This window comes from Muntiacus reevesi, chromosome 1 (genome assembly GCF_963930625.1).
Source record: "Muntiacus reevesi chromosome 1, mMunRee1.1, whole genome shotgun sequence".
NCBI classification, from domain to species: domain Eukaryota; kingdom Metazoa; phylum Chordata; class Mammalia; order Artiodactyla; family Cervidae; genus Muntiacus; species Muntiacus reevesi.
Genome location: NC_089249.1, coordinates 215,463,593 through 215,745,942, shown reverse-complemented (window position 1 = coordinate 215,745,942; position 282,350 = coordinate 215,463,593). Strand labels below are relative to the sequence as shown.

The 282,350-nt window shown below is 38.5% G+C and overlaps 1 protein-coding gene, 1 long non-coding RNA gene and 1 other non-coding gene across 3 annotated transcripts; 2 read left to right on the top strand and 1 right to left on the bottom strand.

Moving 5' to 3' along the window:
• Positions 1 to 39,615: 39,615 nt before the first annotated feature.
• On the bottom strand, positions 39,616 to 39,720 carry LOC136156494 (small nucleolar RNA U13). Its single transcript, XR_010661036.1, has one exon. It is a non-coding gene; the product is annotated as a small nucleolar RNA U13 (small nucleolar RNA).
• A 12,819-nt stretch (positions 39,721 to 52,539) lies between these two features.
• On the top strand, positions 52,540 to 234,896 carry COMMD10 (COMM domain containing 10). The gene is made up of 7 exons (XM_065918231.1): positions 52,540 to 52,656; positions 54,884 to 54,974; positions 61,992 to 62,102; positions 63,584 to 63,739; positions 81,704 to 81,814; positions 232,930 to 232,989; positions 233,720 to 234,896. The coding sequence occupies exons 1-7, from the start codon at positions 52,616 to 52,618 to the stop codon at positions 233,756 to 233,758; spliced, it is 609 nt and encodes a 202-aa protein (XP_065774303.1). The 5' UTR covers positions 52,540 to 52,615; the 3' UTR covers positions 233,759 to 234,896.
• A 7,032-nt stretch (positions 234,897 to 241,928) lies between these two features.
• On the top strand, positions 241,929 to 244,379 carry LOC136167210 (uncharacterized). The gene is made up of 3 exons (XR_010663067.1): positions 241,929 to 242,127; positions 243,236 to 243,555; positions 244,208 to 244,379. It is a non-coding gene; the product is annotated as an uncharacterized lncRNA (long non-coding RNA).
• The last annotated feature ends 37,971 nt before the right edge of the window (positions 244,380 to 282,350 follow it).

Genomic DNA, 282,350 nt, shown 5'->3' with positions numbered 1-282,350 from the left:
AAACTGAGGCCCTAGGCGCACCTTCGTGTGTGGGTGCTGCCTGCGTTCAACCCCAGGTGGTATGCTTCCTGGGCATCCCTCATGATCTCCGAGAGGAATTGCCATGGGATGGCAGGTTATGGAGTGGCAGAGGCCGGATTGGAACCCAGGTCCCTGACTCAGTACTGTCTACCTTCTGTTCGCTGCTGCCTGGCTCCCAGGGGTTCTGCTCTCTTGGAGGCTCTTGGCATCCTGGTGAAGCCAGCGGGGTCAGGGAATCAGTGTTTAGACCTGACCACTTTGTCCTGTGACCCTCGGTGACCCAAAGTTTCCAGGGTGTAGCACAAGGAGGAAAAGCAGGAGAAACGGGCCTGGAGTACATGGGCCAGGAGGAACCCCATGAGAAACTCTGGGGTGAATGGGTTTAATTTTATTGAATGGGTTTATTTTTATTGTAAACCACTTCAAGCCATTTTATAGACCAGGGTGGACCCGGGGCTTTTTTCTAGTTACCACAGGTATGCTCAGATCTCTCCCGTTTCCTCTGCCTCTCCTTTCCATTTCAGACCCACTTCTGGATAATGTGCATTTTCTATTCCTCACTCCCACCAATCCAGAGAAACTATTCTCACCAGGGTCTCTAACAAACTCACTAAATTTCTTCGTAGTGAAATAAGAGGGGAGAAGATGTTGCCAGTGTTGGTGGTTTAGTCGCCAAGTGGTGTCCCACCCTTAGGACCCCATGGACTGTAGTCCATTAGCCTTAAGACATTACAAAGACTGGTTAGAACCAGCTAGGTCCAAGATAGTAAAGAGTCGACTTCCAGTAGACCGTGAGCCTCATCCGTGCTCAGCCATACATTAGCATATGCTAAATGATATACCCACCGGTACCATGACAGGTCTGAGGCTAACCATAAAAGGCCAAAAAGTGGGTGGTGGCTTGATTCCTGGAAATCCCTGCCTGCCCTTCCCCCCCCAAACTGGATAATTCTCCCGCTCATTAGCCTATGAAATTACTAAGCCCATAATAACTAAGTTGATAACATGCAGGGGTCAGTGGGGGCTCCTGGGCACAAGGCTGTTCTGTATCCCCCACTTCTTTGATTATAGGAAACAGCCTTTGTTCAGCCTCCATGACCCTCCCTGAGTTCCAATGGGCGGATTCAAGCAGTTGTTAATTAGATAAGGGAGGGGTTTGAATACCAAGGAGAAACAAAACAGTCAAGAGCAGCCTATGGCAAGGTCCTGTTTCCCTATCAAAGGATACACACAACACTATCTTTGAGCTATGTTACAGATATTGAAACCCCCCTCAAGGTGGGAGAATGTAAGGAAGATTAACATGGTATGCTGCCCCCAAGGATGTAGACCTCAGACCAGTCCTGTTGCTAAAATCTTGGCTCTGTGTGCATCAATGCCAAAAAGAAATATGGAGACACAATTATCACAATTATGGCGGAGAAGGAAAGGGTGGCTCTATTTGCTAGGCAAAGGGGGAACACAGTAGGCTAGGGACTCCAGAACTGGGCCCTGTCCTGGTAAGCAGGAAAAGGTTATAGTCAGCAAGAGTATGTGATAAGGATCAAGGTAGTAATAGTCTATTCTTCTATTCTTTCTTCTGCAAAGTTTCAAAAGGGTGGGTTTGCTGACAAGGTTAGGGTGTGTGCAGGGTCTTAGGTGGTCTAGTCTCCTAATCTTGAGGAGCCTCTCTGGTCCTTTAATCTTGCTTCAGGTGGTTTTGTTGCTGTTTCTCCTTGGATTAGCAACTGTTCTGCTGTTTGGAATTGAGAGAAGGTCATGAAGGCTGGAGTCTTGCCTATAAGATATGCGGACAAAAGGACCTCCATGCCCAGGAACCCCACAGGGCCCTGCTTGGCATCACTTGGCCATGGAGGTTGATGCTGCTGACTCCAACTCACTTCACCATCAACCTATCAGAAGAATGTCCACGCTCTTTGAACAATTGCTATAAAACTTTTACTTTCCCCAAGTTGAAACACATAGCTTTGAGGGCATAGCCCACTGTGGCCCCCCTTTTCCTGGCAAAGTAATATAGCTACTTTTTCCTACTTCACCCCAAACTCTCTGTGATTTGATTCAGCACCAGTGTACAGAGAAGTTGAGCTTTTGGCATCAATATTTCAAGACTGCCTCCCCTTCTCCTCTTCCTCTCTCTTGCCTTTCCAGATGGCCTACACTCTGTGGGATGTGTTTCTGTCTAAATAAATTCACTTCTTACCTATCACTTCCTTTCCAAATTCTTTCACAATGAAGCAAAAACCTTAAACTCACTAGCAACAGTAGCATCTTAGTTCTTATCTTGCTTGACTTCTGGCACCATTTAATAGTGTTAAATCTTAGCAGACGTCTTAGTCTTCTTGGGCTATCATAACAATATACCATAGAGGGGTGAGGTGAAAACAGGAATTTATTTCTCACAGTTCTGGAGGCTAGAAAATCCGAGATCAAGGGGTCAGCAGATTCAGTTCCCTGCTTGAGTCCTCTTGGCTTGCCACCAGCTGCCTTCTCACTGTGTCCTCACATGGCAGAGAGCAAGCCCTGTTCTCTCTCTGTCTTATATGGGTGCTAATCCCATGATAGGGCCTCACCCTCTTGATCTCATCCAAATTTAATTACCTCCCAAGAGCCCCACCTCCAAATAATATCACTAATATTTCATTGGGAGTTGTTGTTATTCAGTCACTAGTCATGTCTGACTCTTTGTGACCCCATGGACTGCAGCACCCCAGTCCTCCCTGTCCTTCACCATCTCCTGGAGTTTGCCCAAACTCATGTCCGTTGAGTCAGTGATGCCATCCAACCATCTCATCCTTTGTCATCCCCTTCTCCTGCTGCCTTCAACCTTTCCCAGCATCAGGGTCTTTTCCAATGAGTCAGTTCTTCACATCAGATGGCCAAAGTATTGGAACTTCAGCTTCAGCATCAATCCTTCTAATGAATATTCAGAACTGATTTCCTTTAGGATTGACTGGTTGGATCTCCTTGCAGTCCAAGGGACTCTCAAGAGTCTTTTTTTTTTTTTTTTTTTTTTTGACTCTTAAGAGTCTTCAAAAGCAATTCCTCAGTGCTTAGCCTTCTTTCTAGTCCAACTCTCACATCAGTACATGACTACTGGAAAGACCATAGCTTTGACTATGCAGACCTTTGTCGGCAAAGTGATGTCTTTGCTTTTTATATGCTGTCTAGGTTTGTCATAGCTTTCCTTCCAAGAGGCAGCATCTTCTGATTTCATGGCTGTAGTCACCATCTGCAGTGATTTTGGAACCCAAGAAGAGAAAAATCTGTAACTGCTTCCACGTTTCCCCCCTTCTATTTGCCATGAAGTGATGGGACCGGATGCCATGATCTTAGTTTTTTAAATGTTTGGTTTCAAGCCAACTTTTTGCTCTCCTCTTTTACCTTCATTGAAAGGCTCTTTAGTTCTCTTCACTTTCTGCCATTAGAGTGGTATCATCTGTGTATCTGAGATTGTTGATATTTCTCCTGGCAATCTTAATTCCATCTATGCTTCATCCAGCCCAGCATTTTGCATGATGTACTCGGTATATAAGTTAAATAAGCAGGGTGACAATATACAGGCTTGATGTACTACTTTCCCAATTTGGGATCCGTCTGTTGTTCCATGTCCAGTTCTAACTGTTGCTTCTTGACCCATGTACAGGGTTCTCAGGAGACAAACAATAGTTTGGTATTCCCATCTCTAAGAATTTTCCGTAGTTTGGTGTGATCCACACAGTCAAAGGCTTTAGTGCAGTCAATGAAACAGAAGTAAATGTTTTTCTAGAATTCCCTTGCTTTCTCTATGATCCAACAGAAGTTGGCAATTTGATCTCTGGTTCTTCTGCTTTTTCTAAACCCAGCTTGTACTCTGGAAGTTCTTGATTCAAGTTCTGCTGAAGCCTAGCTTGAAGGGTTTTGAGCATAACCTTACTGGAATAGGAAATGAGCACAATTGTCTGGTAGTTTGAACATTCTTTAGCACTGTCCTTCTTTGGGATTGGGATGAAAACTAACCTTTTCCAGTCCTGTGGCCCCTGCTGACTTCCACATTTGCTGACACATTTGAGTGCGGCACTTTAACAGCATCATGTTTTAGGATTTGAAATAGCTCAGGTGGAATTCCATCCACCTACACTAGCTTTGTTGGTAGTAATGCTTCCTAAGGCCCACTTGACTTCACACTCCAGGATGTCTGGCCCTAGGTGAGTGGTCACACCATTGTGATTATCTGGGTCATTAAGACCTTTTTGTATAGTTCTGTGTATTCTTGCCACCTCTTCTCAATATCTTCTGCCTCTGTTAGGTCCTTAAAGTCTCTGTCTTTTATTGTACCCATCCTTGCAGGAAATGTTCCTTTGGTAGCTCCAATTTTCTTGAAGAGGTCTCTTAAGTCTTTCCCATTCTATTGTTTTCCCCTATTTCTTTGCATTGTTCCTTGAAGAAGGCCATCTTATCTCTCCTTGCTATTCTTTGGAACTCTGCTTTTAGTAGTATCTTTCCTTTCTCCCTTGCTTTTTGCTTCTCTACTTTTCTCAGCTATTTGTAAAGCTTCCTCAGACAAGCACTTTGCCTTCTTGCATTTCTTTTTCTTTGGGATGGTTTTGGTCACTGCTTGTACAATGTTGTGACCCTCTATCCATAGTTCTTCAGGCGCTCTTGTCTACCAGATGTAATCCCTTGAATCTATTCATCACCTCCACTGTATAATCATGAGATTTGATTTATGTCATACCTGATTGGCCTACTGGTTTTCTTCAATTTAAGCCTGAATTTTACAATAAGGAGCTGATGATCTGAGCAACAGTAAGCTCCAGGTCTTTTTTTGCTCACTGTATAGAGCTTCTCATTTTTAACTGCAGAGAATGTAATCAATTTGATTTCAGTACTGACCATTTGGTGATGTCTTGTGTAGAGTCATCTCTTGTGTTGTTGCTAAAGGGTGTCTGCTATGACTGGTATGTTCACTTGGCAAAACTCTGTTAGCCTTTGTACATTGGGAGTTAGTGCATCAATAAATCCTTTTGGGGGGAGTACATCCATTCAGTCCTTAACAACCAGTTAATAAAGAATGTTTCCTGTCTCCCAAGTTTAGAACCTACAGAGAAGTGAGACAAAGAAGATGTTCAAATGGAGAGAAAAAATGTCATCTTTGTTGTCAGTAAAGGCTGGATTAGAGAAAGTGGCTTAGATGTGGGGTTAAAATAGTCTTGCTAATCCTTTTTCATGAAACAGATGGACTACCCACCAGATTAATGTCATAGCACATCAAACAAGGGCAGGAAAATATTAAGAATATTAACAGCCAAAATGGCAGAGGCTCCAAAAAAAAGGGATAGGCACTGATATGAGAATAGAAACTCTCTAGGAACCTTACAGGGCCAGTCTCTTCCCCAGCAGAGGGAGAGCATCATGACCCACCCTCTCTACAGATGGGCAGGGCGGAAGAGCCCAAAAGCATCTGGATTGAGCATACCTACTGCTTTCTCCCAAACCCCTTTCAAACAAATCACTCCCCTGGGGAGAAGTGAATAAGGCTTAGCAAGGGAACCTAAGAGTATGACTCCAGTCTTGTGTTTCAAACTGTAGTTTAAGGCCATTAGTGAATTGTGAAATCAATTTATGGCAGAGTGGATATAGCCAAAGGGCAAAAAGTTTATATGAGGATTATCATTGAGACAATTTCCAGAAAGCATGAAGAAGATATAGATATTTTTAACATGATAGATATTAAAAACATAGATATAGAAATATAGATATTTTAAAGATATAGATTTTTTAACTTTTGTATTAAGCGTGTCTGCCTGTGTGTTTGTACTGAGGTACCATATCTATATCTATATTTATTGGCTTCCCTGGTGGCTCAGATGGTAAAAGAGGCTACTTACAATGCAGGAGACCCGGGTTCAGTCCCTGGGTCGGGAAGATCCCCTGGAGAAGGAAATGGCAACCCACTCCAGTACTCTTGCCTGGAAAATCCCATGGACGGAGGAGCCTGGTAGGCTACAGTCCGTGGGGTCGCAAAGAGTCAGACACACCATGTCTATATCTGTATATATTAAAAATGTCTATATCTTCTTCATACTTTTTAGGAAATTTTCTCAGTGTGATCCTCATACTTGCTTATTTGGTCTTTGGCTATATCCACTCTGCTATTACTCCACTCTTTGAAATCTTTATTTCATCTAGGATATTTTTCATGTCTGTTTTATCTATAAGTTCATTTGTACCTTTTTCTTTTTAGATTTCAGATGTGAGTGATATCATAGGATATTTGTCTTTCTGTGTCTGACTTCAGTCTCTAGGTCCATCCATATTGCTGCAGATGGCATGGTTTTGTCCTTTTTAATGCCTTTTAGATTAGAATAATACTTAAAATGTGTATTTTCATTTCCTGTCCTGCCTAGTTGGTTAACTCTGCTGTTTGCGGATAAGGTTGCCCTGTGTGTTGTCTTTCTCCGGCTGGGTGTGTGTCCCTCAGCTGTGTCTCTTATCTGGCCTGTGGCTTCTATTTCTTTGGGGCCAGAACTGAGTGCCTGAGGGAGGCAGCAAAGCCCAAGTGTAGCCTGAACTTATTTTGGTGAGTTGAGGAGATGCTGGTGTAGTCTGGTCTAATTGGTCCTGAGCATCCCCAGAGAACTTCCCCGTACCTCTCTCTGTCCAGATAAGACTCTTACTAGAAAAGCTGCCACTCACGCCTGCTGTAACCTGGTACCTAGGGAGTTGGGAGGGGGAAGAAAGTGTGGTGGAAGAGAGGCTAAGGCACAGGCTAGTTCACTGCCCTGTGGTTGTTTTTGACACCCGCACCCTCCCCCCACCCCCTGAGCACTAAAGCCACCCACAGCCCGCCAGTACTTTCTCCGCCTGCAGTCATGATATGGTGATAGTTATAGGGCTGGTCAAGGTCTGTCCCAGGCAAGGTGGGGAAAACAAAGGTCTATCTATGTGAAAACTCTGATAGGGCTCTGTGTTCTTATGCTCCTGGGCTACCATCGTCCACACCCTAGCCTGGCCCTCTTCTGGTAACCACAGAGCTAGTTTCTCAGATCTGCTAACTTCCCTGCAACTCTGAGGTATCCTCCTCACCTAGGACTGGATTCTGCTGTCTGCCAACTTGTCAACTTACTTCCACCTCCTAAAAGAAAACAAGCCTTGGGAGAGGAAGTGACTCCCTCAACATCGTATAGTCAATGAAGGATGCCACTGGGGTTTGCACCGGTCTGTGTGACTTCAAACCCATGCTTTAAATATCCTGGATCCTCGCTTACAGTTGCTGGAACCTAGGTCCACTCACTGTATCAGACTTTTCTCCTGAAAAAGAAGCGAAACTCAGAGTCTCTGAAGTTTCTCGCTCTGAAGTCTCTCACGCCTGTCGGAAGGGAGAAGAGTAGCAGGGTTAAAAGTTGTTAGAGCGTAACAGAGTTCTGTGAGGAGCAGTTAACGAAACAACTTCGTAGGAGGGGAGGCAGCTGACCGAGAAATGCTGAGTGTGGTGAGAATTCAGGAGGGCCTCTACCGTCTAGGGGACAGAGATCGTTGAAGGGGAATCTCACAGCAATTTTCTTGGTGCTCTTAACCAAGAGGGCAGTGGCTGTAATGACCCTGTGGCCAAGGAGAGTATTCCGTGCCACAGGATCCATTAACTGGCTATAATACCCTGAGGGTCAATGGTGGTCCCGTGTTTTTGGGTGAATATCCCCAGGGCATTCTTCTTTTCATATTACAAAAAGGAGAAAAGGGAATCTGATAATCCAATGTCCAAGAGCAGGTGGGTTCATCAGATTTTCCTTTAAGGCCTTGGAAACTATGGTGTCTGGTTGTTTTCATAAAATTGGGTCCAGTTGTTATTGTTTAGTAAGATATTACAGAGGTTTGGCCTTAGGAAATTGGTTATCCAATTTTGGCAATAACTAAGTAGCCCAAGAAAACCTCCCAGTTGGCATTTGGTTTGGGGAAACTTGGGACACCATGAAGTCTATCTGGACCTGAGTGTAGCCCTTGTTTGATATGAGATGTCCTAAATATTAAACCTGGGTTTGGACAAACTACAATTTTTCTTTGGTGACCTTCAGTCCCTCTGAGGTTAAAATCTTTAGCAGGACTTCCCTGGTGGCACAGTGGATTAGAATCCACCTGCTAATGCAGAGGATGATCCAGGTCTAGGTAGATTCCACATGCAGAGGAGCAACTAAGCCTGTGAGCCACAACTACTGAAGCCCGTACACCTAGAGCTGTGCTCCGCAACAAGAGAAGCCACCATAATAAGTCCCCGCACAGACTGCAGTGAAGAATAGCCCCGCTCACTGCCACTAGAGGAGGTCCAGGAACCGCAGCAAAGACACAGCACAGCCAAAAATAAATAAATAAAAGCAAAAACCAAACAAAAAACAGAAAAAATTAAAAGTAAATACATAAACGCTTTCACAATTGGATGCTTTATTTCTGTGAGAAAGTTTGAGAAAGAGAAAAACGAAGCAAATCATCTATACATTGCAACAAGGTAGAACATCTAGGGACTTTATACCATCCAGATCAGCCTTTAGGATTTGCAAGGAATAAGGACTCAGTAAAACTTTGAGACATTACTCTCCAGGTGAATTGTTTTTCTTCCCAAGTGAAGGCAAGAAGGTGGCGTTAGCTAGCTTCATCAACTTGAGTACTAAAGAATGCACCACATAAATCAATTACAGTAAAAAAAAATTTACATCTGCTGGGGATGGAATGTTAGCAACATATGAGGGTTAGGAACAATAGGGTGTTTGTTGCTCTGAGGTCCTGCACAAACCTTCACCCTTGACCCTTAGGTTTTCCCACTGATAAAATGGGAGTGTTACAGGGCTAATGCAAGAGCTAATGAGGCTTTGAGCCTTGCAACTACTATGGGCCTTAGGCCTTGAAGAATTTCTTACAGGGTATTAATTAGTTCTGGGGAGAGGTTTTGAGGGGTCTATATGAATCTTGAAGGGAAGTGTACAATGAATTTTGCAAACATTAGTTGGAGATTTTGCTCATAAAGAGGATGGTAGCTGATTCAATAGAGGCAAATGATCACTGTTTCTAGAATAAGCTCTAATTCTATCAGAAATGGAACAGATAAAATATATCAAAGGGTTATTTACTTCACTGGTGAGTGACTCTGATGACTGCTCTCAAACTCTAGAATTATTTCCATTTTTGGGGAGAAAGAAATTCTGGCATGATACTTCTGTAAGAAGTCTAGGCCTAATAAATGGATAAGTGGAGGAGCTATGAAGAAAAGGATGTATATCTTTTAAAGGACCTAGACAAAAAAAGAATAGTTTAAAGGACAGGAAGCTGTTGATGTTCATTAGAGATCCCCACTATTTGAACTGTATTAGTCCTGCAAGGCAGGGGCTGCTTTATAGTAGTGGGGTTGGGCACAGAGAGTGTGGTTTCTATGTCAACTGGACTAGAAGAGATCCATCCCAAGTCTGGAGGAGTGTTTCTCCAAGCTGGGAGAAGGAGGATTGGGAAGAGCCCTTGTACTTCCTTGGAGTCCCATCATTAAGAGTTGGGAGAATGTTGGAAAGGCTGTTTAGAGGGCTGATGTTGTCTGCCATGTTTGAGTCTGTGAAAAGTGAAACTTGCTCAGTCGTATCCAGCCCAGGAATTGAATCAGGGTCTCCTGCGTTGCAGGTGGATTCCTTCCCGTCTGTCTGTAACAACCTCTTTCTCAGTGTCCTGGCTCTTTGCAATAGTAGCAGAAACTACTGGGTTGGGAAGATCCCCTGAGAAGGGATAGGCTACCCACTCCAGTATTCTTGGGCTTCCCTGGTGGTCAGACAGTAAAGAATCTGCCTGCAATGCAGGAAGACCTGGGTTCGATCCCTAGGTTGTCCTCTAGAGAAGGGAATGGCTACCCACACCAGTATTCTTGCCTGGAGAATTCCATGGACAGAGGAGCCTGGCAGGACAGAGGACCCCGTGTGTCCATGGGGTCACAAAGACTGAGTGACTAACACTTATATTTTCCACAAGGGTATTAATTTTATTTAGGGGACTTCATTTGTGGAGTTGAGTTCTGGTGTCTTCTTTCTAGGTGATTCATGTAGAGTGTGAGAGCTGATTTGCCAGATTACCTCAATCTGGAGGGGACATATTTTCCCACTTCATCCTGGTCCTTTTATTAGAAGGAAAGGGACCTGGTTCAGCCCACTAATACAGAGTTAAAAGTTACCCAGGGAGGATCAACAGCTGAAAGAAGATGAGAATGTTTTAAAAAAATAATCTGAATTTGCCTGTAATAGTCATGAACAGGTTCATCAGATTTTTGTGGGCAAGTTTGAATTTTGTCCCAATTGATATACTTTGAAAAAGCCATAGAAATTGCTTGATGAAGTTACCTAGCAGTTGTCCAAAAGTGAAAAGTGAAAGTCACTCAGTCTTGTCCGATTCTTTGCGACCCCATGGACTATACAATCCATGGAATTCTCCAGGCCAGGATACTGGAGTGGGAAGGTTTTCCAAGCCTAATCATATAATAAATTAGTGGACAGCTTTCCCAGTTGTCATTCTAGAGACCATTCATGATTTTTCCAGTTTTTTACCCAGGTTTTTATCCAGTGCTGGGGCCTGGCCTTCACTGACAAGCATATGAACTAGCTAATATAGGTCAGAGAAACCAGGTAAGTAAGTTTGAATGACTATATTAAATTCATCAGCAAATCTGTGAGGTTTTTCAGTTACTTGGGAAAATCGTTAAGTAACTGAACTATGAAAAATTGAACTATGTTCAGTTAACTAGTTCAAGTAAAATTGAACTATGTTCAGTTAACTAGCTCAAGTAAAATTGAACTATGTTCAATTAGCTAGTTCAAGTAAAATTGAACTGTGGCTTGAAGTTCAGTTTAAGTCCAGGAAATATAAGAAATTAAGTGTTTAACTGCTGGATCCTCAAGAGGTTTAATTTTAAAGAGACAGGTTTTGATAGGTTCAAAGGAAAAGCAGGTCTGGAGAGTTTCAGAGAAAAGAGAAGGGCTGGTGAGAGATTGACCATGGGGGACTTGAGAGAACAGAGGAGGCGTGAGTGGGATACAAGGGAAGGAGGAAGACGGCGCTGGAATGGAACCGATGGAGAGACAGCATGGTACCAGGGGCAGAATGGGAGACAAACCAAGCAAGAATCCAAGGCTTTGGGAAACATTCTGTTTTTCTTTGTTTGCCTCAGTTAATCTTAATATCTTATTTTGCAGAGAGGTAATTTCAGACTCCTGAGAACATTGGGAACCCTCAAGATGCCAGTCGAAATAGGCCTACTTCTCAGTTCTGGAAATTTTTTGAGCTATTGTAGTCCAATTTGATTTTAAGGAAGTTAAGTCTGAGGATTTCAAAAGTTCCTCTAAATGGTCATTGATACTCTAAATTGCCTTTGGTCAGGTTGGTCCATTTGTTGAAATGTGGATGAAGAATTATCCAGTTTTTATTCATTTTTATTACTTTTTAAAAATATTGTAATTACTTATTTATTATTTACTCAGCTGCACCAGGTCTCAGTTGCAGCATGCATGCATGATCTTCAGGTGTGACATGCAAACTCTTAGTTGTGGCATGTGGGAACTAGTTAGTTTCCTGACCAGGGATCAAACCTAGGCCCCCTGCATTGGGAGTGCAGAGTCTTAGCCACTGAACCACCAGGGAAATCCCAAGAATGATTCAGTTTTTAAATATAAAATCGTCCTGAGTCCCTATAGTGAGGATACCCTCAAAATATTCAGGTAACTGATAGCTGAGAAAAACTCACAGGTTTTTCTGTAAAGGGACAATTTCCAAACAGCTCGAACAACTCAGTTCAAACAACTTGCAAGATGATATCATCCAGTTCTAAGGAAACACCTTGGTCCCAGAGAAGACAGGTCAGAGACATTCTGAGTTTCCAGAGAAGTGCCCCTGTTCCTAAAGAATGTGCTGACAGTGAAACTGGCAGTTTCAGTGAAGCAGCTTCTGTTCCCAAAGGAAAGGGCCCATAGCCTCCTGGCTAGCTTCAACTGAAACACTCTCATCTCAAAAATCAGACCAAAGGGCCAAGTAGGGACTCACATACAGAAACAAGACCTTAACCACAAAGATGAAAGCTTTAAGTAGATCCCCCACCCCAAAGCCTGAAGAGTGTCAAAGGCAAAGAGGTTGTCAGTTTGATCCAGGAGAAAGATATACCTTTCAAGTCCAAGGTTGGTGAGAAAGACAGTAAGTGACAGTGGGCTCAATTGTGGGTACTGCACCTGTTTGCTCACCAGTCTCAGAGTTCACAGGGTTCATCTCTGGCCCCTCTATGGGCCACCAAAATGTTGACTTAAAGCAAATAGACTGCCAGATATTTCTCCAGCCAAGGTGGGCTTATTCAGGATCAGTAGATAATTGCAATTTGGGGCCTGTTACTGTGGGAAGCCATGTACAAGTCCTTGCATTGCAAGGGAAGAAGAACTCTTTTATAAAGGGGAAAAGGAAGTTAGGATGGCTACAGTAAGCAAAGAGTCCATGGCTTTTCATTGGATGAGTCTTCGTCAGGAAGGAAGAGGAATCTTTCTTCTTCCCATTGGGCTCTGCTATCATCATCAACAGAGTGTGAGAGTCTCCTGTGTTTGGTCTCCTGATTATTTATTTGAGATTTCTGTTTATTAATTTTTTACACTGGAAATAAATACCCAGAATGTTCCCTCTTCTATCTAACTTCGACCTCATTACTGGCTATACTGATCCCTAGTGTCCTAAAATCCTGGTTAGGAACCATTTTTTGTGCAGAGAAAATTGGTCTTGGAGTCAGCAAGACTTGAACAGAGCAAAGCATAGTGGTATCAGAAAGATCTGGGCTAAGTTTCTGGATCCATGGGACTTCCCTGGTGGTCCGGAGGTTAAGACTCTGCTCTTCCACTGCAGAGGGTGTGGGTTTGATCCCTGCTTGGGGAACTAAGAGTCAACATGGTGCATGGTGTGGCCAAAAAGTAGAAAAAAAAAAAAAAAAAAAAGACCTCAATTTCTAGACCCCCTATGGCCTTTATCATGCTATATAACCTTCCTGAACCTGTTTCTTCAACTGCAAAATGAGGATAGTGATTGTGGCAGACACTGTTGGTGGCCTACCCAACAGCCGTTTCCTCTGTTTTTCTTGCTAACAGAATCCCAATCTGTACTTGGTATGTGACCAGCCTCAGGAGGAGTCATGATTTAAACCTGGAGCCTTCCAATTCCTATTGATCAGTGTTAGTCAGGGGTGAGCGCCTGGCTCAGTTCTGGCCCAGGGGATGTAGGTAGAAGGCTGCTAGCCTTCTAGGAAGTATCCTTTTCCCTTCCCACAGAGAGTGCTGTCGTGTAAGGCAGGTTTGCTTTGTGAGCTGGGGCAACCCCGGTGCAAACATCAGCCCCGAGCCTGCAAATGAAACCCTTGCTGAGGGAAGGCATGAATGAATGGGAAGGAAAACCCAAGTCTCTGAGGATATCATGGAGCTTCCAAGCCAATTCTAGGTCTAATGTCCTAGACTCCTTGGTGAGTAAACAACAAATACCTTTCAGTCATTGTTAGCTGAGTTTTTCTCTTGATTGCAGCCAAATGTGTTGTAACCGATAGATATAATGATGTTTCTGGATGAGGCGGTGTATGTAAGAGTGTCTATTATTGTGCATGACGTAGGCACTCAAATGATGTTAACTTCCTCACCACCTCTGACCCTTCATCCTGCCTATCCTACGGAGAGAGTCAGTTCCTAGGCAGATTGATAAATCCAGGGGTCCCCAAGGAGAGAGGGGTCTGGGGTTCTCGAGGAGGAGATAGGGGTCTGGAGTGCTCAAGAAGAGGAAAGGACAAACTTTTGTTATTTTTTTTCTCTACATTCCTTAGTCTTAGTCACATAAAATTTTTTTTTCTTTAAGCCTGGAACTGATGATTACACAACAAACAACTAAGCCTGGATCTGATGATTACACAACAAACAACTCAGTTTAAACTCTGTGCTAGGAATTATACAACAACAATGTGTCCAGCTTGAGGACAGTTTCTCCTTCCTGAAAACCTTCTGGCTAATCCTGATATCTTAGAATGTATATCATGGGAGTGGGTCTGGTAAAATTTTACAACCTTGAGACATTCTTTTCATTTATTGTAATAATTAATTAAAAAGTATATAACTCCCTTGCTAACACTAGCAATGGGGGCACTCTCCAGCCTTCTTCTGATGTCTATGTCAGAAGTTTTCTCTGGCCCTTTCATACTGTAATAAAACTGTGCTATACAAAAGTTCTTGAGTGATCAAGCCTGGTCCCTGGTCCTGAAGTTAAATCTTCTTCGGAGATTACAAATCCGACACTGTTCACCGTCAGCTATCACTACTGAACCCCAAGCCCGGTGAATCCAGCAAAGTACTTTCTGCTCCAGCTTCCAGACTGACTATGCTCCTGAAGACACAACTAGGCAGACTGACATAACCACTTACTCTTGGTGGCCAGCCTCACCTGGGTGCTCCATGCTTTCCAGTCCGTTTCCCTCCTCCACTCTCTGAAATGACAATTTCATATCTTGATGTTCCTCTCTGTTTGCCCCTCCCCTCCCCTCCCCTTCCTGGCTCATAGAGAACAAAAGAGCCAACAGAGGGGGGCTTGCTAATCTTCTCCAACAACCCCCGGGAAAACTTCCTGCTCTCCCAGGCCAGCCCCTCACATGTCACATGCTCTGGCCCACCACAGGCTGTTTTTTAGGTCTCCCCTGGCCCTCGTCTGTCCTTTAGAACATTCCACTACAGACTGTACCAAATATATTCAAATGTGTTTACTTCCCGTGTAAAACACACACACACATACACACGTTTGCTGTAAAACTTTAAAGTAATTTACGAAAGTTTTTCTTTAAAAATTACTTAACTACAGATAACTTGTCTAATTTGTGATTGACTGTGTGTGGGCTTTTTTTTTTTTGGAGCACTGAGATGCTCATCAGGTTTCCCTCCGTGGTTCAGGTGGTAAAGAATCTGCCTGCCAATGCAGGAGATGCGGATTCGATCTCTGGGTTGGGAAGATTCCCTGGAGAAGGGAATGGCAACCCACTCTAGTATTCTTGCCTGGAGAATCCCCACGGACAGAGGAGCCTGGTGGGCTTCAGTCTATGGGGTCACAAAAGAGTCAGATATGACTTAGCAACTAAACAAAGATGGTTTTGGGGAGTATTTTTCAAGATGAGAAAAATCTAACTCCCAAATTGTTTTTAAATACAATGCCATCTTTATGAAACTTAAATATTATCAAAAGGAAGTTGACATAATACTCTGTTGTACATACATTTAATTAAACATATTTTGATTCTGCAGTTTTAAAATAAATTTTTGAGCCAATCCTTTAACTTTCTTTTAGTGCACAAAGGTTTTTTTTTTTGTCTTGTTTTTGTTTTTTTTTTTTTTTTTTTTTTGTGGGTCCCTGAAAAGCCTGCAGGCTCTAGGTAATGGATCAAATGCCAGGTGCCCCTTCCTGGGTCTCAACCCCTTACTCGCCTTGCATCTTTCACACTTCCTTCTTTGCTGTTTCTCCCCAAATGCATTTAAATGTGTTCAAACTGCCATTAAGATAAACCCCAACCGAGCCTAAAAAAACCTGGCCTAACAAAGTCACGCCAGGGCCCACTGCAACTAACCTTTCTAACTCTGCCCTCCCTCCCCACTCAAGCTGACTACAGGGTTGCTTACACTATATCCACTTCCAGATGGCCCCTCACCCCCATTGCTCTCAGGGTAAAGACCAAAACCCATACCTTGATCTATAAACCTTGAGCTGGTGGGGACTCTGCCAACCTCAAGGACGCTGCTAATGGTTCCCCACCCCCCAATTCTACCTCCTCTGGGTTTCTCAGACACGTGCTTTCTCCTGCTTTCAGAGCAGGAGCTCTCCTGCTTTGGAGCCCCACGTGTAGCACCCTCTTCCACTCACTTCCTCACCTCTGTAGCTCATATTCCTCTGGGCACCCTCCCCTGGTGTTTCAAAGTCAGTCTCCCTGTGGCTATTGCTTCATGATGTTTGACTCCTAATTATTTATAATCCTTCATTCATTGTTTCTCTCCTCATATTGGTGCTGTGCTGCGTGCTTAGTCACTCAGTCGTGTCCAACTCTTTGCGACCCTGTGGACTGCAGCCCACCAGGTTTTTCTGTCCACGGGCTTCTTCAGGCAAGAATACTGGAGTGGGTTGCCATGGCCTCCTCCAGGGGATCTTCCCAACCCAGGGATTGAACGAAGGTCTCCTGCATTGCAGGCGGATTCTTTACTGTTTGAACCACCAGGGAAGCCCAAGAATACTGGAGTGGGTAACCTATTCCTTCTCCAGGGGTCTTCTTGACCCAGGAATTGAATCGAGGTCTCCTGCATTGCAGGTGGCTTCTTTACCAGCTGATCTACCAGGGAAGCCCATTAGTTTGGTAGGGCTGCCCTAATAAAGTATCACAGACTAGGTGGCTTCAACAACAGAAATTGCTTTTCTCACAGTTCTGGAGACTAGAAGGGCAAGCTCAAGGTGCTGGCAGGTTTGATTTCTTTTGTGGGCTCTCTCCGTGACCTCATGTGGCCTTTACCCTGTGCTTCTGTAACCCTGGGGCCTCTTAAAAGGACACCAGCCTTATTTAAACCTGATCACCCCTTTACAGACCTTACCTATAAATACTGTTAATTCTGAGGCACTGGGGTTTGGGGCTTCATCAGATGAATTTTGGGCGGACACAATTCAGCCTCTAACAGCCAGGGACTGTGTCTTTCTCCCCAGTGTATCCAGAGTACCATGCGTAGCACCTGGCCCAAAGTAAGACACAAGAACACATTTCTATGTAACCAACTGCCCAGGACTAGCTGTGTGACAATTTCTGGGTTCCTCCTGTTCTGTTCACCTTAGTTGCATTATCTGTGATGTCAGGAGGCAGAAGGTGGTTTCGAAGGACAGTCTGACAGTTGACCGAGCATCCTGAATTTCTTCAGTGAAATCTTTCCCCACTCACCACTAGAGGGCAGTGTTATTTCTTATTGTTTCTTTCTTGGGACAGTGCCTTCAACTGTCTTGCACCAGGGACCTCAAAGTGAAGACGCTGAAGTCAAAGACAGCCAGCGTCCAACTATCAGCTGGGCACTCAGCCCTGGGCTTGATTTTCAACTCTGCCACTTCCTGGCTGAGATATCTTTTCCCAAGTGCCCTCGAGAGTGTTAGTTTTCTCTGCGGCTGAATGGGCAATGGAAATGGACAATTCCTGGGCCCAGCTAGGTGGCATGCCTCATCCATGATGTTATAGGGGGCAGGTTTCCATATAGAGTTCCCAGGATAGAGACCCTAGAAATACGAATGCCCCACTTTCTGCCATCCTAGGGACCAAGTTTCAGTCTGCTGATGGGTTGTGAAAATGCTGGCAAGTCTATCTAGGGTTGGACTTATCTGAGTGCTTGGACTATCCAGAGAGGGCAGATGTCCAGAGGGAAGCAGGTGGGCAGAGTCTGGTCCCACCCTCTGCCCTTCTTCTGTGAAACAGAAATGCAGGACGATTTGGGGGTATCCTGGGTGGGTATAAGAGAGATTCTGGTTAATTTCAATTTCTGAGGCTCCAAGTTTATTACAGTATGAAATGCCCAAGGAGGTGCAAAAGAAAGTTCTGAGTCGAAAGTATTTAGAAAATTAGTTTCTTGCTAAGTGTATGTTGTAAACATATGTAAAAAGGCAACCAGATTCCCTGATGAGCCACACAGATAGACCCTCAACTGTTCTCTGCCCCCAGATAAGAACCAGTAGTCAGACCTCGAAGACCAGCTTCCCAACTATGCTGCCACCCTTGGGGAAATGAAGTGGCCATGACAGAATTAAAAAATAGGCTTGGCTGAGAACCACAACCAGAGTCAGAAAAACCACAGAAAAGGCAGTGGAGGGGAACCTCTGTTGCCACAAGAGATCCACCCCAGGAGCTGAGAAAAATGGCCTTGAGAGCAAAGAGCTCTGAAAGTACCCTTCTTGAGCCTCATGGAACAGCATTACCTAATAGGAAGGGGAGGAGGTGTTATGCCTGCTTAGGGACCAAGGGTGCAGAAGGTCATAATTTCACAGCCTTGTCTAGCTTCGGTAGTTATGGCAAACAGATTCTTTACCACTGAACCACCAGGGAAGCCCAGTTTTAGGTATATGGAGAGGGAAATGGCGACCCGCTCCAGTAATCTTGCCTGGAGAATCCCATGGACAGAGAAGCCTTGTGGGCTACAGTCCATGAGATTGCAAAGAGTCAGACAAGATTTGGCGACTAAACTCCCAGTGCTTTTTCTTAAGGGAAAAAAAAAAAAAAAGGGAACGTACTGTATTAGGAAAAATTTCATTAAGAATGGTTACATTTTTAGGTAAAATTTTTGTGGAAGGAAGTTTTAAAATATCTTTCAAGCAGCTGTTCCTCAAAACTGGCTTAGGTTGGATATTACATTACCCAGCATGCTGGAAGAATGGAGCCTTACTCTCCGTGACAAGCCTGACTGCCCTGGTAAGGGTACCTGTTGACTGAATTTCCCAGGACACATTGCCTTATAATGTTCTGAAGTATTGCTGGGTCATTTTTAGGGTGCTGCTTCTTCAGAGTAAAGGGAGCTTATTTAGGAAGATTGCTACAGAAAAATCTATTCTGAATGTGGAGGGAAATTGCTCCGTCCTGTTGGCGGCGGTGGTTGGTGGTTTAGTTGCTAAGTCGTGTCTGACTCTTGCCACCCCGTGGACTGTAGCCCGCCAGGCTCCTCTGTCCATGGGATTCTCCAGGCAAGAATACTGCACTGGGTTGCCATTTCCTTCTCCAGGGGATCTTCCGGACCCAGAAATCAAACCTGAGTCTCCTGCATTGCAGACAGATTCTTTACCAACTGAGCTGCAAAGGGAAGCCCACTGTCCTGTTAGCATCATTCTTTTTCTTTGCAGAGTCATGGAGAAGTATGACCAAAGCGGCAGGCTTATCCGCAACAACGCAGACCTGTGTGACTGCCTGGGCTGCTCCTACGCCTGCCCCAAGTGTAACTCCAACAGGTGGGGCCTGAGTGCTGCGCCAGCAATGCCGTCATCACCGAGTCTGGGGAGGTCATCAGCGTGCTGCCATTCGATGTTCCCAACTAGGAGCTGCCCTTGGGGCTGATCGGTTTTTTCTTTTTTGCATTTAAGACAGCCTCTTTCTCCTAGGGGAATTTTAGGGCTGGGAGAAAAAGTTTTAAAAAAACACACTTAAAACTTGTGTTATCCGAAGCCATAGAACCATGCAGAATGCGCCATTCTTCTCTAACCTTCCTGTTGTGATGTCTGAAATTCCTCCCCTTGGTAAACCATGAGCGTGCCCGTGGATGGATCTCAGTACCAGCACCTCCATCACTACCCTGCTCTCAGAGTAAAAATCCCTTTCCTCTTTGCTGGTACCTTAGGAGTTGGAGTTTGAGGATTTTTAGAATTCTGTAGCTGGGAGCTTGTCTTGACACAGAAGAACATAAATTCAGACATTTATAATAGCTAGTTACCCTTAGAATCTCACATATTACCAGTTCTAAATCAGAATTGCTGTTTGGATTAGACTTGGCACTGGTATACCCATAGTCTCATTTATTATCATTATTATTTTAATAATATTAAAATGAAATTTGGTGATACTTGGCAACATTTTTATTAAAAATTTGTATTTTACTTTTAACATGGAAACATTAGGACTTGAATATCCTAAAGGTCATTGGTTTTCATTGTTTTTTCATTTCAGGATAAGTATTTCAGATTTTTTTTTTTCCCAAAAGGAGGAAACTTAAATTATTCTGTGGAAGCATGTTGTTGTGTGTTGACTAACTGAGTGTATTGATACCCAACTGAGTAGATTCATGATGTGATTTTTTTTTTTTCAATTCTGATTCATTTTAGGTTTGTAGAAACTTGGACTCAGCTTACTTTGAATTTGTTTTTATGAATCCTGTTTAACTCAGTGGCTCTCATCCTTCAGTGTACATCAGAATCACCTGGGAGACTGGTAACTTGCTAGATTTTTCTGTCCCACTCCCCGAGTTTCTCATTTGTTAGGTCTGGGGCAGAGCTCAAGAATTTGCATTCCCCAGGTGAGGTTGATGCCACTGAGTGGGGACTGGAAATATATAGTTTTTAGAGTTTGTTTTTCCTGTGTAATGTTTCAAAAGTGCTTATTACTATACAATCCACATGCCAGGGAAGTTTCATGATAATTCTGGACTTGTTACTTAACAGTATATTTTGAGGCTAAAGTTACAAAAATCCTGTAATTCATGCTGTAACATGTAAAGTATTCATATGTGTGTAGCAGGAGAACTGACTATGTTTTTCACAGAATTTACTGGGTTTTCTAGATTCAACTTTGTACTCTATGCTCCCAATTCACTACCTTTAACCATCACAGCCCTGGGAGGAAGAAATCAAATCACCCTAGTCAGGTCCTTTGAAATGCCCATCAGGAACATACAACCCTGCTGCTGCTGCTGCTAAGTCACTTCAGTCGTGTCCGACTCTGTGCGACCCCATAGATGGCAGCCCACCAGGTTCTGCCATCCCTGGGATTCCCCAGGCAAGAACACTGGCGTGGGTTGCCATTTCCTTCTCCAATGCATGAAAGTGAAAAGTGAAAGTGAAGTCGCTCAGACTGCAGTCTACCAGGCTCCTCCATCCATGGGATTTTTCAGGCAAGAGTACTGGAGGGGGTTGCCACTGCCTTCTCCATACAACCCTGAGACCAGTCCAAAGAAATGGGGGCATTTTTTTTTTTTTTGGCTTATATTATGTTTTGTTTTGAGAATAATTGTTATTTTGTAAATGGCTGACCAAGTGAATTGTTTCCTTACTTATTTATTTTAGAATCATGTAATTTTAAAGTCGAAAAGGAAACTTACAGGTTGTCTAACTAGGGTTTTGTCAACAAGTAATAACCAAGAGGCTGTCCTCTGCCAGGCATGGGGAGGGAGCTGTGAGTAGAACTCAGCTGGTCCTGTCCTCAGAGTCTATAGACTGAAAACAGTCTTCTTTTCTTTTCTTTTCTTTAACAATTGAGGAAATTTAGACTCAAATTAAAATGACTCAGTTAAGGACTAACAGAAGCCCTGGCAACCTTAGGGTTTTGAACCCTAAGACTAGGTCAGTTGTTGTCATGGCACCAAATAGGTCCCTAATTGACCTGATTGTAGAGCTCATCCAGGTGCTTCTAATAATGTGTATTCCTGAACCCCACCCCATACTTTAGCAATCAGAATCTCTAGGGGGGAGGCCTGGGAATCCATACTTTAAAACTAGCACCCCAAGTAGGTCTCATGATCAGGTAAGTTTGAGAAAACTGCCTTATCATATATATTTTTTTAATTTAAAAAATGTTTTTATTAACATACATGTATTTGGTCACTTCAAATTTAGAACACTTAGAATCAACATGAACATGGTAAACTATTCTTTGGTGATAAATTTTTGAAATAGGGGAATAGATACTGAACTGGTTCATATTAACCTCACCGTTCAATCTGTATCTGTATCTTGTTCAGTGAAAACTCATTTTCATATTAAAAAATAATCAGACAGAACTAGAACAAATAATTTCACAATTTGTATGGAAATACAAAAAACCTCGAATAGCCAAAGTAATCTTGACAAAGAAGAATGGAACTGGAGGAATCAACCTGCCTGACTTCAGACTCTACTACAAAGCCAGAGTCATCAAGACAGTATGGTACTGGCACAAAGACAGAAATATAGATCAATGGAACAGAATAGAAAGCCCAGAGATAAATCCACAAACCTATGGACACCTTATCTTCAACAAAGGAGGCAAGGATATACAATAGAAAAAAGACAACCTCTTTAACAAGTGGTGCTGGGAAAACTGGTCAACCACTTGTAAAAGAATGAAACTAGAACACTTTCTAACACCATACACAAAAATAAATTCAAAATGGATTAAAGGTCTAAATGTAAGACCAGAAACTATAAAACTCCTAGAGGAGAACATAGGCAGAACACTCTCCAACATAAATCATAGCAGGATCCTCTATGACCCACCTCCCAGAATATTGGAAATAAAAGCAAAAATAAACAAATGGGACCTAATGAAACTTAAAAGTTTTTGCACAACAAAGGAAACTATAAGCAAGGTGAAAAGACAGCCCTCAGATTGGGAGAAAATAATAGCAAATGAAGCAACAAACAAAGGATTAATCTCAAAAATATACAAGCAACTCCTGAAGCTCAATTCCAGAAAAATAAATGACCCAATCAAAAAATGGGCCAAAGAACTAAACAGACATTTCTCCAAAGAAGACATACAGATGGCTAACAAACACATGAAAAGATGCTCAACATCACTCATTATCAGAGAAATGCAAATCCAAACCACGATGAGGTACCATTACACGCCAGTCAGGATGGCTGCTATCCAAAAGTCTACAAGCAATAAATGCTGGAGAGGGTGTGGAGAAAAGGGAACCCTCTTACACTGTTGGTGGGAATGCAAACTAGTACAGCCGCTATGGAGAACAGTGTGGAGATTTCTTAAAAAACTGGAAATAGAACTGCCATATGACCCAGCAATCCCACTTCTGGGCATACACACTGAGGAAACCAGATCTGAAAGAGACACGTGCACCCCAATGTTCATCGCAGCACTGTTTATAATAGCCAGGACATGGAAGCAACCTAGATGTCCATCAGCAGACGAATAGATAAGGAAGCTGTGGTACATATACACAATGGAATATTACTCAGTCATTAAAAAGAATTCATTTGAATCAGTTCTAATGAGTTGGATGAAACTAGAGCCCATTATATAGAGTGAAGTAAGCCAGAAAGATAAACACCAATACAGTATACTAATGCATGTATATGGAATTTAGAAAGATGGTAATGATAACCCTATATGCAAAACAGAAAAGGAGACACAGGTGTACAGAACAGACTTTTGGACTCTGTGGGAGAAGGCGAGGGTGGGATGTTTTGAGAGAACAGCATCGAAACGTGTATATTATCAAGAGTGAAACAGATCACCAGCCCAGGTGGGATGCATGAGACAAGTGCTCGGGCCTGGTGCACTGGGAAGACCCAGAGGGATGGGATGGGGAGGGAGGTGGGAAGGGGGATCGGGATGGGGAATGCGTGTAAATCCATGGCTGACTCATGTCAATGTATGACAAAAACCACTACAATATTGTAAAGTAATTAGCCTCCAACTGATAAAAATAAATGAAAAAAAAGAAAAAAAAGAAAATTGAAAAAAAATCAGGAAAATGAACATTAAACCACCCTTCCTTTTTGTCTCCTCTTGTTCTACTGTCTTAAACATTAGATGAGAGGATCTGATTTAAAACATGTGTTGGCAAATTACAATGGTAAGTTTTCCAAGTAAAGCAAAAAATAAATAAATGCACATATTTATTAAGCAGACATCTCATACTGCTGTTAAGGAAGCCTAGTAAAACCTTTGGTGAAGTCCTTTTTTTCCTGTGAATCAGTTTATTTCATCTTGATCTAATTAATGCTAATTCAATGCATTTTTTTAAAAGCCTCTTGCACTAAATGATTATTGCAAAAATAAATTGATGTGAATTGTCAGAAACTTATTTTGCAAGTGTCTAATTCTATCCCAGAGTGAACAAAGCTCTTCAGTTATTTGAACTGAAATCAGATTAACAAGGAATAGAGCTGTACCATCTGATTACATTAAGGAAATTGTCATGTCAGTGTAATAGGATTTTTTCTCTTTCTGCTTGGCGATCTTTCAGTGTTGACTGTGTGTCTTCATGAATATGTATAGAAATTGTAAGGAAAGTGATTTCACAGGTTGATTAAAATATTAACTGAAGGATTTAAAGTCACTCAGTATCCTTTACACAAGGATTTATTCCAATGTAAATGGAATGTCACATCTCATTGATTTGCAGAATAGTTTATCTGTGTCTAATTTGTAAGAGAATCCATACAGCATCTGAGACAATCCATCCACACCCACCCCCAACCCCAAAATCCAGTATCCTGGATCTCTTACAGGTATGAACCTTGGGATGTGAACTCATAGAAAAATCATGTAAGCTCTCCTTTATGTATTTATTTGCTTGTCCTGGAAAGTGAACAATGCCAACTTGGGCATTTTGTGGCTATCATGGATTGTAGTTCTGTTATGCATTGGAAATGTAAACACTTATGTGAGCAGGACTGCAGTGTTTGGCCATGCAAACAATTGGTTGCTTTGTCCAGGGGTGCCTTTCACGTGGACTACGCTGCCGCCGCTCCCCTGGGAACACAGTAAAGTGGCTCTTCTATGATAGCGGGTGCCCTTGATGTGTGACTTTCTTGATTGTCTAGTATTTATGGACATTTGGTATGTTCTCAGCATTGAGTGCTTTCCATTAACCTGTATAAAATAGGATTTCCTAGTGGCTCAGATGGTAAAGAGTCTGCCTGAAATTCGGGAGACCTGGGTTTGATCCCTGGGTCAGGAAGATCCCCTGGAGGAGGAAATGGCAATCCACTCCAGTATTCTTGCCTGGAGAATTCCATGGACAGAGGAGCCTGGCGGGCTACAGTAGTTGCAAACAGTAGGACGAGACTGAGCGACTTCACTGTCACTTTTCACTTTGTATAAAATGATTAAAAACATCTCTACATCTTGCTTCTCCCCCTTCTACTGTTTCTTTTTCCTTTATTCTCTGCGATGTCTCTAATGGCATACTACAATTTCCAGGTTAGTTTGAACAGTACTCCGAATATATTATGTAGCCAAACCAATTTTCATACTTTCTTTTTCATAATCTATGCTTTAATCTTAGATATGGGAAATTCTTTTTCACATTCATAGTTTCCTAAAATTTTGCATTTTCTATAATAATTTTTTTTTCACTCTGTGGAAGGAATATGACTGTTTTATCATCACTATTCTTGTCTAACAAGTAGTTTATTTTGTGTTCATAGTTTGTAGTTTTGGCAGCATTTCCCTCCTCACTCTCTTTGGTTCTTTTAAAATTGGCCAATGCTTAAATCAGCTATAGTAAATTCAAAGAGATCAGGGACTGATTTTAATTGTTTTTCCTTTGATAGTGAATTCAATAGCCCTGAGTGCTGAATAGATACACTGCTTAGTGACCATTCATTTGTTCGCTCATCAAGTACCTATCTGCCAGTTACTTTACTAGGTGCAAAGGGTAAAATGAATAAGAAAAAATTTCTTAAACCTGGGATATATGAAGTAGAAAGAAAACCCAGGCTACCTCAACTGTGTCGACTATTCAGTCTGCCTACCTCTCTCAACTTTTCAGAGTCATCCTTTGTTTTATTTATCATGTCCAGTCTTTTAACCTGTACTTGCTGAGGGAAACAGAAAAAAGTCCTTCTACTTATCTCTCTGGAAGTGGAAGCCCCTTGTGGTCTTCGATATGGAGGTAATGTTCATCTCACAAAAGGAACTGTGGATTCCTGTCCACTTTTTCTTCTCTAGAAGGCTTTGTTTCAGATGACTGGTTTCCTTAAATATTTGCTGGAACTTACCAGTTAAGCCACTGGATCTGAGGTTAGCTGGTTGGTTGGTTTTTATAAGAAGGTATTTAATAAGATATGGTTTTATAAAAACAGTTATATTCTATTTTATTCTATCTTAATGCCAATTTTGGAGAGTTTTCTTTTTCTAAGATTTATCTGTTTAATCCACATTTTCAAATTTGTGAACATAAGTTAGTTCAAAATCAACTCAAGTTATCATTTTCAGTATAAAACATTTCCCAGATTTTAGTTATAAACTGTTCAAAGGATAGTAGAAACCAATATCCTTTCAATAAACTCCTTTCCCCTCTAAGTTAGCCAAAGTTGAATTTTCTTGCTTATAAACAAACTATCCTAACTAACACACATACTATGCAGAAAATGGAAAGATGTCTATTTAATGGCAGCAATTTTTTTTAAAAAACGAACTTCCACTAGAAATGTTTCCCCTCTCTTTCCCAAGTTAACCTGAAACCTGAATTAAGAGGTCTGAGGCAGACCTGTTTCTTGTCAACATACCTCTAATCAGTATGCTCCCTGTAGCAGTGGCTGAAAACGTGTTGATACAACTCACAGAATGTTTTCACTGAAATGGAATACAAATGACCTAGCTTTCGGGAGTTACTATAGCCCAGCCCGAGAGAGAGCACAGAGAAAAAGAACACAGGGATGGAGGGAGGAAGGGATGCCGCTGTTTTGAACTACTTGAGATTCAGAATTCTCTTCTAGTTTGACATTTTTTCTAATGTATTTGGCGTCAGATAGCATTAAATTGTATGATTTCTACAACGTTTGCATATATTCTTGGAAGATGAGGTTCATTTGCATTTTGCAGTTTTTAATAATTCCCTTTCCTAAAAAGCTTTGTAGAAAAAGTTGTAGGCATGGCTTTGGCTCCCTCCAGTGGCCAGTCATATGTACTTCAAGTTTTATGCAGAGAACAAAACTGCAGCTGCTGCTGCAGCTAAGTCATGTCAGTCGCGTCCGACTCTGTGCGACCCCATAGATGGCAGCCCAACAGGCTCCGCTGTCCCTGGGATTCTCCAGGCAAGAATACTGGAGTGGATTGCCATGCCCTCCCTCCAGGGGATCTTCCTGACCGAGGGACTGAACCCACATCTCTTACATCTCTTGCATTGGCAGGTGTGTTCTTTACCACTAGCGCCACCCGGGCAGCCTGAAAATAAAGGTTACATTTAGCAAAAACATCAAGTTTAGGAAATATTTCAAATAAAATGTGTGACTCCATCTATGTCTCTTTCTCAAGCTGTCTGTGGTGAAGGTACCAGTTATGCAGACTGATGCTGTTGCCTGTTCCCATGCCAATGCCTCCTTTGGTCCAACAAGCTCCTCAATCATTCAGATGGCAACCATTTAAGCTTTAGCCATTTAAACTTACCACCTTTTCATTGTCTGAGCAATTTTCCACCTTTCTTAGAAAGGGTAGAGGTCTCCCAACACAGATATCTTTGACATCCTGATTATCTCCCCTGCCTCAAATCTTCATAAAAATCTCTATTTTTTTCTTGCCCCCATTTCTCTGCATTCTCTCCTGCCAAAGTCCAGTCAGTTAGGATGACCTCTGGATCCCATTTCCCCTGATTCATCTGGAGCCCCACTGTATTAATCTTTATGATTTCTCTTTCTTTTCTATATCTCTGCACTCTTAGTCTTTGTTGGCTTTTCATGATCAGCATTTAGATATGCTTACGTCAGCTATGGTTTTCAACTGCAAACAGTTCTGGCTAATTTAGGCTAAAAAAGGGCCCACCACATATGAGGTAATGAACAAGAGCCTACCTCAGAAACAGCAGGTGCTCTGTGGAGCTGGGGAGCAGTGCAGAGAGGACAGAGTCCTCAGGACAAATTGTTAGGAGCTCGCTGAGTTGGGGGGGAGCACTGAGTTGTCAGAAGTCAGAGCAGCTGATTAAGGAGCCAAAAAGGAAAGAGTTAAGTCATTATCACTTACTGTGACGGTAAAATGGTGGTGGTGGTGGTTTAGTCGCTAAGTTGTATCCGACTCTTTCGACCCCATGGACTGTAGCCTGCCAGGCTCCTCTGTCCATGGGATTTTCCAGGCAAGAATACTGGAGTAGGTTGCCATTTCCTTCTCCAGGGGATCTTCTCGACCCAGGAATCAAACCCAGGTCTTCTACATTGCAGGCAGGTTCTTTACCAACTGAGCTACAGGGGAATATGCAAGGGGTATATTCTCTTGTATGGTCATATGCATGGGGCTAAAACCAAACAAAGCACCAGCCCCCTGCCACCCCTTTCTCTTTTCCCCACTGTGGAGAGTTAGGTGGATCTAGGCAGTCTTGGGGGGCACCTTACCATCCACAAATCCTGAACAAGAGGCTCCTACAGCTTTTTGGGCCCTGGGCTGGGTAGGGGATAGTGGGTGAGGATTAGGAGTGGACGAATACTGGGTATTGAGACAGAGTAGGGAAATCTATCTTCAGGATTCCCTCTTCCTTTGCAGTAATGGCAGCTTGGTAGAGGTTTGCTCAAGACCTCAGGTAAAAAGACTAAGGATTGAAGACCCTGGGGCTAGGAATGCAAACTTGCAAAGCATAGGGTCTGAAAGGCCCTGACTCCAACACTCAATTCTCCAAGCCAGGCTTCAACAGTACATGAAACATGAACTTCCAGATGTTCAAGTTGGATTTAGAAAAGGCAGAGGAACCAGAGTTCAAATTGCCAACATCCCTTGGATCATTGAAAAAGCAAGACAGTTCCAGAAAAACATCTGCTTCTGCTTTATTGACTATGCCAAAGCCTTTGACTGTGTGGATCACAACAAACTATGGAAAATTCTTAAAGAGATGGGAATACCAGAACACCTGATTTGCCTCCTGAGAAATCTATATGCAGGTCAGGAAGCAACAGTTAGAACTGGACATGGAACAACAGACTGGTTCCAAATTGGGAAAGGAGTATCTCAAGGCTGCATATTGTCACCCTGGTTATTTAACTTATATGCAGAGTACATCATGCAAAATGCCAGGCTGGAAGAAGCACAAATTGGAATCAAGATTGCCAGGAGAAATGTCAATAACTTCAGATATGCAGATGACACAACTCTTACAGCAGAAAGTGAAGAAGAACTCAACAGTCTCTGATGAAAGTGAAAGAAGAGAGTGAAAAAGTTGGCTTAAAACTCAACATTTAGAAAACTAAGATCATGGCATCCAGTCCCATCACTTCATGACAAATAGATGGGGAAATAATGGAAACAGTGAGACACTTTATTTTTTGGGGCTCCAAAATCACTGCAGATGGTGACTGGAGCCATGAAATTAGAAGACGCTTGTTTCTTGGAAGAAAAGCTATGACCAACCTAGACAGCATATTCGAAAGCAGAGACATCACTTTGTCACCAAAGGTCCGTCTAGTTAAAGCTATGGTTTTTCCAGTAGTCATGTATGGACATGAGAGTTGGACTACAAAGAAAGCTGAGTGCCAAAGAATTGATGCCTTTGAACTTTGGTGTTGGAAAAGGCTCTTGAGAGTCTCTTGGACTGCAAGAAGATCAACTAGTCCATCCTAAAGAAAATCAGTCCTGAATATTCATTGGAAGGACTGATGCTGAAGCTGAAACTCCAGTACTTTGGCCACCTGATGCAAAGAACTGACTCTTTGGAAAAGACCCTGATGCTGGGAAAGATTGTAGGTGGGAGGAGAAGTGAACCATAGAGGATGAGATGGTTGGATGGCATCACTGACTCGGTGGACGTGAGTTTGAGTAAGCTCCGGGAGTTGGTGGTGGACAGGGAGGCCTGGTGTGCTGCAGTCCATGAGGTCGCAAAGAGTCGGACACGACTGAGACTGAACTGAACTGAACTGTGTACCCAGGCCAGAAGGGCAGGAAGGGCAACCTTCCCCGTGAGGCACCCAGGGAGAGCTCTTGTAATTACCCATGGTCAGGCCTGAAAAGTCACATGTAGGTTTTTTTGTTTTTGTGTTTTTCAACCAGGAGCTGGACTCCTCATCATTGTGGGGGTGAATCAACTCTAAGCACTGGTGTCAGTCAGATCCCGGGGTCAGAACCCACCCAGTATAGCAGTCCCATCAAACAGCATAGAGTGGGAGAAGAGGGTTAGCTCAGATAAAATCAGGGACTATTGCAAAAAAAGGTGAAAGAGAAGTGAGGCAGGTTAACTCAGAGTCATCACACTACCCATGTTCAAGTCTCTCCCTTCTTAGAAAAAGCAAAGCAAAACCTGTTATAGAAAAGTCTCTCTTTGATCCTGTCTATTGACCCTCTCCCCTTTTCCCCAAAACTGAGCTTCTAGAAATAATATTCAACATTCACGGAGTCCATTTCCCAGTCACTTATTTACTCATTTCTCAACTCACTGCTATCTGAAATCAGCTCTACCTTCCCCCTAGTCAACCAAAATCCCCAAGGATGGCACTGTGGTTAAAGTCCATGGACCTTTAAATCTTTTATTTCGGTATTTGACTCTATTGGCTCTGTTCTGCTTTTTGAACCACCTCTACTCTTGTTTCTTTCCTCTCCTTTCTCTCTACTGTTATTTCCCAGTCTCTTTTGTGGTCTTCTTATTATTCTTTCATCACAGAGTTTCTGTCTTCAGCCCACTTGCACACTCCTTGTTAGATTCAGTCATTCTCCATCTCTCAGCAGGACCAAGCTTAGGAGTCCTAGGTCTTGAATTAGCACGTGGGATTCAAATCCTGGCTCGACCCACAGCTTGCTGAATGACCGTGGGAAAACCACTCAGACTCTCATTGTGAGTTTCCTTATCTGAGAGTGGACCTGCCAACAGGGTTGTCGTGGGATTTAATGAAACAATGCTCGCAAAGCATTCAAAACAATGCTGGGCACATAGTAAGTGTAGCTTGATAAATGGTGGCTATCATTGTGTATTCAGAACATCTACCCTGCCCCATGCTCACATCAATCATGGTACTTCTTTCTTTGTAGTGTCTTTTTTTAGACCTCACATTCATTACATCAGTCTGTAACTTCCTTATCAGGAGGACTGTGTTTTTTTGTTTTTTATTTATTTATTTTATTTTTGGTATGTGGGACCTCATTTCCCCAGCCAGGGATCATACCTGTGCCCCCTGCATTGGAAACAAAGAGTCTCAACCACTGGACCACTAGGGAAGTCAGTTCAGTTCAATTTAGTCGCTCAGTTGTGTCCAACTCTTTGTGACGCTATGGACTGCAGCACAGTCTTCCCTGTCCATCACTAACTCCCGGAGCTTGCTCAAACTCTTGTCCATTGAGTTCGTGATGCCATCCAACAATCTCATCCTCTGTTGTCCCCTTCTCCTGCCTTCAATCTTTTCCAGCATCAGGGTCTTTTCCAGTGAGTCGTTCTTTGCATCAGGTGGCCAAAGTGTTGGAATTTCAGCTTCAGCACCTGTTCTTCTAATGAATATTCAGGACTGATTTTCTTTAGGATTGACTTTTAGGTTTGATCTCCTTGCAGTCCAAGGGACTCTCAAGAGTCTTTTCCAACACCACAGTTCAAAAGCATCAATTCTTTGGTGCTCAACTTTCTTTATAGTCCAACTCTCATGTCCATACATGACTACTGGAAAAACCATAGCTTTGACTAGACAGACCTTTATTGGCAAAGTAATGTCTCTGCTTTTGAATATGCTGTCTAGGTTGGTCATAACTTTTCTTCCAAGAAACAAACGTCTTTTAATTTCATGGCTGCAGTCACCATCTGCAGTGATTTTGGAGCCCCCCAAAATAAAGTGTCTCACTGTTTCCATTATTTCCCCATCTATTTGCCATGAAGTGATGGGACCAGATGCCATGATCTTTGCTTTTTGAACACTGATCTTTAAGCCAGCTTTTTCAGTTTCCTCTTTCACTTTCATCAAGAACCTCTTTAGTTCTTTCTTGCTTTCTGCCATGAGGGTTGCATCATCTGCATATCTGAGGTTATTGATATTTCTCCCAGCAATCTTGATTCCAGCTTGTGCTTCATCCAGCCCATCATTTCACATGATGTAATCTGCATAGGGAAGATGGGACTGTGCTTTTTGGACAGCAGAGCCTTAGCACAGAGCTTAGCACAAAGAAGATGCTGCATAAATGCACATTGGATGAAGTTGATAGACATCATGGATTATGTATTAAGGGGAATATGAAAGTAAATTTGGCATGGTTAGGAAAGGTCCTCTGGATTTCCTAGATAGTAACATAAATTCTTTTCATTAAAATGCTTGGCTATCATTTTAAGTTTTTCAGTCCCACCTGACAAATATCCCAAACTCTTGTTCAAATAAAATTCAAGAATCTATCAGACAAAAACTTTTCCTTTCCTTTGTCTTCCCATCATCATAATCACCACTACCATCATCATCACCATCAGTATTGTCTTCAAGTGACTGATGCAACCACTGAGTAATAATCTTGAAAATTTGTCCAATAAGAATCTCTGCTGCAACTTAGTTTCCCTGGGAAGTAGAATCTGAGCTTCAGTTGGCATGTAGAAAGTGAAAATTAGTTAAGTTGCTCAGTCGTGTCCAACTCCTTGCGACCCTGTGGACTGTAGCCCACCAGGCTCCTCCGTCCATGGGATTCTCCAGGCAAGAATACTGGACTGGGTTGCCATTCCTTCTCCAGGGGATCTTCCCAACCCAGGGATCGAAGCCAGGCCTCCCACATTGCAGGCAGACGCTTTAACTTCTGAGCCACTAGGAAAGCCCCAGTTGGCATGTGGGAAGTTGGTTAAGAAAGGCTCTTGAATTCAGCACCTGGAAAGGGGTGGGAAGAAAGCAGGACTAGCTGGAGGGAGAGGAAGGACCGTGATACAGGCAGATGAAGCACTCAGCGGGCCCCAGGAAGCTCTGGAGCGGAAATGGTGCTCTGACCTTGTCCCCGTTTGACCTCAGGGAGACACAGAGGTGTCCCGGAGCTGGCTCCTGCCGGGGTCCAGCCTCGGCAAGATCCAGGGGGCACCCTCAGGATGAACGGCATTGGCGAGAAAGAGAGAGAGAGAAGACATGTGAGACCAGCCTTGATAGGGCCAAGTGTGTGTGTGTGTGTGTGTGTGTGTATGTGTGTGTGAGAGAGAGAGAGAGAGAGAGAGAGAGAGACCAGACGGGGGGTGCAGAGTCTGACAATGCTTTATTTTTTACCATAGATTTTATACCCTAAGTTAGTACATTTCTAAGGGGAAGATAGTTTAACATTACATCAGCTTGTTCTTCACGAAACCAGGGTGTTTTCTGCATACTTCTTTGTTTATGAGGGTCTTGTACATTATCTTCTGGCCTTGGGGCCTATTGACATTTTATGACCTAGGTGAATGCAAAGCTGTTTTCTATTCTTTAATGAACACAAAGGTCAGTCCTTTTGTAGAAGTTATCAGTTAAATTTATCTAAAAGATTTACAACACAAAGACTCTGCAGCTCTGGTGAGGCAGCCCCTGTTTAGCATTCCTGGTTAAAATTAACAATTCTGAACTCTTATTTTTCTAAATCTTTAACTCTAACCGCTTTTAGAATAATATTTTTGTGTTCTCTAATAGGGCTTCCTCACCTCCCGAAGGGCTCTGTGCCTATTAGGGCCTTTTGTGTGATCAGGTTCTTTATGGTGTTCATGATTAAGGTGCATTATGTGCATTAGTATGCTTTTGCCAAGCATGCTAGAATGCCAGCAAAGGGGTCTAAATTGAAACACTCCTTTCATCCTGGATAATCTTATAGGATACCAACGTCCAGGGGACATACTGATTAAAGTTCTAAGTTGATTCTGTTTGGAGAGAGATCAGGGAAGGCCTTCTACCCTTGTCACAGAAATTAGGGAGTAATCTAATATAGCAAGCATCAGAAAGACAGAGATCATCTTTAAGGTGAGCACCGGAGCAGCTTTTCGAAATCCCTGAAGTCCTGATCTGCCTTGCTTGTCAGGTCTTCTCCTCATAACCTTGTCATGGGTGGGATCTCGTGTGCTGGCTCCCGGCAGGCTACTACGAGCTCCAGAGAGGAGACACTGCAGGTGTGCATTCACTGACAAGACTTTGGTTTGAAATGGGCCATGGTAGGAGCATTTACCTTATGGAAATTGGAGACAGGCTGCCCTGAGAAGTGGATGTGACCTTGAGCTGAGTGGGGCTCTTTAGGAGAGGAGATCTCTGGAGAAGGCTGACAGCTTAGAGCGATAGCAACCTTCCCAGCAGCTGAGGGGATACAGCCCACCTTCCTGGGGAAGGAGATGGGCTCCACAGCACAGCACCCCTAACAATCCCCGTGCTCTAGTGATGCAGCTCTGAGAGAGCACAAGGAGATGAGGATGTTTCTAAGTTTTATATGTGTCCTTTTGACAGCAGTGTTTCCTTTATAGTTCAAAAATTTGCAAATAGATAGTAGGTTTTTAAAAAATAAATTTCTTCTAAAAGAGTTTTAGAAAACAGAAAAATTGTGAGGATATTACAAAGAGTTCCCATGTACCCCACACCCAATTTCCCCAGTTATTAACATCTTAGGTTAATATAGCATATTTATTACAGATAATGAACCAATATTGATACATTACTATCAACTAAAATCCATACTTTATTCAGATTGCAAAGGAGAAACTACTTAACTCTAGATATAGAGCTGAGAATGGATAGGTGTGTGGTTGTAACAATGAGGAAACTGGGTAAAGAGTTGCCGGACCAGCCGGGAGATTTCAGCGAGCAACACGGTGCGTTCCTTTAGGCTAAGAAATAAAGACACAGAACAGATGGGGTCGAGAGGATCGCTGCAGTCAGCGATGATTCTTTATTTCTCAGGGTTACATTTATACTAAACCAAGAAGAGAATCTTAAGAAGAGAAAATATTTTTCCATAAACATCACTTTGAGATAACAATCACCAGAACTCTCTGATAACGTCAAGGGTTAAGAAGGGCATCCCGTTTATCTTAAGGGTGGTCGTGAAAGGCTTATCTATCTGCATCATGTGTGCATTCAAGGCTTACTAGTGTTCTGATTAACTTTGGGTTCCAGGAGAGGGGTGGCGGGACAGAGAGCTATGTCCTTGAACAGACCCTTGATAATCAATCAAGGCAGCTCCCAGAGTCAGCTCTTTCAAGCCGCTCCCCGCAAAGAGTCAGACAAACCGCTTGTTGTTACATGTGACCCTAACCAGGCAGGTTGGGTCCTCCCTGGCTATTTGGCTTGTTAGAAGCTTTGCTTTGTCTTAATAATACTATGCTGACTGTTCTGGGGGATGGTAACTATGCCGTCTGGTCAATTTACTAATCTAAGCAAACAGTACAGAGAAAGGTTTTAAAATCTTGTGTAAATAGTAGGTAGTTACACTGGAGAGATGTAAAATTGCATTCTTTTCAATTCAAGTAGTAGTCATCATTTATTTTGGACCTTTCCTTGAGTACAAAAAAACTTAAGTAAATTTTGATAATAATTAATAAATTAATACTACTTACAAATTACCATGAGAATGGTGTTAATACTTGGGTCACTCAAAGAACTTTTATTTATATGTGACCTCTTTTAGTAATATATTTAAAAATAATCTGAATGCATAGCAAATTCACTTTGTTTTCATTATATTTTGAATAATGACTTTCTTGTTTTTATATTAATTAGAAATTCAAGCAGTACAAAGTAGAAGGTAAAAAAGTATAGAAAATCTTACCAATCAGAAATAAAACTGTAAACATTAGCCAAACCAAATTCCAGTAACCTCTAGATGGATGTTTTTCTAGATCTCAGTCTATATGCAGTCTTTGAAAGTTAAATATGGCCAAATAGAAATAGCTTTATCAAAGTGGATAAGGAAGGAAAAGAAATGGAAGAAATTGCTCTTTTAAAAAAGTTGTTTCTTTAGCAAAGCTATGTGTATTCCTAAAATAGTCCTCTCAGGCAGAGGTCACAAACTCAAGTGGCTTTAGAAGCAGTGGCAGTATGACTTGTGAAGCAAGCAATGGATATTAAATTGCTAGTATTGTTTTCAACATAAAAATCTCTCTGATTATATTGCCTATGTCATCACTGAGTAGGTCAAAGGAAATGAAGGAGCAAAATATTTTCATAGTCAATTAGCCATATTCAGATGACAGTTCTCTAGGTTGTTACCCTTTCAAAGATTAAAAAAAGATTAAGAAGTTATAGTTAATTTATTTTTTAAGTGATATAGTTCACTTAAGATAGAATTGATTGATACCATGCCATGAAAAATTAAGAAATCTATACTCCTAAAACTTTATTTCACTTATCATGTGCATTATAGAAATTAGTTCTCTTAGCTATATATTAACATTACATTTTCAAACATTAAAATATTTAGATTTAATTTTGTAAACATAATTCCCATTTTAACTCTTATTTCTAAATGGATTTAATGTTCACTACATGTTGTCGAATATTCATTCCTGTGTTCTTTATTTTGTTAATCTTTAGATTGGCTTGTTTTTTAACTATCTGCTTTCCCAAAAGAACTCTGAGAATTATAAATACAATCATATTTGAGAACATCTGACTTTTGCTTTAACAATTGAATAGCATCATGGCTGAACATAATACGCCTTTCTCAAAACTTCATAGACGTTGTTGTGAAGCAGTCTGAGACTTGTTGATTTCTCTTCTCTTGTGATTTACTTTTTTCACCTAAATTACTGAAGAACGTCTCCTTTATACTTGGAGTGTGATAATTTCACCAGAATCCGCCCCCCGCCCCCAGTATTATCATTCTATAGCAGGTTCTTCCTGATAACAATTTTGCTCTTTCATCAAAGTGAAGAGTCAGTTTCCCCCACATGATGGGGAAATTGTCTTCTAGTGTATATCTGTTGTGACTGTTTCACAGAAGAAAGACTCCCCAACCCAGTTTTCATTTGCTGTTGAGACAGATGGTATCATACACACACTCTAAGAAGATACGAAAAGGTTTATTACTCACATCATGTGGCTTTCTGGGGTGAGCAGGACAGGCTCCCAACAGGTCCAGCAATGTCTGGAGGGAGCAGGGAAGGTGGCTGGCTTGGAGTTTTATTGTGTTTGGGATGGGGGCGCAGGAGGACAGTTCTCCCACACAGATGGGGTCTTGCATGGTTTGAATGTCCTGCCAGAGCCAAAGGAGGGAGCGATGGGCCATCTTCATCAGTTTGCCCAGATGTGAGTCAGAAGGGAAGAGGGCTTGAAAGCTGTCAGTGGTCACATAAAAAATGGAGTCAGACTTGTCAGACTCTTGTTACAGTGATTGGGTGTGTCTTTGTGTCTGTTTTTATTTGTTGTTTTTCAGCTGCTAAGTCGTGTCCAACTCTTTGCAACCCCACGAACCGAAACACAGGGGGCTTTCCTGTCCCCCACCATCTTCCAGAGCTTACTCAACCTCATGTCCATTGAGTGGGTGATGCCATCCTACCGTCTTCTCCTCTGTCGCCGCTTCTCCTATTGTCCTCAGTCTTGCTTTGGGGACACAGTTATTCTCAGGCTGACTTTTCTTCGCTCTCAGCATCTATTTTGTGTTTCTCCTTTGCATTTGCTATGAACAGCCCTTCCTTTCTGTCAATAATTCAATTTGCAATTGTGCCTACTCTGTTTCTTCCAGTTTCTTATTTACGTATTAGGAAATGATGCACTTTTAGTCCTCAATATCTTTCTTTGCTTTTGCAATGTATTTTACATCTGATTGTGTTGTTTCATCAAGTTTGTCTTTTAGCTCTTGTTCCACTGAATTTATTTTCATATTAAATTCTATCTTGAGCAATCACATGGCAGATGGCATTTTCTTCTATTCGATTATATCTTATTCTAGACTGAACTTTTCATCTGTTTCTTGTATGCTATATATTTCTGTTTTTTTTTCTGCCTTATTGTTCTACTTTCCCCTCCCCCAGGGGCACCAGAAGACTAGTTCCTGGATGTTCCTCCATCCCCCATAGCATCTTGCATCTGCCTTCACGGATGTATACCTTTAAGGATGTTTCATGATTCCCCTTGGCTGACAATTTACACAGAACCCCAACCTTCCCCTTCTCCCCAAGTTGGAGGTTATTAGGAGGGTTCTCCTGGCTTGTAGATGTCTTCTTTCCCTAGCACTGTTCCAACAGTTTGGGGATTACCTCTAGGATGCATGTTAGGCAATACAGATGCTCTTTCTTGTCTTGGCAGACACGTCTTTCATGTCTGTTATTACTTTTTTTTTTCTTCATTTATTTTTATTAGTTGGAGGCTAATTACCTTACAATATTGTAGTGGTTTTTGTCATACATTGACATAAATTAGCCATGGATTTACAAGTATTCCCCATCCCAATCCCCCCTCCCACCTCCCTCTCCACCCGATTGCCCTGGGTCTTCCCAGTGCACCAGCCCCGAGAACTTGTCTCATGCATCCAGCCTGGGCTGGTGATCTGTTTCACCCTTGATAGTATACATGTTTCGATGCTGTTCTCTCGAAACATCTCACCCTCGCCTTCTCCCACAGGCCAAAAGTCTGTTCTGTACATCTGTGTCTCTTTTTCTGTTTTGCATATAAGCTTATCGTTACCATCTTTCTAAATTCCTTATATATGCGTTAGTATACTGTATTGGTCTTTATTTTTCTGGCTTACTTCACTCTGTATAATGGGCTCCAGTTTCATCCATCTCATTAGAACTGATTCAAATGAATTCTTTTTAATGGCTGAGTAATATTCCATGGTTTATATGTACCACAGCTTCCTTATCCTTGATGCCTGCTGATGGGCATCTAGGTTGTTTCCATGTCCTGGCTATTATAAACAGTGCTGCGATGAACATTGGGGTGCATGTGTCTCTTTCAGATCTGGTTTCCTCGGTGTGTATGCCCAGGAGTGGGATTGCTGGGTCATATGGCAGTTCTATTTCCAGTTTTTTAAGAAATCTCCACACTGTTCTCCGTAGCGGCTGTACTAGTTTGCATTCCCACCAACAGTGTAAGAGGGTTCCCTTTTCTACACACCCTCTCCAGCATTTATTGCTTGTAGACTTTTGGATAGCAGCCATCCTGACTGGCGTGTAATGGTACCTCATTGTGGTTTTGATTTGCATTTCTCTGATAATGAGTGATGTTGAGCATCTTTTCATGTGTTTGTTAGCCATCTGTATGTCTTCTTTGGAGAAATGTCTGTTTAGTTCTTTGGCCCATTTTTTGATTGGGTCATTTATTTTTCTGGAATTGAGCTTCAGGAGTTGCTTGTATATTTTTGAGATTAATCCTTTGTTTGTTGCTTCACTTGCTATTATTTTCTCCCAATCTGAGGGTTGTCTTTTCTCATGTCTGTTATTAAATTCTGCCTGGTGTTTCCCTGTTTGCTTGCTATTGATGGGTGGGTTTTTTCCCCCTGTTGCCTATTTGTGGGTTTACTGTTTTTACTTCCTTTACTAGTCACTGAGTAAAGGGGAGTCTGCAGTTGTCCCTTGTGGACGTGTCTATATGGGAAGTACCATCTAATTCTTTTCAAACTGTGCTCACTGGTGAAAATTACTGAAGAAACCACTCAATGGTTCACACATCCTATGTGTAAATATCAATCCTGTGAATGGCACAGGTTTCTGAGAGGTTGAGAAGAGGAAACTAGGTGCAAATGAAAATGGACGGGTGATAATTTCAGATGATTTTCAACTTTAAGCTTGAGAATAGATTAGAAAGGGGAACTGTTCGTATATCACAAAATATATTTTTGTTACTTTTTAAAAGTAACATTCCTTTCCCTAGTCTGCAGTTAAGCGTGGGTAAATATAAATACTGTTTGTGTGAACAAATGTGGCCTGCACCCTTGATGCTATTCCTTCTTTTTTAACAAATTTAATTAAATTAGTTAACTTATTTATGGCTGCAGTAGGTCCTTGTTGCTGTGTGTGGGCTTTCTCTAGTTGCAATGAGCGGGGACTACTCTTCACTGCAGTGCACAGCCTTCTCATTTTGGAGATTTCTCTTGTTGCGGAGCATGGGTTGTAGGTGCGCTGACTCAGTAGTTGTGGCATGTGGCCTCAGTACTTGTGGTATATGGGCTTAGTTGCTCTGCAGCAAGTGAAATCTTCCCAGACCAGGAATCAAACCCCGTCCCCTGCATTGGTAGGTGGAGTGCTACCTACTCTACCACCAGGGAAGTCTGATACTATTCCTTCTTTTCTTTTCTTTTTTTTTTTTTTTTTACATCAGACAGGTAATGTGCCGATGTCGTAACAAGGTTTAGAGGGAGTCACTTGTCACGCAGCAGCGTGAACACCCAATCATCATGCTCATGAACTGCAAAAGGATATTCCTTCTTTTCTTTTATTTCCCCTAAGCTTCTTGCTTCCTTCCACACCACAGCCTGGTATGTAAATACTCAGGGAACAGTTTACGTTTATGCTTTCTTGATTCCTAACATATCTTACATTAAACAGGAACAGTCACATAACCAACTCATAAATTAGAATATGTGAAAAAAAATTAGAATATGTGACTTTAAAACTTCATTCCCCTGAGAATCTGGGGAGAAAATGTGGAAACATTACATGTTTACCATCTAGAAGGCTGTTTGTCCCTTATACCCCAACTGATTCACTTACACTTATGAGGCAAGTGCTGAAAACAGAGCTAAAAATAGGGCTAGAAAGAGTGACTGAGGCTGGTGTGGAAATGGGAGGTGACAGGAAGGAGGAAAACTGGGCCAATGGCTGCTGCAAGTGACTGTTCCAAGCAGCTGAATGTGGCTTTTGTATTTGCTCGTTATCTGGGGATGGTGCATGAGTGGCAGGCAGTTCTTGTCCTCTGCCCTGATGTGACTCTAAACAACCTTTGATAGTTACCTGAGAAACTCAAGGTGAGTTGTAGGATTACAGGCTTTCACACTGTTAAGGACCTGGGTCAGATCCTTAGCTAACCCATTGCCAGAAAAATCTGAGGTTGTAATAAAATGCCTGTACCCCTCAATTTGACAATATATATCAAGAGCTTGGTCAAACGATCATTTCAGCTAGTCTGGACTCTTTGGGCTCAGGTGCTGTTCTAACGGTTGAGTAGGTGTTACCCTTCCTCCAAAGATAACTGTTCACCTTTCTGGCTGGAATGGTTTTGGGCTGGATTCCTTGATGTACTCAGGGTTTACCTAAGTGTTGGAGAAGACTTCTGGGGAAAAAAGGCCCATATTTTAGCTCTACTTCATTGAATGATGAAGATATAGGTCATGCCTAGTGGGCAGACTGCCCACTCCAGTGTTCTTGCCTGGAGAATCCCAGGGATGGGGGAGCCCGGTGGGCTGCCGTCTATGGGGTCGCACAGGGTTGGACACGACTGAAGGGACTTGGCAGCAGCAGCAGCGGGCAGACTGAGGTTACGTTGCAGGACACTGCCGTGGGGCCGTTGAGAAGGAAATCATCAAAAAGGAGGGCCTCCAGGGTCTTCCCTGGCTGTCCAGTGGTTAAGACCCTGCACTTCCAGTGCAGGGGGTGAGGGTTTGATCCCAGGTTATGGAAGTAAGATCCCAGGTGCTCTGCAGCACGGCCAGAAAAAGGGGGGAGGGCTCCAAATGGGACCAAGGTCATACCTCGTTCTCAGAACACAGGGCAGTGGTGTAACCAACCTCACTCCAACCTGTGTTCTGATAGTTTGGTGAAACAGCTAGGCATACGTGAATTGAAAAAGCTGCATCAATTAAGAGCTGAAGCACTCAGGGCCCAAGCCAATTCTTGTGTTGAGAGTCCACTCGGGGAGTAAAACTGTCTTCTAGCTCTATACCTCCACGGATACACTCAACCCTCTGTGTCCCAGGCTTCAGGCTATTGCTGACTTTCTCAATAATGTGACCCATGGGAATGCTGAATTATTCCTGTGATCTTAAAGCCTGTGCCACTTGCTTCCGGCCTTTTAGGGCAGGGACTGGGGAGACCTCCAAGGTGGATGTGGGCAGGGATTGGGCTGTGGGCTCTAGGACAGTTCCTACCTAACTGTGGAAGCTCTGGATTTTCCAGTGAAAATTTTCCTCTAGCCTCCTGTCTAGAGGCTCCAGGTGACATACCTCAAGAGTTCAAGGGTGGCATGAGCCATTGGACAAATTTGGACCAAAATAAGATGGCAGATTGGAAAGAGTTTGCAGACAAAAATCTCCTCTCCACTGTTATCTCTTGGTTGTTGCAAGATACAGTACCTTGACATAGTTTCTCTAAGAAATAAACTATGTTTTGAAGCTGTAATAATCTGGATAACATGCCACCTTGTATTTGCTTCCCTCCTTCCTTCCTCTACCCTTGTTCTTGAAAGTGGAAGTGACTCTGTTGTGTCTGACTCGATGGACTCTACAGTCCATGGAACTCTCCAGGCCAGAGTGCTAGAGTGGGTACCTGTTCCCTTCTCCAGGGGATCTTCCCAACCCAGGGATCAAATCCAGGTCTCCTGCATTGCAGGCAGATTCTTTACCATCTGAGCCACAGGGAAGCCCAAGAATATTGAAGTGGGTAGCCTATTTCTTTTCCAGTGGATCTTCCCAACCCAGGAATCAAACTGGGGTCTCCTGCATTGCAGGTGGATTCTTTACCAACTGAGCTATGAGGGAAGCCCCTATGATGGAAAGGACAGTTGTTCCTACTTCCCTACAATTACAGCCCCCAAGGAAACGCTAGCATGTAACTCAGGCTGTTACATGCTGAGTTACAATACAAAATATAATTTTAAATTTTATAAAACAAATATATAGGATATAAAACAAAATATTTCTTGTTCTATAAATATATTTTACTTATATTAGAATAATATAAAAACAAAGGTGAATTTGGCAGCAGACTGCAATAGAATCAAGAGTATGAAAGAAGCTTTCGGGCTCTGGGCAGGTTTAGTAGATATAATGGATCAGGGGCAGCAGACCTAGGCTCTGGATCCATTCTAAAGATGGGTTGACAAGTTTGGGGGTTAGGAGTAAAGTGTGATTTATGGTATGCCTTTGCTACCTTACAAGTACAGGAGGCCATATATAAAGAAAGGGGAGCTATTAACTACAACTGGCAAAGAAATAAGAAAAATAAAGAGGAACTTCTGCTGCTGTTGGAAGCAGTATGGGAACCTGCTGCAGTGGCAGTAATGTACCTCTGGTGAGACCACCAGAGGGTGAACACACCTTAGCCGAAAGGGAACCATCTGGCTGACCGACTGGCACAGCAAGCAGCCGCCCAAGACAATATAACAACCAAACTTACGGTAACACCTGTGGTGTCCAGCCTACTAAGTGCCCAAGCAGTCCCAGTCTATGACAAGGAGGAAACCACCTGGGCACAAACTGAGCAAGGAGCACTGCGGGAGGACGGATGGTGGGAATTCTCAGATGGGAGACTCTTCGTCCCCTCTAGGTTGGCATTTCAACTGGTTGCAGATTTCCATCAATCCACCCATTTAGGAAAAACAAAGACTTGTGAGATTTTAGTGCTCTATTTTGTCATACCATGTCTAACAGCCTTGTGTGTAGATGCAAGCCGCCGATGCATAACCTGGGCCAAGAATAACCCAGCCCCAAAGGAGACAGCGCCAACTGGAATACAATTGAGGGGACCGCTCCATTTGAACATCTAGAAGTGGACTTCACTGAGGTAAAGCCATGCTGAGGATACAAATATTTGCTGGTGATGATATGTACTTTTACGGGATGGGTAGAAGCTTACCCCACCAAGACTGAAAAAGGGAAGGAAGTGGCCCGATTCTTGCTGAGAGATATTCCTAGGTTTGGGTTCCCTCTGAGTATAGGATCAGATAATGGGCCCGCATTTGTGGCTGAATTGCTCCAACTGGTCTGCAAAGCAGTAAATATTAAATGGAAACTACCTACAGTGTATAGGCCACAAAGCTTAGGAATGGTTGAGAGAATGAATTGGACCATCAAGGTGACTTTGGCAAAATAGGTGCAAGAAACTGGCGCCTCCTGGATGGATGTGCTGCCATTGTGTTAATGAGGATCAGAATGACCCCCTGGTCACACAGGTATTCTCCCTATGAGAGAATGTTTGGGAGGCCTTCCCCACTTATTCGGGAGCTAAAGGGAAATTTATCACAAAGAGGAGGGGTGGAGGTGTGCTGGCAACTGGCACAGTTGGGGAAGGTAATCTATGATATCACCGCTTATGTTCAAGAAAGAATTCCCTTTTCTTTAGGTACTACTATACACCCATACTCACCGGGAGATTTAGCATGGGTAAAGGATTGGAAACGGCAGACGTTATCTCCCACCTGGAGAGGGCTATACACTACTGTACTAACCACTCCCACTGCAGTTAAAGTTGCAGTTAAATCACTCCCTGGATTCACCACACTCAGCTCACGACAGCAGCGGAGGAAAAGGACACTGGACCACCCATACTAACCCAGAGGAACCCCTGAAGACCCGACTCATCTTCTGTTGATGACTACAGATCCAGGATGGAACCACTACAGAATGATTCTGCTGTTCCTGATTGGCATGACGACCCTACCGGGACTGCAAACGCAGGATAATGTGTTCCTGTCCTGGGCCCACTCATATGCGAACTTCCATAACACTTCTAACTGTTGGGTTTGTGGGGCCATGCCTTTGTCAGTAATGGATGGACTTCCTTGGTGGGTGTCTCCTCTCTGCAGAGGGGGCTTTTGCCCCCTCTGTTCCTTTTTGAGACAACAACAAGAAATGTTTCTTTCTTCGGTAACTCACAATCTGTCACTTCTTTCTTGGTGTAAACTGGACTCTAATCTGATTGATCAAGGTCATGGGGCGACATCTGAAGTAAATGCAAGCTTTACAGAAGTAACAAAAGCCTACACTTAAAAAATAAAAAAGATAAGAATTCTATGGCCTGTAAAAAGGGCCAATTCACCAGGTACTTTGAACAATTTTACCAGATATGGGATGAATATTTTTGAATGACTTCAGAAAAAGGCCAGACTATTGTCCCTGCCCCTATCTGTGGGGAGCAAAGCGAACAGAATATTGGATTTGGGACTATCCCATAGATTCAAAATAATTAAAATATGTGGATACTTGTCCCCAGAACAATGTGAACAAATATTAGAGGTCACCTATCACCCAGATTTACCAGCTTGCTGGCCTGTCTCAGACTGGAGGAACAACCCTGGGATCTGATGGGTGACCCCTAAAGGCACCCAATGACTGTGTGAATCGAATTTATGGCCTTGGCTTCCAGTTGGTTGGGTCGGCCACTGCACTTTAGGATTTGCCTTTGCTCATGGATGTATTAAGCCATGCTTACAACAAGCTCTAGTAAATTTGCCTTATTTACATGTGCGGTGGGCAAGGTCTGTGTTTCAATGGTATGATTACATAGCTGCCTTGTTTGTACCATCTATAGGAACAACAGATACTAAGATTAAAGTAGAAGCTCTAACTTCATGAAACACACAAAGGCAATCCAAGGCAAAGGCAATCACGCAACGGCAATCCAAGCTTTAAATGAAGAGCAAATACGAATGAGAAAAGCAGTGATTCAAAATCAGGTGACTTTAGACATGCTTACAGTCACCCAAGGAGGGACTTGTGCTATAATTAAAGTTGAATGTTGTGTATATATTCCTGATTTATCTGGCAAAGTATCAGCCACTCTAGATGACGTGAAAAACCAGGTAAAAGCTATGTCTAATGATAATCCTCCTTTTTGGACATCGGTATTTTCTTGGATCAAAGGTGATTGGTGGAAAAATCTTTTTGTAATTATTTTGTTAATCATTATATTAATTTTTGGGCTTTGTATTCTCCAGTGTATAACTCAACGTGTAACCTCCAGACTGATAGCTCTGCTGCAGTCACACAGTCCCCGTGTACCATACACACCCAGACTGATGCCCATCATTAAAGGGAAGAGGAGCATCAGGAGGGGGGAATGTTGGGGCCAGTGTGGGAGAAGCAAGAGAGACTCCATCATGAAGCCTGTCAACCATCTTAAAGACAAGGTGTGAAATGGGCATGAGCTTTGCCCAAGAGTGAGGAAAGAGTTGCTAATGAAAAGGCCTCCTGGAGACATCCCTCCCTACAGATGACAAACAGGCTGCCCCTGCTAGATTAACCAAGGAGACATCCCGCCCTTGATGTATAATCATTGCTTCCCCCCCCTTTAACCTTAATTGTTTGTTCTCCTAGCACCTATTTGTTGTAAAACTCAGTCATATACAACAGAGGTTGCTAACATGTAACCTGCCACAAAGCGGGGGGTATAAAACTAGGCCTCTCAGAAACATCAGGGTTCTTGTTGGGAACTGATTCCCCTTGGACCCTCTGGCATAATAAAGTGTACTCTACTGCCTTGAGTGTCCTCTGAGGTGAATCCACAACAATCTAGGCTCTGGATCCATTCTAAAGATCCAGATGTATCTAAATGGATCCAATGGATCTAAGGATCCATTGACAACTTTGGGAGTTAGGAATGAAGTGTGGTTATGGAATTATGCTTCAAGAGGTACATATCCTGTTCTCTAGCATTTGGCAACAGGAAGACAACTAAAAGGACTTGTCCATGTAGTTTTGGATGTGTATGCCTATACTCCAGAGATCGGGTTTCTCTGGTGGTGCAGACGGTAAAGAATCTGTCTGCAATGTGGGAGACCTGGATTCAATCCCTGGGTTGGGAAGATCCCCTGGAGAAGGGAATGGCAGTATTCTTGCCTGGAAAATTCCATGGACAGAGGAGCCTGGTGGGTTATAGCCCAAGGGGTCACAAAGAGTCAGACATGACTAAGCGACTAACACACACACACTCCAGAGATTACAGAAATATTTTGGCTGAGAGTCTCATTTAGGGGGTGGAATTATTCACTGCATCAAGACTATATAGGAAAAAGTAGTGATAAGAAGTGATCACTCCAATCAGTGAATATGAAGAAAAATAATGAGAGGCCTTTCTGCATCCACTGGACACTATTTTGCTAAACCTTGGAAGTCTGTGCTTTGTTTTATGAGGGAAAGTAGAGTGAGTCTTGCACATACAAATCAGGCTGTTTAATTCTCACCACAGTCCAGGGGAGCAAACGTTATTCTCACCTCCATTCTGCAGATCAAGAAAAGGAAATTTGGTGCAGTAAACTGTTTTGTTCCAGGTTACATGAATTCAGCGCTCAGACGAGGTTGGACTTGTGATCTCCACAGAAGAATTAGCTTCAGGACCAGGGGCCAGGCTTGATCACTCAAGAGCTTTTGTGTAGCATAGTTTTATTAAAGTATGAAAAGGGAGAAAGCTTCTGACATAGAGATCAGAAGGGGGATGGAAAGTGCCCCCTCCCTAGTCTGAGCAAGGGAGTTATATATACTTTTTGAATTGGTTATTACAATAAATCCAAAGAATGTCTCAAGGTTGTAAAGATCTTACTAGACCCACTCCCATAATTTACATGTTAAGATTACAGGATTAGCCAGAACATGTTTTAGGAAACATGTCCTCAAGCAAGATACACTGCTGTGATATAATCCTTAGTACAGAGTTTAAACTGAGTTGTTTGTTGTGTAAGCATCAGCCCTGGGCTTAAAGAAAAAAAAATATTTTATGTGACTAAGACTAAGGAATGTAGAGGGAAAAAAAGATGTTTGTCCTTTCCTCCTCCTTGAGTATTCCAGACCACTATCTCCCCCTCGGAGGCCCCAGACTTATCAGCCTGCCCAAGAATTGACTCTCAAAACCACCCTGATCCTCCTTGGCTGAAAATCCCAGCTATAGTTTTGATGGGAACTGAGGAGGAGATAAACTTCACCTCTTCCTCCTAGAGATTCAAAACAGTTTTAGTTGTTAGCAGCTCTATTTCAGGCAATGAATCAAGACATAAGGGAAACGATTCAAAAGTTGAGGGAACTGGAACTTTATTAAAATGGTGTCGGGTAAGGTAATCTATGTTTGTATCAGAGACCTATAATTTATGTAGATTCACATGCAATTTTTTTTTTTTTTTTCAGATACTGCATGAATTGGGAAGTGTGTGGAGTGTTGTGGAACCAAATATATTTGTATGTGTTCAACACGCTGTATAATTGACTCAATTATCCATGTGGGGATTATTCACTTTTAATTTGCAATCTGGCTTCTCCTTTCAGTTAGGATGTTTCAGGGCTGCTCTAGGAATGCCAACTAATTTAAATAATTTAAGTAAAACATAATTAGTTACGAAAATTAAATTCAATCTTTTCTAAGCTCCTGAAGATTCTGCAGCTGAAATGTAACTCTAATTCATTCACTGTCTTTTCATTCTCCAATGCCATTTTACTACAGTGAATTTTACTGCTTTCCATAGGTTATTGCGATAGTTCCATATCTGGCTTTCTTGCTTACCACTTCCCTGTCCAACAACCATTCTGTTGACAGTAATTTTCAACAAACAAACAAACGCAGCTCTCATCACAAAACTGTCTTTGCTTGAAAACACTTAATGGCTCCCCATTTCTCATCAAATTGAATGTACATGCCACGACCTAACATTTAAGGCTTCTTCATGCCACCTGCCCCAGGAAGCTTTCCTGATCACACCTCGGGGATGTCTGATTGCTCTTCCCACCTCTGAATCTTCATAATGCACTTGGTATTTTCCTCTAAGGGAGACTAAGGTATTCCTGAAGTCATGCTGTCTTTCTACTCTCCTGTGAGTTCTTTTTACCTTATTAAAAAATTATTTTTACTGCAGTTCAGTTGCTTTACAATGTTACTTTCTGCTGTAGAGCAAAGTGAACCAGCTATGTGTAGACATGGGTCACCTCTTTGCCACGGCAGAGCATTGAGCAGCGTTCCCTGTGCTATGCAGCAGGTTTTCGCTTGTTCTCTACTTTTTTACATAGTGGTGTATATATGTCTATCTCATTTATCCCAACCCCCACCCCCCTTTCTCTCTTGATGTCCATACATTTCTTCTCTACAGCTGTGTCTCCGTATCTGCTTTGCAGATAGGTTCATCTATACCATTTTTCTAGATTCCACATATATGCCTTAGTATTAATCAAAGTCTTGATAGCTTACGGTGAACAGTGTCACATTCATGATCTCCAAAGAAGCTTTAGCTTCGGGACCAGGGACCAGACTTGATCACTTGAGCTTTTGCGTAGCAGAGTGTTATTACAGTATGAAAGGGACAGAGAAAGCCCTGAGTGACTGAATGCAGCCCCCAAAGGGGAGCCTCGGCAGGGGTTTAGACAGAGCTTGTCAGAGCCTTGTCAGCCGACCTGCCAATGCCAAAAGACACCCACCCTTCCTGCGAGGGGAGCGGCCAGAAATGGACGAAGTGGGTGGACCGAACTTTCCTTTCTTGGTCACCTTTTCCCAGTCTCTTTGGCCATTTCATAATTGCGTGGGGAAATAGAACTACTAACCTCATCTGTCAGATCATAGACTTTCAAGGGACTTGTGATCCATGCTGTTACTATGCACTTTTACTTTTACTTAGACTCCATATATGGAAGCGCCTAGCTTTGCTAGGAGTCAAAAGTTTCAAGAGTGCTTCTGGGAGCGAGGCGGAGCTCTAGCTCCAGGAACATCTCTCAGGCTAGAGGTCACTCTCTTGGCTGCCTGCCTCAAGGGCCAGCGACCTGAAAGTGAGACTTTGTCATGGCTGTGCCTCCGATCTTTGTGGACAAAAGCCCTGCTGGTGACCATGAGGTTTTTGAGGACACAGAATGGGAATTGCAGAGTCTGGTCAGATTGGAAGTGCAATGGGTTTCTTCCTTTGGTAGCGTTAGCTCTTAGTGGGCCAGAGGAGGCTCTCTGGTGCTTTTGTCTCAACTCCTTAGATATTCTTTCTGTGGAATCTGTGGAAATGAACTGGAAGGATTGGCCCTAATAGCTTGAGGACAAAAATCACTTTTTCCGTGCTGGCCGACCCTTTTGCTAGCACACGTACTGGTGTGGCGACACTCAGAGGAGACACCGTGGTTGTTGTTCATAACTTTATGACTCACTGCTTCTGCTGTGGTCAGGACTGCAGGGGTATGTGTAAGATGGAAGCTTCCCCTAGGAGTCCCTTGGAGAATATTCTGGGAAAGCTATTCTGCTCTACTGGGTCACATCAGAAGAATAGGGCAAATCAAAGGTTTTGGTGGTAAGGAACTAAATCAATTTGGGATTCCATCAGGTCTACCCTTGGTGCATCTCCACGCCACTTCAGTGGTAGAACCGGGAGGGATGAGTAAGGCACCTGCGTTGGTAAGCAGCACACTAAGTCCAACAAGGGAAGGAAATCTTCGGTGGAAAGTCTGTCTACACCCCCATCTAGACCAGGGAGGGATGCCTCTGGTGGAAAGAAGCCACGGCTGTGGATGCCGCTTTTTCCTCTCTTACAGATTGGAGCTAGCAATTCCAGAGCCACTTTTTTAAAATTTATTTTTAAAAACTGGGACAAGTTTGATCCCCAGAGTTTAAAAACACACGTCTGATCTTCTGTGATACTGAATGGCCACAGTATCCTTTGGAAGATGGGGAACATTGACCTGTTAAAGGGTTTCAATTAAAATGCTGTTTTACAATTAGATTGGTTCTGTAGAAAACAAGAGAAATGGGTAGAAGTGACATATATGTTTCTCTTTGTCTCTCGGTGAGACATGCCAGGCTTATGTCCTAAGAATACAGATTTGGGTGTGAAACCTTCAGCTCCCTCCTCTTCTCTTACTTTGCCCCTGTATCTGGGGCTCCCAACTGAACAGGCCGAGAATCAGGACACCCTTCCAGGACGGGTTGCCTCAGTCTTGATAGAAAGTCAAACAGTACCAATTGTGGCCAAAACTATCTAGAAGATCCAACAAATACATAGAAGCCTTTATAGGACTAACCTTATGGGCTTACTTGGTGATATATGTCTTGGGACAGATGCTGACTCCTGAGCAAGAGCTTGAGTTTTTGGGGGAAGCTATTGCTTTTGGAGATAAATGGCTTGAATGTGAGATAAGGGGAAAGAGGGAACATGAAATAGCCCTCCTTCTTCAGTTCATTTCAGTCACTTAGTCATGTCCAACTCTTTGTGACCCCATGGACTGCAGCATGCCAGGCTTCCCTGTCCATCATCAACTCCAGCAGTTTACTCAAACTCCTGTCCATTAAGTCAGTGATGCCATCCAACCATCTCATCCTCTGTCATTTCCTTGTCCTCCCACCTTCAATCTTGCCCAGCATCAGGGTCTTTTTCAGTGAGTCAGTTCTTCAGATCAGGGGGCCAAAGTATTGGAGTTTCAGCTTCAGCATCAGTCCTTCCAATGAATATTCAGGACTGATTTCCTTTAGGATTGACTGGTTTGATCTCCTTGCAGTCCAAAGGACTCTCAAGAGTCTTCTCCAGCACCATAGTTCAAAAGTATCAATTCTTCAGTGCTCAGTTTTCTTTATAGTCCGGCTCTCACATCCATACATGACTACTGGAAAAACCATAGCTTTGATTAGATGGACCATTGTTGGCAAAGTAATATCTCTGCTTTTGAATATGCTGTCTAGGTTGGTCATAGCTTTTCTTCCAAGGAGCAAGCGTCTTTTAATTTCATGGCTGCAGTCACCATCTGCAGTGATTTTGGAGCCCAAGAAAATAAAGTCTGTCACTGTTTCCATTGTTTCACCAACTATTTGCCATGAAGTGATGGGATCCAATGCCATGATCTTAGTTTTCTGAATGTGGAATTTTAAGCCAACTTTTCCCCTTTCCTCTTTCATTTTCATCAACAGGCTCTTCAGTTCTTCTTCACTTTCTGCCATAAGGATATCATCTGCGTATCTGAGGTTGTTGATATTTCTCCCGGCAATCTTTATTCCAGCTTGTGCTTCATCCAGCCCTGTATTTCACATGATGTACTCTGCATATAAGTTAAATAAACAGGGTGACAATATGCAGCCTTGACGTACTCCTTTTCCTATTTGGAACCAGTCTGTTTTTCCATGTCCAGTTCTAACTGTTGCTTCCTGACCTGCATACAGGTTTCTCAAGAGGCAGGTCAGGTGGTCTGGTATTCCCATCTCTTTCAGAATTCCCCACAGTTAATTGTATCCACACAGTTTAAGGCTTTGGTGTAGTCAATAAAGCAGAAATAGATGTTTTTCTGGAACTCTCTTGCTTTTTCGATGATCCAGCAGATGTTAGCAATTTGATCTCTGGTTCCTCTGTCTCTTCTAAAACCAGCTTGAACATCTGGAAGTTCATGGTTCATGTATTGCTGATGCCTGGCTTGGAGAATTTTGAGCATTACTTTACTAGCGTGTGTGATGAGTGCAATTGTGCGGTAGTTTGAGCATTCTTTGGGATTGCCTTTCTTAGGGATTGGAATGAAAACTGACCTTTTCCAGTCCTGTGGCCACTGCTGAGTTTTCCAAATTTGCTGGTGTATTAAGCGCAGCACTTTCACAGCATCATCTTTCAGGATTTGAAATAGCTGAATGAATAAAGGTACTAAGAGCACAGGTTCCCCTAGGGCACTGCAGAGCGCCAGGGGACAGGAAGAGCTGGTGGCGCTGGTCACACGCTTGGAGCTGCCTTGGGCTCCTTGGGAGAGCATTCCACCACTTGACCAGCTGTGGCGCAGGCCAGACACTGCAGGGGTGCTTAAACTTTTCCTCCTCACCCCTCAAAAATTATTTGTATGTGTACGCACTGCTAAATATATGTTCACACACACACACACATTACCTATGTTAATACCTAAAAATATTCACACTCCATATCCAGGTATGTGTATATATAAAATAGGTAAATATAAACCTGCTGCTGCTAAGTTGCTTCAGTCGTGTCCGACTCTCTGCGACCCCATAGATGGCAGCCCACCAGGCTCCCCCGTCCCTGGGATTCTCCAGGCAAGAACACTGGAGTGGGTTGTCATTTCCTTCTCCAATGCACGAAAGTGAAAAGTGAAAGTGAAGTCGCTCAGTAGTGTCCGACTCTTAGCGACCCCATGGACTGTAGCCTACCAGGCTCCTCCATTCATGGGATTTTCCAGGCAAGAGTACTGGAGTGGGGTGCCATTGCCTTCTCCGAAATATATACCTATAAGTAAATTAAAATGTGTACAGCCTTAACTCGGAACTGCGAGAATGGCGCGGAGTACGACGGCTGGGAACGCCCCTTCGCCGCTCCAGGATTGCAGGAGCGGAGCGGCGCGGCCCGGGCGAGGCTTGGCCCTTCCGGCTTGCCGTCCGCCGCCGCCGCTGCCATTGGTTGGGCTCCAGGCATCTGACTCGGGCGGCGGGGCTAGTAGGGAGCTTCAAGGATGGCGGCGTCCGCGGCGCTGATCCTGCGGGAGAGCCCCAGGTAGCCCCGGCTGGGCGCGGGGGGACAGCGGTCACTGGGGTGGCGCGGGCAGGGCCGGGCCGAGGATGCTGCTGCTGTCTGGCGCCGGGGCGCCGGGCCGGCGGAGTCGCTGCGCGGGCCCCGCGGGAATGCGGCACCGCGGAATCCTGGGCGACTCCGCCTGCACCGTGGTTCACTTGCGTGGGCTTTCATGAGTCCGACAGCTGAAGTCAGTGCGTCGGTGTCTGGTCACTGTCACTGTTCCCCGAGGCTGGTATCGCTGGTACCCAAGCCATCCTGGGGTAGTTCTGAAATCACGTAAAGAGGTGTTCCCTTTCCTTTTTCAATACTTTTCAGACTTTCTGATTATCAGAGAGACTCCTATTTGTCCTGAGTGGTCATTAGTACTTAACACGTGTTATTACAGCTTTTTCAATCAAGATCGAATAGGCCCCAGGCCAGGAGTTTTTTGGCTGGTAACAGCATCTGACCAGAATTTGGTAACATTGCTTCTGTTTTCACGTTATTTACCTTTTGTCCATTTATATATTTAGTTCATATCTATTCATGGTAGGTAAGGTCGGCGGTCTATAGTGGTGATATAAAGTTCTGCTTTAAAATAAAATTTGGCAAAAATGATTCCATTTAATGAAAGATAAATAATAGTGCACGTAGTGTGTGGATGCAGAAAAGTGCAGAAGTATCACTGAGTCTGGAGAATAACTTCTTTGTGCATAGTGTTAGTTGCTCAGTCGTGTCCGACTCTTTGCACCTCATGAACTGTAGCCCGCCAGCCTCCTCTGTCCATGGAATTCTCCAGGCAGGAATACTGGAGTGGGTTGCCATTCCCTTCTCTTGGGATCTTCGCAACCCATGGATCGAACCTGAGTCTCCTGCATTGCAGGCAGATTCTTTACGGTCTGAGTCATCAGGGAAGCCCATCTTGGGCCTAGAAGGGACAAGAATCTTTTTGAAGAGAGTTGTCATTTTGAAGTTTTTCCTTCTTTGATTGCGTTCTGACAGCCAATTCCTTTTCTCACACCAGTGTCCTGGGTAACACACCACATCAGTAAACCATATCCAGCGTGGTGCAGTCGAATGTTCTTATCACATATTTTAAAGTTGCTTACAGTTTAAACAGGGTTTTAAAATAATTGTGCACTTCAGTATCAGTTCAATGGCTCAGTCGTGTCCGATTCTTTGCGACCCCATGAACCGCAGCACGCCAGGCCTCCCTGTCCATCACCAACTCCCGGAGTCCACGCAAACCCATGTCCGTTGAGTCGGTGATGCCATCCAACCATCTTATCCTCTGTCGTCCCCTTCTCCTCCTGCCCTCAATCTTTCCCAGCATCAGGGTCTTTTCCAGTGAGTCAGCTCTTCGCATCAGGTGGTCAAAGTATTGGAGTTTCAACTTCAGCATCAGTCCTTCCAATGAACACCCAGGACTGATCTCCTTTAGGATGGACTGGTTGGATCTCCTTGCAGTCCAAGGGACTCTCAGGAGTCTTCTCCAACACCATTGTATGTTAATGTTTGTTTTTTTAAATTCCATTATCTGCAATGCATCACTCTTTTTATCTGTTTTTGGTGTAGCTGCCTCTTCCCTTCCCCAACTCTTCAGAGTTCTGTTTTGAGTTACATGGATACATAAACTCCCACTCCTAAGTTGATACTGTTCCCCACAAAGTGCAAACTTTCCCAAGTAGTTTGCCAGGCCCAGAAGAAAGCGAAAACTTGCCAAATAGACCTTTTCAACAGAGGTACTTTTGGGGTATCTTTTTTTTTCTTTTTTTTTTTTTTACTTTTGGGGTATCTTTTGGAAATGTCCTGTCTTCTTTGCTGGCCATCATCTGTTTTTCTTTATTTCACTTGGACTTACCTTTATAGCAATCAGTTGTTGAAATGAAAACTTACAATCAACTATACTTACAGCAATGACAGTACCACTTGGGGAAAACACATTTTGAGAGCTTGTTTGGAGGTTCTAGCAGGGGAGCGCAGCTACTCGTATACCCTTGACCGAAGACCGGTCCTCCTCTATCGGGGATGGTCGTCCTCTTCGACCGAGCGCGCAGCTACGGGAGGGACGCACATGGAGCGGTGAGGGAGGAAGGGGACACCCGCCTAGCCAGCCAGATCAGCCGAATCAACCCTGGCGATCAATGGGGTGACAGATGTCGCAACCAGATCGCCCTCACATCCGGGGAAAACACATTTTAAAACTTTGTTTTATGAATTTCTTTAGCATGAAGAAAGCAGTGTCCCTGATAAATGAAATAGATATAGGAAGATTTCCACGACTGCTCACCCGAATTCTTCAAAAACTTCACCTGAAGGTTTGTATGTTTGTAATTCTATCGCTTATAATTTGTTCTTATGATTCTACTGCAAATCCAGGTTTCCACTTGAATAACTTTTTGCAAGGTATCGTTCTCCAGCACTACTGGGGAACACTGAGTCTCCAGAAAATTTGATGAATATCCTATGGTCAAAAGTTTGGGAAGTTCTGTTTTTATTCAAAATAATTTTTTTTTAATATTATGAAACTTATCAGAGTATGTTTTATGGTAGCGTTAATAGTAAATATTTAAGGGTGACTATTGTGTGCAGAATTTTCCATATGTATTTTTTTTCCCCCATATGTATTTGACCATGGAATTGTTTTATCATGGTATTTATCTTGGGATTAAGATTCTGTGGAACATGCTTTGGGAAAATTCTGATATTATGATTTCATTCTTCCTCTTAAAAATATTTCTGTAGTCTTGCTGTCAACTGGTATATAATCTTTCTCTTCCACTTTTATTTCAAGGGTGTGGTTTCTTGAAAGTATTGATAATTAGTAATTCACTACTTGGTCACCAATCTTAGTTAATTTCTTCATCAGGTTCTGGAAGAATTATGAAAATCAGATATAAGAAATATTTGATTAAAAAAAAAATACTTGATTCATTACAAGAAACTAGTGTAATCCAAATGAATCTTTGAAATATAACTATTCACTCAGAGAAATAAAACCTGTAGCCTCTGGAGTTTGGTGTATTTGGAACATCACAATGAAACTTATACCTACATATACCTAAGTTTATTGGCAATGGAGAAGGAAAAAGTTAAAGACCATTGATATGTCCTTTTTTAAAATTAAAATATAGTTAATCTACAATGTTATATTTCAAGTGTAAGGCAAAGTTGTTGATAAATACATGTATTCTTTTTCAGATTATTTTTCATTATAGGTTATTATAAGATGCTGAGTATAGTTCTTTGTGCTATGCAGTAGGTTCTTGTTATTTATCTATTTTATATGTAGTAGTATGTGTATGTTAATCCCCAAATCCTAATTTATCTCCCTCCACATCCCCATTTGGTAACTGTAATTTTTTTTCTATGTTTTGGTATATTTTTCCTTAAAACTGTTTCAGAAACATAGGACTTCCCTAAGGCTCAAATAGTAAAGAATCTGCCTGCAATGCAGGAGACCAGGGTTTGATCCCTGGGTTGGGAAGATCCTCTGGAGAGGGTTATGGCAATCTACTCCAGTATTCTTGCCTGGAGAATCCCATGGACAGAGGAGCCTGGCGGGCTACAGTCTGTGGGGTCGCAAAGAGTTGGACATGATTGAGTAACCAACACACAGTGTGATCCGATATACTTTGTTTACAAAAGTCTAGAATGGGTGCCATATATTTCAGGAAGATTGCTTTTAAAACTTTAAAAGTTATTTGATAGATTGACTTGTGGGTGCTACCATATTTCCCCATTATGATAGAGAGGTCTTGTTATATTAACATAAAGGACAATCACAGGTGTAAACCCCAGCATATAGAAATGTGTGAGGATTTTTGTTGTTGTTACAATGTGTTTAGGGTGCTGCTGGTGTTTAATGCCCTGGGACGTTAACTCTATTAATAATGTGCAGCTCAGTCCTGTACAAAGAAGAATTGACCCCATCTCTGAACTAAAAAAAGAAAAAGCATAGCTTATCTCTGAAAATGCATTTATTTTGTACTTAATATAAGCTGGAGGACTTCTTACAACTTAAGTTTATCAGGTTAAAATTATATATGTATACTAAATTATGACGTGTGCAGACTACTAGTATCATATGTTTTTCCTTGGTGATGGTGTGTGTGTATGCCTGTGTATGAAAATCAGAGTTTGAATTTTGGACCAAAGGCCTCTCTTCTCTCTAAAGCCATGCTCTGAGTTGAAAATGAAAGTCGCTCAGTCGTGTCTGTCTCTTTGCGACCTCATGGATTTCTCCAGGTCAGAATACTGGAGTGGATAGCCGTCCCTTCTCCGGGAGATCTTCGCAACCCAGGGATCGAACCCAGGTTTCCCGCATTGCAGGCAGATTCTTTACCAGCTGAACCACCAGGGAAGCAATTGCCTTTATAATTAGTTCAATAATATTCTGCCTTCATAGAGTAGAAATTCTCCGTAACTTTCTGAGGAATGTGACCTGATTTTAACTATATGTGGAACTGAGATTAGTTCACTCATTATGCATGTTAAGAAAATGAATTCTTCAAAAAAAAAGAAAAAATGTTGAAAGAATGGATTTTTTGATTTGCTCTTTTTGTGCCTTTGAAGTTCAAAATAGAGTGCTTAAGTTGTTTTAATAACATTTATGTTTTAATAGCATAGACTATTCACAAATAGTTTCTGAGTGTTTGTTTTAAGACATCTAACCAGTGTGAACGAACTGAAATGCCCCCTTGATTAACTCTTGCTTCTTTCTCCACCTTGGTTCTTTGCTGTGTTAGTTATCTATTGCTGAATTGCAAATTTCCCCCAAATTTAGCAGCTTAAAACAACAATAATCATTTATTGTCTCTCATACCTCCTCTAAGTAAAGAATTTAGCAGTGGCTTGGCCGGGTAGCTCTGACTTGGGGTTCTCATGACATTGTTACCAGCTTCTGCTGGAGGCAGTTGTTTCCTGAAGTGCTGACTGGGCTTGGAGGATTTCCTTCTAATATGGCTAACTGGTGGCAGCTGTGGTTCCTTGTCACGTGGACCTGTGCTCCTGACATGGGTGGAGGTTGGCTTCTTCTGGAATAAGTGGTCCAGGAGAGGACGGTGCTGTCCTTTTTATGACCTAACCTTGAATGTCACATAACTTCATCTTCACTGTATTCTTCTTCTTAAAAGTAAGTCAGTTAGTCTGACCCATATTCAAGGAAGAGGAACTTAGGCTTCCATCTTGTGAATGTAGGTGTGTTAAAGAATCTGCAGATGTGAGAAAACCATCACACCTCCCTCGAAGCTATCTTTGTTGTTGATTTGATTTTTATCTTTCCAGGTCTTTTTTCAAGTATTAGTAAATACAGATGTGCCCATGTATGTGCATGCATGTGGACACATAGAACTGTTTGGTTTGTAAATAAATGTTTTCATAAGTGGCATTGTACTGTGTGTATTGCCCTACTGTTTACCTTTTCCACTTACCACTTTTACCAGAAATCTTTCCTTGTCAGTCCATATAGTGCTTATTTTGAAGTATTGGTTTTCCTTTTTACCTGTATATGTCTATATATGTCTATGTGTGCTGTGCTTAGTCCCTCAGTTGTGTCCAACTCTTTGCAACCCCACCAACTGTAGCCCACCAGGCTCCTCTCTTCATGGGATTCTCCAAACAAGAATACTTGAGTGGGTTGCCATTCCCTTCTCCAGAGAATCTTCCCAACCCAGGGATCAAACCCAGGTCTCTTGCATTGCAAGCAGATTCTTTACCGTATAAGTTACAGGGAAGTTCTATGTTCTGTGTTTATGGGGTATGCTTTTTAAATATATAGAAAAATTAACATCCACTTTCCATTAAAAATTTAAGTTTCTTAGACCCTTGATCTCTGATTTTATAAACCTGGGCCTTAAGTTTTTCTCCCATTGAGAGGATAAAAATGAATATATCTCTTTAACTTTTTCAGTGCCCAGATATGTGTGGGTTACTTTTGGTATAGAGGAAGAAGTTAACCGGCTGCTGTTTGGAAGCAAATGCCATGACTTACATTTAATATTTATCTGCCCAGGGTTGTTGTCAGATCAAGATGTTGAATATGTGTTTGGAACTTTGTTTTGTAGCTGTATTCTGCATTTGTTGTTCTGTTCACATATTGATGCCGGGAGGGATTGGGAGCAGGAGGAGAAGAGGACGACAGAGGATGAGATGGCTGGATGGCATCACCGACTCATGAGTTTGGGTGAACTCCGGAAGTTGGTGATGGACAGGGAGGCCTAGCGTGCTGCGATTCATGGAGTCGCAAAGAGTCGGACACGACTGAGCGACTGAACTGAGCTGAACTGAACCTTATTTTAAGGGTGCATGTCTCATGTACTAGCGGTTGGGGGGAGATAAATGTTCCCTTGCTCCCCTTCACCCCAAACCACTTTATTAATATAATGCTCCTGAAGATCTTGAGTATGTCCCTTTTTTGCCCTCTTTTTAAAAAATCTCCCTTTCTTGTACATCTGAGGACACTGAAGTTTATTTTTCCATATGCCCAGTCACTATCTTTATTTTGTCAAGAACACCTCATTTGGTGTATGTGAAAAGGAATCAGTTCGACACACTTGGAAGTTAGATTGTACATATCCATTGAATTTAATGCAACATGTGGTTCAGTGATTATATATGAGTAATACTGTTATTCTCTTCCTTATATTGATAAAACTCTGGTACTGTAGGTCATTATTTTAAGAAGGTATGTGGTAGTCACAGAAACTCTGGAACTTTAAAATCAAAACATTGGTCTTGAGGTAAGTGACTGACATTTTAGCCAAATTGGGTTCATGCTTTTCTTAGTCAGAAAATAGGTAGTAGAGACTGGAGTTCTGGTGACTGACCTCCCCAAACCGAAAATGTGGCAGTTCTGAGCTGCACTTCTAAACTTACACTTCTAAGCGTCACCTCATTGCTGCTTCACTACAAGAATGCAGTTGTAAAATTGTATCTCATCCTAAGTCATCAAGGCAGGAACTCATGATACTTCTGAAACTTCGCCATGTAGCTACTGGGGAGAGGCAGCAACTGGGAAAGTTGTTTGGTATGTGGGGATAAAGTATTTTTATTTGAAAGCAGTTCTAATAGTGTACATTTTTCATGCATGAAAAACTGATCTTTGGATCAAGGAGTTGTACGTGTACAACCATGAGGTTGTACTCAGATGACTCACTTCTGTTTTTCACATATTGCTTATGAAAGTAATGTGTGTAATGTGTAAGTTTTGGAAAATGTTAAAATTATCAAAAAGATTTCTTGATTTATGTGTACTCTTATCGTAACCCATACTTTTGCAGAACTTATTAAAATGGAAATTATTGGAATAGTTGTTTGTAAGGTCTTTCTAACTAGAGCATGGTATACCCGAGGGCACGAACCATCTGTGTAGCACATACAAAATACTCAATAAATGTGTTTTGTTGTTCAGTTGCTAAGGCATATCCAGCTCTGCGACCCCATGAACTGCAGCATGCCAGGCTTCCCTGTCCTATTTGTTTGTTTTACTTGCTTGTATTTCTGTGGTAACAGTTGTGATTTCTCTCTTTGATTTCTTATGTTGTTTATTTGGGTCTTCTCTCTGTTCTTCTTGGTGAGCCTGGCCAGAGGTTTGTAAATCTTGTTTACCCTTTCAAAGAACCAACTCTTGGTTTTATTGATTTTTTTTTTCTATTTAAAAAAAAATTCTTATTTATTTTCTCTCTGATCTTTATTAGGTCCTTCCTTCTGCTGACTTTACATTTTGTTCTTCTTTTTCTAATACTTTTAGGTGGTGGTTTAGGTTGTTTATTTGAAAGTTTTCTTGTTTCTTAAAGGCCTGTATTATTGTGAACTTCTATCTAAGAACTGCTTTTGCTGCATCCCATAATCCATTGACTTTTAACAAAATAATACTAAGGCTCAAGCTAGTTGTCACCTCTCTATCTGATGGGAATCTTGGTGCTAGGTAATGGAGGTTGTAGATAAAGGTTCTTAAGGTTAACGGATTTTATCTCCTTAATCCTACCTCTTATAAATGCTGACAGGGGCTTAATGCTGGGTCAGGTCATATATTGGGAGAGGTTTTGGGGTGAGTTCAGGGGAGGAAAGAAAGAACTAACAATGGAAAGGAACTCCCAGGTATTTTCTATCTTAAAATGCTATTCTCTTAAGAAGATTTTGCTTGGGCTCTTAGAAAAGTTGCTGGGACCCATTATAATTGGTTAGTATTATTACAGAGAAGGTGCTCTCCCCCACAATGTTTTATTTATTTTTTAAAAGATTTTATTTTATACTGGAGTATAGTTGATTTATAGTGTTACAAGTGAGTGATGAGGGTGAAAGAGGAGAGTGAAAAAGCTGGCTTAAAACTCAGCATTCAAAAAACTGAGATGATGGCATCCAGCCCCATCACTTCACAGCAAATAGATGGGGAAAAAATGATAATAGTGACAGACTTTATTTTCGTGGGCTCCAGAATCACTGCAAATGGTGACTGCAGCCATGAAATTAAAAGACTTGCTCCTTGGAAGAAAAACTATGACCAACCTAGATAGCATATTAAAAAGCAGAGACATCACTTTGCTGACTAAAGTCCATCTAGTCAAAGCTATAGTTTTTTCAGTAGTCCAATAGTCATGTACGATGTGAGAGTTGGACCATAAAGAAGGCTGAGCACCAAAGAATTGATGCTTTTGAAGTGTGGTGCTGGAGAAGACTCTTGAGAGTCCTTTGGATAACAAGGAGATCAAAACAGTCAATCCTAAAGGAAATCAGTCCTGAATATTCATTGGAAGGGCTGATGCTGAAGCTGAAACTCCAGTACTTTGGCCACCTGATGTGAAGAGCTGACTCATTGGGGAAAACCCTGATGCTGGGAAAGACTGAAGGCAGGAGGAGAATGGGGTGACAGAGGATGAGATGGTTGGATGGCATCATTGATGCAATGGACGTGAGTTTGGGCACACTCCGGTAGATGGTGAAGGACAGAGAAGCCTGGCATGCTGCAGGCCATGTGGTGGCAGAGTTGACACGACTTAGCCACTGAACAACAGTAAATTTATAACATTTTAGGGCTTTACTTTGTAGTATTGTGTTTTCTAAATGTCCATTTTTTATGTTATTATTTTCCACCTCCTATAAATCATAGAACTTAATATTTTTTAAAAAAATGAAATTTGTTTGGCAAGATCCAAATAATGAACTGTTATGTGATTTTAAGATATTGAAATTTACAGATACATCAGTTTGTATTAATGATGGATTTACTTTTTTCTTTCAAGTTCTCATTTTCATATGAATAAATGAACCCTCTGTTGAGTAGCTGAATTTTGAATGCCTGAATGTATGTTAATAGGTTGCTTTTTGTGTTGTAGGCTGAAAGTAGTTTCAGTGAAGAAGAGGAAGAAAAACTTCAAGTTGCATTTTCTCTAGAGAAACAAGATCTTCACCTAGTTCTTGAAACAATATCCTTCATTTTAGAACAGGTATTTTTATTGCCGCAAAACAGCCTAACCATGATTTTTATTTACTACATGTTTGCAGTACTGTGACATCTGTAGCATTTTAGCTTATTTTTCTAAAGTGTACAGGTAAAAGCTGTGAATATGTTTTATCAAAAATTTTGATGTGGTAAAAAAGTATTTGAATGTGTGGTTTTTTTCTCATGATATTGCATTCTACAACACAGTCTTAGTGTTGAATAGCATGAGTAAAGTATTAATATTTGACATTATGAATCAAGACTTCACTGACTTGAGACAGTTGAAAAAGATTTAAATTTATTGTTACTTGGTATAGTAATTTGGAAAAATGCACACATTTTATTTAAGAAATTTAATAATTGATTTTGAGAATTTATTTGACTAGGATGATAAATAAAACATTTAGAAAAGAAATAGTCGTCAAAGGACATTTTGTTATAGTCTTTCTTCCTACTGAGCTGCCCTTCTGCATCCCTTGTTTACATCTAAATTCAGTTCATTGTTTAAGTTCCCTTCAGATCACATCTCCTCCCACTGCAGCCTGGACAGTTATACTCACAGTCCTCCCCTTATTTGGATTCCTTTTATGCCTGGCTCATCATGGTTGAGCCCATTGTTAAATCTTTTCATTATTTCATGTATATCAGTTACATCTCCTTCACTAGATTTTGAATTTGTAGGGGCTAGGATCACATTTTTGGTGCATTGTAGCACATTGCTAGGCTAAATCTATTAAGAATCTAGAAGTAGATTCTTAATAAATTCCTGTTGTTTGATTAAGTAGAAGAATACTTGTGAAATAAAAATTTAAACAGTACTGCAGCTTTTGGGCATTCTAGTGAACAGATATGGTTGAGGACAAAATGCTAGGCTCTACTACATGCAGACTTACACAGTTTACAGATCATAAAGATGACTATGTTCTTGTCCTTGGTGAACCTTCCCTAGAAGAAAAGGATAACCAGACAAGACAGAACAGCATGGAGTTTATGAGAAAATTGTTTCATCATAACATAATAAAACAGGTATCACTGTAAAAAAAAGTTTTCAATTTTTTTTTTATGTATTTACCTAGGAATTTGGTAGATGAAGATGGTTTTGAGAAAGTGTTTCTTGGAAAAATTGTGTTAGTTGGGAAACAAAACCACTGTGTACTTATTTGAAATAATTAAGTGAAATAAGGAAATTAAATTTTAATTAGGATACCATTTACATAACCGGAGCAAAGAAATTGATAAGTAGATTTAATATTACTTAAACCACAGACAGAAATGAAGTTTAGCGTGAATAATTTGGGCCCTTTAATTCTGAATTTTCCGCCCTTGGTTGTGTATATTGTTATTTGTAAAATAATAAAAAATGTATGCAGTAGAATATAAAATTTTTAAAAATTTAAATCATTTGAAGTAATGTCGTATTTAATTATAGCTCAAGGTCTCTGTGTGAACATTAGGGATATATCTAGCTTTTTCCCTCTTTACTAGGCAGTGTATCACAACGTGAAGCCGGCCACTTTGCAGCAGCAGTTGGAGAACATTCATCTTAGACAAGACAAAGCAGAAGCTTTTGCCAGTGCTTGGTCTTCTATGGGTCAAGAAACAATTGAAAAATTCAGGCAGAGGATTCTTGCTCCCCAAAAGGTACAGGATATATTGCTCAAAGGATATTTTTCAGTAATGTATGGCATAAATTATTATACCTAAAAGTTTTTAAAGTGATAATTTTTGTAAAGAGGTAAATCAGGCAATAGAAAGTATGTATATGATATTCCTATAAAAGTATTTCCATGCATATTTGCTTGCTTTCCATGCATAATTTTTTTTTTCCATGCATAATTTTAATTGCCAATTTCAAATAGGCTTCTGTAACTTTAGGATAGGAATGAGACCTTTTTTCCTTCCGAGTCCTTGGTCAGAGTTGGTTATTCGGTTAACTGTGTATCTTATGTATAAGACTTACTATAATTTTTAAAGTATTTATTTATTTATTCGACTGTGCCAGGTCTTAGTTGCATGTTAGTTGCCGCATGTGGGATCTAGTTCCCACACCAGGGATCATACGGGGGCCCCCTTATTTGAGGGCTTAGAGTCTTAGCCTCTGGACCACCAGAGAAGTCCCAGACTTAATATAATTTTTTTACTGAATCACATGCTTATTTGTTTTTGTGTGTTGGTATTAGGGCTTAGCAGAATGCCTTGTATGCAGAAAGTGCTCAGCATTTGTTGAATAGCAAATAGCAAGCAAAACGAACTCTTAGGGAAAAATATAAAATAATAGCAGTATCACAAAGCTCCTTTATAACCTCTGTGTGTGTGTGTGCTAAGCCGCTTCAGTCGTGTCTGACTTTTGTGACCCTATGGACCATAGCCTACCAGCCTCCTCTGTCCATGGGATTCTTTAGGCAAGAATACTGGTGTGCGTTCGTATTCCTCCTCTAGGGGATCTTCCTGACCCTGGAATCAAACCAGCATCTCTTAAGTCTCCTGCATTGGCAGGCAGGCTCTTTACCACTAGCACCACCTGGGAAACTCCGTTACTCTTAATGGAGATTAAGATGATCATACAGATTTTGCCCCTTTTTCTATTAATATGTTGTTTTATATAATTGATTTTCAGATTTTCAAGCATCTTTGTATTTTGGGGATAAATTTAACTTGGTTTTGGTATATAATCCTGATTGTATATTGCTGTATTTGCTTTACTAATGTTTTGGTAAAGATCTATGTTCATGCGGGATATTGGTCTGTAGTTTCCCTGTGATGTCTTTTTTGGCATCTGGTTAATACTGACCTCACAAAGTGAGTTTCCTTCTCCTCTTTTGTTTTCTGAAATTATTTGTGAAGGTTTGGTATTAGTTTGCATTTTCACCAACATTACATGAGAGTTCCAGTAGTTCCAAATTCTTGTCGGCATTTGATATCATCAGTTTGTGTTAAAGCTATTCAGTTAGGTTTGTAATGGTGTCTTGTGTTTTTAATTTACATATCCCTAGTAACAAATTATGACGATGATCTTTTTATGTACTTGTCATCCATAGAGCTTCTTTGATAAAGTGTCTGTTCAGATCTTTTATGTAACTGTATTTCCAGATTATGACAGAAAGAATAATAGTAATATAAATATAAAGGACAATTGTAAGTGTAAATCCCAGCATATCAAAATGCATGGGTTTTGGTTTTGTTCTTGGTTTTTTGGGTGTTACAATTTGTAGAGGGTGTTTGGTTTCTTTCTGTTGAGTTTTGTGAATTTTTAAGTCCTCTGTCAGATACGTAATTTGCAGTTATTTTCTCCTAGTCTATAACTTTCCTTTTCAGTTTCTAATAGTATCTTTTGCAAAGTAAAAGCTTTAAAATCTGATGAAGATTGATTTATCACTTTTTTCTTTTATTAATACTGCTTCTGATTTTGGATCTAAGAGTTTGTAGCATAATGCAGTGTCACAAAAATTTTCTCTTGTTTTTTCTTCTAAGTGTTTTGTATTTTACATTCAAGTCTAATATCCATTTTGAGTTAGTTTTTTGTAGGATATGAGGTATAGGTTCTATAAGTTCTTATATTTTTTCTGATATGAATGTTGCATTTGTTTCAGTGCAATTATTGATAACATTCTTTTGTTATTGAATTGCCTTAACTCCTTTGTCAAAAATCATTTGACATATTTGTGTGTCTCTTTCTGGACTCTCTTTTTGGTTTTACCTATCTATTTGTCTGTCTTTATGCTGGTATCATGCTGCTGTAATTACTGTAGCTTTGTTGTAAGTCTTAAAATCAAGTATTGTTAATCTGCTAACTTTATTCCTTTTAATAATTGTTTCAGGTATTCTAGTTTCTTTACCTTTTAGTGAAAACCTTTAAAAAAAATCTGCAAAAAACCCTTTGGAATTTTGATTGAGATTTTGTTTAATTTATAGATCACTTTGTAGAGAAATGACTTCTTAACAGTATTGAGTATATCTCCATTGTTGTTAGAGTTGAACATTCTTGACCTTTTTTTTCCCCCTTTGGAGCTGTTGTAAATGGTATTGATTTAAAAATTTGGGTTTCCATTGTTTATTGCTAGTATATAGAAACACAGTTAATTTTTGTGTATTATTATTGTATTCACGACCTTGGTAAACTTACTATTTAGTTATAGCAGTTTTTTTGGTGGTTTTCCTTGTGATTTTCTCCACAGTCAGATTGTTCATGAAGAGAGAGTTTTATTTCTTCCTTTCCTGTTTGTCCAGCTTTTGTGTTTCTTCCCTTACTGCACTGACTAGGACTTCTGGCATGATGTTGAATAGGATTGATAACTTTGTTCTTTGTTGTGCTCTGTTTGTGGTTTTAGAGAGAAGGCATTCTGTGTGTCACCATAAGTAAGGCACTAACTGGGTTTTTACAAAATGCCCCTGTGTCGTTTTCATTCCTTTCCTTTTATTTTTTTGACTTATGCATTCAAGAGCTCTCAAGAAGGATGTGAAGCTCCATATCACTGCTTCATTTTTCATCATTTAAATTTCTGCTTTCTCCTATCCTATTTTAAAGGTTTATCCAGATTTTGTTTTCCACTCTTTGTTCCTGAAATTATTTTTAAACATCTTCATTAAAAAAAAAATCTCCACTTGCCTTTGAATATTTTCCTGTTTTATCTTTATATAATTTTCTTCTGTTTTTCTTTCTTGTATTTATATAAGTACAGTATACTTGTATAGTTAAAAGTGTTTTTTTTTTTTTTTCACTTCTTTTTTGTTTATTTTTTGTTTTTATTTTTTACAAAACCTTGTGTCAAGGGCTGACTTTAAATAGATCACAATGAGGGAGCTGCTGTCCTAGGTATGAAACCCTGACCTAGAAGCAGGTCAGCTACAGATGGTTTAGCACCAAGTTGCCCGTGACTGCATGGTGTGTGATGGGCCAGGGGGTGGCCACCTTTTCTGGCCATGCTGTGTGTCCCACGGCAAAGGGTGTCCACACCAGACCCCAGTCCCAACGTGTGGTGTGGCACGGTGTGCCCCGAGGGATGCTGGGTGTGGAGACTGGCTTGCTTAGGGTGACTGAGGCTCCCAGGGTGCAGCCATATCAATTGACCTGGGGTCGGATTCTGACCTAGAAGTGATCATAATCCTACAGATGGTGGCTTCCCCCTATTGGCTCTTCAGCCAAGCTCATATGCCAAATGTCTGAACCTGTGGTTCCTCTCCTACAGAGCTGGGTTACCATGGCAACAGCACGTCATTAGTAGAGTAAGATTTACCTATCTCATAGCAGTCTAAGCCCAACTCACGTTCCATATTAGTGTTCCAATCCAACACTTGGTGAATCCTGCCTCTCAGTGATAGGAAGAGCAGACAAAAAAGGATCAGAAAGGACTTTGCTGTGAATGCTTAGCCACCACAAGCCAGTTATCCCTGTGTTAGCTTTTCTGACACTTCCTGCTTAAAACCCCAAAGGTCAGAAGGATGTGAAGCTCTGCTTTCAAGGTCTTTATTCATACTGAAAATCAAGATCAAGTGAGCTTTTGCCCTTCTTCACAGGAGGTTTCTGTCCTCCCTGAGCTCATTGTAGGACTCTTTTTTTCACTTCCAATAGTAAGTCATTGTTTAATACCTTCTGGATGATAGTTTGTTACTCTTTTAAAGAATACTATTTCTTCCCCATGTTATGTTGCATTGCATTAACTTTTGTCTTAAGAAGTGGTTTGATCAGTTGTCTTACAAAATATGCAAAAAAAAAATAGTTGGAAGAGTGTGATTAATTGTACATTGGTCCCTGAGAATGTAGAAAATTACTTTTTGCCAATACAGAGTATATGAGAGGATAGCTAATATCAATGCATTATTTTAATGCCTTCAGTGCTTAATTAAGATTGTATAATAATAGCAAACATCTCTTGTGTTTATTGTGGGCCAAATATTCTACTCAGCGCTTTGTAGTAATAGGTTGTAAAACTCATTAATAGTTTTAGTTCATATTTAAAATTAAACTGAAACTTAGATTAAATAATTGATCCATGGTCATGCTGCTAAATAAGTGGTAGAGTTGGGATTTGACAAAGTAGTTAACATTTCTAAACTACTGTGCTAGTCTCCCACCTAGATGTTAGCAGCAGAATTTTTCTGTCATTATGCACAGTGGTTTACATAGTAGGTGTGTGTGTTGTATTTTTGAAAAAGAAATAAAACTTGAAAGTGTGCCTTAACTGTGTTAACCCAAGTGCTCCATGGCGAAACTGAGATGGTAATCAGATTGGTCCCTCTCTTAATTAAGCCTTGTTCTTTTTATGTCACGGCATCTCTTGCAGCTATAATGTTATCTTTTTTTTTTTTTTTTTGCCCTGATGACTATTTAGGATATGGTGACTAAAATAGCCATGGGTGAAAATAAATCATGTCATTTAAATTATAACAAAAATATATGGCAGTAGTTAATAGTGGGCAAATGTATTTACAGAGACTGACTGTTGTTTTACAGTGATTTAGAGGTTCTCATGAACTGTCTGTGCCGTTTGCAGTGGAACATCTGTGTAAGTAATTATCAATTCAGAGAGAGTCAGATTCAATTAAATAACAAGCGAAAAAATCAAAAAGAGCTTATTTTTAATTCAATTTTTAAAAATACCTCCTTTCATCTTCTGTTACTTAGATCTAATAAGTGAGAAGCAGATTGAAAATTAATCTGGTAGCTTTTTGTAGGATACGATTGAAAGGATTTTTAAATTTTATCCCATCTCTTTTTTTTTTTTTTTTTTTTAGTACACTTTATCTTAACCTCTTCAGAGACTGAAATGTTACCACAGCTTATTGGAATTTGTATTCCTCCCTCTTTCACCAGTGTTGATTATGTTAGCAGTGTCCTTCTAACAGGGTTTTCTGTTTGATTTTTGTTACAATGCCTGTGTGGTAACAAATTTATTAGTTATGAATACTCTTTCAGACAGAACTTGAATACTGTGTTTACTTTTAGTCCTAAAATTCTGGTGAGAGTTCATGTATATTCCTAGTATACAAAATGTAACCTATATATCAAATATTTTTGGCAGACATCTCTTTTTTTTCTGAGACCTTAAGGAAAATAATTGTGTTGTTTTATGATTTTTTAAAAAATATTTTTGTATTAGAGTTCACCCTGTTCCTCAGTAATAGATTTGATAATGAGAAATATATATAAGGCATATTTTTAGCACTGTGAGTAGCCTGCTTTTTAAAGCCTACATGTACTGATTCTTTTTCTTAAAATGCACTTGTGTATTTGTTAGGGAGTTTTTAAAGATATATTTGACAGTTGTATTTGTTTTGAATGTTCAAATTGTGTGTAATGTGATTTTCTCCTCCTGTTAATAGTGTTCTTAACTTTACCAATTATATGACAAATTTATTTATAATACTTACTCATCTCATTATATAGTGAATATTCATCATGTCTTCTCTCATGTTCTTGAGAAACCTGCATTTAAAAATGGATGGATAATGTTCTTAAGATAATAATGTTCCTAAATAGTCTTTAAAAAAATTCTTTTTAAGCCATTGTAGTAAGATTTACTTCACTGTTAAGTATAGCAACTAATTGTTTGCTTTATTAACTGTTAAATATCTGTTTTTTAAATGTAATATAAGAAGTCAGAAATTTCAATTTGACGTTTTAAAAATTTGATGCATTCTTTTAGTTTTATTATTTTCTTTAGTATTCTTGTTTCATTTCTTTTTGGAATTCTAAGAATGGATGAAGGGTTTTACTATAAAGAGAACAGAAAAAGCATACTCCATAGAGCTAAATCTAAATACATAACTATGAGTGCGTATCTGAGTGCTTTTTTCAAGCTCTGCGTATTTATTGGCTGCATTGGATCTTAGTTGCAGCACACGCTCCGCAGCTGTGACGCATGGCTTAGTTGCTCTGTGGCATGTGTTATCTTAATTCCCAGACCAGGAATTGAACCTGCATCCAGAATCCACCTGCCAGTGCAGGAGATGCAGGAGATGTGGTTCGATCCCTGGGTCAGGAAGATCCCCTGGAGTAGAAAATGGCAACCCACTCCAGTATTCTTGCCTGAAAAAATCCCATGGACAGAGGAGCCTGAATGGCTACAGTCCATTGTATTGCAAAGAGTTGGGCAGACTGAGCGACTAAACATACAGGCACCCCTGAACTGGAGGGCAGATTTTTAACCCCTGGACCACCACAGAAGTCTCCTTTTTCAAGATTTAAATGCTTCTTAACAGTATCATCTGCATTTATAGGAGAGGAATTTTGTTGTAATTATATCCATATACAAGTCAGATTTCTGCCTCTTTGTTCCTTTAGTTGTTGGCATGTTAAGAAATCAAAAGAAAGCCATAGCATTTCCATGTGCTGGAATGTCAATGTTTGTGAGGTTTAAATGCTCCTATAGTCATTTGATGTTTTTTATTGAAATAGAATTTACCTGCAAAAAATGTAGATATTTTAAATGTTTAGTTTGATGAATTTCAGAAATTATATATGCCCTTTTAATCATTATTCTTATCAAAACAGGAGAAAATTTCCATCACCTGAAATGGGTCCAGTTTTAATTCCCTCCACTTTCATACTCACTTTCCATCACTAAAAAAAAATTTTTTTCTGTTCTTAGTCTTATTAATAGTATAAATGAATTTAAATAAGTGTGTCTGTATAGTATCTCTCAACATAATGTTTTTTTGGGTTCATTTGTGTTGTTACTTGTATCAGTAATTCTTTTGTTGCTGAGTAATATTTCCTTGTATGAAAACAATTTGTTTATCTGTGTTCCTGTTGATGGACTTTTGGGATGTTTCCAGCTCTGGCTATTATGAATAACAGTGGTGTTAACAAATGGCAACCCACTCCAGTATTCCTGCCTGGAAAATCCCATGGACAGAGGAGCCTGGTGGGCTGCAGTCATGGGGTCACAAAGAGTCAGACACGGCTGAGTGACTAACACTTAACATTCGTGTACAAGTCTTTTTGTGGACATATGTTTTCATTTCCCTTGAGTAAATGTCTAGGAATGGGGTGATTGACTCTTTAGCCAAATTTAAGGCTTTCTATTTGAGTTTCAGTCACCCCATGCTGCATGGATTGGGAGAAGTCATAAAAATACAAAAAGGCAAAGAAATGTGAATCTGTCATGTTGTGTGGATCCCTTCCCTTTAACTTCTGCTTACTTTTTAGTCATTCTCCAGTGCCTTCAAGTCTGTTTTTAAACTAGCTTGTTTAGAGGTTGTACTTTTTATTTGCAGGGAAGTTTATGTCATATAAACTATTTCCTGCCATTATCAGATCAGGAATTCCAGATGTGCTTCTTTAAAATTGTAAGTCTTATTCTGTCCCTTCTCTGTTCCACATCCACCAGTCTTTCCATGTTGCTTATGATAGAAGTCAAAGTTCTTACAGTTGCCTTTAAGACCCTATGTGATCAGTAAACCCCTCTTGGTCTGCTCTTTTGTTGACCTCCACCTGGCTCACTTTGTATAATTTTATTCTTTTTACCTCAGAAGCTCTTGGGTGTTCATGAGGTAGGCTTCCTTATTTTTTTTCAGCCCTGTGCTCAAATGTCACGTTTATCAGTGAGCCTCCTTGTAATCATCATAGTGAAAAGTGCTTCTATCTTTATGGTAATTTCTTATTTCATTTTTTCTCTATCATACTTATTATTCTTATATGACCCACTGTGTATTGTACTTACTTATTATTATTATTTTTTATTGTCAGTCTCTACTACTAAACTATAAACTCCAGAAGGACAGGAATTTTTGTTTGTTTTGTTCACTACTGTATTTTCACTACTTTAAGTGACCCTTGGGACTTGGTTCTCAAAAATTGGTTGTTGACTGAATAAATGGACAGTATCCTTGCTTTTACAAATTGTGCTATTTTGAAGTTCTGCGTATAAGGTTTTCTTTTAAAGAGGGATATTGGTGTTTATAGGTGGAGGAAAGAGCAGTAAAGAGAGAAGGGTATGGATTATATTTTGTATTTCCTAGTGTTCTTTTGTGTTTTCATTTTGGTTGTACTTGAAACTTTTTGTGGTTCATTTATTTCATGATTCTTGAGTTTCACTGGAAACTATATTCAGTCATTTACATTTTTTCTCTTTAAAAGTGGGAATGTATATAATAAGAATTGCTTTAGCTTGGAGTGAAAATTCTCTAGGGGAAAAAAAGTGATGTCATTAGCTGTTGCTGCAGCAATCAGTTTAAAGAACTTTAGATCTAAGAGGCGCTTAATCAGTCTAATTTGAAACAGAAATGTGTTCTATGCTTTATAAATAATTGACTAAAACCAGAGCCATTAACAAATTAAATAAAGATTTTACTAATGCCAAAGAACTGGGCTATTAGCAAAATTACTCTTATGTCATAGTATTTAAAGATGTGCACTTGCTAAATAGAATTGATGTACTTTTTCAGAGTGTGCCAATAGTGAGAGCATTAGTTGAATGACATTTCAGTGTCCTCAGTCTTGTACTGTTGTGTTCATATATTCATGGTATGCAGAGGTGGAAAACAGGCTGAAAGATGATTCATTGATGTTTTCCCTCATCACCTTATAACTTGGATATGATGACCAATTAGGTATTTTGGCCAAGTTTGTGAGTCAAGGAATGTGATTTTAAGTTTCATATCTCCCTAGCAGTGATGCTATTTTGACTTCGGTAACTTGGATATGATGACCAGTTAGGTATTTTGGCCGAGTCTGTGAGTCAAGGAATATAGTTTTAAGTCTCGTGCCACCCTAGCAGTGATGCTATGTTGACTTCGGTAGCATCTAAACTTGAGGATATAGGTTAGAGAGTATCCCTACGTTGTGATATTTGTAATGAAACATTTACACCTCTTATGATGTCAATGCTGAATTGCACAGTATCATCTCTGAGATCCTGACCTTGTCTTTGTATGCTTACAGATGTTACAGCGTAGAATTCTTTCTCTGGGAGGCAAGGAGTAGTGTGGATTTTTTGAAGCTTATTGCCTCCCCTTCTTGCCAATGACTAAAGGATGGCAAGGAGGTTGAAGATGTTCTCTGAATGCATCTATATAGTCCTCTGTTACAGCTTTTCATATATTTTATCTGTCTATTAAGAAATAATGTTGCATGTCGTTGTTCAGTTGCTCAGTCGTGTCTGACTTTTTGTGACCCCATGGACGCCAGGTTTCCCTGTCCTTCTCTATCTCCTGGAGTTTGCTCAGACTCATGTCCATTGAGTCAGTGATGCCATCCAGCCATCTTGTCCTCTGTCGTCCCCTTCTCCTCCCACCTTCAATCTTTCCCAGCATCAGGGTCTTTTCCAGTGAGTCATTTCTTCCCATCAGGTAGCCCAAGTATTGGAGCTTTAGCTTCAGCGTCAGTCCTTCCAGTGAATATTCAGGACTGATTTCCTTTAGGATTGACTGGTTTGATCTCCTTGCAGTAATGAATTATAATTTACATAGTATAATCTATATCCTTTTAATTGTACTGTTCAGTGAATTTTGATAGAGGTATATCTATGATATCATTGTCATAATCAAAAGGCAGAGCTTTTTCATCATTCTCAAAAGTTACTTCGTGCTGTTTGGCAGTTCTTTCTTCCTCTAACCCTGGCCCCAGGAAACCACTGATTTGCTTGATGATGTTTTGTTGGATTTTTAATCCATGGAATCATATACATGTACTTCTCTCTGACTTTTTCCACTGAGTATGATTTTGAGGTTCATTCTTGTTGTTGAATATGTTAATAGTTTGTTCTTTTTTTTTAAATTGTGGGTTGGTATTTTTTATTGCAGTGTGGTATTCTATCATACGAATATATCACAGTTTGTTATCCATTCACCTGTTGATGGTATTTGTACTGTTTTCAGGTTGGGGTTATTTTGAATAAATCTGTTAATATTCTCAATGCATATCTTTTTATGGGCATATATTTTCACTTTGCCTGAGTAATTTCTTAGGGATGGATTGACTGAGTTGTAGGGTCAGTGTGTATTTAACTATGAGGAAACTGCTAAAGAGTTTTCCAAAGAGGTTATGCTATTTTACATTCCAGCCAGCAATTTTTTCACATCCTGGCCAACACTTGGTATTGCTGTTCTTTAAAATTTTAGCATTTTAATGGGATAAGGAGATTGAATATCTTATAATGTGTTTATTGTGTTTATTGGTTTATTTGTTTTCTTTTGTGAATTATGTATTCCAATCTTTTCCTGTTTTTGTAGAGTTTTTTGTCTTATTGTGGTAAGGGTTCTTTTTATAGTTTGAATACAAGTTCTTTGTCAGGTATATGTATTGTGAATATTTTATTAGTCTGTGGCTTGGCTTTTTCTTAATGGTGACTTTTGAAGAACAGAATTTTTAGTTTTGATGAAGTCCAGTTTATAGTTTTTTCCTCTTATGGTTCATCCTTCTATGGCTCTCTTTGAACTCTTTGCCCGTCCTAAGATCACAAAGGTCTTCTTTTCATGTTTTCTTCTAGAAGTTTGATGGTTTTAGCACTTGCATTTAGGTCTGTGATCCATTCTGAGTTCATTTTTGTGTGTGGTGTTTGTTAGGTGTTAGTCGCTCAGTCATGTCCGACTTTTGCGACCCCGTGGACTGTAGCCCACCAGGCTCCTTTGTCCTTGGAATTCTCTAGGCAAGAATACTGGTTTGGGTTGCCATACCTTTCTCCAGGAGATCTTCCCAACCCAGGGATTGAGCCTGGGTCTCCCACATTGCAGGCAGATTATTTTCCATCTGAGCCACAGGGAAGCCCATCTGTTAGGCAGAGGTTGTTTTTTGTTTTGTCTCCTTGCCGATGTCTAGTTGTTCCAGCATCATTTACCTTGGTGCTTTCATTATAAGCCGTTTTGTGAGTCTTTAAGTCTGTCCTTCGCCTTTGTCTTTATTGCTGTAGCTTTATATTCTTCAAGTTAGGTAATATGATTCCTCCAACTCTTTGAAAAAAATTGGTTTGACTCTTTTAGGTCATTTACATTTCCATTTAAAATCTAGAATCAACTTGTCAGTTTCTATTAAAAAAAAAATTCCTGCTGGGAATTTAATTGGATTGCCCTAAATCTGTAGATCACTTTTGAAAGAACCGACATCTTAGCAATATTGAATCATTAAATTCATGAACATGGTATATCTGTCCATTTATTGATATCTTCTTTAATTTTTTCAAGCAATGTTTGCAGTCTTCCAATGACCAGAATTTTCACAAATTTTGTTAAAGTTATGCTTTTGCTATAGACTGAATCTGTCTCTTCAAATTTCATATATTGAAACCTCACCCTCAACATGATAGTATTAGGAGGTGGGACTTCTGGGAATTAATTAGTTAATACGGAAGGGACCTAATCAGTGAGATTAGTGCCCTTATAAAGAGAGAACTCCCTTGCCTCCTTCTGTCTCGTGAGGATACAAGAAGAAGTCTGCAGTCTGGAAGAGGGGCCCTCACCCATCCTTGCTGGCACCCTTATCTTAGACTTCCAGTCTCCACAACTGTGGGAAATAAATGTTTGTTATTATTAAGCCATACTGTCTGTGGTATTTTGTTTTAGTGGCCTGAACAGACTAAGGCACTGTGTATTTCCCTGATTTTGGTTGCTACTATAAATAGAATTGCATTTTTGATAATTTCTAGTTGTTTGTTTCCAATATGTTGAAAACTACTGATGTTTTATATTAGTCATTTGTCATAACTTTCTTAAAATCAGCCATTAGTTTTAGTAGCTTTTTTTGCAGATTACCTAAGATTTCTTATGTACATGTTATGGCAAAGTTGTTTTTGCATATGTTTGTCTTCATCATGTGGCTTGGAACAGAGATTTCAGTTTGCTGACTTTTATGTCCCCAGCATCTATGATGGTATAAAGGTCAGGTTCATGCTCTTCTGATTTTTCTCCTTTCTGGCAGCATCTTTTGGCCAGTCATACTCATTACTGTCTTCTCATTTCCACAAGCTGTAACTTTTGTGTTGTGCCAGGGCTCAGCTGCCGGTCCTCTTCTCTCATTCTTTTGTTCTTGCCTGGCAGTCACATTCAGGCTTCTGAGTCTAAAAACTATTTTCTAATAAAACATGTTTTTTCTCTAGCCTATTTGATAATTTCATTGGATGTAGAATAGGCATCTCAAACTTAACATTTAAAAAATAAATGTTTTTTATTTATTGGATCGCTCTTTGGATCGTTTCTCTTGAAACTGTTCCTGTAGTTTTCCTGTCTTAGGTAATGGTTAAAGTTTTTTTTTTTTAATTTGCACAGGTCAAAATGATATAATTTTGCCATTATTATTTAAAAATAGATAGAAAACCAGGATAAAAGTATGATTCTACTGAATAGAAACATAGGTTTCATCAACTTACAACTTAAAGAATTCACATAAAGATGGGAATCTTCTGAAAGTGACAGGCTTTTTGTCAAACTATATGCTTGTTGAATTAAGGCTGATATCCGATGTAAATAATAGTTAAGAAAACCACATATATAAAATGCTGGAAATTGATTTTTCTTAATGCCAAGGTGTTATTTATTTTTAACCATTAGGGGTTAGAATTTTCTTCATTATTTTTTGAATTTTAGATATTCCTTTGGTTAGGACAAAAGGAGGGAAGCACTTCTATTCCTTCTGTTAAATTACTTGGTAGTTTAATCCCCACTTAACAATTTCATTGTATTTGCAAATTTGTTCTAAGTTCCAAACAGATTTTTTTTTTTTTTGAATCTGACTTTGTAAATTGGGCATTGTCAGCTTAAAGATGAGGAGTAAAATTTGGCATCTCTTGGAGGGCCTCCTAGTGACAGGTTGTTTAAAAATTTCCTGATTTGATTAACGAGTGGATTATAAATACCCTTTGTTTCTTCTACAGCATTTTCTTTTGAAGGAAAAAGGTAAAATTTGAGGTATAAACATTAGTGCCCCTATTGTTCACTGGTTTATATTAATAGAATGTTTCCAATAAAATGTACTTCTAAATTGATCCTGTCATCTTCTGTCCTTTGGCAGACTCTGTAGGTACATATATTGCTGAAGAAAATAAATCTCTTATTGATTGTAATGGAAATACTAGAAACTTCTCTATTTTAAACAAATGTAAAATTACTCTGAATCTATTATTTTAAAGATTTAATTATATACACATTCATATACACATGCCATTATTTAGGGATCATAAGTATGACCTCTTATACATTCATAAGTTGATTTTCCCGGCAGGTATTGCTTTCTTGGTGATACAGGTTTATAATGAGAAATGTGTCTAAAAGCTAACCTTATTAAGCAGATTACATTGAACTGAAAAATGCCCTTCTCCCCTGTATGAAAGATTTAGAAAAAGTTCTTACTTCATGCTTCATTCTATGTGTATAATTTTAGAAAACACAGAATAAACCAACTAGAATTTTTTTTAAGTGGGGAATTTCCTATAACTAGTCAGTAGATTGTATAGGAAGAAATCACTGAGGTTAAGAGCAGTGGTCAAGGAAATTGGGGAATAAGTATTTAGCTAAGCTTTAAAAATAGGTTCATGTTCTTCTTCTATTAAATGTTTAGTGAACTTCCAGGTTTTACATTTCATAAGAGTAAATAATAATGTATAGTTTCTGTAATAAGCTGTATTTATATTATATATGGAATTTCTGCTTGTAGTATTTGCTAGTTATAAAATAAATGGTGGATTATAGCAACAGAATATAGATAGTGTTTTCTCTTTTTTTAGCAGTTAGAGTTCTGTTTTTATGTGTTTTCATGATTGATTATAGTAAACAGTAGTTGTTTCATGAATACACACACACACATAATTCCTAAAACTCATTCAGTATTTCTGAGCAGTATTTTTCCTACTGTAGATAGCCTGAGCTGTTAGAAGTTTAGTGGGTAATGAAATCAATTTGGAGGGTTTTTGAATTAGTATTTTAAGAGCGAAACTTAACAGAATTTATGTATCATTGCTCTGGGTGAAAAATTGTCTTGTGACACTTTTGTATATTTATATCAATTTGCAACATAAAAAAGTATTTCTTACTATGTGATATGATCCAAGCAGAAGCTACTATTCTAGGGAACCAGTAGTTAAAGTATGGTGATTAACATTACGTTTTCATTTTCATTTTAAGAGAGTTAATATTATTGTAATTTTGACTGATTTTGCATGTGCTTGGAATTGTGATTTACAAAGCAATTAAGAGAAGTTAAGCTTGGAGTTGTTACCTGGATGTTAGAGGGAGAATGAAGTCTTTGTATCTGTTTTGAACTGACATCTTAGTGACATTGTCAGATAGTAAGTAAAAGTGAGATGCCTAAGAACTATCATTTAAACAGTTTTGGCATGGGTTAGAAAACATTAGAAATATTAGTGGCTCATTCTCCTTGTGTTTTATGTTATGTTGGTGACATTTAAATGTAGAATGTTGATTAAGGTATAAAGACCCTCAGATTTAAATTTGGATGTGAGATATCTAATTATATTCAAATGATTCCTGGTATTTTAATGTACAAATGTTCGATATACACAATACAGAATTTTTTTAAAATAGAAGCAATGTAGTTTAGCTAACTTAAGTAAAAACTCAATCTAGATTTTATTTCCTATGTAATTAAAATGTTGATGACTTTCATATTTGTTTCTTAATTAGGAGTCTCAGAGGAATAATTAGAGTATACTATAACATCTTCACCTTGGTAAAAGGCTTTTGTTTTATTCATATTTATATCACCAGTGTCTATTACAGACTCAGAAAATAATATATGTTCTAACCAGTTTAAGGAATTCCTTCTTTCTTCAACCTGTCTTTGTCTTTTAGGACATTGATGTTTTTCAAGTGTACATTCCTCTTATGTCTATCTTTATATTTTCTGTTAGTTTCTTCAGGATCAAATTTAGTTATAATTTCGCTAAAAATTTTTGTGAATGGTACTTGCAGGATATCGTACCTGGAGGCACATCTTGTCTGTTTGCCACTGCTTAATGATGTTAATTTTGATCTCTTGGTTAAGGTGTTTTGCTTTTTTTTCTACTGCATAATTATTTTTTTCTTTTGTACCTAAAAAACAATTGTGGGCAAGAAGCTTTGTGACTATTCATTTCATATCAGAAATTTAGTATCCATTGATGATTTTTACTACAGTTTTTTTTTGTAACTTTTGATTTTGATATAATTTCCGATTTAGAGAAAAGTGGCAATAGTAACAAGCATAAGGAGCCTCCATATACTCTTCTCTTCACCAGTTGTTTACTTTTACATATTTTATCTGTAAAATGGGGATAATAAGAGTAGTGCTGGTATTGTCTCCTAGTTTCACTGGAAAGATTTTCTTAGGTTTGTTTTTTTTATTGCTCTGTGTAACTGTAAAATATTAAAAAAAAATAATTGTGGCTCTCCATCATTCCCTCTTCATTTGAGGTTTCTGGATACTGCTCTTTTAATATGAAATTTTATGTATGGGTGTGTGTATGTGCATATGCCTACATATGAGAGGCTTAGCAGCTGAACAACAACTACATTTTTTTTTTTTTAACTTTTTAAGTTACTGTTTCTTGTGGGCATGGGATGAATGTTTTTAAATCACAGAACAATAGAAAAGGCTCTAAAATTTAAGAAAGTCAGTCAGCAATGTTTTTAGTTATGATGCTTTTAAAATTACCTTTGCTTGTATTTTTTATTTGCTTCAATTCAATTGAGCATATAGAGTGCCTACTCTGTTTAAAAGATACTATTAAAAAATAGTACAGGAAAAATTAGGTAATCAAAATGCCTTATGTTTATAATGCTTTGGAGTTTCCAAAACAGTTTGAATATGCATTTTCTTATTTAGTATTGCCAATAACTCAGGAAAAAAGCAGATAATTCAGATAGATTTATTTCCACTTCCTATGAGGAAATTGAGAGCTTGAAAGATTGTGACTTAATTATTAGGGCCACCTAGGTAGTGAGTAGTGGCTTAAGTATGAACTAAAGCATAAGCTTTAAGTTCAGTGATCTTAATTGCCCCATTCCACCTCTGTGCAGTGACTAAGTATACATTCATTTGTGCAAAGGCCTGACCGTAGTGGGCCATAAACTAAAAACTGACCATATTTTAGTTTATTCACTTAATATTTATCTTTGTCGTTTATCTTAATTGCTTAAAGGATAAGTTTAGGATTAGTTAAGTGAGATCAAAACAGTGTCTTGTAGGTTCATATGAATACCTAGAGGGTGTTTTTCAATTAAGACTGTGTATCAAAATTCTTGGATATGTGAGAGTAGTTGTGACATGTGTTTTCCTGTTATGTTGGAGGATCTATTGCTGTAACTGTTGAAAATAATTGTTGTTCAGTCTGCTAGGTCGTATCTGAGTCTTTGTGGACTCCGTGGACTGTTGAAAGTAGTAGTTAGCTGGTGTTAGAGACTGTTTTACTATAATTAGTATTAAAAATCAGTACATTACGGATCCTTGCTTCATGTGTACCATTAAGTTGATTTTTTTGCTTGTGGTATTATGGATTATGTCTCTGCAGGATCTTCGCTCTTTTTACCCATAACCTCTTAAAGGTTCAGTGCCAGGAAGAACAGAACTGTATCTTTATTTTCTCATCACATCCTCTCTCGAATAGATAATACTTTCATTGCTCTCTTTCCAATTTGGCTTTGAGTCATTGCTGTGATTCTAGCTGTTGAACAGTCTTTCAAGTTAGCAATTAGTATTCCAGTTAAGTAAAAATTGTTTTGAGTCTGCCATTCTTACCAGTGTAGCTGAGGTAGTTTCAGTAAATCAGTTACTAGAGTCGAGTTGCCAGAGGTATATGACAATTGCATGTCACAAAACTTCCCTAAATATTGATAACTTTGGATTTACTGGAAATTAGATTTAAAACTTCATACATATAGTTTTGAGCTTGGAAAAATCAGTAATCTGTCATGTTCAGTAAAGCTGCATTTATGTTGCTTAATATTTTGAAACTTGAACTGCTTCAGTGTCTGCTGTCTTTGCCTTCCTGATTAAATCTTGCTGTTGTGTTAATTAATAAATTCAAAGGAAGTATTCTAATTAGTTTCTGTCATAACTGGGAAGCATAGTAGGTTAGAATACTTTGGAAAGCATGATAACACCTGCTCACTAGTAAGTAGATATCAATTCTTTGTCTGGCGCTCTTCCAGTCTCACTAACTGTGTCTAAATGTGTGAACCTCTTACCATCTGGGCACTTCAGTTTTCCACTAAATTAAAAAAAAAAAGTTTTACCTTGTTCTACTTATTGCAAAGAGTTTTGAAAGATAATGGGAGGTCATTTAGAGTAGTTATCACATATATATGCTATTTACTAGTTACAATTTATAACTATTTAAAAACCATTGGCTTTAAAATACACTTTTAAAATAGTAATTTACTGTTTAAAAACCATTGACTCCTTTAGTGTAGTTCATTGCCTCCTCTCAGAACTTTTATTTTTAGAACAGAGTGTATTTAAAGACCAGTTTTACGCTTGAATTCGACAGGCATGGCATGAGGCCAGTCTAATGAGCCCAAAGGGAGAATGTTCAGAGTGTGCAGGTTGAAGGAGCCCAGGAACTGACTTTCCACAAAGTCCAGGCTATCCATGTTCATTCCTGCTGACTGGAGATTTGCTTAAAGTTGAGTGTTTTCTTCCTTCTGTACCATCTGATTCCAATCTACACTTGTCTTTTGTAGCTCGAGACGGTTGGATGGCAGCTTAACCTTCAGATGGCTCACTCTGCCGAAGCAAAACTAAAATCTCCTCAAGCTGTGCTACAGCTCGGAGTGAGCAATGAAGATTCAAAGGTGAGAAAGAGTATCCCATTGAAATGATGTATTTTGTTTCCTACGACTTGTACTTTATTGTCGGTAGGGTCTTTGCTCTCTGGATTGAAAATTTAAAAATAATTTAATTAAAATTAGACAAGGAGTAACAACATGACAGATCTTTATTTGTACAAGTTTTGATGTCAGATTTACACTTTACTTTTTTTATTTGAGAAACCAGATTCTCTTACAAGGTGGCGTTCTTGCAAGAATATGTTATAACATATTCTTTTGAATTCTGCAATGGGAAAAAATTGGTGGTAGTCGTAATAAAATTACAATTTTAATGTTTTAGGTATTTGTGAACATTTCTGGGTGTTTTGTGTTTTAACCTGCATACATATGGCAGAGTGAATATTGTTGTCCAGCCAATGCCTGGAATATGAAGGTGACCTGAATTGTATTTGTGTATGTATAGTATGTTTGTGGGTATGTTTAAATCTCAGCTCTTACGAAATAGAATTTTGGTGATACTGCATGGTGATTTCTTCCTTAGTATTAATTTCAGAAAACTTGAACATGTTATCAGAGGTTAAAGAGTTGCTATGAAATAGTTTTTATTATTATAGCATTTAAAGAAATGTATATTTCACATGTCAACCAGAGCTATTTTTTACATACATATTTTTTTTTTTTTTACTATAATTGAGTGTCCTTAATAGTGAGAAAAGGGAGTGATCTTTTTTCCTCAAATAAATGAAAATGTTCATTATAAGACAAGTGAAATAGAGGTGAGAATGAGTGAGGAAGATCTGAAGAAGAAGAGATTATCATGACTGTATGTGATCGGAGAATAATGAAAGAAATATTATTTATTGAAATAATGGTCATTGAAAGGTGTGTATATTATTAGTTATTTGTTAGCACTTTCACTGTTTATTGGGTTGCCCAGAAACTTTGTATGGATTTTCCCAAATGAACTTTTTGGCCAACCCACTGTTATGGATTGTATGTTTCTGTCTTTCTTAAGAACTGGCATAAGTGCCTATCTCTAGCTACATGTCTACAGAATTTTGAGGCATTTGAGTTGGATTTTAACACACAACACACGCACATACATACATAAAATCTGTTAATTTATTACAGTGTTTTCAAAGTCATTTCATTTCACACATTTTCACCAGAAAATAGCATAAACATAACAATTAAGTGTTGAATTGACTGGTATATTAAATATGCTCTGCAATTTAGTAGCTGTCTAACCTCGGGCAAGTTACTTAATCCTTATGAATTTCAGTTTCTTCATCTGTAAAATAGGAATAGTATTATCTGCCTCACAGGGCTCTAAGGAAGATCAAATATTCATTGTTTGTGAAGTAATCATGCTCTATAAATGCTGGCTGCTCCCATCTTCATCATCATCATCACTAAAAGTTTTTTTTGGCTAATGAATAAATAAAGCTCTTTGTTTTAAACCAAAACTGTTACCAACTTTATTTCTTAAGGAAATTAGCCTTTCCTCTTTTCTTTCAATCTTTCTCCCTTTTATTTCTTGATCGTGTTTTTCATATGTATGCTTAGTGGGCATAGGGAGGTAAAGGATAGCCTGGAAAGTCCTTAATTTTTTTTCCCCCTGTGAACTAAGGAAAACATTCCTTTAGGTTTAGGTTAATAATCTGGAGCTCACTGGTATGGACTGGGACTGCCCCATAAGGGAAAACGCACCTATATGTTCTCACACACAAGTATATGTTCTCCAGTGTACCTTCACTTTATTTCTCATGACTCTTATATGTGAAATCTGAGTAGCTCTGTGGAATTTATAGGTTGGAAGTGTACTGTTTTTGACTCCTCTACTGGATATCCTTTAAGTATCATCACGTTGGCAGTGATGAACTTTGGGATGCTTGACTTTGGGTTGCTTGAGTCTTCCCAGCTTCTTTGTTATGTCTTCAAAATGTGTCTGTGTCAGTTATATTTTTAGGCAGTAGGCATGAATGAGTAATGCTTCAAGTAAAAGAGTCATGTTTTTAATTCATATTATTCAGGAAATCCATACCTATGTGAGAGCCAGCTCATTTGAGACAGAGGCTTGAGCACATTTGTGTTTTTCTGTTTGTTGCTGTTTTAAAATTTTGAACGGACATTTGATTACCCTTAGGCTAAGTTGTAAAGAACCCTCCTGCCAATGCTGGAGACCTAAGAGATGCTGGTTTGATCCCTGGGTCAGGAAGATCCCCTGGAGGAGGGCATGGCAACCCACTCCAGTATTCCTGCCTGGAGAATCCCATGGAGCCTGGTGGGCTACAGTCCGTCACAAAGAGTCGAACATGACTGAAGTGACTTAGCACTCACACGTGCATGACTTGTACGGCTAGAGAACCATTTTCATTAACAGGCACTTCTGAAGAGAACTGCTGCACAGAAGTATACAAGATATTTTCTTTTTGTTTGCAGATTAAAGTGAACCTCTTTGTCTGTATTGCCTGTCTCTCCTGTGGCATTTTTATGGATTTGGCCCCTATTTCTTATACCTTGTAAACAGTAGACACGTAATGGGATGTACAGTTACGATCAACCTGGATGGAAACACACCCTCTCCATGGGATGTGTGCCCCATCCCTAAAGGCCAGAGAACGACCACACCGCTGTGCCCTCCATGAACTGATCCTGGGAGGCTTTACTTTTTCTCCATGTTTCTATGATCTCTCATTCTGTTCTTTGTACTCTCGTTATATCTGAGTCCTTGATGTTAATTTTTATATAACTCTGGTTATTAAGGACACACACTCCTCTTCCCCAAACATTTGGTCTCTTCTGAAATGAGAATTCGGAAATTCTAGACAGGTTAGAATATTAGGTTAAAGGAACACGAGTATGGAATGGAATGTGTTTTAAAAACCCGATTGGTTAAAGGAAGGGAGAACTTTTATTAAAAGGAAGATTGAAAGTTATCACTGGTTAGTGTATGATGCAGAGTATCATGAAGGACAGAGTTGTCATGCTTAAGAAATTGTCATTTTTTTAAAAACAGGAAACAGGTAAAATTCTTTCATATGTGTGCTTTATAGTGTAGTTATTTTGAAAGTACACATTATTAAAATAATTCTGAGAGGATTAGAGTCAGTGCAAATTGTAAGAGAATATTTTGATAGTATTTACTTTTAAGCTGCTAAACTGAAAACTTACTGTAATGTAATTCAGTGTAAAGTGTGGTTTCTAAGAATCTCTCTCTTCTCCTTCCCTTCCAACATACACATGAAAAGGGTAGCCTGCAGTGAAGTTTTAATTGCTATCACTTTAGATAACATTGTTGTACTGACCTCCTTTCTCTTAGAACACTTCTGTCTCAAGGCTTTCCTGTTTTGCTACTAATTTTATCATGGAAACTGGATGATCCCAGCTTTCCTTATAGTACGTTGATATATATTCTAGTCGTTTTCAGTTAATTTTCATAGTGTTTGTCTACTGATTTAGCAAAGTAAGATTATTTTCCTGTTCCACACATAGCTCAAAACAAGTTTTCTGAGTTTTTTGGCTTTTTTTTTTTTTTTTTTGGTTTATTTCATTAGGGGGCAGTAGAGCTCTTTGCTTACCTAATCTCTGGCACTCAAAATGTTATTTGAAATAACATTCAAAGTAATTTGTGAAGTCAGTAGTTGTGGGAAATGCTAAGTGTTTACATTTCTAATCTGTATATAACAATAGAGTTCTCTTGTTTCCATCAACAAAATTAGTGCCTGTTAATCAGATATGTACAGAACAAATAAATGAAATCATTATGATTTCAATGTTTGCTAATTTATATGTGATCATTTGCCAAAATGAAATTTATTAAAAAGCCTTCCACACTGTTGATTTTTTGGTTACCTTCTGTCACTTGTATTAATTTCTTTATGAGAGAAGAGAATACAATATTCCCAAAGATAGTTGAATGGCTGTGTTAGATTAGAGAATAACTAATTCCAGACTAGTCATAGACAGTTGAAATTTCTTTGTTTATAGAGAATAGCAATTTATACGTAACAGATCTGGTAATTTTGAATGGCATCAACACTTTAACTTTGAATATCCTAAAAACACTAAAATATTTGAATTTTACTGTTAATCTTTCATTTTCCTCAGTAAATTTGCTGTTGAGAACAATCATATTTTGTTAATACAGCAATTCTAAATTCTTTTTGTACATCTCTTAAGAAAGAATCCTTGTGTTTCATTCTTTTTTTCTTCTTTATTTTGAAACAGCTGAGATAAAATCTTCTTTGATAAGAAAGCTTTCTAGACTTTATGTAACTGTTCAGTTGGTTTGTGCTCATGTTGTAGAAGGTTAATTATGATCTCCAGTGAACTTAGGACTTTTAATACTAATTTTAAAAATTAGAGGTCTTCATTCTTATTTGCAAAATGTATGACAAATTCTATTTAGATTGAGAAAAGGGGGAAAAGCCTTTTTTTAGTGCTTACTCTATGTAGAGATGGGCTTACCTCTTTTAATATTTAAAACATGTCTTCCAGGTATAAATTCTTATTATTATCTGTATTTTATAGATAGATGGAGAAATGGAAACATGTATAATTAATTTATTTTCCTAGATTATTCCTAACTAATAAACAAGGCTTCCCTACTTAGTAACTCAGTCGGTAAAGTATCCGCCTGCAATGCAGGAGACCTGGGTTTAATCCCTGGGTTGGGAAGATCCCCTGGAGAAGGAAATGGCAACCTACTTCAGTATCCTTGCCTGGAAAATTTCACGGACAGAGGAGCCTGGCAGGCTCTAGTCCATGGGGTCACAAAGAGTTGGACATGACGGAGTGACTAACACACAATAAACAAAGTTGGGATTTGAAGTCAGGCAGTTTTATTTCTGAGTCTTATGCTATACTTATTGCTAGGATACTGTATCATTTTGCTTATTTAATAATTTAACACTTATTCTGTAATATGTGTATATGTTTCAGGGTGTTGAGAGCTTTTCTAAAATGCAATGATTGTTTTATTATTGTTGTTCTTCATAAAAGAATAGTTACGTGGATTCTAAATTTCCTTTGCATTTTCTTATTTGATTAAGTTGAAACAATCATATGTTTAAGTCAAAGGAAGACACTAATATATTCCTTTATATAGTAAGTAAGGTTGTATGTTTTGATGTTATCCCAGTCAGTAGAGGCTGTAGTTATTGACAGAACTTATTGTAAGGGCTGTATGACATCATTGATGTTGATGTGTTATGAACAAAGAAATAGGGTATATCATTAAAAACACATCCTTAACTCTATATATGACAGATTTTTCAGTAAGAGAAAAGCATATGTGGTTCAAATCGTGAGCTCTTTGTATTAGAAGTTTAAAGTATTTTGATTTCCTTAAGGACGGTGTTCATAGTGACTGATTCTGGAGGACCTTCAAATTTTTCTGAGCTGCTTTGATGAGCAGGTCTAAATTTTACAAATGCTGTATTTTTATTAATCTAATATCTGTATAGTGAATATATTTCAACATATTCTCTTGATAATTTGAGTTCATTTTTCTCTGTTACAGTAGCTGTACATATATTTATAATGGACATTTTGGAAAATACAGGAAAAAAGCCAGTTAAAATCATGTATAATTCTAGAACCCACTTCACTTTTCACCCATAGGCTTGTTATGTTTTGCTGTATGACCTTCCAGCTGCTCTTTCTTGTACCTTTGTTATGAGTGATTTTTTTAAAAAATAGTGATGTTTGCTTTTGGTTTGGGAGAAAGAATTGAAGTTTTGTTATTACTCCTCAATACTAGATATGGTATGAGAAGATAATCTCTTTCATCAGTCAGAATTTTTTTCCCTTTTGTACAATATACTATCTTATGATCTGAAAAGTTACTCTGTAAAGTCTTGGGTTTTTTACTCACTGATTCTGATCAGAAATTTATAAAATGAGCTTTGTCTAATGAGCAGGTCTGTGTCAAGATACTAACTTTTATTTGTGTCATTTGGGATGGTTTTATTCAGGGTTCAGAAAAATTTTGAGATTGGTCAGTGGTTTTACTTTTGAAATGAAATGATTGATGAATATTGCTTATCTCTTTAAAAGACTTTTTGGGTCTTTTTTAATTACCTAAGTTATAAATGTTTATTGTGAAAATTTTAGAGATATAGAAAGAAAAACTCAGATTTACCATGACTATGCAGACATCTTTTATTTCAGTGTTTGTTCAGTGGAACTAACTTTTGAAAGTCTTCTTTTATTTTATTTTATTTTTTTGTCTTCTTTGATTTTATATTCTGCTTTTTTCACTTAACTCTGTAACAGATCTTTTCCATATTCAAATGAATGAATGAATGAATAAAGCATCTTTGGAATTTAGGGTTATTCTTCAGGAGTATAATTACTGGGTGAAGGATGTAAACAACAAAAAAGATCTGACTGTAGTTAGATAATAGGCTTTTCGTAATCACTTTAGGAACATTTTAGGTTGCCTTTGAGGGATTTAAAATCTTCTAGAGAAAGTTATAACATTACTATCTCAAAAATAAGTTCTTCGATAACTAGTTAATATACTTTGGGTAATTTTAGGAGAACAGTGAAAACCCAGGTATTTTTATAATATTATAGAGCCCTCTCACTTATAATTTCTTTATTCTAATAGTGTACACATTAAACAAGCTTTTGTTATATGTGTTCTACATTATTAAAGAACATGTGGAAGCAATCTTATAAAATATTCTAGCAGCTAGCTTAGAGAAAATAAAACAGCCCCTATTTGGTAGACAATTGCACATATACTTTGAAAAAAAAAGCCTAGTTCTTTGGAATCATGTTTACTTATTTAAATATTTCTAAGACTGTGGCTCTGGTTTTCTGATTCTTAATTTTGTTTTCTATCCTTTTTCATTGTGATGAATTTCTCAATGATAGTATCCTTTAAGTTGTCATGTTTTCTAAATGAGAGCAATACAAAAACGTCTTTCCTCAATTTAGTGGGTTTTTATTTTTTTATTTTTTGGCTTATTTTTAAGTTTCCTGATTAATATGATTTTCTGAAAGATCATTAGTATTCAAGTATATTGAAGTGTTTACATCATATGTATATAAGTCCTTGATATCACAAAATGAACCCCTTTGATGTATGTGAAGAGTATGTGTAAGCCTTTATCTGTATTTTAGGCTGCCTCATGGAAAGTCCACATTTATCCATAATAAGACTTTCTAAGCTAGCAAAAATATTGTTTTAGACACTATATATCTTTGAGTGAAAACAAAGTATTAATACAAAGAGTATGATGGTAGTTAAATTAAAAATGTCTTGTAGGAGTAAATCCTTTTTAAAAAAAATACCCCATTCATGCATTTCATAATTTTAAAAAAATCATCTTTTTACTGAAATTCTTTTCAAAAATTTTGTGAAATTCCAAAGTAGGGAGACAAATAGTATTACCCTCACTTGCCTTTCTTAGCTTCTGAACTTCTTTATTTTTTGAAATCCAGTGGCAATTGATAATTGTAGAATTCCTCAAATATAGTATATTTGAATATCTTTAAATTTTCTTTAAAATATTTTTATGGATTAGAAATAATACTAATGTAAATGAGTGGCTTAAATATTTTGAAATAAAAGTGTTAACAATGAATTAGACATGTAAACAAATAAAATGCTGGTAAGTTCAGTAAGTTAAATAAGCACACGTCTAAAATATCTCAAATTCAATTCAAGAAACACTTATTAAACACATTTATTATGCATGGGATAGGCCTAGTGGTAAAGAATCTGCCTGCCAATTCAGGAGAAAGCAGGAGACATGGGTTCGATTCCTGGGTTGGAAAGACCCCTGGAGGAGGAAGTGGCAACCCGCTCCAGTATTCTTGCCTGGGAAATCCCATGGGCAGAGGAGCCTGGTGTCTTAGCGTCCACAGTGTCACAAAGAGTTGGACACGACTGAGCGCCAGAACGCATACACACGCATGCATGGGATACTTGGCAAAGTATTTTTGATATAGACAGGTTTTACTTTCCATCGTGGGGCTTATGGTCTAAAAGGGAATACATGTTCTAAGCCTGTAAATTTAGTTTAGTGATAGTTACAAAGAGGAAATACTGAAACTGTGGAAACTGACAGCAAGGAGTTGGAGACTGCAACAGAAAGGGGAGTTTGAGGGGGAGGAAGAACAGCTGAAAAAGGAGAGAGCCTTATCTTTTGAGCTTGTTGAGTGTGAGATAGCTGAGAGATTCAGGTAGAGATTTTTGGATGGCAGTTGGTGAGGTAGGGGGCGGGTTATACACCAGAAACTGAGCCTTGGAAATCATTGAGATTTTGATTATAATTTCACTTATGAGATGGAAGAGCTTAGTCACTTCGGGAAGGAGTATAGAACCTTATAGAACCTTATGAATTCCCAAATTTAAAAGGCAAATAGAGCTGGAGGAGCTTTTCACAGTGATTGGGAAAGGAGCAGCCAGCAACTGAAGGGAGAGAGCATTTCCTGGAGGGCGAATTACTTTACATGCTGTAATAGGTAAAAGAGAGAATTAAAGTTACTAATTTAACCCTCACAGCTGGGAATTAGGCACTAGTGTTTTTCCTAGTTTGTAGATTGAGAACCTAGTCTCAGTGGTTAAATATCTTTCCCTAGACTGGAGACCAGGTTCGATCCCTGAGTTGGGAAGATCGCCTGGTGAAGGGAATGGCTACCCACTCCAGTATCCTTCCCTGAAGAATTCCATGGACAGAGGAGCATGGCAGGCTACAGGCCACAGGGTCACAAAGAGTCAGACATGACTGAGCAACTGACTCTTTCAGATTGGATTTTAAGAAGTGATGTAGGCAAGATTTGAACTTAGGTTCTCCTGCCACAATAGCCTGAACTTAAAGTCACCACATGGTAGTTAAAAAAAAAAAGAATTTAACGTCATGGGGGTCACTGGTGATCACTGTGTGGGGCAGGAGAAGGAGGTGTTTCAAGGTGGAGGGCGGTATTGAATACTACTCAGAGGTCGGGAAAGAGAAGAGCAGACATCTGTATGACTGTTGGATTTGATTAGATGGACTTCGCTGACAACCTTGACAGTTGTAATCGCAGTAACAATTGAGAGGGAAAAGAATCCTGACTGGAATAAATTGAGGAAAGAAAAAGAGGTAAGAAAGTGAAGCAAAATAGAATAGTCAGTCAATGTAGAGGAATGTGGGTTCAGTGGCCGAAGATACTAGAGAAGGTTTGTATGCCAGGGCCACATCCACTGGGGAAAAAACTGATGCTGCTGGACAGAGAAAGGTATGAGTTCCTTAAGAAAGTGAGAAGATAAGAGGGCCAGAGCACAGATGAAACCGTTGGACTGTGATGAGAGTAGGAACATACTATTTGTTGTAACAGCAAAAAACACAGAGAACGGACCAGGTAAATCGTTTTGGTGGTAGAAGAGAAAGCTGTAACTGATTGCTTCTGTTTTCTGAATGTAGTTATTTGTTCGGGGAGCAGATAGGTCTCGGAGTTTTGAGAACAAAGGAGAAAGTATGAAGTAGTTGTTTTGGATATTGGGAAAATGAACAGCCTAGTTATTTTAGACTATTTCACTGTTACTGACCAGTGTTCATTGCCCATTTGAACTTTGTGACCACGAATTTGAAACGAGAACTGTTGAAAGGATATATATTTTCTTTCATCCATTTTTCGTTGCTCTAGTGCAGATGTGAAGTAGGTAGATATTTAGGTTTAATCAGGGTTTCATCTTTGCCAAGTATATCAGATGAAGAGAGAAAGGGACAAAGGATTGACTTTGCATACAAGAGAGTGGTTTTGGTGATGGACCACAGATTCTAAATCAGGTCAGTTGGAAAGTGAGGATAAGAAGTGTCTATTGGGAGTGGCATGGTGGTGAGTGAGAAACTGACTGATGATAGAACTGGAACCCTTGCCGCACCCTCGTTAGGGTCATTTGTGTTTCAGAGGACCCTCAGACGCGTGAGTTCCTGGATTACTCAGGAGTTTTGTGTTTGAATCTTCAGACATCTTGACTTGGTCAGGTGTATAGCTTATTCTTTAAAATGGAGAACATAAATGTGAAGCCTGCAGTCTGGTCTCTGAACTTTGTCCCCTACATCAACTTGGAAACTGAAGTAGTCTAAATACAAGATTTATTCCATATCCTAGGAGTTCTTAATGTGTGGCTAGTGGCTACTGCTTGATCTGTTACTTCTTTGGTTGATGATATACCCAGTCTGGTGGAAAATACTGGAGTAGTTCATAGTGAACCCTCTCTTCCATGGTACTATAGCTGGAAATCAGTTAAAATGTAAACTTCTTTTTTTTTTTTTTACTCTTAGGTAAATATTAACTACATCTATGATGGCTTTCTGAATTGCTCTTTGAAATCTAATATTCTGATTTTGGCATGGTATGTAAACTTTAGATTCAAGAAGACAAAGTAAAGATGACTAGATTATTTTCTTATGAGTAATTTGCATTTTTGAATGTTGAATTCAGACCTAATAATTTTGATAGAAGAGGAACTGGCAAACACTTTCCTGGCCTAGTTTAAATGAGATTTTAAGCATGTTTGGTGTTAGGTATCATATAAAAGCTGAAGTTTATATATCTTGAATATGTTATGCAAATTGTATTTCTTTCAGATTTCTTTCTTTGTATGAGAATTATTTAGGGGAAATTAAACTTTTATGAAGAGGAAGAATCAATTTTACTGTATAATACATTTCTCAGAACAAATTATTGGGCTGTTTTTATGGTATTTGGAAAAGTGAAGATTTTTCTAATAAGTTCACATATAAAATTCTTTATATGTTATTACTTTCTGAACTTTTCAACTGTCTTTAATATTTATCTAAAATTACTAATCTTTTGAATAAATCTCATATTTGTATATGAAGTACTTCAAGGATTTAATTAAATCCTCAAATTTTGTATCACCTGACTATTTACTTGGAAATGTTGCCATTTCAAGATGCCTAATGATTGTGAATCTGATTTGGCTATTTTCTTGTTAGTTTTTAACATTAACTCAGCATCATGAGTTCTGTGTTTTAATTCTAGAGCTGAATGGTGTTTTTGAGGATCTGAAGGTAGTTGTTCAGTTAGTGCACAGAAAATAGCCAATTTCAATCACCATATCATTTAATCGAGAATGGTGTCCATAGGCAGTGGGAACATAATAACAACTAGGGCCACAGACGGAATAGGGTTGGTAGAGCACTTATTGTGTCACTTATCTCACCTCCTGCTACTAGCAAAGACAAAGAGAATTAATGTAATCTACTTTTTACAAACCTTGATAATTTGCTTGTTTCAGGAAAGTTTTGATCCCCATGTCTAATTAATGAAGTAACATATACACAGTTTTTAAAACATCATATTAAGCTTTAAAAAATTTTTTTGTTGATGTTAATCTGGAGTTTATGTAAAATTTACTTATACTCTATAACTGTGCTGTTAAAACATCAGTGAAGCTCTGTGTATTTGTTGTTGTTATTGTTGTGATTAGTTAACCAAAACATATAGCTGACAAATTATACATAATGGGTGAAGATGAAATGTAATAACAAGTAAATGTATAGAAAGAAATTCTTACTTATTAATTTCATCTTTAAAGGGCAATTTTATGCAAACTCATTTTAGGGAATTTTAGTTTTAACTCTTTTTTATTCCTTGTATTTTGCTAGATTTACATGAGTAATTTATATTGTAGAAAAATCGGAAAATGTAAGAAAATAAAATTCATCTATTATTCTATCTAAAGATAATAATTTTGAATGACATACTTAATTGGCATATAGCTTTCCAAATCTATCAATTATAAATTAGTTTCCCCCCGCCATGAAATACTACATTATAAATATCTTTGTCAATAGATGAGTTTTTAAATGGCTCTGGAATATTCTATTTTTTGGTAAATATGGTTTATTTTTTCTAGTAATTATTTAGCAATATATTTGCTTTAAAGCCATGTCTAAGCCAGTTGACAGATACTAATATATTGACTGAAGTGAGGGAAGTAGATCATAGAAATGCTATCCATGTATTAGAGAAGATTTTAGTAGCTGCTGGAGTATTTACTTTTTATTGCAGGATAAACTTTTTTCTAATAATCATGTTTCAACATATAGTTTAAACATATAGTGCCTTTAAAAATTTTTTATGTGTGATTACTAACTGATGATGTTCTCAAATGAAGAGAATTTGCTCCCTCCTTTCCTTTCTTTCAGTCTGAATTTGGCAATAAGGAGTTCATGATCCGAGCCACAGTCAGCTCCCGGTCTTGTTTTTGCTGACTGTATAGAGCTTCTCCATCTTTGGCTGCAAAGAATATAATCAGTCTGATTTTGGTGTCGACCATCTGGTGATATCCATGTGTAGAGTCTTCTCTTGTGTTGTTGGAAGAGGGTGTTTGCTATGACCAGTGCATTCTCTTGGCAGAACTCTTTTAGCCTTTGCCCTGCTTCATTCTGTACTCCAAGGCTAAATTTGCATGTTACTCCAGGTGTTTCTTGACTTCCTACTTTTGCATTCCAGTCCCCTATAATGAAAAGGACATCTTTTTTGGGTGTTAGTTCTAGAAGGTCTTATAGGTCTTCATAGAACTGTTCAACTTCAGCTTCTTCAGTGTTACTGATTGGGGCATAGACTTGGATTACCATGACATTGAATGGTTTGCCTTGGAAACAAACAGGGATCAGTCTGTCATTTTTGAGATTGCATCCAAGTACTGCATTTCGGACTCTTTTGTTGACCATGATGGCTACTCCATTTCTTCTAAGGGATTCCTGCCCACAGTAGTAGATAAAATGGTCATCTGAGTTAAATTTACCCATTCCAGTCCATCTTAGTTTACTGATTCCTAGAATGTTGATGTTCACTCTTGCCATCTCCTGTTTGACCACTTCCAATTTGCCTTGATTCATGGACCTAACATTCCAGGTTCCTATGCAATATTGCTCTTTACAGCATCGAACCCTGCTTCCATCACCAGTCACATCCACAACTGGGTATTGTTTTTGCTTTGGCTCCATCCTTTCATTCTTTCTGGAGTTATTTCTCCACTGATCTCCAGTAGCATATTGGGCACCTGCCGACCTGGGGAGTTCATCTTTCAGTGTCATTTTTTTTGCCTTTTCATACTGTTTATGGGATCCTCAAGGCGAGAATACTGAAGTGGTTTGCCATTCCCTTCTCCAGTGGACCACATTCTGTCAGACCTCTCCACCACGACCCTGCAGTCTTTGGTGACCCCACACAGCATGGCTTAGTTTCATTGAGTTAGACAAGACTGTGGTCCGTGTGATCAGATTGGCTAGTTGTCTGTGATTGTAGTTTCAGTCTGTCTGCCCTCTGATCCCCTCTCTCAGGGCCTACCGTCTTACTTGGGTTTCTCTTACTTTGGACCTGGGGGGTCTCTTTTCATGGCTGCTTCAGCAAAGCGCAGCCGCTGCTCCTTACCTATGATGCGGGGTAGCTCCTCTCGGCTGCGCTCCTGCGCAGTCGCATGAAATTAAAAGATGCTTACTCCTTGGAAGGAAAGTTATGACCAACCTAGACAGCATATTAAAAAGCAGAGACATTACTTTGCCAACAAACGTCCGTCTAGTCAAGGCTATGGTTTTTCCAGTGGTCATGTATGGATGTGAGAGTTGGACTATAAAGAAAGCTGAGCACCAAAAGAATTGATGCTTTTGAACTGTGGTGTTGGAGAAGACTCTTGAGAGTCCCTTGGACTGCAAGGAGATCCAACCAGTCCATCCTAAAGGAGATCAATCCTGGGTGTTCATTAGAAGGACTGATGTTGAAGCTGAAACTCCAATACTTTGACCACCAGATGGGAAGAGCTGACTCATTGGAAAAGACCCTGATGCTGGGAGGGGTTGGGGGCAGGAGGAGAAGGGGACAACAGAGGAAGGGATGGTTGGACGGCATTACCGACTCGATGGACATGGGTTTGGGTAGACTCTGGAAGTTTGTGATGGACAGGGAGGCCTGGCGTGTTGTGGTTCATGGGGTCGCAAGAGTCGGACATGACTGGGTGACTGAACTGAACTGAACTGAACCTCCTTTCTTTCCCCATCTTTCCCCTTCTTTCTTTCTTTCTTTTTTTTTTTTTTTTAATAAACAAGCAAAAGTGCAGTTTCTTTCAGAGTTACTCCATTTTATCTCAAGGAGTTCCAACCTATCCATCTTTAAAGGGCAATTTTATCCAAACTTAAAATACTGCCACTTCTTTGGTAAAGGCAATATAATAAAAGCTCCCAAAATAACCCTTTAATAACTTTCAGCAATAAAACAAATAGTTTTTCATATGCAACTTTATTTATAGAATGAGCAAAGACTGATGGAATTTTCCAGCCAAAAGAGATCTTAGGTGGATTTGGCAATGGATTCTTAGATATAATACCAAAAGCACAAATGACAAAATAGGTAAATTGGACTTCATCAGAATTAAAAACTTGTGTGTCAAAGGACATTATGAAGAAAAAGGAAAGATAACCTAAAGAATGAGATAAAATATTTGCAAATTATATATCTGATAAGGACTTTCTATTTAGAATATGTGAAGAACTCCTAAAACTCACCAACAAAAAGATAAACAACTCAAAGAATGGGTAAAGGACTTGCATAGACATTTCTCCAAAATAGGTATACTGATTGCCAACATGCACATGAAAAGATACTCAACATCATTAGTCACTAAGGGATACCCAAAACAATGAGATATCACTTGACACCCATTAGGATGGCTTTAACTAAAACAATAAAATAAGTGTTGGTGATGATATGGAGAAATTAGGACCCTCATATATCACTGGTGGAAATGTAAAGTGGTGCAGCCACTATGGCAAATAGTTTGTTACTTCCTCAGAAATTTAAACATAGAATTATCAAATGACTCAGCAGTTTCACTCCTAGATATATACCCAGAAGAAGTGAAAACAAAGACTCAAATAAGTACATCTATATACATGTTTATAATAGTACATAATAGCAGCCCAAAAGGTGGAAACAACTTAAATATGCCCATCAATGGATGAATGGATAAACAGGTAGTATATACATAAATGGAGTATTATTAGCCATAAAAAGAAATGAAGTTCTGATTCATGCTACAATATATATGTACCTTAAAGATATTTTTCTTAGGGGGAGAAAAGCCACTGACTTGTATACTTTAAATGGATTAAAATAGGACATTTTAGAGAGAGAAAGGCTGACTAGGAATATTTTAATCCTCCCAGTTTACTGATCAGAAGACTCAGGCCCAATGAGGTTAAATGATTTATCACTTGATTATTGGCATAGCCAGATGAGACCCTAGTCTGACAGAATGGGGGAAGGGGGACAGAAGATGTAAAGTGAGATGATTGAGTTTAAATTTTTAGACTGTGGGCAAAAATTGGAGTTTTTCTGCAGTAAATTGCTCAATTTGAACATGTGGTTGGTAATACCTGCCTCTTAAGATTATTGATAGGATTACATGAGGTATCTGTGAAATGCCTATTAGAATGACTGTCACGTGGTAGGAACTTAGTGTAATTGAATTTGAATTTGAAGTGCTATAGTTTAATATTGTATAAAGAGCATAAGTTATTCTAGAAAAAGTTTTATTCTGGAAAAGATTACTTTAGAAGACAGTTGCGTACTGGCTTGATGGCTTATATAGTATTTTGCTCTTACTTAAAAAATTGTTCAGTGTTAACGATATTCTCCTTTGTGACCAGGCTGTTGGAATTGAGATTGAATTATCTGTAGCCATCATTTTTTAACAAATTACTGTTTCTTTTCTTTTAATTAGTAGAAAAGATTCCCAAATGAATATAGAGGAAGAATGCCACTTCCTTAATTACTAATATTACATTATAGGCTACTTGAACTCCCTGTGGGATTTTTTTTTTTCACCCACAGTGACCTTTTATAGAGTACGTACTCTGAAGGAACAAGTCCGCAGGGGTAGTATGGCATTGAGCCAATCACAAATGTAATTTTCTATTATATTAAACCATCTTTGCTTTTATATCACTATTCTGAATTATAATACTTTGTATTTACTTGGTAGCTTTTAGCTACAAGGCTCAAAACTCTATAGTCTCAAAGCACTCCAGTGAGGTAGGCTATAATCATATACTACAATCATCCTTTTTAGTTAAGAAAAGGGGAGGATGATATTATTTGTTAATACTATAATAATGGAAGAAATAGTCTACTAAAAATGTGTCACTGGTTATAGGATTTGTTGTTCAGTCACTAAGTCGTATCGGCTGTTTTGCAACCCCGTAGAGTGTAGCCTGCCAAGCTCCTCTGTCCGTGAAATTTCCCAGTCAATACTGGAGTGGGTTGCCGTTTCCTTCTCCAGGAGATCTTCCCAACCCAGGGATCTAACCCACTTCTGCATTTTCAGGCGGATTCTTTATCACTGAGCCACCAGGGAAGCAGTTACAGGATAGTCTTATTTTTAAGAAATGAGAAGTTCTTCTGCCTCATGTAAATAATGTTTAGATTTTTAAACACATTTTATTTGTTTGGGTATTTTCTCTACTTTTCAACTGATTGTACTGTATGTTGACTTTCTTTGACTCTAAAGTATAAGAAAATATGAACACTGTAAGCATGTACCTAAAGTAGCTTGATTGAATGATTTAAATTTATCAAATATTTTGCTGTAGACAGGGAAGTAATTTATAGATTTATTGACAAATTTATATTTAGATATAGCTTGTAGATTTCTTAGCTTTGAGATGGGTATTGTGTATTCACTTATAAGTTAATTATAGTCACCTCCTTAGGTATTTTAGGTTGGCAGGCTAATGACTAATACTAATAATAAGACTGCTGCCATTAAGTGTATTTACACTTCTCTTTTATGGTACACATGTCCTTTATGAATTAAGTTCTACCTATAGGACTATTACATAGAATAAGAACAAGTTTAAAAATATGTTTTAAAATGGGATCTAATTAGTGGTAATTCCTAAAAAAAAATAATGATTCCTCATAAGGAAATTTTTTTTATTTAAGAAGTACATTCATAAGGTGCTTTGGGTCAGTTCTTATGGATTAGGACCTTTTTGGAGGTTGAGAGGACAACTAATTTCTTCATGATATTATAGGAAATTTGCAAGTGACCAAGATATCTCATTGTCTCTTTTGCTGCCACTTTATATTTTTCTGAATTCTAGACGTTCTAGGTAGATGGAGCTCATCAAAGCTGAGTGTCTTGATGGCTGCAGTGCATAGAGAGTAAGCGCTATGTCTGGTAGTACCACATTTAAACAATTAAGAAGATAATGATAATAGATAACCTTTATTGACTGTTTAATATATGCCAGGTATCCTATGTGCTTTTATACTTTGTCTCATTGGACCCTTGAAATTAATAAACAATAAGTCACGTTTTTTAATTTGCTCAGAAGGACTGAAAATAATGTACAATTTAATAAAGTAGCCACTATGCTTCCACAGTGATTACTTTGCCATCTGTCTTTAGTGAGGTCCATGACTAGTGCCTATTCTCATAGTCATTATGGTTTTATCTTTTTCTTAAACATTTTGTTTTGGTAGTCATGAAGCTCTCCCGAGGGTAGGTGACTTACCTCTATTTGCCAAGTGTGAGGGGTGAGACAATGACCTTGATACATTGATTGCCTTGAGAGCTGTTCCTGTTATTTTCTGGCGGGGCCGTCTGGGTGAAGTACTCACAGTACTCGGAAATCAGGGCATTGCTGGTAGTAAAATAGAGTCTGTACTGGATTTTTCTAGACTATAACTGCTCAGTTGAAGTCGAGTAGGTAACAGGTTAGCTAATATATTGATTGACTGCTTCTGCTCTTGGGGCAGTCAAGCAGTGTGTGGGGGACCTGGAGGCCTTAGCCTGTCACCTAACCTCAAGCTGCCTTGTTGGTTAACCATATTGTAGAGTACAATGAGAAACCTGTGTGTGGGTCAAGAAGCAGCCATTAGAACTGGACATGGAACAACTGACTGGTTCAAAATTGGAAGAGGAGTACGATAAGGCTGTATATTGTCACCTTGTTTATTTAACATATGTGCAGAGTACATCATGTGAAATGCTGGGTTGGGTGACTAACAACCTGGAATCAAGATTGCTGGGAGAAATAACAAGCAATCTCAGATGTGCAGATAATACCACTGTAATGGCAGAAAGTGAAGAGGAACAAAGAGCCTCTTGATGAGGATAAAAGAGGAGAGTGAAAAAGCTGGTTTGAAACTCAGCCTTCAAAAAACTAAGATCATGGCATCTGGTCCTGTCACTTCATGGCAAATAGAAGGGGAAAAAGTGGAAGCAGTAACAGTTTATTTTCTTGGGCTCCAAAATCACTTCAGATGGTGACTGCAGCCATGAAATTAAAAGATGCATACTCCTTGGTAGGAAAGCTATGACAAACCTAGACAGTGTATAAAAAACAGAGACATCACTTTGCTGGCAAAGGTCCATATTGTCAAAGCTGTGTTTTTTCCAGTAGTCATTCATGGATGTGAGAGTTGGACCATAAAGAAGGCTGATTGCTGAAGATTTGATGTTTTTGAATTGTGGTGGTAGAGAAGACTCTTGAGAGTCCCTTGGACTGCAAGAAGATCAAACCAGTCAATCCTAAAGGAAATTAACCTTGAATATTCATTGGAAGGACTGTGCTGAAGCTCCAATACTTTGACCACCTAATGTAAAGAGCCAACTCATTGGAAAAGACCCTGATGCCGAGAAAGATTGAAGGCAAAAAGAGAAGGGGACAACAGAAAATGAGATGGTTAGTAAGTCTCACTGACTCAATGGACAGGAATTTGAGCCAACTCTGGGAGATTATGGAGGCCATAGGAGCCTGGGATCACAAGGACTTGGACATGACCTAGCGACTGAACAATAACAACAAGAAGTATAAACAGCATCATTTTTTGTCAGTGCCAGAATGTGAGTTAGGCCTTAGGGAACTATTTCAGAAATGTGAAGCAGTAGAAATTATATAATATTTTCTTTTTAAAATATCTAATTCTCTTCTATTTAATTGCTGATGAGATGTTGAATTTAGAGCTTGAACCTTATACTTAGCAGCTTAACGGCAGCCACTTGCACAAAAGTATAAACATTTCCTAACCAGATTGTGTTTACCAATCTGTAGTGTCAGTTGATGGAGGACAAACTTGACCTGTTTACTTGAGAATGCTTTTCACCTCCAATTTTCTTTTTGGGGAAGTTTGGCTTACAAGTAGTTTTAGCTAATTATTAAAACTCTGTGACATAAAAATTCTTTTAGAGAGTTATAATTAATTTAAGTTACATTAAGCAATTTGTAATTCAGGTTGGCCCAAATCTTTACATTCAAAGAGTGCCTTTATTAACCCACATAGTTTCCCCTAATCCTCATTTCTACCAGGTTCTCCTATAAAACTTATTTTTCTTTTTTGCATATTAATGTTAAAAAGAGTGATCAATGGTTTCTTCTGTTGTTTTTTTTTCCCTTGTACATATGCAGAGCCTTACGGAGAGATGGGTTTTACCGTCTCTAAGGTCAGTGTAGAAGGTGATGATCTCATAGGGATAAGACTCTAATTTGAGGAGGGAGAGGAAATTCCTTAGGAAATTACCACATGGACTCTCAGCATAACATTTCTTAGTAAGTCAGTTCCAGTCATATTATTTTTCTTCAGAGGTTTGTTGGAACTGTTGGCTGTTTCTTTAGTTGGTCATTTAGATTTGGAGTGCATATTTGTCTTTTAGCCCTAGAATCACCTTAGCACTCATGAGACGTCAGCATGCATTGACTGAGGAAACAGAAGAGTCACATTTTCCATCTCACACTTACACTGACTCCAGGACTTACCCTCATTCAAGGAATGGTGAACGTAATTGCTTGGATTTTTAAATTAGTATTCTATCTCTGTTTGCCAAGTGTATAGTTGAAGTTATATAAGTGAATTGTGCTTAAATTCATATAAATATGTCACTGTGTTGTATTAACTGATGACTTGTGTCTGCTTTGTTCATTTTCTGTTTTACTAACTTATGCATTCAGATTCTTCAGGTTCTCTTGTCCTAGAATTTAAAAGTACTACCGTGTACATTAAAGAAGGCCACCTACCTGTTACCAATCTCTTACTGATTTATAGGCTTAAAGCCTGTTAGAAGAGATAAAAGTTTCTTAAACATATATTCACTGATACTCTATATTTGCCAAATAAGTATAGTCTTATAAAAATCATGTAGGTAAACAAATATTCAGTGTGTCCAAATGAAAAATGGAAGGGATGAGATAGTATAGATGATAGGTACTAACTTTAAAATTGACTAGGAGGCATGTGACTATATTGACCTGCTACTGCTATTGCTAAGTCACTTCAGTCGTGTCCAACTCTGTGCGACCCCATCCCTGGGATTCTCCAGGCAAGAACACTGGAGTGGGTTGCCATTTCCTTCTCCAATGCATAAAAGTGAAAAGTGAAAGTGAAGTCGCTCAGTCATGTCTGACTCTTTGCGACCCCATGGACTGCAGCCTACCAGGCTCCTCCGTCCATGGGATTTTCCAGGCAAGAGTACTGGAGTGGGGTGCCATTGCCTTCTCTGCTATATTGACTTAGTCAGTGCCAATTTGAAGAATTCTAGTGTGATTCCCTGTTTTCCTTCAAATTGTATTGAGTTGGGTTCTGTTGCTGCAAGCCAAGTTATTTTAATTGGATTTAGATTCAGGCATGACTGTCACCCATGGCTTCTGTTCTTGTAGGCTCTACTTATGCTGCTTTGTACAGTAGGGGTTTGCCTTTATTTATATTCATAGTATTAATCACCTATTAATTTTTCATTTTAGGTCATTAAAACATGTCACATTCATTAGTATCATAATTAGAAAATCAATTATCCTCCTAACTTAAGGACCAAAAGATTTGAGAACAACTGTGGTATTTTATTTCTTATATTTTAAAAGGTCTGACTGAAGATTTTAATTTTAATTTTGTCCCCTTGTTAATATTGTTGTAGGGAGGTTTAGTCTTTGTTACTAAATACACACCTTATTAAATCAGTGTGTGTCCTGGGACAAGGCATTTTTCTGGATCCCGGTGATTTCTACCATCCAGCTAAAAACTAACTATTACATTTGATAGATAATAGAGAATAAGGTGGAGGACTTTGGAGTTGGCATTGACATGTAGTAAAAAGATCACAGACTTTGGGATCACACTGTTTACGTTTTGGGGACTAGTTGAAGAATCTTGGGCAGGATACTCACTTGATTGAAACTTAAGTTCTGGTCTGAAAGTTTGGACAGTAATAGCCACCTCCCGAGGTGTTTCTGGAGTTGAATACTGTGTGTGTGCTCAGACGTGCGCTCCTTTGCGACCCCTGGGACTGTGGCCCGCCAGGCTCCTCTGTCCTTGGGATTTCCCAGGCAAGCTACTGGAGTGGGTATCCATTTTCTCCTCCAAGAGATCTTCCCAACCCAGGGATCGAATCTGCCTGTCCTTCGTCTCCGGCTTTGGCAGGCGGATTCTTTACCACTGCACCACCTAGGAACCCCTTAAATATGGTAGAAAGTGTAAAAGCATCTATTACAGTATAGCACATTGATATCTTCATTTCTTAAAGACATTTTTCCAGTTTAGGGCTGGAGAATCAAAATGCTTATCTCTTTATAAGGCCTTTATCAGCTGTTTATAAGGCCTTTTTATTGTTAAGTTTTGCCAAAAGTGGAACTATTTGTGAAAGTAGAAAGCATAAAGAGGATAATTCCTTCTTATCCTTTTTTAAAAAAAATATTCTTTTTATCTTTGATATAAATTTAGGGAGAAAATGTTTAAGGGAAGATTAGGTCTATTAGAAAACCTTACTGAATTTTGCTCTTTGGTGCTGGTGACCTTTTGCTAGCAGTTTGAAAGTGAAAAAGGTTAATAAAGCTGTACAGTAAAACAATCTGACTAAAAATAAAGCTGCATACTTAATAGGAAGCCTGCCCCTCTGCTTATAAGTGGGAGAATATAAGTTTGCATGTTTGATGAATGTAGAACTTTCATGAGTTGTGACTTTACCTGTTCAATTTTAAAATAAAAAAAGTTCAAAGTGTACAGAACACATTTTATATTCTATATAAAATAGAAATTAGAAGGTTATGGGCAGCCTAATGTTCCATCTATAAGGAAGATATAAAAAATTAAGTGAAAGTATCTTCCAGTTTTGTATTTTTAACCAGACAAAAGTTATTTTCTGTGACTACTTTTATTTACAAAAAATAGCCACTGACTTGCTTCTAAAAAAATTTAGATTATTTAAGTCCTGTGAGAATTTCATCTGAAATAGTTTTAGCAGCATGCAGTATCAGTAATCATCGTGTGAAGTCAGCGTGACGTTTGGCTCTTCTAAAACTGGTTTGAAATTTGCTTGTGCAGTTTTACCGAGTTACGTTGGTGACCTTGAGAGACTACCAGTCACAGCAGTGTTCTGTGAAAGAAGTTTCAGTAAACTGCAGTTAATTTAAAATTACTTATGATTGTCACTTAGACAAGAGAAATTGTTTAACATGGCATTTCCCTCAATTGAAAATAGCATAAGCAAAGAAGTAGATTTTAAAAATATTACTGGTGAATTTGCTTCCATAAAACCAGGAGAGTAAAGTTGTAATGTTCTGTGGTTGATATAAATAAAATATTTAAACTTAAAATGTTGTAAATTTCAATTTCTCAATAATGTTCTGCAGAAATACTAACCCTTAAAATATACACTAAAACGTATGACTAGGGGACACATTTTTCTTTTAGCCTCAAGTTCTGGGCACTGATAAGAACTTCACAATACACCCATTTCCCTCAACCCCTGGCCTTCTGCTTTTATTATCATGTGTTTTTTTAAAATATGTTTTAGGCCTTTCACTATGCTAATATGTTTGTTGAAACAAATAATTATCTTTTACAGAAATTTAAAGTCCCAAATCGGTTTAAGCTATGGAGATTTTTTCTGGGTGGACCTTGCCCAATCAGCTGTTCACTTTAAAAGCAGAAAAATTCCTCTGGCTGGTAGCTGAAGAGAAATCAGAAAGATCTGAGGTGTATGAAGTACTCTGTGTGTTGTGGATTTGAGGATGGAGACCCTGGTGAGAAAGAATGAGGGCAGCCCCTAGGAGAAGAGAGTGTTTTCTGGTTGATAGCGAGGAAACAGGGAACACAGACCATTAGCTATAAAAGCTAGATTCCACCATCAGCCTGAATGAGTGTGGAAGCTCCTTCTTTCCTGGAGCCTCCAGGTAAAAACCCTATCTGCCTGACACCTGATTATACCCAGTGAGAGGCCAACCAAACCTGTCTCAACTACTGACCTGTAGGACTATGAACTAGTTATTGCATCTTGTTTTAAGCTGCTCAGTTTGTGGTAATTAGTTATATAGCAAAAAAGAAAAACAAATATACTTTATAAGGTCTTTTGTCAGTCTGAACATTTCTTTGAGGCTCTGTCTTAGCTGTTTCAGAAGTCTTAACATAGCATACAGCCCTACTCTGGATTGGATCTTTACCTGAAAGCCATTTCATTATTTGAGAATGGTTTTGTCACCTGGAGGCGCTTGTAACTTGGCATAGCTTTACTGTTTAACCCAACAAGTCCTTACTTTTTTGGAGATAATAGTTCATTCTTTTTTTTTTTTTTAAGATTTATTTTATTGATTTTTGTCTGTGCTGGGTCTTCATTGCTGCACAAGGGCTTGCTCTAGTTGTGGCGAGCTGGGGCTACTCTCTAGTTGTGGTGTGTGGGCTTCTCATTGCGGTGGCCTCTCTTGTTGTGAAGCACAGGTTCTAGGCACATGGGCTTACAGCAGTTGCAGCACGCAGGCTCATTTGCTCCTAAGCATGTGGAATCTTCCCAGACCAGAGATCGAACCCATGTCCCCTGCATTGGTAGGCAGAGTCTTAACCACTAGACCACCAGGGAAGCCCTAAAAGTTCATTCTTTAGTTCATCTCTTTCCTCTCATGTGTCATATGCAACGAGAAGCCCAGTGGCACTTTTAGTCACTGAGTTAATTAGGAACATTTCTCATTTTCGAACAACAGTAAACTTCTCTCCAAAACAAGACAAGGAACCTCTTTCTTGCAGCTTCCAATCACATTTTAGTAGTTTTAAACCCTCACCAACAACCCCTTCTGGGCCTTTTTTGTTGTTGTTGTTGTTTAGCCACTCAATCGTGTCTGACTCTCTTGCAACCCCATGGACTGTAGCCCACCAGGCTCCTGTGTCCATGGGATTCTCCAGGCAAGAATACTGGAGTGGGTTGCCATTTTCTTCTCCAGGGAATCTTCCTGACCCAGGGATTGAACCCGGGTCTCCTGTGTTGGCAGGTGGATCTTTTACACCTGAGCCATGAGGGAAGCCTTCTTGGCCTTTGAGGTTCCCATTAACACTGTACTCAGTGCCCTGTAGGCTTTAACTGAATCTCCACCTCAATTCAAGCGCAAGCATCTGAAGGCAGAAGTGCGTGACATTTTTATGACCTTGACGCAGAAGTCACATAAGCATAATTTCTGTTGTTCCCTATTGGTTGAAGCAGTCACAGTGTCTGCCAGGTTCAGCAGAGAGGGGTACTGACCACACTTCTGCACGGGTGAAGTGTTGAGGTCATATTGAAAAAGGCGCTTGTTGGGTAAAAGATACTGTGTTTATATTTGGAGAATTAAATCTACCACAGAGCTCAGCATTTTAGCTTGCATTTTAAAATTGCATTTTATTTGATTTGTAATGGTCTTTCAAAATATAATGCTACCAACCCTGTAACCCATTTCACAATTAAAGATTTATGGGAAAATCTAAAGTTTTATTTATAATAGTCTTATAGTATATCCAATACTGACATCAGCTAACTGGTACATTCTTTAATTAAAAAATTAAAAATTAAATTTAATTAAAGCTATTATCTGGAATTCAAGCTGAAATTAGTCAAAGCTGTGGTTTTTCCAGTAATCATGTATGGATGTGAGAGTTGAACCATAAAGAAAGCTGAGCTCTGAAGAGTTGATACTTTTGAACTGTGGTGTTGGAGAAGATTCTTGAGAGCCACTTGGACTGTAGGGAGATCAAACCAGTCAATCTTAAAGGAAATCAGTCCTGAATAATCATTAGAAGGACTGAGGCTGAAGCTCCAATACTTTGGCCACCTGATGCGAAGAACTGGCTCATTGGAAAAGACCCTGATGCTGGGAAAGATTGAAGGCAGGAGGAGAACGGGACGACAGAGGATGAGATGGTTGGATGGCATCACTGACTCAATGGACTTGAGTTTGAGCAAGTTCCGGGAGTTGGTGATGGACAGGGAGGCCTGGCATGCTGCAATCCATGGGGTGACAAAGAGTTGGACATGACTGAGTGACTGAACTGAACTGAGCTCAAGCTGATTTTTCTCTTGTTTAATGAGTTTAGATTTTTAAAGAAAAGTATTCTTTTAACTGAGTCAATCTGTAACTCTCTTTTATACTTCGTGTTACAGATTTCAAAAACTGTAGCATATGAACTGAACAACTACAAGTTCTGATGTATGATTTTTCAGCTTTTTTTTTTTTTAACAATGGTGCCTATTTCTTTAAGAGAAGGTTCTACGTGTAGCTTATTATTATTTTGTATTACACATATCTCTTCTCACGAAAGTCAGGCTGGTCATCAGCTGTGGTACCTACTGAAAGCTTGAGGGAAGGTTCTCTTGATCTCTTGCGGCTGCTCTCATTTTTGGGCTTTCCCTGGCCGAAAAAGTCTAGGACTTTGGCTTTCAGTTCTAGTGGACCTAGGAGGCAATTCTACTCAAACGTTTCTCATCACAGTAAGATTTCACAAGGAACTTCTGAGGAAGAAGTAGATAAATGATGGAGGAATAATATTTAGCAGGAGTTTTTGAATCACTGTTGAACACACATCTTAAAAAAACTATTATGGAAAGTGAATGGTGCTCCTGATGGGAGACAGTGACAGTTCATCTCATATTATAGTGCCTGCCAGATTTTACTGAATCGTTAAGCAAACACAGGGAATCCTCTTTGCACCTTCAGTCTTAAACAGGCTGACAGAATGAATCAGTGTTGCTTTGATTACATGAATTAAATAAAATCTCTGCAGAGCATGTCACTTAAACAGAATAGTTCTGTCTAACGGGCTTTCTAACCTGGACATGTTCCTAGTTCTTTGGGTGTCGCAGTCTGTCCTGTGGCCTCGCTGACGCATGTCTTTTATGCATGCTGAATTATGTATGTACAGAGAAGCGCATAAAACACAAATTTACAGTTAATCACAAAGCTGACATCTGTGTAACTACCATCCAGCTCCATTCCAGATATAACTTATTGCCAGCTTTTCAGCAGTTTTCTTGGCCTCTCCTATATAGTTTCCTCTTCTTTCTCCCTCTTTTACGTAGTGTACCTTCTATAATATTGTTTGTTTTTATTGACTTTTATTTTTGACATTATTTAAAAGGTATTACATTATTTTCTTGTGTTGCTTGCTTCAAAATTATGTTTTTGATATTTATTCTTATTGGTATGTATACAGTTTCATTTTCATTGCCATATAGCATATTATTATATGAATAGATCACATTTATTCATTACAATTAAAACATTTTAATATTCATTACATTGTTGATACGCATTTGGGTTGTTGTCAGTTTTTAGCTGTTATGAGTACTGCTGCTATGAACATTCTGATACATACCTTTTGTTGCATAGGAGCATCTGTTTCTGTTGGTATCTGCCTGGGAGTGGAATTGCTGGATGTTGTGATATATGCCAAAGTCACACTTAAAATTGGTGTGAGACAACACTTCTTTCTCTCGACATATTTTGGGTGTGTCAGACTGTGAGACAACTCCTTTAAGACTATAGAAGCATTTTTATTTAGCTGAGAGGGTCTTGTAGGCCCCTTCATTATTCTCTTAGAGACACTTACAAGGGGTTTTTACATTTTGATTTGGCCTGCAGTCCCAGACTATATGTTTGAAGAATGTTTTGCCAGCTGAGAGACTGGAGGTGAGAAGCAGTTATTTTTCAACCCAACAAGTCCTGGCCCCACTTTATTCCTTCTAAATTTTGCTTGTAAATTGATGATATTTTTCATCAGCTCATCTCTTTTTTGCCCTGTTACCTTATCATACAGAGCTGGGAACAACCTGCTGACTTTTAACATTTGCCTGGAGATCTGAGACAAATCTAAATGTTTATTAAGTAACTTTTTCATCTTCAGAGTACTATAGGCAACACAATTTTGCCATTTATTTTGTTACTACATAGCATAAGTTTCCATTTTTTCAGCCTCCAGTGAAAATTTTCTTAACCTTTTTCAGCTTTTGCTAAGAGTTTGCTCACCATTTTTTAAGCCTTAGGCCACTGTTTGATTTCAAAAACAATATTATATACTTTATGTTTAAAATTATGGCTGTACCTCTTTCTGGTACCATCAGTTAGCTATTGCTGCCTAAGGAACCACTCCAAAATAGTGGTTTAAAACTGTACCCACTTATTACTGTTCATGGGTCTGTGTGTCGGCAAGGTAGTTTGAAGCTGGGCTTGCTCGGGTGTCAGCAGTTTGCTGGGGGCAGGCTAGTTTATGATGGCTTTAGTCACTGTGCTGACTCAGGTGACCATGCTTCATGTCTTCCACCATTTGGCAGGTTAGCCTGGGCTTGTTCACTAGATTCACAGGGAGCATGAAACGGCACAAGGCTTCTTGAAACCCTGGGGCTGAACCAGCACACTGTTATTCTCAACATACTCTATTGGCCAGAGTAAGTCACACGTACAGGCCAAATCTAAGGAGTAGGGAAATAGATTGTAATTATTGATGGGAGAAGCTGTAGAGTCACGTTTTAGCAATAATGTCTGTAGTAAAGGGTGGAGAATTGGAGTCATTTTTGCAATCTTCCAAAGCATATACCTGTTTAATTTTAAAGTAGTTGTACAGTTTGTACTCACACCAACAATGTGTAAAAGTTGTGTTCTACATGGTCATCAGAACTTAGTAATGCATCTTTGTTACTTGTAGCTATTTTGGTGAGTGCCCAGTGGTATTTTATTGTGGTGTTAATATTTCTTTGCTTGAATTTTTTTTATGGTTTTCTTTTTTTCCCCTTTTATTGGCGATTTGAGTATCTACTTGTGTTAAAGACAAGGGGAGAAGTACCTCCAAAGGCTGAGTTTATTTCTAGGCTGCTTCTGGATCCTCGACTGTAAATCATTACTTCGTTGTTAGCCCTCCAGTGCCTTCAAGCAAATGTTTCTAAATTTTTGCTTTTAATTACTTTTTTGTAAATTTTCTTAGTTAATCCTCAGTGGGAGGGTTAGTCTGAGTCTCCCATTCCTGGAAGTAGAATGTTTGTATTCCTATGTCTTTGGAGTTTTGACTTTTATGAATCTGGGAGAATTGGGGGTGCAATCTAAAGTTTTACGGGTTAGTGTACATTACGGAAAGGCCTTTTGGAAGTGAAGTATCATTTGCCTTGCAAACAGTGATTTTTTTTTCCCTGAGGCCTGTCTGATTTGTTGGCAAACAGTTTTGTTGTGTTTGACATGTAACAGGTGCTAACGTCTTTTGCAATCTTGTCTCTGGGAATTAGAGGGTCTAGGTCACTATGTTCATTAATTAAGTCCAGGAAATTTTATTTCTCCTGTGGCTTATCATTTACGTTTGACATGAGTCTGTCTTTTGTGCCTTTAGCTTCCTCACTTCTACCTTTGCTCTGTGTAGCTTATTTTTCATGTGGCAGTCAGAATTTTTAAACGTAATTCAAATTATATTATACCTCTGCTTAGTATAATCTTAAGGACTTCCCTTGTAACTCAAAGACTCAAAGGCCTTAGCATAGCCTGTGAGATCCTATCAGATATAACCCGCTGCGTGCTAACTCGCTTCCGTTGTGTCCAACTCTTGGCAACCCTATGGACTGTAGCCCACAGAGAACAGGCTCTTCTGTCCATGGGATTCTCCAGGCAAGAGTACTGGAGTGGTTGTCATGCCTTCCTCCAGGGGATCTTTCCGACCCGGGGATTGAGCCCAGGTCTCCCGCATTGCAGGTGGATTCTTTACTGCTGAGCCACAGGCATAGCCCTCATAGCCCCATGCTGCCTGTTTAATTAACTTCATCTGATACCTTTCCTGTCTGTCCCCTCTGCTCTATCCACAGAAGTTGCCTTGTTTTTCCTGGTACACTTCATGGCCTTTGCATTTTCTATTTCCTCTTCTAGAATGCTTCATCCTTTGTTAGCTACATGGATTGCTATTTCCCCTCTGTTTGGTCTCTGCTCAGATATCTTTCTAGAGAGAAGCCTTCTCCAAACATTTTACAAATAATGGCAGCATCTCTCCTATCACTCTTTATCCCCCTTAACTCACTCTATTTTTCTTTATATAACTGTCATCTCCTAACATAACTATTTATTACTACGTTTATTTTCTGTTTCCCTGTTCTAGAAAGTAAACTCCATGAGAGCAGGGACATGCCTAAAACAATGTCAGCCAGACAGTAGACCTTCAGTTAATCTTACATATGGATTTAAAAGCAATACAGTTATTTTAATTAAGCAGTTACTACTAAGAGAGCTTGTTGTATAAACAGCTATTTTATTGAACAAAATATATCTAATGGTAAATAGAAAATTCAAATTTTATGTTAACAAATCCAACATTTTGACTATTAATAAATGAACTTACAATAGACTCATATGAAAGGTTTAATAAATTAATACTTAAAATAGTGTTTTCAAAGTCATTGGAGGGTCATTTTCTAACTCTGTGTGCCTATACCTTCCTTCCTCTCTCCTACAAATAACAAATCTCAGAATGAGGTATGGAGTATAGGTTATATTTTTATAAGTTGTACAAGTATTTTTTGTGTTCCTTGTTAGACACATCTGTTTGAGTACCACTGGTTTAAAGTCAGACTGTAATCATTGTTGAGTTAGGGACAAATCTATATCATAGGAACAGCAGCTGCCTATTTCCTGAATGTTTAGTGTGTGCCCTTGCTTAAAATGTTTCGTCTGATTTACTCTTCCCAGTAACTCTGTGAAATAGATAACGCTTGTTATCTACATGCTATAAATGAAGAAACTTAGCAGGATCATGTGGCTGCTGAGTCAGCTGAGCTGAGATTTGAACACAGGTCTGACTTCAGTTTAACAAAGTGTTTAATATGTATAACCCTCTCTGATTTAGAGACAAAATTATTTCAGCAATTGATTTTCTATATAAAATGGGAAAAGGTCAGAAATGAGGATATGACATGTAGAAAACATGTTGAAACTAAGCAAATATTTATATAAATTTCAATTTTTGAAGAAAAATCAAGGACCAAATTTTGCATTAGAATAATAAAACTTGAAGATTCTGATCAAATTATAGTCCTTATATTTTGGATGAATACAATTGTATATTTCTGGTAAAATGTGTAGTCTTTATTTTTTTTTATTGAAGTATAGTTGATTTACAGTATTAGTTTCAGGTGTATAACATAGTCATTCAATATTTTTGCAAACTATACTCCATTTTAGGTTATTGCAAGATAATGGGCATAATTCCCTGTGTATACAGTATATCCTGGTTGCTTATATGTTTTACGTAAAGTAGTTTGTATCAGTTAATCCCAAACCCCTCATTTGTCCTCCTCACTTTTCCCTCCCCTTTGGTAGCCACAGGTTTGTTTTCTGTATCTGTGAGTCAGTTTCTGTTTTGCATATACATTCATTTGTATTATTTTTTTAGGTTCCTTGTATAAGTGATATCATACAGTATTTGGTTTTCTCTGTCTGACTCTGTTTTGTTGTTCAGCCACCTCATCATATGACTCTTTGCAACTTCTTTTACTGAGCATAATATTCTCTAGGTCTATCCAGATTGCTGCAAATGGTAGTATTTCATTCTTTTTTTATGGATGAGTAATATTCATAAGATGTATATTCTTAATAAAGTATGAATGTTTGTTCAAAAAGCATTCTGTACCAAGCTTTATGATAGGTGCTGAGTGGATAGGAATGTACATTCAAGTTTTTTTCTTTTGGATAGACTCAAGTTTTCTTTTGGATATAATAGATAAGGCTTGAAAACAATACCCTTAATTGGAAGATATGTTAAACACCTAAAATGGTGCCTGACATACTAGAAAGTTACAAATAAGTGATGAATTAGGGAGATTTATTCATAGTGCTGTCTGACATACCATGTGTGATATGATTTTATATAGATTCATAGGGACGTGTCTACTGTGGTGTATATGTTTGAATTAGGCCTCAAACTGTGAGTGAAAAAAGAAATGGATAGTCTGAGTCAGGGGAAGACTATATACAGTGAATAAATTCAGTAAGATGAAAACCTGTATCTGTTGCCTACAAAGATACTTCATTTACCTCCCTTGTAGCTTAAACAAAAAACCCAACCAGTTAGAAGCCATGTCATTTTCTGTATGAGTAGATTATTTCAATAACATTGTATTATGACCTTAAAGTGAATCACTGACAAAATCAGGATTTTATATATATATAAAATTTGAGAAATGTAGATGCCTATTGTAGGAAGAAATGTAGATTGCTTTGAGAAATGTAGATGCCTAACCCAATTGTACCATATAAAATGTAGTAAAGCAATCAGGATGCTCTTTAATCCTTAAAAGAGAGGATTTGCCTAATATTATTGGCCTAAAAGAATTATTTCATAAAACTTTGAACTTTATTGCCAAGTGATCATTTAGAATTCTCAGGGGTCTAGTGAGTATGCTCCTTTCTTAAGACTTTTAGGATAATTCAGGATGGAATAATGATGGAGCAGTGATTGGAGGCTGTAAAGTACCTAATGTGATGTCTGATAGATTAATTCAGTTCAGTTGCTCAGTTGTGTCCAACTCTTTGTGACCCCGTAGACTGCAGCATACCAGGCTTCCTTGGCCATCACCAACTCTGGGAGCTTACTCAAACTCATGTCCTTACAGTCGGTGATGTCATCCAACCATCTCATCCTCTGTTGTCCCCTTTTCTTCCTGCCTTCAACCTTTCCCAGCATCAGGGTCTTTTCCAATGAGTCAGTTCTTCATATCAGGTGGCCAATGTACTGGAGATTCAGCTTCAGCATCAGTCCTTCCACTGAATGCTCAGGACTGATTTCCTTTAGGATTGGCTGGTTTGATCTCCTTGCTGTGCAAGGGACTCTCAAGAGTCTTCTCCAACACCACAGTTCAGAAGCATCAATTCTTTGGCTCTCAGCTTTTTTTATGGTCCAACTTTGCTCTTAAATGGTAATGAATTATATGTCAGTTCCAAGTGCCATTGACAGCAAATAGCAAGTTGTCTTCCTCTGTCTGTCTGCTTCCCACCCTAGACTCTTGATCCTATCCCCTGCCTAGTGAGTAGATAAATTAGAAGTAGAGTATGAAAGAGATTGGGACAGGGTGCTCAGGGCTGGTGCACTGGGCTGACCCTGAGGGATGGGATGGACAGGGAGGTGGGAAGGAGGGTCAGGATGGGGAACACATGTACACCCATGGCTGATTCATGTGAATGTATGGCAAAAACCACCACAATATTGTCAAGTAATTAGCCTCCAATTAAAAAAAAAAAAGAACTAAAAAAAAAAAAAGAGTATGGAAGAGATTATAGTACTTAGGTTATATGTGTCTCAGATTTATTTTGATTTTTCCTGTTGGTCACTGTTGAAGGACAAACTATGAATTTTTTAAAAATGTAAATTTATTATGAAAATTTAGTTTAAATTCACTTATTTATATTCCACAGTTTTCCAGGCATTGAGCTAGTCAATTCATTGTATACTGACCCTGAAATGGTAACTTAGCATCCTAATATCAGATCCTGCCTCAAAACATGAGAAAGACAAGGTCCTTGCACTCTTTAATTAGGTGTGATAGATAAGGGTGTAAAGACAGGAAATCTCCTGAAGATGGATGAGTCTCTTAGTAAGTGTGAGGTAATAGATCTGTATTCTTTAAGCAATCTTTCAATTGCTTCAGATATAAAGATTTTGTTTGAAGGAAAAAACCTAAAGAAGGACTGCTGTCTGTGAAAATACATAATAATACTGCAGATGTTGATCTCTTGACATCAGAAGCTGCTTTAACTTACTTTTAAGCCTCTAAAATTGTCTTTGTCATCAGAGTCTTGAAACATAAGAACCTTTGAGAAAGCCCATGGCTTTAGTCAAGGAAACATGCATTCTTTTCGCTTTGTGCTGAAGTTCGGGAAAGTAAGTAGGGCACTGTTTTAGGTTCTGCTTCACTCCTATGGGAAACAGCTTGCTTTAGTGCATTTGTTCTCACTTGCCAGTTGGAGGACCTGTTCTGTGGTGAAAATATCTGTAAGATTGTCAACTGTTCTTTTTCAGAAGGCTTGCTTCTTATTTTGAGATTGTCTTTCTTTTCCTTTTTGTTAAATGTTAATATCCTTCTCTTTTATACAGTAATGCTGATGGTAGATAGTAGGACTTAAAATACATATAAATTCTCAGAAAGTAAAATGTTGCTACCCACATGAGGACCACCAGTGGTGTGTGTGTATGTGTATGTGTGTATGTTGTTCTGGTTTATGAAATCTGAAAGCCTGGAAAGTGCTAACTTAGTAGAAAGATTGTAGGCTTTGCATTCAGCAAACCTGGTTTAAATTTTTTCTCTGCTATGCTTGTTATCTTTTTTTTTTTTTATTTCTAAAATGGGATGTGAATACCTATCTCCTATGGTTGTTGTGAGGATTGTCTGAGATAATATAAATGTAAATGTAGTGCCAAGTGTATAATAGGAGCTGAATAAATTTGGTTTCTTCTTTCTTAAGTGGTTGAGGGTAGAGGGAATCTCAGGTAAAGTTACCACTTAAATTGAATGTAAATCCAAGAGGAAAAAATGAAGAAAGGAAAAAGCTTTGGCATTCCACAGTTTGATGAACTTCTTAGTAAATGGGTATGACATGGTACCTTGTACATATTTGAAATTTAATAAATATGTATTGATTTTAAATTATTTTAAAATGTTGAATAGGGAAGTTAATAAACGTTTGAGTCACAAAATAAAGGAAAAGAAATCCAATTTTGAGAAAAGTTGAAAGATTTAAAATTTTATTGTTGTAGTAAAGTGAATCAGGCAGTGGTCAAAATACTGTGGTGAAGAATCCATCGTTTATATTACTGTACTCAGCCTCTGAATCGTGTCCAACTCTTTGTGACCGCAGGGACTGTAGCCTGCCAGGCTCCTCTGCCCAGGGAGGCAAGAATACTGAATTCTTTCCAGACAAGAATACTGAAGTGGGGTGGCATTTCCTACTCCAGGGGATCTGCCTGATGCAGGGATCAAACCCACCTCTCTTACATCTGCTTTGGCACCCACTAGTTTCACCTGGGAAGCCCCATTTATATTTCGCATTTTAGTAAAGTATTTAAAAAATTTCGAATCTCATTATTATACTTATAGCAATAACATAGTAATTCACATGTGTTCTTTTTTACAGTGTTTTCACACATTATACCATTGATGTTTCTAAGTATGTATGTACTATGCATGTTAATACTTTATTAAGATTAATAGATGAGAGAAAGCTGAAAGATGATTAAATGACTAGCATAGTTAGTCATGGTTATAAGGTGATAATCAGAACCAAATCTTAAGATAGCCGATATCATTATCTTTCATTTTTGTTGCTGTTATGACAAAGACAACTTAATGAGGACCCAGTACATTTTAACTATTTTCTCTTTGCCTTCTATGAAACATTTTAATCCTTATTTTATAAGTTCAGAGTCTGATAAAAAAAAAAAAGAGTGATTTCCCCAGGGTCATATTAATGACCTTATAACTCTGAAGCAGAGTACATCTAACCACTGAAGTCCCTTTTTGCACTGAATTACAGTGGCAACGGTTGATGTCATGGCAGTTGGATAAAAGGAAATGTTTCTTGGTGTCGACAGTTGAAATAGATGACCTAGATACCCTTTTTCAGGTTTATGAGCAATTGTGTTTTTTGATTGATATATTTTAGAGAACCTTTTCAAATTGCTTTAAACACCTGGAAATTTCTGTGTAAAATAATTTACCTGGACCAACCATATGCAAAGCAGCTCTCATTTAGTGACCACATATAGATATAAATATGTATATACAGTGTCAACTGTATCTTGTATGTAAGATATATATGTATCTTATGTACATATAGGGTGTATGTTTACAATTTTAATTGAGTGTGAACTGTAAGCTTTGGTAGCTGTTGTTTCTATAATCAGATATCCATATAGGCTGTGATCTAACCTAGTAGGTTTTTGGTAAATCTCTTTGCTCTAAGAAAGAATCTATTTGTTGAAGGTGGAGAGTAACCATGCCCAAGCCCAGCTGGATGAATTATGTATATTCATCATTCTCCAAAATTGAACTTGGCTAATTTAGAACTAATTTTGGTTAAAGACTTTAAAGTATGGATATCACAGCAGTATAATGAGCAGCAAAAATGTGCACCTTGATATCTGAAAGGACAGTTTGTATGCTCTCATCAAATCTGTCTGAGATTTAAGAAGCATGCGTCTTTTGGAAGAGATACTAGTATGTGTCCTAATCAGTGTTTAATTATCACATGGAGGACATCTTGTAGGATCTAATTTGGAGCATCTGTTTTAGATGTAGCACCTTGTCTCCAACAGTCCAACAGTCATTCATTTCCCCCGGCCTCGTTCTCTCTCTCTGTCTCTCTGTCTCTCTGTCTCTCTCTCTCTCTCTCTCTGTGACAAAAATTGAGCGAATCTTGTTGGAGTGAGGGGGCCAGGCATTGATAGTAATTTGGCCTGCTCATGTTGCTGAATTGCTAAATTGTATCCAACTCTTTAAGACCCCATGGACTGTAGCCTGCCAGGCTCCTCTGTCTATGGGATTTTCCAGGCACGAACACTGGAGTGGGTTGCCAGTTCCTACTCCAGGGGCTCTTCCCTACGCAGAGATCAATCCTGTGTTTCCTGCTTAGTCACAGTCATGTTCTACTCTGGCCAATTTATACTCCTCCCTTAATTCCTAGAAATCTCTGCCACCGTTGGGACTCCTTACCACTTCTTCAGAGGTTCAGATAAGAAAAGAGGAGTCTTTTTACTTAAATAATAAGTTAAAGGGAAATAATTATTTACTTTAGTGAGGAATTTTGAAATGATACGGCAATTAAGATATATGCAAATGCTTTTAATGTCAACAGATAGAACATATCTGTTAGAATGTCTTATCTAGAGGTCTGCTTAGATCTTTTTAAAGTATCTTCCTAAGTTTTATTTTTTAAATGTTGTTTTTTTCTTCTTGAAAGCATCTTAGAATAAATAAACACACACACACTAAACAAAAAACGCTTGAACCAATGTGAGGAGAAGGTCTTAATTATTTTGTGAATAATTTGTAGTTTATGGTTGGGTTTATTTTGTGACATTACATTCTTGAACTAGAGATTACTTTCACCAAATAGTACTATTTTACTTTTAAAACCATTTTTTGGTATAGAATACTTTCTGTATTTTTTAAGATAGATTAAATGATGTATTTATTTTAATTCAGAAAGTAAATGATGTGCAAAGAAAAAAACCCACCCAGTTTCCATTTGAATGAAATTTATATGTAAGTTTTTGGTTATGTCTTATATGTGAGTAAATGACTCCTCCCACTGAAGTTAAGGGTTTATAGCCACACAAGGGCTGACTGAGATTACTCTATTTTCCCTCACTAATAGGAACAAACCGTGGGTTAGTCTGTATTTTAAATTACTGATTAAGTTTTCCTCTACCTCCAAGTAAGTGTGGGTAATAGATAATGGTTTGTACAAAGCTTTGGGTAGATCTGTGATGAAATTTCATTAATTTAGGAAAAGTCCTAATGAGCATACCCATGTTATAAAATCTTCATGTCATGACTACTAATGAAATGAAAACAGTAAGTTAACTAGTACCTGTCTAGCTTTTTAAACTTTGATTATAAAAGCTAACTGTCATTGTTTACGAATGACCACAGATATCTTTATTTCAAGGAAATTTTGGGATGCTTCATTTATTTACTCATAATATATGAAGTAGTTAAAAAAAAAAAAGGAAAAAAAGAGCGTTTTTCTGGGCTTTACCGCTTACTAAGAAGCTCAGTTTTATAATTTTGTGGGGGAAAAGTATATACATTCTTAGAAGGGGTTATGTTGTACAGATCAAATACAACATTTTACATATTATACAGCCACTTAATAAGCTATATAACATGCTCTTGGTAAACTAGAATGAACAAGAGTTGCAGTCTGAATGCTGGAATTTATTTAAAGTTCTTGGAGGCTAGACTGAAGCACCACCTACAAACTTGGAAATGAAGAAAATACTTTACCCTCTGATAGTTATCTTCTGTGTACACAAAATGAATCATGGCTAAAATATGGAAAGTCACTGATAAAGTCAATATTTATCTTAGTCTGTAGCTTCTAACTTTTTCAGTTTATCAACATATTTAAAGAATTATGTGCTCCTTTGAAGCTGATGAAGTGGCCTTGTACTGCTGAAGCTCAGAGAGATTTCTGAGACAAGAACTATAACTGTCAGTGCATGAGGAGAGGAAATTTAACTCAGAAAAGTCTGAATAATCTACTTCCATTGTTGAGGGAGTTGCCTGTGGTGAGAAGGATATTTTAGGCCATTAAAATACCCTGTTCATCAAGCTCCCCAGGTTTTGTTTCTTGGCTCTAAGCACAATTTTCACTAGGAATACAGTTGACCATATCATAGTTTTGGTAAATGTTCAGTTTAGTCCCTCAGTCGTGTCCAACTCTTTGCAACCCCATGGACTGCAGCATGCCAGGCTTCCCTGTCCGTCACCAACTCCCGGAGTTTACTCAAACTCATGTCCATCAAGTTGGTGATGCCATCCAACCATCTCATCCTCTGTCATCCCCTTCTCCTGCCTTCAATTTTTCCCAGCATCAGGATCTTTTCAAATGAGTCAGTTCTTTGCATCAGGTAGCCAAAGTATCGGAGCTTCAGCTTCAGCATCAGTCCTTCCAGTGAATATTCAGGACTGATTTCCTTTAGGATGGACTGGTTGGATCTCCTTGCAGTCCAAGGGACTCTCAAGAGTCTTCTCCAACACCACAGTTCAAAAGCATCAGTTCTTTGGCACTCAGCTTTCTTTATAGTCTAACTGTCACATCTGTACATGACTACTGGAAAAACCATAGCTTTGACTAGACAGACCTTTGTTGGCAAAGTAATGTCTCTGCTTTTTAATATGCTGTCTAGGTTGGTCATAGCTTTTCTTCCAAAGGAGTAAGTGTCTTTTAATTTCATGACTGCAGTCACCGTCTGCAGTGATTTTTGGAGCCCAAGAAAATAAAGTCTGTCACTGTTTCCCCATCTATTTGCCATGAAGTGCCTCTTATTACTAATTAGCTATTCTTATAGGTCCTATGCTTCCCTGGTGGCTTAGAGGTTAAAGAGTCTGCCCTCAATGTGGTTTGATCCCTGGGTTGGGAAGATCCCCTGGAGAAGGAAATGGCAACCCACTCCAGTATTCTTGCCTGGAGACTCCCATGGACGGAGGAGCCTGGTAGGCTACAGTCCACGGGGTTGCAAAGAGTTGGACACGACTGAGTGACTTCACTTTCACTTTCTGTAGGTCTTATGTACATATATATTAGTTTGCTAAGGCTGCCATTACAAATAGCCCAGACTGGGTGGCTGAAGCCACAGATATTTATTTCTAGTAGTTCTGGAGACTGGGAAGTTTGTGATGAAGGTGCCAGTAAATTTAGTTTCTGGTAAGAATTGGCAAGGAGATCAAACCAGTCAATCCTAATGGAAATCAACTGTGAATATTCACTGGAAGGACTGATGCTGAAGCTGAAGCTCCAATACTTTGGCCACTTGATGGGAAGAACTGACTCATTGGAAAAGTCCCTGATGCTGGAAAGGATTAAAGGCAGGAGGAGAAAGTGGCAATAAAGGATGAGATGGTTGGATGGCATCATCGACTCGATGGACATGAGTTTGAGCAAGCTCCGGGAGATGATCAAGGACAGGGAAGCGTGGCGTACTGAGTTTGTGAGGTTGCAGAGTCAAACACGACTTAGTGACTGAACAGCATAACAGAGGGCTCTCCCTGGCTTGTAAACATCTGCTTTCTCACTAGGTCCTTGCATGGACATTTCTCAGTGTATGTGCTCAGAGGGAGCAAGGTAGCTCTCTGGTGTCTCTTCTTATAAGGACGCTCATTCTTTCAGATTACGGCCTCACCTTCATGGCCCCATTTAACTTTAATTACTTCTGTAGGGATCCCATCCAACTACAGCCACACCGGGGTAGGGCTTCAGTATGTGAATTTGGGGGGCATAAACATTTAGTCTGTAACGCTTGGTTACCATGTATCCGTCCCAGAGAGATGACCTGCCCTTATACTTTTTTTTTTGTTTTGCTTTTAATCAAATTAGGTTTGGGGACTTCCACTGCTAAGAGTGGCATACTTTGGTGGCAAACTTGCTATGCATATCACTTTTTTGCTTTTTGGAAGCTATTCTGCATCACCTGTGTCATACTCACACACTGTACAGCTGAAAATGCCAGCACATTAAAATATTTCTGCTTCAGGTTTGACTGTAGAATGTGTAGCTCTGTGAACTTGAGTCTGCTTCTCTGTAAAATGGCAGTCATGATTGCTGCACGGAATTGATATTGGTCATGATTCTTTAAGAGGAAAACATGTTAAAAACTGTAAAGTAAGATGCAGTGATGAGGTTTTTTGTCAAGACGGGCAGTGTTATTTTATTATTATTTGTAAACTTAAGGACTTGAACCCAGACCTCCTAATTCTAACAGTAGGACTCCATAAGTGGTCAAACATGCCCATTTTCCCAGAAATAATTATAATTCTCTATGGCCAGTTCTTAGGGGAAAGTCCCCTTTAATTTTGTTTATACCATCTCATGCAAATAAACCAAAATGCTGTGCTTTGTTTTGTGAATTTTACCTAAATTCAGCTGCTGGTGATTAGTGCTCAAAATAGTAATGATATGTCTAGAGCTTATAGAAGAATAATCCAAGACTGGGAAAAAGCATCTCTTAGCCCAGCCACTTTATTTATCGCATTGAGAAGTCTGTAAAATGTTAAGGAAATATCCCATATTGGCTTACTAACTGGCACTTTTACAGAGAGAAATCTGATTTAACTTAATATCTCAGGCTGGATAGAAGTGGGGAGAAAAGTAGAGAAAAGCTTTTGATTATTACAGGAGTAGGAAGCCTATTACTTACACTACCTCAGTGATAGCAAGAGCGAGAGAGGTAGGAAGGGGGAGAGGGAGAGATATTATGTGAAGAAAAATTCTATTTCGATGCTAGTTATATTTTGCAGGAATGTTGATGCTGCCTTTTTTTCCTTTCTCTAAACTTGCTACCTTGAATTATAAGGCCTTTTTAGCTTTGGGGTTCTACAGAAGCATAGGACTTCCCTCAGATTTGACACGTTTGCTCAGACTGACTAATTACTTCATGGTATCTGTCCTAGGTAGAAAATCTTTAAGTGCTTTTTCTTCAGTCTTACAGTTTTAGGGTGATGCCTTAGAAAACAGAGCTGAGTTCTCATTTGGAGAAAAGCTTTACTTTGTTGAATGAATAAATAAACTGTATCTCTGCATACTTAGCTTTAAATACTCACTTGCCATAACTTAAAATGGGCTTCCCTGGTGGCTCAGCTGGTAAAGAATCCACCTGCAATGTGGGAGACCTGGGTTCGATCCCTGGCTTCAGAAGATCCCCTGGAGAAGGGAACGGCTCTCCACTCCAGTATTCTGGCCTGGAGAATTCCATGGACTGTATGGTCCATGGGGTCTCAAAGAGTTGGATACAACTGAGCAAACTTCACTTTCATTTTCATAACGTAAAATTCAGAAGAATACACATTATAATTGAGAAGTATTTCAGTTCCATTTGTTTATACCTGTAAAAAAAATAGTACCTTAATTTGTTTGAAAGTGAAAGTCGCTCAGTCATGTCTGACTCTTTGTGACCCCATGGACTATGCAGTTCATTCTCGAGGCCAAAATACTGGAGTGGATAGCCTTTCCCTTCTCCAGGGGATTTTCCCAGCCCAGGGATTGAACCCAGGTCTCCCGCATTGCAGGTGGATTCTTTATCAGCTGAGCCACAAGGGAAACCCAAGAATAATGGAGTGGGTAGCCTTTCCCTTCTCTAGGGGATCTTCCCAACCCAGGAATCGAACTGGGGTCTCCTGCATGGCAGGCGGATTCTTTACCAACTGAGCTATGAGGGAGGCCCACTTAATTTCTCTAGTTCTTCCATTTCCCTAATATTTAAATGTGATATTTCCCTAATATTTACTATGTGATATGGAGAACAAGTTAGAAATGAGGAAAATGAGGTGAAAAGCAGACAACTGCTTAAGTGAAATGGCGGAGTTGAAATTAGAAACCACCTCTTCTTGGATTATCTTCCTTTACACTTTCCAGTACTGAAAATCAAGTAGATAAATATTTATTTATTGAGCTCTTATTATGTGATGCTTTCTTAGATCTGTGACTCTAGGTTCTCTTCCACATCCAAGATTCTGTCATTACTTAGTAATATTGAAAATAAAGAAAACGTATTTAAATATTTTTCTAAAGTAAGTGGTTATATCAAATGTTTGAATTACTTATAAAATTATTATGAGTATCACATAAAATAAAATACAGTAAAGTTATATAACATAGTTATATATATATGAAGCTATATAAATACTGTAAAATAAAATACAATGAAGTTTTATAATATACAGTGAACCTGTGTTGTACTACCTGAAGATATCCCAAAATGTCTATATGTTTGCATATGCACATTTATTCACTCATGAGTGCGTATTTATGTTTTCTTATTTCAGTTCAGTCGCTCAGTCATGTCTGACTCTTTGTGGCCTAAATGATTTCCTAAATTGACATATAAATTAATGATTTTCGAAATTAGCATGTAAAGTTTGCTCCTTGGAAGTAAAACTATGACAAACCTAGAGAGCATATTAAAAAGCAGAGACATCACTTTACTGACAAAGTCCGTGTAGTCAAAGCTGTGGTTTTTCCAGTATATGTACGGTTATGAGAGTTGGAAGGCTAAGTGCCGAAGAATTGATGCTTTCAAATTGTGGTGCTGGAGAAGACACTTGAGAATCCCTTGGACAGCACGGAGATGAAACCAGTCTATTCTAAAGGAGATCAACCCTGGGTATTCACTAGAAGGACTGATGCTGAAGCTGAAGCTGCACTACTTTGGCCACCTGATGGGAAGAACTGACTCACTGGAAAAGACCCTGATGCTGGGAAAGATTAAGGGCAGGAGGAGAAGGGGACGACAGAGGATGAGATGGTTGGATGGCATCACTGACTCGATGGACATGAGTTTGAGCCAGCTCTGGGAGGTGGGGAAGGACAGGGAAGCCTGTTGTGCTGCAGTCCATGCGGTTGCAGTCAGATATGACTGAATGACTGAACAACGTAATATGGATAATGATGCCTTCTTTTGAGTTCCTGTCTCTGAAAATACTGTACCATTCTAATTGCTAAGAAGCCCTTGAAATTATGGTGCCAGGAAATACAGCCTCTGGCAGTTTGTTTTCTGTCCTGCTGAAAGTACTGGGAGTGTCTCGGTAGTGTCTGACTCCTCTGGACTGTGGCATGCCAGTCTGTGGAATTCTCTAGGCAGAAATCCTGGAGTGGATGGCCATTCCCTTCTCCAGGGGATTTTCACAACTCAAGGATCAAACCTGGATCTCCAGCATTGCAGGCAGACCCTTCACCACCTGAGGCACCAGGGAAGTGTGCTTTCTAGCCTAGATAAGGCTTTTTGTAGTTGGTTCTGCTTTTTCTAGTAACCTTAAGGAGAACTGGTTTGATAATAGGATTTTTAACCCAAGTTTGATTCCCTGACTTTTTCTCAGGAGGGGTCAGGTACAGTTAATTGATGAAAACAGTCACCAGAATGTATTCAGAGAAATATCTCCCATTCCTCAGAGTTCAAAAATGTAATATTGTATGTCTTAATCCTTCAATTGCATTAGGCCAGAGACATAGGGATTTCAGATACTCTATGTTAAAGGGATACAAAGTAACCAAGTTTTAAAATGTAATCTTGTCTCCATGTTTATATGTGTAATTTTATAATCCCAGAAACAAAATAATTGAAAGGAACCAATATATAATGAGCAGTATTTTTCTATAGAAGTTCCTAAAAAAGCTGAGCTACAGTTTGCCTCTCTTTCCACAGAGTTATTTTCTGAAATACTGGTTATAATTAAGCATTAGCAAATACGTTTTTATGGGCTTCATAAAAAAGAAATTCTCAGGTCCTTTTTATCTTTTGCTTCTTAAATTAATTGAAGAAAACAGAAGAAAAGGAAGGGAAAAATATAAACTTCTTCTCATACCCTGATTTCATGATTTTGAAAACTATGAAATTATTTTAAGGTTTTATTACTTAAAAGGGTATTGCTGTATTGATCTTGCTTGATATAGGCAGAGTCAGAGTTACTTAGTCACAGGTATTTATTAAAGATCTACTTATCAAACACTATGCTATGTCTTGTTGAGTTTGCAAAAACATAGGATATATAATTTTTATCCCTGGGAAGTTCATAATTTAGTAAGGAAGATTAAATATAAATAACACCTTTAATATATAATTAAGCATTAAAATAGTAAGACAGTGAATAAAAAGAGTTTACAATTTAATTCAGCTTCTCACTTTACTGATGAAGAAAGAGCAGTCTGGACTAGTTACCTCAAAAATTTGCCCAGAATCACACTCCTGGGTCATGTCAGAACCAGGGTTGGAATGCACGTTTCCTGACTGTAGCTGAGTGTTTTCTGTTTGGAAACACCTGTGAGCCTATGTGGAGTGGGCTACATTCAAGACGTGTGGAAAAAAGTGAGATGCTGAAGGGAATGGATAGGTGGTGGGGTGTTCCCTAAGGCAGAGAACTTAGAAGATTTGGGAAGAATGAAGAAAGCAGCCTAATGAGAGTGGAAAGGACATAGTAGTACCTGTTGGTAACCTGGGGTTCGACTAAGGAGATCCTTGAAAGCCATGTTGTTTTTATGCTGTAGACACTGGAGTCCCTATATAGATTTCTCAAACAGAATGACTTGATAAAAATTGTATTTGGGGAAGATCCTTCTGTGATGGTGAGCATGAAGAGGGCAGAAAGGCAGGGTAGGTTGAGTCATGAGGTTGTGATAGTAGGAATGAAATAGAAAATTCAAGGTCACAAGGCATACCTGGGGGAAAAGCAGTAGATTTTAGTTTAATACAGAGAATGAAGGGAAGAACATAGAAGAATAGTATTTCCATGGACAGAAACAATCACTTGGATGAGGACTAAGATGAATTGGGTTTGTGTGTGTGTGTGTGTGTGTGTGTGTGTGTGAGAAATTAAGTTGTAAAGGACTTTGGAAATCATCTGTGCTGAATTTGAAGATAATATTAGGATATATAGGTAAATGTATTCCTTTGGGAATTAGAAATATAGCAGTAAATTGAAAGGATCAAAGTATAGATTTTTAGAATCTTATCTGTATGATCATGTTGAAATTGTCAAGATACATGAGCTTACTAAAGAAATAGCAATAGAAATAAACAGTAGAAGATATTTGAAGGGGTGAGGGAGAAGTAAAGCAACTAAAAAGGAGACAGAAAATGTGGAGGGAAAATAGTTAAGAGCACCCACATAAATCTTTAATAATATACCTATGGTCCCACATAGACCTAGGTTGAAGTTCATCCTTTACCATCCTTTATATTGAGTAAGGAATCTTTTTCTATAGACTCAATTTTTTTCTTATGTAAAATGGAATAGTAATAGTACCTACATTTTAAGGTAAGAATTACTATGATCATTAAATAAATTAGTCAATAAAGAGCTTAGTTCAGTGCTTGCACTCAGGTATAGTCAGTAAACCTTATAAGGTATAAGGTTTATAAAGAATCTTCAAAGAATAAAGGAATACCACTGGGTCTGAAAAATAAAAAAGAGACTAACAAATAATTCAGCTAAAAGGTGAATTTTGGATAAAGCAGTATAATAGAGTCATAGTACAGTTAAATCTGATGAACATTTCTATGTAGGTTGTATGGTGGTGAGTCAGCTTTGAAGTATAATTAAGTATATTTTGAGTCAAAGAATAAGGACCATGGAAGCTTTTCTTATTTGTTTGTTTTCTTGATATTAAAAGGATTAATGCTGTGTGCTAATGAAGGCTTACTATAAATGTATTAACATTTAATCTAGAATATTATTTTAGGTTTTCATTTGAGTTTCCTATAATTTTTGGACAGTCAGTAATGAAGTTTTTTTTTGTTCTAATTCACGATTAATAATCATTTGTACCAGTTGGGTACACTTAGAAACTGACAGGTTATCTGTGTACATTTTTCAGTTATATGAATAAATGTTTTTGAGTGGAAGGCTACTTATACTGAGTTTTATAAAAAGTGGTATGGAATATGATTTAAATTTAATAGCAGTGGTGGTGGTTTAGTCGCTAAGTTGTGTCCGAGTGTTGTGACCCCATGGGCTGTAGCCTGCCAGGCCTCGGCCTCTCTGTCCACAGGATTTTCCAGGCAAGAATACTGGAGTGGGTTGCCATTTCCTTCTCCAGGGGATCTTCTTGACCCAGGAATTGAACCCTGGTCTCCACCATTGCAGGTAGATTGTGTACTGACTGAGCTAAGAGGGACGCCCTTATTAGCCATAATATAGCTGAATTTGTAATTGTCAGGACTCTATTGCTTAGGATGAATTTTTAGCACCAAATTCCACATAGAGGTGAGTGAAATAGGAGAAATAGACCTTTTTTTCCAGTTCCATTTTTATCCTATATTTTCTGCAATATATGGATTTACTTTTTCACAGTAGACTCTAGTGGTTCCTCACATTGTTAATAATATTACCTAAATGAGATTACAACTTGTGACATTTTCTATTAGTAATTGTTTCGTAAATGTTTCAGAAATCATGAGCTTTTTATCTCTTTGTGGCAGGTAACCATACAGTTTGTTTGAAAAATAAACATAGTAAAAATAAAATAAAAAAGAGAAATTTTCCTGACTAAAAAACAGTGAGTTTTTAAAAACTATTTTCATAAAGTCAGTCCTTTTGATTTGGGACATTTAGGGGGATTATGTATATTGTAGTATCCTATTGGCTGACTGCGTTTTTATTCTTGTCATATAAAAGGGAATTCTTTGTTGTTATTTTGAGGAGAAAATGGAGAAATGTTTGTCTAAACATTCTTATTATTCTTGCCATTCATCTATTTTAATCAAAAATTAATTTTATTTCTCAATTTTACTTCTTTGTTACATAAATTGAGATCTTTAGAAATATGGCCTTTTTACAGACCAAGATTGCGTTTTGTATCTTTCATCTTTTGAGATTGTATGAAACAGCAAAATAAAGGGAATTGGAACTAAGCTAGTAATTTGTAACTGATGTGAAAGAAATTAGTAGAAGTCAGGATAGTGTAAACCTATGTAGAGCAACTAACACATACATATGTACGGTGTGTATTACTTCTGAGTCACGAATTTAAAAGGCGTAGAGCATTGTTAATCATGAAAATCCACATAAAGAAAGAAGGAAATAATAATAGGAAGTCTGTTCAGTTGAATTCAATGAACATTTTTAGAGAAGTATCATTGTGAAAAAGCACTGTGATCCTGATGGTGCTGACCCAGGAACATACTTTGAGGACCACTGTTACAGATCTTGACAGACCCATTTGAAATTATCCAGATGAGAATGGGAAGGAAGCCTTTTTAACTTAAGAAAGTGATCTTTGATGTCTGGGCATCCGTGGTCTTGTTTACCACAATGGTATTGTGTTATGAACCTGGCCACCATCTCAGTATCTTTTCATCTAAACTTTCTATTCTTTGTTCATTAGTTCAGTAAATGTTTACTAAATATCTAATAAGGGCTAGGCATATTTAGAACTGGAGATAAAGAGTGAGACAGACGTAGCTCACATACTCTTGCTGTCAGGGAGCTTACCTTCTCCGGGGGGCCATGTATAGATGAATAGGGAGTCAGGCAAATGATGTAGTCGCCAGTTGAAGTATGTCTGTGAAGGGCACAAACAAGGGGGAGAACTGAGAGGGTCAGAGCCCAGACTCTGTTAGGTGTGGTGGTCTCTGAGGAGACGACATTGAAGTGGAAACCTCAAAAAAGAGAAGGAACTAGGTGTACTGATAGGAGTGGGGTGTTATTTTAGTAGACACAGTTAAATATTTATAGACCCTAAGGCAAGATGAAAATCTTTATTCTAGGAACTGAAAGTAGATTTAGCCCGCTTGTAAGTTTGGGGAAGAGGTAAGGCAGAAAGAGGAGAGAAATTAAGGGCAATCCTTGGCTTTCTGGTTTGTGTAAATGGACGAATGGTGGTCTTGTTTATGGAAATGAGAAGTGTGTGTGTGTGTGTGTGTGTGTGTGTGTGTGTGTGTGTGTGTGTAGGGTCAGGGAGAGCTCAACTGTGTTTTGAACTTTGGTCAAAGAAGCAGTCAGTTAAGGTAATTAAAATCATTGCTACATTAAAGTCAGATGATGCAGTAAGATTACACAGGGCTTTCATTATTGCTAGGAAGATTAAGAAATTCCCTAATTTTGGGGGTGTTTAAAGCAATATTGGTACCCACAAAGATTAAAAAGTTTAAAAGTCAAGTGAAAGATTAAAATTCTTAGTCAAATGGAGGAAAGGCAGATTGTCCAGAAGGTAAGTGAAAATAATAAAATAATATGTAATCATATAGATTGTTGGTAAGAGAGGCCATTGGCTGTTGGTAAGAGAGGCCATTGGCTCTTCAGAGAGTATAGAAAATAATTACTGTAGATACAGAATATTTAACATGATAGTTGAAATATGAAATGTTAGTATTCATAGAGGATACTAAAGGGACAGTGTCAGAATTGAAAGGAAAAAGCAGTTTCTATGACCTAATAATCTTAGCAGACTCCTTGATAATAAAATGTAAATGCCTAAAATAGTTTTTAAAATCTGGGTTTAGCTAGCTCAATGCTCTAGAATTTCAGTGACTACTCATTAAAATGAAAGTCAGTCTTGTTTTTATTTTTCATGTGATATTTCCCAGATCTCCAAGGGACCATCGAAGGATTTAAATAATCCATATCCTTATGAAAGTGAATTATAGGCGTCCTTGAATTTAATAAGGGTAAAGACTTTCCAAGTAGTCTTTAAACTCACAAGTTCAGTTTAAACTTGTGACTTTCTTGCAGAAGAAAGCTCTGTTCTGAGAGAACACTGTTTACATTTAAAAGAAATAGACATTGGTGTTTTGTTCACCAGAGTATGTATTCATCATACTTAACCACAATGCCAGAACACATAGTAAACATTTAATCTGTAGTTGAATGAATAAGTGAATGAATGAATATAAATTTTAATTCATTCAGTTTTGGGCTTTCTGGAAAGCTGATAATCTACAAAGCAGATCGTTTGGTGTGTGAGGCGATCTCTCTCCCTTTAGTGTGGTCAAGTATTGTGCAGTAGTAGGGCTATTCCTAGGCTTCCCTGGCGGCTCAGGTGGTAAGGAATCCTCCTCTAATGCAGGGGACCTGGGTTTGATTCCTGGGCTGGGAAGATCCTCTGGAGGAGAGCATGGCAACTCACTCTAGTAATTCCTGTGTGGAGAATTTCATCGACAGAGGAGCCTGTTGGGTTACAGCCCACAGGGTCGCAAAGTCAGACAAAACCTAGCGACTAACACTTTCACTTTTGGTGCTGTACCTAAATAGTATTAGTGTTGATCAGAAGTGTTGATCAGAAACATCTTTGAGATTGTATTTCCATGCATTACAGAGGAGACTGGTCTTATTTCAAGTCAAATATAAATTCCTTTTAGAATTTGTATAAATTTTAATTATTTTGATCAGTGTCCTATTTACAGCTAATAATCTATAGTTGACTGTGTTGCTCCTACATTCCAAATATGAAAAGATTAAATTCATGATGATTTTGAGAAGAAATACTATTGGAAATAGTCATATGGATAATGAGATATCCAGGGACCTCATTTTACTTGAATTATTTTTGAAAGTTCAGTAGATGTACCCCTCTAGTCACGTGTAAAAAAATGACAGCTATTCCCGCCTGTTCCATAGTTCTACATTAAAAAAAAAACCTAGCATATTAGTTCTTTTGTGTTTACTTCCTAGTTATGTATCCATACTTCCTTTCTTTTGCTTAGTTATATATCTGACTTTTTTTCCCCTGAAGCTCTTGATTAAAATCAACTTTCCTCTGGAATAATTAAAATTAACTTGGGCTCCTTTTTCTCATGATCTTGTTTTTTAGTGATTATTTCTCAAAATTTGTTTCCATGAATTTTGTTAGTTTTATGTAGCCATATTTTTGTGGTTGTCATTTCACCTGCAGCCAACCTTTCTGGATTAAATTTTGCTGGTTTACCCTAACCTCTGGGATAGAACCTCATAATCATGTAGATATAGCACAGTACATAAAGAACACTGAAGAAGCAGCGTCAACTTTTATTCTAGCGGCACTGAAGAGAATCATTATTTACCAAAAGAAAATAGATTGAGCAGAGATCTGTTAGAATGACTATGTTATGTGCTATTATTAGTGTTTAAAAGTTACATGATAGTTCTCAAGGATTGAGCTGCTTTTAATGTTTTTTAACGAGAAAACATTTTATGGACTTTTAGCCAGGGAAGTTTATGTATAAATGGTAATAGAGGAACAGTGTAACATTTATGAACTTGGTGGCAGTGTGAGGTAATGGACTCTGGGGCTTTGGGATCAGATGCTTTGAGTCTTGACCCTTTCACTTAATAGCTTTGTAACTGTGGGCCAGTTATTTGACCTCTTTGGACCTCAACTTCTTGTTTTGAAAAATGGAAATAATATGATTTGTTTACCAGAATCTTGAGAGAATTAAATGCAAGCTTATACATAAAATGCCTAATGAAACTTCTGACACGTACAGATTATTCTGCAAAGACAAATAGATCCTATTGGTAAGTATAGAAAGGGAAATGTGAAAATATTTCTTTATGATTTACTAGAGGTTTATGCTTGTAGATCTCTATACTGTCTTAACCTAGTGATCCATAATAACTCCAACAAGGAAGTGTGTTTTAAGAAGGTGTGGAATTTTTACTCTTTTGTTCACTTTGAACTGAAAGTCAATTTGTGCTCTAAGGTCCCTGGCAAAGATGGAGGATGGGCAAGGGGAGTTTAATGGGCCCCTGGTTCCACTTCCACCTGTATTTTTCTGTTTTAACTTTTGTATTTCTGTAGAAGATATTGTTTGAACAAAAGAATCAGTGTTTTTCAAAAAAGTTTGGAAAAACAAGAGCAGACTCAAGCACACCCTTCCTTGACTTCCCTCTCTCTCAGGTTCTATTCTATTTTCTCCTTTGCCTTGGTAGGGCAAGGAGGGAGGAGGAGTTTCCTAGGCTGTCTTCCTGGTTTAGTTCTCAGCCAACAAACCACCATAGAAGAAGGTTCCTATGCAAAGAGGGCACTCCTGGTGGAAAAGTTCCTAGACCTGCTTAGCTCTGGGACTGGTCTCCACACATGCAGAGGCACGTGGTGGGGCATCATCAGAAATTTTCCAACTTTGAAATAACTAAAACAGACATCTTGCCTCTGATTACTTTTCCTAATTGTCCTTATTGAGAACTCTGTTGTTGTTTAGTTGCTTAGTCACATCCAACTCTTTGTGACCCCTTGAACTGCAGCACACCAGGCTTCCCAGTCGTTCACTATCTCCCAGAGTTTGCTCAAGCTCACGCTCATTGAATAGCTGGAGATAGCTCCAACTATCTCATCCTCTGTCGTTCCCTTCTCTTCCTACCTCAGTCTTTCTCAGCATCAGGGTCTTTTCCAGTGAGTCACTTCCTTGCATCAGGTGGCCAAAGTATTGGAGCTTCAGCTTCAACATCAGTCCTTCCAATGAATACTTGGAGTTGATTTCCTTTAGGATTCACTGGTTTGATCTCCTTGCTGTCCAAGAGACTCTCAAGAGTCTTCTCCAGCACCACAGTTCAAAAACCTCAGTTCTTTGGGACTCAGCCTTCCTTATTGTCCAACTCTCAAATCCATACATGAGTACTGGAAAAACCATAGCTTTGACTATATGGACCTTTGTAGGCAAAGTGATATCTCTGCTTTCTAATATGATGTCTAGGTTTGTCATAGCTTTTCTTCCAAGGAGGAGGTGTCTTTTAATTTCATGGCTGCAGTCAATATCTGCAGTGATTTTGGAGCCCAAGAAAATGAAGCTTGTCACTGTTTCCATTGTTTCCCCATCTATTTGCCATGAAGTCATGGAACTGGATGCCATGATCTTAGTTTTTTGAATGTTGAGTTTCAAGTCAGTTTTTTCACTCTACTCTTTCATCTTCATCAAGAGGCTCTTTTTTGTTCCTCTTCACTTTCTGCCATAAAGGTGTTGTCATCTGCATATCTGAGGATACTGATATGTCTCTCTACAGTCTTGATTCCAGCTTTTGCTTCATCCAGCCCGGCATTTCACATGATGTACTCTGCATGTAAGTTAAATAAGCAGGGTGACACTACAGAGCCTTGACGTACTCCTTTCCCAATTTGGAACTGGTCCACTATCCATGTCTGGTTCTAATTGTTGCTTCTTGTCCTGCATACAGGTTTCTCAGGAGGCAGGTAAGGTGGTCTGGTATTTCCATCTCTTTAAGAATTTTCCATAGTTTGTTGTGATCCTCAGGATAAAGGGCTTTAGCATAGTCGAGCCTGCCAGGCTCCTCTTGTCCTTGGGGATTCTCCAGTTAAGGATACTGGAGTAGGTTGCCATGCCCTCCTCCAGGGGCTTTTCCCAACTCAGGGATCAAACCCAGGTCTCCCACATTGCAGGTGGATTCTTTACCATCTGAGGCACCAGGGAAGAAGCCCCATGAAGCAGAAGTGAGCGCTTGAATTGACCTTTACTGTTTTCATTTTCTTCTTTATCTAAGACTCAAATCCATCACTTACTCTCTTTTCAGTGTCCTAGTCTTCCCTGAACCCACCAGCAAGAACTCTGCTTCTGTATAAATCTATCTGACTTTACTCTGCCATCAGGCATTACGTGTTGTTGGAGAAAATAACACACTGACTAATGATGATGAGTTGCCTAATAATTTCTTGAGCTCTGAGTTCCTTCTCTACCAGTTACTTCCCTCTCCTCCATGTTCTCTCTATTGGCATCATACCATTAACATTTAAGCATGTTCAAATGAATCCAGGCATCAAATGGAAATAATGAATCCATCTGCTATTTGAGATACCACCCTCTTTCTCATATTCTCACAAACTTTTTCAACAAGATGTTTATTTTCATGGTCTTTAGACCATTCCAATGCTGTTTCTGCTTTGTAAATTTATTTTACCTTCCTGCTTAATAGTGTTTAACAACTTTACTTTGTGAGAGTCTCGTATCCCCAGCATTATATTCATATCATTCTGTTTCCTCTTTTCTTGTTGTATGTGCTTCCTTCACTTCATCAGACACACCTAAATTTTTTCTTGCCTCTCTGGGCTTTTACAGGTTCCGTTTCTTCTACCTAGAAGACTCTCTTCTCGACTTCCCCAAGTCCTTGAGCATACTGTTCAGTTATCAAATGTCATTTCTTAAGAGATTTTCCGTGATCAGACCTGACCTGACATAGTCCTCCTACTTTATACCTTTTTCTTTATAGCCCTTGTCACAACTGTAGTAATTTATTTAATGTCTTTCTTCCTATATCTTTTAATCTTAGCTTCTAGAGAGTAGGTATTTCATTGGTCGTAGAGCCTGATATTTGTAAGGAGCTCTAGAAATATTCGTTGAAGAAATGACTGAATAAGTGAACAACTTTATTTCTCCATAGCTCTGTAGATCAGTATGTCTCTGACCTTATGAAACTTCTTTTTATTGACAGCATAATAAGTTTTAAGTGGAAGTTCAAAAGCTGGTTCCTCTGCTAGAGTTATTAAGCAGTGTACTCAGTAGTGCATAATGGCTGCATGGCATATACACTTTTTCTTTACCATCCTCTGCTGCTTTTTGCTTTTTAACAAACTAGAAATATGTAATAATTTCAAACTTTTGTATTAGGAAGCTGAGTATTTTGTTACTTATGGCATTTTAAATTAAATCACATATTTATTGACTGCAATTTAAGTGTATGCCTGTAAATGAAAAGCTAACATATAGATAGAAGATTTTTATCTATTTTTAAAAAAATTTTTTTCCTAAAAATAAAATATACTTTAAAAGCAGTTAAGAAATGCATATATCCAGAAGAGACAACAGTAATTCTGTTTTCTTCCTTATTTTAGACTTTTATTAGACTTTTTCAGCCGCTAATACTCTAGTAAATAAAATATTACAGAACTTTAGTAGTGAAGAACTATTTGACAGGTGAAAGTATAGCTAAAAGTATATAAGATAAATTAATGAATATATAAAGGAGTGGATAACAGTGAGATTGTACTCATTTTGTAAATATCTCATTTCTACCCTAAATGATAATAGTATGTGCAGTTAAGTACAATTGAATATTGCACATATGTGCAGAGATTGCTTCCATGTATTATGAATTAGTAAATAGTGTCAAGTGAAATTCTGAAGATATTTAGTGTTTAAAAGTAACCATTATATTATTTCCACAGCTACTTTATTGCTGTAAAAAAAATCGCTATCAACCTGTGTACATATGACTATGACAAAGAAGAGTGACAGAATTTGAACTATCACTGCAAAATAGATTAAATGACCTCTTAATTATCTCATGTATTGACATTTACGTGTAACTATATTCCTAGCATATTCTAATTCAAACTCAAAATAGAAATGTAGAAATGAATGTAGTTTATTTAACTGAGTTGAGAAAACATATTGTAGTAATTAAGTTCTGTCTTTTTTTTTTTTTTAAACATAGCTTTTCTGTAAGTTAAATTTCTGGCTTCCAAGTACTTTAAAATGACTGTATGTTGTAAGCCAAATTTTCCTCTTAAATATTTCTTCGTATCTTATACTTTATTTTCTTTAAATTATAGCTCTATGTCTTGGGTAAAATTCTAAGAAGATAATAATGGACTCTTATCCTGTAATAATAAAAAAAATAGTGTGGTAATACAAGAGCAAGTGACAGCTTTTCCCTCTTAAGTATATAGATCCATATTCTGGATGGGTTTCTTTACGAGTGAGATACATCTTTTTGTCAGATTACAACAGAATGTTGATTCGGTCAGTTTCCAAGAGCTGTAATGGAAACTAACCTAGATGCACATTGGTACTTAATTTGCAGTAAGTGACTTACTATTTGACCCCCCCCCCATTATACTCATGGCCCCCCCATTATACTCATGGTGGAGAAACAAATATTAATAACTTGTCCACGACCTGCCATAATCTACCCCAGAAAGTCAAGTTTTGATTGTCTCTTGCTTATTGTTTGCCCAATGCAGAGATCAAACCGGGTCTCCTACATTGCAAGTGAACTCTTTACCATCTTAACCACCAGGGAAGCCCCTTATTAAGCCTATTTGACTTAATTATGTTGTAGAGGCACAATATGTTTGGAGGGGTAGGAGATTGAATTTATTTTCCAGGAATTCTTTCTACTGGCATTGGAGCCAAGAGTTGATTCAGAATAATCAATTTTTGCCTATTTTTTCTTGGCCATGCCATGTGGCATGCGGGATCTTCCCCAACCAGGGATTGAACCCATGCCCCCTGCATTGGGACCTTGAAGTCTTAGCCACTGGACTATCATGGAAATCCAGTTTTTACATGTTTTCTACTAATAATTATGTGATTTGGGAAATACCTTTGTTGTTGTTGTTGTTGTTTTTAGTGAAGATGTTCTACCAATCATATAGCATCATGTTAAAAACATTATTTGCCACATAGTGATTTAAGCCATGCTTTTATGAGAATAATAAATCACATTTATCAAGGGCTTTTTATATGTTAGGGTTTATTCTAAGTGCCTAAAGTCTTACTTCTACTGTGGAAGCCAAAATGCTACAGATCATCCCTCTCATAGCTCTTGATATGGCTAGAGTTATGGCACATGATTTATGCTCAGCTGGTTAGAAAACTCTGCATGAAACTTCACATCTGAATAAAGCAATACAAAGAAACAGGGGACAGTTACAAATGAAGCGCTGGTACCAGCAGTGGGAGTGGTGCCAACGTTGTTGGCAGAGGCTTCCTAAGCCAACTCTTCTTTCCTTCAGCGTGGATTTTGGTGGCAGTTCTAGCCTCCTAGTGCTCTTTAGTTCCAGCTTGTTTCCCAAGTCTATTTCTTCAGCTTGTTTATGTGTCCTTTTCTGCTTAACTTAATAGAAATTGCACTGTTCTTGCAGCCAAGAACTCTGGTACAATTATTAGTGGCAATAATTGGGCTTAATCGTTAACTATTTGGAAATACATCCCTTTTGTTTTGATAACCTCAGCTGTCAAAACCCTGAGTTTCAGTTAACACAATAAAAGGGAATTTGAAAGGGGGAAAATATAAGTTTTAATTATTTCAGTAGTGGTATCAGAAGGAAACAATGAGCATCTAATTAAGAACACTTCTCAAGAAATTGTGCATGTATTTCAGCACTCTAAGAACCTTCAAGCATTGTTTTTTTAGTTGTTATTTTCGTTCGCATCATTTTTATTTTGCAAAGAGGTAATTTGTATTGGGCATGTATTCCTGGTATTCTGAAAAACATCCCTTTGATTTTCCTTTGAAGAATCCACCCCTTCCTTGCTCTTAGGGTAAGGCCACACCCACCAGCTGACTCAGAGATGGTGTGTGTGACCTACACCTAAGCAGTCAGCTCACTGTCTCCTTACAGGCGTGGAGGGCTGATTGGATGAGTATATATCAGTGTGCATTGAAAGACGGCTGTAGCAACTTCAAGTACTGCAGCCTCACACATCACATACAACTTGAGAAGGAGGCCAGCGTATCAGAAAGTAGAACTGAGAGGATGCGGAGAAAGAGATGTTTGGGACATATGTAGTCTATAGGGAGTACTTACTGGAGAATAAAGTCATCACGGAGGAAAGCAAAGTCTAACATTGTGGAGTCCTGATGATATATCTTGAAGCCTAAATCCAGCTATGCCTGAAGCCGTTCCTGTTTCTACACTTTTAATCCTTTGAGCCAGTACATTACCTTTTTGCTTATGCTAGTTTAGGGGGTAGGTGTCTGTCCTTGGCAACCAAGAGTCCTTGTTTCTTTGGAATGTAAATGCTAAATCATCTTGAATTGGCATCATGGATTTTTGTCACCATATTTTTAAGGTTAACTTTTTATTTATAAGTTGCATATACCTTTTGTACATGAAATATTAATAAGGAAAAGCAACTAATACTTGAAGGTGAAGAACTACTCCAGAAAGAAATGAGCATGAAAATTCAAACCTTAAATTCTAGAAAACTTCAAGATAGCTGCATTTTTACTTTCTGTGTGATTTCCTTGTAAAATACAAGTTGAGAAACAAAATCTTAAAAAGAATATTTAAGTCCTGTAAAATGTATATTTTAAAACATTAAACACATTTCAGACATTTACTGAATTTGATTTGTAATAAGCACTTTGCTACATTTTATGCTTTGTTATTGCCTTTTATATAGCTTTCTAAAGTTTTGACATTATAATATTGAGGTTTTCTGTCAGACATCATGACTGAAAATATGAGCTTTTGGATGACAGTCATGGCTATTTCCCAGATTATTGTACATAAATATTTTAAATAGGAAAATGTGTTTATTAATATTGCCTTTAACAGTCCCAACTTCATTCAGTATCCTTATATTTTCCCTTTGCTAATCATCCTTGATCTGAAATTGAAGGTGATTTTCTTCATTTCCTTCTTGCTTGGATGGATAAAGAAAAGAACTCATGAAAGCATTCCAGGAGGAAGATGACCTCGGGAGCAAACTCTCAGACATTCTCAGGGTTTGCATGTCAGAGATCTGACACAAATTAACTTAATCAAAATTTACTGGCTCAAATAGCTACTAGGAAACGAGAGGTGAATCTCTAACCTCAATCATGGCAGGATGCAGGGGTTCAAGCGATTTCACCAGGGCTTCGTCTCCACATTATTCAATTTTGCTCTCCTCAGTGATGACTTTATTTTCCGGCAAGTGCTCCCTATGGACTGTGTATGTCCAAATGTCTGTCATTCTTATAGTTCCAGGCTTCAGATAAATGTGAATGGCTATCGTTTTCCCCCATGACGATTAAATATGTGGGGGTGGAGACCCAAATAACTATTGACCTTGCTTAGTTCTCATGGCCACCAGGCTTGGGGAATAGAAGGCCCCATGACGGATGGCTCTGTCAGTATTGCACTGAATGGAATTGTAATAATTCCCCAAAAGAAAAGATACTAGTGAGACAGGTATAGATGTCCTCTTCCAGAAGGGTTCATCTACCTCCCATTGCAAGCTATTCTGCTTACTCTTGTTTCACTATCTAATATACCATTTTTAAGTTCAGTTGAATTAAATTGCCTCCTTTTGATAAGATGAAAATGCTACTTCTGGTGGGATTTGGTTGTTTATATCCAGTGCAAATTAGATCAGAAAGGTTTCTTCTGGTGTGTAGCTGGTATCACCTATTCTGAAGGACTGGAAATTTTGACTCTGAAAAAGAAAGTAAGCATTTTGAAACCTAGCAGTGTCGCAAAGTGGTAGATGGCATGGAAGCCACGTGGCCCTGGGTATGACTTTGCAAATTCCTAACTATGTGCCCTTAGGCAAGTTCCTTAATTTTTCAAATCCTCATTTTTTTGAAACTATGGGATGAAAATAATACATATAGAGTAGCTATGAAAGTTAAATGAGGCAAGTAAAGCATTTAATACAATACCTAGCACATAGTGGATACTTGGTAGGTGATAGCTTCCTGGATATTATGATTCCCACTAGTAATAACAATAGTAATAAATACTGTCCTTTGCCACCCTTGTTCCCAAATGGTTCCCAACAACCTAGGATTAAGAATTTGAAAAGGTTCTGTAGTTCAGTTACATTAAGATTCACATCAAACTTTACAAATGAATCTGGAAGTCTAACTGCTGTTCATAATATTGGTTCTATGGGGAAAATTTTCTTGAACTTGAAGAAAATATATTTTTGTTACATAAGTCATTCTTCAGAGGAATTTGCTTCTCTTTGCTATGTTGTTGTTGTTTATATTTAGTTTTTCCCTTTATGAGGGCCAGACAAATAAGTAAGGATCAGAATCTATTTAATAAAATACTAGAATTAAAGTGTACCTAGCAAAATGAAATATATTTGCAGAGATGGCGATAAGAGGTTGTGTCATAGCCATGTGACTTGTTTGGGGAGGTTTTGCTTAATCTGTAGCCTAATTAAGTCACAGATGAAATTTCAAGACTTTTTTTTTTTTTGTAATCAGGTGTTTAACATTTGACTTTAAAAGTCCTGTCATAACTTGTGGCCCTTTACAGTGATGGAGTGATTGACTCATTATGAGGAAAAGTGGTTATGGTAAGCAGGCAGAGAATTCAACTGCTTTGTTATTAATGAGAATAAATTCATAGATGAATAATCTAAGACACACATAGCTAAAGTGATGATTTTATAGTATAAAAAACTTAATAGCCAACTCTCAGTAGCCAACTTAATAGCCAACTCTATCTTAATAGCCAACATTCCTATCTCTACTTTGGTTAATGTACGTGATTATCACATGCTATTAAGAAGTCAGAGTTATGAGTTGATATTGTACTGGCTTACTTGTAAGAAAGATATTTTATTTATGGCTATAGACAGTACATGGCATACTTCTATTCAAGGATCCTTCCTGCTATTATGAATCACAGAAATACTATATCTCTGTGTGTAGATGGCTTCTCATGACCTAATATAATGATCAGAAAAATAGTAATATACTCTAAACGGTGATTCATTTTTATCTTTATATATAAAGGATACCTTTTCTATATATGTAAAAGGATAGGTTTTCAAATTTACCAGGGAAAAGGAGACCCTAAGCAAAACCTAAGAAATAATGGATATTGTTTGTGTGACATATGATTTTCTAAATAAAGCTTAGAAACACTGCTATACCTATTCTTTCAGTATGTGCAAAAATAACATCTTGATAATAAAAGCTTTCTTTTTATAGATTGTCAGTAATTTATACCAGAAGTTGATAATCAAGGAAAGATAATTGTTTCTGCCAAATAAATATCTATCCTTTTTTAATCTTTCTTGCAGTAAACACTTGTGAAAGTGTTAGTTATTCAGTCATATCTGATTCTTTGCGACCCCATGGAGTGTAGCCTGACAAGCTCCTCTGTCCGTGGAATTCTCCAGGCCAGAATACTGGAATGGGTTGCCATTTCATTCTCCAGGGGATCTTCCTGACCCACAGATTGAACCCAGATCTCCCGCATTGCAGGCAGATTCTTTACCGTCTGGGCTACCAGGGAGGTCCAAACACTTATGGTATTTTTAATATGTGGGGTTGTTTGCCACATTTTGCAGAGTCTAGTTCACAGTCATAGTCTTCAGTTTTAGAAGAGAACATAAAAGGTCATTCCATTCATCCCTTTCCAGTTGATGGTAATGTACTTTGCAGTCTAATATGAAATTAACACCTTAGGCGACATTTTTTTACTCTCTTAAGTGTCATTTTATTTCATGTAAACAGTTTTTTTTGTCTTTCTTGCCAGTAAGAATTCTAAATTTTATTTTGATAGAAATAGAAAATCTGTGAAAGAACTCTGCTACTTTTCCTATCTTTCTAAAAGTGCATTCAAATGTAAGTTGCCATAGGCACCTATGGAAAGAGCCAGTGAGCCTTTGAATAGAATCCAGTTCAGATACTGAAGCACAGAGATTACATGATTTGCCTGTGTCATATATTGAACTAGGAGTAGAGTAGAATTGAAATAGTAGTGTACTGGAACCAACCTTGGGTCTGCTCGCACTAAGGCCAGTCTGTGGACCCTGGGTTGTGGCGAAGTGCAGCCTTTATTGCAGCGCTTCAGGCAAGGAGCTCAGGACAACTAGGCTAAAGACACCCAAACTCCCCAGGAGTTTCAGCAAAGCCTTGTTAAAGGGGAAGTGAAGGAGGGGCATCCCAGGGTCTGTGGTCGTCTGGTGCACAGTTCGCGGATTGGACAGTTGTGAGGTAAAAGGGGTGCTGTCGCAGGGGTTAGCATTATTGGCCCTTAGGCACTGATAGATCTGAGGGGGTGGCGCGGGAGGAGCTTTGTGGTCATGATCATCAAGTGGTTCTTATTTCCTGTCGTGCTGGTTTTAGCATTTGTCACACAACTCAGAAAATGTGCCTCAGATATTGTTATCTGGGTACTTCAGAGAGTAACTAGAGCAGAGGATAAGGGGGAGGTTCTGTCTTAGGAAGGCCCCATAAGGTCCTGCTCCATTATCTTAGGCTCCAATTCCCAAGTTAGTTCAGCCCAGAGCTAGAGCCATGGATGCTTTCCTGGTGGTTATTGTGTGAAAAGCTTGATTACCAGAGATGTAAAGAGAGTTGTTTCAGATGCATCTCTTTGCTTCTCTTCTTTAACCTTCTCTTCTCTCTCACACGCATAGTCTTAGCTTGAGACATACATACGTATATATATATATATCTGGAACCACATGTATGCACTACCTTTTACAGTTTTGATGAGTTTTTTTAAAAACTTTGTTTCACAGCCTTAAGTCAAGTTATCCTCAGAAATGTCCATTGCTTATCTTAAAGAGAAAGACGTTGATACTAGTCATAGCTGGAGAGATAAGAGGAACATAGAAGGAGCAGTGTAGTTTTCAAGTACATTTTCGTATTTTCCTTGCTGTATATTAGAGGTGTATGCTTTTAGTAGATGTTTACCTTTGGAAGTCAGTCTCTTACCTTAGACTGAATATAAAAAATTGTAAATATACCGTATTGACACCGATTGGCTGCTGTGGAAGTCATTTTAATGTCATGAACTGACACTCTGACTACACTGCAAAATTAAATGAAAAGAATGACAGCTTGCTGTTTGGTTTTAAGTCTTTAAAGCAATTGCCAGGAATGTTTTTGCTTTACTCAGAGTTACACATTCAATATGACAGTAATTTAAGTCTGTGCCCCAACCACTATTGCTTAAGAAGCTGAAGTTGAACGGTTCTGTGAAGACCTACAAGACCTTCTAGAAGTAACACCAAAAAAAGATATCCTTCTCATCATAGGGGGCTGGAATGCAAAAGTAGAAAGTCAAGAGATACCTGGAGTAACAGGCAAATTTGGCCTCGGAGTACAAAATGAAGCAAGGCAAAGGCTAACAGAGACCAAGAGAACGCACTGGTCATAGTACACACCCTCTTCCAACAACACAAGAAATGACTCTACAGGTGGACATCACCAGATGGTCAATACCGAAATCAGATTGATTATATTTTTTGCAGCCAAAGATGGAGAAGCTCTATACAGTCTGCAAAAACAAGACCGGGAGCTGACTGTGACTCAAGTCATGAACTCCTTGTTGCAAGATTCTGACTTAAATTGAAGAAAGTAGGGAAAACCACTAGGCCATTCAGCTATGACCTAACTCAAATCCCTTATTATTACACAGTGGAAGTGACAAACAAATTCAAGAGATTAAATCTGATATACAGAGTGCCAGAAGAACTATCTAGAGAAGGGAATGGCAACCCACTCTAGTTTTCTTGCCTGGAGAATTCCAAGGACAGAGTAGCCTGGCGGGCTACAGTCCATGGGGTCGCAAAGAGTCGGACACGAATGAGTGACTAATACTAATATTAGAAGAACTATGGATGGACGTTTGTAACATTGTACAGGAGGTGATGATCAAAAGCATCCCTAGGAAAAAGAAATGCAAAAAGGCAAAATGGTTGTCTTACAGATAGCTTTAGGAGGAGGCCTTACAAATAGCTGAGAAAAGAAGAGAAGCGAAAGGCAAAGAAGAAAAGGAAAGATATACCTAATTGACTGCAAAGTTCTAGAGAATAGCAGGGAGAGATAAGAAGCCTTCTTAAGTGAACAATGCAAAGAAATAGAGGGAAGCAATAGAATGGCAAAGACTAGAGATCTCTTCAAGAAAATTAGAGATAACAAGGGAACATCATTTCATGCAAAGATGGTCACAATAAAGGACAGAAATGGTATGGACCTAACAGAAGCAGAAGATATTTAGAAGAGGTGGCAAGAATACACAGCACTATACAAAGAAAGGTCTTAATGACCTGGATAACCATGATGGTGTGATCACTCACCTAGAGCCAGACGTCCTGGAGTGCAAAGTCAAATGGGCCTTAGAAAGTATCAGTATGAACAAAGCAAGTGGAGGTGGTGAAATTTCAGCTGAACTATTTCAAATCCTAAAAGATGCTGCTGCTAAAGTGCTGCAGTCAATATGCCAGCAAATTTGGAAAGCTCAGCAGTGGCCACAGGAGTGTAAAAATTCAGTTTTCATTCCAGTTCCAAAGAAGGGCAGCACCAAAGAATGTTCAAACTACTACACAGTTGCATGCACTTCACGTGCTAGCAAGGTAACGCTCAAAATCCTTCAAGCTAGGCTTCAATAGTATGTGAGCCAAGACTTCAAGATGTACAACCTGACTTAGAAAAGGCAGAGGAATCAGAGATCAAATTGCCAACATCCACTGGATCATAGAAAAAGCAAGGGAATTCCAGAAAAAACATCTATTTCTGCTTCATTGACTATGCTAAAGCCTTTGACTGTATGGATCACAACAAACTAGAAAATTCTTAAAGTGATGGAAATACCAGACCTCCTTACCTGCCTCCTGAGAAATCTGTATGCCGGTCAAGAAGTAACAGAATCAGACATGAAACAACAGACTGGTTCCAAATCGGGAAAGGAGTAAGTAAAGGCTGTATATTGTCACCCTGCTTATTTAACTTATATGCAGAGTACATCATGCGAAATGCCAGACTGGATGAAGCACAAGCTGGAATCAGGATTGCCGGGAGAAATATCAATAACCTCAGATATGCAGATGACAACACCTTTATGGCAAAAGCAAAGAGGAACAAAAAAGAGCCTCTTGATGAAGATGAAAGAGTAGAGTGAAAAAACTGGCTTGAAACTCAACATTCAAAAAACTAAGATCATGGCATCTGATCCTATCACTTCATGGCAGATAGATGGTGGAAACAATGGAAACTGACAGATTGTATTTTCTTGGGCTCCAAATTCACTACAGATGGTGACTGCAGCCATGAAATTAAAAGACACTTGCTCCTTGGAAGAAAAGCTGTAACAGACCTAGAGAGTGTATTAAAAAGTAGATACATCACTTTGCCAACAAAGGTCCATATAGTCAGAGCTATGATTTTTCCAGTAGTCATGTGTGGATGTGAGAGTTGGACCATAAAGAAGGTAGAGCACCAAAGAATTGATGCTTTTGAATTGTGGTGCTAGAGAAGACTCTTGAGAGTCTCTTGGACAGCATGGGGATCAAACCAGTGAATCCTAAAGGAAGTCAGCCCTGAATATTCATTGGAAGGACTGATGATGAAGCTGAAGCTCCAATACTTTGGCTACCTGATGGGAAGAACTGATCAGGCAGTGACCCTGATGCTGGGAAAGATTGAAGGCAGGAAGAGAATGGGATGACAGAAGATGAGATGGTTGGATGACATCACTGACTCAATGGACATGAGGTTGAGCAAACTCCTGTTTTCACAAGCAGGGAGATTGTGAAGGACAGGGAAGCCTGGTATGCTGCTGTCAATGGAGTCCCAAAGCAATGTTGGACACTACTGACCAACTGAACAACAGCAACAGTTACCCTGCCTGTAAGTACAGAGACGGGACTAGAACTTAAATGTTTGCCTCCTCAATCAAATTCTCTTTTTACTGCACTAAATTACATTTTGTTGAAAAGTTACATGAATGGTTCATATTAGGTAAATTTACAGTGAGTCTTAAGTTATTGTTTCTTATCTCATATTCACTTAGATGTTTTCTCATTCCTTCTTTTCTGTACCTTCTGCTTTAAGTTTTCTTTTGGATCTTATTCCTGATTATGTTGACTGTTTAGAGAAATACCTGCCATCTTTCTCTGTATTATAATCAGAAGGAGAGTTGGAGCATAAATGTTTTCCCTCTTAAATTCATTTGAATAACAGAATGTGTTAAAAGTCAATTGTAACATGCAAACAGAACCCTCATGCGGTGAAACTGCTTACATGCTTAATAAGGATTCAACACCATAATTGCAAAATTGAACATCATTGTACTCCATCTTAATGTTAATATTTGATCTTACTCATAATGGATGTCTGTATGTAAACTTTTCATTTACTGTAGAGGTCGTAGTATAGGATATTAAAGAAGATATTCGACTAGAACTTCATTTTTCTTATAAGCTCCCATGTTCCCATAGCAATTTTAGACAACACATGCTATTTTACTGGAAGAGTAACTAGAGGATATAGTCTGATCATTCGGTACCTCCCATGGTAAACCTTCCGTTTGTTTTGTGAATTTAGTGGTTAAAGATGCATGATAAAACTTGTTATTTCTGTTAGATGCTGCTAAATCAGATGTTCATAAAATGGTTGCCTCGCTTCTGCAATTCTTCTTTTTATTCCACTAAATATCAGTTTCCTAGATGGTCATACATCTGGTGTATCCAGAGTCTTCTTGCTCTGAAAGCACTCAAATGTAGATACAACATAAATTTTAAATTCCAAATTAAAAGGGAGGAGGAGGATTCTTCATAAGTGAAAATGTTCCTCAAACTTATGAAAGAAAACAGAATTTTTCGTGGAAATTTATTTTCACATTTCTGACCATTGTATGGTTTTCCTAGCAGTATGAAACAATTCCCTGCAGTTCCTCTCATTTAATTGTTGAAGCAGAAAATCTTAATTAGCCGTACTACTGTTGGGGAAAAAATTATGTATTCAGTTAACATGATTTGTTGAGAAAATACACATATTTTTACATACACATTTGGATATGTGTGTATTTGTATATGCACATATATGTATATACACACACATGCATATGTGTGTGTTTTGTTTGTATGTATATACTTAATCTTCCTTTCTAAATACTAAATAGTATTCCAAATACTATTCATACTTTGGAAAATACAAATAACAAGAAATATAAGGTGAAGATAAATTGTTAAGCCAGTTTTTTTTGTTTTTTGCCTTAACATCACAGATGTTAAGAAAACTTGAGGACTTTTAATTTGGTTTAAACATTTTTTAGCATCTATTTGTTTTTTGGTTTGTTTTCTTGACCTGTTCAATTACATATTTGCTTCCTGTTATTCTCAGGGTTTTTTATTTCTCTAAAATGCTTTGATTTCCCCCTCCACTTACTCTTTTCCCTCTGTTGTTTATGTACATCACTTACATGGTAGTATCTAAAAGAAAAAAAGCAATTTAGAAGTAAAGTTGAATAAGATTTTATTGTTCTTAATTCTGGAGAGTGTTTACTGAGGTTATTATCTTGTTGTCCAGTTATCTGCATGTCAAGTATTCAGGATATCAGTCACCAGACACTTCACATTGAGTTCTGGTGGGCTTATGATTGTGTATTTTACAGAATTCGTGAAAGCATTTTCTACAGATTTATCATGAATTTATGGTCAGTGGAACTGTTTAAACTTCCTAATCCATTTGTTCTGTTTAACAATGTTCTGTTTAACTCTAAGAATAGTCTTAGAGTTAAACATCACTTTCCATTTCCCATATGGGTAAATGAACCCATGCATACATTTATCATTGATCTCTAGCACTGGAAAAATGTAGAAAGTGGATGTTTGCTCTGTATTTGAAGGAGGGAAAATATTTGGGAGGAGTTTTCCTGAAAATAGAATTGGTGAAATAAAAGTTTATATTCACCGTAAGGGAGATAGATTGTCAAAAGCAAACTAACCTTTTTGGTGGATGTTTGAATCAGGGGTATATTCCAACCATAGTAGAGTATTTAGTTTGACTTTTCTTTGAGAAGCAGGGGCAACCTGTGATGTTGGGCTGGCAGGCATGAGGAAGCAATCACCCTTCTCCTCTTCCTTCCTTTCCCCCAAATTATAAATAGAAATGTGTCCAAATAACTGCAGAGATACAATCTAGCTTCTGCCTTTTCGTATTTTAATATGCTTTTTTATTTTTTAAGAATTAAAGTTAACAAACTTGAGAGAGAATCTAAAAGTACTTTTTCATTTTTTTTTGACTTTCAGGTGAGTTACTCAGATTCAGTTCAGTTCAGTTCAGTTGCTCAGTCACGTCCAACTCTTTACGACACCATGAATCGCAGCACGCCAGGCCTCCCTGTCCATCGCAAACTCCCGAAGTTTAATAAAACACATGTCCATCAAGTCGGTGATGCCATCCAGTCATCTCATCCTCTGTCACCCCCTTCTCCTCCTGCTCCCAATCCCTCCCAGCATCAGGGTCTTTTCCAATGAGTCAACTCTTCGCATGAGGTGGCCAAAGTATTGGAGTTTGAGCTTCAGTATCAGTCCTTCCAATGAACACCCAGGACTGATCTCCTTTAGGATGGACTGGTTGGATCTCCTTGCAGTCCAAGAGACTCTCAAGAGTTTTCTCCAACACCACAGTTCAAAAGCATCAATTCTTTGGCGCTTAGCCTTCTTCACCGTCCAACTCTCACATCCATACATGACTGCTGGAAAAACCATATCCTTGACTAGATGGACCTTTGTTGGCAAAGTAATGTCTCTGCTTTTTAATATGCTATCTAGGTTGGTCATAACTTTCCTTCCAAGGAGTAAGCGTCTTTTAATTTCATGGCTATAGTCACCATCTGCAGTGATTTTGGAGCCCAGAAAAATAAAGTCTGCCACTGTTTCCACTGTTTCCCCATCTATTTCCCATGAAGTGATGGGACCAGGTGCCATGATTTTAGTTTTCTGAATGTTGAGCTTTAAGCCAATTTTTTCACTCTCCTCTTTTACTTTCATCAGGAGGCTTTTTAGTTCCTCTCCACTTTCTGCCATAAGGGTGGTGTCATCTGCATATCTGAGGTTATTGATATTTCTCTCGGCAATCTTGATTCCAGCTTGTGCTTCATCCAGCCCAGCATTTCTCATGATGTACTCTGCATATAAGTTAAATAAGCAGGGTGACGATATATAGCCTTGACATACTCCTTTTCCTATTTGGAACCAGACTAGAGAGATGCAATTACTGCATTGCCATGTCTGTTGTATTATATGCAGTCTAGAATACTTGGTCTTTTTACTCCTGTAATCTTGAAATAAACATTTCATTTTTAGCCATTAAAAATGCCAATAGCTGTATTTTTAATTAATCTGAATTGTATTTTATTCTTACTAATAGTTTAGATGTATCTGTATATCCAAGTCAACCCACTGAAATGAATAATCCTCTATATTAGGAAAGGACATCAGTAAGATTAGAGATTTCTTGACTTCCTTGCTCCTTGTTATTAGTCTTTCAAGAGATTGCATAGAGATAATACAGGTGTTTTATTCATCAGGTTTTCTTCATTGATTTCGGAACATTGCCTCATCAGCGAGAGAGAGAGAGGGAAATCAGTAGTTTTTCTGTATCACATTGCCCACCTTTATCATTCCCATTCTTTCTTTTGGCCATCATTTACCAGAGACCTTCTGTGGCCCAGACATTATACAAAACTCTGACAATAAGTGACCTTAATCATTTCAGCCATTATGGACCATTAGTAGAGAGGGCAGGTAAATCAGGATTCCTGAGTCCCACCGCCTGGGTTTTACTCTTGGTTGCACCACTTCCTGGTGATGTTGAACAAGTCTCTTCATCGTTTATTTCGATTTCCTTCTTGCTAAAACGAATATAACAGCTGTAAATGAGAAAAATGTGTGGATTAAATGAGGTAATGCATGTAAAACATTTAGCACAGATGTTAGGAGAGGAAACTTATAGTTTACTATCTCTGCTGCTGCTGCTAAGTCACTTCAGTCGTGTCCGACTCTGTGTGACCCCATAGACGGCAGCCCATCAGGCTCCCCCGTCCCTGGGATTCTCCAGGCAAGAACACTGGAGATCAAGTGTGAAACTTTCTGGATAAGTACATCCCGAGGTTTTGTGTGTGTGTGCATGTATCCTCAGTTGCTTCAGTCGTGCCCGGCTCTTTGCAGCCCTGTGGACTGTAGCCCACCAGGCTTCTCTGTCCATGGGGATTCTCCAGGCAAGAATACTCGAGTGGGTTGCCATGTCCTCCTCCAGGGGATCTTCACGACCCAGGGATCAAACCTGCATCTCCTGCACTGCAGGCAGATTCTTTACCGCTGAGCCACTGGGGATGCCCACAAGACTTTGTATACTTGGCCCTTAATATTTTCATTGTTTTTTTTAAAGAGAAAAAGATTGTCAACTGATTACCAATCATATAAGATGCCGGTTTGATGTGACAAATCTGTTAAGACTGATTTTCCTCTTAGTATTTCCTGGCAACACAAAACCAAGTATAGAGCACTCTGTGTGATTTTTAGTTCTTAGGATGTAGAATGCGAGTATTACAATTCTCATTCTTAAGAGCAAAAAATAGACTAGGAGAATTAAAAAGACCTAATATGTTATTTCTCCGTTCGTATGGTTAATATAGGCTACTATGTGTTGGTATTATTGAATCTCAACCCAAATTTCTTGTCTCCTGTTGAATTGTTATAAATTCAAATAAAAACACTAAAAAAAAAAGTTGACATTAAAAATACAGAGGCAATTAGTAATTAGCACCGGGAGTGAAATTTTACCTTCAGGCATAGTATGCTCTTTAAAACATTTAACATTTTAACTTCCTCAAGGTACCTCTTCTAGGACTTGTTTTTTTGTACTTAAAAAAAAAATTTTTTTTATTGATCAATCTATTTGTCAGTCTTCTTTAAGCTATTGTTAGCTACTCATTCATTGAAATAGTGACATATTAATTAAAAAAATAACTTCTCAGGGACTTCCCTTGTAGTCCAGTGGTTAAGAATCCACACTTCCAGTATATTGTTCTTGATATTCATTCAAGATATTACATGCATCAGTAGTTTATTGCTTTTTTGTTGCTGAAAGTATTCCATTTTATAAATGTACCAGTTTGTTTATTCACCTGTTGAAGGATGCTTGTTTTCCTTTTTGTTGTTGTTCTGTTGCCCAGTCGTGTCCAACTCTTTGCAGCTCCATGAACTGTAGCATGCCGCGCTTCCCTGTCCTTCACCATCTCCTGGAGCTTGCTCAAACTTATGTCCATTGACTTGGTGATGCCATCCAACCATGTCATCCTCTATCATCCCCTTCTCCTCTCGCCTTCAGTCCTTTCTAGGATCTTTTCCAGTGAGTCGGCTCTTGGCGTCAGGGGGCCAGACTCTTGGAGCTTCAGCTTCAGCATTAGTCCTTCTGATGAATATTCAGAGTTGATTTCTCTTAGGATTGATTGATTTGATCTCCTTGCAGTCCAGAGGATTCTCAAGAATCTTCTTCAGCACCACAGTTCAAAAGCATTATTAGTTCTTTGGCACTCAGCCTTCTTTATGGTCCAACTCTCACATCCGTACATGACCACTGGAAAAACCATAGCTTTGACTAGATGGACCTTTGTCGGCAAAGTGATGTCTTTGCTTTTTGATATGCTCTGTAGGTTTGTCATGGCTTTTCTTCCAAGGAACAAGCATATTTTAATTTCATGGCTGCAGTCACCATCTGCAGTGATTTTGGGGTCCAAGATAATAAAGTCTGTCACTGTTTCCATTGTCTCCCCAGCTGTTTACCATGAAGTGATAGGACCGAATGCCATGATCTTAGTTTTTTGAATGTTGAGTTTTAAGCTAGCCTTTTCACTCTCCTCTTTCACCTTCATCAAGAGGCTCTTTACTTCCTCTTCACTTTCTGCCGTAAGGGTAGTGTCATCTGCACTAGCTGAGATTATTGATATTTCTCCCTGAAATCTTGATTCCAACTTGTGCTTCATTCAGCCTGACATTTCACATGATGTACTTTGCATATGATTTAAATAAGTAGGATGACGATATGCAGCCTTGACACACTCCTTGCCCAATTTGGAACCAGTCCGTTGTTCCATATCCGGTACTAACTATTGCTTTTTAACCTGCATGCAGTTTTCTCAGGAGGCAGGTAACATGGTCTGGTATTCCCATCTCTTGAAAAATTTCAATTGAAAATTTCAATTTTCAAATCACAATTTGTTGTGATCCACACAGTCAAAAGCTTTAGTGTAGTCAATGAAGGAGAAGTAGATGTTTTTCTTGATTTTTCTATGATCCAGTGGATGTTGGGTCTCTGGTTCCTCTGCCTTTTCTAAATCCAGCTTGTAGATCTGAAAGTTCTTGGTTCACGTATTTTTGAAGCCTAGCCTAGATTTTGGCAATTATAAGTAAAATGGCTATCAACATTAAAAAAAGAGAGAGAGAATCTGCACTTTCACTGTAGGGAGCATGGGTTTGATCCCTGGTCAGGGAACTAAGATCCTGCATACCATGCAGCACTGCCAAAAAAACAAAACAAAGAAACCTTCTAAGCATTTGATGTTATTAAGATTATAGATATATAATCTTTATATATGTAATATATATACACACACACACATATATGTATATAAATACACACACATACAGACATGCTGCTGCTGCTAAGTCACTTCAGTTGTGTCCGACTGTGCAACCCCATAGTTGGCAGCCCACCAGGCTCCCCCATCCCTGGGATTCTCCAGGCAGGAACACTGGAGTGGGTTGCCATTTCCTTCTCCAGTGCATGAAAGTGAAAAGTGAAAGTGAAGTTGCTCAGTCGTGTCTGACTCTTAGCGACCCCATGGACTGCAGCCTACCAGGCTCCTCTGTCCATGGGATTTTCCAGGCAGAGTACTGGAGTGGGGTCTGTCTTTATTTGTGTTATTTGTAGATCTTTTCCTCTAAAAAGAAGAATATGTATTTACAGAGTTATTGTTGACTGATTGTTGGAATGACAACAGAGGAAGATTTGAAATACATTCCAAGTATTACTATAGAGGATATACTCAGTACTTTAACAACTGTCTAAAAACCACCTAATAAATGAGTTTGTATCCGATGGCAGGTATTCATACTACAGACTTATTATTAGAGTTATTCATCCAAACATGTATGAATAACTATCATAATTATTGTATTCACACCCCATATCAAATCTGTCAACAAACCCTTTTATCTTACTTTCAGAATATGTGCTAAATGTAATTATTCTCACTACCACCTACTTCAAATCAGATTTCACTTTTTTTAGAGATACCTGACACATTTAATAAAAATTGGGACCCTGTTTACCATCTCCACATTATTTCCCCTTATTTCGTTTTATTTTTTTTAGTAGAACTTTCCACTTTTGATATTATATCTTTTTAAAAAAGCTTATTTATCACCTGTGATTTATTGTTTGTTCCCCATGAGAATGTAAGTACCATGAGGGTGAGGAATCTGTCTTATCAATCTACTGGTCACTAAATGTAGAACAGTGCCTGGCACACCTTAGGTATTTAAGAAAATACAGGAAGGAATAAGTGCTGTGGAGATACAGAAACTTGGTGTGAGCCATCTAACAATTTTCTGCTTAACATATTTTTTTTTTTTTAATTAGGGAGTGAGTGAATGAATGAATTCAAAAATTAGGCTTTGGTAGTCCACTTCGGAAAAATTGTTTGTTATTATCTACTAAAATTGAACATACTTATACCATGTAACTCAGAAATTCTACTTCTAGGTATATACCCAACTGAAATGCAGATATGTGTTCACCAAAAGCCATGAATGACAGTGTCCATAGCAATGCTATTCATGACAGCGCAAGTATAGAAACTGCCCATGTAAACAGTAGAATGGACAAATAAATTGTAGTATGGTCGTACAACAAAATACTGTACATCATTGAGAATATATGAACTATAGTATTGTCAGACTGTGAATGAATTGTATAAATATAATGTTGACTGAAAGAAGCCAGAGGCAAAATAACACATATTATTTAATATTACTTATATAAAGTTCAAACCTGTTTTTAGATGTCAGGATAGTGTTTATCCTTGAAAGGATGGCCCTGGAAGGGGAATGAGGAGGGACTTTTAGGGTGCTGTGGTGTTTTATATCTTAAAGATAGTACAGCATGACATTAGTGCAACATGACAGTCCTAGCCTTAAAAGAATTAACTTAATGAAGGAGCAGCTAACTTTAGGCTAAGTAACATAACTGATGTATAAAGTGCTTGGAATGAGCAGAGGATGAAATAATTTCTTTTTATTTAATAGTTTCCTCAAAAACCAGATAACTTAATGATGAAGAGGTTTAACTCTTTTTAACAGATATTGTCATAACTTTTGGCAAACCAGAACATTCCTTAAGAGAGAGAAATTTTATTTCCAGAGTTACAAACTGAGTTTTTAAATGTTTTAAATCACAGCAAGTTGGAAGTGATCAATAAAATATGTAAACACTATTACAATACAGTGTCAGCACTAAGAAAAATAAAATTTTATATCAATAATAAATATCATTGATGAACCAATGAAATGTCGGGTGACAAACATGGATGAGATAGTATTGGCACAACCATCATATTGACAAAGATGTGAAGGTCTGCTGCTCCTAAGTTGCTTCAGTCGTGTCCGACTCTGTGCGAGCCCACCAGGCTCCGCTGTCCATGGGATTCTCCAGGCAAGAGTACTGGAGTGGGTTGACATTTCCTTCTCTGATGTGAAGGTCTGATATTTGCCAAATACTTTTGCAGGGAAATTAGAACTTGTATACATTGCTGGTGTCAATGTAAATTGGTACAGCCCTCTTGGAAAAGCAGCTGTATGATGCCTAGTAAGTTTGAAGATGCACAAAAGCTATGGCCCTGCAGTTTATCCCTCCAGATGTCAACCTGAGCAAATATTGTACATGTATGGTGGAACTGAGCAGAACCCTGCAAGACTCCCCAAAGTACAAAGGCTTCTCTTTGTCCCTAGCCTCTTGTTTGTAGAGAAATAGAAATCTCTCAGTCATCCCTGATTCACAAAAGAGCGGGCTTGAACAGTTAATGGTTAGGACAATAGAGTCACAGACTCAGTGTCTGATGCTCATTCGTTAGTTGTTTTACAGATGCTATAACCACCATCAGAGGAAAAAAGCTAACTGCACAATGACCAAACTGTAACCATAACATAAGCTGCTCCATCATGAGCAGTACTGAATCTATAGCTAGCACTATTTGAAGAACTGATCTTCAGAGGATGGAATTAACACTTTTGCTCTTAATAATCTATATTTTTGTGGGCATCAAAATAATTATACCTTGTTTTGCCTGTATTTATAAGAAGGCAACTAAAATTGCGAGCAAAGAGGCACCACAGACCTGTCTTCCACTTTAGTTATACGACATCATATGTTAGTGTGAAGAAATTATGGAGGATGGACTTTTGCCCCTAATCCCATAGAAATGAAATGATGTCTGACAAGTAGGGATTTGTAAGTAGCTCTTTGCCACTTTCCTGTTTGTCTGTTTTTGTTCCTGTTAAGCCTTCAGTATAAAAATGAGATCACTAGGTAACATTTAACCTAACTCCTGATTTACATTCTACGAAATGCACACAATACCTTGCCTAACCTGTTGATTTTTTTCCCTCAACTAAAAGAAGTAGGAGTGAAGAATTAAGTAGTTAAAGAATGACTTGCTCTCTAATTCCAGTGACCCCCTTAGCAATCCTGCAGGCAGACCACATGGGCATGATGACATCTAAAGAAAGATCGTTAAGAGTCAGCCATCCTGCACGCAATGAAAAATGATGCAGAGCCTAACCATCTGCTTCAGTGATTAACTGAGATCACTTCCCCCTTTTCCCTTTAAAAATCACATAGCTGAGCAGAATCTTTCGAGTTGGTTTTGGGGACATGAGTCCACCTTCTCCTTAGTTGGCAGACTTTCTGATTAAAGTAACTTTCCTTTCTGCCAACATTTGCCTTTTGAGCGGTGAGCAGCTGAACCTGAGTTCAGTAACAATATTTGCAATAGTGACAAAGTGAAACTGTATTATGGCCTATTCTAGCTGGTTAAGTAGGTTTCTCTATCAGATCTAGTCCCTTAAATCTATTTCTCACTTCCACTGTATAGTCATAAGGGATTTGATTTAGGTCATACCTGAATGATCTAGTGGTTTTCCCTACTTTCTTCAATGTAAGTCTGAATTTGGCAATAAGGAATTCATGATCTGAGCCACAGTCATCTCCATCTTTGGCTGCAAAGAATATAATCAGTCTGATTTTGGTGTCGACCATCTGGTGATATCCATGTGTAGAGTCTTCTCTTGTGTTGTTGGAAGAGGGTGTTTGCTATGACCAGTGCGTTCTGTTGGCAAAACTCTATTAGCCTTTGCCCTGCTTCATTCCGTACTCCAAGGCCAAATTTGCCCGTTACTCCAGGTGTTTCTTGACTTCCTACTTTTGCATTCCAGTCCCCTATAATGAAAAGGACATCTTTTTTGGGTGTTAGTTCTAAAACGTCTTGTAGGTCTTCATAAAACTGTTCAACTTCAGCTTCTTCAGCATTACTGGTTGGGGCATAGACTTGGATTACCATGATATTGAATGGTTTGCCTTGGAAACGAACAGAGATCATTCTGTCATTTTTGAGATTGCATCCAGGTACTGCATTTCGGACTCTTTTGTTGACCATAATGGCTACTCCATTTCTTCTAAGGGATTCCTGCCCACAGTAGTAGCTATAATGGTCATCTGAGTTAAATTCACCCATTCCAGTCCATCTTAGTTTACTGATTCCTAGAATGTTGATGTTCACTCTTGCCATCTCCTGTTTGATCACTTCCAATTTGCCTTGATTCATGGACCTAATATTCCAGGTTCCTATGCAATATTGCTCTTTACAGCATCGGATGTTGCTTCTATCACCAGTCACATCCACAACTGGGTATTGTTTTTGTGTTGGCTCCATCCTTTCATTCTTTCTGGAGTTATTTCTCCACTGATCTCCGGTAGCATATTGGGCACCTACCGACCTAGGGAGTTCCTCTTTCAATAGCCTATTGTTTTGCCTTTTCATACTGTTCATGGGGTTCTCAAGGCAAAAATACTGAAGTGGTTTGCCATTCCCTTCTCCAGTGGACCACATTCTGTCAGACCTCTCCACCATGACCCGTCTGTCTTGGGTGGCCCCACATGGCACGGCTTAGTTTCATTGAGTTAGACAAGGCTGTGGTCCTGTGATCAGATTGGCTAAGTTTTCTATGATTATGGTTTCAGTGTGTCTGCCCTCTGATGCCCTCTCACAACACCTACCGTCTTACTTGGGTTTCTCTTACCTTGGACGTGGGGTATCTCTTTACGGAGGTTCGTGACATTGTACAGGAGACAGGGATCAAGACCTTGCCCATGGAAAAGAAAGGCAAAATGGTTGTCTGAGGAGGTCTTACAAATAGCTGTGAAAAGAAGAGAAGGGAAAAGCAAAGGAGAAAAGGAAAGATATTCCCATTTGAATGCAGAGTTCCAAAGAATAGCAAGGAGAGAAAAGAAAGCCTTCCTCAGTGATCAATGCAAAGAAATAGAGGAAAACAACAGAATGGGAAAGACTAGAGATCTCTTCAAGAAAATTAGAGATACCAAGGGAACATTTCATGCAAAGATGGGTTCGATAAAGGACAGAAATAGTATGGACCTAACAGAAGCAGAAGATATTAAGAAGAGGTGGCAAGAATACACAGAAGAACTGTACAAAAAAGATCTTTACAACCCAAATAATCACGATGGTGTGAGCACTCACCTAGAGCCAGACATCCTGGAATGTAAAGTAAAGTGGGTCTTAGAAAGCTTCATTACGAACAAAGCTAGTGGAAGTGATGGAATTCCAGTTGAGTTATTCCAAATCCTGAAAGATGATGCTGTGAAAGTGCTGCACTCAATAAACCAGCAAATTTGGAAACCTCAGCGGTGGCCACAGGACTGGAAAAGGTCAGTTTTCATTCCAATCCCAAAGAAAGGCAATGCCAAAGAATGCTCAAACTACTGCACAATTGCACTCATCTCACACGCTAGTAAAGTAATGCTCAAAATTCTCCAAGCCAGGCTTCAGCAATACGTGAACCGTGAACTTCCAGATGTTCAAGCTGGATTTAGAAAAGCAGAGGAACCAGAGATCAAATTGTCAACATCTGCTGCTGGATCATCAAAAAAGCAAGAGAGTTCCAGAAAAACATCTATTTCTGCTTTATTGACTATGTCAAATTTTTCGACTGTATGGATCACAATAAACTGTGAAAAATTCTTCAAGAGAAGGGAATACCAGACTACCTGATCTGCCTCTTGAGAAACCTGTATGCAGGTCAGGAAGCAACAGTTAGAACTGGACATGGACCAACAGATTGGTTCCAAATAGGAAAAGGAGTACGTCAAAGCTGTATATTGTCACCCTGCTTATTTAACTTATATGCAGAGTACATCATGAGAAACACTGGGCTGGAAGAAGCACAAGCTGGAATCAAGATTGCCGGGAGAAATATCAATAACCTCAGATATGCAGATGACACCACCCTTATGGTAGAAATTGAAGAAGAACTAAAGAGCCTCTTGATGAAGGTGAGAGAGGAGAGTGAAAAAGTTGGCTTAGAGCTCAGCATTCAGAAGACTAAGATCATGGCATCCGGTCCCATCACTTCCTGGCAAATGGATTGGGAAACAGTGGCTGACTTTATTTTTTTGGGCTCCAAAATCACTGCAGATGGTGACTGCAGCCATGAAATTAAAAGACGCTTGCTCCTTGAAAGGAAAGTTATGACCAACCTAGACAGCATATTAAAAAGCAGAGACATTACTTTGCCAACAAAGGTCCGTCTAGTCAAGGCTATGGTTTTTCCAGTGGTCATGTATGGATGTGAGAGTTGGATTATAAAGAAAGCTGAGCACCAAAGAATTGATGTTTTTGAACTGTGGTGTTAGAGAAGATTTGTGAGAGTCCCTTGGACTGCAAGGAGATCCAGCCAATCCATCCTAAAGGAGATAAGTCCTGGGTGTTCTTTGGAAGGACTGATGCTGAAGCTGAAACTCCAATACTTTGGCCACCCGATGCAAAGAGCTGACTCATTGGAAAAGACCCTGATGCTGGGAAAGATTGAGGGCAGGAGGAGAAGGGGATGAGAGAGGATGAGATGGTTGGATGGCATCACTGACTCAATGGACGTGGGTTTGGGTGGACTCTGGGAGTTTGTGATGGACAGGGAGGCCTGGCATGCTGCGGTTCATGGCTTCACAAAGAGTCGGACACGGCTGAGTGAACTGAACTGAACTGAACATTACCAGGAAATCATGTTATGTGAAAGAGCTTGGTAATGTTTAGTTAGCCTACTATTTTTATTCATTTGTGTATTAATATAAATTCGTGTAAAGGAATTTCTAGTGAGGCTCATGTCACATACGTAGATGAAATTTTTCAATTGCTTTTCAAGTATGTGGAAATTTTAAAATACATTGATTTTGAAGGTCAGAAAAATTTAATGCATATCTGTTTGTAACTGCATTTTATATACACACATGCATGGAACAATTCATGATATAAGATTATATTATACAGTGATATTTGAACCTTAAAATGTATATATAAGATAATGAAGTGTAGTGGCTAAGAGCACAGATTTGAATCAGATTGAACTGCATTTGAATTCTAGCCCTGGCAAGTTATTATAACTTATCCGTTTAAGCCTTGGTTTTCTTAGGTCTTGTTGAATAGAGATAATTTCCACTTCATTTTGTTGATTAAATGAGAATTTGTGTAAACTACTTAGTACAGTTACACAGCATACTCAGAAAGCCATTGATATTTTAATTCTAACTTCTTTCTCTTGAAAAACAATTTTATAAATATGATTTGCGTTTCTGATTTAGCTCTCAAAGTTGATGAGATTCCTAATGTAACCAGAGTAATATAAATAGTACCTGGAGTGAAACAACCATTTGTAGCAGTGGTTTGATGGAAAAATATAGCTAGAGTTTCAATTTGAAAAGCCTGAAACTATACAGTTGTCCTTTGGTTACCAGACTTACTGTGAATTCCAAAATCTGCGGATGCTGAAGTCCATTTTATAAAAAGGTGTGGTATTTCATGTAACATACACTCCTCCTCCCATACACTTTAAATCATCTCTAGATTACTTTTAATACCTAATACAATGCAAATGCCTTGTAAATGGTTATGAATACAACATAAATGCTATGTGAATAGTTGCTGGTGCATGGCAAGTTCAAGTTTTGTTTTTTGGAACTGTATTTTTTTTTTCAAATGATTTTGATCTGGAGTTGATTGAACCCACAGATGCAGATCCTGCTGATATGGAGGGTCAACTGTACTTTACCCTCTTAAAGTTCTAGGAGTAAAAGTGATAATCCTCTCCCCGGGCACCCTTCTATCTTGTGAGGAGTAAGAATGAATATACCCACATATCGAAACCTGTGGTGGTGGTTCTTTTTGCTTGGGCCTGGGGCTTTTTGCAGTATGGGGCTTATAAGAGGAATGAAGATTAAAAAAGGGGTTCCAATGACAGGAGGCACTGAAGTGCCATGTTGTCCTGGCAGAAAGGATCTTGGGGTGGGGAGGTAAGTAATGGAAGATATAAAATGGTAGGCCAGGGTTATAGGTGTAATAGAAGTTCTGATTTTTAAAAAATAATCATGCCAACTGTGCACTGTTTCAAGAAACACTCTTGGCATTTTGTTGAAATTATGATAGATAATGAATATATCACATTTTGGACTTACCTCGTGGCTCAGACAGTAAAGAATCCGCCTGCAGTGCGGGTGACCTGGATTTGATCCCTGGGTCGGGAAGATCCCCTGGAGGAGGGCATAGCAACTCACTCCAGTATTCTTTTTTTTTTTTCCAGTGGGTTTTGTCATACATTAATATGAGTCAGCCATAGAGTTACACGTATTCCCCATCCCGATCCCCCCTCCCACCTCCCTCCTCCGACTCCTCTGGGTCTTCCCAGTGCACCAGGCCCGAGCACTTGACTCATGCATCCCACCTGGGCTGGTGATCTGTTTCACCATAGATAGTATACATGCTGTTCTTTCAAAACATCCCACCCTCACCTTCTCCCACAGAGTTCAAAAGTCTGTTCTGTACTTCTGTGCCTCTTTTTCTGTTTTGCATATAGGGTTATCGTTACCATCTTTCTAAATTCCATATATATGTGTTAGTATACTGTAATGTTCTTTATCTTTCTGGCTTACTTCACTCTGTATAATGGGCTCCAGTTTCATCCATCTCATTAGGACTGATTCAAATGAATTCTTTTTAACGGCTGAGTAATATTCCATGGTGTATATGTACCACAGCTTCCTTATCCATTCGTCTGCTGATGGGCATCTAGGTTGCTTCCATGTCCTGGCTATTAGAAACAGTGCTGCGATGAACATTGGGGTGCACGTGTCTCTTTCAGATCTGGTTTCCTCGGTGTGTATGCCCTGGAGTGGGATTGCTGGGTCATATGGCAGTTCTATTTCCAGTTTTTCAAGAAATCTCCACACTGTTTTCCATAGCGGCTGTACTAGTTTGCATTCCCACCAACAGTGTAAGAGGGTTCCCTTTTCTCCACACCCTCTCCAGCATTTATTGCTTGTAGACTTTTGGATAGCAGCCATCCTGACTGGCGTGTAATGGTACCTCATTGTGGTTTTGATTTGCATTTCTCTGATAATGAGTGATGTGGAGCATCTTTTCATGTGTTTGTTAGCCATCTGTATGTCTTCTTTGGAGAAATGTCTGTTTAGTTCTTTGGCCCATTTTTTGATTGGGTCGTGTATTTTTCTGGAATTGAGCTTCAGGAGTTGCTTGTATATTTTTGAGATTAATCCTTTGTCTGTTTCTTCATTTGCTATTATTTTCTCCCAATCTGAGGGCTGTCTTTTCACCTTACTTATGGTTTCCTTTGTTGTGGCAAAGCTTTTAAGTTTCATTAGGTTCCCCCCCCCCCCTTTTTTTTTTGCTTTTATTACCAGTATTCTGGGAGGTGGATCTTGGTGTGATTTATGTTGAAGAGTGTTCTGCCTATGTTCTTCTCTAGGAGTTTTATAGTTTCTGGTCTTACATTTAGATCTTTAATCCATTTTGAGTTTATTTTTGTGTATGGTGTTAGAAAGTGTTCTAGTTTCATTCTTTTACAAGTGGTTGACCAGTTTTCCCAGCACCACTTGTTAAAGAGGTTGTCTTTTTTCCATTGTATATCCTTGTCTCCTTTGTCAAAGATAAGGTGTCCATAGGTTCGTGGATTTATCTCTGGGCTTTCTATTCTGTTCCATTGATCTATATTTCTGTCTTTGTGCCAGTACTATACTGTCTTGATGACTGTGTCTTTGTAGTAGAGTCTGAAGTCAGGCAGGTTGATTCCTCCAGTTCCATTCTTCTTTCTCAAGATTACTTTGGCTATTCGAGGTTTTTTGTATTTCCATACAAATTGTAAAGTTATTTGTTCTAGTTCTGTGAAAAACACCGTTGGTAGCTTGATAGGGATTGCATTGAATCTATAGATTGCTTTGGGTAGAATAGCCATTTTGACAATATTGATTCTTCCAATCCATGAACACGGTATGTTTCTCCATCTGTTTGTGTCCTCTTTGATTTCTTTCATCAGTGTTTTATAGTTTTCTATGTATAGGTCTTTTGTTTCTTTAGGTAGATATACTCCTAAGTATTTTATTCTCTTTGTTGCAATGGTGAATGGTATTGTTTCCTTAATTTCTCTTTCTGTTTTTTCATTGTTAGTATATAGAAATGCAAGGGATTTCTGTGTGTTAATTTTATATCCTGCAACTTTACTATATTCATTGATTAGCTCTAGTAATTTTCTGGAAGAGTCTTTAGGGTTTTCTATGTAGAGGATCATGTCATCTGCAAACAGCGAGAGTTTCACTTCTTCTTTTCCTATCTGGATTCCTTTTACTTCTTTTTCTGCTCTGATTGCTGTGGCCAAAACTTCCAACACTATGTTGAATAGCAGTGGTGAGAGTGGGCATCCTTGTCTTGTTCCTGATTTCAGAGGAAATGCTTTCAATTTTTCACCATTGAGGGTGATGCTTGCTGTGGGTTTGTCATATGTATGCCTGGAGATTCCCATGGGCAGAGGAGCCTGGTGGGCTACAGTCCGTGGTGTTGCAAAGAGGTTGAACATGACTGAGTGACTACGCACAGTACAACATATCACATTTTCTCATCCCAATCTTCTTTAAGAAAATTAAATGAATTTCTAATCATTTGTTTTAATGTGAAATTGTCGTGTAGGTTAGTATAGACATTGAAGACTATCAGTAAACGCATGTTAGAACTTTATAAGAAATAAAGAATTTTGTAAATATATCTGACATTTAAATTGTTTTAGGGTATCTATAATAAAATATCTATCACACAGTTCTTTGTGGTCAGTGTTTTCAGGAATAAACTTGGTGTATCATATTGATTTCTCTTAGAAGATTGGGTTTGTATCTTTTATCTCTATAAACTACACTATGACTAAAGCTCCTTCTAGAAGATGTGAATTTAATAAATATGTTAACAAATAGCTATCTATGGAGATCATATACTTTATTTCTTGTTATCTTTTAGAGACTCATCATGCTATTACTTGCCAAGGAGACTTAGGATATGAAAGCACAGTGTACTCTTTTTATTGTGAGAAGTTCAAAGACCTTCTGAGTATATTAATGATCAGTACCAAAGCACTCCTTGATATTTATTCTACTAATAATGAGTTGTAAAGATGCCAGAGTCAAACTGAGAGGTGAATGCCAGGTTCCTTCACTAGCTGGGTGATTTGCTATTTCATATCCGTTTCCAGCTTTATTTTAGTTTGATTCAAATGTGGGCCTCTACAAAATGGCCAATTACCACAGGCATTGACCCTTTGGGTCACTATGAAAATACTCACTGAATATCAAAGGTCTGTGTAAGGATATTTAATATGTATGGGTTCTTTCTCCAGAAGGTGTGTGAAAGTCCTAAAATTGCTACATTTTGTGTATATGCACATATACATTTTTTTTTCTGAGAAGATGTCTGTATCATTTATGAGTACTATCAAGTCTATAACCCAAGATGGGTTAAGTACCAGTGGGTTTATTTTGAAACCTCTTCAGAAGTTTCTTACATAGAGTAAACGTTTGCCATCTCATTTCCTTGATATACAGCATATACCTCTGGAGAAATGAGGATACCACGTGTGTTTATTTATCAATCTTATTTTAATTTTACAGTCCAGAAAATTTGTGGCCTTTTCATACTATAGTGGTATTTCTTTTTATGTGAATTCATATTTTAATGCAAATGCAGTGTCACTGAGTGAATGTGATTGATAAAATGTGAATGATGCTTTGCATAGTTTTATTATTTATGTACCTGAGTTCATTATTAAAGGGGGAAAGAAGGAATTTATCATATTTTACATGCAGTTTTTTTTCATGGAGTAGAACAATTTTAAAAAAGTTTTGGACTGTATAAAATTTTCATATTCAGAAAATACCTATCTTTTTTTTTTTTAATAAGGAAAATACTGGCTTTTATGGAAGTGCTAAACCCTAACACATTCTGTAGAAATAGGATCTTATCATACAGAAAATGGTAGTATCATATATATAGACTAAGCCATGGTTGATTATTATCAGGGTATGTGAATATTTTGTTATATTTGAACTGGACTTGGTGATAGAATCAGAATTCTTTAAAACTTAGCTGTTGCTCCTTTGACCTTTGTGTTGCCTAAAGGAAAACAAACTTCCTAGAAAGTGAAACTCTAGAGTTGAAAATGAACAAGAGGATTAGAAGATGTAATTATGATCTAACGTTAATTAATATTTTTAATTAGACAGTGAGTAATTTATTTCAAAATTCCAACACCCAAGGTCATAAAATTTATCACTACATTAATGAGCAAATGTGGAGTTATTTTGCTGACTTAGGAATTAAAATTTTAAAGACAAGAAATTTTTATTCTGTCACCAAAGAGAGCATAATGGTTATGTTAATTAGTGAAAATACTAGAATTAATAGCCATTTTGGAGTGTTGATTTGTTACTGGCACTTTTACCTATCACTTCATTTGAGATAAATAATACTGCCATTTTGATGAGGAAACTGAAACAGAGTAGGCTGTTTAAGGTGTTCTTTGAGACCTTCAAAATCAGGCAGTAATTAGGTGCTCAGTATTTGTTAAGCTTAATTGCATTGATATCTGTGAATCTCCAATCCCGTCCCTTCTCAGTGTTTCCATTTCCCCATTTATCTGTGGTTAAATCAAGGTCTAGGACCCCAGGCCTTGATATATATAACACGCAAATGTTCCCAGTGAAATATGTGCTACCCTGTCAGCAAGCTTTTCTATCATTTGGGAGTAATGTGACCTATATTACATAACCCTGTGTAAAAGGTGAGTGCAATAGATTTCTTACACCTCTATTCCTTCTTATTCATCACCAATTACTAGACTGGAAATTGGTTGGAATGCTGAATGTCTTTTCTATATAGCTTTTTTTGTCACTAGAGATAGTTCCTTATTTTTCTTAATAATTTGGGTAGTTAAGCCATCTGTAATATAGTTTTTACTTTGATTTGGTTTCTTTGGAGAGAGTATATTTTGTAGATATACCATAATTCTACTTTTGCTCTCTCTCATTTTGCTGTAACCTCTTTTAAAAATAGTGATTAGTTAATTCTGTGAATGATATCAAATTTGTGTGTTGTGGAATATGAGAAAAAGAAATGAAAATGTTGTATAATGAGCATTTTATAAAGATCTAAGCCTATGAAGAAGGTTTATATAATAGATAATACCTCAGCATATTTTAAATGTTATAGCTAGTATTAGTGCCTTATAGTCAAGTTCATTTAGTTGAAGGGAATGTGATAGAAAATACTATTAAGTGATACCCTACTCCATCTAACTTTTATAGAAGGGAGCAGTTTTTAAAAGTTTGTGAAGATGTTGTATTTTGTTTATGCACGTGTGTGCTTAGTCACTCAGTTGTGTCTGACTCTTTGTGACCCCATGGACTGTAGCCTTCCAGGCTCCTCTGTCCATGGGGATTCTCCAGGCAAGAACTCTGGAGTGGGTTGCATGCCCTCCTCCAGGGGATCTTCCCGACCCAGGGATCGAACCCAGGTCTCCTGCACTGCAGATGGATTCTTTACCGTCTGAGCACCAGGGAAGCCTATGCAGATGTAGTGCTGGTGCTATATTTAAAAATAAATGAATTTTTCCCTTATTCTCATTTCCTTATAATCACTATTTTAGTATTGCCTAATTGTTTAGGTCAATCTAGAATATGTTTTTTATTTCAAACAAAGATTTCCTTTGTGAAGGAAATTTTGGTTGGGTATTAGAAGATAGACTGAGTATATAGAAGAAAAACAGTCTTTTCCCTGTTTAATATAGAGGTCAGACTGGAAAAGTCACTCCTGAAGTTGCCCCTGGGGGAAAGGAGAAGCCTTATCATTTACAGAATTGATGCCACAGGGGCAGTTGTTTTGAAGTAAGACAACCCAGACCATTACAGCATTAATAACTTTTCCCAGTTAGATTAGAGGTTTAATAATAAAAGAACACAGTGTCCAGTATTTTTGATACAATGTTTTTGCATATAGAAGAAGCATTTTTAAGGCAATTCTTTTTCCTTAGATTTATATTTTTAGCCATTATGTAAAAGTTTTTATTGTTGGAAAAGGAATAGATAGCAAACTGATCAGATGATTTTACATTGAGAGGAAAATTTGAATTTTTACTGTAAATTTTGTTAGTATTTGTTAGTAAGATTTTCTGTTGATTCAGGAGATTTTTTACTTCTCAATGATGTACTTTACAAGAGTAAGGAAAGGCTGATCACATAAAATACATGTAGCATGTATATAATATTTTTATGAACCAGAAAGTTTTGTTCTTGTGCTTTCAGTAGAAACATAAAACAAATCTCATGTTCTCATTGAAACAGTTTCCAAAATATTAGGTTGTGTTTTTATTTTAGACCTGTATTTTCACCAAAATTATTACAAACTTCATAGTTCATCACCAGTAAATTTTACACATGTCCAGATAGAACTTTCTAAAGTGGATATAAATTAAATATAGCAGTTCTAAATTATAATTTTATTCACGTTTTTATTATAGCTTATACTTTCTGTGCTGTATCTTTAGTATAAAAAAGATGAACACTTAAATTAGGACTGTAAGATTCAGAAAGATGCAAAGGGGGTGCAGACAAAAAATTTTAATAGAACCTTTTGAAGGTCATTTTGAGTAAACATAGTCATTAAATAGCCATATAAAAAGCCCAAAGATGTGTATATTTTTATGAAAGAGTTTTTAAATTCTGAAATATAAAAGAAAAAAAAAATCCACCGTGTTTCTACCATCTAAAATCAACTGCTTACCAGTGAACTCCTTACAGATTTTGATTCCTATGTAGATTTGGGTTGGTTATAACTTTTCACAAAAATAGTTTTGCCTTGCACAGTTTCTGAAGATACTTGTTAATGACAGCACAACACAGTTTTCTAAATAAATTGACCCAACTTAGTGGATAAAACCTACAGTGTTTTTATTTGAAAGTTCACGAACAGTATATGGGCTAGCTTTAGGAAGGAGTTTTTCTGTTTGAGGTTTGGGAAACATTTTAAGAAAACAGTAAAAGTGGAACCATATTTTGTCCTAGCTGTATCTTGCTGAGGCAAGGGTAGAAGAAGGAATAGATACCATAAGAACCTATTAGGCTCAATCTTGTGTAGTAAAGTAATAAAGACTCATATAGAACTTCCATTCAGTCTTCTGTGGTTGGAAAATTTCAGCTAGCTTTGAATAGGGCCTTGACTCCTCCCTGATGTAAACCTACTTAGAGAGCATTGTGGGCTGAATTCTCTTGCCCCAAGTTTATATGCTGAAGCCATAGCCTCTAGTATGATTGTATTTGGAGATAGGGAGTGGCTTTATTTAAAGGGTTAAATGAGGTTGTAAGGGTGAGTCCCTAAACCAATATAAGGGGTGTCCTCAGCAGAGGAAGAGACACCAGGATTGCATGCACACAGAGAAAAGATCATGCATGTGACAGAGAAAAGACAAAGCGAGAAGACAGCTGTCTGCAAGGCAAGGAGAGAGGCCTCAATAGAAACCACCCATGCTGGCACCTGCATCCTGAGCTTCTTCTAGAACTGTGAGAAAGTATATGTCTGTTGTTCAAGCCACCCAGTCTGCAGTAGCTTGTTATGATAGCCCTAACCAACTAATAGAGAGTAAAACTGCTTTTTCTTTTCTTTTTTTTTTAAAGAATAATGGGTTCCCAAAGAGATCAGTTGCTAATCTGTGGACCCTGTAATGTTATAAGGAAAAAAGATCTTTGTAGTTTTAAGTTAAACGTCTGGCGATAGATCATTCTGGATCGTCTGGATAGGCCCCAAACACAGTAAAAAAATGTCCTCGTAAGAGAGGCTGAGGGAGATTTGACACAGGCGGAGAAGTTGATGGTGTCCCTAAGGTAGAGACCAGAGTGATAATGGCCACAACTCAAGGAATACTGTCTGTCAGTAGAAGCTGAAAGAGACAAGAAATAGATTCCTGGAGGGAGCATAGCCCCCCGATACCTTGATGTTGGCCCCATGTCACTGTTTTCAGGTTTTGTGAGTGAATAAATTCCTGTTGTTTTTAGCCATCAAGTTTGTGGTAATTTTTTACAGCAACCATAGGAAACTAAAACAAATAGTAAAAATACCAGATAATTCTTAGCATCCGTTGAAGCAGTCTTAGGATTTTGTGCCCTGTGATACTTGCTTCTTATTTTATGAAGTAGTGAATTATGTTGGTTATTTTTCTTTTGTTGCACCATCATCTTATTCTTGGGTAAACTCATTTATATTTCTGATTTTTAAAATATACTAGTGAATTTGATAATATTTTGATAACAGTTTCCTTAGAATTTTTTTTTAAATTAAGGGATGAAATTAGTCTCTATTTTTCCTTTTTTATACTGTTTTTGTCAAGTTTTGGTCTTAAGGTTATCTCAAATTTGTTGAATGTGAGGCTAGAATCCAGATTATACTAACTTTAAAAGCCAGACATCAAAGCTGAATCTTCTGATATAGGCAGTTGTGAGAGCTGTTGTTGGTTCTTAATCAGTAGAAGCCTCATGAAAGGGGTGGTTTAGAAAATAAGACAGAACAATGCATTTAATAGTTATCTATGAAACAAGAGTCAAGTATTACAGTCTCATATAAGAAATTCAGGAATGGAGTTTCTTGAACATATTCCACTGTGTTTGTGTTCTTTAGGAGACTTACATGGGTTTTGAAACATTCAATTGGGAAACCAAGGAATTCTAAGCCACTCAAGAGTGAATGACTGTAATGTGACGGTACTTATCTTTGCCTTTTGATTCTTTTTTTCCATTTTGTTCTTGGAGAGAATCATAGGAATTATAGGCATCATAGAGTTATAAACTTTGGGAATATTAGGGAATGATATGAAAATGTCTGTGTAGATCAGAGTTTCTGAACTGTGGCCTTGGATTCTGTGAGAAAAGCAAGAGTAGAGATATTACTGAGGATCCATGGATCCGTATGTAACCCAAGCCTTCAGTTCAGTTCAGTTGCTCAGTCGTGTCCAACTCTTTACAACCCCATGGACAGCAGCACGCCGGGCTTCCCTGTCCATCACCAACTCCCAGAGCTTACTCAAACTCATGTCGATCTAGTTGGTGATGCCATCCAATTGTCACCTCCTCTGTCATCCCGTTCTCCCAAGCATTTATCTCAACACTAAAAAAATAATATTAACATTCACCCGTTAGTCCAGATTTTCAAATATGCACAATTATTTCATTAAACAATCTGTATCATCAAGTGAACAGTTATGTATTTTTTAAATTTTTATTTATTTTTTAAAAAATATTCATTTAATTGGCTACATCGGGTCTTTGTTGTGGCAAGTAGGATCATTCATTGTGGCATGCAGGCTCTAGAAGGCACCGGCTTAGTTCCCCTGTGCCATGTGGGATCTTAGTTCCCTGACCGGGGGTCAAACCCATATCCCTTGCATTAGAAAGCAGATTCTTAACCACTTGACCACCAGGGAAGTCCCAGCAATTATATTTTTAAATTTATGGTATGTTTGGTTGTTAATGTTTTGAAGCACCATTAACCTGCCTACTATCCCATGATAGTTTGTAAATTTTTGGTTTGTTTTAAAGGGACTATCTTCTAATTAAAGATCAATTGCTTTATCTTACTGTTGAGGATGTTCATGGTTATTCTGTCACTCTTGTTTACACTGCTGGTCAGTCAAACCCCTGGTCAGAGCCTCTGTGTTCAAGATTCCTTAAAAGTTTTATGAAGAAGCGTTCCTAGATTTGTAGTACTAATTGTTAGTTTTTAACTGAAAAAGTAAGGATATCTGCATCTTTTGACCTTGGGCTGTGCATAGTGAATCTTATATTGCTGCATTTTGAAAGTTAATGAGATATCTTCTGCTTTTATTTATTTATTTATTTCCATTTATTTTTATTAGTTGGAGACTAATTACTTTACAATATTGTAGTGGTTTTTGCCATACATTGACATGAATTAGCCATGGATTTACATGTATTCCCCATCCCGCTCCCCCCTCCCACCTCCCTCTCCACCCGATCCTTCTGGGTTTTCCCAGTGCACCAGGCCCGAGCACTTGTCTCATGCCTCCAACCTGGGCTGGTGATCTGTTTCACCCTAGACAATATACATGTTTCGATGCTGTTCTCTTGAAACATCCCACCCTTGCCTTCTCCCACAGAGTCCAAAAGTCTGTTCTGTACATCTGTGTCTCTTTTTCTGTTTTGCATATAGGGTTATCATTGCCATCTTTCTAAATTCCATATATATGTGTTAGTATACTGTAATGGTCTTTATCTTTCTGGCTTACTTCACTCTGTATAATAGGCTCCAGTTTCATCCATCTCATTAGAACTGATTCAAATGAATTCTTTTTAATGGCTGAGTAATATTCCATGGTGTATATGTACCACAGCTTTCTTATCCATTCGTCTGCTGATGGGCATCTAGGTTGTTTCCATGTCCTGGCTATTATAAACAGTGCTGCGATGAACATTGGGGTGCACGTGTCTCTTTCAGATCTGGTTTCCTCGGTGTGTATGCCCTGGAGTGGGATTGCTGGGTCATATGGCAGTTCTATTTCCAGTTTTTCAAGAAATCTCCACACTGTTTTCCATAGCGGCTGTACTAGTTTGCATTCCCACCAACAGTGTAAGAGGGTTCCCTTTTCTCCACACCCTCTCCAGCATTTATTGCTTATAGACTTTTGGATAGCAGCCATCCTGACTGGCGTGTAATGGTACCTCATTGTGGTTTTGATTTGCATTTCTCTGATAATGAGTGATGTTGAGCATCTTTTCATGTGTTTGTTAGCCATCTGTATGTCTTCTTTGGAGAAATGTCTGTTTAGTTCTTTGGCCCATTTTTTGATTGGGTCATTTATTTTCCTGGAATTGAGCTTCAGGAGTTGCTTGTATATTTTTGAGATTAATCCTTTGTCTGTTTCTTCAGTTTGCTATTATTTTCTCCCATTCTGAGGGCTGCCTTTTCACCTTGCTTATAGTTTCCTTTGTTGTGCAAAAGCTTTTAAGTTTCATTAGGTCCCATTTTTTTATTTTTGCTTTTATTTCCAGTATTCTGGGAGGTGGGTCATAGAGGATCCTGCTGTGATTTATGTCGGAGAGTGTTTTGCCTATGTTCTCCTCTAGGAGTTTTATAGTTTCTGGTCTTACATTTAGATCTTTAATCCAGGAAAAGGTAGTCTTTCAACAAGGAGTGTTGAGACAGTTAGATGTTTACATGAATTAGCCTTTTCTCCAGATGATTTCGGTGTTTCACCTTTGTCTAAAATCAATTTGTCATAAATGAAAGACTTTGTTTCTGGACTTTCGCTTCTGCTGCATTCATGTATATGTTCATCTTTAGACCAATTCCACACTATTCTGATTATTGTAACTTTATAGCAAGTTTCTTCAATTGGGTTGTGTAATTCCTTTGGCCTTGTTCTTCTTTTTCAGAATTATTTTGCCCGCTTTATATTTTTAGCGTTTCCATATATAAATTAGGACCAGCTTGTCAATTTCTACAAAAAATACTTATTGTGATTTTGTTAGAGATTGCATTTTATCAGATGAAGTGGGGAAATTTTCCATTTTAACAATATTGAGTCTTTCAGTGTATAAATATGGAATGTAGCTATGTATTTTCATTTTCTTTAAATTCTCTTAATCATGTTTGGTAGTTCCTAGTGCATAGATCTTGTGCTTTTGTGGCTAAATTTATAGCTAAGGAATTTTTTAAAGCTCCTGTGAAAGGAATTATTTTCTTAATATCACTTCTGAATTGTTGGTAGTATATACAGCTATAATTTACTTTTTAAATTAATTTTTATTGGAGTATAGTTGATTTACAATGTTGTGTTAGTTTCTGCCATACAGCAAAGTGAATCAGTTATACATACACATATACCTACTCTTTTTAATTCTGTTTCCAAGGAGATTATTACAAAGTATTGAGTGGGTTCCCTGTGCTGTACAGTACTTTCTTCTTAGTCGTTTGTTATCGCCATAGTAGTGTGTGTATGTACCCCATCCTCCCAGTTCATACTTGAATATTGACCCTGTAACCTGTGGCTTTGCTAAACGCCTTTACTGGTTCTACTGTTTTGTTTTGAAAATTTCTTAGGAGTTTTTACATATGTCTTAGAATACAAACATTTTATTATTGTTGTTTTAAAGATGATTTTGCTTAATGTTAGGATTGCTGTTACCCCAAGCAGTTTTTTAAAAATTGGAGTCGTGGTGTAATCACCATTATATTACCGTATGTCAGTAATTAAATTTTTATAGACTTTATTTTTAGAGCAATGTTAGGTTTACAAAAAAACTGAACAGAAAGTAGAGTTTCCATCTATTCCATCTCTCCCTGCATAGTTTCTCCTATTTTAATATCTTGCTTAGTGAGTACATTTGATTCAACTGATGAACCAATATTAATACTTTATTATTAACATAAAATCCATACAGTGACGTAACTTTTACTTTAAATAATCATATATTTTCTTTAAATTAAGAGAAGAAAGGAACATTTTTGCATACTCTTTTATTCGTACCCATATATTTATTCATATCCGTCTTTTCTGTAGACCTGAGTTGAGTTCAGTCATTCAGACTGAAGAGTTTCTTTCAGTGTTTCATGTTATTCAGACCTGCTGACAACATATTCTCTGTTTTTATCTGAACATGTACTTATTTTTATTATTGAAGGATTGAACTTCCTGGAAATAGAGTTCTTGGTTTCTGTACTTTGTGTTGTTGCAGTATCTCTGGCTCCATAGTTTCTGTAGAGAATTCAGCTATCAGTCTTATCATTTTCCCCTTTATGGAATTTCTCTGGCCCCTTTCAAGATTTGTTTTTTATCTTTGACTTTCAGCAGTTCATGTTATTTTTAGTATAAATTTTCCATGTGTTTACCTTAGCCTACTATATTTTCTATCAAATTTGGGAATTTTTCAGCCATTATATCTCTGGATTTTTTTTTTTTTTTCTCTTTTATTACCTGTCCTGCTGAGATTCCAGTTACATGTCATTTCATACTGTCTCATAGGTCTCTGATATTCAGATCATTTTACTTCAGTCTTTCTTCTCTTTTACCTTTGACTTGGGTAATTTCTATCACTCCAACTTCACTTTTACTGACTCTTCCCCTATCATCTCCACTTTGTTGTGGACTCATTTGGGGATGTTTTGTTTTAGTTACTATACTTTTCAGGTCTGGAGTCTCTCTCTCTTTTTTTTGGTTTCCCTTTTTCCCTTGAGATTTCCTCTGTATTCACTCACTAATAGCATGTTTTCCTTAAATTTTTTGATTATAGCTTCTTTGAATTACTTTATCTGCTAAATTCACCATCTGAGACCAGGGTATACATTTTTGCTGAGTATTAATTAGCATGTCTGGAAATTCTTGCTCGTAAACTGGATATTGTAGATTCTATGTTGAAGTAACTCTGCCTTCTGTCATATTCTTTAGCGGACTTTGGTGTTTTGAACCAGTGGGCTTGCTTGATGGGGTAGGAAATGGCATCCCACGCTAGTATTCTTGCCAGAGGATCCCATGGACAGAGGAGCCTGGGCTCACAAAGAGCTGGACACGACTGAGCAACTAAGCATGCAGGCTGGCTTGAACAGAAATTGCAGATACTGTCTTCTGTGCATTATACAGCTTCCTGTCAGTGGTGGTGGTGGTGCTGTGTTTTTTTAAATAGCCCAAAGCCTGGTAGGTCTGTCTTGTGACTACGAAATTTGGCCATTAGCCCAAAGATTTAGGCTAAAATGGTGCTCTTCCTTTGTATTGTTTCTTTGCTTCTACGGATTCCCTCCTAAATGATAGTAGCTGTGATGACTTTGGGGTCTCTCCTCTGAGAGTGAAGTCTGTCCAGAGCCATCTTTCTCACACTCAGACTACAAATGATTGATGAATTAACTCAGTTAATAGTACCATTACAAATAAAAATCCTGACTTTTTTCTCTTCCTTCTTTTTTATCAGGCTTCACGGGCCTCCTATGTTCATGTGTAATTTTGATACCAGCCAGGAATTTGTGTAGCTTATGTTCTGAATTTGGGTCTGAGGTTGACTTTCTGTCAGGATTTCCTCTAAATTTTCAGTTGCTTTTCCAGCCCTAAACTCTTAATTTCTAACATGTTTAGCCAGAGTGGCTGCCTTTACCCCTGCTTCATTTTCTGCAACTATAGTTGTAGCTGTGAAGCTTGATCAGTGCCTGGGAATCAGTAAGCCATGAACTCTTACCCATTCTACTTTCATTTTTCAAAATTAAAATGAACTTTCTTCAGTCTTATGTATGCTTTTGAATACTTTCCATGATCTCAATGTAGTTTGTTTGTATTACTCTTATATTTTATCAGTGTTATCTCTGACACTTAGTGTGACCAGAAGTTGAACACATTCATCTCTATTGATTTTAATGATACTTTTTTTTTTAAAGCCGCTAAACATTCAGTGAAATTTGAGTGAAGTTTTTAAATATTCATTTACACCTCAGTTCTCCCAGGTTCTTGTTGACAGTTTATATAATTTTAAGGGACAGCAAATTCATATTTTAGCTGATAGACTCTTAAGTTTCTGTAAGGTGTGTCTGTGTGTGTGTGTTTGCATGCATGTTCAGGTGTGTGCGTGTGTGTTTAATAGTCTAATTAATTAAGGTCATTGTTCATTCTTCACCTCTGTCAGAAATGCCTAGAAAGGCATTTGATTGGAAAGTTGCTTGGCATTGGTCTTGGTGATATTAATTGGAGAAGTTAAAAAACAGTGCAAATATTCTTATTCCTAAAGGAACATTTTGTGTCACACTGTTGTTTTTGTACACTTTCTTCTATTGTAAACTAAACCATTTTTATATTTTCTTTAAGGGTTAGTCTTGTACCTACTAATACACAATCAATTTATTGAATTACTCCCAGTTTAAGTCAGTAAACAGTGTGTTACTATCCTTAGTATTTGATGTAAATTAATACCCTCATTCACATGTGGGAATGTCCTTTTCTGATGAAAGTAGGCCTTTTGTCTCTCAAGCTTGTCTAACGTGTTACCTCTATTAATGTAGTTTCATAAAAGCGTTGGATTTATTGCTGGAAGAGAAACAAATAATTACTACTACAGCCTCCTTCCTTTCTTGTTGAAAAACTAAAGTACAAGCAAGTTAAATAATACTTTGTTTGGTTGAATATTAATATACAGTATTAGACTAATTCTTGAGCCCAAGTCTCCTAAACCTTGCTTCATTAGCTATTCTACTACATCTAATTCTACTCCCTCCTCAAGAAACTTATAACACTGTCACTTTTAAGAAACTTTCATGTCCATTTCAAGAAACCATCTCACCCACAATTTAAACATTTTCTTACTTAGATTTGAGTAGCACATATAGCTCCTTTTTTTTTCTCTCTCAGGTTTCAGAGTATTTATAAGCTGGAAATTCATATTGTTTTTAATTTATTCATTTTACTTATTTGTTTTTGGCTTTGCTGAGTCTCTTGCTGCATACTGGCTTTCTTTAGTTGGGGCAAGCAGGAGCTGCTTTCCAGTTGTGGTGCATGGGCTTCTTATTGCAGTGGCTTCTCTTGTTGTGAATGAAGCATGGGCTCTAGGTGCGTGGGCTCAGTAGTTGTGGCAGGCGGGCACAAGCTTAGTTTACCCCTTCTCCCCCCAGTTTGTGGAATCTTCCCAGTCCAGGGATCGAACTCCTATCCCCTGCATTGACAGGTGAATTCTTAACCACTGTACCACCAGGGAAATTCTGCAAGTTCATATTTTAAATTTTTACTTAGAATGAAACATCAATAAGTTTGTGGTTCTTCTAACAACTGTAAAAGACATTAATTCCAACATTAATTTTCATTTTAGAGTATGCTTACTTTATGAAAGTTATCTGTAAATGGAAAATAAATATGGAGATGAGCAAGTAAGTAACAGGAATCAGCTTACACATGATTGTGAGGTACACTGGGGACATTGAAATGCCCCAGATGATGGAGGGATTCCACTCTCTCTCCCTCCTTTTTTCTTTCCCCTCCTTTCCTTCCTCTTTTTGTCCCCTTCCTTTCCTCCTCCTTCCTCCTTTTCATCCTTCTTTATTTAGCTAGTGGGTTATTTAAAATACTTGTTCTAAATCTTATTTCTTTTCCTAAATGACCTTTTGAGTGTATAGGACTTGGATATTTGTCTTGAAGAACTTTTGGTATAATATTACCTTAAAATTACTCAAGGCAAAAACCTAGGACTTATTAAGTTCTTTTTTCTGTATCTCCATTCATTTCTTAGCTTTATTGCTTCTTTATTCAAATTTTGTCTTGAATCTACTCTCATCTTTTTGTATCTCCTGACACCTATTTCAAAGTATCATCATTGTTTAACTTTCTTGATTCCTACTGGAGCCCCTCTAATCTATTTATACACAGTTTATGTACAGTTTAAAGTTGACTTTCTTAAAATGTTATTTGAATCACATTACTCCCTGCATAAAACACTTTTCAGTAACTCTGTATTGTCCTTAGTATAAGAACTGGATTCTTTTCTGTGGCTTATGATTGAGCCCAATTCTCTAGCTTCCTAGCCTGATCTTGTTCATTGACCACAATCACATTGATGTCCTTGTAGTTCCTCAAATGCTAGTATTTTTCTTCTGTAGTTTATTTCACATCCTTTTTCATCTGCCTGTAACTCTTTTTCTGGCTTTGTACATAGTTTATTTCTCTCACTTTCTCAACTCAGATGTTATATTCTTAGAGAGGCATACCCTGAGCACCATGCTTATCCCAGTTCATTGTTAGTTTCCTTCTTCTTTTTTTTTTTTTTTTTAACCAGCTTGCACTTACTTTGCCTATTTTCTTGTATTTTTGTCTTTCTAAAATTTAAATTTCATGAGAGTAAAATACCCTAAACACACTGTCACGTTCATGATAAGCGTTTGGCTTTTACCAACTGCTTGAGTAAAAGGTAAAGTTTTTGGACAAGTAGTTCAGCTTAAGTTAGAGTCTGTGTGTGTGGGGGGGGTGGGGGGAGGAAATTTGTAAAATATGATTAATTAATTAAAAGAATCTATAAAAGGTAATCATATAGTCTTACATTTTGAATGTGGCCATAAATTAATTTTACCACTATTAAATATGGCATTTCAGAATGTCACATTAGACTATAAATGTGTCTTCAAACTTTAAGTTCTAGTGTTCCAGACTGCTTATCAACTGAAAATTTTTTGTGTTGCTTAAAGGTGAAAGAATTATCATTTTTAAATGATTATGCATAAATTAGCTTGACCATTTTGTATTTGGTCTTCTCATTTGTAGCATTTCGTGTCATGTATGTTTATCATTTATTACTTATCTTGAGGCTGTCATGTAGTCTTTCCTATGGGCTACTAAGAGAGTTTTTATAATTCAAATGATAAATAATTTTCTAACTTTCACTTTTTAGAAGCTGAGGAGTGTTTGGGTTTGAAATGGATACAGACAGTTGGGTATATTAGTGTGATTTGGTTGTGGGAAGAATCTTGAAGTTGTGGGATCCACCCTGTCATGCATTCATTAAACATGTGGAATGTTGAATTCCTAAGGTTTGAGGAGAAGCACGAGGTAAGCCCCATAAGATGTAAGTGATCTTCCTTTCTTACCCTCACTCTGAGTCACTTGAATTTGAGCAAATTCATCTTCTGCCCTTTTTCTGAAAACTAGTAACTCTTCTTGGTATGGGTAGAAAAGTTGGAAAATTACAGCATATAACAGAAACACGTTAAGTACTACACAGCTCTGTGCAGGGTACTTGCAGTTCACGGTTTAATTTCATAGCCCTGTTGCTGCTTCTAGCTTTGGCTGATGCTCAGGTTTCCCCTCTGTGCACTCTCTGAGAAGCTGCCAAACAGAACGCTTCTGGGGCTGCTATTGTTCAGTCACGGTCATGTCCAACTCCTTGCGACCTCATGAACTGTAGCCTGCCATGTCCCTCTGTCCATGGGGCTCTTCAGGCAAGAATAATGGACTGGGTTGCCAGAGGTCCTGCCAGAATGCCCCTAAACAGCTGCCACCACTACTTACCTTTTATGTAAGGTAAATTCTAAGCTCAGCTCCATTATTAATTCAGTCAATTCAGTTCAGTCGCTCAGTCGTGTCCAACTCTTTGCGACCCTATGAATCGCAGCCCGCCGGGCCTCCCTGTCCATCACAAGCTCCAGGAGTTTACTCAAACTCATGTCCATCGAGTCGGTGATGCCATCCAACCATCTCATCCTCTGTCGTCCCCTTCTCCTCCTGCCCCCAACCCCTCCCAGCATCAGGGTCTTTTCCAATGAGTCAACTCTTCGCATGAGGTGGCCAAAGTATTGGAGTTTGAGCTTCAGCATCAGTCCTTCCAATGAACACCCAGGACTTATCTCCTTCAGGATGGACTGGTTGGATCTCCTTGCAGTCCAAGGGACTCTCAAGAGTCTTCAACACCGCAGTTCAAAAGCATCAATTTTTCGGCTCTCATCTTTCTTCACAGTCCAACTCTCACATCCATACATGTAATTAAGCAAATTTAATAATAGCACCACCAACATATAGCACCACCAATAACACCATAACATTATTGTGAGAATTCATTGAGTTAATGAATAATAAAGTATTAATATTTTTCACAGCAGCTGGCACTAGGCAAATATCATTTGTTATGACTGTCATCATCATTAAGATAACCATTCCCCTCTTCACTACCCCCCCACCCCACCGCCAGTACTATTAAGGATGCTATCAAGTTGTCATAGGGGAGAAGACTGCTTTTCTAAGCATTCTGGAATAATACATCTCTTCTAGGATATGTACTCCTTCCCTGACTTCTACTCTTTTATAAGTCATCCTTTTAACTTTGTCACATCTGTCAGAACATTCTGAGGTTCAAGACATACATTATGCCCAACCTCAGTGTCTCTGTGCCTCACCGTTCTGGAGATCCACACACAGTCATGTTAATGGTGATAACTCAGGTATATTGGCTCATGTCCTGCCTGAATGATGCAAGGCATCCACCTTCCTGTAAAGAATGCCTAGCTTACTCTGATAGTCCCCAGGGCTCTCTCAGGAGTGCACACAGGCCCCACATGTTCCTTACTCTTGTCTTCTCTTGCAGGTGCATGAGGGCACACCCTCACCACCACCTCTGTAATGTATGGCCTGTATAGCTGTTTTCTTATTAGAGATGCTGTCTCTTGATACTCTCACAGATATAAATTCTAGAGCATGTAAAATGGCATTGCATTTACCATAGTTTATCATAACTATGCTTGGACTCCATGTCTCACAGAGTCCTTTCTGAAAACAACTTTTGCTATAGATCCGTAGACATAAACATAGTCTGTAGACATAGACCTTCCCATAGGTTCAGCCTGATCCTTTCTCTACCCTCCCCTACCACCCCACTCTCAAGTCTGCTTCCCTTCGGCTTCTGGCCCCTGTGCAAGTCAGGTCAGTACACACAGCTTATGTATGTCGCCAGCTCTACTATCCTGCTCTAGACATCAAGGTACCTTTGAATTCCAGAGTAAACTTTAGCACTTAAATTCTGTGTCTATTCAAGAGAATAGTAGTTGTATGATTTATTATAACCCCTAATATGGTATTAGGAGCTTTCAGTTCAGTTCAGTCGCTCAGTTGTGTCTGACTCTTTGCAGCCCCATGAACCACAGCTCACCAGGTCTCCCTGTCCATCACCAACTCCTGGAGTCCACCCAAACTCATGCCCATTGAGTCGGTGATGCCATTCAGCCATCTCATCCTCTGTCGTCCCCTTCTCCTCCTGCCCTCAATCTTTCCCAGCATCAGGGTCTTTTCCAATGAGTCAGCTCTTCGAATCAGGTGGCCAAAGTATTGGAGTTTCAGCTTCAGCATCAGTCCTTCCAATGAACACCCAGGACTGATCTCCTTTAGGATGGACTGGTTGGATCTCCTCGCAGTCCAAGGGACTCTCAAGAGTCCCAACACCACAGTTCAAAAGCATCAATTCTTTGGTGCTCAACTTTCTTTATAGTCCAACTCTCACATCCATACATGACTACTGGAAAAACCATAATTTTGACTAAATGGACCTTTGTCGGCAAAGTAATATCTCTGCTTTATAATATGCTGTCTAAGTTGGTTATAGCTTTTCTTCCAGGAAGCAAGCGTCTTTTAATTTCATGACTGCAGTCACCATCTGCAGTAATTTTGGAGCCCATATAATAGTCTGTCGCTGTTTCTGTTGTTTCCCCATCTATTTGCCATGAAGTGATGGGACTGGATGCCATGATCTTAGTTTTTTGATGTTGAATTTTAAGCCTGTTTTTTCACTGTTCTCTTTCACTTTCACTAAGAAGCTCTTCAGTTTTTCTTCACTTTCTGCCTAAGGATGGTGTCATGTGCATAGTTGAGGTTATTGATTTCTCCTGGCAAGCTTGATTCCAGCTTGTGTTTCATCCAGTCCTGCATTTCACATAGTGTACTCTGCACGTGAGTTAAATAAGCAGGGTAACAACATACAGCCTTGACGTACTGGTTTCCCAATCTGGAACCAGTCTGTTGTTCCACATACAGTTCTAACTGTTGCTTCTTGACCTGCATACAGATTTCTCAGGAAGCAGGTCAGGTAGTCTAGTATTCTCATCTCTTGAAGAATTTTCTACAGTTTGTTGTGATCCACAAAGTCAAAGGCTTTAACCTAGTCAATAAAACAGAAGTAGATGTTTTTCTGGAACTTTCTTGCTTTTTCAATGATCCAGCACATGTTAGCAATTTGATCTCTAGTTCCTCTGCCTTTTCTAAATCCAGCCTGGACATCTGAAAGTCTTGGGTTCACGTACTGTTGAAGCCTGGCTTGGAGAATTTTGAGCATTACTTTGCTAGCACGTGAGATGAGTGCAATTGTGTGGTAGTTTGAACATTCTTTGGCACTGTCTTTCTTTGGGATTGGAATGAAAAGAAATTCCATATTTATGTTTTGTGTCATATGCCTCCCAGCTACAGGTCCACTATTACTTGCAGGGAGTAGGGAATGTGACCTGAAATACTAAGGCCACCCACTTATGTGATTTCATTTCTTTTATCTTCATTTCCCAAGGTATTGGCTTCAGGATTTTTTTTTTTTTTAATCTTGTGATATTGCAGGGCTTAGCTTTCTGATTTGATTGGTGATGCTGAACATTCATGGCTTTTCAGTTAGTAAGCATGAAACTTTAAAAGTCATTATCAGTGCCTTTTGTCATGAAAAAGATAAGTAGAAGGAATTAGTCTTTCTCACCCAGGGATGTCAGTGTGTGTATACCAGTGGGACCCAGACAGCATGTCTAGGTAAAATCACTTATCACAATGCAGCTACTTTTTTACTATGGCAATTTTAGCTCAACTAGGTCATGTTATAAATGTCAGCCAGCAAGAGAGGGAATAAAATGTCATCGGAATAATACACATGTGCTTACATTTCAATGGAGCTTTAAATCTTTTATGGGAATCAGGATTAGAAGGGTGTTTTTTTCATTGTAGCAATAAATATGAATATACTTACTGTTACTGTGACTCTTTTCCTAACTGTTCGATTTGACCTCATCCCTGGTTTCCTTAAATTAGAAAGAAAATCTCAATTTTTGCCATGGGAGGTTAGTATAGATAAGAGTTTTTCAGCCAAATCATTGTAGTTGCTTGATAGAAAAATATATTTCCAATTCACCTTTAAAAACTGTGTTAAGAGGAATGAGATATAATGTAAGCCACAGAACCACCACTTGATAGTACATTAACATTATTCATATTCTAGGCCAGAGTTTTAAAAAAAAAATTTCTTCATTGTTGTTGATTTTGTACAACATTAACTAGATTGGAAGGACTGATGTTGAAGCTGAAACTGCAGTACTTTGACCACTTAATGCGAAGAGCTGACTCATTTGAAAAGACCCTGATGCTGCGAAAGATTAAGGGCAGGAGAAGGGGACGACAGAGGATAAGATGGTTGGATGGCATCACTGACTCAATGGACATGGGTTTGGGTGGACTCCGGGAGTTGGTGATCGACAGGGAGGCCTGGTGTGCTGCGGTTCATGGGGTCACAAAGAGTCGGATACGACTGAGAGACTGAACTGAACTGAACTGAACTAGATGTTAATTTTAAATTATTTAGGAAAAGTAATTGAAGAGAGGAAATATCTCATTTTTCATGTTCATATATAGTAATTTTTTCCATTATTTCAAGAGAATTATAGATATAAAAAGTGCAGTAAAATAGATTTGTCAAAGAACCTTTAATTGGCCGGTACTTCTTTTTTCCTTCAAAGTTTCAATTAAACCTGAGGAAATAATATAGTTGCACTATGATTTTAAATGAATCTTTTCACAGTTGCATAAATCGTGACTTGTCATAAATTGTAGGATTGTGAATGACGGTTATATCTGGATTCTGATCTTTTTGCTTTTCTGATTCATGCTTATTAAAATAGGACCTTTTAGGATCACTGTGATTATCTCTTTGTTAGTTGCATGTTATATATTATAACTTACCCTTGATTATAAGCAAGCTTTGAACTACTTAATTCAGCTTAATCTTTTTGCATTTGTAAAGAAAAAATTCTTCACTGCAGTAAATAAGCATTAAGACATAGCTTATATTTTGAAGATTAACTTAACTTGAGAATCATACTTTTGATTTTGACCTCCAACTTCTGATAGGGTTAAGGTTGATTGTTTTATCTTTCTGTAAAATAAATGTGTACTTGTAGATGTTACAGTTTAGAGTAGAAGAATTTCACTTTATAAGAAACTAATTTGTCTTCACATTTAGGCATAAAAATGCCGGTATGTAGAAGACATTTATAGTTTATTAACTTTAAAAATATTTTTATTATTTCCCTTTTTACTGTTTTTTTTTATTCCCACTTAAAGAATGAGATACAGGTAGTGAACTTGTATTTAAGATTGATCATTTGTTTTGAATCAGGTACAGACTAATAATGACTCTATCTAACATAGGTATTTTGGGTTCAGTCTCTAGGTGACAGATACTTGTGTGTAATAAAACTCACCACTTGATTTAGCATTGATTGTCATTATTGTTGATAATCCTGGCAGGAGTAGCATTGATTGAACAAATGTGAGGATTGAATTTGCCTTTTCCTAGCAAGCAAGGTAGTCGTCACAGAAGCAGGATGAAGTATAAAGGCTGACAGCACCACAGCATTAAATCTATTCAACTGTACTTCAGAGAAAAGAAATGGCAGTGATTAAGGGTACCATTCAATTCAACAAACATTTATTGAGCAGTTCTATAGCCCAACACAGTGTTAGCTGCTAATAGATACAAAAGAAGAAGACAGTATAATTTGCCCTAAAGAAGTTTGTCATGTAATTTGGGAGACAAGTCATTCATATATGAAACAGCTGGAGAACAAAATATGACAATATATAATCACATGTGGGTTTGTTTGTGCAACAAAAATACAAGCACGGTTATTTGTCCAGCAAGTGAAAAGAAATACCTATATGATGTGAAATTCTGTTAGGTGACATAAAGTAAAATAGCCTTCTTTCTTTGCTACTAATATCCTAAAAATTCATTCACTCTATTTTTGCAGTAAGTCTTCTATATATTCTAAATACAGTTCATTTTTCCAATATCTAGGTATTCTGGATCATATTTTTTAGAAAGTAGGCCTCAAAGAGCACAATCATCTGCTTAACTTTGCGTAATGAGACCATGTAGCAAAACAGTCTCATTACATTCTGTTTATGTTATTTTTTTATTGCTTTCTCAGTCGTAATGGTCTAGAAGATTTTTGTTGTTGTTGATAATCATGGCAAGAACAGTTAACATGAGATCTACTCTCAACAAATTTTAAGTGTGTAATACAGTGTTGTTAACTGTCTCATTATGGTTTTGATTTGCATTTCCTTGATGACTAGTGAGGTTTAACATCTTTTTATATACCTATTGGCCATTTGTAGTATTCTTTTTAAAATTTTTTATTGGAATATAATTGATTTACAAGGTAGTATTAGTTTCTGCACTACAGCAAAGTGAATCAGTTATAAATATAAATAGACTTACTGTTTTTTAGATTCTCTTCCCACATAGGTTACTACAGAGTGTTGAGTTCAGTCCCTTGTGTGATTACATAGTAGGTTCTTATTCGTTATCTATTTTATATATAGTAGTGTGCATATGTCAAGCTCAGTCTCCCAGTTTATCCCCCCACAGATACTTTCCACATCTTTGACTCTATTTCTGTTTTGTAAATAGGTTCATTTGTACCTTTTTTTTTTTTTTAAAAGATTCCACATGTAAGTAATGTGTGATACTTGTCTACCTGACTTAGTTCACTCAGTATGCCCATCTCTAGGTCCATCCATGTCGTTTGTAAGTATTCCTTAGAAAAATGTCTATTCAGATCCTTTGCCTTTTTCTCAATTAGTTATTTATGGTTTTGAGGTCTTGTTTTCTGTTTGATTGTTGTTGCTAGTAAGTTAGAAGAGTTCCTTTTATATTTTGAATATTAGCTCCTCAATCAGATATATGGTCTGCAAATACTTTTTCCTGTTCTGTAAGTTACTGTTTTCACTTTTTAATTCCTCCCTTTACTGTACAGAAGCTTTTTAGTGTGATGTAGCCCCACTTGTCTGTTTTTGCTTTTGTTACCAGTCTTTTGGGTGTCCTGTCAAGAAATTATTGCCAAGAAGTGTTTTTTCCTGAATTTTCTTTTAGTAGTTTTATATTTTTGGGTCTCATGATTAAAGCATTACTTCTTTTCAGGTTGATTTTTGTGTACAGTGTAAGATAAGGATTCAGTCTTATTCTTTTGCATTTGGATATCCAGTTTTCCTAACACGGTTTACTGAAGAGACTCTCCTTTTCTCCTTAGGACACTTGTTGAAGATCAGTTGACCATATATACATGGGTTTATTTCTGGGCTCACTGTTCTCTTCCAAAAGTCTGTATATATGTCTTTATGTTAGTACCTTGCTGTTTCAATGACTGTAACTTTGTCATATGTTTTGAAATCAGGAAATGTGATGCCTTCAGCCATGTTGTTCTTTCTAAAGATTGTTTTGGGCATCCAGGATTTTTTGTGTTTCCATACAAATTAGAGGGTTGTTTGTTCTATTTCTGTAAAGACTGCCATTGGTATTTTGAAATGCCACTGAATCTGTGACTCGCCTTGGGTAGCACAGACACTTTAACAATATTAAATGTTCCAAGTCTTTCCATTTATTCATACCTTCTTTAATTTCTTTCATCATGCTTTGTGCTTCTCAGTATACAAATCTTTTACCTCCTTGGCTAAATTTATTCCTAACTATCTTATTCTTTTTGATGGTATTATAAATGCTGTGTTGTGTTGTTATTAGTTTCTTTTTTGGATAGTTCCTTTTTAATGTATGGAGATGTGACTGACTTTTGCATGTTGATTTTTTTTTAATCTTGCAGTTTTATTGAATTTCTTTATTCTCTTCAGTTTTTTTGTGCAGTCTCTAGAGTTTAGTCATTTGGAAACAGATAATTTTACTTTTTCCTTTAGTATGCTCTTAAGATACTTTTAAGATTCAGCTTTGACTGGGAAGCTTTCTGTCTTCTGTGCCTCTCCTTAGGTATTTCTCCATTGTCCCTCCAGACCTGTTGCACATCTATCATATGTCATTGCATTTTAATATATTTTAATAAAGTCATTTGTCTGATTCATTAGATTGACATTGTTTTTTAACCAGATCACTAGAACTTCACATATTTCTCAGTACATCATAGACCCTTAAACACTTATAGGATGAATAAAATATATGACTTTGTTATTTATTAGACTACTAGTGAAAAATCTGTTATTACATTTAGTTTTTACAGTAAACATGGGGTACATCCTATCATTAAATGTCCAGTGGATATGGATCTTTAAGATCCAGTAATGTATACAAGTTAAAAATAAAACAGCCCCATCTCTACCATATAATTTTCTCCAAGAAAGCTAATATGAAAAACTGTGTTGTTCATTTCTCCACACCATCAACAGTTCTTGAAGTTACTTGAATCAGTTCAAATATCAATGTGATATGCAGGTATAATATGTGTGTGGTATATCATCCTCATTAGAAACAGCTTTTTAAATGTTAACTGACATTGCCTTCCTCCCAGTTTACCACTTAATGATTTCAGATACAGTTTTAAATTGCATTAAAAAAAATTTTTTTTGTTCTTAATTCCTCTTTTTTAAGGCTATTTCTGAGGCTGACTTGGAGTACTCCCCATCACTCCATACTATTAAAAATGGTTTTGCCAGCTTTTCAGTTCAGTTCAGTTGCTCAGTTGTGTCCGACTCTTTGCGACACCATAGACTGCAGCACGCAGTCCTATCCATCACCAACTCCTGGAGCTTGCTCAAACTCATGTCCATCTAGTTGGTGATGCCATCCAACCATCTCATCCTCTGTTGTCCCCTTAATCTTTCCAGCAGCAGGGTCTTTTCCAAGCCAGCTCTTAGAGCCTCTTAAAATAAGATAAAGCTGATTCCACAGCCTATTCTTGTTAGATATAGTGCTATAATTTTGGCTAAATATAATTGACATCAAATAACTGTAATTGAAATAGTTAATTGCTAGTTCATCTGGAATTTTTCTGTTGCAATTTTTATAATATGAGTTTTTTAGTGTCAGCTACTTTATTTTTGGCCCAACTGTATTTCTTAGGTTCTTAAACATCAGATTATTTGGAGAATCATACCCTCTCTGGCAAATGGGAATTCTTCTGTTTTATTGTTTTGAACTGTATTTTCTTCAAAGTCAGTATTTCAGCAATGAAGCTATCTAAGTTTTCACTTCTTAGGTGTTTTTTCTTGGCAGTGAATATAAGAAATTCTCCAGTTCAATTCAAAAGAGTGAAATTTTAAATTTGTGTTTTTGTTAACTATGCTTTCCCTGATCACATGGTTTTTGGCTTTCTTCTAACTGTAGTATGGTGGTTTAGTCACTAAGTTGTGTCCGACTCTTTTGACCCCATGGACTGTAGTCTGCCAGGTTCCTCTGTGCATGGGATTTCCCAGGCAAGAATATTGGAGTGGATTGCTATTCCATTCTCCAGGGGATCTTCCTGACCCATGAATAGAACCTGGGTCTCCTGCATTGCAGGTGGATTCCTTATCAACTGAGCCACCAGGGAAGCCTTAGTGCAGTAGTCTTAAAAGCTCTGAAATCATATCTAGGATATTGTGTGTTGCAGTATATAGTAGCTACAACTTCACTTTTCTCAGTTCATACATAGTACAGTTAGTATTTATCATAATTTTAAAATAGGACAAATTTTTTTCTCTTTTTTTCCCAAAAGTTCTTGGATATCATAGTCACTTCCGGCTGTGTCTTAATTTCTGTCTATAGCATTATTTTATAAACATAAATGAGAGGATTAAAGGAAACATTTTAAAAACAAACATTTTAATTAGTATTTGAAAATTCAAGCAGTTTCATCAAATGTGGCTCCCAGTAAGTTCCTTCAACTCAATCAGAATTTTATCAGCTTATTAAGGTCCACCTCAAATGAACCTTCAAATATTTTTTGAAGGCTTTCCATTCTTTTCTCTCTTTCATTTTGTTTTCTTTTTGCCCTCCTAACCTCTCCTTTCTTTTCCTGTGTTTTTTTTTCCCACTTATCTATCTTCCTTTCTCCATTTTACCTCTTCCATTTCCTCCCCTATTTTTCTGCATTCACCTCTGTTCAGTTCCTTTCTGACACTGATGTACTTCATTCCTGTGCCATTCTGTCCTCCCTTTGTGCAGTGTAAGAAAGTACATGCCCTGTCTCATATAGTGACCTCCTTTTGTTTGTCTGCCCTTCCTTGTGCTCATTTTTATGAAACAGAGTTGAAGGGAAATAAGTTTGGATGGGAGAAATAGAGGCTTGTTTTACAAAAATATGTTATTAATTCCAACAAATCCTATGAGAATTGTTAACTACAAGTATATAAAATCTACCGTGATCCTTGCATGAAGAGTTATGTTAGTATTGCATTTTTGGTTGAAAGCCATGATTCATGGAGACTGAGAATATGTTTGTTTGTGGTTGACATTTAAAGACACACTTCACTGTTCCCTTCTCTTGAAGAGACAACAGTTAAAAACAGTGATCTCTATATAGAAGACATTGTTAAAAATCAACTTTTTGTTGCAGTGTGTTGCTATATGATGCTAGAATTACTTTAAGCTTGAAGCAAAACCAGAACCAAATACTTGGAAAGCTAAGTGCAAAGTCTTCAAGGAAATTTAGGATCATCCAAGTGGTTAGCCTACACAACTGAAGATGTTAAACAGATCTGTATTTGTAAATGACAGAAATGATTTCTGGTTTAAGTATTATTCAATGGTATTTTATCAAAGCTGAGTCTCCCTCACAATCCTGGTTCTGTGCTTTGTTGGGTTTATTCCCTGGGAGTTTGCCCCATGTAATACGTTTTGGTTTTCATATTGTTGCCAGTGGAAATGGGTCTTTATGGCTTAAGTGGGTTGATATTGTTTGGTTGAAAATGAACTCCTAGGGAGCCTACATTAAAATTTTTTTCCAAACCAACATAATGTGGAAATGCACTGCTAATCCTGTTATAGAATAGTGGGTACTTATGAGGTCTCAGAACAGAATCTTGAGATTTGTTGAATAAAACTTAATGGGAATTTAAGCTGGTTTGTAACTATTAACAGATGTAACTTTTAGAGAAACATTTTCAAATTACTTTAATCTAGTTAAAACTGGTCAGGGCAATCATCAAAGAATTGAAAGTTGCTCCAGTTAGTTCATTGAAAATTCCTGCCTTTTAACCTATTAATCACAAAAATGCTCTGTTCTTAATTGTCATGTGGTCCAGTAAATATGAGCAGTTTTTCTGTGTCACCAGTGCTGTTAACAATCAGGCTGATGACTTAATGCTTCATTATGGTGGTTGCAAGTAATTCTGGAAATAGTATTTTAAGAAATGTCTTGCTCAGAAGCATCATTTCTTCCAGGAAATAGCCCTTCATTTTGATCTAAAAAGTTCAAGGATATGGCATCCTGTTGGAGCTCTGGGGTGTTACTATTTTCAGACCTTGTTTGTGTGCAACATGAGCCGTATTGATTTCCAGATAATATGAATTTATTCAAAACAGGAGATTGTAACATTCTAGGGGCAGATTGTTTTTAGTTTTATTAAATTTACTTTGATTACAACCAAGAAAATTGCCTTGAAACAACTAAGATATTATATTCTGACCCCTTAGCTCTGCTGTCATTTAATCTTTCCCAGGGTTTCTCCTGTTACCCTCTCTTTTCAGTAGGAGATGATGGTGTTGGTACAAATCGAGAGATGTAGGATTTAGCATCACTGCTGATTTACAAGAAATGCAGTGTCCTTTTTTCTTAAATAAATATAACCAAATGAACTTTACTAAGTAATAATTTGACCATGTAATAAAAAGCAGGGGTAGTTAAGTTTCAAATATTGCATACATTTTTTTTTCTTATAGCATCTATAGTTTAGAATAAAAGCATGATGGGGCATTGTTTTTTGCCAAAATTTCTGAAGTTACGGTGGAAATAAAGTAAAAATAAATAATAGTTTTCATAACTAGAACATTAAATCTGTTTTTAATAATACTACCAATCAAAGGGGAATTGCTCAAATTTAACCGTCACTGTTGTACCATGCAGTGAAAGTGAGAGTCGCTCAGGCGTGTCAGACTCTTTGCAACCCTAGGGACTACACAGGCTATGGAATTCCCCAGACCCCCTTTCCAGGGGATCTTCCCAACCCAGGGATCGAACCCAGGTCTCCCACATTGCAGGCAGATTCTTTATGAGCTAAGCCACAAGGGAAATGCCTTTTACACACACTGGGAGGTCTCTGCAGTAGTCTACAAAATCCTAAATGACACAGTCCCCTTGAGGTTTTCTCTCTGATCTTGTTTTCTACTACCCTGTCTCCCTCACTCGCTTTACTTCACTTGCACTGGTCATCTTACCGCTCCTCCAACATTCCACGAACTTTCTGCCGTAGAGTCTTAGTACTAGTTGTATCTCTCCCTGGAATGTTCTTCCGTCAGACAGCCACGTAGCCTTTTCTCAGTGCTTGCATGTCAGCTGCTCAGGCAGGCCTGCCTTGATCATCCTGTTCAAAAATCCCAACCTTTACTCTCCCACTGCCTCCAGCACCTGAACTTACTTACTCTGCTCCACTTCTTCATTTCATTTCAGTAGCATCTCTCACTTTCTAACAAACTGTAACATGTCCTTATTTTTAAAGAGCATGATGTGTGAAATAGAACAAAACACAGAAGCATGTTCAAAGATAATGAATGGGCACAAAAAATGTATGTCAAATCCAGAGAGGAAGTTAAGGAAATAATAATTACGAAATCATAAAACCTAAAGAAGGGTATTAATCTTTAGATAGAAGGGCTGAGCAAGTATCAAACAGAATGAATGAATATAAAATACTCCCTTGTAAATGCATATTTTTGGCATTTTAGTCTACTGACTAAAGAAGAAAGCCCTGAGATCCTGAAGAGAAAAATAAGTTACCAACAAAAAAAACCTGAATTAGACAGTTATTACACTTCACAGTGGCAACCCTGAATACTAGATCATAGTGGAGAAAATGTTGTTAGGGTTCTGTAGGAGAATTATTTTGAAACTAGAAGTTTATATACTGAGCCAAACTGTCCATGAAATGTGAATGCAAACATATATGAGGCAGACTTGCAAGAACTCTAAAAGTGCATCTCCAATGAAACATAATAAATTATAAGAGGAGAGTAAAGAAGCAGTGACTCTAACCCCAGAATATACGATGAAATACCCCCAAAATATAAGTGACAGGTAAGCAGTTATCCAGGAAGGCAACTGATTCAAATTGAAACTCAAAATCTAACAAACAAGCAGCAATCCTATGATTAGCAGTCAAAGGGAATTACAGCTTTTATAATGCTGAATCCTGAAGAACCAAAAAGATTCCACAAAGGAATTAAAAGTATTCATTACCAGCCTGTTCTCCATTTAATATCTTTAACTGATGAGCTTCTTATTATTAGCTCATATTCTCTTCTTCATTGTACCTGTGTTTTTTTTTTTGTTTTTTTTTTAAGTCAGTGAGTAGATTTTGGCACATTTCACAAATGGAGAAAACTGCAAAATATGTATAAAAAGCACAGATCTGAAATATAGAAACGATTGACCTCTATGTCGTCTTACAAAAATAGTACCTTCAAGGTGGAAGTTCATGGTTGGGATGTAGACAGTTGGTTAGACCAGGGGAGGGTTTTCCAGCAAAATGAAAAGGCTCAGACCTGCTGAGATGGCTGAGACCCAGACTCTGCTGAGTGACTGGGTTAGTAGAGTTGTGGGCCCTCTTCCCCAGCACTCCCGAGGCTCCACGTCAGCTTCTGCCTCTGCCCTACCAGCCATTTATACTTCAAAGAATCTCTTCTTGAAGGAACTCTAAGACCCTTTTAAAATCTGCGCTCTTTATCCTTAGAGACGAAATTATCCTTTTGGGTATGCTTTCAGAACTCATACTTTTTTTTTTTTAAGCTAGCTAATAACTCGATCTGTGTGTAAATTATTTACAGATGAATGCACTTCCAGCCAAATTGCCTTATTTAAATGTATCATTACTGGACACTTCAATAGCTTCTCCATTTGAACACCAAATTTTACTTCATTTCAAATATATTTGCATAAGCAGCTTATATCATTCTTTACTCATCCGTTTTATGGTATTAAAGTAATAATTTTACCCATCTTCAAAACAATATGTATTAGATTATTACTCCCATGAGAATTCATATGCGAACTGGGGGTATTTTTTTCTTTTTATGTGACCTTCTTTTAATGATTATTACAAAATTGAAATCATATTCTTTTCCGTGCTATCTAGGACTTTTTGCCTGTTTTTAAAGCAGGCAAGTCTTTTAAATGCCTGGCTTGCAAGTGTTAGCTAGCAAAGCTGCCTTGTTGATTGGGATTGCTGTTCAGTGACACTCTCTGTCTTTCCCTGTGAGTATTTCCATGAGGAACCCATTACATTACTCTAATGCCGCTGGGAAATTCCCTATCTTCCTTTGTCGTGTCTGTCTCCACTGTCTCTTTGGCTTCCATAACAGATGTTATTCTCAGACGGTAAAGAATCCACCTGCAATGCGGGAGACCTGGGTTCGATCCCTTGGGAAGCTCCCTTGGAGAAGGGAACAGCTACCCACTCCAGTATTCTTGTTTGGAGGATTCCATGGACAGAGGAGCCTGGCTACAGTCCATATGGTCTCAAAGAGTTGGACACGACTGAGTGACTTTCACTTTTCCTTTGTCGTGTCTGCCTCTACTGTCTCTTTGGCTTCCATAGCAGGTGTTATTCAGATTGGATTCTTCCCAACCACAGTGCAGGTGGAAATTTTAGCCTCTTCTCTCTTTATCTCTGCCAGTAAAGACCCTGACCCTTGAGAAATGTTAACCTCACTGACTATGACCCTTCTCTTTTTGTTCATTACTTTTTACCTCTTAAGTGAAGTGAAGTTGCTCAGTCGTGTCCGACTCTTTGTGACCCCATGGACTGTAGCCTACTACCAGGCTCCTCCCTCCATAGGATTCTCCAGGCAAGAGTACTGGAGTGGGTTGCCATTTCCTTCTCCAGGGGATAGTCCCAACTCAGATCGAACCCGGGTCTCCACATTCCAGGCAGACGCTTTAACCTCTGAGACTGTTTCCCCCGGTACCACAGAGTCTTCTAGAACCCTTAAAACCCAAAGTTCAGTCTTGGTTATCTGTGCAAATCCCTTAAATGGCTCCCTATCTGAAAACAGTAGCCTTTATGTAAAATCTAACAGTGGCTTTATGTAAATAAAGCCTCTCCCTCTCCTCCTCTTACCTCATCGTCTCCCTCTTCCTTAACTGTATTCCAGACATACTGTCTCCTTGTTGTTTCTTGACGATACCATGCACACATTCTCCTCAGGAATATTGTACTTGTTGATACTTCTGTCTGGAATGTTCCACTCCCAGATATTCTCATGATTTATCCTTTCACTTCTTGCAGATCTTTACTCAGATGTCACCTCATCAGTGATACCTTCTCTTTATACCCTAAGAATAACAGTGCAGCGTATTTCCAGTATATCTCATGCCCTGTAGCTTCAGACAAGCCGTATGTTTTATTAGACAGATGTATTTTACTTATTTATTGTCAGCTTCCACCAAATGAAAACTTTCACAGCAGCAGGGAACTTTAGTTTTATAAACTGTTGAGTTTGAAACACCTAGAGTAATGCCTGGCCTGTCTTAAGCACTCAGTTAAGTATTTGTTGAATTAATGAATATTATAAATGCTCCTGTGTTCAGTATTTTATATGGATACAAATTTTAGCTAGAGTTGACCAGTCTCTTCTGTTATGAGCAGAAATTACAATCAGATTGCCTGGGTTCAAATGTCATTTTTGTTACCTTGCACAAGTACTTAATTTCTCTGTCTCATTCTGTGTCTCATAGGTTGCTTGAGGATGAAATGAATTAATGTATGTAAAGCAATTTTAACAGTATACGGCAGACACAGTACTCTGTAGTTTGATATCTAAGGAAATGTTCAACATCAAAGTTGGTTTTGTCTTTTCTTTCAGCTGACTGAGCATTGTTATTTCTGAATATTTATGCTAAGCTTGTTTTAAGGGAGAAGTCTCAACACCAGGGTTTGAATTTTTTTCTAACTAGGAGGAGAAAAACAAATATCATTTTTAAATCATGATTTTCATACTTTAATATAAAAAACATTTTTAGGACAGAGATATTCAACTTGTATGTGTTCAGTATATATCCACTTCTGGGCTGCCACTTGTGACACCCTAGAGCCCTTCATTTCTAATCACAGTTGCTTTGGTTTGACTCAGTTTGGTTCAAACCAGTATGACTACAGATAAATCACAAGGGGCAGGTTAAAGTTACTTGCTGCTGGTAGCAAAAGAAATATGCAAACATAACCTGGACTTCTGAAATATAATGTACAGTCCTGGCAGGCTGTGTCATGTCAGAAATAGGGTTGCTCCCTTTTGCAATGTGGCAGTGAAATTGGTGTTTCTCTAGCTTCCATATACAATTCAGTTCAGTGTGAAGGGGCTTTTTAGCTTGACACAGTTGTATACCACTGATTAAGATAACCTCTCTGCCTTGGAGGGAGTGCCTTTCATTTCAGAAGAAATTATTTTTCTATATATCTCAAACAGTTCTACATATCTCCAACTGAACTTTTCTGTTAAAAACATTTCATTTTTATCTTCTTTATTTTTTAGTTTCTGGATTATATTCAAGTAATTACTCCAGTATTCATGTACAACTGTTATTTCCCAATTGATTTCTTTGGAAACTTTTAAAGTTATATAGACTATAAAATAAATACTATACTTGCTAATGATGATTTTTAAAGCCTGAGGACATTTTAGCTATTATACTAGAACAATTCTTCCCTTTCCTCTTAGTAGGATTCTGTGAAAAGTTAGAAGAAAAACTTGCCCATGTTTAAGAAAATACTAATTTCATCTTCAGAGTAAAGCTGCTAAAGTTAGCTTTTGGTCTCCATATGTTTTAAAGAAATATAACAATACAGCTCAGTGAGTTATCACAAAATGAACACTCCTGTGTAACCACCAACCACTGAAGAAGGATAGTGTTATCTGCATCCCTGGAAGCCCTCTTACTGATTCCTAACCACTGCCCCTTTCCTGCTTCCCAAAGTTAATCACTCTCCCATCTAGATATCGTGGATTAGTTTTGTATAAATTGAATCAGTCAGAATTTACTCTTCTGTCTCTGGGTGTCTTTTCCCCACAGCATTGCATGTGTGTAATTCCTCATGTTTTGCTTAGCACCACTTTTGTTCCTGGCCGCAGAGTATGGCACTGTGTGGCCATACCATGGTGTGTGTAACCATTTTTCATATTCATGGAAATTTGAATTTGTGCTATGATTGATGCACATACACATGCATTTCTGTTGAATATATACTTAGATGTGAATTGTTAGATCATGGGTTCAATTTTAGTAGGTAATCAAGTTTCCCAAAGTTGCTATACAATTTGCTTATTACCAGATGTGAATGAGAGCTATGGTTGATAATATTTCTTCTCCAAAACTTGATATTATCACTGTGCTTAATTTCAGCCATTCTGGTGAGTTTGTAGAGAGACATTGCAATGAGCTTTCAATTTGCTTTTCCTGATTATTAGTGAGTTAAGCACTTTTTGATATGTATATTGACTGTTGAGAAACCCACTTTATATAGAGTGCTTTTTCAAGTCTGTCATCTATCAAGTTGTCTGTTTTTCATATTTATTTGTAGATATACTAGACACTAACCCACTGTTGATTATAGGTTATTGTTTCATACTTTGTGGCTTGCTTTCTGTCTTAAGGCATTTTTTGAGGAAAAGAAATTTTAATTTTAATATGATCTTATTTCTCTGATGTATTTCTCAATCTTTTCCTTCATGGCTCCTACTTTCTGTGCCCTATTTAAGAAATGATTACAATCTTCTGTCATGAATATTTCCCAGTGTTATAGTTGGAAAATTTCATTGTATTACTCAGTCTTCCTTGATTATATACTCTATCAATAAAAATTTAGGTGTATGCCCCCTTCTATATATATGTAATTTATTTATATGGATCATATGTGTACAATATACTCACTTTTACATAAAACAGGAACAAAAAAAAGAAAATAGAAAATAATTAGGTAAGTACGAAAGGAGTTGTGTCCTTTTTTCCACATTCTAGTATTATGATACAGCCAGTATTATGCATTTTCTGATTTATACGCACTACATTTTATGTCAGCCTTTTTAGAACCAAATAGTGTTATCAAGTAAATTATTTAAACTGTTGAGTAGGAAACTTAACCTGTTGATAGACCAATCAGAAAACTTTATTTGGGAATTTTTAATTGGTATAAATTTGAGAAAACATGTTTTCTATAAGGCTGCCTGCCTTATAGAGAAAATTTATTTCCTCAATTTTCACACACCGTAATTTAGGAAATACCACAGTCTCAAATTAGTTAGGCCTGTGACAGACTCAGCAAATACTTGATTTTTTTTTCCAAAATGTAGATTTAATCATTTTATTTCCCTGCTTTGAGTTCTCAAATTTAACAGACATCTCTTTACATTAAATATTTGTCCAAAGGTTTTCTTATTTTTATAAGATTTGTTCAGATAGAAACTAATCACAAAAAGTTAAAGAATACAAATTGCACAGATTTCCTTCTTTTCTATTTAATAACTTAAAAAATTTAAAAAAATTGTTCTTTTTTTCAGTATGTAAGTTTGTAGTTTAAGATGGCTTTAGTCACTAAGCCAAATAAATATCCTCCAACTCTCTCTCTCTGTCTCAGAAAGCTTCTTATATGTGGCATTGGCAGTCCCCATATTAGACTGTTTAAATGGTGTTTTAGAATTAGATCACATTTTTTTTTCCTGCAAGAATTGACATATTTTAAAAGAAAAGAAACACAGCTCTAAACACTCAGATTTGCCTGTTTATTCGACCTTCTAATCTATACATATCTTGACAAGTTAATTTGAAATCTTTAGCTCCCTCCCTGCCCCCAGCAAAAAATAGAAAATATGGGGCTATTTCTGGCTCTTAAATTATTATCCTTTTAGTGTTAGAATATTCCTCTGTATCAAAAATAAAATCTTATGAACTTTTTCTTTAACCTGTATGTGAACATAAGGTCCCAAGAAAAACAATTTGAAGAACACCTTACTACTAATTAGATTTCAAAACAATCAAGAATGAGATAGGTTTCCTGGAATTATTTAAGCATCTGGTTTCCTAATAACCTCTACTAGGTAGCCATTAGTTTTTTTTGTTTGTTTGTTTTTATTGGAGAATAATTGCTTTACATCATTGTGATGGTTTTTGCCATATTAGTCATTAATTTTTAAAAGTGGTTACACAATTATCAGAAAAATTGAATTCTGAGGAGGTGCAACTTTAATGCATTTGAGCCGGAGTAAAAAGTTTGTTTTTTTTTTTTGTTTTTTTTTAATTTTTATTTTTCAGTGGGTTTTGTCATACATTGATATGAATCAGCCATAGAGTTACACGAATTCCCCATCCCGGTCTCCCATCCCACCTCCCTCTCCACCCGATTCCTCTGGATCTTCCCAGCCCAACAGGCCCGAGCACTTGACTCATGCCTCCCACCTGGGCTGGTGGTCTGTTTCACCACAGATAATATACATGCTGTTCTTTCGAAACATCCCACCCTCCCCTTCTCCCACAGAGTTCAAAAGTCTGTTCTGTACTTCTGCGTCTCTTCTTCTGCCCTGCATATAGGGCCATCGTTACCATCTTTCTAAATTCCGTATATATCTGTTAGTAAAAAGTTTTAAGTTTGGATGTAAAGAGTGGAAAACAAAGGCAAAAGTTTGATATGGTTAAAATTTATTGTACTAAAGGCAACTTCTAGAGTATAATACATTTTGTTAATATGCATGCATAATCTGAAAGTTGGTAAATTGTGTGTTAGTGTCATAATATCAATAGTAGTTATTATGATAGTGAGCTTAGTCATTGCAAAATAGGTAAGAAATTAGGAATTACTGAAGTAAAATGAAATCTGTTGGAAAAGCAAAATGTAAATTTTGTACATTTTACAAAAATGTAAAAGACAGATTGGAAACATGAATTTCAAACTGTACTGCAATGCCTCTAACCATTTCTAGACCATGTAATCTTTTTAACTCCAAAGAGGGGTGCTCATGAAAGGCCACTGTAAGAGATCCCCTGTAATAACCGATGAAGACTTTCTTATCACTGAGAGATTGCTTTTGATAAAAAAGATTGTTTTTTTTTTTCCTTCAGATTGTTCCAAACCAATATATTTTGGGGTACTGAAATCTGCCAGGTATAAACTGTTATGTCTTTGAATTCACCTGCACTACTTTTCACCAGAATTTCATGCTTTTTGTATTGCTTTTCTTCAATGAATAAAGGATCAAAACCTGAGTATTTACCCCTATGCTCTGTGCTCACATCAGAATATTCGTTAAACAGTTATACCTCTGTGACCTTGAATTCTCCATAAATAAAAATTTAGAGTGCATAAATTGACTTCCATGTAGCTTTGGGGCAACACTGAAAGTTTCAGTTCTGATATAGATGAACTGCAAGGCAACCCTGTGAGGAATAGTTAGAAAAAAATGTAACATGGAAGTTAGGAAGGGAAACTGGTTAACAGACAAAGAATGGAGATTTTTACAACAAAGACTTGGGAAAGGTTAAGAGAAAATAAGTTGGATCAGGTGTGCCTGATCCTAGATAGGCATCAGGATAGTCTTCTGCAGCTTTCTTTTTGTTGATGTTAATTTTGTTTTGTCTTAATACATCTGCCCTGGCCTCAAGATTCACAGCATCTTTGGGAGTGGCTCTGAGGACAGAAAAAATTGTATTACAATTTTTGGTTCTGTTAGAGTCAAAGTTGAGAACTGTTGTAGCATGGCTATGCAAGTCATCTTATTTTTTTTTACTTTGCCACCAATCTTTTAAAACAACACTAAAACAAAAACTAAAAAATAATACAATACCCATTATTACAATTTTATGTTGTGGTAAATTTCAGTAATACTATCTTTACCAATTTTTATTGTTTGTAGTGAAGGAATATTAGACTAGTTAGTTCATTATCTTCTTCCTTTAAAGTCAAAATTCTTACCGTGTTATTCTGTTTATCTTTGTATATTCAGGACTCGTGTGGTTGGGGCTGTGTCAAATATATGAGTGATTACAGGTCCTTACTTTTTATTGAAAAATTCTTTACTTTTTGTTTTATGACAACAAGTACGTTCCCAAACATTATTCCAGAGATTACTATGCCCTGGCATTCATCTGTCAGACATCTGGGTAGATCAGATGACCTGGCCATGGTAAACTGCTGAGTGTCATATTCTAGTGTTCATTTGTCTTAACGTCGGGTTTTAAATTTAAACATATTTGTCTGATGTAGGATTTTGAAGTTACCGTGATATAGATAAAAAGTAACTTTTATTTGTAATGGTAATAAACTGTTTAAGTATTAGTAAATGAAGAATTGAGAATGTGAAATTGACTAGAGAATTTTGAAATGAGGAAAGATAGTTGAGGTCAGTTTATCCCCTCTCCCCAACCCCACCATGGCCCTCCTTCTCCACTGCATAAAATTTGAATTCTAAAAGATTAAAAGATATTCCAGTGTGGCTGAGATGGTCTGTGGATTTACATCAAATAAACTATATTATTTTGTGATTTTTAAAAAACAGTTTTTCTCTTTCTATACTTAATTAAAATCTTAAAGTGTTTAATACAGCACAGATTTTAAGCCGCCTTTAGATGACTTGTGCTTCCTATTATATTTTTGTTTCTTTGCAGTTTCTGGGCTTGAGACCAGTTCCACATCTGATTTTATGAACCAGCAATGAGACAATGGCAGTAAAGTTTAAATCAACATGTTGATTCAATTAATTGTGTTTCACAAAAGTCACTTAACAGTCATATTTGTTATTCAGTGGTATGTTTGTCATAAAGTTAATATGTTTCAACAGTTTTTAAGGATTGTATTATTGCTATTTTTTCAAATTTGATTTTATGAATAGTGATACCATATATTACCCCAAACTTCCCTAAGCAATTGTAGTTGATCCTTTTTACTCATGCCTTCTTTTGGTGGGGGGGAGCATAATTTTTACTTTCAGACATCTAGTTTTCATTATCTTGCAGCTTATTGATAATTATTCAGTTGTTGAGATAATTGAAAAAAAATGCATTTTATCTTTTAGTTTGTAAGGAATCCTTTGAATATGAAGTAGAAACTGTCTTTTTGAAATTCACTACATGGATTAGGTTTTCTTAATTAAGCACTGAGTGTCATAATAGTAAATTTTTACCCTTCAGGTATAAAAATGACTGATTTCCCATTTGTAGACAATTTATATTGAATTGAAATGCTGTGAAGTTTTAAATTTTGTGTGAATCTCAGAAAAGTTAGCTCTTCTCTTATACAAGTGAGCAGGTAAGGCTTCTGTGTGTAATTTTATTCACCAGATGGAAGCAGTCTCATTGGAAAGTTTAAAAAGTAGTCCCACGTAGGGTAAGACGGAGGCCTGGGCACACCTGTTGATTTTCTGGTCCCTCCTGAGACGTCACTGAGACAGACGCATAGAAGCACAGAAAGAATAGATTGATGAGACTCGCTAGTACTTGTTAAGTTTTCAACAAATGACTGGGAGAAGGAAAGATGGGAGTGAGATGACTGATGAAACAAGCTGTGAGGAGGCTACAGAGGAGGTGAGAGGAAACTGACCAGCCTGTCTGAGCCTCAGAGAGCCCCCGAACTGAGAATCTGCCAAGTATGAAGTAGGGCAGGAAGAAGATGTAGAGCTGAAACAGGAGGATTAATCAAAGGTCTGTCCATGAAACCAGAACAGTTGGCTCCCCTGCTGCACTTCTCATCCCCAGGCCAGAAACCAGAGCCTCATCTCAGAAGGAAGGCAGTGAACCATATGGGAAGGAGTAAGGTTTCTGTTGTGCATCTTGGCACTCTGCAAGTAAGTCTGCATTATTCTGGCCTTTGAGGGACTGCAACCTCACAGCTGGCTTCCTGCACGCTCACTGTAGCTCTAGAGTGAAGCTTGCCTATGTCCAAACACGCTGCTGTATCCAGAGCTCGAGTTAATGCTGCCAAGGAGGCAAGAAGACAGATGAAATCTGTTTCCATTATTATGTTTGTCTATTGTCTCTGAAGCCCTCATATTATTACAAGTGCTTAAATTTCTATGTTCTTATCATCATTTTGATTGTTCATTGAATATTTGTCCGCAGTGTGACAGATTTTTCACAAATGGAAGCAGATTTTATTTTCAAGAGTATCTCACTTTTGGTAACTCAGAAAGCTACCAAAAACTGCTTTTTCCTCTCAAGATGTTTTAATTTTGCTAATATATTAGTAGGGTATGATTTAGGAACAATTAGTCTTTATATTTAATAATCTTAGCTTAAATTTAGTGATAGCATAGGCTAACATTGATATTTAATAATGTGCACATATTATTCAGATTTATTTGGCCTCTTGGGTTATATCATTTTTTTGCCTATAAGAGATATAGAATGCTTTATTAAAGCAATGAGAAATGTTGATCTCCTTAAGTGGAAAAGAAGAATATATTTCTTGTCTTTAAAACATTTAGTAATGTGAATTGGGTTGTAGTGTTCAGAAAACTGCAGTTAAACTCAATCTTAATTTTTCTCATTTCCTTACATTTTCATGGATATGCATATGGACTTATTTTTGTATTCATTTTCAGTTAAATAAATTAGTCTAACTATGCATGACTGAAATTACCTTCCATAAAAATTTCCAAAAGCATTTGAGAAATAGCCCAAAGGTGGTTAAGTCTATCATATTTTACTTGATTTAAGTGTTGTGCCTAGCTTCTGTATGGATATATGATCAGAAGAAAGACTCTCAGACTTAATGAAAGTTAATTATACTGTTGTAAAAGTCCAAAATGAGCTTGTATCACTGAATGAGACTGACCTTGGAGACTAGTGGAAACTTCAAATGGTAGTTTCCAACTTCCATTCATTTTGGAGTTATTAAGTATATGAAAAATATATTATAGCTGTTCCTGAAGGTCAATAAACATGGACATGGTCATGCTGAAGTATATTTTGGATATTGATTTTAATCTGTAATAGACTTTTGTATTCTGTACTTTGGGTGCTAGCGAAATTACCATCCTCATGCATTCTCACGACAGTTGAGATCTGAAAAGTCTTAATTAACGGTCCTTAGTTTTATGTTTCAAGAAGTTGGAGGATAGGCATTTCCCCCCTCTGTCTTTTTTTTTTTTTTTTTTTTTTTTTTTTTTTTTTTTTTTTTTTTAATATTATTTTATTAGTTGGAGGCCAATCACTTTACAACATTTCAGTGGGTTTTGTCATACATTGACATGAATCAGCCATATAGTTACATGTATTCCCCATCCCGATCCCCCCTCCCACCTCCCTCCCCACCCGACTCCTCAGGGTCCTCCCAGTGCACCAGGCCCGAGCACCTGACTCATGTATCCCACCTGGGCTGGTGGTCCGTTTCACCATAGATAATATACATGCTGTTCTTTCAAAACATCCCACCCTCACGTTCTCCCCCAGAGTTCAAAAGTCTGTTCTGTATTTCTGTGTCTCTTTTTCTGTTTTGCATATAGGGTTATCGCCACCATCTATCTAAATTCCGTATATATGTGTTAGTATACTGTAATGTTCTTTATCTTTCTGACTTACTTCACTCTGTATAATGGGCTCCAGTTTCATCCATCTCATTAGAACTGATTCAAATGAATTCTTTTTAACGGCTGAGTAATATTCCATGGTGTATATGTACCACAGCTTCCTTATCCATTCATCTGCTGATGGGCATCTAGGTTGCTTCCATGTCCTGGCTATTATAAACAGTGCTGCGATGAACATTGGGGTGCACGTGTCTCTTTCAGATCTGGTTTCCTCAGTGTGTATGCCCAGAAGTGGTATTGCTGGGTCATATGGCAGTTCTATTTCCAGTTTTTTAAGAAATCTCCACACTGTTTTCCATAGTGGCTGTACTAGTTTGGAAGTTTTGGCCACAGCAATCAGAGCAGAAAAAGACATAAAAGGAATCCAGATAGGAAAAGAAGAAGTGAAACTCTCGCTGTTTGCAGATGACATGATCCTCTACATAGAAAACCCTAAAGACTCTACCAGAAAATTACTAGAGCTAATTAATGAATATAGTAAAGTTGCAGGATATAAAATTAACACACAGAAATCCCTTGCATTCCTATACACTAACAATGAAAAAACAGAAAGAGAAATTAAGGAAACAATACCATTCACCATTGCAACAAAAAGAATAAAATACTTAGGAGTATATCTACCTAAAGAAACAAAAGACCTATACATAGAAAACTATAAAACACTGATGAAAGAAATCAAAGAGGACACAAACAGTTGGAGAAACATACCGTGTTCATGGATTGGAAGAATCAATATTGTCAAAATGGCTATTCTACCCAAAGCAATCTATAGATTCAATGCAATCCCTATCAAGCTACCAACGGTATTTTTCACAGAATTAGAACAAATAATTTCACAATTTGTATGGAAATACAAAAAACCTCGAATAGCCAAAGTAATCTTGAGAAAGAAGAATGGAACTGGAGGAATCAACCTGCCTGACTTCAGACTCTACTACAAAGCCACAGTCATCAAGACAGTATGGTACTGGCACAAAGACAGAAATATAGATCAATGGAACAGAATAGAAAGCCCAGAGATAAATCCACGAACCTATGGACAGCTTATCTTTGACAAAGGAGGCAAGGATATACAATGGAAAAAAGACAATCTCTTTAACAAGTGGTGCTGGGAAAACTGGTTAACCACTTGTAAAAGAATGAAACTAGAACACTTCCTAACACCATACCCCCTCTGTCTTATTTTGACTTTAGAAACAAGATACAAACAAGTTCTTTAGATCTTGTAAAGACCCTTAATAGGTACTTGAAAATATGGCTTGTTACTGTCTACTGAGTAGAAAGATCTTTTTTCTCCTATTTAATATTTTAAATTCCTGTATTAACCCATTCCCAGATGCCTTGTGCTGTAGAAACATTTATTTATTTTCATCTGAAATTTACAAAAGGAAAATGCACAAGAAGGCATATTTTAACAAAACAAGGAAGACAAAACAGCTTTTGACACTTGGCCTGCCCTTAATGAGTACATTGCAAGTTGAAGGCTTGTTTAGATCTTTAAAATTAACTTTTATGAGCATTCTTAGCAGTGGGCCCTCAGCCTGAAATCATGGTGCCAGTTTAGGTCTTCAGGTTCTTTTTTGTAAATACCAGTTCTTTTCAAAATTAGGTAAATTTCTTAGGAAGAAAAATAAGACATCAAATTTATTTACTGAACAAAATGAAAACTATTGTTGTAGATTCAGGTCAATTCTAATTGGAACATTTTAAGAGGTAGTTTGAATATTCTCATATATGAACTGTTTTAACATAATGTAACTCAAGCTTCTGTGGTCATATGAACTTTGGGGGAAGTAATTTTCCAAGAATTAGTACTGAAACTTTCTGAGTTAGAAATTCATAAATTTGATTTCATTATATGGTTCTATTCCATATAGGACATTCAAAGCCATATATAACTATTTTTGTCTAATTAGTTTTAAAGAGGGTTTAGAACCTTTTGGAACAGTACAGTGGTGACGTTTACCCACCAGTAAGGACTTATTGATGTACAAGTGTGGGTATATGTGAAGAAAAGCAAATTCATATTAAATCTAAAGGCATAGAAATTAGATCCTTTTTTCTATTGTCAGGCATCTCTTTGTGTAAATGAATAAAAGGAATATTTTGAGAATATGCAAAAGCTTTTCTCTTACTCTGTGTTCTTATTCTTTTCTAAAAATGTCTGGAGTTTTAATACATATGCTTGTATTCCTCCCTGACACTCATTCTAAAGTACTTTTGTACTTTAATTTCAGATTGTTATTTCTTTTTAACATTATGTATCAATAATGATTTAAATTTAGTTTTACAAAATTTAATTTAGTAAATTTAGTTTTACTGCTTTTGGACATTACAGTTTCTTGTATTTTTACATGTTCCTCATTTTTTGTTTGGTTTTCTAGAATTGATTATTTAATAATTCTTTTTTAAAATTAAAAAATATTTACTTGTGGCTGTGCTGAGTGAATAAATATTTGCAGCGCTCTGGCTTTCTCTAATTGTAGACAGTGGGGGCTACTCTTCATTGTGGTATGCGGATTTCTCATTGTGGTGACTTCTCTTGTGGAGCGCCGGCTCTCGGGTGCGTGGGCTTCAGCAGCTGCAGCTCATAGGCTCCAGAGCATGGGCTCAGCAGTTGTGGTGTATAACTTAGTTGCCCCACAGCATGTGGAATCTTCTCAGAGCAGGGATCGAGTCCGCACTGGCAGGTGGACTCTCAACCACTGGCCCACCCAGGGATTCCAATAATTCATTTAGATTGTACCTGAAGGTTTTGAGCTAGTCTGAGTCTTAGAAAGAAAGAAAGTGAAGTCGCTCAATCATGTCCAACTCTTTGCGACCCTATGAACTCTGTCATAGGAGAGTTCCTATGAGGACAGGCTCCTCTGTCCATGGGATTTTTCCGGGCAAGAATACTGGAGTTGGTTGCCATTTCCTTCTCCAGGGGATCTTCCCAACCCAGGGATCAAACCCAGATCTCCTGGATTGCAGGCAGACTCTTCACTGGCTGAGCCGCCAGGGAGGTCTGAGTCTTTACATGACTGAAAATGTGTATTTAATCTCTCGCTTGATTTCTAATAGGGCTTAACCGAATTCTACATAGAAATAATTTCACCTGAGAATTGAGGACTCCTATTTATTGACTTCTGACTTCTCTGGTGGCTCAGATGGTAAAACGTCTGCCTACAATGTGTGACCCAGGTTCAGTCCCCGGGTCAGGAAGATCCTCTGGAAAAGAAAATGGCAACCCACTCCAGTACTCTTGCCTGGAAAATCCCACGGACAGAGGAGCGTGGTAGGCTACAGTCCACGGGGTTGCAAAGAGTTGGACACGACTGAGCGACTTCACTTTTCATTTTCACTTTTTATTGACTTCTGTTACCTGATTTTGTTAGAAATAATTCTGATAGCAATATGATTTTTATACTTTAGTAAATAGCCATTTTCTCCTTCCTTCTGCCTATTCCCCCCACTGAAGATTTTGGAATTTATATGCATAGCATCCTGATAGTACACTTAGGATGTGATTAAGTGTAGTTATTAATTTTAATTATTAGTGCTCTTCAGATGCCTCTGCCCCTGAATCTATCTTTAGGTAAAAAGGAACTTTTCTTCCTTTATTTCTCTTGAGTACTTTTTCATCTAGTTCTTTCTGTTTTGTCATTCCGGTAGGTAATTTTACTGGAGTTTCTAAACCTACTGGAGCGTCTAACTCTACCTTCCATTTCTCTTTGTTTATATGTTTTCTTCATTTTACATTGGTTATGGAGGCTCTCTTGTCCTTCTTGTCTAATGCAGTATTTTTTCCTTTAGCTGAACCCTTTAAACTATCAGTCTGTTTTTTTTAGGCTTTGTTTTATCATTACTTTATCAGGCACATTTTAAATTATGTATAACTCTTTTTCAAAATAGCCTGTTATTTTGTTGTTGTCGATGTACTGTCTTTTCATTTCACTGAGAATGCCAACTATATTTAAAGTTTTCTTCTGTTTCTTCTACTCCACCTGAATGATATTTTCTCATTTTAAATTCAGTAGCTTTGTTGCTAATTTTTCTTCAAATGGTTAGTGATTCTTGGTTATTAGTATGTATGGTTGAAAGCATAGATGGAGTTGTTTTCATGCCTGGAGAGTATTTATACTCTTCAGCCAGATGAGACTCCATCCCTCTGGGGGATAGTAAGATTCTTACTACAGAAGCCTTCATCCAGTGACTGCAGGGCGAAAGGAGGAAGCTCTGCTGAGCAGGGTGTTCCTGTTGCAGGATTTTGACCTCTGGGTTTGGGAGTGTTTTCCCATAAATTGCTTGCCTTTATTTGCTTTGCTTCTCTCATCCCACCATCTTCTCCGGGACTCTGCATAGATAGAAATCACATTTGAGAGAAGACACACACGCTTTTATTGGCCATAAGCTTTATGTTTCTCTGGGCCTCTACAGTCTTTTTTGCTTGTTTTAGATTTAGTTTTGCTGATTTGATTTTTTTTTTCTTTTAATCAAATCTCTGATTTTTAGTTTATTGAATTTCCTCAGATTTTCTGGCTTACAGTGGTATTCTTTCTTATTTTACTGCACTATCAATGTTTCTTCCTTTAAAAAATATTTTTGTGTGTGTGTGCAATTTGAAGGAAAGGGGAAGAGATGAATGTGTCCTTATTTTTTGTTAAGAGTACAGATTTCAAAATGAAGACAGACTGAAAAAATAAAACTATTTAATGGAGACTAATCAACATTTTAAAAGAAGGAAAATGTACTGAATGTTTATAGTACTTAATGAGTTTATAAAAGCCATTTATTTATCATTAACCTTCTTCATGAGTTCATTTTTTACCCCCAGAAAACAAATCAAAGCTGACTGACTTTGAAGTAATTTCTTGGGCAATGTTTATTGTTAATCATCCTATTTAAGAGGAACTTGCATTAAGTGGTATTTTTATTATGGTAACAAATGGATCATTTTGATATATTCAGTATTGACCCATTTTATTAAGTAGGCATGTTATTTTCAAAAGTCGTGTGGCTTGTCAGCATTTTTATTGATAAATTTTAACTTAGCAATATTAAAAGAAGTAAACCTTAGGAACTTTAATGGGGATTATAAAAGAACCTTACTGTTTTGTCCTAGAAAAGATTCAGTAAAAAACAAAAATCAGGTATTATATTAATAGTCATACAAAGTAATAACCATCTGTACAAGTAAATTAACTACCTGTTAAAATGGAAAGACTGATTTTTATAACCTCATTTTAACTAATTACATTTTTAGAAAATGAATGTAATTTTAAATTAGGGCTTGAATGTCATATTTTTCATAATTGTTTTTGAAACAAAGTTTGCTAATAAGTGTTTAGAAGAGAATAAACATAATTTATTTATGTAGTTGTGTTTTGTTTATTGTATATGTACTATATGTTTTTTCATTAAATTCTTCAAAAATAGGAAGGCGTGGAGTAGCGTTCTCTTTTAAAAGTTAGAAATTATTAACACATCATTAAGATTGCTTTTGTATATTAATTTCATGATTTCATTTTTGTCTTTTACATTTTTTTAGCAAAACCAGTTCCTACTTTAGAGACCTCAGTAACTTGTAGAAATTTGTTGCTTTTCTTTTAAAAGTGCACCTGCATCCAAAACTGATTAAAAACATACTTAAAAAGAAAACTGCCATAATGAATAGCATCTCTCAGTACTACCTGATTTGTCAATATGACTGGTTTTGATTAAAAAGAAGTTGATTACAATGTTCAAAACTGTTTATTGAACAGAAAAGCTGGATACAATCAGAAATAAGAGGTTTGCCTATGGAGATACTGAATCTAAAAATCTTGATGTGACCATTGGTATTTCCTTTTAAGGTTTTTACTAATCTTTCTAGGGTAATACCAAGTATCAATGGTTCTTCTACAAGTTTTGGGAGGATATTCTTGTTGGGGTAGGGGGATAGTGATGCTTTTATTTAACATTTGTCATTTTAGTAAGATTAGAGTGATGTTCAGTGTATTCTTATCATATCTTAGTAAAACTCTTTTATAAAATTGATCAGTATAGCCTATAGCTGAGTATTTCCAAAAATACATTATCATGACTAGAAGTTTTTTCATTTAGTTGCATTTATTTGTCATCTTTCTGATTATTGACCAAAATACTTGACTCTGGCCTCTTCTTTTCTTTCTTTGTATCCTTTTCTCATTTTATTTTATTTTCTCATTTTTATTTTGCTTTTTAACTTTCACAAATATGGACATATTTTATATATATCCATATCTTTGGCTTCTTCATTCCTATCAACCAGCATGGATTTTTTAGTGCCTGACTTTTATCTTCACTTATTAACTTAAATTGTTCCTATTTATAGTTTACAGCAAACTCAGTGCTCCTGTTCTGCGTCTTCTTGATGTCTCATCAACCTCTGGTATTTCTGGCCAGTCATTCTTAGTGTTTTGACTTCAGAAATATTCTTTTTCCCTTAGTTTTATAATAATTTTAGGTAATATTTGTTGAACACTTAGTTTGTGTCATTTGCTATGCCAAGCATTTTTCATGACGTATTGCTACAGTCCTGAGATTAGTTACTCTTATTATTCCCAGCCACAGAAAAGGAAAGTGAGGAACTGAGAGATTAATTACTTTGGGTGAAGCCATTCAACTAACAAGTGATGGAGCCAGGGCTGGAACACAGGCAGTCTGACTCAAGAGCTGGTGCTTTCAACTTCTAGATGTTATATTGTTTTCATCATCAGCATTTCCTCTCATCTTTTTCTGTTTGAGTCCAGGGGTTGATGATTTCATTTCTCCCACTCTTACCTATTATGTTAAGTATTTCTGTATTCCTCAAAACTGTCCAAATATCAGTTAATGAAGTTTTCAACCCACTTGGAGTTATGGAAAAATTTCTTTTTGTTGTCTTTGAAATGAAATTTTAAGAGAGCAATCATTAAAGGGTTCAAAGTTAGACCTAAAAGGATGCAGAAGTGACTTGTATAGGTTTTTTTTTTAAAAAAATCATATCCATAATTCTTCAGTTTCCTTTTTGCCAGTACTATAACAAGACATTTTTATGCTTAGATTTCATCATTAGCAGTTAAGATTTGATCTTCTTAGAGTTGTGGAGACTGAATTTAGGGCCAGATTTCTCAGTGTTAATTATTTGAGAGTGTATAACTCAACTCATTATAAAATGGATGATTGTCTAAATGTTGGTTATCAAATTCTTGGCTTTGCATTCCCATGTCTTTTACTGAGCAGAAGATAAAATGCCTATGAATTCTGTTCTTTACATTTTGCACCATCTGAATGAAAATAATTTTTTATGACTTCAGTGCATATTTCCAAAATAATTTGAGGTACAAGTTAGGCCCATTTGTACTTTATTTGGCAATATTTCTGTGTTAAAAATGTACCATGTATTATCAGGAACCATTGTTTCTTTTTTTAAAAATGAGTATAAAATTAATAAACAGTGCTTTGAAAGTTATTTCTTTAATCACTGTAATAGGAACAGTTAATGTGGCAAGGAAAAAAACTTGAAATAAGGTTTCATAGTTGGCTGTCATGACTAAAAATTTCTGTGTTTTTATAGAAGTTTAGTAATATATAGGCAGGCTTTTATTTATATACACACACATTTTAGAAAGTGAGTAGTTCTTATTTTGCTCTTTGAAGACTTTTAAAAGCATGTTTTAAACACCGGATATATTTGACTTACTTTAAAACAGTCCTTGAGACGATTAGAGAGAGCTGGACTTTGTCCAGAGTGTGAGCCTATACCCTGGTGTTTAAAATACCACCTTCAGAGCCTTTAACTAATAATAGCGTGGTCCCTAAATCTAATTAACGGTTTCAGGTCCCAACCATTTGCTGCCATTTAGGATCCTTCTGGCTCTGCTTTCTCAGGTATACATTTTCCTTGGATGAATCCTGGTGATTAGAATGTAGGACGTGGTGCTAGGGGAAAAGAAGGGTTTTATTTTGCAGATTTATTCAACAGTAATTGGGGTCAAATTTTGAATGTATGTTTGAAGCCATAAAATTGTTTAATATTCTAGTTCATTCCCTTTAGTAGTTTAAAAAATTATTGCTTAGTGAAAGTTCACTAGTCAGAATATTCCTTCATTAAAATCTAGCTTTGTCATGTTACTATTCATTCCACAGCACCACACATCACTGTTACCCCCACCATAGCACTTAGCATGCAAAGATTTGATTTTCTACTCTTCTCAGTCTCCTGTCTTATCAGGAGAGAAGAGGGCATTAGCTGCAGTGCCAGGTAAAAGGCAAATCAAAGTTTAATTTGAAAATAGCAGCCTGCAATCTTGAGACCCACCTGTTGGCAAACAGGAGACAGCATTATGATCTCCTTTATGACTTCTGGATCTGGGCCTTGCACCATATTGCTGATTTCTCACTTGCTCTTCTTAGCATGTTTTTTTGCCTAGTTAGCTTGGTGGAGAGAGAACTTTTCTGTTAGATTTTGCAAAATGTCTTCAGCAACTTGAAAGATGTGTCATCTAATGCAAAACATGGTCAGTCCTGTTACTCTAAGGCTTGGTTGAATGATTTGTTTGCCATCGTAAAGAATATTTACTTCTTTAAAGCAAGTCTGTGCTATGTAAGTGACAGATAGTGCTTACCACACATGAGTTCATGTCTGGAAAACCTAAGATACTCTGTTCAGAGTATTTGGCATTTCATTTTGTTTTTGTATATTCATGAAAACACGTAGTGAAAATATGTCTGATACTAACATTATGTTTTAATCTCTGGATTAGGTCACCAGTGAAAATGGATCTAAATAAACTCATTCTATTCAAGACATTTTATCTACTTCACAAATCAGTAACACAGTTTTGCATTATTTGGTAGTCTTTATACAGAAGACATTACATCTAAGAATAACTGGAAGATGCGGTTTTAGTGTGAAGCAGTGTCATGTGTAGCTGAGCTGGTAAAGAATCTGCCTGCAATGCAGGAGACCCCAGTTCGATTCCTGGGTCAGGAAGATTCCCTGGAGAAGGGATAGATCTTGGGCTTCCCTGGTGGCTTAGATGGTAAAGAATCTGCCTGCAATATGGAAAACCTGGGTTTGATCCCTGGGTTGGGAAGATCCCCTGGAGAAGGGAATGGCTACTCACTCCAGTATTCTTGCTGGAAAATTCCATAGAGGAGCCTGGCAGGCTGCAGTCCATGGAGTCAGAGAGTTGGGCACGACTGAATGACTTTCACTTTCAGTGTTATGCGGGAAAGGAGACCTATCCTCCACATACTCCTGCCTAAAACTTGATTCTCTACCTACTGGCTTTTTATCGCTCTTGGAAAGTCAGGATTTTTCATGCAGTTCTAATAGTACTGTTGAAATCGACCTTCGTTATAGTCCAGTTGTCTCTTAGTGTCAGTAGGGGATTGATTGCAGGATTCCCTGCGGCTCCCAAATCCGAGGATGCTCCGGTCTCACAGTGTGCCCTCAGTACCTGCTGACTCCACATCTGCAGCTGGCTGAACCCTCGGGTGCAGAACCTGTGGATAGAAACCTTCCAATGGAGAGGCTGACTATATACTGATTGAAAAAACTCCATGTCTAAGTGAATCCGCTTAGTTCACATCCTAGTCCTTGAAGGATCAACTAATGTATATGTAAATGTATCTGGAAAGGGCCTCTCTGACAGCCCACAGGTATGAAAATAGCTGTCAGAATTGTAACCCGCATTTAGGTGAGATCTAAAGGTTGTTACATCCTTACTGGAAATGCAATTTATTTTGGCAATGTTTACATAACTCTGAGTATTTAATTATTAATCTACTATTAATACTTGCTCATTTGAAATGTTACATTTAAGAGAGATTTTGGTTTTCCCTGAATAGTATATTCCACATGGCTTTATTTCCACTTGACTTGAAAAGACAAAAAAGATTCCATTCAATTTAATAAGCATTTTATTAAACATTTATTATATTCAAGGTCTTGGGCTAGGTCCATGTAGAGCATAAAAAATGATGGGGTGATGGTGATGACAAGGATGATTGATTCCATACTGAATACCAGGCCAGGCATATGACCTAAGTGCTTCTATACAGAATACATATTTCATCCTCATATCCCTGACCAGCACAATCTGGAATCAAGATTGCCGGGAGAAATATCAGTAACCTCAGATATGCAGATGACACCATCCTTATGGCAGAAAGTGAAGAAGAACTAAAGAGCCTCTTGATGAAAGTGAAAGAGGAGAGTGAAAAAGTTGGCTTAAAGCTCAACATTCAGAAAACTAAGATCGTGGCATCTGGTCCCATCACTTCATGGCAAACGGATGGGGAAACAATGGAAACAGTGACAGAGTTTATTTTTTGGGGGGCTCCAAAATCACTGCAGATGGTGACTGCGGCCATGAAATTAAAAGACGCTTGCTCCTTGGAAGAAAAATTATGACCAACCTGTACAGCATGTTAAAAAGCAGAGGCATTGCTTTGCCAACAAAGATCCGTCTAGTCAAAGCTATGATTATTCCCATAGTCATGTATGGATGTAAGAGTTGGACTCTAAAGAAAGCTGAGCACCAAAGAATTGATGCTTTTGAACTGTGGTGTTAGAGAACACTCTTGAGAGTCCCTTGGACTGCAGGGAGATCCAACCAGTCAATCCTAAAGGAAATCAGTCCTGAATATTCATTGAAAGAACTGATACTGAAGCTGAAACTCTAATACTTTGGTCACCTGATGTGAAGAGCTGACTCATTTTAAAAGACCCTGATGCTGGGAAAGATTGAAGGTGGGAGGAGAAGGGGATGACAGAGGATGAGATGGTTGGATGGCATCACCAACCCAATGGACATGAGCTTGAGTAAACTCCGGGAGTTGGTGATGGACAGGGAAGCCTGGTGTGCTGCAGTTCATGGGGTTGCAAAGAGTCGAACACGACTGAACTGAACTGAACTGAATCCCTGTCAAGTGGGTGCTATTATTACCCCTGTGTTACAAATGAGGAAACTGAGGCAGAGAGCATTTCATAATTTGTTCAAGATAGTGACTTCTGAAGATGGCTTTGAAACACAAGCAGTTTGATACCAGTGATCACACCCTTGAGATCCTATCGTAGAGCAACTTTCAGCCTGCTAGAAAATGATGGTACATTCACAGGGAAAATACAGTACACAGTAGAATGTGTTAGGTGCCGCACTACTAGCTGAAGTGTGGGAAGAACTCAGAAGGAGACTTGTTTGGGAGATTGGGGAAGGCCTCATGTGAGAGGTGCTTCAGCTGAGCCTTGAAGAATGGCAGGATTTTGCCATGTTTAAGTTAGAGAAGTACATTCTTATTGAAGGGGGAAGTGGGGATAAAGGCATTGGTTTGAGAGAATACACAGGTGTTCAAAGGTAGTAATTGGCACGTTTGTATGGCATCCTTGTAGAGGGAGCAGGAAAAAGATAATTTAACTTGCTTTATACAAAAATTAAAGTGGCAACCTGGGAAATTTGAACTTTTGCAAATAGTGAAGAATCTTTGGAGGGTCTGAAGTCTAGAAAAAAAAGCTCATGATCAGAATTGGATGGATTGAAGGAGGAAAAGAATGGCCATGAGGCATTGAAACATGGGCAGAGAGCATATTTAGTAATTGCATCAAATATTTAAAATAAATTTTTACTCTGTAACTAAATGAAAACTTAAGATGGCCAACGTTAATTTGAATATATGGAAAAGAAAAAATCTTTGTGCTTACACAGACCCTTAAATAAAATGTGTAGATTTTCATTTAAACTTGAAAACTCAATTTTCTGGTATTAAATTATAGATTCAAAATATCAGTTGGAAGTCAAAGTGTTAGTTGTTCAGTTGTGTCCTACTTTTGCGACCCCATGAACTATAGCCCACCAGGCCCCTCTGTCCATTGGGATTATCCAGGCAAGAATACTGAGGTGGTAGCTATTTCCTTCTCCAGGGGATCCTCCTAAGCCAGGGATCGAACCCAGGATCTCCCACATTGCAGGCGGATTCTTTACCGCTTGAACCACCTTCAAATTATAGATTGTTTAAAAATGGAATTGTTACATTTTCTTTTTTAACTGTATGGTACTATTTGAATGGAAAGGGATTATCCAAAATGGAATCTCGACAAGGTTTAACATCTCTTTTTTTATAATGATGTTACAAAATATTTTATAGATTTTAGTGTTTTAAATCTATCTTAGAAGATACTCTCTTAAGCTGAAAAATATTTCTGTTGCATCAACTCAGACCTAAATCTACCTTCTAAAGAACTCATCCTATTATGCTCTTTAAATCTCTTTCTATAAACTGACAGTATTTTTTTTTTAACTAATTTTTATTGGAGTAAGGTTGATTTACAAGGTTGTGTTTGCACTTCATTTTTAAATAGCTCTCTTACAACGTCTGCCCACTGGTCCTAGGTTGGTCTTCTGTATTCAGAGCAGACTAGTCTCTCTTGCACACAGCTTTGAAGACATATTTCACATGGTCTTCTTTTTCATAGGCCTCCTCAATTGTTCCTCATGGTGTTGTCTGAGACCCATTCCATCTGGACTTCTTCCTCCGTGTGAATTCTAGTTTCTGTTGTTGGTGGAAGTTACTGGCACTTTGTTCAAACCGTTCATCTTTGGTCTCCACAGTTTTCCCCAACTTCTGCAGTACCTTCTCTTGGGCCCTGCTGAACTTCTTCTGCACCTGCTTGGCGAAAAGGCCGGCAGCGCCGCCCGCCCGTCCCTCAGCCATCCTGCCGGCTCCGCCGGGGGCGGCCTGCCCTGGCCCGGCGCCCTGTGGTTTTCTCCAGGCCCCCAGAGAAGGAAGTGCGGTTCCCGTCATGCCTCGCATCCGGCCAGGCGGGCCTCGAGCAGCTCACCCCGCCCCGTTGTCACCTGGGAAGCACCCTGGACCGCCTGAGGCCCGGGCCGGGCGGGACGCAGCCGGAGACCTGCGCGACACAGGCCCAGGGCGGCGGCCTAGCCCAGCTGGCCGCTCCCCCAAAACTGGCAGTATTTAAAGTACATCATTAAAGTGAGTTTTACTCACAACGAAATTTCATTTTTAGTCATGTGAATGGTCACATGTGAATATCCTGAACTTCAAAGCAGTGTAATAGTGTTCTCTGAACATAGTATTTCTGGAAGAAAGATTTCCTACATGCTTGCCAGTTGGAAGGCTGATACAGTTGGAGAAATTTGGGCCACTCACCAAACTTGTGATTTCCTAACCCATTTTGTGAACCAAGTTATACTGAGGTCATTATGTAGACTGTGATTTCTCCTTAATGATTTTCACATTTTACTTCATAGGTTATGTTGACCTTTGGATTTCAGGCAGTAAATCAAATAAAACATCTTACTTAAATTAAGTTAGAAAAAAATGAAATATTTGGAACCATAATTTTGGCCAGTATCTTTTTTCAGACATTTTCATGATACTTTTTATAATTTCTATGTAATAAAATGATGTCTTTTAAATTTTAGATTTGTCACTTATCTTTTTATAAAATCACCTCTAAATACAGTATGTTGATTCTTTTCAGCTATTTTAGCCTCTTCCTAATAAGCACCTCCCTCTCAACTTTCCATGAATGTGCTATGTACTGAGAAATGCTTTTTAACAATTATTTTGGTTCCTTAGATTTTAGCCATCTTTGCTTGTATACATATAGGTTATTAAAGAAGATAATGATCTTCCACCCCTAATGATCTCTGTCTTGCCAGTCTTAGTTCTTTACCTAGAGAAATAAGGAACAGGAATGGGAGAAATAGTGAATACTCTTCTTTATTCTGGGAGAAATAGTGAATACTCTTCTTTATTCCATTTCTGTGTATTCAAGTCCCATCTCCAAATACTAGGTCTAATTTTACCTCTATTACAAATTTGAAGTGAAGGTAAAAGATATTAATTTCCATTTTTCCCCTTTATTTTCAACTTTCTAATCTAAGGTTAATAACTAGAGGGCATTTAAAAAATCATTCTTCTTATCTTGATGTAGTTAAGAATTATATTTTTACATTTTTAAGTCCTTTGTTTGTTTCTCATTTCCTTCTTTGTATTTTTGTTTCTGCCAGTTTTTATCCTTCTTCTAAAGGTAAAGAGATGGAAAAAAAAAAGAGATGAGATGCTTGGTGGCAGACTTAATTGTGTTCTTTATTTACTCTTTTTATGGGCAAAGTGGGAACCTAAATTATATCTGGGTGTTGGGTTACTTGAATATCAGCTCTGTTAGTCCCTGTAAATTTTTAATATTTTAAATATTTCATAGTTAGAAAGGAAAAGGTATACTGGGCGAAGTTTATGGAGAGCTTTGACTTCTAGTCAAAGAAGGTAGAACTTTAAGTGTTGGTAATGAGGGAGATGCTGACCATTTTTATTAGAAGAGCAACTTGATAAAAGTGGCACTTTAAAAAACTGAATATGGCATCTGTATTTAACATGATCTAGAGAATGATGAGACTGAAGAAAAAAATTTATGCAAATTCAACATTCTACACTTGATCTTAAGCAAAAGGCTAAGAAGCAATGCAAATACAGCATTCTAATTTTTGAGAAATTGGTGCTTAGACCAAGTAGTGGCTTGTGGAATGGGAAGGAAAGGGGAAGGGCTGCTGCTTTCTTTAATATAATAATTTTGGTAAGCATTCCCAAATGCAAGTATAGGTGTATTACTAATCCTGCCTAATGTACTTCATATACTTCAGAACCTATCTCAAATCTAGTTCCTGCTGAATAAATATAAGTGCTCTCCATTTCAAGCCAAGACCAAACAGAGCATGATCAGTAATGTGGTTCTTAATCCTAAGCCACCCACGTGGAAGATAATCTTTTATGAAGGACATCAGTTAGCTCTGTTACCATTAATATGTTTTCCAATTAGTCGGCTATCTTGAAAGAACCTTTGTCGGTTTGGAAGAGTTCTGATTTGCAGCATTGTCCTTGGCTACTTCTACAAGTTTCTGCACACTTTTATTTAAGCCAGTGTCTTCATAAATGTCTAAAAGAGAAACTCTTAAACCATTGTTTCACCCCACTTTAAATAACATTGCTCCACACAAATGATCTGTATTTTTACAAAATCATTAACTTTTTCCAACTACATGGCACAACTTGGTCTTTGTTCATAGCTCTTGGGGAAATCCCACCAGCCTTATTGATTTTATATTTGTTAGAGCTGACTTGAAAGTGAAAATCACTTGTATTCACTTTCAGTTTAGTTCAGTTTAGTTGCTCAGTCATGTTCGACCCTTTGCAACCCTATGAACTGCAGCACACCAGGCCTCCCTGTCCATCACCAGCTCCCAGAGCTTGCTCAGACTCACATCCATTGAGTCGGTGATACCATCCAGCCATCTCATCCTCTGTCATCCTCTTCTCCTCCTGCCCTCAATCTTTCCCAGCATCAGGGTCTTTTCAAATAAGTCAGTTCTTCACATCAGGTGGCCAAAGTATTGGAGCTTCAGCTTCATCATCAGTCCTTCCAATGAATATTCAGGACTGATTTCCTTTAGGATGGACTGGTTGGATCTCCTTGCAGTCCAAGGGACTCTCAAGAGTCTTCTCTAACACCACAGTTCAAAAACATCAATTCATCGACTCTCAGTTTTCTTTATAGTCCAACTCTCACATCCACACGTGACTACTGGAAAAATCATAGCTTTGACTAGACGGATCTTTGTTGGCAAAGTGATGTCTCTACTTTTTATTATGCTGTCTAGGTTGGTCATAGCTTTTCTTCCAAGGAGCAAGTGTTTTTTAATTTCATGGCTGCAGTCACCATTTGCAGCCCCCCAAAATAAAGTCTTTCTCTGTTTTCATTGTTTCCCCATCTATTTGCCATGAAGTGATGGAACTGGATGCCATGATCTTAGTTTTCTGAATGTTGAGTTTTAAGCCAACTTTTTCACTCTCCTCTTTCACTTTCATCAAGAGGCTCTCTATTTCTTCTTCGCTTTCTGTCGTAAGGGTGGTGTTATCTGTGTATCTGAGGTTATTGATATTTCTCCCTGCAGTCTTGATTCCAGCTTGTGCTTCATCCAGCCTGGCATTTTGCATGATGTACTCTGCATATAAGTTAAATAAGCAGGCTGACAATATACAGCCTTGATGTTCTCCTTTCCTAATTTGGAACCAGTTTGTTGTTTCATGTCTGGTTTTAACTGTTGCTTCTTGACTGGCATACAGATTTCTCAGGAGGCACATAAGGTTGCCTGGTATTCCCATTTCTTAAAGAATTTTCCACAGTTTGTTGTGATCCACACAGTCAAAGGCTTTTGTGTGGTCAATAAAGCAGATGTTTTCCTGGAACTCTCTTGCTTTTTTGATGATCTACCCAGATGTTAGCAATTTGATCTCTGGTTCCTCTACCTTTTCTAACTCCAGCTTGAACACCTGGAAGTACACGGTTCATGTACTGTTGAAGCCTGGCTTGGAGAATTTTGAGCATTACTTTGGTAGTGTGTAAGATGAGTGCAATTGTGCAGTAGTTTGAACATTCTTTGGCATTGCCTTTCTTTGAGATTGGAATGAAAACTGACCATTTCCAGTCCTGTGGCCATTGCTGAGTTTTCCAAATTTGCTGGCATATTGAGTGCAGCACTTTGACAGCATCATCTTTCAGGATTTGCAATAGCTCAAGTGGGATTTTATCACCTCCACTAGCTTTGTTTGTAATGATGCTTCTTAAGCCCCAGTATCTTAAGGTCCTTATCACTTTGGAGCTACACAGAATTTAACCTGTTCTTAAATTAAGTTGTATTCCAGTCACCTATGGAATAATCTATGTCTTAATTCCCTGTTCCATTAATCTGTGATTTTTGAAGCGGCTCTATGTGACCTGTCATTAAAAAAAAGTGATATTTGATGGATACTCTTAGCATTCTGTCATTTTTTTTTTCATCCAGGTTAGGAAATGTCTTTGAAACCCTGTTTATTTTCTAGAACTGTAAAATGCTAGAAATTATATAAAGTGGTTTTAGGTTCACAGTTATTATTGAGAACTTTTTAATAGGTTATTTAAAGGTTTGTTTTATTGACTTGGCCTAGGTCGCAAAGCTCATTAACATTAATGACTAGGCTTCAGAGACATATAGCTTCTCTAATCATCAACAGATACAAAATGTTAAACCAGACTGTATAGCTTTATTATGCTATGAGTCATTTCAGGCAAACATCACATGTAACAGGCAAGAGCTGAACAGTCCAGTTTTAATGTTTCTGAGTCAAACCTTTGGCTTTTTATTTCTCTTTGTAGATAAGCTGTAGAGTTTTAAAATTGACATGCAAGGACATTTTTATAGACTTTATATGAATATATAATTCATTAAAATGCTTGGAAATAATCATTCAAAACATTTTTATTAATCAAATTTAGAAAAAGGATAAACCTGGAGGCACAATTTACTATTTTAAAACTACCAATTTTAAAATCACATTTTTCTTCTTTTAAAGAAGTTTGCATTATATGACATCTTACTGTTGTTTGAAAATTTATATAAATAGGAGCTGCTAAGTGATATATTCTGTTTATTCCAAAGAGATGATCTAACAGCCTCTGTAGCTGTTTCTAGCTTTTCCTATAAAACAGCAGTGCATCAAATGGTAGTGAAGAGGGCCTGAAATTTCATCCTTGAAATGAATAATTATGCTTTATTCAGAACAGCTGATTTTACTTTCTTCTACTAACATGTAAACAACAGGTCCTTTTAAACTAGTAGTAGTGGACATAATTTGGAATATGCGTGCTTATTAGGTCACTTTTGTTAAGTAGAGCTAATAATTTGAGGCATTTGTGTACAGTAGGGATTGGCAAACATCTTTTCTGCAAAGGGCCAAATAGTAAATATTTTTTAAACACAAAAGCAACCACAGACCATACATAGACCATATATAAACAAATGAGTGTGGCTGTGTTCCAATAAATCTTTATTTATAAACACTGACAGCAAGCCACATTTAGCCTGTGGACTCCAGTTTACCAACCCCTGGCTTACATTCATTTGAATTCTTCATTTTCTATCCACCTCTTTAATCCACTGGTGTTGGCTGCTTCTTACCAAAACACCAAAAATACTTTGGCCAATGTCAGTAGCATCTTCCTTATCACTGAGTCTAAAATAAAAACTTCCTAGTTCTTTTCTCAGTTGGGTTTGGGAAGCCTTTGACACTTGAATTGCTCCTTCTTAAAACTCTTTTATCTTTCTTTAGGGTCCATGATAGAACTTTTTGAGTTTTTATCCTACCTCTCAAGACATTTGTCAGGTTTTGTTTTTGCAAAGCTCTACTATTTTTTTTTTTAATAGCCAATTCCTTAAGTATTAGTGTGCATTGGGGATCTGTTTATATTTTATATCATTTCCAGAATAAGCAATTTAAAGGCACAGAGAGTAGATTGCTGTTGGGACAAGGGGTTAGGAGGGAGGGTTGGTAGATGATAGCTAAAGGGCCCATGGCTTCCTTTTGGGGTGATGACAAGGCTCTAAAATTAATTGTGGTGATAATTGCATAGTTCTATGAATATACTAAAAACCAATGAATTATACACTTTAAATGGGTGCATTGAATGGTGTATGAGAGTCTCTTGGACAGCAGGGAGGTCAAGCCAGTCAATCTTAAAGGAAATCAATCATGAATACTCATTGAAAGGACTGATGCTGAAGCTGAAGCTTCAGTATTTTGGTCACCTGAAGCAAACAGCCAACTTATTGGAAAAGTCCCTGATGCTGGGAAAGATTGAGGGCAGAAGGAGAAGAGGACATCAGAGGATGAGATGGCTGGATGGCATCACTGATGCAATGGATATGAACTTGGGCAAACTCCAGGAGATGGTGAGGGACAGGCAGGCCTGGAGTGCTGCAGTCCATGGGGTCGCAAAGAGTTGGACCTGACTGGGTGACTGAACACAAACAAAATGATGTATGGTCATCGCCATAAGACTATTAAAAGACTCTAAGTTAAATTCTCCAATGTTGTTATTTTTCCTAAGTTAAAAATTAAGCTCACATTCTACCCTTTACTCAAGTACCATAGTACAGACTGAACAATCTCCCAGTGCTATCTATTTTGAATTCATAGTAATAATCCCCAGACACTACATTTTAAATGTAAAATGAAAATCTTATTTATGAACTCCAGATATACTCAGGATTATAGAAAAATACCAGCCTGTTAGAACCATTTCTTTTTTAGAATATGCATTATTAGTTCATTTGATGATTCCAAGAGGAATTTGCAAATTATAATCAGGTAATTAGGTTAGCAGGGAACTAATGTGGATGAGAAAAAATCAGCTCAGTCTTCATCTGTCAGCATTACAAGTTAAAAACTTGTAATGGATCAACATGATTACAAGTTAACAATTTCTTCTAGATGGTTATTACCTTAAATTAACCTCATAATCAAATTGGTTACTGTGCCTGCCTGTCTTTAGGGTTTTGGGCCCACATGTGTTGAGGGTGAAATAGGGGGTTTCCTATTATTATGCTGCAGGTTAACAATAGGTTTTCAGATGCCTCTTACTTGATGAATCCAATGCCCTTCATAACATGAAACAATTGTTGAACTTACACTTTTTATTATGTAGACACAGAGCTTCCAATTAGCTGATAAGAACTGTAAATGTAACCAAATTGTGAAATTAATGCTCATGTAGGTACATTTAAAACCTTGACAACTGACCTGACAGTATGAGATGGAAAAAAAATTAAACCAACGTATGTTTTTAATTGCTTTTTTTTTTTAGCACTGTGAATTACATTGGGTTGCTTAATTTAGGATGCAAAGTGTGCAGTAGCTGCTGAAAGTACACACACACCATCCCAATTTCTGTGAATTTACTCTCGGTATGGTAAAGTGACTTTGTGAACAAAAGAGAAACCCAGACTTGGATACTAAGCTCATAGTCTTTAAAACTACACATTGAAAACATAACATGATTTCCACTTGGTGTCTGTAGTTTACCCGGAATCCCTCAGCTAGGATGCTAACATATGTTTTAAGAAATTAAGTAATGTAGCTACTCCTGAATCTGTAGTGATAATGCTTTCAGTAATCAGATAAGTACTTATAATGAGAATAAAGTATAATTTTCAGAAAAAGATAACATCACCTATAATATTTATTACAGGAAAAAAGCTCCATTTTTTGTTATCAGTGCTCTTCTTAACATAATTTCTTACTATATTTAAGAAGCTTCATGTAATCATTCAAAACCTCTTATCTTGCCAATTATATTCAGCAACCATAGCTAAATATTTCAATACCAAAGCTGAAAATCATAGTGACATGTCAACATACACATAATAAATTATATTTAATGAATACTATAGGAGCCACATCTTGATTGGTTCCAAGTTTGTGATTTGCTCAGGCATAGCACATTGTTAATTTTTAAGAGGAGAGAAAATATGGTGATGATATGATTGCCAAGCATATTGTTTTGTCTACACAAGAATAAAGTAATATTTTAACCAGAATGAAGAGAGTAAATGTTCTAAAAGCTGCAGTATATATCCCTGATTAAACATTTAGTGACAATATTTCATATGTATTTTACATGATTTTTATATTGAATAAAAGTTTCTGGCCAAAAATAGTTTATTGTTATGTTGAGAGCCACAACTACTGTGTTTTTAGCTGAGTGTGTATTTACAAAGCCTCATATCTTCTGCTTTCACTTGTTTGAGGAAGAGGCCTTCTAGTATGAGAGGCCATTTTTCAAGCTAACTAGAGAATCAGTACATAGAATTTAATTATTGTAGTACCTGGTCCACATATTTACTGAGCATGGGAGAGTTATAAGACCTATAAAATTACTGTTAGCATAGGGGGCAAACTCTGTAGAATACTTTGAAAACACTGTCGTCAGTTAGACAAAATCCGTGTATTCTGATACTCTCCATTTATATTATTTCCCACTCCCAGTGGGTGGAAGGGAACACATTTAAGTTTAGCAACCTCCCCTTCTTAAAATTAAGCTTAATAAACATCTATTAAGTTTTTAAATACTGTGACCAAGCACTGTAGTAAGCTGTTAGATGCAAATAAAGGCAAACCCCTCTCTTGAACAGCCTACAATCAACGGTATTTGATTGGCCCAAAAGTTCTTAAAGGTTTTCCTGTAAGATAGCAGAAAAATCTGAGCAAACTTTTTGGCCAACCCAATATGAATGTAAGTAATTCCATACAATGGGAGGGGAGTTTGTGGGAGAACAGATACATGTGTGGGCTTCCCAGGTAGCTCAGTGGTAAAGAGCTAAAGCCTGCCAAGCATAAGACATGAGTTCAGTCCCTGGGTTGGGCAGATCCCCTGGAGAAGGAAATGGCAGCCCACTCTAGTTTTCTCACCTAGGATATCCATGCACAGAGGAGCCTGGTGTGCTACAGCCCATGGAGTCGCAAAAGAGTTGGACATGACTTAGCGACCAAACAGCAGTAACAGATACATATATATGTAGGGCTGAGTCCCTTTGCTGTCCACCGGAAACTGTCGCAACATTGTTAATTGACTGTACTTCAAAACAAAAGAGTTAAAAAAAATTGTTTTAGTTGCTAAGTTGTATCCAACTCTTTTGCGACCCCACGGACTGTAGCCCATCAGATTCCTCTGACCATGGGATTTCCCAGGCAAGATTGCTGGAGTGGGTTGCCATTCCCTTCTCCAGGGGATCTTCACAACCTAGAGATCAAACCCACATCTCCTGCCTTGGCAGGTAGGTTCTTTACTACTGAGCCTCCTGGGATACCCTTTAAAATAGGGAAAGGGAAAGATACAAATATGCACAGGGTGCTGCAATGTCTACTGAGCTGAGTATTTAAGAATCTAGCCAAATGAAATAGCTGGTATCTGTCCATGTATGTATGTCCATGCATACCCAAGAGTAATTGGGAGCATTACTGGGAGAAGACAGGGAACAACATGGTCAAAGACCTGAAGCATGCAGAATGCTACAGCTACTGCTGGTGCATGCAGCTCATGAGGAGGAGGAGATGAGGACCGAGGTGGGGTCATGGGTCAGGTCGTGGAAGTCTTGAATGCCATGCTCACGATCTTGAAATTTGCTTTCACTGTTTATATATTGCCATTATTCCTAAACAGATAAGCCTTTTGTCAAACTTTACGTTGCAAAGATTGGAAGAAGACAAGTTATAATTTAGTTGGTTTGACCCTAGGGAAATGCTGTTCGTGGCTTGGGTTCCATGTGTTTGATGCAGTTGTCCTTTTATAAGTTCTATCAAACTTTGATACAAGCTCAGGGGTTTCAGTTTGCCCACTGCCCTCCTCAAACAGTGGGGCCAATGCCTGTGAGATTTTGAATCCTGCTAGGCTGGGCAGTATTTTAATGAAGAGACTTTGGAATCACAGGGCTTGAGGGAACAACAGAAATCAGCTCCATACGCAGGTGAAAGTAGTAATTTTTCTTGCTGTGTTTCTCTGTATGATGTATTATACTTGTTGGGCTAGCATTGTTTGTATGTTTTGGGCTAACATTGTTTGCTTGTGTGTTTGGAATTAGAATTTTAAACATGGCAATTATGTTAACTTTGTGAAATTTTCACAATAGATTTTTAAAAAAAAAAAACAATGTAGCAGAGACAAAGAGTTGCTTATTTTTTTTCTGGAAATTTTTGAGAAATTTAAGATCTTAACCTCACATTTTACATCTCTTACTTGGCACCTTATCAGCCATGTTTATTGAACTATTTATTTACCCTCAGTAGAGCATTTATATATTTCTGTATATAATGAATTAGAGAAGGGAAATAATTGTGCAAATTCATGGGGAGAAATGTTTTTCTGTAAGTTAGCTTGATATGCAGGTAAAAGTGCTATTTTATCTTGTTACCATAATAATGTAGTGGAAAGAACAATGACTAGTTCCAGTGCTGTATACTTTACATGAGTTACTTCAACTTTGTGAGACTAGTTTTCTCATCTATTAAATAAGATGGTTGAGTTAGGTTACTGTTAAAGCTTTTTATTACTGACATTTTGTTGTCCTCTACCTCAGTTCCCCGGTTTACTTTGTTTATAGAAGTTGCCTGTCAGGATCCTTAAGTCATAGAATTGATAAGAACCTTGGGCAATTGTGTAGTTCAGCCACCTTACAGAAAAATGGAAATTTGCTCTTCCCCTCTACCTAGAATGTTTTACTTGCACCTTTTCAAGCTGGCATCCTCTGAATCAAGCTAATTGTAACATCTATTACCCCTTTTGTTGCCAGGATTAATTCCATTGATCTGATAATGGATAGAGAATCCCTTCTTTCTCACTATTCTACGTACATTCTTATAGTTGGAAGCTTAGTTGTAAAGGACAACCTGCCTACCTAGAAAAGGATCTTTCTTTTCTAGGAGTGTACTCCTAGAAAGTGTACTCTTTTCTAGGAGTGTACTCCTTCCTATGACTTATCCATTTCTGCATCAGTACTGTTTAAATATTTTATTGAATTACTGAATATTATGGGTGGTAGAAATGGTTAATGCTCATATATATGAGTAGAATGCACTGACTATTCAGTAATAGTGTAGATAGTCAGCAAATAATGAGACACTGGAATATTTTTACAGTGATCTGTAACTGTATATAGTTATAGAGAATATAATTTATAGATATATTTATTTAAAAAGTGGTGTCTAATGATTTTTGCTTTATAAACCACTCAGTGGAATTTGAAATATTATTTAAATTTATATCTGTCCATTTCTGTAACTGAAAAGGAGAAAATTTCTTTTAAGTACCTAGCAAATTATTTTTAGATTTAACTAAGACAAGAGACTAGTAGTATTTCTTTTACCGGAATCCTCTACTCCTGATTTTCTAGGTATAAATATAATTGTATGGTTTCTAATTCTGATGTCCTACTTAATTTTAAAAGCTAAGCAATGTAAATTTGGTTTAATTCTTATCTAGTTCATGTCTATATTATTTACAGGTTATTCTGTTAGATAATTTGTGATGAGACTAGTTTCTATCTTGAAAAATATGTGTATGTTCCTAATTTCTAACTAATGGGAAAGCAAATGATATTTTTACTGTCAGCTTTCATCAAGTGAGACCTCTCTGAAGACCTTAATAAATTTTATTTTCATGGGAATTTTGCTAATGGGTATATGCAACATTATCTAGGTACTCATAGACAGGAGTACAAGTCAAAAATAAAGGAAATAGGTGAACAAATACATTTTCCTTCTCTTTTCAGAAATGGGCAGAATGTCAGTCTTTGCACCTTCATTTTCACTTTGCAGTGTTTTCAGATAGGGTGTGGAAAGTCTGTTTGGTGTTAGTGTATGAGATCAGCTTAGACAACATAAGTCATGCATTTCCTAAATGGGCTCTTGGTTACATTCTTATATATATAAAGCAGAAGAAAGAGAGTTAATCTTCTAGTCTGTACATATTTAGTTAACAATATTAGTGACTTTAATGAGTCTTACTGGAACATTGAAGGCAGGCCACCCAGTTTTATTGCCTGTGTGCCAACTTACTAAATTATTTGGATTCATGTAATAAATACTTCCAGTTTCACGTGCCATGCAAAAAACATTTATGATCCTGGTGATAATCATCATTTATGGAACACCTACTACCCTAAATATCGGTGTTCCGAAGGGGTCAGCCCCAGGCTGCCCTCCCTGTTCATACTGCTTTCTTCTCCTGGGCAGTCTTATTCAGTTTTAAATAGCGATATATCAGTAACTCCCAAGTGTGTATCTCTTAGCTAATTTCTTTTTCTGGCTTCCCAGGCTTATTTCACATATTTTTGGGGAAATATCACAGACATATCAAACTAACTGTATCTGAAACTGCACTTTTGAGTCTTGCTTCCTTCAAATCTTCTCCTCTGTAGTTTCCTATCTCAGTTGCATCCATCAGTTTCTCTTGCTGGAAACCTGGGAGTCATTCTGACTCTTCCTATTCCTTCACCTCCTTCCCCAACCCAGATCTGTTACTGAACGCTATCTCTTCTACCTCCAAACCATTTTAAATTTTTTTTTTCACTTTTCTCTATCACTGCTGCTGTCACTATCTTTGCCTGCTGCTGCTGCTGCTGCTGCTAAGTCGCTTCAGTTGTGTCCAACTCTGTGCGACCCCATAGACGGCAGCCCACTAGGCTCCTCTGTCCCTGGGATTCTCCAGGCAAGAATACTGGAGTGGGTTGCCACTGACTTCCCTGGCGGCTCAGACAGTAAAGCGTCTGCCTACAGTGTGGGAGACCCAGGTTTGATCCCTGGGTCGGGAAGATCTCCTGGAGAAGGGAATGGCAACCCACTCCAGTATTCTTGCTCACCCCCCCCAAAAAAAAGGGGGCTCCAAGAAATATCTTTGCCTAGAAGAATGCAGTATAACCTCCTAACTGATTCTCCACATCTAGTTTGTCCAGCTCTAATCCATTTACAAATAAAAACTGAAGTGAGTTGCTAATATGTAAATACAGTTACATCATTCTTAAAATTCTCCAATGACTTTCCATTGCTCTTAGACTAAAGATCTTCTCTTCTTTCCATTCCAGAAGAGATGATGGGGCCTGTATTAGTTTGCTAGGGCTGCCATAACAGTACCATAGACTGGGTGGCTTATAATAACAGTTTATTTTCCCACAGTTCTGGAGGCTAGAATTTTGAGATCAAAGTGTCCTCAAGATTAATTTTTCTAAGGCCTCACTCTTTGGCTTATGGACGGCCAGCTTCCTCCATCGTCTTCATAGAGTCATTCTTTCTGTGTCTGTATCCTCATCTCTTCTTTTTTTTTTTTTTTTTTCCTCATCTCTTCTTATAAGGACAGGAGTCATGTTGGATTAGGACCCACCCCCAGGGGTTTTATCTTTTTATTGTTGAATTATAGGATTTCTTTATATATTCTGGGTATCATATTCATATTAGATAATGACTCATGAATATTTTCTCCTATTCCATGGGATAGAATCTTCTCTTAAATCTTCAATGTTATCCCTCTGAGACACTTTTTGACCACCTAACCTTGAATCTCCACCTGCCTACCCCCAAACACACATTACTTCTTGCTTTTTCTTCCTAGCACTTACCAGCAACAAACATTTCTATATGTATGTTGTGAATTATGGTGATAGTTTTATTATTGTTGTTGTTATTGTTTTTATTACATTTCTTGTTTATTGTCTGCTTTCTTCAACTAGAATGTGAGGGATTTTGATTTCTATTGCTCCTTGCTATTTATGTAGTACCTAGAACAGGCTTTTTATGCCTTTAATAAAATCTTATTAAATAAAAATGCATGAATTTAACACATAACAGTGCCATCTTTTTTTTTAATTGGTAAAATATAGCACACATGCAGAAAAATAGCATAGTAATTTGTCAAAAAAAGGAGACACCCTTATATCCAACACCAAGATCAAGAAATAATTATTGCCTAATTTATAATAATAATAATCAGAAGAAATGAGAAGCCTCTCCTATGCTTTCTCCCAGTTACTGCCTCCTCTTTCAAGTCACCCAGAGGTGATCAGTGTTGTGATACTTCAATAATATTTTTGTTGCTTCATTACAGTTTACCACCGAAGGGTCTCTCAAACCTTTTCTGTTGTTTTTTTAGAATCTTCTTATGCATGAAATTAGTCACACATGTTCTTCTGTGCCCACTCCTAACGTTCAGCATTGTTTTGACAGAGTCATGCCTGATACTGTATTTGGCTGCAGTTTGTTGTCCTGTCTGAATAACATTCCATTGTATTCCTTTTCTACAATTTACTTATATATTCTTCTGTTGAAACAGATTTTTACTACTTCCAGTTTTGGTTCTTTTGAATCATAATGCTATCACTATTCTTGCATCTATCTCATGGTGCCCAAATGTATATATTTCTATTGAGCTTTAGTAAATAATTCCAGAGACAAATTTGCAAGATAGTTATACATAATTTTATCCCTTTCAACATATATTTTCATGTTTTTCTCTGTTTGGATATCCTCTTCTGGCAAGTGCCTATTCAAGTCTTCTTGTCGCTCTTTTTTTTCCCTTAAATCAGATCAAGCCTGTCAGTCCAGACTGCCCATGAGTAAGTAGCCTTTCAGCTAGGGGAACTGCCAGGAAACCTCCCAAGAAAAAGGCTGTTCCTAATTATTTGCCCCTCACCCCCAGTCCTTGCATTCCATCACTGGCCAGGCTTTCAGATCATTCACAATGGCTAAATCAAATTTGGTCTCTAAGGGTCTCTTGATGATTTGCTTCTTCTCTCCAGCCAAATGCTACCACCCATGTGACTTTTTTTTTTAAAATTGAGATATAATTTACATAACATAGTATCAGTTTTGGGTGTACAACATAGTGACTTGAACCTTCTGTACATTTTCTGAAGAGTAAACAATGAAATTAAAGAGTTGATTCTCATTTGATAAGCAAATTTGTGACTTTCTGGTTATTTTCTCAAGGAAAGCTCAAGTGTGTGTTTTCTTCTTAAAAATGATATAATCCCAGGAAAGATTTTGATCAGGTGTACGCATAATAGTTGTGGGACCTGAAGGAAGAGTAAAAAGGGAGGCCATCATTCATTCTAAACTTAAAGTCGTAGACAAAGCTCCCGAGCTGTTAAATGAAACAGCTTGGTCTATGCCTTTTCTCAGTGAAGCGCTTCCATAATGTCCTGAAAGGTCAGATCTGCATTTAATATTCTTGGACTCTGTGGGGTTCCATGTTAGGTAAAACATGACATAGTGGGAAATGGACCCTGGCCAGCCCCACCCCCCTTTCCTTTTTACCCTACACACCTCATCTCCATCCTTATTTCCCTAAAACTTTTAACCACTGCCCCTGGCTACCCCTTTGGTAAACACAGATTCTCAAAATCTAGGATAATGCTCCCTACACATAGACATGAAACAAAATCATTCCCTCACTTTTTCATATTCTCGTGGTCTTCTCTAAGTCATTGTGTGTCGAATGGGAAATGATCACGGTAATAGCTACCAGTTATTACGCCAAACACAGGGAGTTTTATATCAAAGTATCAGTTCTTTTCCTTCTTGGGGCTATTTCAGTAAGGCAAGATGCTCAATTTAGTTGACCTTTGAACAATACAGGTTTGAACTGTGCAAATGAAAAAAATCCACATGTAATCCAGTTACATGTGGATTTTTTTCAATAATTGCTATGGCACTACATCATCTGCAGTTGTTTGAATCTAAGATTGGGAGCCACAGATCTGGAGGGGCAGTCATGGGACTTCATCCACAAAATTTGGTATACACAGCAAGTCCTGGATCCAGTCTCCCAAGGGTATCTAGAGTCTACTGTTATGGATGTATGTATGTGTATAAAAAGAAACATCTCTATATATACAGACAATCATGCGCGCACAAACACACATTGTTTTAACTATTGTTATTTTAAGAAGTATTTTTTTTAAGTTACCTTCCTTTCCTAAGTGTAAAATAACTAGAAAATACTACCTTGAAAGATGACAAAGCAAAATAGAGGAAACAAGAGCCTAGCTTGGCTGCTACCTCTAAGTTACAGCATTTCAGTTGTTGGCACGCTGATTCAGTCTTCATTCTCTCCTAACGTTTGGCTGTGGGGGTAAAGAAATGAACTTTTCCCTAGGGTAAACCTAGGCTTTTAAAATTTTATTTTATTTTTATTTTTTCCCATTTATTTTTATTAGTTGGAGGCTAATTACTTTACAGTATTGTAGTACTTTTTGCCATACATTGACATGAATCAGCCATGGATTTACGTGTGTTCCCCTTCCCGATCCCCCCTCCCGCCTCCCTCTCCATCCCATCCCTCTGGGTCTTCCCAGTGCACCAGCCCTGAGCACTTGTCTCATGCATCCAGCCTGGGCTGGTGATCTGTTTCATCCTTGATAGTATACTTGTTTCAGTGCTATTCTCTCAGAACATCCCACCCTCACCTAAACCTAGGCTTATCATCTCTTTAACTGCCGGTGGAAATATGGCATCACTGGATAATGCTGATTCAGCCTTTGGAGGTTTCATGTTATGTGCCAATTAATCAACTGATTTTTCTAATATGATTGAAAAATTCATAGTTTTTAAAAAATCATTTGTAAAGGATACAGCTTTAAAGCCAGTATGCTTCTTCATTCATTTTAAAACTTAAGTACTTATGTGAGTGTGTAAGAGAAACCTAAGAAAGGAATTTGAGCCTGTGTGCTTGGGCTACATCTAAAGGGAAGTGCCGTTCTGAGCAGAGCCCCGTTGACTCTCCTGAAGTTAGCTAGAGAAGACCTGGTTTGAAAAATGTTGGCTTTCTAAATAGAAATGGAAATCATTAAAACAAGTAAAACCAAAAAGCAGTGAACCTAGAAACTTGGAGTTAATATAATGTTGGCCATGACTGTAGACAGTTAAGCACGTGAATCAATGTTTGTCGGCAAGTTTTCCACTTCTTCAGTTCATGGTGCCTGTTACATCACATGAGCGTGACAGTGTGGTCGGAGCAGGTAACACATTCCTGATGTTCTCTCCTTGTTAATTTTCACTTCCCAAAGGTACCCTGAGTAAAATAAACATGTTGGAATACTTTTCAGAAACTAGTTTGTTTCCTCAGTTTACAAAATCAACCCCAGGCAGATTGAGGTGGGTTGGGTTAAATGTTGCACTCTACTCCACCATCCTGTGTACATACATAATATCACTCAGTATCTGTAGCATCCTTAAAGAGTTCTCTATTGCATATGAGGGGAAAGGAACAAGCATGTTTAAGTCCCAGCTTTGAAGCTGTTATGTTAATTGTTAACTTTTGCTGAGTCTGTGCATTTTAGAAGGTAACCATCTCAGCAGGTTAAGATCATAACAGTTAGTTAATGCTTGGAGGCAGCAGCTGTGCTGGTGTGCGGCATTAATGGCTGGATGAGTTCAATCAGATATGCTGCCGCCAGTGTCTTTGTGTAATGGTATTTACCAGATTTCAAATGGACTGCTGAGAAAGATGAAATATAATCTCATGTATTATCTCTGTCTTGAAAAAAATAGATAATGAAAGTGTTCCCTTGTTGGCCTGTATTTTGTTAACCTTTGTGGAATCAACTTAAAGAACAGATAGATACCCCTGTAGAGTTGAAACCTTTTGTTGCACTGGAGTGTTATTAAATGTATTTTTTGAGTCCTTGGAACAGTGGGGTTGAGTAGACCAGGTAAGTTTTTTTTTTTTTTTTTTATTCTTTTTTAAACCACTCAGAATAATATGGCATATTCTGAGGCTAGCTGGAGAGAACAGAAATGCAGTGTAAACTGTACAAAACTAATTTTTTTTCTTTCTTTCTCCCTTCCTTTCTTTTCTTTATAGAGCCTGCAGAAAGTTCTTGTGGAATTCAGTCACAAGGAATTGTTTGATTTCTATAACAAGGTATGTATTTTTTTCAATAATCTCCTATATGGGGGTTTTTCACAATGTTTCGTCCATTTCATGAATTCTTATTTTTAAATGCCCTATTATGGAGCTGAGTTCCTTAAACTTCCCTTGTGAATACCTTATGTTTCACAGTAGGAAGCATTGCTGAGATGAAGAGGATCTGACAGACTAAATCAGAAAGAAAATGGATATGGTTTTAATTAAAGCAATAGGATTGTTGTTTTAATGTAAAGCATCAAGTAATAAACTGTGTATTATCTAGCCACACTGGCCCTTAGATAATGTTAAATATTTTAATTTCTTGGCCCAAGGGAAAAGGAACATACCAAGCCTGTGAAGATTTATCTTTGAGGATATTTCATGTTTCTTTTTAAATGCTGATTTTTGTAACCCAGGAAAATGCACTGTTCCCTCTACCACCCTCCCCCCACCCCTTACAAATCTTATGTAGTGATCATTTAAAATAAAACAGCTAGGTGCGTTTTAAACAATAGTATTTAGAAATCCTTCTTTACAAATTTGAAAACAGCAAGCTGGAATTCTAATAGCTTCACATAAAAAGAAAAATTTTCTAAGTGGTATATTTATTGCTCTGTGAGTGGATTTAAAATGCAGAGCTACCAGTTGCATTCTTTTTCTTCGTTTGCATGTTTCTAAACAACACTTCATATGGATTTCTCTCCCTTCACCAACTCTCTCTCTCTTTTTTTGTCTCTGTAAACAGCTAGAGACCATACAAGCACAGCTGGACTCCCTTACATGATGTTCTTGAAGACTGGTTTCTCTATCACGCTTCTGCCACCTCCTTATTTTGCTTTGAAGATTAACTGCCAGGTTGTGTTTTCTGAAGGATTCAGTCGCTTTCTCCTTGTAAATTATATGGCTTATTGCTTCTTAGACAAATAACAGCTGAGGAAGATCATTGTTCTGAGTACCGATGTTCTAATATACATTCTCTAGTTCTGTGTGCCAAAAGCAAGCAGCTGTTTAAGAACGTTGTTTTAAAGGAAACAAAAGTGGCTATCATGTGGTTTTTACTGCTTATTTTTGCTTTATTGCCTGACCTGTTTATTTTTTACATACTTGATGATACTTTGGTGTATTAAGGAGGATCGGTGGATACAATATAATGTGTACCTTAGAACACAGAATGTCATTAATTACATTAATAAACATAAGACAGTAGCCACATTCAATTAAATACATTATGGCCTTTTTTTCCTTTAATATAATGAGTATATTTTGAAATTTTAAAGAAAGCTAGTACTAGTTTATGAGTCAACTCTAATGAGCATCTCTGCGTGCTTTAATTTTTTTCTCTGAGTTTAATGATTTAATAACAGTTTACATTTTTGTGTGCTTTTCTTTGTACTGCAAATTAATAGTAATTCATTTCATAGCATGGGAGACAGATTCAGATCATGAGTAAAAATAATTGTAATGAGTGCTAAATGAATATCCTTAAATTTTAAAAACATTTTTATATTCTCTTTCTGTAAATATGTTAATTAATTTCAATCAATGAGATTTTAATGTCTTAGAATTAGTTGAACTAAAGTGCACAGTATTTTATGCTATGGCTATATATACTTATGAGTATAGTTGCCTGCAGAAAATAATCACTTGAAGTTTTTATGAATGAAAAGTCTGTACTGTATTTTTTCTAGGGAGACAGACAGACAGCAAGGGAGGGAGGAAAGAAGGAAAACAGGAGAGAAGGAGAAAATGAGAGAAAGTGAGGACAGCAGAGAGATTCAAATATGACTTCACATGAAAGAATTTAATTTCAGAAATATCCTGTGGTTAAACAGAGCCATTGGATTCAAATCACGGTCCTTATATGAGGTGTCTGAGTAATACAAATGTTAAACGTCTCCCAAATAAATGTTCAGTATATGGAATTTATGCCCTTATTTATTTATATGTGTGTTTGTATGTTGTTGCTTAGAAGGATTAGGTGTTTGAATTATTTCAGAATGTAAATATTATAGTGGCTATCCATAGTTGATTGATTTGAAAAGTTGTTAAACTCAAACTTCCATCTATAGCATATCTAGAAGACACTTTTATAATGTAATAGGATTTGTTTCTGTATATAGCTTGCAGGACCTATCTTATATTTTTATGCACTGTTCTGCTGGTCCCCAGAGGAATGTACCTGACTGCTATAAACATTTTGGTAAATATACTTTCAGACTTCTTATGTACAAACAGACATCCATCATTTCAAGCTGAATTTGTTAGGCCTTCCTGACAGTGACCATATGTAGACATTTTTACTGGTATGATGCCAACTTAATTCCCAGTGTAGGTATCTAAGTGAAATGTGACATTTCATAATGAAATTTCCTATTGTAGCTTAACATAGTGGTAAATAGTTTTCTCTCCATTAGTTTAGTTCAGGAAAGTGTGACCAAAGGCATTGAAGGAAGGATGGGTAATTGGAGGTCTAATTCTAGCTGCTGCTGCTGCTGCTGCTAAGTCGCTTCAGTCGTGTCCGACTCTGTGCAACCCCATAGACGGCAGCCCACCAGGCTCCCCCGTCCCTGGGATTCTCAAGGCAAGAACACTGGAGTGGGTTGCCATTTCCTCCTCCAATGCATGAAAATGAAAAGTGAAAGTGAAGTCTCTTAGTCATATCTGACTCTTAGCAACCCCATGGACTGCAGCCTACCAGGCTCCTCTGTCCATGGGATTTTCCAGGCAAGAGTACTGGAGTGGGTTGCCATTGCCTTCGGCTAATTCCAGCTAAGAGCATAATTATTCTTGAAGCATATTTAATTGCAGATAATTTTACTTCTTAAGCCACTACCATTGTTATGATACACAAGTAGAAAAGAAGGTATCATTCCCAAAGATTATTGTGTGTTATTTTTTCACAGAAATAAGGTGGGTGGAGTGATAAGTGGAAACTGAAACCTTCTTTCTTAGCAGATAAACATGTTTTATGTGAATGCTTGTCATGAGGATTGAATAAAAATATAATTACTTGTTAGAAAGAAGTATTGCAAATAATATTTGCAATTCTTTGATTAGAAAATCTGATTTTTTAAATTGGGAAACACCAAAAAATCATAAAGGAGTAACCTGAAGTTATATACTCTCATTTTTCAGAAAGGGCCATTAATGACATGTTAGTAGATTTTATTGAAGGTTATTTTTTTTTTCCTATTCTCATACCTTTCTCTACTATCATTAGGTAGACCTTCATTTGAATGGATAATTCTTATTTAATTATCCAATCTATCAGTGTTGGTCATTTAGATGATTTTCAATTTTAAAAAATACTAAAGAACTCACTGTGAAGATCATTATAAATAAACCGTAGACCACATTTTTTCATTATTTTATTGTTAATACAGATTCCTAGAAGTGGGATTATTATGCCAAAAGTATGAAGATTTACTTTTTATTTTTACTTTTAATGGGATTTTATTGTAAATATAAAATTGCCTATTTTTTTTAAATGTGTAAAAAAAAGTTCTCACCCCAGGAGTACCCACCTAACTCATTGGAAACATTTGGTTTTTATCATTTCAGATGTCTCATGTAAATGTAAGCACACACATCCCTCTTTGTGTTTGTTTTTTTAATTTATATTTATTTTAAGGCCATTTTTGCATACTGATAAATTACTTCCCAAAGGTTCGTATTGTACACATACGCTGCGTATTGTGCGGTATATATCTCAGTGCAACTCTGTCAGTTCGGTTCACTCTCCGCTTCCCCCTTGTGTCCACATGTCTGTTCTCTATGTCTGTGTCTCTAGTCCTGCTCTGCAAATAGGTTCATCTGTGCCATTTTTCTAGATTCCATATACATGCATTAATATATGGTATATATATTTCTCTTTCTGACTCATTTCACTTTGTATGACTGTCTGGCTCCATCTGTTTCACTACAGACATTAACCATGTTAACTTGCACTACCTCCCTGCATTAAACCTTCAAAGACTTCACATTAAACTTCAAGTAAAATTTAAGTATTTAGAACCTCAGGACAGACTAAGAGTCATATACTAGTTTTATTGCCTTTTGTGTTACTTAATTTGCCTAAGCTCAGGTTCCTAATCTTTGTGATGGGAAAAATAATAATCTAAATTACACGGAATTATTATGAAGATTAAATGAGATATTTCAAATTAAACATTTAGCATAATTCCTGATTTACAATAATCACATAAGTGTTAGCTGTCACTTTCATAATCACTAAGAAAATGACTAGGCTTTCTGTTGAAATTATTCCATGTAAAGTGTGAATTAAAGTAAACCTGGAGAAAGCTTACTATGAAACCCCTTCTGAATTTAATTAGTGTTCTAATAACAACTCTCTTTTATGATAACTAGATTTAAGCATAATGCCCATCTGTCCCATTCTTAATTTTTTTTATTAACAAGGTAATAGGTGTGTTATGGGATAGTACCATCTTTCTACATAGCTCTCCTAGCTCTGAGGATTCTTCCTCTCTAACTCTGTTCAATGAATTCTTACCTCTTCTTACCCTAAACAATGACTTCTACACCTTATTTATTATACCAGGTGTCTGTAAACTATGCCTTGTGGGCCTAATCCAGCCCACCACTTGTTTTTATAAAGTTTTATTGGAACACAGCTCTGGTGGACAAACTCTCAGTCATCCCTGTCTTTTGATATTTATACCTAGGTCTGATCCTGTCCCCTTGAGTGTGGGCAGCACCTGTTAACTTGCTTCTAGCCGATAAAATATGACAAAGGTAATGGGATGTCACTCCTGTGACTGTTATGTTACATAAAAGTTTGTCATGATACCAAGCTCATTTAGAGACTTTCTCCCTTCCTGACTTTGAAGAAGCCGGCTGCCATATTGTAAGAGGGGCTCTGGACAGAACTGCACGGCTAGGAGCTACAGGTGACCTCTAGGTGCTGAGGACAGCCAGCAGCCACCAGGAAGCTGAGGCCCTAAGTCCTCAGTCTTACAGCCACAAGGAAATAAATCCTCTAACAGCTGGAGCGGGTCGGGAGTAGATTCTTTCCCAGTCAAGCCTCCAGGTGAGAGCATACTCCAGTTGACTGTGATTGCAGCCTTGTGAGAGCCCAGATGAAGGACCCTGACTCTGGTCCGGATCCATGGTAATTGTGAGATAATAAATGCATGTAGATGTAAACTTCTAATGTTATAGTAATTGGTTATGTTGTAACAGATGACTACATCTAGTCATGTTCTTTCACTTACATATAGTCATACAGTCCATGACTGCTTCTGCAGTACAACAGTAGAGTTAAGTAGTTGCAGCAGAGAGCATGTACCCAGGAAGCCTATAATATTTACTTGTTGTTTAGCTGATAAGTTGTGTCTGACTCTTTTTGCGACCCCATAAACTACAGCCTACCAGGCTCCTCTGCCCATGGAGTTTCCCAGGCAAGAATACTGGAGTCGGTTGCCATTTCCTTGTCCAAAGAATCTTCCCGACCCAGGGATCGAACCCACGTCTCCTGCTTGGCAGGTGGATTCTTTACAACTGAACCACCTGGGAAGCCCATAATATTTGTTACCTGGCTCTTTACATGAAACAGCTACAGACCCATTTCTTATATACCACACATCTTTAAGGCATCCCTAGAGGAATATTGCAGTTGGTAGGTGCATAAATTCGTAAGACAGATATGATATGTATTTCTGTAGCATCACTTTTGATTTTTGCCAGCCACTTGGCCATCCAGTTAGACTCTGTGTTTTTTCACGCTCCATATCTCCTGCAGCCATGTGACTAGGTCACACCAATGAAAAGTGAGTGGAAATTGTATTCATCTTCACTTCTCTTTGCCCTTTCTAAAACATAGATTTGATGGGAGAAGGGAGTGGCAACACACTCCAGTATTCTTGCCTGGAGAATTCCATGGACCAAAAGGCCTGACAGGCTACAGTCCATAGGGTCACAAAGAGTTGGACATGACTGAGTGACTATCACACACATGGTTTTAACTGAGAAGATAAGGATGATGCCTTAAGGGATAGAGAGCAACAAGATGGAAGGAGGCTGGTCCCCAAATGTGCTTATGGGGCAGTACTGCTGATAGGCCCTTGACAAGCTTTTGCCTCCAGACCCTTAAAGAGAGATGAATATTTTACAGCATATAATTGGAAATGCTCTTCCCAGGTGGCATAGTGGTAAAGAATCTGCCTGCCAATGCAGGAAACACAGGAGACAGTGGGTTCGATCCCTGGGTTGGGAAGATCCCCTGGAGAAGGAAATGGCAACCCACTCCAGTATTCTTGGCTGGGAATACTGGCAAGGGAAATCCCATGGACAGAGAAGCCTGGCGGACTACAGTCCATGGGGTCACAAAAGAGTCAGACACAGCTTAGCAACTAAACAACAACAATCTAGTAGGAAGTAGATATAAAAGGTAAAGAGAAAATGGGAAATTTCCAAAAAACTTTGTGCTCGCAGCCTGCAACTTCAGACTAAGCTCTTAGGACTACTGGAGGATATATGAACCCTTCCCTTAGAAAGTTTAAGAAACCATAGGTATATGTTATAAATTTCCCCCAACATTTTACATAATCCGTTTTCCACTGTTGAAGAAGAGGGCCAGGACAGTTCTGACTTGTTCAGGTTCATTAGTCAGAAACTGCTCAGGAATTAGAATTTAAGTTTCAAATGAGTCAATTTTGCTTCCCTAAAACTTTGATTTTTGTCATCATTATGCAAATAGTTCTACTCAATACACCAGCCTCATTTAATGCTAATATTAGGAGCACATTAATTTGAGGGACTTTATAGTAAAGCTTAATGGCATTTATAATTTTGGAGAATTTCAAGGATTTTATCATTGCTTCCCTCCCTCTCCCTCCCAGCTACCCCTGTCAAACATACTCTAGAATCTTATCTCAAAGGTCTTTTGCTTTTGTCTGAAGTGTAATAAGGTTGTACTAGCTGACTCAAGACCTGTGATCCAAATCCGAGTGCTGAGAGTTCTCATTGTTTGCTTTCTTTGTTTTATTTGAAATAGAAAGTTATTAGTTTTCATTTCAAAAGAAGAGTCTGCAAAGACAAGAAACTTGAAGCAGGTCCAGGCTGTGTATCTGTAAGGAAGAGGATGTTACAGGATTAGAGAAACGGTTTTAATCTCCAAAGCTGGAAAAATAATGAATAGATAATAATGTTCCCTTAGTAAAACTAGAGCTCAGTCATTTTTAGTGTCTTTTAATGAGTATGAGAATCTCATTCTATAAATGACTTGGGTTTTAATAAATTTTTCTTCAAAGGAATCTAGGTAAAGGAAAGAAGGGGAAAGCATTTAACAGTAAATTTAATAGTTGAGTTTATTTCTGAAGTTTTGAAGAATACAACACATCCTTCCTGAATTGTTTAAGGAAAAGTCAATAATAAGGTTTTTCTCATCTTTAATTAATATAGATTTGCTGGGAAGTGTGGAGCTCAGTGATATCTCAAGGTTGTTTCCCATGTCTCTCTGCTTCTAGAATAACCAGATTTCCTTTGTGCTGTTTCTAGTCCACGGTTCAGATTCTTCCTACAGGTCCAACCAGGCAACCTACGAACAAAGCCAGAAGCTGTCCCCGGAAACAGGCTGCTGTAGCACTTCGACTTTGGAAGGTTCAGCGTTTCTCCTCGTTCAGGAATGCTGGTATGCTCTGGCAGCAGAGCGCAGTAATTTTCCAAATGATCAGACAGAGTAGTGACTCATGCATCGCCGACCATGTGCTCTGCTTTGTACTCCAGCCTCTGCTATGTGCTGGTGTAAGTAGTCCTGTGAACACCAGGGTACTGAAGACATATTGGCTGAACGAACTAGTGGGGCGCACGAATAGTTTTTCTCCCTCTGCCTCTCTTATTTGCACTGCGCTGTCTGCATTCTTAAAAACAAACAAAACCATCATAAACCTCAGATTTACACAACTAGGTTTCAAATGGCTTTAGCCAAATATATTGATAATCTGCTTAGGGAGTAACCACTTCTCCTCTGGGGAGGGTTACCTAAAGTCACTGATCCTTTCCTTCACCACACAGGAAATATATATGAAGAGTATAAAAGCCTGATAACCTGCTAGAGACCCAGATTTCTCCTTTCCAGAATGCTGGAGCAAGTTTTCCCGCTGCTGGGAGGAGGTTCATGGTGGTCATGAAGTTGACTTAGACAAGCTACTGTTGCTACAGAGTCTGAAAAACAGTTATGTTCCTATGAAATTCAGAGGTGATTTATGCCACAAGGTCAAATGGCGCACTCCAGAGAGACATCGGCAACATTCTGACATTGAGATGTTTGTTAAGTATGTATAGATTTTGTGAGCTTATTACCCAGATTTCAGTTCCCTATTGAAAAAGTTGTCTTGAGTAAAGACATATGAACACCCTGTTTACAAAGAAGCTTTCCCCACTAATGTGGGCAGTTCAGTGACAAAGTTTTAGAAAGACATCTCCCCTTACACAATACAGATTGTCCAGCTTGTATATTTGTGATCACTTAGAACAGAAGTGTGAGAAGGTTCACATAGATAATGCAGAAGGCAAGCAGTTTCAGAGAACCATGTAGAAAGCTGTTTAGTAACACTTCTGTTAAAATTTTCCCTTTGTTTCCAAGACTGTGTGTTTAGATGTAGAATCCCAGTGTGAGGGATCAGTTTCTTCTTGATAGAGTCGTGATTTATAACATCTGATTTTTCTACCTCATGGCAGAAAGGACTCTCTGTCAGAGTGTCGGTGTTCCTTACTGCAGAGTATGTCCCATACTTGTGTGACCTGAAAGAACTAGAATAGTGATAAATCATCAGCTGGTTGGGTGCACCCACTTTCTGGACTTGAAAATTACCCAACACAGGCAGGCCCTACTCAGCAGGCTTGAGGGCCTTGGGGAGTGGCCCCCTCTGTCAGATGTCCTATTAACTTCCCTTGTATGTTTGCAATGCAGGAGGCACAGCAGATGTAGGTCCAATCCCCGGGTCGGGAAGATCCCCTGGAGGAGGGCATGGCAACTCACTGCAGTATTCTTGCCTGGAGAATCCCATGGACAGAAGAGCCTGGCGGGCTAAAGTCCATGGGGGTCACAAAAGAGCTGGACACGACTGAATGACTGAGCGCATGTTTGGGTCAGCGGTCTTATAAAAGTTCTGGACCGACTCAGATGTATCGGTAGGTGCGCTGAGCTGGTGGGTCCTCAGGGTATGACCACCGTCTGTAAGGTTATTCCTCCAGGCACTCAGTGAGAAATTGCTCACATGTTCTGATTTTATAGTGCTATGGTTCTTCTCTGCTGGCTTCTGGGAACCTCTCCTCCTGTCTCAGTTTCCTGGATTATTTTCCTTGAGTTAATGCCATTTCCATAAATGCATTTTACTTTTGGATCCTTTTTCTTTGGGCTTTACATTCAGTTAAATTTGTTATCATTGTAGTCTCAAAAACATTTTTATTATTTCTTATATTTAGCTTTGTAGTCTATGCTGGGGGATCTAGGGTTACAAAAGTATCTACTTGAAAAGGTGGGACCTCAAAAAGTCAGGTTTTCTTTCCATAGAATCATATTTTTTGAGAAGTAAAAAATCCTCCTATACTTAAATGATTATTCCTTATTTCATCACCTTTCTAAGACTGAATTACATGTGTTTTAGGCTTTCCTAAAGAAGCCACCTCTATTTCATAAGCTTCTGTGTATAGGTTTTCAAATAGAACATGTTTGTGGGTAGAGGGTGAATGTTTTATAGGGAAAGGAATGTTCCTCTACCTACTTTGCTATTGTCTCCCTTTCTAGCTTCCCCACAGCTTTTAAGAGTGAGGGATTTGCCATTTTGTTTGGTCAACTGTAAAATCCTGGTTGATGTTTACGGATGGGCAGGGTGCTATAAAAAGCCCATGTTTGTGCAGTGGTAGTCCTCTCTTGCACTTCTGCTTTCATTCTGGGTTGGACTTGCCGGCAGCACCTGGAGAAAGAAGACCTAGCCTTTCCTTCTCTGCCTCAACAAAGCATCATTGCTGTAGTTTTGTGCTGTATGGTGGCAGGGACTAGTGATCGTCCAGAATTTGAGCTGAACCTGAGGTGCTGGTGGGAGGTGGGGAGGGTTCTTAAGAGTGAACCATGTACTCTAACCCAGTCTGAACAAGCTCTGAAAGGTAATACTAAAGTGTCTGTCTGTTTCTCATCTGCTATCAGTCTTTCTGTGTGTGTGTGTGCGCGCCATTAAATGCAATCACAATTTCTCCTCTGTTTCTTATAACTCTTCTTCACAAATGTCTTATTTTTCAGTGGTAAACATGTAGAGAGCTATGGACCAAAATATGAAAGGCATCGTCCATACCTTAATTTTCAGGTAGGCGTTGAGTGAGAGAAGGCTTTAAAGTCAATAGCTGACTCCCTCTGAAGAAGACCAGCTTGACTTTTCTAGTAAAATATCCGTGTCTCTGAAAACAGGGGAGACATTGCTAAGTCCGTTTCAAAGGCCACAACAGAACAGTGAAACCAGTTCACTAGAGGATGGAAAGTGACCTCAACACTCACGACTTCCTCTGTGTTTCTACAGACTTGAACCTCAGCCTCTCTCTGCAACTCTCTAGGAAGCTAAAGAGGTATGGAATGTACCTTTGATAGCCTGACGTGATTTTTGTCTTTTGACCATTTGCTGAATTCGTGGAGGGAAAAAGAACAATCAAAAACTGGGCTCCTCTCTTTCCAGACTAAGCGATGACAAAGCAACACAGCTAAGTAGGAAACTGAGGAGAGGATACGATGAGATATTAATTGACTGATCAGGTTACCCTATGTGCTCCAGTAACAGATGTCCAAGCCACTTCAGAGCTACCTTTTCTTAATGTGTTTAGTTATCGCTGAGTGGGGTTGAGTCACATCATATGAAACCCACGGGATTTGCTTCAGGTGGGGGAATGACTGAATTAAAGACTTATTCCGTGTATTAGTTTCACCCTGAAGTATTTAACCCATACCAGTGTGTGTCAAAAGCAAAGCAAACCGATTTTGCAACACCAAGTTGTTTCTGCCTCGAACAATTAACCGCTGATGTGCCCACATCTATGAAAGTGCTGACTGGGCTGAACATCATCCACAAAATGTCTTACAGGCAGAACAACAACAACAATTTCTAATTAGTGACGTTTAGTGTTAAAGAGCATGCAACATTTCAGTTCCTTTGTAGGGGACTCTGAAATGTCCCAGGATATGTCTCAGAATAATTAAACTTGCTTGCTTTTTCTGCCTCTTCAGGACTGCCATTGTGGGGGAGGAGAGGCAGATGGCAGGAAGTTGTCTCCCAGACCAGTCAGCAGGTCCTCAGTTTTCGTCCCCTCCAGCTGTTCCCAGCTTCCTCCCCTCGTGAATCTGCAGCAGTCTTAGGATCAGGGGTGGGGGGCCACAGACCACCAGGAGCGGACCCTTTATGCGGAGAGAGACTCTCCAGATCTCAGACAGCAGTGCTCATGGTGTCCAGACAAAGCTCTGGTCTGTGCTGTGAGGTTTCTGCTGCAAAAGTGCAATAAATAAATGAGTAAATTAGCAGTTACTATGCATATATGTCTAATTTCTTCATTTATTTATGTTTTTAAGGAAGTAATGGAGAAAGGAATGTGCAATGGCTTGGGTGCATGTGTGCATATGTGCATTTAAAGATCTTATATTTAATGAAAAATGGCTTTTGGTGGCCCTATGGTTATCATATTCAAATTGGATTCCGACAAGACCTTAACTGGGCAACTCTGCCTATTTATTCATTCATTTATGTTATCCACCATCTATTTAATAGGCCAGCAAGTGAGGTCTTTCTAGAAGCTCCTTGAGCTGATACTACCATAAAGGCATTGCCCCAGGACCTCAGGAAGAGGCTGATCAGGGAGGGGGCAAAGAGGCTCTCCCTACTGACTGTTCCAGCAGCTTTCTGACAATAGGAAGAAAGATGGGGAAATATCAGTGGGGGCGACTCAGAGGAACTGAGGTTGTTCCTTGCTTGGTTAGACACAGCTTTACCATCAGCTTCGGCTCCTCACTTCATGTGATTGTCAATCAGTAAGAAAAACGGTATAGTTCTGGTAGCTCCTTACTTTGTGCCAGTTCAAAGGAAACAAGACAGGATTTCATCTCTTTGGCCTTGATACCAGGGGAATATCGCCCCTTGGTGGGACAACACATGAAATACTGAATACAGTTAACAGCCATGCCCAGTGGAAATGTGCAGCGCCTTAGGGTTGACAAAGTCCTTCATACTCGTCATCTTATTTGATCCTCACAGTATTCTTATTTAGTCAGTTGGACGAGTAGTATTTCCATTTTATAGATGAATAAACTGAAGCTGAGACACCTAAGTCACTAGTCCAAGATTACACAAGTTGTGCTCAGAATTCTGACACCTGGTTTGGGGTTCTTTGGATACCGCTGTTTGCCTCTCACCCCAAAATGTCCCCTTCAGCACCTGCTCTGCAATAATGGTTGGAATCCCTCTAAGTTCTTCTCCTTTCCTGTGACACTGTGTTCAGCTTTCTCAGTGAAGGGCCCTAGAGGGACTGGCTGGGAAGAAAGGCTTCTGCAGATTCCACCAGCTGACCCGCTGCTCACCAGTATGGGTGTGAGGCACTCTGGAGGTCTGTGCTCTGCCCCAGTCAGGGCTGCAGATCACACAATCCTTCAGCCACCCGCAGCCCTGGCCTAGCCCAGTGAACGCTGTCCTGTGGCTCTCCCAACAAAATGCTGCATCCCTAAGCTTCTGGCCCACAGCCTCACCTCTAGCTCCTCTGCACCTCACCTGTTTCCTGGCAGTGACTCACCCAAGGCCCCCTGGCCCTTAAGTTTGCCCTCCTGACATTGCGTGTCCCAAGCCTCCTACAAACAATGGTGTTCATTCTCCAGCTGTACACATGTGGTCACTGGCTGTAGCTTACTTCCCAGAGGGCAGCTTTCTACTATCCCAGTGGCTGTAGACAAGCTCTGGCCTACAACAAATTTCTCTTCCATCCAATGGACATCAGCTGCCTTCTCCAACCAGGTATGAACCCTAGCCTTGAGGTGGAGGGGGGTCTCCCCTTCCAAGTTCATCCTTCCTTGAACTCTCCCTCAAGCCTGTTAGTTCAGTTCAGTTCAGTCGCTCAGTCATGTGTCCGGCTCTTTGTGACCCTTTGGACTGCAGCACGCCAGGCTTCCCTGTCCATCACCGACCCCCAGAGCTTGCTCAAACTCTTGTCTATTGAGTTGGTGATGCCATCCAAACATCTCATTCTCCGTCATCCCCTTTTCCTCCTGCCTTCAATCTTTCCCAGAATCAGGGTCTTTTCCAGTGAGTCAGTTCTTCTCATCAGGTGACCTAAGTATTGGGGCTTCAGTTTCAGCATCAGTCCTTCCAATGAATGTTCAGGACTGATTTCCTTTAGGATTAACTGGTTTGGTCTCCTTGCAGTCCCAGGAACTCTTAAGAGTCTTTTCCAACACCACAGTTCAAAAGCATCAATTCTTTGGTGTTCAGCTTTCTTTATGGTTCAACTTTCATATCCATACATGACTACTGGAAAAAACATAGCTTTGACTAGACAAACCTTTGTTGGTAAAGTAAAGTCTCTGCTTTTTAATATGCTGTCTAGGTTGGTCATAGCTTTTCTTCCAAAGAGCAAGCATCTTTTAATTTCATGGCTGCAGTCACCATCTGCAGTGATTTTGGAGCCCAAGAAAATAAAGTCTGTCACTGTTTCCATTGTTTCCCCATCTATTTGCCATGAAGTGATGGGACCGAATGCCATGATCTTCATTTTTTGAATGCTGAGTTTTGAGCCAGCTTTTTCACTTTCCTGTTTCACTTTCATCAAGAGGCTCTTTCATACCTCTTTACTTTCACCATAAGGGTGGTGTCATCTGCATATCTGAGGTTATTGATATTTCTCCCTGCAGTCTTGATCCCAGCTTGAGCTTCATCCAGCCTGGCATTTCGCATGATGTACTCTGCATATAAGTTAAATAAACATGGTGACAATATACAGTCTTAACATACTCCTTTCCCAAATTGGAAGCAGTCTGTTGTTCCATATCCAATTCTAACTGTTGTTTGTTGACCTGAATACAGATTTCTCAAGAGGCAGGTCAGGTGGTCTAGTATTCCCATCTCTTGAAGAATTTTCCAGTTTGTTGTGATCCACACAATCAAAGACTTTAGTGTAGTCAATGAAGCAGAAGTAGATATTTTTTCTGCAATTCTCTTGCTTTTTCTATGATCCAGCAGATGTTGGCAATTTGATCTCTGGTTCCCCTGCCTTTTCTAAATCCTCAAACCTATGGTACCCTATAAAGTTCTCCGATGTCTTGGTGGTGGTTTAGTCATAAAGTCATGTCTGACTTTTGGCGACACCATGGACTGTAGCCTGCCAGGCTTCTCTGTTCATGGGATTTCCCAGGCCAAAATACTGGAGTGGGTTGCCATTTCCTTCTCCATGGGATCTTCCCTACCCAGGGATCAAACCCTGGTCTCCTGCATTGGCAGGAGGGTTCTTTACTGACTGAGTCACCAGGGAAGCCCTCTCTTATATGTTAGAGTTACTGTTTTATTATAACTCGATAATTCTTTATGTTAAACTTTCCCAATTTAAATCACTGTGTGGTTTCTCTCTCCTGATTGATATACTCACCAACTGTTGTTGTGGAGTCACAGACAAGGTCCAAGAAATAGTTTAAGTTTCTTTTGGGCCAGATCTTGTCATCTGTCTTTGATCACTATAAGCATGTACCTATCTTGATGCCTGACACATAGAAGATCCTGCATAAGGACCAATTAACTAGCACATTTTAAGTTAATTTTAACATCCCTTTTTGATGGAAGTAATAGCAGTCCACCAAGAGAGCTGATTATATGCAGGAAGGAGTCAGGAATTTGTTTATGCATGTGATTATTCACTCGTTTGTTCAATAAACTTGATCAAATGTCATTTGGGAACAGCAGCATTCACGCCAAGGGCAGGTAAAAAAGCAGCATTGACCTTCAACTGGGAGGCCAAGTAAATGGCTGCTACTAGAGGGCAAGCTAAAGAACATTCTGGAAGATGAACAAAAACAACATGGAAAGACCCAGAGGAACTAAGGAAATACCAAGTGGTCTAACTACTTGTGAGGCTCTGCGAAGGTAAGTGAAATACCTAAGGTTATGGGGCCCCTGCTCAGTAGAGCCCAGAGCAGAAAGCAGGTCTCATGGGCCTTTGTCATTCCATCACATTGCTTCTTCAAGTCAGATGAGAAGGAGTGGTGATATACACCGCCATCTCAGGAAATGCAGGGAAATACCCCCAAATGATTGTACCTTACCTGGTTAGTTCAAAAGAATCTAACTAATTTCCAACTAACTTCTTGGATTTGGAGGATCCACGAAGTTGCTCTGCTAATGCTTTTACCTGTTGGAACACAACTAGCAGACTATCAAATACATTCAATTTAGAGTTTGATACCTTTCCAGGTAATTGTCCACCAGTTAACTCACTGCCTCCTGAGCATTTGGGGGAAACCCAAATGTTCCGTGTCCTACCCTCCTCAAAACATCACTGATTTCTCTGAGGTGGTCTTACACCCCCACAGAAAGCCTCTCCATCACTCCTTTCCAGCATCTGCTGCCTAGTTGTCCTAACAATTTTCCTTTGACATGTTGGTTTACTAAACAGGACATTTAACTATTTCTAATCACATGTTCATCCAGGGAGCCAAGGTATTTACTAAGCGGGTAGGGGTGGAGCACCATCAGATCCTCTTCTGCATACTCCTCTAGAGTTTTCCCCCAAGCATGACTTCTAGCTTGAATCCTATTAATACAATGAGTGTATGGGCATATGTGACAGAGTGTGTGCCATTAATATTTCATCAGCACATGGGTCACATATGAACCAAGGGGGAATGTGGACATAACAAGAGCTGTGTGAGTTAAGCCATGTATAGGCTGTCTTTGTTGGCTGTCGTTGAAAAGAAGCCCATGCTGGTTAGTTGATTTCAGATGTGCATACATCTCTGTGGTGGGAAGCAAGAAACAACACAGGTCCAGAGAAAACAATCCCACCTGTGAGTGTCCTGAGAGAGGCCAGATTTTCTGCAAGGAGTAACGGTGAAATGCAAGTTGTACTTTGTAGGTTGTCTCTGGCTGGAGCTGCATTTTGTTGGGAGTTACAGGTACCCAGGAAATAAAATTTCCCTCACTAGGGGATCAGCTATGCTCCAGTATTCTTGCCTGGAAAATTCCACGGACAGAGGAACCTGGAGTGCTATAGTCCATGGAGTCACAAAGAGTTAGATATGACTTCGCGTGCGTGTGTGGTGCGCACACACACACACACACACACACACACACACACACACAAAATCTGCTACAATGAGGATGGCTCTTTTGACCTGGCCCAGTGAGATCAGTGAGGAAGGATACTGCCCAGATTTGCTAATGCTTGTATTTTGCACTTCATAACCTGTGCTTGCTCTAAGAGCCAGTATGAGGCACTTGCTGGCCTGGTGATCTGTCTTCAGGGTCACTGTTTTTCTTCCCTCTCTCCACCCCTGACTCTCTCAGTCCTTGCATATGTACTGCTCTAGAAATCTGAGGGGTCTCTGAGAATACAAGCATCCCTCAGAGAAACTGCAGGTTAACTTGAAGATCAGCACAAAAAAGTGAATATCACAATAAAGCAAAGCACACACAGTTTTTGCTTTCCCAGTGCATATAATAGTTATGTTCACTCTATTCTGTATTATATTGTGTGCAATTGCATTATGTTTTTAAAAAATGTAAGTAACTTAATTTTAAAATAATGCTGTTGGGAAAATGGTGCCAACAGACTTGCTCAATGCAGAGTTCCACAAACCTTCAATTTGTAAAAAAGAAAAAAAAGCAGTTTCTGTGAAGCGCAGTAAAGCAAAGCACAATAAAATGAGGTATGCCTTTATTCTTTTACTTTTGTCTTATTTATTCAATCAAGAGACACTGTGCTAAACTCTAGGAATACAATAGCTTTTCATGGGACTTCTTTGTTAGCCAAGTCCTCATCACCCTCTCCTAACAGTTAGGATAGGATTTTGTAAACAGAGACATTCCAAATAGTTGACTTCTAGACCCGGGGTGTTAACATTTTTGAAAGAAAGGCTGTGATCCAGCAGTTGGCTAGAGCTTAGGCTTTAGAAGGGCCTAGCTTGTTTCATGCAGCACGTCATCTTGGATGTTAAGATCCCGCTGTCTGAAAACTAAATGTAAAAGTAACTAGAATTTATTTTTTATTTTTAGTCAAATTTTTTGAAATTTGATTTAAGTTCAGTTCAGTTGCTCAGTCATGTCCGACTGTTTTTGACCTCAGGCACCACAGCAGGCCAGGCTTCCCTGTCCATCACCAACTCCTGGAGCTTGCTCAAACTCATGTCCATCAAGTTGGTGATGCAATCCAACCATCTCATCCTCTGTTATCCCCTTCTCCTCCTGTCTTCAAATGATTTACATACAATAAAATCCACTCATTTTAATTGTACAGTTCAACAGATTTTGACTAATGTGTACACAATGTAACCACTATTCCAGTCAAGAGACAGATAGATACAGATATATCCATCATCCCCAAAAGACCCCTTTGCAGTCAATCTCTGCAGTCTCGGACAACCACTGATTTCTTTTCTGTCATTGTAGGTTAGTTTTGCCTGTCCTAGTATTTCATATAAATGGAAAGCATACAGTATGTGTTCTTTTGTGTCAGGCTTTTTTTATTCAGCATATTTTTTACTTTTTAATTTTATTTTATTGATTTTATTTATTTTTAGCATTTTTTTTAGATTTATCTATGTATGTATCTAAAGTTTGTTCCTTCTTATTGCTGAAGAGTATTCCATTGTATGGATATGCCATAAAATGTTTATCTTATGATGGGATTTAGATTAATTCCAGTTTGGGGTTATTATGAGTAAAGCTGCTATGAATATTTATGCCCGCCTTTGGGAGCACACGTTTTCATTTTTCTCGTGGAAATGCCTACAAACTAACAAACAGTATGGAAAGTGCGTGTTTATAAGAAGTTGCCAAGTTGTTTTCCAAAATAGTTGTACCGTGTTACGTTCCCACCATCCATCCATGAAGACTGTTAATAAGTCACATCCTCACCAACACTTGGTGTTGTAAGTCTTTCTAATTTTAGCTTTCCTAGGTATGTAGTGGTTTTAATTTGCCATAATGACCAAAGATACTCAGCAATTTTTCATATGCTTGTTGGTCATTCATGTATCTTCTTTTAAGAATTGTTCTTTCAAATATTTTGCTCATTTTTTTTTTTCATTAGGTTGTCTTCTGAATAAGCGCGCTTTGTATTTTCTGGAAATAATTCTTTTGTCAGATATATTTATTGGAGATATTTTCTCCCTGTCCATGGCTTACCTTCAAAAGCAGAGAGCTTAATTTTGAAAGTCTACCCTTGACTTCCCTGGTGGCTCAGATAGTAAAGCGTCTGCCTGCAATGAAAGTCTACCCTTACCAATGTTTTTCTATTATGGTTTGTGCTTTCTGTGTCCTAAGAAATCTTTGCCTTCTTCAGATGCACAAACATTTTCTCCTATATTTTCTTTTAAAAATTTCATAGTTTTAGTGTTTATGTTTAAATCTATAATTCATCTTCAATAATATTGATAAATGATGTAAGGGCCAAAGTTCATTTCTTCTATAAATAGATATCCAGTTTTGCCAGTGTCATTTGTTTAAAAGAATATCGTTTCCACATTGACCATTGATTATGATGGTCTATTCTAGACTCTCTGTTTGGTCCCATGTACATGTTTATCCTCACTCCAAATACACACTGCTTGATAACTGTAGCTATAGAATAAATCATGAAATAAATTTCATTATAATTTTTCAAGATTGCTTAGAGTATTCTAGGTTCCCTATATTTGTCTCTAAATTTTGGAATTAATTTGTTAATTGCTCAAAGGAAAACAAAAAGCAGTGGATTTTGAGGTTGCATTTAATCTATAGATCAATTTGCAAGAAAGTCACATTTTAACAATAGTAAATTCAGTTCTTAAATTTCTCTCAACAATGTTTTGTCATTTTCAAGGTACACATTTTATAGTTGTTTTATTAAAATTATCCCTTTGGATTTTGTTTTTTATTCCTATATTAAATGGTGTTTTTGTATTTCAGATTTTAATAGTTCACTGCTAATGTGTAAGAATACAACTGATATTTTTATTTCAGTCTCACATTCTATAACCTTGATAAACTCACTTATTAGTTCTAGTAGCTTTTTGAGAATTCATTTGTACTTTCTGCACATGTGATCATGTAGTCTGGGGAGAATGACAGTTTTACTTCTTCCTTTCTGATCTCTACAGTTTTTTTTTTTTTTTCTTATTGTATTAGCTGTGAGTTCTAGGACAATATTAACTGGAAATGATGAGAACAAACAACATTGCCTTATTTCTTATCTTTCAACCATTAAGTATGATGTTAGCTTTAAGTTTTGGGCATATGCCATTCATGAAACTGAGAAAGTTCTTTGTTGAGAATTTTTATCATGAATGAATGTTCAATTTTGACATATACTTTTTCTGCATTTATTAAGAGGGAAATATGTTTTCTCTCTTATTCTACTGATATTATGGATTGCATTGATTTACATTGGTTGATTTTTGAATGTTTAGCTAAATGTACATTTCTGGGACAAACCCAGGTTTGTCACTATGTATTGTGTGGGATTAGTATATAATGCTTAATTCACAGTCTACTGTGAGTTGACCACGTTCTCTGTGAGTCCATTTAAGATCTTACACCGTTGTCTTCTTGCTTGCCTGTTACTCACAAAGCGTTGACTCTCACTCTTATCTTTGTTCCCTTATTGGCAGTGTGTCTTTTTTCCTCTGGCTGCTTTTAAGATTTTCTCTTCGGTCTTTGGTTTTTAGAAGTTTGACTGATATGCCTAGGTTTTGGGGTTTCTGTTTTTATTTTAATCCTACTTGATGTTCTCTGAGTTGCTTGGATCTGGGTGTGATGTCTGTCATTAATTTCGAAAAATCCTGACATTATTTCTTCAAGTACTTTAACCTGTTCCCTTCTTGAGGAATTCTAATTTTGCACTATTTAGGAGCGTCTCACCGCTCTTTGATGTCTGGTTTTGTTTTTGTTTTCTTTCCCATTGTCTTGTTTCTTTGTGTTTCCCTTTGGATAAATCCTGTTGACTTATCTTCAAATTCACTAATTTTTTTAGATCTACTGATGGGTTTATTGGAGGCATTCTGCATTTCTGTTACTCTGTTTTTTATTCTTCTATTGCCATGTATTTTTTTCTTATAGTTTCCATTTCTCTGTTGACATTACCTATCTGATCTTGTATAATATCTACCTTTTTTTTATTATGGCATCTAACAGTATTAATCATGTGTGTGCTCAGTTGTGTCTGACTCTGCTACCTCACTGACTGTAGCCCTCCAGGCTTCTCTGTCCATGGAATTTTCAGGTAACAATGCTGGAGTTTGTTGCCATTTCCTACTCCAAGGGATCTTCCCAACCCAGGGATCGAATCTGCATCTCTAGCATAAATGCTTTAAACTTCCTATCTTAATAGTTACAACATCTGTGTCATACTTGAGTCTGGTTTCAGTCATTTCTTTATGTCTTTGTGCATTGTGAAGAGACCGCACATGTTCATGATGAACAAAATATGCTGAGTTTTTCATTTGCTTCAGGTTTCAGTATAGCTCAGAATGACACTATTACTGATCTTATCTCTATTTAAAATTTTGATATTTTATCATAAAATTTTTGCATTAATTAAAAAAAATAATGCACTGTAATATTATGTATCTTGATTGCAGAATCCCCTTAATAAAACTTGTGCCTGAAGAAGGTGCTTCACTAGAATACCCAGTTCGAGAACTTTTGCTCTCTATATCCTGAAGCTGAAAATACTGAAATTTTAATAATTTACATTGAAATAAGTAAGCCTAATATCAATGCAGAGGGATTTTAGAATGAAAAACATTCTGAAAATTTCCATTTTAGACAAAAAACAGTAAAGTACACAATCCACCCGAGCTCTTAGTTCAGGAAGTGTGTGCTTCACTGACTTCTCACAGAAGGACCTCATAAAGGTTTATTTCACTGGCTCCGAGAATCTGTCAGTGAAGGCTGAGTTAGGTACAGAGTAATTTTTTAAAGATTATCTATTAGCTCTCATTTGAATACAGCCAGAAGGATTCTGAGGCCTGTTCTCCAAAGAAAAGGTACACAGGGCCAGCCAGTTCCTACAGTTGAGAATGTTTGCTCACTCACTTCAGTTGTGTCCGACTCTTTGTGACCCATGGCCTGTAACCTGTGAGGCTCCTCTGTCCATGTGATCTCCAGGCAAGAATACTGGAGTGGGTTGCCATTTCCTCCTCCAGGGGAGTCTTCCCGACCCAGGGATGGAACCCAGGTCTTCAGTGTCTCCTGCGTTTCAGGTAGATTCTTTACTGTTTGCGCCATCAGGGGAGTCCAGGCATATAAAGAAACCAGTGCTCTGTGGCCGCTTCTCAGTGTCTGAAGCTTGGAAAGGCACCATTGTGGAAGAAGTGCTCCGGATAACGTCTTCACAGCTCCTAACAGTGAGGGGAACGAGGAGGAGAAATGAGGCTGCACGTTGTGTCTCCTTTCTCGGACTGTCATGAGGTCTCCAGGCTCCCCCTGCATTGTGGGAATCACAGGGCGGGATGGGAAGGGCCTGTGTGGCTCTCCTCCCCCCACAGCCCAGGAGGTCATGTTTTGAACAGGAATATGTGCAATTGCTTGTTATTTGGTTGTTGTGCTTTAGCACTGTAAATCTCACTATGATTTTTCCCCCTGTTTACTAGTGTAAAGAGTCAAAGAGGGGGAAAAAAAAAGCAAACACCTTTTCTGTGTCAGTGCTGGTGAGATAACTGAAAGTATGAAACTGGAAACAGCCACCTCCTTAACGATCCAGGAAGTGAGTCCCAGGACAAAAAAAGCCAAACAGCTGTTTATGATTTGATAAAGGATTCTGCAAACATCATGGTTCTAGACACTGTTCTGGGGCTTCGGAGATAAAAGGACTTTCCCTACCCTCTGGCCTTTTAGTCAAATGTCAGGACACTTTGGGTCCAAAACACAAGGCTGTGTGACTAGAGGATTTAAGAAGTACAGTTAAGATTTCCTTTCTCCTTAAGTGACATTCTTCATCATTAAAAGCTTTCTCAGTTATAGGGATGAACTTTCTAGAACCTATTAACAGTTCCTGTGCTTTAGGGTTAGTGACTGTCCCCACTGAATCTTTATGGCTATGATGGCTGAATAGGCACAGGGTAGACTTGCCTTAGGAATTAGATTAGCTATTATTGAAGTATTTTCTACATAATTGTAATTGTTTAATTAGAAAGTGTTTTTTCGTTGTTCAGTTGCTCGGTCATGTCCGACTCTTTGTGACCCCATTGACTGCAGCAATCCAAACTTCCCTGTCCTTCACCATCTCCTGGAGTTTTCTCAAACTCATGTCCACTGAGTCGGTGATGCCATCCAACCATTTTGTTCTCTGTTGTCCTCTTGTCCTCCTACCTTCAGTTTTTCCCAGCATCAGGTTTTTTTTTTTTGTTCTTTTTTTTTTTTAAGAAATATAGAATTTCCCCTGATCAGAGCATGCTAGAGCAAAATTCAGTATAGCCTCTAAGGAAATGTTAACTTTTTACCAAGTGTTACTACTGTCATATATTATTTACCTCAGTGCCTCCCAAACTTTTTTCACATCATGCTGTGCATAGAAAATACTCGTCCGTTGGAGTAAATTGTAGAGAAGGTATGAACCCTCAACTAGGCTGCTTATAGCTTGAAAAATTGAAAAGATGCGCCTGCCAGTGGGAAAGAGCTACATCCATGAAAATACAGGGAGTTTCTACCTCACTTGAATGCATGGGAATCTGCTTAGCGGTCAGGTACCTGCCAGATAAGTTGCTGAATCTTATATCCTGGTCCATCAATGAGGGGGCATAATGCTTGACGGGCTTGTTATTTTTGTTTGTTTGTTTCTTTTCAAACTGAAGTATAGTTGATTTACAGTGTTGTGTTAATTTCTGCTGCACAACAAAGTGACTCATATATATATATATATATATATATATATATATATATATATTCTTTTTTAATATTCTTTTCCATTATGGTTTATTATGGAATATTGAATACGGTTCTTTATGCTATACAATAGAACCTTGTTTATCCATTCTATATACAAAAGCTTCATCTGCTAATCCCAGCCTCCCATTCCCACACTCCCCCACCACCTGTTGCTCCCTTGGCAACCACCAGTCTGTTCTCTATGTCCGTGATTTTGTTTCTGTTTCATAGATGGATTTATTTGTGCCATGTTTTGATTCTACATATAAGTGATGGACAGGGAAGCCTGGCATGTCGCGAAGAGTTGGACATGACTGAACGACTGAACTGAACTGAACTGGCAAATGATATCATATAGTATTTGTCTTTCTCTTTCTGACTTCACTCAATATGACAATCTCTAGTTGCAGTCATGTTGCTGCAGATGGCATTATTTTGTTCTTTTAACAGCTGAGCAGTATTCTATTGTATTTATATATATGGACCATATCTTCTTTATCCATTCATCTGTCGAAGCGTGCTTCTGGGCTCTGTTCTTTTTTCTTCATCACTGTGAGACCACCCTAAAGCCCTGCTTAGCCGTTTTGGTTCACAGTCAGTGTAACTTCAGAATTTGGCAAATGTCTTTGGAAAAAACTGGAGGTGTGTTGAGGCCACTCAGATTCTTAGCCCTGTGAGACTGCCAAAAAATTCTTCTCGTTTCTCTCATTCTGCTCACGTAAAGCCTGAATCAGGTGCTTGATCTTTGACCAAAATCAACAAATTCCTCCAGAGAAAAATAAGCTATAGAAGGTCAGTTCATTTCTCTTCCTTATTTCTCTAGAATCTTAGCCCCTATAATCCTCTCAGATGTCTTTATACAAGTGATTTTCTTTAAAAAAAAAAAATTATGTGACCTTTTGTGACAGGGGTTATCTGTTACAGTAGGCGCCTTAGTATGTCACAAACTAAAAGCAAGTCTATGGGAATAAGTAATAAATGTATAAATGAAACCAGAGAGAAACCCGAACAGACCAGTTACAATAATGTGCCACGAACAGAGGACTATGATTCACTTTAACCTCTGCACTCACTCTTGACAGGCGAAACAGGAAAGAAAAGAGAAAGGGACGCAATAGTTTCACAAACATTCTATAGAATCTCATGTCTCCTTACCTCATCACAGGCTGTTCCCTCTTCTGGAAATATCCCACAAGACATGAGGACAGGTAAAAACCAGTTAGACTTCACATTTTGACCATGAAGGTAAAGGGCGAGTATATGAGGGAAAACATGACTTTGAGAAGAGGAAGTGTGAGCCCCATCTGGGTCCATTTTCTTGCCCACCACTTCAGCAAGGAAAGAAGGAGGGCACATGTTTTCTCAGAGAGAGGGCCCCTGGTGTTCTGCTATTGATCAAGCATCACATGTGTTGAGCTTCTGCTCTGCCCAGCAGAATACTAGGCGCTGAGGATACAGGAGTAAAAATGAAACCCAAGTCTCCACCCTTGAAAGAGCTCCCAGCTCCTCATCACAGCTTGTTCTGCATTTTTGAGGACCTTGCTAGCGGTTGCTAAGGGAAGAGTTTTAGTAATATGCTTAGTGAGATAGCCTTTGTTTCTCTTCCTGCTGGTGTTGTCTGCCAACTTTCTTTCTAGCCAACCAGGCAAAAAGCTGTAAGCAAGAGAAATGAGAAAGTTTTGTGCTTCTCATAGCTTGAAACTGACCCCACAGGCCATTAGCCACTGCTAAACATCAGTATCATTCTCAGAGTTTTGCCTCTGTGTTGAAAATGGGAAAGGAAATCTTTTATGGCAATCGTTGATATCAACTAGATACAATCATGCCTGGGTCCTTCTTTGACAAGGTAAATGGGAGATTACTATCTAATGATTTCTGGGTAGTAATAGTTAAATTATGAATTTGTCTCTGAATAAAATGTTAATACAACTGGCATGCAGAGATTTTAGGGATGTAAATTGTATCAAAGAGAGTCCCAATTGTGCAGCTTAAAAAATACCAAATTCTATTTGCATTCATTGCCAGAAACTTAAAATTAAGTTTCTTTCCCTGGAGTAGTTTAACTATAAAAATGGATACGTCCAGTATCTGCCTATCCAAAATTATTCAGTTGATTTAATCCCTTCAAAATTAGGAGATTTGCACCATGGGATTTAGCCAGGAGAGTTTTCCTGGCTCTGCTGATACCAACATTTAAAGTGATTATGTGTAATCTATTTCCTTTCCACTATCTCATTTCATAAAATACTATTTTCTCGGTTTCTCTATCTTCAGCAGGAAGGAGATTGGGATTTGGCTCTGTGCCATTTATTAGACAAAATAGCTCTAAGAATTGTTGCTAAGGTCTCTCTGGCCATGGATTCTCTTTCCAAAATCCTGATATACCCTGACTAGAGCTGTTCACAGATCAGAGGAGAGTAGCTGTTGGTCTTGACCTAAGAAGGTCTGGATAACCTGAGACATTTGGAGATATAGTCAAAGGTCTTTCTAATAATATATTTTTTGTGAATATTTCTGTTCTGAGTGATAGGAGGCAAGGAGAGGAGATGGACACTGTTATTTCCCATCTTGCAGTGATGAAAATTGACCCAGCTAAGCCCTCTTCACAAAAGCATAGAGTTCACAATAGATTTTATATAACTTTAAAAAGCTGGGCCACTTGTTATGCTCAAGTACTAGCCCCCTTCACCATGTAATCCTTGCTTTATATAGAGTACGGGCCAGAGAACTGACGTTGCATATAAAGCAACTTTGATATGGCCTTGAATGGTGTGTTTTTAGGAATATGGTCTAAATCTTCAAGACATAAATATTATTAAAAATAGCCTTTGGTTCCTTGTATCTTAGAGAAATGTGAAGTTGAGGGCAAGAACATAGTACATTTCTGTATCTCTTTCTATCCCCGTTAAACATAGATAGAGCTGCTTCTGTTTCTGTCCCTGAAGGATTAACTGCTATAGAAGCGCACATAGGGGTTTCTTGGGTCTTCAATTGATTAGTAGTCTGTACATGTTCAGTTCAAAGAATTAAAAGGAAGCATGAATGTAAGAGGAGAGAAATGGAAAACATCCCACAGAGTTAGACAAGAACAACCTCTAAGGTAAAATAATTACAAGGAAAGTGTAGAGTAAGCAGTTCCCAGAGCTCACACAGGACTGAAGAGTGTTGACTAATGTCCAGCAAGAGTAAAGAGACCTTGTTGAATTGACATTTAGCAGAGACCTCAAAAGGGCCAAGTCTTAGAAGGGGGTTAAAAGAGCTCTAAACAAGGGCTCTTCTAAGTCCGCTTTAAAAGAACTTTCAAAAAGTACTTCAAAAGGGTCAAATCAATGTGAGAGTAACTTAATTACCTGCCAGGAAAAAAAAAAAATTGAAGAAATGGCCAAATTCTTTTCAAATTTGACAAAAATGTTGAACCCACAGATCCAAGAAGCTCAATGAACCTCAAGCAGAAGAAACAGACACTAGTTGAGTTTTACCTCCAGGAGCCCTGCCAGGTTCTCATGGTGAATATTGTAGAAAGATCCCTTGTGCTTCTGGAAAGGGAAGTAGAAAAGTAACCATTTTGAGATATGCCGGAACATTCTCTTCTTAATGAAGTCTGCCCTTAAGATAAAATATTTCACCAGAGACTAACTTTGCTGTTGTTGTTCAGCTGCTCAGTAATAATGTCCGACTCTTTGCTACCCCATGGACTGCAGCACGCCCTGTCCTCCACCATCTGCTGGAGCCTGCTCAAACTCATGTCCATTGAGTCAGTGATGTCATCCAATCATCTCCTCCTCTGTCATCCCCTTCACCTTCTGCCTTCAATCTTTCCCAGCGTCAGGGTCTTTTCTAATAAGAGTCAGGTCTTTGTATCAGGTGGCCAAAGCATTGGAGCTTCAGCTTCAGCATCAGTCCTTGCAATGACTATTCAGGATTGATTTTCTTTAGGATTGACTGGTTTGATCTTGCAGTTCAAAGGACTCTTATGAGTCTTCTCCAACACCAGAGAGCCTAACTCATTGGGACTTTATAACCAACCTCTAAACCAACCTAGGGCTAAGACAATTCCCAACTCCAGGCCTCTCTTAGCCATCCTGTTCCACCTAGGAGGGGAAAACAGTTGACAAGCCCTTGTGAAGTCCACAGTCACAGGCTCACTAGAAGACCGAGTCCTACTCACAGAACTAGAGAATGCTTCCTCTTTCCTCATATTTTACCACATCATAATTAAAGGCCTATTTACCAGAAGTCTTTTTTGCCTAGTACAGCAGGTCTGGCTTTCAACAAAACATTGCAAGGCATGTGAAAGGCAATAAACACAGTTTGAAGAGACAAAGCAACATTAGAACCAGATTCAGACATGGAAGTGATGTTGGAATTAGTGGACTGGAAATGTAAAATAACTTATGATTAATGTCCTAAGGACTCTCATGGAAAAAGGAGACCACATGCAAGAACAGGTGGATATTGTAAGCAGAGATCTAGAAATTCTCAGTAAGAGGAAAAAATAAATGATTGAATTAAAAAACATGTAATGGAATGAATGAACAGTGTTTTTCATGGGCTCATTAATATACTGTCATGGCTAAATAAAAAAATCTCTGAACTTAAGGATGTATGAATAGAAAATTGTGAAACCATAAGGCAAAGATAAAAATGACCGAAAAAGTAGAACAATATCCAGAGACTTTGGGATGGCTACAAAAGAAAAAAGAAAGGAGCAGAAGCAATATTTGAAGTAATAATGATTGAGAATTTCTCCCAAATTAATGTCAGACACCAAGTCTCAGAACCAAAGTTCACAGAGCACCAAGCAGGATAAATGCAAAACAAAACAAACCTCCCCCTAAATCCACACATTCAAAAAAATAAATGAAAAGACTATACCTAGTCAAATCATTTTCAAACTGCAGACTTTAAAAGATAAAGAAAAAATCTTGAAGCAGAGTGGGGGAAAAAACACATCTTACTTATAAAGGTGCAAAGATAAGAATTGTAGCCAACTTTTCCTCAGAAACCATGTGAGCAAGAAGAAAATGGAGTGAAATATTTAAAGTGTAGAGAGAAATGAAACACTAACCCAGAATTCTGTGTCCTGTGAAAATATCTTCAAAAAGAAGAAAGAAAGTATTTCTCAGACAAACAAAAATTGACAGAGTTTGCTGCAGATGGAAGAAATGTTAAAATAAGTTCTTCGAAGAGAAGGCGCAGAAGCTTGAATAGGTCAGAAGCTTGAATTTAGCATAAAGAAAAGAAGGACATTAGAGATAAATTAAGGAATTATAGAAGGAATAAATAATTAGAGAAGGAATTCCATTAGAGAAGAAATGAAAGAAGGTAAAAAGCATCCAGAGTAAAAATACACATTCAGTTCAGTTCAGTCGCTACCCCATGAATCGCAGCATACCGGGCCTCCCTGTCCATCACCAACTCCCAGAGTTTACTCAAACTCATTACACACAGAGAAATAAAATATGACAGCAGACTTCTCAAAAACACATTCAAATGATACCCTTAAAGTGAGGAAGAGAGCTGTCAACCTAGAGTTCTAAACCTAATGAAAACATCATTAAAAGATGAAGGTAAAATACAGAATTTCAGACAAACAAAAACTAAGAAAATTCATTGCTACCAGATCTGCTCTGGTAGAAGCACTGTTAAAGGAAGCTTTTCAGACTGAAGTGAAATGGTTTCTGATTCAAATTTGAAAGCACACACACAGACTCATGAAGAACACTGAAAATGGTAAATAATGTGAGTAGATATAAAAGAAATACATTTTCTAATTTTTCCTGTCTTGTAAATATAATTATGTAAAACAAAAATAGCAACAGTGGCTTTGAGACTTATAATATATGTAACAGTGAAATGTATGAGAACAAAGGATAGGAAGAGGGAGACGGAAGGACTATGTTGTAAGAGTCTTTTACCATATACAGATTTGTACAATATTATGTGAAGGTAGACTAGTAAGTTGGAGATATATATGGTAAACCTTAGAGCAAATACTAAAATTATTCAATTAATCCAAAAGAAGGCAGGGAAAAAAAAAAACAAAAGAACAAAAGTGACAAGTAGAAATCAAACAGGTATATTGTAGATAAAAAGCCAGTTATATTGATAATTGCATTAAATGTAAGTGGTCTAAGCACTGAAATGAAATAAAACAGATTATAAAATAAATAAGAACTAACTTGGTAACAGTTTAGAAGAAGCACACTTTCAATATAAAGCCAGAGATAGGTTAAAAGTAAAAAGAGAAAAGATATCCCATATAAACATGAATGACAAGAAAGTTACAGTGGCTATATTAACATAAGACAAAGTGGGCTTTAGGACAAGTACCATTCCAGGAATGAAGAAGGCTATTACATTAAGATCAAGGAATCAATACAAGAAATAACAGTCTTATATGTATATGTACCTAATCACCTTACCAAAAAAATGAAGCAAAAATTGATAGAACCAAAAAGAAAAAAACACAGATATAGCTGAAGATTTCAGTTAATAAAACTAGTAGACAAACGAAATTCAGTAAATATATAGGAGATCTGAACAATACTATCAGCCAACTTGACCTAATCGATATGTAGATGATGTGCCATCCAAAATGAAACAGAGGAAAGAAAAGGTTTCAATGATTTTATGTGTAAAAAATAAAATTATAAAATTATGAGAAGAAATCATATGAGTTTTATTATATTTTTAATCTTAGGATAGAGAAAACTTAAGTATGTTGATGCAACTCATGGAGTTTAAAGAAAAGAGTGATAAATATAATAACTATAGGAAAGTAAAAATTTCTTCATGGCAGAAACATCGTAAGTAAATTCAACTGTACATAGACCAAAGAAAATATTCGCTACTCCTACCATACAAGAAACTGATAGCCATTATATATAAAGTGCTTCTACAAATAAGAAAAGGACCCTAACCCAATAGAAAAATAAAAGACAAATAGCTCCTCGAAAAAGAAATGTTCTTAAATACATAAAAGTATACTCAGTATTAAGCACAATATTAATTTTCACCATCAGATGGTGAAGATTGAAATGTTTGCTAACACGCTGTGTGGGTGAGAACAATGTAAGAGCTTGTAATGGATGTCTCTTCCCAACTCCTCCTATAGTGAACTCATGTTGACAGCTTAAAATCAGCCATGACCCTTTATATCATGGAAATTGGCATATGCTACACATTGAGTTTTTTCCTTCCATGAAATTCAGTTGTTAATCATTTACCAACACACTACCAGGTAAGAGTAGTGGCAAACAGGCTCTCTCATACTCATGTTTTTTTTGTCTTTTTGTGCCATGTCTTAGTTGCGGCATGCGAACTCTTGGTTGCCCTATGTGGGATCTAGTTCCCTGGCCAGGGATCAAACCTGGGCCTCCTGCATTGGGAGAGAGGAGTCTTAGCCACTGGACCCCCAGGGAAGCCCCTACTACTGTTGTTTTAAAGATAAATAGCACAATCTCCAGAAAGCATTTTATTTAAATGCAGCAAAGTTATTAACTACACAGTTTTTAAAGCAAGAATGCTACTTCTAGGTACATGGCCTAGTTTTTTAAAATTATTTATTTAATTTAGTTTTAGGTTGCGCCGGGTCTTCACTGCTGTGTGCAGGCTCTCTGGTTGTGGTGAATGGGGACTTCGCTTCTTTGGGGTTCAGGGGCTTTTTATTGTGGTAGCTTCCTTTGATGCCCAGCACGAGGTCTGGGCACAAAGGCTTCAGCAGTTTTGGTGTGAGGCTCTTGGGTGTGTGCATTTCGGTCTTTGTGGCTCTCGGGCTCTAGAATGCAGACTTATTCCTTGCGGTGCGTGGGCTTAGATGCTCTGAGTCATGTGGACTCTTCCTGGACTGGGTATTGAAGATGTGTTCCTTCCACTTCACCACCAGGGAAGTCCTGGCCTGGTTATTTTTGAACACGTGAAATCATACACTTTTTTTTTGTATTAGTACATACGTCTGTCAATAGAGAATTGTTTTTTTTTAAATGTAGTACATTTTATACAATGAAAAGTAAAGCAACTGTTAAAATAAATGAGAGCATCCTTTATGTCCTAACATGAAGTGAGATCCCTGCAAGATTGTTAACTGAAATAAGCAAGATGTTGAAAGAGAAGTGAATGTATTTACATATATTTGCTTCCCAAGTCCTGTTCACAAGAAGTATCAATTGCCTCTGGGGAGGAGGATGGCCTGGAGGATAAGGGTGGGAGAGAAATTTCACTGTGTTTAAAAATATTTTAAACTTTGTAAAATTTTAAATTTTGTAACATTCACAGTATTTCTTATTAAATAACTAAAATTTAGATTTCAGTGCTATAAAAACGCTTACTGATATCCTGTGAGACAGACTATTTTTTATATACTGTTGATGATACTGAGTTGGAATAGTCCCTATCAAAAGCAATTTGGTAATATTAATCAAAATCATTAAGTAGTTCTTCCCCTGTAATAGAGCAGTTACACTTTTTGGTATCTATCTTGAGAAAATAAGCAGAGATGAAAATAAAGATTTATATATAAATTGCTCATCATGGTGTTATTTATAATAGTGAAAAATTAGAAATAACCTAGATTGTTCAATGATATGGAAATAGTTAAATAAATTTGGTCCAGTGATACAACTGAAAGAATATCCATTTAAAATAAAGTTTTGAAAAATTTTAATAGCATAGTCAAAACATTATAAATAGAAAAGCAGTTTCACACAAGGTGACCCTAATTTTTCTGAAAAGCTATGTGTATACTTTCACATGCTTATATACATATACACATACTCATACACATACACATACAGGGGAGAGATTGGCAGTATGTTTAGAGAATTATCTCTGGATGATAGCAATACTATGGAATTTTAGTCTCACCTTGATATGACTTTCAGTATCTTCTTGGTAATTACCTGTGCTCTACAAATCTTCTGTGATAAGTATGTATTATTTTTCCATCAACTTAAAGGGGTATTTAGAAAAGTTTAATTTTTCTAAGTTTAAACATTAAATTCAAATTTAAACATATTTAATGTTTTACAGTATCTCAAATGTAAAGAAATACTTTGTGTCCTATTGTACACTCTATATATTGTTACTAAATAAAATTGTGTGGCACTACAAAACATCTATAAAAATGAAAACAAAAATACAAATACATCCCCTCTTCCCAAATTATGTTGTAAAAAGTAGGGGTTCTAGAAAGAGAAGAGTTCTGTGATCAAGTAAATTAAAGAAACATTAAACTGTATTTCATAGTCTATTCCTCCTAGAGACATGTAATTAATATTCAAGTTTCTGAGTGATCCTGCAAATCAGGAAATAAGGAAAATTATTTAACTGTTTATGGTTTCTTTCTCTTCCTCCTCCCTTCCCCTCTCTAAATATCTAAATATGATCTAGTGTTCCAGAGAGCATGGTTGAGAGCACCGTGAGCTCAGGAATTTGGGAGACCCCTTTCCTAGATCGCTAATATTGTTGTCTGTTTCCTCAGTATCGGTTCCCTTGAACAGCGACCACTAGAGTGAGAGCTCTTCCCCAAGGCAGGAAATCTCACCTGATCACTTCATTGTTCTGAGAACACACCCCTATAGCTGTCATTCCTGCCCATCAGCGTATCAGAAAGAAAGGACTAGAAAGTGCTTGGATACACATTTCAACACTGCCCTTGTGTTTCCGGTAGGACAAAAATTATTTGCATATAATTTTTTCCCTATTTCCCAGCGTTTCCATTTCCTCTAAAAGAGGAATCTGGTTTTTCAGTTTCCTCTGCTCTGTTCTATCCTTTTCCTTGCTCTTCAATGCAGTCTCTGTCATTTTTAGAGGTATTCTTTAGGCTTTAGAGATGCAGATTTGGGGGAAAGAAGAGGCAAGATGTTGGGAGGAATTTTGGAAGAGAAAGACGAGGTAGGGGGCATATGAAATATATAAGAGGTAGAGGAGAGAAAATGGGATTTTAAGAATTTATGTTTTGAAATGTATATTGTCTTTGTAGTGCTCAAGAAATGATAAATGTGGGAGGAGGGAAGGACGGAAGTCGAGTGGGCTACCTTGAAAATTCTGTCTTGGTTGCTAAGCTGAAGTTCTTTGATTGTAACATATCCCTTAGATGGTGTGTGATCAGGTCACCCAAGATGGCTCTTCTCTTGCTCTCTGTACATCCCCTTCTGACCAGTCCCTGCTTCACCTACACCTACTCGCATGGCTGACCTTCCCTCTAAATCATTGAGCCTAATCGGGAAATGTCTACACGCTTGCCCTAGCTAGTGACTGTTCTAATCTTTGATCACAACCATCTCCACTCTATCTGATAGTTTGTTAAAGGGGTGATAAGTGTATACTCCTCTGCTGGCTTCCCTGGTAACAGATGAGCCAACCTGACATCCCCCTATAGTTGGTAACTTCCCTCTGCCCATGGTAGCAAGACCACTGCCAAATCCTGCCTACTATTTGCTGCACGCAGTGGGGTGCGGGGTGTTGTTCCAGGACGTTGTTTCAGACATATAAGCTCCCCTCATCCGTTAAACCATTGATGTCTCTGTTGCTGACTCCAGGCTCTTTCTTGGGTCTTGAGGCTTGGCAGGCACAGGGCTTGCAGGCCAGCAGGGTGCAACCCAACAGATGGACTGCACTAGTCACCTTTAATAGTGTAACAGCTTTAAATCTGCAGTCTCTAAAGCCTTGCACACTGTAAATAGAAGAGTGGATGGGCTTGGGAAAAAACTGCTGAGATACTGCCAATCACTCAGGCTCTTTGACCAGAAAGAAGAGAAAGGAAGTGAAGTGAGCAGATTCCACAGCATAAAGAGCTCTGAAATTAGCATCTTAGTCACTCAGGTAGCGGCATCCTAATCAGAAAATGCAGTTTAGGAGAGACTCTGAATAACCCTGCCTCCTGAAATATTGCTTTCTGTTCTGAAGGGAAACCTAACCAAAAAGCTGAATTTTCCATGGGACAAACTGATGAAGAGAAAAAGCAGGACAAAGCCAAGGCTGAATAGAAGAAATCAGCAAAAGGAAATCCAGATAGCTCACTAGCCGGTAAGAGTTCAATAGCGCCGTTTGAAAAGAAATGCAAATAATAATGCTCTGAGCATCAAAGAAGGAAAATATTGACAAAACTCGGTGCTAAAAAGGATGCCAATGCATAAGGCCATTTTATAAACTGGTGGAGGGACTGTGAATTGGTAAACCTTTATGGAACACAGTTCGGCAGTATGTACCAAAATTTAAGATTTTAAATGTATACATCCTTGAAATGGTAATTCTGTTTGTAGGAATTTTCTCTGAGGACATAAACAAACAAGTACATAAAGATGTATGGCAAGGAATGCATTTGACTCAGTTCTGATGAGGCGGATGAACCTAGAGCCTATTATACAGAAAGCAGTAAGTCAGAAAAAATATTGTATATTAAAATGTATATATGGAATCTAGAAAGATTGTCCTGATGAACCTATCTACAGGGCAGCAGTGGAGACGCTGACTTAGAGAACAGACTTGTGGACACAGTGGGGGAAAAAGAGGGTGGGACAAATTGAGAGAGTACATTGAAACATACACATTGCCACATGTAGAATAGATACCATTGAGGATTTGCTGTATCACACAGGGAGCTCAACCCAGTGCTCTGTGACAACCTAGAGGTGTGAGATGGAGTGAGAGGTGGGAGGGAGGTTTAAAGAGGGAGGGAACATATATACCTATGGCTGATTGATGTTGATATATGACAGAAACCAATACAACATTGTGAAGCATCTATCCTCCAACTAAAAATAAATAAATTTTAAAAAGATGTATAGCAAGGATTTTTTAAAAGCTATTTTTATCTAATAGTAAAAAAAAAAATACCCTGTGAATATTTAATTATCCATTGGTAGGAGCTTGGTTTAATAAATTAAATGCATTCATACAGTGGAAGTTATGGATGTTAGAGTTGGACCGTAAAGAAAGCTAAGCGCCGAAGAATTGATGCTTGTGAACTGTGGTGTTGGAGAAGACTTGTGAGAGTCCCTTGGACTGCAAGGAGATCTAACCAGTCAGCCCTAAAGGAAGTCAGTCCTGAGTATTCATTGGAAGGACTGATGCTGAAGCTGAAGCTCCAATACTAAGAACTGACTCATTGGAAAAGACCCTGGTGCTGAGAAAGATTGAAGACAGGAGGAGAAGGGGATGACAGAGGATGAGATGGTTGGATAACACCACTGACTCGATGGACATGAGTTTGAGCAAACTCCAGGAGTTGGTGATGGACAGGGAGGCCTGTCATGCTGAAATCCATGGGGTTGCAAAGAGTCAGACACAACTGAGCGACTGGACTGAACTGAACTGATACAGTGGAATACTGTGTATGCACCGTGTAGCTCTTATAAGCAAGCATAGGCTCTGGCATCAGGCTGTCTGAGTTTAAATCTGCTCTGCTACTTGAGCTTCCCTGGTAGCTCAGACAGTAAAGAATCTGTCTGCAATACAGGACACCCAGTTTCAATCCCTGGGTCAGGAAGATCCCCTGGAGAAGGGGATGATTTCCCACTCAATATTCTTGCCTAGAGAATTCCATGGACAGAGGAGTCTGGCAGGCTACAGTCCATGCGGTCGCAAAGAGTCAGATACAACTGAGCAACTACCACTTTCACTACTAGTATGATTCTGATTACATCATTTAATATCTCTGTGCCTGAGTTTCCTAGTATATAAAAATTTTTTTAAATCTCCAAAACAAGCTTCATAATCTGTAAAAGCTATTTCAGAAAGTATGAAAGAGATTGAATAAATGAATATATTGAAAGTCCATGTACATACTAAGTACACAATAAATGTTATATATTATTATGCAAACATTATAGATAATATATGTCTATATTAACATAGAGAATTATTATATTGAGCAAAAGTTACAGACTAGTTAGTATTACAGGATTTATATTTATGTAGAATGTTTATCTTTATGTAGCATATGTTTGTATGCATAGAATTCTGAAAAGATGTTTACTACAATTTTAGTGCTGTATATCTCTGATGGTGGTATTTCAGATTATTTTCTTTTCCTTATTTTCTGATCTGGTATTTTTTATTAACAGATAAGAATAACTCCTGAAATGGCAAGCTAGGAAATTTAAATAAGCTTTTCTACTGGGAAAACAAAAACTACAGATAAAATATGAAAATCACAATTTTTAAAGCCCCAAGGAGCTAGCTAGATAGGGAGGAATTACCAAGCCAAAATCTTGGAAGAAGTAAAGTGACTCACTCAAAGCAACTTTGATTTGGAGAACATTTGCTGATATGTTAGGAAACAACTGCTAACTGAGCTGTACTTTTGACGACTGCGTGTGACAAGGGGAAGGGAGGTGAGAACCAAGATGTTGAAGCTCAAGATAGGGGGTCTAACTCTCACTCTCATTATTGTTGTTCCGTCACCCAGTCATGTCCGACTCTGTGACCTCACAGGCTGCAGCATGCCAGGCCTCCCTGTCCCCACCATCTCCTGGAGTTTGCCCAAGTTCATGTCCATTGCATTGGTGATGCTCATTCTTATGTAGACCTATCAGGCTGGTGTCTTGATTGGCTTTATCCTCAGAGTAAGGGTGCACTAAAAGTAATTCTCTCTTTATTCAGTTTCTTTCTTTGTTTCCTTCCTTCTCTTCTTTTGATTTTTCTTTTTTTCCTTCCTCCCTCCCTCCATCTCTCTCTCCCTTTCTTCCTTCCTTCCTTACCCTGCCTACACCTCCCTTCTCTTTCTGTTTCTTTTCTTCTAAGCTTTGCAAGCCTGATTTAACATCATCTGGATAATCCAAAAAAACCATAAAGCCCTGAACTTGGATCCAGGTGGTTCCAGACTGGTGATGAGCAAGAGCAAACAAAAATCCTCTCTTGAAGGAGCTTTGTTAGCTTATTTTATACAGAATAGCTTGTATCTCCTAATCTCCTATCCCTTTGTTACCCCTCAGCCCTTTCCCTTTTACCACTGGTGGCCACTAATTTGTTCTATCTGTGAGTCTGCTCCTTTTTTGTTATATTCACTAGTTTGTTGTATTTTAAGACTTCACATAATGAGTGATATCATACAGTATTTGTCTTTTTGTCTGATTCATCTCACTTAGCCTAATGCCCTCAGGGCAGGAGGAGAAGGGGACGACAGAGGATGAAATGGTTGGATGATGCACAGGGAGGCCTGGCATGCTGTGATTCATGGGGTCGCAAAGTCGGGCACGACTGAGTGAACTGAACTGAACTGAACTGAACTGAATGCCCTCCAAGTCCATCCATGTTATTGCAAGTGGCAAAAATTAATGGTTGACTAGTGTTCCATTGTGTATACATATCTTCTTTATAGATTCAGCTCTCTTAAAAATGTTTTACTTTAAAAATTTTCATTTTATGTTGGAGTATATTTGATTCACAATGTTTTGTTAGTTTCAGGTGTATGGCAAAATGATTCAGTTATACATATACATGTATCTGTTCTTTTTTAAATTCTTTTCCCAGTAGGTTATTACAGAATATTGAGCAGAGTTCCCTGTGCTATACAAGAGGTTCTTGTTGGGACCATTCATCTCTTGATAGACATTTAGGTTGCTTCCATATCTTGGCTGTTGTAAATAATACTGTAGTGAACATTGGGGTGCATGTATTTTTTTTAATTAATGGTTTTTTTTATTTGAACACATACCTAGGGGTGGAATTGCTGGGTCATATGGCAGTTCTAATGTTAGTGTTTTGAGAAAACTCCATGCTGTTTTCCATAGTGGGTGCACCAATCTCCATTCCCACCAACAGTTTATAAAGTGAAAGTGAAAAGTGAAAGTCACTCAGTCGTGTCCAACTCTTTGTGTCCCCATGGACTATACAGTCCATGGAATTCTCCAGGCCAGAATACTGGCGTGGATATCCTTTCCCTTCTCCAGGGGATCTTCCCAACCCAGGGATCGAACCCAGGTCTCCCGCATTGCAGGCGGATTCTTTACCAGCTGAGCCACACGGGTTCTCTTTACTCCACATCCTCATACTTATTTGTGTTCTTTTTGATGATATACCATTCTGACAGGTGTGAGATGATATCTCATTGTGGTTTTGACTTATATTTCCCTGATGATTATCAATGTTGACCATCTTCCATGTGCTTGTTGACCATCTGCATTTCTTTTTTGGAGAAATGTCTATTTGGGTCTTCTGCCCATTTTTAAATCAGGCTGTTTTGTTTTGTTGCTGTTGAATTGTATGAGGTGTTTGTATAGTTTGGATATTAACCCCATATTGGTCATATCATTTGCAAATATTTTCTCTCGCTTAGTAGGTTGTCTCTTCATTTTGTTGATGGTTTCCTTTCCTGTGCAAAAGCTTTTACATTTAATTAGGTCTCATTTGTTTATTTTTGCTTTTATTTTCTTTGCTTTAGGAGACAGATCAAAAAAACAAAAAACAAACAAAACAAAACAAAACCCATTGCCACAACTTACGTCAAAGAATGTTCTGCCTGTGTAAGATATCCTTCTTGTGAGTTGAGACAGTATGGTGAGAATGTCATCTGTCAGCGTGGGAAGGGTGGGTGCATGAAAATTGTCTGAGGTACACTTGGAGCCACAACAGCCTTGGGAAGTATATTTAGAGAGAGATACCAGATTGTCATCAAGGAAGGTATAGTGGACATCGCTTTTTTTTTTTTTGCCTGTAATCACCCTTCCTTTCATTTTGGAATAACACTTCCCTTTGGGTATCTTATCCTACGCTCCATCTATGTTACTCTCAATCATAATACCCAACAGTCATGGAGATGGGCACATAATCTGAATGTTGTAGTCTGTTTGGGCAGGTGTAAGAAAACACCACAGATGGGTAGCTTATAAACAGTAGGAATGTATTTCTCCCAGTTCTGTAGGGTAGCAGATTGGAGTGCCAGTGTAATTGAATGAGCAGTTTCTTCCAAGCTGTGGACTTCTTGTTGTATCCTCACACCAAGAGGGTAGGGGCTAGGGATCTCTCTGGAACCTCTTGTATAAAGTATAATGCCATTCCTGAGGGTTCCCACCTCAGGACTTAAGCACCTCCCAACCATCTCACCTAGGAATGCCATCCCCTTTGCAGGTTCAGATTTCAACATATGAATTTGAGAGTGGAGACATAAATATTCAGACTACAGCACTAAACCAAGTCATTCAGAAGTCTTCCCCAGGGTTTTCTTTTCTTTTAATTGGTGCTATAGAATGAACTTAATCCCTCTTGGATAAAAAGATGTGAACTATGGGAGTGGCTGATGGCCTATTTTCAACCATGTGAAGGAAGCTGATCTTAGAAAATGAGCTGGACGCCAGAGGGGATCAGAGAGGGAATTGGAGAAGGAAACACTTGGAAGTATTCAAGTCCTTTGTTCCATTAGCCCTGAGGGTCAGCTTCATCCCTCTCTTTCCCTTCTGTTCCAAAGATTTACCTTTTTTGCCACAGCCAGTTGAAGTCCTAATTGTTCTGCCAAATCAGAGGGAAGCAGCAGGGCAAGCAAGAGAGCTGTGTCTAAGGGTGAGGTTAGGCTATTACAGCTGAGCTGGATAAACAGATCAGAAGCCAGGGAGTGGAGGCAGGTGACACTCACTGATCCGGAGGGGATCAAAGCAACTGAATAGCAACTGACTGGAGTTGCTTCAAGGCCCATTTTTTGGGTTGCTGGTGGTGGTGGGTTTTTTCTTTTTTCATTTTGTTTTGTTTTGCCACCTACATTTCATATGGGCTTCCCGGGTGACACAGTGGTAAAGAATTCACCTCCTGATGCAGGAGCTGCAAGAGACTCAGGTTCAATCCCTGGGTTGGGAAGATCCCTTAGAGAAGAAAATGGCAACCCACACCAGTATTCTTGCTGGAAAATTCCATGGACAGAGGAGACTGGTGGGCTATAGTCCATGGGGTCACAAAGAGTTTGATATGACTAAGCACACACCACTGATCAGGAGGGGATCAAAGCAATTGAACTACTGACTGGAGTTGCTTCAAAACTCATTTTTATGGGTTTTGTTGGTGGTGTTTTTTTTTTAAATTTTAATTTTTTTTGTTTGTTTGTTTGCCACCTATATTTCGTGGGATAAAGCCTAAAGAAGCCTTTGAATGTTACACAGAACTCTCAGTACCAAGGTCACAAGTTATCTGTGGGTAGTTATGGAGAAATGAGAGAATTGGATTTTAAAATAAAGGGTTTTCTGAGATGATACACAGAAAAACATAAGAGGAACCGTTGATGTTAGTCAGAAAGCATTAATTTATGCCTATGAATTTTTAGTTACTAAAATCTTGCTGGATATCCATGTTGACTCTTAGGGGCTAAAATTAGCACTAATTTATGCTGTGGTTGTTAGAAAGAGTCAGGTATGTTTAGAAAATGTTGCCCTAGATGGGAATCAGTGTAACATCAGTCTCAGTTTGACCCCAGGCTCCCTTAATGGCAGCCACTCACTCTGCAGGCGTGTTTCCCATCGGGGATTTGATGGAGACTTTTCTTGTAGAGTTTATTGCTGAGACATGGTATTCATGCCTTGGCTTTGTAGCTTGTGTTTCTCCCCTCATCACATGCTGCCTCCCCCTGCCAAGTTAGGGTGGTATTATTTTGTAGCTTTTAAAAACAGGCATTTCACCTTCCACGTGGTTTGAACTGGGGAGAATCTCCTTGTAACACCCACTCCTCACAAATATTGACATTTGGCAACAATACATGTTGTCAAGCACATGTCCTAGTACAAGAAACTCTTAGTAAGAGGTAGGAACCCCAGCTAGCTAGCTTGGGATCAGCAAAGAATTAAAGTCCTGATCAGCAACCAGACTGGGGGGCCAGGTGGGAAACTGACTGCATGCCTGGCATCAGGAAGGGAGACTGCCCTTATGCCTCCGGGCTTGGCTTTTCCAAGAGCAGGAACTGGCTTCCCTCACCAGTGGGATTGGCAGGTCCCAATATGCTGCCATGCTGGACAGTGGCGGGCAACATCCTGGCTGCATGGAAGGGACAGGCCGCTAGTCTTTGTTCTCAGCAGCTGGATTAGAAGGGCTGGGATAGACTAGGTTGATAAGTAATTCACCTGGAAATTCTAAAATTTGAGATCATCCTTTCTTTTTTTGTGTGTGTGCACGAAAGACTCTAAAATCCATTGTGGAAAGCATGATTATTTGTTTTTACAAATTTGTTTTTACAAATCTGTCATTACAAAGTTATGACAGCAAGGAGATCAAACTAGTCAATCCTAAAGAAAATCAACCCTGAAGATTCATTGGAAGGACTGGTACTGAAGCTGAAGTTCCAGTACTTTGACTACTTGATGCAAAAACCTAACTCATTGGAAAAGACCGTGATGCTCGGAAAGATTGAAGGCAGGAGGAGGAGGGGGTGACAGAGGATGGGATGGTTGGATGGCATCACTGACTCAATGGACAAGAGTTTGAGCGAATTCTGGGTGATAGTAAAGGACAGGGAAGCCTGGTGTGCTGCTCTTCACGGGGTCTCAAAGAATTGGACAGAACTGAGCAACTGAACAAAATGAAGTGTTTCTCCTTTCTTGTAGCGCTTTCAAGCATTTCTCCTTGTTCTAAACAAGTAAACACTCTGGTAGTTGAGATCTCTTCTCTTCCGCTGGCATTTTTTTCAGTTCCCTACCTCTACATCCCTTCTGGATGTCATTCTGGATTTGAGGTCCCATGGAGAGAACTGAAAATGTCTACCTGTGATATCTCTTCCCAGAACTGTCTGTGTCACAACTGAATCCACAGCCGCCCAGAGGGGTTCAGCCTCGTGGGGATTCACTGAGCACCTCTGAGGTCCAGGCACCGGGGCAGATACTGGACACATGATCCTGGGCAGGACAGGATTGTTCCCTGCTGTCACAGAGCTTATCTTCATCAGCTGTTGTTATGAAACAGGTGGCAGGCTTTACAAGAGGTCTGGTAAAATTCTGCCTCGAGCACTGGAGTACCCTGAGGACTTAGAAGGTTGTGTCAGTCTCAAATACAATTGTGATTGTGCTTCACCCAGTCAGCTTAGGGTGAGTGATGTAGGTATTAGAGGCCAAAGTGGTTTAGGACCTGGGAGTCCTTCTCAACGTCTGCCCTGTGCAGGACTCTTTTCTACATGGTAGGATGTGACTTCCCCTTTGGCCTCAGGGATGAGCATGCAAAAAGAGAAAACGAGGAAGACAAAGCTTCTGGGCTATTGTTCATCAGAAAAGTCAACTTTATATTTCCCAGCAGATTTATCCTGACAGTTTTTCTTTCCCACTGAACTCAAGCCCCTGTCTGGGAGATATGAAGTCCAAATTGGGTCTCAGAGCAGTTTGATCTCTAACAGATGGACTGCTATTCCTTTATACTATCCTGTTCAGTTTCTTGCAGAAAATGATTCTTGCTCTGACCATTTTGCTGCTGGCCAGAGATGACATTTTGTTCCTAATTTCTGAGTAGCTGCCTTTGGGTGATTCAGCATGGATGAAGAGGAGAAATGCTGTCAGGCTGGAGCGTGGTTTGGACAGCCCATTGCTGTGGAGACTGAGGAGCAGGCAGAGGCAATTGTCCGCAGAAGCAGGGACTGCATATGTTGGGTGGGAGGGTAAAGGAGTGATCAGGGACAGTGCTTGAGCTCAGGGGTCTTGAGGAATGAAAGGACAGCACAGTAAGTCGACCAGATCCTATCTGTGAACTCAAACCAAAGGGAATGGAATTCACTCTTCCTGAGCCAGGCTCTGTATACATGTCATGCTACTTAACTCCTTGCAGAAAGTTGAGCACCATGAGGACCTGAAGCCAAAGAGACTAAGTCTTATTCCTTAGGCCACACAGAAGATGTTGGCCTCAAGTTCAAACTTGGGCCTGCTGATTCCAAAACTGGTACCCTGTCTGCCCCGCTAAGCCCTCTGGGTGTAGAAGAGCCCCTGATCACCTGCCATTCAGAGCAATACCAGTGATGCTGTCCTAGGGCACAGAAGATGAAGACTCAACTCCCTGCTACCTTTCTGTCATTCAGGGGCTAGTCTCTGGCTGTCAGTTTCTGTTGACTCATCTCCTGGTATGGAGAAAGCAATAGCACCCCACTCCAGTACTCTTACCTGGAAAATCCCATGGATGGAGGAGCCTGGGGCTACAGTCCATGGGGTCGCTAAGACTTGGACACAACTGAAGTGACTTAGCAGCAGCAGCAGCATCTCCTGGTACTTTTCTGGCAAGCAGCCAACCCATTCATTCCCTGTAGTGGGACCACCATAGGGCCATGTAGGTGCCTAGAAAAAGCCAAATTTTCTAGATCAAGTTTCATTGTCAGACTGTTAAATTGAATCCTCCAATACAAGTGATAGCACTTGGCCTGGTTCACCTCGATTTCAGCAATGTGGCCCCCTCTATCTCTCACTTTGAGTGCTTGAGTTCTGTAGCTCTGGTCCATGCAGAGGGATGGTTCACAGACGATGCTGGCCACACTCGAGGGGCTTGGGGGGTGTCAGGCATGGACAGGGATTGTGACCTCTCTCAGCCCCAGCATGGATGTCAGCCAGATTTTTGGGGTGTCACGACCAGCTCCTGAGACTGAGCCTCCTGTGGGACCCTTCCTTTCCAGGTGGGACCCACCACTTCCATGGGGCATCATCTCTGTAACAAAGGGAGAGTAAACAGGAAGGAGGAAAGACAGTCCTTGTGAATCAGAGGCTTGAGAAGTGGTGGGGAGCCAGCTCGGGCATTGGGCAAGGCTTTGGAGATGGGGAGAACCACAGCTAGGTGATCCTGGCTGCTGTGTGGATGCGACACAGTTGATTCTCTTGTGGGCTGATTTTTATTTTTTAATAGAACACTTCTCCTGCTAATAAGCTAGCAGAGCTCTGTTCCTCTCTATATAAGAAGGTGCGGATGACGTAGTTCTATCAACACTTCCCTGTGTTTTTTCAACTGTAGCTTTTTCATCTCACACCTTGCAGCTGCAGATTTATTCCTCATATTCACTCCTCTCATGCCTCCTTGTTTAAATAGGTGTTTAGGTCCTTCTAAAAAGCTCAGTGCAAACCTGCTGCCATTGATGGAGCCCTAGCTATGTGCCAGGGGTCTGTTTAGCATCATATATGCACTTACCTTATTTAATCTTCCCAGCAACTTTAGGTGTACATCTCCAGTTCACAAATGAGAAAATAAGCCCAGAGAGGTTCAGCAACTTGCTCAAGGTTGCACAGGTGCTTATAAGTGGCAGAACTGGGATTTGAGTTTAGATCTGTCTAGTCCCAAGGACTGTGCTCCAGGCACCCTCTTCTGGCAGTGTCCTGCTCTGTGAGGTTAAGAGGTGGCTCTTCAGGTCTCACTCTAGTATCTGTGATGTTGGTGGAGGGAAAAGGAACCCTACCTGCAGCGGAGGCTCCCCAAGGAGTGGCAGGGCCATGTAACTGGGGGCTCCGGGTCTCGGCTTTTGGCAGAAGCTCCTCCAAATCTGCATGATGCTCCAAGTAGGCCGTCAGGGAGCCTCCTGCCTCCTTCAGGGAGGCAGCTGCTATTTCCAGCTCTGTGATGTGAGCGGGCACCCCAGAGAAAGAATTATTGCAAACCTGGCCTTTTCCCCTCTCTGTTCCAGTGACTGCAACTCCTGGCTGTAGCTGGAGGTCTAGATTGCAAGATACGGAAAGAGCTGGGCCCACTTTCTGGCCACTTCTTGGCAGCGAGCTCTCATGTTTTTACAGCCGCCACAGGCTGCTTCCTGGAGTCTCCTTCCTGGAGAAGGTGGAAATAAGTAAACTCACCTCTTCCCACTTTCCCTGCCCCTGTCAGGCGGCTGTCTGGATTTGCTGTGGTCACAGCCTCCCCTCACTGGGCAGTGGCCCTCATTGGAAGAGGTTGATTTCAAGGCACTCCTGGAAATGTGCTGCAGGTGGGCTCTAGGGCACTTGGCTGTCGGCCGCCTCTTCAGTTCTGTTTGCTTTGTCTAATTTTGTTTTCTCTGCCGATTTGTCTGAGTAAAGTTTCTCTTCCCCACTTTGTCTGAGGTGCATCTGGTACCCATTTGGCTGGGGAAGGAGCAGAAGCGGGGTTGTTAATTGACTGCTTGGCACAGGGCTGCAAAAAGTAAACTCAGGAGAAAGACAAGGTCTGAGAGTGTGGAGGATGTGGTTGGTTGAAGCCCTTGCACATAGCAGAAATCCCACAACCTCCATCCTTCTATTGAGGCTCTGTCCAGAAGGCCAAGTGAAGGACTTTGATGTGATCCTGAAACTGAGTGGCAACTCCGACTTCAGCAGAAGCCCCAAAGGCGGCCTATTGTTTCTTGCCCAGGGCTTCTGGCTTCTGGGCAGTTGGCCAGGGTTCCACGAGGCTTTGCTTGCTGGGAGGGCAGAAGGAAAGGGCTAGAGAAGATCACCTGTGTCTCTGTCCCTGCTTTCATCTGGTTTGCAGTTGGGCATCTGGTTCTGCAGCAGGAATTTTGGCCCCCGACCCAGGTCTTGTTACAGGACGCCTGATAGGAGTAAAAGTGAAGCAGAAGCACTTGGAATCCCCACTCCTGGCAGGGACGCAGCGCCAGCCCAGCCACAGTGGGGGCCGCTCTCGGCCTGTCCACCTGGCCTGCTCGTCTGGGTCTCTGACTTTGAGAGGCAAAAAAGAGCAAGGGCCTTAGAGTCACACAGTTTGGGTTTCAAATTGTGTTCCTATTTTGTGTGTGTCATCTGGTAAGTGCCTGTTCATTTTGGAACCTCAGTTCCCATCTGTAAAATGTGACAAATCACACTTTTCTGAAGAGTAAATGAAATGCTTGAAAACATACCTCTCTAAAGACTTCACACATATCACTTCATTCATTCCATACAAACCTAGGAGGATGTAGTATCATCATCATCACCATCCTGTTTTATGGAGGAGGAAACTGAGGCAGAGACAGGCTGGGACCTGGGACCCACCACCGAATTGCTTGCACCTGGACGAAGTCTTCTCAGCAGCAGCATGCAAGGAAACGAGTTGTTTATTAACTAAGTGGCGTCCAACTCTTTGCAACCCCAAGCACTGCAACACGCCAGGCTTCCCTGTCCTTCACTATCTCCCGGAGTTTGCTCAAACTCATGTCCATTGAGTCAGTGATGCCATCCAATCATCTTATCCTCTGCCATCTGTTTCTCCTCTTGCCTTCAATCTTTCCCAGGTTCAGGGTCTTTTCCAGTGAGTCGGCTCTTTGCATCAAGTGGCCGAAGTATTGGAGATTCAGTTTCAGCTTTAGTCCTTCCAATGAATCTTCAGGGTTGATTTCCTTTAGGATCGACTGGGTTGATCTCCTTGCAGTCCAAGGGACTCTATGAGGGACTAAAGAAACTATTAGGGACTCATGTGCAGTTGGGGCAGTTATGAGCAATAGGATACAAAGAGGCCACAAACCAATTGCTCTTTCTTAGGTGACTGAAGCAAAAGCAGGGTACTGCACATGATCCCAGCACACAGCACCACTATGGGGGTGGGCAAATCATCCAAGCGAGTCGCCTCCTGCCCCACCCAGGGACCTGGCCCGTGTCACCGTATCTAAGGACCTAAGCAGCTCCTCTCTAGGAGCGAGCAAGAACACACCTGTTCCTTGTTGCCGCTTCCTCGTGCTGCTGCATGGACCCCAGTAGAGGTGTGCCTGCCTGTTACCAATTTCTATTGATTGAAGAGTCCAAGGACCCAGGTCGGTAACAGAGAAGCTAGTATCTTGTCCGTGGTCTCACGGCCAGGTAGTGGCAGAGCCCAGACCCCAGGCAGCAGTCACGCCCCGAGCCTACACCCCGAGGCTGTGCTCTCCTGCCTCTGGGAAAGTGGGGAAGCCCCCGGGGCTTGGGCAGGGAAGGCTCACGCTGAACACTGGCCCTTCCTCTGACTGCCTAGGGGCTGCTGGAGCTGCTTGGGGCGTCATCCTGGCCGCTCTCTGCAAAGACAATGATGCGGGGCCAGCAAACAGTCCAAGAACGAGCGTGAGGAGCCTAGGCTGCTGGCTCAGGAAGGACTCGCGAGGCGCCAATAAAGGAAGGTCAGTGGGAGCCCGAGAGGCAGAAGAGGGGACTGGGGAACTGAGACTGCCCCAGCCTGTCCCCTTGTGGATGCTTTTGAAATCCACACCGTCTGCTTCTGACGGGCTCTGAGGAGTCGGGAGGTCAGACCTGATCACTTGCCTTGGTGGGGACGGCTGTGTTCTCCAGGCATCTCCAGATTCGGGGTCCCTCCAGCTGGCTGCTCCTGCCCCAGCCACCTTCATGAGAGTCACCTCCTCCCCTCTTAGCTTTTACCCCAGGTTGATGCTCTCACATTTCTTGTGCCACTCTAGGGCCCCATTGCCATGAGGCTTGACTGCAGCTCACCGGCCAGGGAGGGCAGGAGGTCTGTGTCTGAAGCCAGGGCAGCTATGGAAGTGACTCAGTGCTTTCTTACCCAACACCTATGGTGAACAGGCCACTCAGCAGTCATGACCTGATAAGAGCAAAACATTGAGGATCAGACCTCACGGGGGATAAAGGTGTTAGTCATGGCCTAAAGCCATCAACTTACAACAGCTAAGTGCGGCCAGAGCATGAAGAAAATGGAAAGTGGGTGGGAGAAACAGGTGATGAGTATCAGTCATGGACTTGAGATCAGCTGGGGCAGGGGACCACTTGTTTCACTCACCCACTTGCATTAAAGGTCTGTCAAGGGTCACAGACTTGAATAAAGACTCAGTTGGACTTAGAGGGTCCCTACCAGGTACGAGAGGTGCAGGGGACAGTCCTGTGCCTTCGTTCAAATCCCCTCAGCCTCACTCGCTACCTGGCTGACTGTTTCAGGGACCAGGTCTGTTCAGGCTTCAGCCCAGCTCAGCTCCATGGTAGGGTGACCGTGTCCTGCCCCAGGGCTTCCTGGAGCGGGAATGTCAAGTTCATTGGGTGCTCACCCAGGGATAACCAGAGATGCAGGGCAGTTAGTGCAGGGGGCCACCCGTGGCCAGTGGAAGATAGGAGCCTGTGGGTAAATGCTTACTCCTTTCATCCCCTGAGCAGAGAAGTCTGAGCTGCTTCCCATCAGGCTCTATGGAAAGTCCCACGGGATGAATCTTCTGTTGTCCGTGGGGGCGGTCAACTCAGTCATGGGTCTTTGCCTTTCCCACTCTTCTGTGTCACTTCTCAGGACCAGTGTCTGGAACCCTGAGGTCACTTCCCATATAAACTATCTGTGTCTCAGGCACCCCTTTTAGGGGAGCTGGAGCTAAGACAGCTATATGTAAAGTTGCAAGAGGGAGGGAAACGTGTGGAACATTCCTTTCACAGAGTAGAAACATGGGCACACTGGGGAAGTAGCACAAAACTGCCAGATGTGCTGGGGGCCTATTTGAGTGTGTGTGTTCAAGGTGAACCCCCAGCTCCTCTGAATTTTCTACCACAGCTTCGAGTATCTCAATTTAATCACAAAATACATGGATATGGATTTAACCTGGAATAGGCTCTTGCCAGATGAATTTGATGAAAAGAGAAAGGCAGGAAAAATAAGAGAATTCCCAAAGCAGTAATTATAATGGTAACTCTTGGAATTAAGTAGAACAAGGAGGAAAGTGAGAATATAAGGGGAATACATATAATATATGTATATAATATATATATATAAAGGGAGGTGGTAGGGTGAGTGGATTGATATCAGAGAGTGGTGATGATAGAGTTAGGGACACAAGCATGGATCAGATGTGGGTCATATGGCATTGGGATCAAAGATTGTTAGAGGTGAGGGGTCATGGGTCTCAGAAGGCAAAATATTGGATGGGTCACTATTCTCCAAGGTTGTTAAGTCACCAAGAATGGTGCCAGGAATGGGGAGAGGGGTATGAATTGGGAGAGTAGGATTGACATGTACCCTACCACGTGTAAAATAGATAGCTCAGGGAAACCTGCTCTAAGGCACAGGGCGCTGAGCTCGGTGCTCGGTGCTGACCTATAGGGGTGGGATGGTGGAGGGGTGGGAGGGGGCCTAAGAAGGAGGGGGTATATGTGTACCTTTAGCTAATTCGCTTTGTTGTACAGCAGAAAACGAATGCAACATTGTCTAGCAATCATACTTCCAAAAAAATTGTTGCTGGGAAAAAAAGGACAGTAGGTTGGGAGATAACAGTAGCAAGTCCAGATGGCCAGTCATAAAGTCTGGTGTGAATTTCAAAGGACCTGGGGGTTTTGAAGGAGGAAGGAAGATAATTGAATTGAAAGTACAACAGGACACTTCCCCTACCCTTGAGCCCCCTGGGATATAGTCTCCCCTCCATCACCACACTTAGAAGTGAGAATGGGGGTGGGGCCGGAATGAGCTCCACTTAAGAGGCTGTGGATGAGGTGGTAT

Excerpts from the sequence above, each read along its gene's own strand:
- COMMD10 (XM_065918231.1), top strand. The coding sequence starts at position 52,616 with ATGGCGGCGTCCGCGGCGCTGATCCTGCGGGAGAGCCCCAG. Across the intron at positions 54,975-61,991 it reads TTCAAAAACTTCACCTGAAG|GCTGAAAGTAGTTTCAGTGA; the intron begins GTTTGTATGTTT and ends TTTGTGTTGTAG. Across the intron at positions 232,990-233,719 it reads TGTTTGATTTCTATAACAAG|CTAGAGACCATACAAGCACA; the intron begins GTATGTATTTTT and ends CTCTGTAAACAG.